Here is a 228,597-nt window from a genome sequence, read left to right on the forward strand (position 1 = left end):
GATGGCGTAAGTGCGGGGGCGCGGTGGGGGTTGCCAGCGGCGGGCGGGGCAGGACTGTCTTTCTGTTCCCACCAGGCTGGGCGCCGTGTGGGGCCGCTGTGGGCGGGACGGGGGCTGGTGCGGAGGGGTCGGCCCCGCCGCTGTTCCCGGGCCTGTCAGGCCGCGCCGCCTTATTCATGAGGGAAAAGCCGCCCGGCCGCCCTTGCTCGTGGCAGCTCTGAGAGGAGTTAGCCACCCCGGGGGGAGTCGCAGCGCGTTGGGGCCTCCGAGGGGCCCGTGGGCTGCGCTGCGCCGCGCCTCCGGTGTACCTGGTGGTATGCAGCTGGAGCCCGCCTTCCAGTGCAGCCTGGTCCGCCCAGCAGGGTGTTGTGTCACTGGGGCCGCCGTGCCCCGCTTCCTCCGCCGTCCCGTCCGCCCTCCGTGAAGGCGGTGCGAAGGGAAGTCCCTCCGGCCCTAGGGGGTCCGATTTTTTTTGCCACTTTGACTATAAAATAGGTTAAAGACGTGCACAAAGCATGTAAAGCCAGAGGAGGGGAGTTCAGGTGCTTCCAGTTTTGTTTAGCCCTTAAGGAAAGTTTCGCTCTCCCTTTCCCTGGCCGGTGGAAGCCGATCTCTGCCGGCGGCTGCCGTCCCTGGAGGGTTTAACACAGCCACAAGCTGATTTAACACAGATTTAACCTGCTTCTTGATGTGGGTAAAGCTGAAATGACAATCTGCTTGCAGTTCGCATTGTCAATAAAAAACCTGATGTAGTGTATTAGTATAACATGCTGTAGCATGTTGATAAGGTGGAGGTGTGTTACAAAGTTTATTAGTGTACAGCCAGTATCCCAGTCATGAACTGTGTCTGCATTTGTTTCACATTTTAAGACACGCCTCCACACTCACCAAACTGTGAGAACTGCCAGAGTTGGTAGCTTAATGCAACGGATAATTTTATCAGGTTTAATGTTAAGAAGACCACAGTTGTTGTTATGTTGCTTCTGTTGTGTAATTTAGTTACTTCTACTTTTCTAGCTTTTATTTATAGTGGTGGTACAGGGTTTTTTCCAATTTTCATGTGCTCATTGCAAAGTGCAATGTGGCCTGAAATTTTAGTAACTGAGAATCAAAACTGGAGTGTAGGAGGGAGTACTCCTCTTGTTTGTGGAAGTATGTTAGAAGGCTATTGAAACAATTGGTGATAAAACAGTGTTTAAGGTCAGATTAGGCAGTTGGCGCTCAGTGGATGTTCAGGGATGTTTACTTACAATCATGCCTGGAATTTGCACAGTTAACCTGCTTGTGAACAGGTTAATGCATGAGTAGATTTTGCTCATGGTGAATCGTCTCTAGTTGCACATCCGGGACTTCTCCAGGGAGAGCTCTCCTTATGTGTGGCATGATGAATTAAGTCTCCCCTTTTGGCTATGCTGTTAGAAAACCTTGGCATGTGAAACGTGCATCAGCTGCTCTTTGGTAATTGTCGTTTTGCATAATTTTATCCTGTGTGAAATAGGCAAGACTTTACTGCTTTTCTTTAGCAGAGTTATAGGGTGTTTGTAGTGGTGTTGAGATATACTGCCTTCTCCTAAGAATTTCTTATTTTATATAACTTCTTTTAGCACTTGTTGCTATGCCAAAATCTTTGTGTTGACTGCAGGCTGAGACAGATGCTAATGAAGATCTACATGTAGTTCAGTTAAGGGTGATGGTATATCCAGCCACAATACTTTTTTAGTTTGATTGATGGCATATTTTCCCCTTTCCTCAAATTGTGGAGGTTATGATGTGTCAGAAAAGTTGAGAGGAAGTATGTAAGGTGTAGAAGACTCAAATTAATAGAATAGTGCAGAGTACAAAAATGGAAGGGGGGGGTGAAAAATGTAATTTTTTTTTAATATAAATGGAGGAGTGTGCATAAGTAAAGCTCTAATTTATTTCTACTGTTATGAGCTTTTATCTTCCGTTGTGTGTTTTTTTTTGTGGGGTGATGGTGGTTTTGTTTTTTTGTTTTTTTTTTTTTTCCCTTGGCGGAAGGGTTGTTCTTTTTTTCTTCTGCAGCATCAAAAAGTGTCAATGTGAGCAGCGAAGCAGCCTTCTCCCCTGAACAAGTCTGGGAGGCAAGGTTAAACCGCACATTTTTATTAAAAAAACCCACCACAACCTCTCCCTCCTCCCCATAACAAACCCAACCAAAAAACAAACCCAAAATAGAAAAGAAAAAGCCAGTTAGGTATTCCCAGGCTAGCAGTTGAGAATGATGCAAAAAGTACCATATATTGGTTGCCATAGCAGGAGCTTGTCTTAGATTTCTTCTGTATTAAAACTCATGTCCTGTTATACTATAAATAAGCAAACAAACAAAATATCCTTTCTGCTGTTTTGAACACTGAATCAGTAGGTACTAGATTTTTATTCTGTTTTTTTCTCACTGCTCTCAGAAGGGTGTTTTATATATATATATATATATATTTTTATTTGAGATGGTTCTCTGGGGTTTTGTGGTTTTTTGATTTTTTTTTTGTTTGTTTGTTTGTTTTCTTTTTTTTCCCCTCTATTAGGTAAAATCTTATCAGGCAGGCTACTGTAAAATCATTTTTGCCTTTTATCTTACGCTTCCTTTGAATACACTTTAGTTTTGATTTAATTAAAGTAAACATATTATTTACTAACATAAGCTACTGTAGTGCAGATGATGTTTAACTAAGGCTTTCCATGCACTGGTTTAACAAGGTGTGATTCTTCTGTGATATGTTTAGTTCAGCTGTTTCCACTGGAGGTTATACCAAGATTTTATTAGTATAATTAAAACAGTAGTTTACTCTGTTTAAAATGTACTGCTGTTGTTACTTCCAACACTAGCAGAGGGGGAAGAGAACAGGCCTGAATCTTAGTTCTTTCATTAGAAAAAGAACTGCTACAAGAATTGCTGTGCAGGTCTCTACCACTTAGCTTATTATTTGTGTACATGTGCTTTTTGAGAACAACTTTCCTTTTTTACTTTCTCCATTCCCTTGCTTGTTGATTAAAAAGTAGCTGAGCTTCCAAAGCTGTGCTGGGATGGGTTTGAAGTCTTTGGACAGAGCTTGAGTGTTTTGCAAAAGACAGCAATGTTGGCAGCTTTTGGTTTTGCAAAACATGCATAATGGGTGCCTGGATGCTGAAATTTCGGTTGAGTCATGTTTACATCTGTGAGACTCCTTTCTAATATCATTTAATTATCTAAAGCTCTGATTTCGTAGCAGCTGCTGCTGGAGACTCTTTGAAAAAAAAGTAATGGAATGAGTAGGATGCAGAAATGCCATTTCTTTCCTTTTTTTCTAAGCAACTGCTGAGGGTACGGCTCCCTCAGTGGAGATGTGAAGCATCCAGGCATATTACCTATACTCATTTATTGTAGACTAGGGGGATTTATTTCCAGTTGTTTAGTGTGTCCTGGTAGGTGTAATCGAGACTGCTGTCTTGTGATTGCTGTTGAAGTTAGGAGTTGAATATCCTCATAACGGTAATTAACCACTAATAACATTAATTACTGTGTATTTGGTAAGTGCTAAAGATCTGAGGAATATGTCTGACAAATTTAAACTCCTGGTTTAATCTCCCCATGAATTCTACTACTAAGGGGATTAGTAACATCCATAACTGTATAAAAGTGATTCTTCTCAGTAACGTGAAATGCTAGGTTTCTTCCCACCTTTGGATACCAGTTTTATTCAGATGTTTCTACAAGATGTGATAGGAAGAGAGTGTTACAAAGGATGTCAGAAGAAGAAACGTGTTTATTTTTCCTTTTCTTATGCATCTCGAGACTCGCATTACCCTGATTCTCCTGGGGACCGAATAAATTTTCTGTTGCCTTTATTCTCAGCTATAGGTACAGGACAGACCTGGGTTGTTTCTCCCTAGGCTGCGGCTGTCACTGCCAAGGAACTGGACTCTGGTGACCAGGCTTGTGTTTTTCTTTTTTCCTGTCAACTCTTCTATATATGCATGCACCTTGTAAATTTTTAATGGCTTTGTTCAAGCAGAGGTTCATTCTCTGTTAAGGTGTTAATTTGTCAGTGTGAGGTTAAACCTAGTTTACCTATTTGATGTGATTGTAATGTGTTTATAAAGATTTGAAGCAGCTGCTTTTGAATGTTTGGCTTTTTAGGGTTAGAATATTTGTGTTGAGTTTGAAGCAGACTGTAAATGAAATGCATCACTAGGATTGTAACCTCCCTTGTATTTCTTTTTTGGCATTGAGAAAGCTGGATTCATGTGTGACACAAGCAATTAAATTCATTTTTCTAAAAGTCTGTTGAGTGTGAAGGCCTTTCTGACTAAGAGGAGCAAATCTACACCAATATCAAACTCTCACATCTTCAAGCCAGTCTGCTGTCTGCTTTGAAAACACAAAATGCTCTAAACTTGCACAACCTGAAAACCAAGCCCCAACTATTTCAATTGGGCATCATAAATAAAGGATTTGGCTTCTGATTATCTCATTGGCAGAAAGAAGACTACATAATGCCTTAAAGGACTGCTGTGAAGATAAATACAGTATTGTGATTCTGTCACTTCAGTGCCACAGATCATCCTCATTTTCTGTGTTCTTCCCAGGAGATAGCTAATAGTTTTGCATGTATTAACATGGTATGTGGTAAATGAGAGTCACAAGTGACATACTGAATAGTAAAGATGTGCTTAAAAAAAAATAAAATAAAATGTAGGGGTAAGGCAAACAAACCAAAATACTTGACATGGCTTTAGAATATATTCTATCATATTAATTGGATTCATCATCACAAAACGGTGCAGACCTTGAGAAAATGCTATAAATAAGCACAGAGACATAAACATCAAGTTCTGGGTTTCTCTTCCTCTTCGATGCTGTTTTTGTACTAGCAGGGTTGGTGTCCTGGGTTCAGCAGTAGCAGTCATTTTTCTCCTTCTTAGTAGCTGGTGCAGTGCTGTGTTTTTGACTTTCAGCCTGGGAACAACACTGATAACACCAGTGCTTTTAGTTGTTGCTAAGTAATGTTTACTTTGATCAAGGAATTTCTTAGTCTCATGCTCTGCCAGGGAGGAGGGGAAGCTGGGAGGAAGCAGAGACAGGACACCTGACCCAAACTAGCCAAAGGGGTATTCCATACCACAGCATGTCATGCCCAGTATATAAACTGGGGGGGAGTTACCCAGAAGAGCTAGACTGCTGCTTGGGTCACGCTGGGTATTGGTTGGTGAGGGGTGAGCAATTGTATTCTTTCCCCTTGTCGTTATTACTGGTGGTAGCAGTAGTGGTTTTGTATTATACCGCAGTTACTGAGCTGTTCTTATCTCAACCCGTGGGAGTTACATTCTTTCAATTCTCCTCCCCATCCCTCTGGGAGAAGGGGGAGAAGGAAGCAAGGGAGTGACTGAGCCGCTGCGTGGTTCTGAGTTACTGGCTGGGCTTAAACCTCGACAGTTGGCAAGACTCTTATTTCCCATCGATTTAGGTCGTGTATTTCCAAGAGGAGTCCCTTAAACTTGGAAAGTATACTGTTACTCAGAAGGATACAGTAGCAGTTTGATTGTAAATTACAGGTTCCCCAAGCTAGGGGTCAGTGTTCCTGGAGAGTGCAACAGTTAATGTTTTGCCTGATTGGAAAGTAATTTTGCCCACAGGAATAAAATGTAACAGAGAGTGGATGAGTACAAGCCGCTGGAAGGTATCTACCGTTTTAAGTCTTTGGGAACAAGATTATAGGGCATGGCAGGTGAAGGCTGATAGGTGCAGTCTGTCAACAGGAGGAAATGCTGATTATTGAAAGTAGCTAATATCAATCCTGAGAAGATATCTTTTCCTTTTAATAGTACTGATGATCCAGATCCTGCCTCCATCCTCCATGCCATATAAACACACAAGAGCATTATAGACAGTCTCTCATGCATCCCTTTTCTATAACACTGCTTTATATAGCCAAAATCACTTCATAATCTAGGTGGATTAAACACCCGCTTCCTCTGAGACATGTGCCGAGAGCCCACATCTAGTGCGTGTGTTGTTTCTGCCTGTCTCTGGGTGGTTACACTTCAATTGCCATCATCCTTTTCCTCAGGTGACTTGATAAAGGGTGAAGAGTACCATAACTAAAAAAAATAATCAGTGGGGCAGGGTAGTAAAACATCAGCTGTGGAGTCCAAAATGATGTATTGACACATGATAATTGGCAGGGATTCCTGAGTTTGATTGCATGCAAATAGTGAATGTATTCCAGAAAATTTCCGAGGATGTTCAGTTTGCGGTTATGGATAGTGATGGCAAAAAATGATGAGCACTGTCCTAATGTAACCAAGTATGTGGATCCCATGACTTGCAGTCTCTGAGTTGTCTTGCCACAGTCCTGTTTAAAGCATAATGATATTTTATGTAGTGTCTCAGTATCACTTAACATTGGGTGATAATTTCTTAGGGAAAAAGCTGCAGGTTGCTTTCTTGAGGGGTTAAGTAGTGGTGGTGTTCAGCAAGGTGCTAGGCAGTCCTCACTAACTGGCAGCACTTCCACAGTGGTCTTGATCACAAAGTAGTGACCCTGTTGTCTCTTGGTAAGAAAGTTCGTTCTTTCTTTATGCTGAAAGTGTCAGTTTGGTTTCTGCATTGCCTTGTCATTCATGCATTAAAGGAGCTTAGATGCTGTCTGCAGAGGCATCAATCTGCTTCATAATGCAAGTTGATAAGTGTTTTGTTTGTTTTTTTTTTTTTAATATACTGTGAATGTCTTAAAGTGCATCCTAGTGCCATTATGTGATTTAATTTGCCATTGTAATGCCCCTTCTAAAACAAGGGCTTCTTTTTTAAAGGGTGTGTGTGTGATGCCTATTATTCTTCTTTGTAAGGGAGCTCACTTAGTAGATTCTTTATCATCAGTACTGGAAGCGATGTCTGGGGTCGTTTCTGTTTATTAGTTTCATCTTTATTCCTCCCCATCCTATTCCTTCTTGAAGAAGAGGTGATGAACAAATTGTTAGGATTTGTTCTTGGGACTGTACTTGTATTTTAGTTCAAAACATAGGCTCTTAGCTCAATGTGCTCCCCCTACATTTCTGTAAATAGATTTATTGAAATGTAGGGGTGAGAAAAAAGTGCATTAAATGTGTCTTTTTGGTCAACTTTTTCTTCCATATTTTCTTCTCAAGTTATAATAGTGAGAGGTAGTATGGATATTACAGGGGTAAATTGGTAGGTTAATTGCTAACACTTCTGAACTCTGACAATTCCAAAGATGTTATACTACTCAAAACCTAAGGTATTACCAACATTAATTTGTTCTGTGTTGTCGAGCTCTTGATGGAGAGCACTGGAGACTTCATTAAAAAAAAAGGAAATGAAGTTTACTTTTTTTTTTGAGGGTAAAATACTGACAGGAAGGGAGGCAGCCTGGAGCTTGAAGGGGTTAAAAAAAGGAGGTTAGGGTGAGGGACAGCAAGAAAAAGAAAGAGCAGACTTAATGCTTATCTTCCTGTGAGAAGGCTTGACAGATTAGGTCCAAGGGAGAGGACTTCAAATGAGACTAATGCAAGTAAAAGACTGCTGTGTAATTGCAGATGTTACTGAGTTGAGCTACTCCCTGTTAATCACACTTAATTCATATAACCCAGTTGCAAGATAGTTTATGGGTGGTTTCAATAAGTGTGTAAGATAGGAGGACTGGTTTTCTGCTCTCTGTACAATGTAGTCACTTTTTATGAGATGATGCAAATCCATCATGAAGCAGAATAATTAATGGACACAGTGGATTAGGAGGTTATGGGAATTTTCCTTAGCTCCTGAAAGTGTGCACTTTGGCCTTTCCTTGGGCAGGGGTTCAGTCTCTTTTTGTCTTGTACTACCTTTTTTGCATCTTGGAAGGCTTAATACAGACTAATTTTTACTTATATGTTAAGCTACCTGTTGGCTTGCTGCTACGATAAAACAGTTCTATAAGTTTGTTTGCTGTTACATGCTGTACAGGGCATTCAGGGTACTGAATTTAGAGAGCAGATTCCAGCATTCTGTTGATCTATAATCTGGTTTATGGAGGCATGTGCCTGGAAACTCTGTTTCAGCAGAGGTGAGTGGAAGTGTTTCTGGAGCTCTAGAATAGAAGAAAGGGTAGCTGAGAATCACAAAGATGTTATTGAAGGAATTAAACCAAGTAAATTCATATTTTTGAGAATGAAGACCCTAGGCCCACTGTAGGAGAGGATTTGGTTTGAGACCATCTTAAGAAACTGAATGTACACAAGTCCATGGGACCTAATGAAATCCATCTACGGGTCCTGAAGGAGCTGGTAAATGAAGTTGCTAAGCCACTGGCCATCATATTTGAAAAATCATGGCAGTCAGGTGAAGTTCCAGATGACTGGAAAAAGGGAAATATAACCCCCATTTTCAAGAAGGGATATATGGGTGATCCAGGGAACTACAGACCAGTCAGTCTCACCTCTGTGCCTGGCAAAATCTTGGAACAGATTCTCCTGGAAGGCATGCTAAGGCACATGAAAAACAACAAGGTGCTTGGTGACAGCCAGCATGGCTTCACTAAGGGGAAATCCTGCCTGACCAATTTGGTGGCCTTCTATGATGGGGCTATGGAACTGACAGATGGGGTAGAGCAGTTGATGTCATCTACCTGGACTTGTGCAAAGCGTTCGACACTGTCCCACACGACATCCTTGTCTCTAAATTGAAGAGACATCAATTTGATGGATGGACCACTCGGTGGATAAAGAACTGGCTGGATGGCCGCACACACAGAGTTGTAGTCAATGGCTCAATGTCCAGTTGGAGACCAGTAATGAGTGGTGTCCCTCAGGGATCGGTGTTGGGACCGGTCTTGTTTAACATCTTTGTCGCTGACATGGACAGTGGGATTGAGTGCGCCCTCAGCAAGTTTGCCAATGACACCAAGCTGTGTGGTTTGGTTGATACCCTGGAGGGAAGGAATGCCATCCAGAGGGACCTTGACATGCTTGTGAGGTGGGCTGATGCCAACCTCATGAAATTTAACCATGACAAGTGCAAGGTCCTACATCTGGGTGGGAGCAATCCCAGGCACAGCTACAGGTTGGGCAGAGAAGAGATTCAGAGCAGCCCTGTGGAGAACCACTTGGGGGTGTTGGTTGGTGAAAAAATTAACATGAGCTGGCAGTGTGTGCGCTTGCAGCCCAGAAAGCTAGCCGTATCCTGGGCTGCATCAAAAGGAGTGTGACCAGCGGTGATCCTGCCCCTCTACACTGCTCTTGTGAGACCTCACTTGGAGTATTGTGTGCAGTTCTGGTGTCCTCAACATAAAAAGGACATGGAACTGTTGGAACAAGTCCAGAGGAGGGCCACTGGAGCTACTCCCGTATGAAGACAGGCTGAGAAAGTTGGGGCTGTTCAGCCTGGAGAAGAGAAGGCTGTGTGGAGCCTGAAGGGGGCCTATAGGGATGCTGGAGAGGAACCCTTCACTAGGAACTGTAGTGATAGGACAAGGGGTAACGGGTTAAAACTTGAACAGTGGAAGTTTAGATTGGATATAAGGAGGAAATTCTTTACTGTATGGGTGGTGAGGCACTGGACTGGATTGCCCAGGGAAGTTGTGAATGCTCCGTCTGGATAGAGCCTTGTGTGGCATGGTTTAGTGTGAAGTGTCCCTGCCCATGGCAGGGGGGTTGAAACTAGATGATCTTAAGGTCCCTTCCAACCCTAACTATTCTATGATTCTATGAAACAGATCATTAGAAATTTTTTAACATGGTACATCCTCAGTATTCTCCAAACTGTACTGTACTTGTTACTCATTTTGATTTTGGTTTTGGTTTTCTTTAGTTCTACAGGTGCAGGTGCAAAAACAGTTTAGCAATGGATCAAAGGAAAAATGATAGTTTTGTCCCAAGTATCACGCAGTTGGAAGACTTCCTAACAGAACACGACTCCAATGTTGTATGGCTGTTAGTAGGTAAGGACAAGCTATTATCTTTTGGTTAAATGTTTTTTTTTTCGTGTGTATGTGTACTTTTAAATGTGTTTCTTTAAATGCTGGCATAGCAGTATCTAATGCAACAGAATACTGAAAAAGGAGTTCTGTCATACAGCTGTTGAGTGAAGTATGGTAATGCTATTTAAGGAATTTGGAAAGGAAAAAGTGCAGAACTGTTTCCGGTACTAATTGTGCTGCAACATTTGGGAGGTAAGACTCATATTAAAGGCATATTTATTAACTGTCCCAGTTTCAGGCAGCCATTCCTCCTTTGCTGTCATCTGCATGGCATCCTGTTATAAGAGAACAGAAAAGATGTTGGTAGTTTCTTCTCCTGAATCAGTTATCAATCGCAGTAAAAGAGGTGGTGAATTCTAGAAATGAACATGCTCTGCAAAGACCTTATGCTCAATTCTAGAATAAGTTCTAAAAATCAGTACAGTAAAACTTTCAAATGTATTTTCCAAAATACAGTTTCAGTGAAGAGGCTTTTAAAATCAAGAATATAATAATGAGATGAATAGAGTTTATGGGATCTGTCATTAATAGTGGAGATTGAATTCAGTAATTGAAAATAAAAGGTTACAATTAGTGGCACAGCTGAGACTAGTAGTAAGGGCAGTGGATTAGGACTGTAGTGTCTGGAAACTGCATGAGGTTGCTGATTTTTCTCAGTATGTATTACCAAGAAGGTGCCCTCTTGGCTTTAAGTGTCTAGAAGTTAAGTGTTGAAGTTGAACTTTAATTGCAAATGAAGTTTTATTGCTGGAATGAGATGCTTTGAGTCATTCCACCTTTCTCCCTACCAGGGAGAGGACCAGCAGTAAGCGGCTTACTCATCTGAAAGTGAGGGGAGGTAAACACTGTCCTTGGAGTATGCCTTCACTGGATGCCAGGAGCAGCTTGTTTTCAGGGGTGTAGCTTTAACCCTCTATGCCCTGTGTAATCACCCACACAGATTTGATTTGTTTTACATGCCAAGCGTGTTTGAGCTACTTGAATTCTGGCCACCCTCGATCAATTTTCCTGTACGGAGAAGACAAAGTACAGAGGACAGGTTGGGTTTGGATTTTTTGTGTGCTTTTGAATAACCTGAACTCTGTGCAGATGAAGGTGTCATACCCACATATCTTTCTGTACTTCAAGTTTCTCATAAAAGGCACAATAAATCTGTGTTTTTCAGTATTAAGTGTATGCATAAATGAGAAACTTCTGTTACAAAGTTCAGTTGGTATAATGGGTAGAGATACCTCAAATAAAAAAAAAAAATAAATTTGCTTTCTTCCCTGTTCTGCTGTGGATGAAACAGAATGGTAATTATCAGTGAAATGACTTAGAATTAGTCTGTTCCCTGGCAGTCTTTTTCCTTTTGGGTTTGTCCTTCTGGAAGCTTTGAGAACCCTTGTAGATAGAAATAGGTTACTAGCTCTTAATCAACTTAAGTAAAAATTAGCTTGGGGATTAGCAGACTTTTTTTTTTTTTTTCTTAAGCATGTTTCTCACTGAATTGCTATTTCCTTTTTTCCTGTCAGGTTCCATGTTTGAGCTGCTAACCCCAGTACTGGTACATTTTTCTCAGGATACAGTGACTTAGGAAATGGTTTCAGATGTGATAATGTTTCCTGTGCTAAGATATGAAAGACTAGAAACTTAAGTTACAGTTCATGGTGTGAAAAAGGAATGTAGTATCACTTTTGTGGTGTTTTGGGGCGTTTTGAAATAAATGACCATGTGGGATAACGCATGTTATGATTCCATCTATGCAATTTAACTACTTGGATGGTAAGGGATGTAATGCAATATGTGGTGCCTTTTGCAGGTCCTCCAGAGGACAGGGTTTTTTTTTTGTTTATATATTGGGGAATGTAAGAGCTTCCCATTTTTCATTCTTTTTCTCCCCCATCTTTTCACGCACTTCTCACACCGTCTCTCTGAAAACACCCGTTAAAACTTCCCATCAGTTTAAAATTTTTTGGAGATTAGGAAGAACAGTGCTGTGCTTTATAGTCCTAATAGGTAAGGCTTTTATCTAGGTCAGCATACTTAAAAAACTATTTTAATTAATTTTAATCTTTCAACAGCAACAATATTGTCTTGTGGATGGATTATCTACCTAACTTACTACAATTCCCGGAACATTGGACTCATTTTAACATTGGTTCTTAACAGATTATATAAACATGGCTACATCCATATTGGTAAGTTATAATTGCTGTAATGCCGCTGTTTATCTGATGCTTTTGATAGAATCATAGAATAGTTAGGGTTGATATACTTCAATTTGCTAAAAACTCAAAGTATAATGAAAGTATTCCATTGTTATAGTAGTTTGAAAATAATCACCATTTATTTAAGAAGAAAAAAAGTTCAATATCACTGCTTTATTGCAGGATTCTTGGTGTAGGTAGAAAAACACCCCTTTTTTCATTGAAGTCTCTTATTATTTTATGTTAAAGTTCCCTTGAAAGGTTTTTGTAATTTTGAATTTACTTTTTTTCTGTTTAGTCTGTGTACTTTGTGTACTTAAAATCTGTAGGTTTTCCACTACACCCTTTTAAAAGCCCTGTAATTGTAATGGTCAGGACCTGAAAGGAGATTGACCTCAGTCCTCCGTGCAACCTGCTTGGTCCACTTTTGAATTTGGCTCATAATTTAATGTTAAGAGGTGCAACTTCGCACTTCCCCACACCTTTGTGGCCTATTATATGGCATCTGAAGTGGGTGGCAATCACTGGAGTAGGCTCAGAGGGGAACAGTAGAGTCTTAAGCCTTGACTCCATGTTATGGCAGTGTCCTTGCTTTCTAAATAAACTCTTGGAACAACCGATCATGTTAAATCCATATTGGGACTGTGTAGAATTTATACTGGCTAGAGCATTTTCATCGAAATCCATTAACTTTTTTTTTTTTTTTAATATTGTAAAACATTTTTTAATAAAACAGGTCAGTACAAATCACTTGGGCACTCACCCACATTACAGAAATATCCGATGCTGGGTCCCAAAAGGCTGTATCCTGCAACCTTACTTGGCTCATACTTTTAATTTTCTTTCATTTATTCTTCCATGCCTTCCTTTGTCTGCTTCCCTGAATAACGACTTATTCTGCAAATATTGATTATAATTGTAGTGAACACTTAAACCCAAAAAAATCTCACACTTGTCTGCCAAAGAGACCCATGCAATAATTTGCTTATGTCTCAGGAATTTGAGAACTGTAGTCCAAATCATCTTAAAATCCAGCTTTTTGAACAGCAGTATAACTGAAATAGTTATTGGCTGCTACAGCTAATCTATAGGCTTTTATGAAAATTTCTCGGTGAAATTGTTATTAGGTAAAGACTGTTGGACATAGCTGGCCAAATGTATGGTATTCTTTATAATCTTAATCAGGAAGAAGAGCATAACATTAATTAAATTCCACGATTTACAGTTTGGCTTCAGTTGATCAGTGGTTTGGTTTTTTTCTTGTTTTGTTTTGTTTTGTTATTTAAATCATGGTTTGCTTAACTTTCTGTGGGTGAAGTCAAAAGCATTAGGAAAAATACAGGCTATTACATTACCTGCTGGTCTTTTCATGCTTATTGATTCTGCTGCCAACACAATTTATCATAATAATTGGACTGAAAATTTTATAGCCATTTAAAATATGAAAAATTATTTTGTCAGGAATCTTCATTTCTCTAATTATGGTCTTGCATACAATGACTTGATGGCATAAATGTTCAAAATAGCTTTCCTAGCTGTTTTCACAAGCTCCCAAGTCACCGGAAGGTTCCTGTGTGACTAGTGTGTTTCAGGGGGTTGGTTGTACTCTTGGGTGGTGCCAAACTAGCACCTTTTAGAGCTCTGTGCTTTTTGATTTGTATGTTCTGAATCTCTGACTTTCCTTCTCCTCTGAAAATCTTGTGGTTTCAAAGGGAAAACTCAAGATACCTAAATAAACCCCTTTTACATAATTGAATACTATATTCTTCCTGTTCAGAAAATAAAGCATTAACAACTTCAAGCTAATGTCTGGTAAACATTTCTTTTCATGCTAGGTTCCTTTTCATTCTCTGTGCTGTCTGGAAAAGTAATGGTTCGCGAAATCTATTTCATCACAGAAGACATGTCTATCAGGTACAGATTTCCAAGGGAGTCACTCTTCTAAAAAGCGATAGCAAATATAGTAATTCCGTATGTCTGAATAATGCATGTCTAAATACTGTCTTACAAATGAGCAATATTTATAAATCTTAAAAATAAACCAACTTTTAAAATGGCAGGTTTTAGACATTCTTAGATACTTTTTAGCTCATTTGCTGTTTGAGAGTTACCAGTTGGAGGTGAGTACTGGATAAGATTCTAGTTGTCCTTAGTATTTGTAAAAGAAAACACTTTCAAGTTCAAAGGAGAACTGTTTTATCATTAATGTCTTTCACTCTAGCATGCCTCTGCTCTTAAGTCTGGCAGATTCATTTTGGCCCCGGACTTATCATTTATTTACTGGAATTCAGAATAATTTGTTTCATCAACCACACACTAAAGAATAGTTTGTAATTTTGGTTCTTACTGCTGAATAAGGAAAGCCTTGAGAAGACAAAGGATATGGGATTTATATAAAATTCAGCTAATGCAGTAGCTGTATAATATTATAATTTATGCTGTAATGCTTCATGCTTTAATATTGCTTGTGTACTACTGCAACTGCAGATCTCTCCAAGTTTAAGTGGAACTGCACCCATTACCCCTTGTCCTATCATTGTTTGCCAAGATGACACTCCCCCTTTATATATTTATAGACACTTATAAGGTCAACTGCAGATCTCTCCACTGCATAAGGCAAGATGTCGTGCAGCTGCATGTAGAATTTCGGATGATTACTCTCTTAACTTTGCTTTTATATAATTTGTTGTTAGAATTCAAGATGGGTTTATCATATTTCGCTGGTGGAAGATGTACAACCCTAAGCAGAAACAGCATGGTAGGTTTCCTGAAAAGGTTTCAAAGTTTAAGTTTATGGGTGGTTTATGGAAAAATACTTCCTTTGCACAGTCTCATGCATATAATTGATTTGTTAATGTGTACCTGAAGTACATTAAATCATCGGAAGGTATGTTTTTTTTAACTGGTTAATCTGTGTTAGTACACCGGAATAAAACAATGAAATAAATGCTGGATACGTTGACGGACTTAGACCCTTCTTAAGGCAAACCATTAACCTTAATAGTAGCCTTCATTAGCTATAATTTAAGCGTAATTGATTCTGTATTGAATTTATATCTGTGGTAAATAAGAGACTTCATACTTTCTGGAAGTGATTTTAGTTTTCAAGTTTGTCTTGTGCTGTGTGGGTATTTTAGCAGAAGTAGGGGATGTTCTTGTATGTATTTGTTAACATTGTATGTATTTGATAACATTGTGTCTTGATGACATCTGTGGTTATAGAAGTGGGGAAGTGTGAAAAATTTATTTATTTTTCTTACAGTCTCTGGATGAAGAAGGAAAATTAACACGATACAATAGATTAATTGTAGCTGTGGAAAACACAAGTAGCCTAGTTATGTGTGCTTAGTTGTTTATAGGATCAAAATCTGGTTGAATAAGTCTTAGGTCCTGCCTCTCTTTGCTTTTGAAGCATTGCAGCTTCACTGAGAATTCAGGGAGGTCCAGAAATGGCATTACTAAGCCTCTGATGTGATAGGACACAATTCACATTCTTTATACCATAAGAAGACTAATTCAAAAAGTGGAATCTAGCTTAGTTAATTAGATTTTTCCAACCACAAGTTATTGTCTAATAGGTTTTCATAGAATTTTCTTCATCTGGTAGTTAGAACGTATTTCTCTAGTGTCTCCCAGCGTGAAAAGTGAATTGAACTTAATGCAATAAAGACAGCTCTCTCTGTCTTTTATGGTTGTATTTTTGCTTGGCAGTAGTTTAAGGCTTTAACTTTTTCTGCTGACATTTAAGACAGCATAATTCGTGGACATCCATGTGGATAATACAAGTAACCAAGGAGGTCAGAAGTGTATAGGTCTGACAACAGATTAATGTGAATAAAATACTGTCTTAAATAATTACTCATTTTCCTAGGAAAACTAGCTTTGCTCACTTTACATTTTGATTATTTAGCAGAGATGCTTTCATTTTTAACCTTTAGGGAAAAATAAAATCCTCAATCTCTGAGCCAAACTTGGAGAACAGTTTCCTTCACTCTGGTGTATGTGATTTGCAAAATGCTTTATGGTATACTCTTCCTATTGAACTTCTGGTAATCAATGTATATTTATGATCAAAGGGTAGATTACAGTAATGGATGCTAGGAAGCACGACAGTTAGACCTTTTTGTCAGAAAAAGGCAGTGTGAAAATGCTTTGCATTCTGGTTTGGGGTTGTTGGGTTTGTTTGGTTTTTTTTTTTTTTTTTTGTTGGTTGGTTGTTTTGGTTTTTTTCCTTTTTCTTTTCACATTTGTTCCAAAGCTATGAGAATTTTTTAGTTACCAATCTTCCGAGTATAAAACTAACCTATCAATTTTTATGCTTTGTCTACCTGCCCATTAGAATTTGAAGTAAATGTTGTTTTAAGACTAGAATTGCCATATAATTTAAGTTTGCTTCTCATAAACACTTAATTGAAGTTCCTTGCAGAAAAGAAGGTTTGAACCACAGAAAGTTTGGATAATGATTATTGATAACATGTAGCGAAGTTGCATTTCTTGCTGTGGGTTTTTAAAAATTCCTTAGTTTGACCTAGGAAGTGCAATCTGTTTTTCATCACGGCACTATGTTTGTAATAGGCGCTCTGTTTGTGCTAGGCATGTCATACCAATGTTGAAAGAACTTCATCGAAAATGTCAAGTATGTGGGCTGTCTTCCTGATTTGAGTGTTAAGTTAAACCATACTGGAACTTGAGAGTAGGTTTTATACATATTTGAGAAAATGAAAGTGGTTTAGGAACAAAAGTTGGAGTATTATGTTGTGAATAGGGCACAACCTGATGGCATGGTTTAAGTGCCACAGCAGATAAGCAATTTTGACACTGTAAAACCCCGTTGTTTGTTTTGTGAGGTGCTTTTTCAAAGGGGAAACACTGTTTTGAGAACCAACTGAAAAAGCAGTAAATAAATTTTGATTAAGCTCGGTAGACAGCAAATGTCAGAACCTTGGCTATATTAGTCATCTTGCTACAACTGTTGATAAAACTAGTATTCTGCTATCAGTCTGGTAGTTACATTTACATAACCTGTATGTGTGCTTCTTTGAATCACTTAACTGTGTGGCATCCAGATGTGCTTGTATCTTTTTTCCAAAAGTGGCTTAAGGCAACCAAATTGTGTGGAGGTCAAATCTTATTTTTGTTACTAGGAAAAAGAGATAGTTGTCTCTTTAAATCCCCTTTAAATAAATGAATTACTACATATGATTTCATTTGGTCAATGAAGTCTAATACCTGCCTCCAGGAACTGAAAAATTACATTTATTTGTGCTCTTGATGATGCTGAGATCTCCCAGGTGAACAATTGTGTATCCCAGTCTTTGTCCATATCATCTTTTGCCTGTATCTTATTGATGCAAGTTAATATTACCAACAAACAGATTTGATAGTGCTTTTATGAAAACAGGAAGGAACCGGAACTGGCTCATTAACTTTTCTCTGTCTCTTGTTCAAGAAAACTGTGATGCCATTGTTTTCTGGAGACTTCCATATCATTATAAGAAAAGTCAATGTATAGTAAATATCTGCTAATTTAGGTGTGAGGGGTAAAAGGTGAGTTGCTGATGTTGGGACAGCGTTGTACAGATGCATAACTCTGGGGGCAGCTGTGTTACTTCTCCTGACCCTGACCAGAAGAGCGTCAGTGTTCGACTTTTTAATTTCTGTTGTCTGTGGGATATGTTGCCTTCAGTTTGTACCCCCTGAGTTACAGACTGGGGACTGCTGCAGTAACCATTGATGCTGCAGCTTCCTAAAAGCTGTTTGACTAAGAAAGATCAGATCAGGTTTTAAAACAGCTCAGGTCTCTGGAGTGAATGTGTAACGGGCACTCTTTCAACTGGGTAATTAGGGAGAAATTGTGTGAGCTTTTTCCTCACATTAACTACATAATTAGGTCATACTATCTAAGGCAAAAGTATGTAAAAGTATGTCACAAACAGCTCTGTATGCAGTTAGCAGATGTTGAACTAGTTTTTAAGTATCAGAGAGTCAAGCTGATACTATAGTTAAAATTTTAAATTAGTTGAAAACAAATATGCATCTTGTTAGTTACGTATAGTCGTGTTTTCTGTTTCTATGTAAGAGAAATCTTCTTTCCGGTTCAGGCCTGCTGTACCACAGAGAAAGAAAAAAAAAAAAGAAAGCTATTTGGATTTTGACATTTAATTGGTTTAGCACTGATATGTGTGCTAAAAAACAGAAGTTGGCACCCAGGCTTCTGTGCTTTGCATCAGAGATATTTTTGTTTGTTTTCATATGTGAGATTAAATAAACCTAATGTACCATTTTATGCAGCTCCTGCCTGGATTTATTTTTGGATTGTGACCTAATGGTGACATGCCTTTCAGGTTTTATATCTTGTATGTAACTGTCTTATTTGACAAGTTTGGAATGATGTAATTATGTTGTCGAGGTTTTACTGCTTTTTAATAGATACTTCAGCAACTGTTCATTGTAATTGTTTTTGCAAGATGTGCATATTTGAAAAACTGTAAATATTGTAAGGGAATGTTGGAATAGAATTAGATCTTTTTCCACTATTTATTTAGATCCAAAGGCAGAAACACGACTGTATATTATGGTGAATGACTTCGAATTTCATGTGTACAACCGTTCTGAGCTTTATGGACAACTTCAAGAATTATTTGGCTTGGATCCCATAATAATTCCAGCAAAGAAAGATGATGAAAAAACACAAGTAAATGGGAGGCAGAGAGCACATACCAATCTTGAAAGGTAAATTATTATTCATTTTGCTATTTTGTTGATACTTTGTTCTGCAAAGGGCTGAACTAATTAGGTAATGTTTTGTTAGCATATGCTCTGGAGGCCAAATGGTTGAAGCACATCTGAGAGAAATTGCTCTGACAAGCCTGACAGTCTAAATCTTTTTCCTTTCCTTGGACTTCCTACCATAATAATTGAAGCTCACAACTAAACAAACCAAGTATTTCTTGTTTAATGATCAGAGACAGGTTGAAAAATATATTTGAAGTACAATGTGGAGAGGGAGCATGTGTTGAAGAGGATTATGCTCGTAGAATAAGAATGGTATTGCTCAGTAGAAGTAATTGCTGCTCAAGACATTGAGTAGACAAAATGTTAGGGTCCATATTGTGTTGGGAGGACTTACTGTTTTTTGAGCTTTAAACTTGGGCTGATTTCACAAGTTGTCTTTTTTTTGGGGTGTGTGTTTGTGCATAGCTATACAAGCCTTCTTTTCTTATTTTGTTCTTTTTGGAGTACCTCAGGAAACATGGTGTGGGACTGTAAGGAGTTCTTGTACCCAGCTTACATGTAGTGAAGTCAGATGTTCAATAAGAAGGCTCTCTCTGGGCAGAATCGCACGAGACTGATTTATTGGCAGGAGCAGAGCAGATCTGTTGACACCTGAGTCCTTCCAGTGCTGCTGGCTAAGCCAGTACTTGTTCCTAAATTCTATAGTGGGCAGTTGTGGGAAGCTGAGCCAGTTTCTCCATGTTTTTATCTTATGCCCTTACTGGCAGATCCTGGAAGGACTTCTGCTGTTGGGGAGGACATGTTTTGGGAAGTGAAAAATCCCACACCTAAATAGCAATATTTAGAGCAGACCAAATTCCCTGAGGAAGATTTATTTAACTATTGTTCTGTGCTAAACGTGGCACACTTGTTTTTTATCTGTGTCAGCCCAGTGTAGCAGCACTCAACGCATGTATGCTTCCTGCTATTGTTCCAGGCTCTGGAGGAGTCTGCAGTAGTCTGCCAGCAGGTCCCTTAGAGGAGGCATCTCTGTGTTAAGGAACATTCCCCAAGATCTGTGCACTGAAACCCCCTAGAATAAAAGGTCGGTAAATTCTTCTGCAGAAAAGGCAAAATAATAATACACATTTTTTCCTGTAGTGTTAAAGTAAAAACAGAATCTCAAGACCCTTCTTCTTCATGGAGATCACTTATTCCAGTCATTAAAGTCAATGTGAGCACGGTAAGTGTAAAGACCCTGATAATGAAAAGATTTAGCAGTATATGCTTAAAAATCAGGCTTGCCATTCATTTTTCTTACAATGATTTCAATGATTTCTTCTAATGATTTCAAGAATATCACCCAGTAATTAAGCTAGGTAATGGGTGTTGCACAATGGTGTGTTTGTGGGCTTTTGGGAGGTGTTTGCGGTTTGGTTTTAATAGGGATATTTGGCCACTTTCCTTAAAAGTTGATGTCCACCCTCCCCCCCCCCCCCAAAAAAAACAAACAAACAAACAAATCACCCAGGAAAATTGTTATTGAAATGATAGGCGATAGAGTATTTGAGAGTTTAATGTACAAGGTAGTAGTTTTAGTTACGCACAAATTAGGGCCAGGATTTTTGTCTGTGGTCTTTATTTTTATATTATTGCTGGTTATTTTATAATTTTTATAATTTTGCTGGTTATTTTATAATAATTTGCATTATTATAGATAAATACATGTATTTAAAAGATCAGTGTATAACAAGTATTTGGGTTTTCTTTTGGATTTAGGGTCGCTTGGCATTTGGGAATCATTATCAGCCACAAACACTTTGTATTAACTTTGATGATGCTTTTTTGACATATACCACAAAACCACCTTCGAGCCACCTTGACCAGTTTATGCATATTGTGAAAGGAAAATTGGAAAATGTTAGAGTCATGCTGGTTCCAAGTCCAAGATATGTTGGCCTTCAAAATGATGAGTAAGTTTTGGGGACTTTTGTTTCCGTATTTTTTCATTACTTCTTTTAAAAAACGAAGAACAGATTGTTGGTTGTATTTCTGCTAATTTATTTTTCTTAGTGTGTTTAGACAGTTGGTGTTTTTAACACTGCAGGTTTTAAATGTCGGATCTTTGAAACTATTTATGGAGAAAAGTACTAGTTTTCTGTCTCATTGTAGTTTGTTTGTTCATAGAATCACAAAATGTTTTTTGGTTGGAAGGGACCTTTAGAGGTCATCTAGTCCACCCTCCCTGCAATGAGCAGGGACATCTTCAACTAGAACAGGTTGCTCAGAGCCCCATCCAACCTGACCTTGAATATTTCCAGGAATGGGGCATCCTGCATTCAACTTTTATTTTCCTTCACTCAGGTACCATAGCTGCACACCTTTGACAGCACTAGATTTCTAGGGTAAATGCAAGGTTTAAGGTGTTGACTTCTGTAGAGCTGATTCACATATGGTTAAACAAATATTTAATTAAAAAAAAAAGGGAAAAAGCTGTGCCATACTTGTTATAGTTGAAATCACATTATCTTTTGAAGATAGATTGCTGATCCTTTTGCCTCTGTGTCTTCTGCATCAGCATGGTTATACAACTTTAACAAACAGTAGCACTAAGTCAATCAAAAGAGAGGGTGCTTACATTAAGTGGTTTGACACTAGGATTCTTGTCTTACTACCATTTAACCACCAGTCATTTCTGTGCATGCTATATTAATGTCTCTGATTGATATGGTGTGAACAGAATGGCCAGAATTTACTGTGTTATCTTATTTAATGCTTACAACATTATATATTCAACAGACAATTTAGGCAAAACTGCTAAATTTCAGTCTTTCACAGATGTTATTTGCTCAACAAAAATAATCTATCCTTGGACAATTGTATGTATGAGTTAATGTAAAATGATTATACCTATTTTATACCTCCTAAGCAACAATATTCAGAGAATTGATTATTATTTTTGGGAATAAACTGTATGTTATTTGTACCTTAATTGGCTCTGTATGAGGCAAATACTGCTTCTATAATATGTTTATGATTTCAGAGAACATTCTGTGGGTGTTCTTTGAATCTTACTCTTCCAACATGATGACAAAGGCAATTTCTTTGAGTAATATTGAAAACAAACAAGATTAAAGCAAAATAGGATTAAGACACTCAAACTATTAGCTTTTTCTCCTGCTTCTGCTAAGTATTTTCTTTTTATGCTGTTACCATCCCTGCAGCTCCTGATGGCTGAAGGATAGCATATGTGCAGAAAACATGCCCTAATTTACTGTGTGAATTCAACAAATGACCCAGTTCATTGGAAACAGGGAATGTTTGAATCTTTAGAGCGTGTCCTTTTATGCTGCTTTTGCTTAAAAAATTAAGCTGGGTGTCTTAACTTTCAGAAGTTCCTGCAGGCAATGCACATATAAAAAAACAGCTAAGTGACTTGATGAAATTTGTAACAGATTGACTAATCAATACAAACATCAAAAAAACACCTTGAAAATTGTCATATTATATTACAGACAGACATCTCAACACCTCCATCACTTTCTGCAAATAAATCCTCCAAAACCCAAGGGAAAAAAAAACTGTGCTAGGAAAAACAGATCAAAGCAGAACAAGCTTGAAGAGCAGTGACTAAGTCAGCAGGCTCAAAGCGGAAGTTTAGGATGCGTATTAGGAAATAATTTTTAATGATGAAAATCTCATTATCATTCATGAGCGTTATCTGATTTGCAAATGGCCTGTGGTGGGTTTTCTAGGGTTCTACCACCTAGATGTACCCTGGAAGAACTGTAAGGCAAGGACTGAGAAAGATATTTAGCTACCATGTGGTGTTTTGGTGGTGGGTTTTTGTTTTATTTTTCCTCTCCCTCCACTTCCATTAGTGTAAGACCTCATAGCTTTCCTCCAGAAAGTGGAGTATGGCAAAGGTGATGAGGATGACACAGCAGTGGGTATTTGACAAAAGGATTTGACCATTCTTTCTGTCAGCAATTAAAGCTTTCCTGTAGATACTTCTCTCTTTCCTACAGCTAAGCGACAGTTTCTGTTAGGCTGTGGAGTTAAGTCCAATTGTTCATCTTTAAGAAGACTTAGCTTTAAAACTCTTTGAACTTCTACTTGAATATAGTGTTTTAGATTGAAACAAAGTTATTAATTATTCTAAGTCAGACCTATGTAGTCTGTGCTATTAGAGAGGGTAACGCACTTATGTGAAATGGATATAGTATTCTGTATTTCACAGAACAAAACATGCACCAGATAGAGCAGCAGGGACTGAGAAACCTTTGACATCATAGACAGGCCAGCTTGCACAGGGGCTGCCTGACCTTCATGGAGAAATGCTGAGTTGCTGAAACAAGATGCAGCCTTTGCCCTGCAGTGTGCCTCACTGGGGGTATAGTCAGACAATGATAAATGGTTGTACTGGCTAAGGAAGATACTGTCAGGCTCCTAAGTTTTGCAGCTGGTTATGTTGTGAGCTTCCCCTCTTTTGCATTACAAAGCACAGAGGCTTCCTCTGAGACCCTGTTGGTGGTGTGCTCAACTTGAGAGGCCAAAGTTACTAACTCATGCTGTTGTGCCATGGTGTGCTATTCAGTCCTGCTAACCTGCGTGTGCCTATTGCGGAGTGTGGGCAGAATAAAGTGAGCTCTTCCCATGAACTACAATTTAGATCTATATAAATGCTTTCCCTCCCACTTCTGTAGCTGAGCCACTAAATAATTTTTTTTCACATCTTGCTCCGTTTGCATCTCATTGCATCTCAAGTTCATAAATAATCTTTTTCTACAAATGAAAAAAAACAGTTCTACTGAAACAATTCAATTTCAGGCAGAAAAAATAAATAAGTGGAAAACTGGGAATGAATAGAAAGTACTTAATCTTTCACTGCTGTTACTGTCCAAGTAAAATTATTTCAAGGTTCCTGCTCTGTTGCTTTTGAAGAACTTCTGCCAGTATGTGAGCTCTGTCTGCTGTCTCCCATAACTTCCAAGCTTTCTGCATTTGGAAAGAGCTGTGGTAAAATGAGCAGCGTTCTTCTAACAGGTCACATTCTTAGACCTTGTATTTCTGTCATTGGAGTTTTCTTTTTCTGCAAAGAACTGACAACTTACAAAAGTGGCAAAAATGTCTTTCAGTAAAAACAGAACTTTCACATTATAATTATTATTACTATAAAATGTTATATTATAAATCAACATGTAGCAACACTGTAAGAAGGGTATGGCAATATACTGATATAAAAGTGTTATGAAAAGTGTTTTGTGTCTTAGTTCCATCACTTAGATTCTTTTATATTGAGGGAGATGTTACTGAGGAAGAACAGGGGTTGGTTTTTTTTTTTTTTTTTTTTTTTTTTAAGCTAATGGTCTAATTACTGAAGATGTCTTGTCCCTTTGGTTTAGAGTGCTATTTTAGAAAGAAAACAATTAGCAGCTGAAAGAGCAATTTAGGACAAGGAGAAAAGAACTTTCAATGGAAAGAAATTTTGAAAGTAAAACTTTTGTAGTTGATTGTGATTTGTAGTACCTGAGAAATGTCTTTGTGGAGAGGAACCTGGTATCTTTGTGCTCAAGTTAACTGAATTTTTAAGGTATTTCATGTAGCAATAATAATAATGTAATGATCAAATATGTTTTGCACATCAGGGTAGATATAGCCTAGCAATATGACAGCTGCCTTTTTGATAAGAGACTTGAAATCAGATAGACTTGAATATTCAGTGCTTGTTTTCAGAAGTTCATTTAGTCTGAGCTAGCAAACTAGGAATTGCAGTGTAATAGGGAGGGAAGGAGAAAAATTGAGGTTATAACCTGCACTTCAAATTTAGCTTACTTAGGACAGACTGCAGTGTGTTTCAGGTACTTCAGTCTCTTCTGCCAACCCTTCTGGTAATGAGAAAAGACCAATGCCTGGCAGACAAGGTAAAGTAGCAAGACCTATGTAGATGTGTGGAGTTGGTGACCTGGGATAGCACCAAACTTGAATCTTGCCCACAGAATGGTTTTGGTCAGGTACCACATACACTGTATCCCCACTGTTGGCTTGCATGATACAGGTAACAGTTTTATTGATGATTCCATGGATTACATATGTCCTACTAAGAAGCGACAAGTGAGCATGACCTATGAAATCTCTTTCATTATGCTTCATATAAAATCATAGAATACTTAGATTATCTTAAGGTCCTTTCCAACCCTAATTCCAACCCTCCTGCCATGGGCATTTAAAATTACTTGAGTGTGTAAAGTTTAATCTCAGTGCATTTTTAATCTTTATTTTGCACTCTTATCCATTTACAGACCGCCGAGGCTGATGGGTGAAGGTTTTGTTGTAATGCAGTCCAATGATGTTGATATCTATTATTATATGGATGAACCAGGTACCTTCTGGTAGATAACAAAGATAAAATTTTAAGGTGTATGAAGACTACGTGTTTATTGTCTGGACTTGCTAGGCAATTTCTTCTGCTTTTTTTCAGTGCTGAAAAATCTCTGTGCTGAAAGACTTATTGTAATATTTTGGAGCCAAAAAAGTTTTAGTTATTTTTTCTGCAAATGAACTAAAATTCCACTGAAACAAAGGGGAAGAGAGTTCATTTGTTTCATATTTAGAAAGGAGTGAAATTTTGAGCTGTGTTCAACTTCTAAACTGTTTCATGTAAAAGGTCTGGGGAATTTCATAGATGAAATAACTGGGTATGTAGAACCAATGTATTTATCAGCAAGTAGTTTTATATCATGTAGGTACTCTATCAGCAAATGCCTTCTGCAAGTCTATATGCAACATAGAAGCAATTAAGCTTGGTATGTGTTCTTGGAACAAGTTGTATTTTAAGCTGCAATCATAAATGATGTAGGTTTCCAAAAGTACTTCAGGAATGGGGATAATTTATAGTTAACACTTACTGGAGGTTTGGGGAAATATATTTGGTGCATCCACTTCTGAATATTGTGGTGTTTCTCTTTTTCACTTTAAATCTGGTGTGTTATATTACCAATTTATTTTGCTGGAGTTCTTTCAGTTTGCAAAAGCTTTTGTTTGGACTCCACTTAAAGTATTGCCTGAATCTTGAACAAAGGTAACGCATTCAATAATGATGCATACTGGTAGGATAGGTGACAATTTTGGAAACTTGGTTTATATGTAGGATTTGGATGTAAATGTGGATGTAGGAAAGCTTGCATTGGTGAAAAGCATATTTGAAAGACAAAACTGCTGTATATGTCAGCATTTTCCTGACATCAGTGAGCAGTGCTTCAGGAAATCAGTACAACATTTGGTCCTGTTCTTCCTATGTTTACTTCTGTATACACTGGGAGTCTGCATTGAATTGTGGCTTGATATTTATACACTGTAGTGGTCCCAAATAAAACTGACATAAGGAGATGTTAATTGTCATGTGCTTAGTAAACATTTTTCATGCTAATTTGAAACAGCTTCCTTTTAATAGTCTGTTTATTACATTATGTAATATAGGTCTTGTACCAGAGGAGATGGAGGAAAGTAATGATGGAGAATCAAGCAACGAAGACAGCAAGTTGCAGGATCTGCCACCATGTTGGGGTTTGGACATTGTTTGTGGAAAAGGAACAGACTTCAACTATGGACCGTGGGCTGATAGGCAGAGGTATTACCATGATTTACATCTTTAATTTTAATCTTTAATATCTCTTGTTACTGAGAAAGCAGTCTAAAGTTTCCAGTATGCAATGGCTCAGATTTCTAATTTGTTTGGGGCGTACCAGGCAAAATAGAAGGAGTTTAGGTTTGGTAAATTCATTGTTGTTTATCTTGTTGGCCTTCCAAAGTTAGTATCACTCAGTGAATTTTTGTTACTAAATTAATAAATTATGCTCCTATTTTTGTGAACAAACTAGCTTTTTACTATTTATCAAGTGTTAGATACCTAAGTGTTTAACCTTATAGTGGCTACTTTATATTTGAAAAGCTCCTATTAGCTCATTGATAGAAGTACACTGTATACTGATGAGAAAATTTTATGGAAGTACAAATCTGGCTACAGAAATAATGAGGAGGAGCTGTTTATCCCTGCTTTAGGAGAACCAAATTCTTGATGCAGTCTCAAAAGTATTTATTATCCAGGTATTTTAGTGACAGAATTTTAGCCCAGAGCTCTACTACTGTTCTTCACCTAGCCCTTGATGTTTTGTGCTCAATTATTTCTGGTGGAGACAATAGGATTGTTTAGAGAGTAGAGGACTATTAAGTACAAGTGCTTTCCCTCTTTTCCCCTGTTAATTACAGATTGATACTTCTTTTGGCCTCCGTTAATTCTCCTGTGAAAATATTATAATTAACTGTCTCTTACAAGTATGAGGATAGCAGACCACAGAGTAGTTGTTAGATGCAACAGTATCTTGGAGAATTTAAGAGAAAATGCCAGTTTCCAGAACAGTGCTTTGCTAGGAACATAAAGTCAGTGAATTGTTAGTGATATTTTTAATACTCCCAATAAAGCTCACTCTACGATGGTGTGCTTTTTATAATTTTAACTGGCTATGCAGAAGGTCGTTTGTGCCTATTCAGGGTGTGTAGAGTTTGTAGATACATGCTTGACAGCATTTTCAGATTGTGCTGTGGGTAGAAGATAGAATTTTGGAAAGTGCCACAACATTTTAGAAGGACACGTTGTAGTGTCTGGTGGACTTGGTAGTTCTGTGTACTTGCTACTTTCCATTCATATAAAAGCTTCCACAAATACTGATCTTTAACACATCACAAGGTAAAATCTTGGGTTTCCCCAGGATTTGGACAGTGTGTTGTGTGGTGTTTGGTGGCGGGGGGGGGATATTTTTGGGTTGTGTTGCTCTCTTTTTTTCCCTTAACCTTTTAGGCTGCTATAGTGGTCAGGTGCTGGGTGCAGGAAACTGCTACCCCCCTTAAAGACTTTCTTCCACCTCCTTCAGACCTATATAAGCTAGGCTATCTGTGCTTTCTCACTATAGCTTTCCTTTCATGTAGTTACATGTTCAAACACGAGTCTGCAGAAATGTAGGTTTCATGTTGCTCTACTAAAGTTTTGTATTTTGTTTACTGCTGGGCATTAGGTCAAATATTTGTGTACAAACCAAAGCATTTGGGGTTGGAGTAGATGATCTTCAGAGATCCCTTCCAACCCTAATAATTCTGTGATTCTGTAGTAATTCCTTGATAAAATGATTACTTGCTACTATGTTTTTGTAGTAGATTTGTAAACCAAAGATTAGGAATAAGAAGAAAGACGTATCTTGTTTGCCATCTGAATTAAAATATGTTTGTTGTGAATCATTTATGGTCTGTCCATTCATAACTTTTATCCAGAAGTCACTTCTTGTCATGGAAAATTTTGGAGATTTCAGTAATGAGTTGAAAGGCTCCTACGATTTTAAACAATTTTTTTTTTTTTATCACATCCAGTGGTTGTGTAACGACTCACCTAACCGGAAAATAATTGACTCAAATAGATGCATAGATATATATAAATACACATGTATTTCTTCTGTGAATAAAACCAGCTCTTTTGTTTTTGTGTGTTTGTTTTTTTTTCTTCCTCCCCATTAGGGATTGCTTGTGGAAGTTTTTCTTCCCACCAGACTACCAAGTTATGAAAGTCTCAGAAATGGCTCAGCCTGGGAAACCAAGACAGATTCTTGCTTTTGAACTGCGGATGAATATTATTGCAGATGCCACCATTGATTTACTTTTTACTAAAAATAGGGTAAATAATGAAAACACATCTAGAAAATAATTTGTCTGTGTGATTACTCTATGGTTGTTGGGTGCGCATGTTTTTTACTTGTCTCAGGTGTTTCTTACAGAGGTATGGTTTTAAAAGCTAGGTGACTTGTCTTTCAGTCAGAGGCAGAAGGTACACTGATGTCTAGAAATGATGTTTGGACTGTTTTTCTTTCTTAAAATACAGGAAACTAATGCTGTACATGTAAATGTTGGTGCAGGATCATATTTGGAAATAAATATTCCCATGACAGTAGGTGAAAATGGTGAGTTAGTGTTAAGATTAATTTGTTTTCATAATGTTTTTTTTCCGAACAGTTACCTTAATGACTGTGTGTGTTAATGTCTTATAGTGTTTTCCTTCAAGACTGTGAGATGTGTATTCTTACATAAAAGAACAAAAAGTATTTCCTTATACATTTCATTGCAAGATATTAAAGTATGTACATACTTAAATAGCTACCTTCATGTTTTGTTTGGGTTAGGAAACACAAATTCCTTAACTACTAGACAATGTATCATTTAAACATGTATCTATTGAAGCAGATGACATTGTTGGCTCAAAGCAGGAAGACTTCTTCGGTAGGATTAGTGTAGTAGTTGAATCATGCTGAGATATGTTCTGAAAAATAGTAGTAAATTTAAACAAAATTAATTCCAAAATCCAAGGTGGAGATCAGTGTAAAGTTATGTTACCTGTATTTACTCATCTTGTTGGCTGGTGTGAAGACCTTTGCTAAATTGTTTGTTCTCTTGATTCCTTCTGGCATTTTGAGTTTTATCCTGTAACTTAAACCAAGATCTCCAGAACTTAGCATTTCCAGACCCAGCAAGAAGAATTCTGTCACCTCTGCTATGTGAAGGCAGAACATGTTAAACTCTTTACTATTTGGTAAATGGTAGAATTATTATAGTACCAATTTCTTTTATGATAATTCTTGATTGTTAGTGGAATGGTGAAATTGCTGGTGAGAATTATGTAAATATTTATATAACTCTTATGGGTGAATGACTGTGTTTTATATCTTCTGTGTGCTAGGCTATTCACCTACAATTAAAGGGCAGCTTCTACATGTTGACGCCACCAGCAGTATGCAGTACCGGACTCTCTTAGAAGCTGAAATGCTAGCTGTAAGTTTGCATTAATAAGCACAAAGCTTCAGTCTCTAGAGGATTTTTAATAAAAGAACATATTTGTTTGTCTGTGGAGCAGTTCTTCAGATTCTTAAACAGTACAGAAATATGCCTTTTGAATGTATTTTGCAAAACCTTACTATGTAAGAAATTTACATATATACACATGACTATGCACGTGTGTAACTTTTAGTGACAACATAATTTATGTGTGTTATGAAAGCAATGGAGGGATTGGAGTACCACTTACAAGTCTTGCCTCATTAATTACGTAGCCATGTCTTATAGGCTTTACCTTAATAAATTACTACACTTGCTAGCTGTGCTACAGAATTTGAGAGCGTATGTACTTAAAGATACTTCAGAGTGCTTAAACTAGTTGAGACAGATTTAATACTGCATTATTCTTTTGTTTGCAGTACTTTTGCAGTACTGCAATTCTGTAGATTACCTTTCTCACTGTTTTTTATTAGTGATGTTTTTAATGTTGAATATGAGCATTATATCAGTGGTAAAAATCCCTCAGAATAGTATTTTTCATCTGTAATGTATTGTAAACAGTGAGGCTTTTAATGAAACCTTAGGTTTATAAATTGCATGGTATGTCTACTGCAACAGATGTATCAGAATTTCATAATATACCTTTCCGGATAAATTAATACACTAATGCTTGACCTTCAAGCACAGGAAGAGAGATAGATTAAATTATTAAAGAACTGGAGAAGCCTTCTGTTCATCCCAGCAGGAAAACAGTTTTAATTATTCAGCAGAGTACATATGTGAAAACTGCTGAGCTGCAGGGTCAAGGATTGTATGCTTTAATTGTAATTCTGATGCTTCAATATCTTGTTCACAGTTTCATATTAATGCTAGCTACCCCCGGATATGGAACATGCCACAGACATGGCAATGCGAACTTGAGGTTTATAAAGCAACCTATCATTTTATCTTTGCTCAGAAAAGCTTCTTTACAGGTAACTACTAAATAAAATACATATCAAATTAAATATTCTTTCTTTAGAATTTCTTTTCAAATTTTGCAAAGGCGTACAAGGTCAGGTACTCTGATTTGAGGTATTTAGCACAAGTACTTATTTTTGAGGACAAAGATTCTGATGTTTTCTGTTTCCTGTAAGTGGCTTAGTACACGATATTCTTATATTTGAGTGGAGATGCCAAATGATTTAATTTTCTAACATCTAAGCTAAATTTGATCTGCAGTAATGTTAAGTGATCTTAAATTTCAGATTAATTTTTTTCTATCAGATCTATTGACTTGTTTAGTATTTGTCACCTAGGATATTGAATTCTCTGAAATCTCTCTTTGGCTGACTGATTTTCAGCTACTTAAGCTTTAGGTAATGTCTCTGTGGTTGACAGACGATGAAAGAAAGTAATTTGCTCCTTAGGATTTTGGCTGTGAGGAAGAATGTGTGTGCACAAGGCAGTAAGATGTGATACAGCATCACCAAGCTGTTGCTGAAGGTTTCAGCTACAGTAGTAGAAAGAATATAGCCCCATCAATGTGGCACTGCTTGGGCTAATTAGTCCTGCTGGGAGGAAGAGTTAATTAGTGCAGGCATAGTGCCATGCTAATAAAGTTATCCTCCTGATGAGGCTGGAGCCATTATCTATATAGTGTTGCAGTACACAGTCTACCTGTCCATTCAAAGCAAACAGTAACTTCTGCAACAACACCGTTTTGCAGAATTAGAATATATTACTAATGTATACATTCAGAGTACCTGAGTGGAAAACCAGAGGAAAGCAGTTGGTAGTCCAGTGCTTTTAGGTCAGTGTGTAACATTGCTATGGAGCAAAACTAAACATGAAGACTTCATTAAACCTATTGCTTTACAACTGAAAAAGCAGGTGAGAAATGGGAGATGGACTCACAGCTAGTATTTGTGGAATATCTGCTTGAGAAATGCATGCTGTATATTGTTCTCATTTTCCTTTTCCTGTTAAGGAGCAAGCGACTAAGGCAATTTACGAAAAACCAAAAACTTAAAAGGAATCTCTCACTTGATTGCTACTGACTTGTCTTTTATTACTTTACTTGGGTTTAGATTTGATCCAAGACTGGTCCAGCGATAGCGCGCCTGATATCTTTTCATTCGTTCCTTATATGTGGAACTTCAAAGTCATGTTTCATCAATTTGAAATGATTTGGGCAGCGAATCAACACAACTGGATTGACTGTTCCACGAAACAACAAGAGAATGGTGAGAACCCTTTTTGATTTGGAAGAAGAGTGCAAACTGCAAAAAATACACTCCAAATAAGAGAGTACAGTCATTACAAAATTTTACTAGAAAAATGTGTCTTCAGTGATAAACCATTTTGCTACTGTTGATGTGCATAAACTATCCTAAAGCAGTTTTAAGTTCTAACTTACTTTGTGCAAATGTGTATGTTTTTTTAGGGGGACAGTGCAGTTCTATATCATCTTTTAGCTTTCATTTTTTAAGACTCTTTGAGTCTAAGATTTAGTACAAGAGTTTGCAGAGAGCATCTCTGAGGTCTTGACATATATTCAGTATGTTAAGAGAAAACATGAACTTGAGAATAAAGTTTTTAAGTAAGGTTGGAAAAATACCATTTGAACTCCATGCAACCAGAAATGTTTGTTTTCTATGAATTTCAGAATAGGAGATAGGGCTGCTAATTCTAGGCAAAATTAAGGGGTACATTTTAGAAAGCCAAACCTTTGATTAATGTGCACTTTGCTTTTTATGTATCTCAGTGGTCTACACTGTAGTAGAATCTTACTATTTCCTCATAGAAAGAGGACAGTGAATTAAAAAATCATAAAGTTGTGTTCTAGTTAAAAATAAGGCTCACTACTTCATCAACCCTGAGGAACTTTCAGTGTGGTTTTTTTTTGTTTGTTTGTTTGTTTGTTTTTCTAAAAACTGGTGTGTGGAGCATTAAAGTCAGTCATAAGATAATAGTCAGTTGTTTTTATTGTCTTGTTATGGTTTCATTGTGCCAAGTACAGTGCCTTTCTACGGAGGGCAAGCTGTAGGGAGTAATCACTTTCAGGATAACTTAGTATGATGTATTCTGAATACACAGTAGTTAAAATGGCAATTTCCTTTGTCTTGAGTTCTTGAATATATTTTCATTATTTTTACCTGTATGTTTGATAATTTTAAAAGAACAAAATCGGGAGTAATTTTTACAGATTTTTTTTGTTTGTTTTTTCCTCTTGTCTCAGTTTATCTAGCAGCTTGTGGAGAAACATTGAACATTGTTTTCTCTCTGCCTTTCACGGACTTTGTTCCAACCACATGCAGTACCAGATTCTCTTTAAGGGTAAGTTCTTCCACTCCTTGCCCCTTTTGTCTTAGAAATGTGAGATAGTTTCCCTTACTTCTTCAGTCAGCAGATTTTGGATAAACTCTTTCCCAAAAGGAAATTAGTCTTTTTCACCTCTGGCTCATAGAATTTTTCGCGGAGGTAAATGGTTTCAATTGCTTATATGAAGTATCCAGTCATAGGCTGGTTTAATTATATATACACACATATATATATTACACACACACAAATAAAAATATATTTTAAATATATATATACACATATGCTTCATACATATGTACACACAGTATGCATATTTACTATATTTACTTAGACTATGTGTATCTGTGTATGTACTTATCATTTGAAGTCTGTTCCCATTTATTTAGAAAATGTGAAAGTCTACTGTATGTTCAAAGCTAAAAATCAAATACTGGAATGGGTACCCTCAACCTTTTTGGAAAGCCATTTTCCATATTTTTAAGAGTTTCTGTAGAATAAGTAATGATGATAAACTGTTTGTAACAGATGCAGCTAATTCTTTGAGAGACTCTAGCACTTCGCTGAAATAGAAGCAGTCTACTGCTACTGAAAATTAAAAAAACTAGTTGGTGATGATGTTGGTAATTTTGTATAATTTGATAGCAAAGAAATCAGTGTTTTATCTGTATGATTTTGTTTTTTAAGTATGGTTTAGTTGGTTTGTAGGGCAGCATTGGCTAGTCACTTAACTTCTGTAGTATGGCTTGAGCAACATAAAAACAGGCACCAGTAAAAGTCATGCCCCTTTGTTTAACAGATTGCTAAATTATGTGGGAGCTGTGGTCAGCAATCACATTTCAAAATTGAGATTTCTTGCCTCGCTTTGCCTGTAAACTGAAGATGATGGTGCATATGAACATGCAAACACCATGAGCATTATGCATAAAGTGAATGTAAGTTAACCTTTTTGATACTAATGTTTGATTTTTAGGGAGAAGATGTTGATCTTCATTTGTATCTGCCAGATTGTCATCCTAGTAAATACTCCCTTTTTATGTTGGTGAAAGATTGTCAGCCTAATAAAATAAGTCCTGAATCTTGTATTTCTGCTGAATGTCAAAGTGGTCAAAAAACGGACAAACCCAAATGGAGGAACATTACTCAAGAAGAGTGAGTTTTATTGTGATGTTTATGTATTTATATTGGCTTTTCATATTTCCTTATTTAGTTTGTGATGAAAGCAACCTGCTGTATTTATGAAAGATACTTAATGCAACTGTTGTCCTTCAAATAAGTGTGCTGTTTCTTTTTGAAAGGGCTGGATGGGTCGAATGCTGGACAGTCCCGAGTGTTGTGTTTACAATTGACTACTCGTGGCACCCAATTTATCCTCAGAAGGCAGACGAACAGTTAAAGCAATCCTGTAAGTGCCACTACTCTTTTCTTGTTAGCATGTTTTATTTTGGGAACAGTTGTGATTTTGCTGGATCAAACTGCTTAAATTTGCAGAAATTAATTTTGAACTGAAGTAATATTACATGTCACACGGGACAATTACAATCTGTAGAGTGCACCAGGTTTGAGTTAAAAACTGACAACATCTCATGATGCAGAATTTCAGAACATGTCCCAGTTCCCTGTGTAAAAAGAGGATACTCTCTGTAGTTGACTTCACCTTGTCCTTAAACTGGATCTCGTAAATGGGTTGTTGCATAATACAACCTATCACTTGGTATGTTAAATATGAAGTACAGTATTTTTTTGGCAGTATCTTATTCCTTAGCCTTTCTAAGCTTTTTTTCCTTTGGATGTTATGATGTTCTCTTATGATTAAAATAATTAAATACACTATATATGAGATATGACAACGTGGTCTTTCCTTTATGGATATGAAACTGTGAGATTTTGTTGTAGCTACCACTGTTGAAGTGAAGCATGGCCACCTGATGCAAGTGTTAGACTGGTCAGTCTGTCAATAATTTCTTCATCAGAATAGTTAAATATAAATGTCTAAACAACTTTTCTAAGTATAAAATATTCTCTAAGTATGTGCTTGAAAAAAAAAGTTATAAAATACTTAAATGCAGAGATAAATGTAAGTTCCTTTTTGTGCAGAGGGAAGTATGCAGGAAATCATGGGGATTACATTAAAGTCTTTCAGGTTGAGATGCTAAAAGCAGAAATGATGAAGGAAAGGTATTAGAAGAATAATGAGGGCTAATTTGGATGGGCCTCAATCAGCAGGTGTTAGAAGACATGCTGAGTAGCATTTTTAGGTTTTTAGTTCCAAATATTCAAATCTAAAAGAACTGAAATTTTAGAGGACGAAGCAGAAAAAGTGAAATTCATCTTGCAGATGTTCATTAAGTGCTCTTGTGAGACTCTGTCAGCTTATGTCAATTGTGCCTACTTCAAATTTGAAAACATGTGCTAGTAATTGTGGCAATTGAACCTGCTTTTCTAATTTTTTACATGCACAGGTAATTTTGTCTGCAGCTTCCTTCAATGAATAATCCAGCACAGTCCAGATCACTTCTAATCTGTGATGCTGATAGAATGTGTTTGTTACAATAGAAACATCTTTATTTTATTTTAAGTCAATTGATGGAACCCTTTAAGGCTCTCAGAAACCAGTACGTTGCATTACATGAAATGCAGCTTACGAAAAAGTGGTCATCTCACTGCAGTGTTTAGCTAATTTATAACACATAGCATAATGCAAGCACAGAGCAAGCATTGTAGGCAATAATAAATTAAAGCCTTGAAGGTTTTCTGGCTGCAGGTGTGTATTCACTGTATTTCTCTATGTGTCAGTTCTTCCAGTTAAACTGGCACCTGAAATCTTATTCCATGTAGAGCATTAATTTTCTGCAGTTTTCCCATAGAGTTCTTCCCAGCAATCACTTCACATCCTCAAAGCACTTCTGTCTTGTCACCTTTCCTCACTTAGAAAAAGACAAAATGCTTTCTTCTCCCTAACTCCAAATAGAAAGAAAAGAAAGATTTGAATTTGCAAACTGTTTTGTGTCTAGAATAATTGAATTATTTGAGAGGAAGTTTTGGCCTACAGAGCTATTGGTTCAGAATAGGTTTTTAATATAACTTTTGTAATTTTCCTGTTTATTCACTTTTGTTTATTCTGCAGTAGCTGTGTGGTTGTGGGAAATCTACTGCACTGTAATGAAAGCATGTCTTTGTTTAACTTGAAGAGCTAGATAAATAAATTGGATGCTTTTTTGGAACTTGAAGGATTGTTTTTCTCTTGCATAATTAACATTGACTAAAATATTCTGTATTTTCCTGCTGACCCATAGTTACTAGATGTGAGAAACCAGTTCTTGTAGCATGAACTTCTTAACATAATTATAAAAATTATATAAATTAGCTGCAGAAAGTAACATATTTAATACATATTCCTATTTGCAGAATTCTGTTCATTGGAAGTCTCACTTGTAATCAAAATCTGTTTTCTTCTTTATTTTGCTCCGAAGTGTCAGAAATGGAAGAAACAATGTTATCCGTGCTAAGGCCATCGCAGAAAACAGCCGACAGTATGATTTCATCTCCCACAGCTTCAACCCGTGTTCCCCTTGACCCCTCAGAGCTGCCCCCAGATAAGCTCCATGTGGAACTGGAACTCTCTGCAGATTCTCAGATAACTCTATATGGACCCCTGCTCAAAGCCTTTCTGTCCATAAAGGTAGGCATAGGAAAGAGACTTACAAAATTTATGGAGGGCCAAATGTAGGAAAGGGAAATAAATAATTCCTCAGAATACATGGATTTAGCTGAAAAGTTCTTACAAGTACTATTCAATGACTTTAGTTGGTGATGTGGCATAGCTGCGATGAATTCTGCTGGCACAGGGTTATGAGGAGATTTCCAATATGTATATATGTCGACCCATATCACCGTAATTTTCCTTTCAAAGAAAGTGTTTCTAGACTTCATGTGTGGAAAATTTTTTCTTTGACTTCTGCAGTACTAAAAAGAAAATAAAATAATATCAGCTCTAATAATATTAATGGGGTTCTTTTTTACAACCACTTTTATGCAAATGTCTATCAAAACCCATGGGCATTTTAAGGGCATTTTAAGTTCTGCAGAGTGTCCTAATTGGTTTTGTTTTTGCTAAATTAGATTCTGTGAAATTTCTGGAAACAGGATCGTGGAGGGGAAGGGAGAAGAATATGAGAATAATGTAATTTTAAAAGCTGCTTCAGTCAATATTGAAGAAGAGTTTTTCATCCTTTTCTTCATGTTAGTCTATTATGCTTCAAAATGTTTGTGCATATTGCTTAGGTTATGTCCTCTTCCATTGTTGGGTGGCTGAAAACAGTTGTTTCTTCCTAAGTCCCTCACCTGCCTTGTTGAGACAAAAGCAGAAGTGACTGAACATATTGCTTCTATTTGACTTACAGTCATGTGGTTGGCTTTTGGTTGTTTCTTTTGTTTTTTTTTTTCTCTGATGGGTTTTAGGGGAGTTTTTGTTTGTTTTAAAGGTCTGTGTTGGCTTATTCAGGACTAGGCTAAAGTAATGTTTCTGGAGGCTTTCAGTTTGAGTCGGAGAACTAGGAATGTTCTGAGACAGGTGATTAGTGTCAGGACTCATACTGAAACAGTCATTATAAATTTATAGAAGGCATTGTGTGTAAGCAAAGAATAGCAGAAAATATTAAATTTTTACAGAGTATAGGGCTTGCAAGTATCCTCATTATTTCTTCATGTTGCCACTAAAATAATAGGATTAAGATTAGGTCAGTGTTGCATCTGGAAGACTTAATTTCCTCTACTCCTGAGGAAATGTATCAATGTTTGACTAGTTTATTGAGCTCCTTTTTTTTGAGCCCATAAATTCATGAGATAGTTTTGTCTTTCCAAGCACAGCAGCACTTCTTCATTGCACTTTGCATCTGGAGGTATATGTAAAGAGTGCTATGTTAGATCCGTCGATTCTATGATTTAGTTTTTAGAGATGAGGATTTCTCAGCTTAAATCTAGCTTTTATCTTCTAAATCTCAAGAGAAATTTTAGGTAAATAGCTCATTTTTTGAAAATGTGCATTTATTGTACTTTTTACTATTTCTGTGACTGTGTGTTCATCTTTTTGCCCAGCTGTGCTGGCAGCATCTCTGACAGATTTCCAAGGGTGTTTTTTTATGCTTGTTTTCCTGACTTGAGGTTGAATAGTTGTTTTCAGCTAATTTTAATTGATCTTTTTTAATACATGAGGGATTGTTTCCTAGATGTGCTTCGTTCATGCAGTTTTGTTAAGCCTTCCGTTGTGTAGTTTTTCAGTGTAACACTGTTTCTGACTGAAGGGCTTACTGGGTGGGAATGAATGATTTATAGGTCCTTGCCTCCCCATAAGAAGGTACCAGGAGTTAGTTACTGAAATTCTTAGCACCCTCTGCTGGGTCTGCCTTATAATAAATATTTCAAAGTCTGTGTTATAACCTTTTCGCTTTGCTGAAAAGCAGAGCAAATAAGCTTTGCTTAACTTCTGAGGGTTTTTTGATTTGGCCACAGAGCAATGCTTAATTCATATGCAGTAACACTAAGAATACTTCAGAGACTCAGTACTAGATGGTATAATTATATATCCACAGGAGTCATTATTCCCAGGCCGATAATGAGCCTCCCGTTTCCACAGACCTTTTTCAAGGACATGGGTACTCCTAGTTGCTTATTTTTCCTTGTACACTTCCTCTTTGCTTGCTTGTGCTGCAGACTTGTACTTACAAAAGAGCAGAGAAGATTTAGAAAACAAGGCACAGAAAAAGGAAGGAGGAGAGCAAGAAAATTCGTAAGATTCGAATCTGTTTCAGTTTAATGTTCTGTCTAGTACTCATTTATCTGCATCCCACAAATCACCAGTGGAGCTTGTAGTAGTTGGAATATTTCTGTCAACATGAGAGGCTGAGGAACTGAATTACTTTCTAAAAATGAATGAAGTAGAATCATAGAATCATAGAATAGTTAGGGTTGGAAAGGACCTTAAGATCATCTAGTTCCAACCTCCCTGCCATGGGCAGGGACACCTCATACTAAACCATCTCACCCAAGGCTTCGTCCAACCTGACCTTGAACACTGCCAGGGATGGAGCATTCACAACCTCCCTGGGCAACCCATTACAGCGTCTCACCACCCTAACAGGAAAGGATTTCCTCCTTATATCCAATCTAAACTTCTCCTGTTTAAGTTTTAACCTGTTACCCCTTGTCCTGTCACTACAGTCCCTTATGAAGAGTCCCCCCCCAGTATCCCTATAGGCCCCCTTCAGGTACTGTAAGGCTGCTATGAGGTGTCCATGCAGCCTTCTCCTCTCCAGGCTGAACAGCCCCAACTTTCTCAGCCTATCTTCATACGGGAGTAGCTCCAGTCCCCTGATCATCCTCGTGGCCCTCCTCTGGACTTGTTCCAACAGTTCCATGTCCTTTTTATGTTGAGGACACCAGAACTGCACACAATACTCCAGGTGAGGTCTCACAAGAGCAGAGTAGAGGGGCAGGATCACCTCCTTCGACCTGCTGGTCACGCTCCTTTTGATGCAGCCCAGGATATGGTTGGCTTTCTGGGCTGCAAGCGCACACTGCCTGCTTATCTTCATTTTCTCATCGACCAGCACCCCCAGGTCCTGTTCCACAGGGCTGCTCTGAATCTCTTCTCTGCCCAGCCTGTAGCTGTGCCTGGGATTGCTCCAACCCAGGTGTAGGACCTTGCACTTGTCATGGTTAAATTTCATGAGGTTGGCATCAGCCCACCTCACAAGCATGTCGAGGTCCCTCTGGATGGCATTCCTTCCCTCCAGCATATCAACTGAACCACACAGCTTGGTGTCATCGGCAAACTTGCTGACGGTGCACTCAATCCCACTGTCCATGTCAACGACGAAGATGTTGAACAAGACTGGTCCCAACATTGATCCCTGAGGGACACCACTCATTACTGGTCTCCATCTGGACATTGAGCCATTGACCACAACTCTGTGTGCGGCCATCCAGCCAGTTCTTTATCCACCGAGTGGTCCATCCATCAAATTGATGTCTCTCCAATTTAGAGACAAGGATGTCGTGTGGGACAGTGCCGAACGCTTTGCACAAGTCCAGGTAGATGACATCAACTGCTCTACCCCATCTGTCAGTTCCATAGCTCCATCATAGAAGGCCACCAAATTGGTCAGGCAGGATTTCCCCTTAGTGAAGCCATGCTGGCTGTCACCAAGCACCTCGTTGATTTTCATGTGCCTTAGCATGCCTTCCAGAAGAATCTGCTCCAAGATTTTGCCAGGCACAGAGGTGAGACTGACTGGTCTGTAGTTCCCCAGGTCATCCATTTTCCCCTTCTTGAAAATGGGGGTTATATTTCCCTTTTTCCAGTCGTCAGGAACTTCGCCTGACTGCCATGATTTTTCAAATATGATGGAGAGTGGCTCCTTCAGGACCCACGGATGGATCTCATCAGGACCCATGGACTTGTGCACGTACAGGTTTTTAAGATGGTCTCGAGCCAGATCCTCTCCTACAGTGGGCCCAAGGTCTTCATTCTCACAGTCTCTGCGGCTACGTTCCAAGACTTGGGTGGTTTGGTCAAAGCCTTTGCCAGTGGAGACCAAGGCAAAGAAGTCCTTCAGAACCTCAGCCTTCTCCAAATCCTGTGTAGCCAGTTCTCCCGAGAGCTTCCAGAGGGGGCCTACGTTGTCTGTTTTTTTTTTTTTTTTTGCTACATACCTGTAGAATCCCTTCCTGTTATCCTTAACATCTCTAGCCAAATGTACTTCTAACTGGGCCTTAGCTTTCCTAACTTGGTCCCTAGATTCCTGGACAACATCCCTGTACTCTTCCCAGGCCGCCTGTTCTTGCTTCCACCTTTTATAAGCCTCGTTTTTCATTTGAATTTTCCTCAGCAGCTCCTTATGCATCGAAGGAGGTCTCCTGGCCCTCCTGCTGCACTTCCTTCTTGTTGGGATGCAACACTCCTGAGCTTGTAGCAGGTGATCCTTGAATATCAACCAAGAGTCTTGGGCCCCCCTGCCCTCTAGGGCTGTATCCCATGGAACCTTACTAAGCAGGTTCCTGAAGAGGCCAAAGTCTGCTCTTTTGAAGTCCAGGGCAGTGAGCTTGCTGCATGCTCTTCTCACTGTCCTGAGGATCTCAAATTCGAGCATCTCATGATCGCTGCATCCAAGGCTGCCCTGGAGCATCACATTTCCAACGAGCCCTTCCCTGTTGGTGAGCACGAGGTCAAGCATGGCACCTCTCCTTGTTGGTTACTCTATTACTTGCAGAAGGAAGTTGTCTTCCACACAATCAAGGAACCTCCTGGATTGCTTGTGCCAGGCCGTAACCATGTTTCTCTTTGGTCAGAAAGGATTTTGCTTCACAGAATGTTGAGTCCCCAGCACTTCCCATGTACTGAATTAACAAGAAAATATAACCTGCATCATTCAGGAAATTCTTCTTGAGAGATGCTCCTTTTTTTTTTTGGGTGTGTTTTTTTTTTTTTTTCCCCCTAGGTGGTGAGGAGGTGACAAATTATCAGAAATGTGTTCCTGATGCACTTAAATCAGGAAGTTGATTATTTTGTTTATTTGTGTTTTGCTTTTTTTTTGATTATCAATGGATTTTCTGTTTCCAGTAGAATTTGGCAAAGTTACTTCCTTACTTTGGTCTTAGATAATTGCAGGGGATTTGCTTAGAAACCAGGCGAGTTTTAGACCCAAGGGGAGAAATGTTTATAAACTAATATTTTGTGAGCATGTTTATGACTTTGAAACCTGCTGATTTCAGAAGGTTGGATGAGAGTAGCATCCTGCAGGATGTGTTTTGTCTTATTGCTCTCCAAGTTCTCTAAAAGCACAAAATCTGTTTTAAAATGTCAGTAGTAGTATTTCAGAATTGTTATTGGTATTGCATGCATGTAGAATATCAGTACTTTGAGAACTACTGAGAGGCTTATTTAAGGTAACGATTTTTCATTAATGTACGTATGTATAATAAGTATGTATTTTAAAAATATAAGTATGTATATGTATATTTCCTCAGTTATAGGTTGTAGCTATGCTGCTTATTTTAGGGAGGACTAACATAGAAAGATTGGATTTGTATTTCATTACTTTGCCTGTATGTTTTTGCTTTGTTTTCCATATGTTCATAATTGTTCTTTTTCCTAGGAAAACTATTTTGGAGAAGATGACATGTACACTGATTTTGAAGAAGTTATTTCAAGCCCTGTTTTGTCACTATCAACGTCTTCGAGCTCTGGATGGACAGCTGTTGGAGTTGAGAATGACAAAAAAGAAAATGAAAGTTCAGTCAAGCCAGTTCACCCACTTACTTTACGCCCATGGGATATCACTGTGCTTGTGAATTTGTACAAAGTACATGGGCGACTACCAGTGGTAAGTACTTTAGAATATTAAAATAAGTTCCTTCATGGTTTGTTTTTTTTTTTTACTCTAGTTTTATAATCCAGAGTTAAATTTAACTCCTTGGAACATGAAGTTAGGGTGGCACCTACCAAAGTGTGTGTATACTTTCTACTAAAACTGTGGTTATCTGAACCAATTTGCGATATAACTTATTTTGCTTTTCTGGGAGGCAGAACTGGATAACTTTTAACATGATTTTTATTCAGTAAACTTATATTTTTGATGATGGACCGTTATGGTTTATCTGCAAATTAGCAAGACTGTCTCCTAATGGTGCATTCTGCTCTGTGCACCTGCATTCTGAGGAATCCCTGGGAGTAAGAACCCAGATAAAAATATGTTGGGTTTGCCCAAATGGGTTTGAATTGCTGGTTATGAAATTGTGGAAAGGCTTTTGAAGTTGCACATGCTTCTTTTGAAGTATCCACTTGTAGGAGAATTAGTATGCTTCCTGCTCACAGGTTTGCTTCTAATCTTAAAATTTCAGCCATGTTGTGGGTTTTCAGTTTCTGCAAAAGATGTTTTTAATTTTCATTTTAGCATTGCAGTCCAGATGGTCCTGAGTGCCCTACAGCTTTCTTGGAAAGGTTGTGTTTTGAGATGAAGAAAGGATTTAGGGAAACAATGCTTCAACTCGTGCTATCTCCAGTGAACTTGTTTCTGAATGACAACTATCAGGTAGTAAGTTGGTTTTACATGTTTGAGTGTGTGTGTCTCTGTTGTGGAAGTTGACATGATCTTAAAATTGTATTTGTTTTTGTTTATGCACGTATTAGTTTCATTAAAAGCAATGATACTTACTGTGCCTTACAGACCATATTGTTTTCAATTGCTGTGTCCTGAAATACATTGCTGCTGATGGCCTATGTGAAATTATCTTACACACATTACACTGTTTGAAAACTGGAATACTGTATATGGATGAAGATGTATGTCACCCTATTTTTTTTTTTACTCTTATGTCAGTAAGCTAATGAAAGATTTGGTTCATGCTTGTTTAGTCTTTCCAAATGTGCCACAAGCACAGAATACCTTTAGTATAACCACTGGCTGTAGACTGACAGATAAAGGAATCGGAAGCAATGAACTTTCGTGATGGCAAAAAGTTATATGACAGAGATTAGAAACAATTTCTTGTTGTGGTGTGAGAGAGGGCGATCAGATATTGGAACAGGCTGCCCAGGGAAGTGGTGGAGTCACTGTCCATGAAGTGTTCACAAACCATGTAGAGGAGGCCCTTGGTGACATGATTTAGTGATGGACTTGGCAGTGCTGGGGAACAGTTGGACTTGATGATCTTAAAGGTCTTTTCCAACTTGCTTGATTCTGTGATCTTAAGAAGTTCCACATTAGCCCTTAGGTTTTTGAGATGTTATTCTGTCGACCTCTGGTTAGTAAAGAGGAAATTCTCAGTGAGAATGTAGAATCTACACATCTTGGGTTTTTGTTGCAGTGCTGCAGTTGTCTTCAGCAGCAGTCTGAAGAAAGTGATGGTGTGACGTCACAGGAATTGCAGATGCATAATCTATATGGGATTAATAGAGTTGGCTTTTGAGATAGCTGCAGAAATTGGATGTACTGACAACAAGGTGGCAGACAAAATTCTGTTTTCTTCATAGCTTTTGTCAAGAGCTAAGTATCTGGATTGTAGGGCTTGTTTTTCAACTAAATGAAGTTATCAGAAGGTGCATTTGATACTGATTACAGTTACAGCTTGAACATACAAACCTTTATATAATGAAAAAATGCATCTCCTAAATTTCCAGTTACGTTGGAACTGGATCTGCTGGATACAGATCTGCTGGAAGTTTTTTGTATTTTTTGTTTTGTTTCTTTATGCTATGAGGTATCCAAGCATTTGAATAGCTGCTTATTTAAGAATACAGTTTGTTTTGTGCACTGAATGAGACCCTTAAATGTTTTTCAAAACTGTCACTTAATTATTGTATTGCAGTTAATATGTATAAGGAAGCAGAAATGAGGTTGCAGGGAAAACCTCTTTTTATTTCATTATTATTTGATTTCCCAGTCATGACTTATTGCATGGTTTTTCTTCAGTATTCTTGCAGTTTAGACTTAGTAACGCTGTGGTTATGTACCTTGCCTTAGGTTTTATATGCTCTCTCTGGTTGGATTTATTTTGATTCAGACAAATAAGACTTCTGCCTGTGAATTTCTTTTGGTAGAAATAATAAAAATGCAGAGCATGTTTTTAAAAATACTGTGAAGAAAGTTTTGATCAGTTATGTGTGTTACTGTTACCTAGTGTTTGGTATTAATTCTTTCCATTTAATGTTGGAAACACTAATATTTTGTGTTTTAATAAATTCACCCTTTACTCACAGTATGTATCTCAAAAATGCTGTTTCCTAGTTCCCAGTTCAATCTTAAAGTGAGAAGTTTACAGTAGTAATATATAGAGAACAGGAATTGTTGCTCTGCCTAGTAGGGCAAGTATCATTGCTTTATGCTTCCCATTTATGTTGTTCTGAAATAGCGTCTGAATTGAGACATAGGTCACTGGTGATATCAAAAGAATGGGGATTGTTTTTACTTAATTAAGCAACTCCAGAGGGTTTGCTGACAGTGAAAACCAAACCAGGCAAGATAACAAGCTGGAAAAACTGAATGAAAGAGAAGTTTAGCTGTTTACTTCCGGGCTTTAATCCACAGCTTAGTTCCACACAGTCACAAATTTCTGGTGTATGTCTGTGCTTGTGTATGTATCTTTTTGTTTATTTCTCTGGCTGTTGGAGTAATATTCTTTTGAAAAGTATTACAGTCATGGTCTTTTTATTTTTATATAATGTGTCAACTTTCTGATAGTAGCAGACTTTCATAAGTCATGGTTTTTAAGCTTTTGATCACTCCCATTGTTAAGCATGTTTTTCAATTCATTTGTTATATTTTATTGCTGTAATATTTAACAGATGGTGTCTAAAGGTCACTGTGGATTTCACTAAGAGGAGGTTGTTGATGATGGTTGCTAAAAATTAAAACAAACTTAGGTTAGGTAAACTTCTCTTGCAACAAATCCTAACATTTGCATAAATGTTGTTGTGTGGGTAATGCTGAGAAGTCTTGAGGCTGTCCAGCTGTACAGAAGTCAACAGGATTTAAGAGGTGCAGGTGAATGTGCAATCAGCTATCTCTGGTTACACAGTTTTTGCACTTTGTATTAATGTATTCTTTGTAAATATTAACTTAAACTTCCTTGTCTTTAACAGCGACCTGCAGTGGATGAAGTTCTTCGGGAGGGCCATATCAGCCTGTCAGGTCTGCAGTTGCGTGCTCATGCGATGTTTTCAGCGGAAGGCCTGCCTCTTGGAAGTGATACTTTAGAATATGCGTGGCTTATAGATGTACAGGCTGGAAGTCTTACAGCCAAAGTTACAGCACCCCAGGTACTACTAGAAGCTAAATTCAACATAATTACCTTTCTTCTTTCTTGTATAACTGGGGTAGCACTGATTTTTGGAAAGCACATCATCTCAGCTGAATTTGGATGCATCCCTGCCTTAAGTAGCCTTAATTTTATAGTTTGAAAATCTAATAATTTCTATAAATGGATAGGAGATAGCAAAAGGGCTTAATCTGATATTCATTGTCAATCTAGATGTAACAGTGGCTAGTGTTATGTAAGAATTTGAAAGGGTAATGTAACTGGTCAAATCAGTAATGAACACTGTTGTTGCTATATGTAGACACAGGTGCGCTACATCTGTGTATGTTAATGTACTTTACTACTGATTAGAAAGGCAACCACAGTATCTTTAGGCACTTTTAAGCAGGTTTAATCTGTAAATAGAGAAGGTGTTTTGAGATGCCTTCAGCCATAAACTAGGTAACCTGGTGAGGAGGAGAAAGGAAAATCCATTCAAAAGTTTTAAGTATGAGATGACTTAGTTGTCTGTGACGTTCTCTGAGGTTACTTTTATCTTGTAATGCTGACTTCTGGAGATGCAGGTTTGTTACCCCTGCTGGGTAACTCTCTGGGAAGGACAAATGAAGTATTCAATTTTGATTGCAATCTGAAAGGCAATTTGATATCCCTCAGCTGTAAGGTTTTTTGGATATATGTAGGCATTTGCATGAAGGGATGCTGCCAGCAATAAGGATATCAAGTTGAGCATCTGGTGAGAATTTACTTTGCAAATAAAGTTCTGCCTTTCCATAGAAAGCTATGGACAAAGCACATTTTAAAGAAGGCGTTAAATGAGATCATTTGTGGGAATATAGTATGGGTGTGTCTCAGGAGAGTAGGTGGTAGCTCAGTCATGCTGCTCACTGCAGAAGTTCAGTTGTTTTCTTTCACAGTATTAGATTTTCTTAGCACTTATTTTAGTTTTGCCATTTATGTTGCTTTTATTTTTCTAGATGTATTAAAGTACACAATAGGCAGATCAGTTTGATCTATTTGTGGTGCAGGCTGCCAGATATTTAAAAAAATGTTTCTTTGTCAGTGTATTCTGAGACGTGAGAAAAGTACACAAAATCTGTTTAGTAGTTACTGTTTGGTTTATTTGTTCCCCACATCTTTTACATCACCATATTCCTCTAAAAGCTGGAGTTATTTTCTAGGATTAAACATGTGTTTCGTTAGGAGACTTCTGCAGCAAATAAAACCAAAGAAAGGCATACAAGTGATTTCAGTAAATCTAAAGAATAGACTCCAGATACATTTTTATGGTACATATAAAGACTTTTGTGGCAGTATTTCCCAAAATGCTACCACTGATTTAAATAAGCTATAGTAGTTACTCCACTTCTCTATGCTTCAAAATCAAACCTACTTGATTCAAAGTACTCTAAGGTTAGAGAACATTTTTAAATGCTTAATGCACCTTAAAGCTTTTCTTTCGCTACAAAGCCATTCTCGGTTGTATGCTTCATACAGGATTTTTATTTTTTTTTTGTTGCTAGCACTGCTGTGGAGCAGAACTTGCATTTGCTGTTTCAGAGTCATTGGCTTTTTTCCCTCCAGTACTGTGATGTATTGCAAGAATCTGTGAAGGGACAACACCAAAGGGAGGAGGAGAAGTTTTGTGGTCTCAGTCACAGCTATATTAAATTCTATTTAAATTACTGCTGATTTTAAGTGCCCTTTCCTTTGGCTAGCCAAAGAAAACCCATTTCCCTCTCCTAATAGAGACAGACAGTCATAAATCATTTCCTTTATGAATAAGCTAACTCTATATAAGACTTAAATCAACAGTGGTCTAATGACTAGGTCTAGGGAGCAATGTTCTTTTAGCCAGTTTCCTCCTGTGCTCTCTAAATGTAACTTCGTTAATTATGTACAAGGAAGTCTGGCATTTAACTTATGGTATAGAGTATTTCCAAGTATTTTTTAAGGTAAATTAAGGGGAGCTCTGTCTTTACAATGAAGTTCTTAGTTGACTGAAATAGCAAAAGCTTTTTTGCTACATTAAGAAATGATTAGGAAATTGTTTTATGTCGCAGTGTTTTCCATGACAAACTACAGACTTGCATGTTGTGGCCCAGACACAAATAAAAATCAGTCTTGAGTAACAGGAAATAGACTGTGTGTAGGCAAGGTAATGCAGCCAGAATGTTATGGTGGAGTCTTTTCTTTGTTTTTATTCCTGCTCCCAACAATTGGTAATGTTCATTGAATCCTCTGTGGAATACTGGAAGTTCATTTTGTGTACTTACTACTGGACAATGTGTTGTTATTTGCTTACAGCTTACATGTCTCCTGGAATGGGGCCAGACCTTTGTGTTTCATGTGGTGTGCCGGGAGTTTGAACTGGAAAGGCCAAAATCTATAATAATGTGCCAGCATGGAATTGATCGTCGGTTTTGTGACTCTAAGGTAACCTTTCACCTTTCTTAATTGCTTGCTCTATTTGCACAGGTTCATAGAATAGTAGAATGATTTGTACTGGAAGGGACCTTAAATATCATCTAATTTTAACCTCTCTGCCATGAGCAGAGATACCTTCCATTAGACCAGGTTGCTCAAAGCCTTATCCCTCTCGGCCTTGGATACTGCCAGGAATGGGGCAGCTGCAGCTTCTCTGGACAACCTGTGCCAGTGCCTCACCACCCTCACAGTTAAGACTTTCTTCCTAATAGTTAATCTGAATCTCCTCTCTTTCAGTTTAAAGCCATTCCTCCTTGTCCTGTCACTACATGCCCTTGTAAAAAGTCCTTCTCCAGGTTTCTTGTAGGCCCTCTTCAGGCTTTGAAAGCTACTCTTAGGTCTTCCCTGAGCCTTATCTTCTCTAGTCTGAACAATCCCAACTCTCTCAGCCTGTCATCGTAGCAGAGGTGCTCCCGCCCTCAGAATGTCTTTGTGGCCTTCTCTGGACTTGCTCCAGCAGGTTCATGTCCCTCTTGTGTGGGGACCACACAGTTGGACGCAGTACTCCAGGTGGGGTCTCACCAGGTGTTGTGTGAAAGGGGGGAAGATTTTCTTGACCACTAGTGTTTGATCTGTCAGTGCTCCAGGACAGCAGAGACCCTTGTGCCTCACCAGTGTAAGTGTCCCATTATAGGGACTCTTCCCCGACCAGTCCTGCTGGATCAGAGGGTGATTCTACTGATGTGTGATGGGAAAGGTGCCAACAGCATCAGGGGGACCCCCTCAGTGGGTCTGCCCACTTCATTTGAGTATGTTACCCGCTGCTGGTGACTGCTAGTGCCCATGAAGGACTAACACTAACAGTTTACAGAATAACACTCTTAAATTAATATAAAATTGTGACAAATTAAGGTTTGTGATTGCTGGTGATAGGGAATGTCTGCAAAAATAAGCTTGAAGCAATACACAGCCAGACTATAACCACTAAGAGCAGCTGGAGTGAGGTAGTTATTTTGTGCACATAAAATGTAAAGCTCTTACCCGATAGGTGTCCCTATGGGGGAGAAGACAGGTTCAGCCTGTTGACTGATCCCAGAAGTTGTGATGGAGTCTGCCCTATCTCCCTGCCTCTGTTATTCACTTTTATACTTTTCTTTCCTCTCAGGTGGAGCTTGAGTGACTCCCGTCACATATTCTTTTATTACTGATAGGTGTAAAATTCTCTCGCTTCTCATTTAAAGAGAGAGACGATGAAAAATATAAAGTGCATGCTTGGTGAAGGGTGGTGGTACCTTGGAGGTGGGAACTTTGGGATGGAGGTGTGCGTTAGTGTGATAATGAGATTATAATGAGCAAGGTTCACCTAAGAAAAGTGATTTTGGCACAGCTGTTGGCTCAGTAACGAACATCTTTTCCTTCCCATTTGATAGCTGCTATGTGGCTTATCAGCTGCATGGTACCATCAAGTTCCCAGTCCTGCAGGGAGTACAACAGAGCCTGGCTGCAGTGTCTCGACTCCACTCCACCCTCCATTGCTCCTCTAGGATAGGTTGTGTTGCCCAGGGAGACATGGTGGAGTAGATTCCGTGCATACCTACCATCTTGGAAGTGACAACTGTATTTTGCAACTTCTGTTAGACCGCAGTTTTTTCTAATTTTTCCCCAACAGTGATTTTCCCACACCAGTGAGGACTAGAGAAGAATCCCTCCCTCAACCTTCTGGTCACGCTGCTGGGGATGCAGCCCAGGACATGGTTGGTTTCTGGGCTGCAGGTGCACATTGCTGGGTCATGCTGAGCTTCTCATGGACCAGCACACCCAAGTCTTTCTGTTCAGGGCTGCTCTCAATCCAGTCTCAGCCCAGTTTGTATTTGTACTTAAAAACTGTTCTTTGGAACAGTTTAGAAATCCAGCCTTAAGGTTCTAAAGAAACATGGAGTATATAGTAAGATTGGATGTTCCCTTTGTTAAATTTTAGCTAATCATGTTTTAGAAAGAAAAGTGATTCTCTGGATTTTCCCGAGGAGATGCACAGTGTTTTCATGCTGTATGATTTACTTTGAGAATTGGTATTCACAGAAGTCATGCCTAGTGTTTTACCTCTGCTGTGACAGGTACGAGCCAAAAGGCATACTCCAGTGTTCTTTAAGAGGAAAAGGTCATACTTCCCCTCGGGCTCTTAGCACATTTCTGTGGTAATTTTTCAACCCATATTCTCTGTTGGTGAAAACTTTCTTTGGTGGGAGACTTAGGCTGACAGCTTATAGTTCCATACGCTACTTTTTTTTTTTTTTTTCTTCAGATGAACTGTGTCCCTGGGCCTTGCCCAACATCCGATGACTTAAAGTACACTATGACACGCTTAGCCATGGATGGAGCAGATCTGTATGTGGTAGAACATGGCTGTGCCACCAATATAAAGGTAAAAATAATTTATCTTGACACCAATTAAAATATTTCTTTGTCAATAGAGTTCTTTGTATTTTTTTAATAGAATAGCTATTTGAATTTATTGCTTGCTTACATGCAATGGACTAAACAAATCTGTTGAAACTTCAGTTGATAAAATGTTGGCTTGGACTGGGCCAGGAGTAGTTAGTTTGGCTTTTGCTTGGTAATTCCATTAATGATTTTAGAAAATGGTAAGGAGGAGTGGATGCCTGCCAAAATAAGAGTGGACGCTGCAGGACTGGTGTAAAAAATGTGAGAAAACACTAGGCAGTATAAATGTCAGTGTCTGTACTTGAGAGCTTATAAGAACCTGCGCTGTGAGTTAATAACTCAGCAACTGGAAATGATTGATAGGGATTTTGTACAAGTTGATGCTTGATAACTCCTAACCATCTTATGTGATACAGCTGTTCGAAGATATATCTTTAGTAGAGATGGGAGAAGTATTAGGGGCACTGCCTAACTGAATCTAGAATACTACGTTGTATATCTGCTGTTCAAAACAGAATAAGCAGAGAGGAGCTGATATTCTCTCTGATATCCTATCATACAAAAGAAAATTGGAATAATTTACTCAACGTAGCAAAATGTAAGTTGAGACAATTGAATTATGGTAACAACAGAAAAAAGTGCTATGGTGGTACAAGAGACCAGTAGTTGTGCTGTCCGTTAATAAGTTTGGTTGCAAAATGTAGATTTAACATGTAAGGTTTTGGGACAGCTTCCCATTATGAGCAAGAATCTTAACAGGCAGGGCTATGCCACCTTTTATTAGTGTACACCAGTGCTGGGGAAGATAGATACTGTATGAGCAGTTGGGTTATTTGTACAGTGACCAGTTTCCACAGTTAAGCACAGAAGTATAGCAAAAACTTTTGGTTTATCTTTGGAGAGGGTTGGCTCCAGCCAGTACTTTAATAGGTGAGATGCAGGCTCCTGTTTGGTTCACCAAAACTACTTGAGTTAATGCCAATACAAGAAATAGAGTGTGATTGCCTAGGGACTACTACAACACAATTCATGTGGATCTTGGTTAAGATTTAGGATGTGGAATTTCTTGTATTTTGCAGTGTTTTACATGGCAGTCTCACAGAGGTATTTATTAATTGTAGAGTTAATACGGCTTTTTTATTCAAAGTATGTAATCAGTGTTTTAGTCTAAGAAAATATGATATAAACCATATAAACTCAAGATATCTGATTTTGAAAGTTTCCAGTTCTTGTTTTTTAGATGGCAACGAAGAGTTTCATGCTGGTTTAATTTTTTTTAAGCATTCATTACAACACCTGTCCGAAGTTGAGCTTTCTTTTTTGATCCCTTTACAAAAGGAGACTCCTAAATAGAGTTTTTCGTAATTCAGAGCTGGCTAAAGCTGATTTTTAAGCTTGCTGCCTTTTGTGTGTGTGCATACGCTTGCACATAAACCTGGTTCTCTGGGGTGTTTTTTTTTGAGAGAACAGTTTACTGAGATCTTCCTGGAATGTAGCAGGTGGTGTGTTAGCTGGTTTGAGGCTACCCTTTCTCTGTTTCACTCATGGCTTATCAGAGTTCATGTTTTAAATCACGTTTTCAGATGGGTGCTATACGTATTGCAAACTGCAACCTCCACAACCAGTCTGTTGGAGCAGGTGTAAGTGCTGCTGTTCAAGACTTTCAACTGAGACAGTATGTTGAGCAGGTGAACAATTGCAGAACTGGTCTTCAGCCGATATTAAGAAGGGCATATTGGCTGGAAGCTGGCTCTGTCAACTTGGGGCTCATCACTGCTGACATCGCTTTGGCTGCAGATCATCCTACTAAACATGAAGTGCAGAGACATTTCTTAGAAACACATGATAACCGAACTAAGAGGTAAGAGAAGATGATCAGGGAGAGGCGGAAATCAAATTTGTCTTCTGTTCTGAGGCTGCACTGAAAACAGGCTTAAAGAGTCCTAAGCAAGCTGGTGAGCAGCTGTGAACAAGATGCCTGGTGTGACTATGATTTGTGTGTCTCCCCAAACAGCAGTTGCCTCTGGCATAAATAACATTACACCAGTTTGGAGTGTGTTTGCAGTGCTTGCCTCTGTGGAGAGAAAGCATGTGTTACGGCAGGTGGTCATAATCTCTGCCTGAGCATGGTTGCCTGAGAACTGCATATTCATTTGTAGTTTGCTCCTTTGTGAAGCTGATGCTTCCTTTTGTGTCTGACATCTGTTTCAGATACAAATCTTACTCATTTCATGCTAGGTGAAATAGGAGTTCACGTAGAAGAGAGGGATATCTTTTAATCTTGTTGTCACTGAATTTAAACATACTAAGGGTGACATGGTTATGTTTTTGTTTTCTGTTCTTCTGTGTTTGTACAGATTGTGGTTTTTGTGGCCCGATGATAATCTGAGGAACAAGAGAAGCAAGAACAAGTGTGGCTGTCTTGGTGGTTGTCGATTCTTTGGTGGCACATTAACAGGACTAGATTTTTTCAAACTTGAGGAACTGACACCTTCAAGCAGCTCTGCTTTCTCAAGTACAAGTGCAGAATCTGATATGTTTTATGGACAGTCTTTACTGCAGCCAGGAGAATGGATAATTACAAAGGAGATTCCTAAAATTTTAGATGGTGAGAATGCATCATACTCTAATTTTACTTGATTTTGCCTAGAAGCTATTTTCTTAACTGCACATTAGTGTTCAGTCTTTCCAGTTCTGGTCAATGAGTAGTACTTGTTGTGCTCTTGTGCAAGAGCTCATGTAGTGGCATGGGCATTTCTAAGAGCAGACAGTCACTTTCATATATGGAACTTCTATATTGATGTGTGACTGCTTTCTGAGTAAGAAGTTTTTAACTTGCATCCGTTCTACTTGCATATAAAGCAGTCTACCAAGACAATCTGATGTTTTGCTGATATTATTTTATTCAGTTTTGTTAGTACAGCATGCTAGAATGTGTATGCATTTCAAAACTAGGGCTTTTATGTAACACTGATTTTTATTTCAGTGGGCAGGGAAGAGACCATTGCAGTTGTGTTGCCAGATGTTCAATTTTTCTGTTTCTGATACTAGGTAAAGCAAATGGTGTAAAAAGAAAAGATTGGGATTACAGATCTATGGGTACAGAAACAGAAAGAAAAGTACAACATCTGAGCCTACAAGTACCACTGCGCTCCCATAGCTCCTCATCATCTTCAGAGGAAACAAGCAGTTCTAGTGCTGCGCTCCCCTTGCTTGCAGGTGAGAAGGACAGTCCATCATCAACTACTGAGGATCATTTGGGACAGAAGGAGTTCTTGTCTGGTGCAAAAAGGGAAGATGGTCATGGAAGGTTAGTACTCTTTGTCTAGGTGGAAGTATAATTTGACTCTTGAACATGTTATGACAGAAAAAAACCTTACATTCAGCAATTTATAAAGTGTTGGTTATTTTCTAATGGTACTACTGAAATGCATTCCCTAGTTTGAATACAACTTTAAATCCCTAATGGGGCTGGTTACCTCATCTGGGTAGAAAATTCAGTGTGTGAGACAACAGTACTTGCCATTAATGTTCATTTTTCTTCCTGTATATGTAGAAAAGTGGACTAACAAGTGGCAGAATTTAGTCTGAAATCAGCATTAATGAAATAATTGCTCTGTTAATAGAAAGTCATGGAATCACTGAAGTGTTTGACATCTGCTATAATGCAAACAGGTGAATCATTAATAAGAAAATAAGCAAATGAACCTTTAATTTTTGTTTCCAGTGTTGCTGTTGAGGGTGCAGGGGGCAGCCCTGCATCCCCTGGCACCCAGGAAAAGCCTGTAGGTCAGTCTCCCCTGAGGTCTCCACTCAAACGGCAGGCATCGGTGTGCTCCACAAGGCTTGGGAGCACCAAAAGCCTCACAGCAGCCTTCTATGGAGACAAGCAGCCTGTTCCCGTTGGTGTGCAGTTCAGCAGTGATGTGTCTCGCAGTGATGAAAATGTCTTGGACTCCCCAAAGCAAAGGAGGAGCTTTGGTTCTTTTCCATATACTCCATCTGCAGATTCAAATTCATTTCATCAGTATCGTTCAATGGATTCCAGTATGTCAATGGCTGATAGTGAAGCTTATTTTTCTGCAGCAGAAGAGTTTGAACCAATAAGTAGTGATGAAGGTCCAGGTACCTATCCAGGGAGGAAGAAGAGAAAAAAGCAAGCTCAGAAAGTTGAATATAGTAGAGGGTCTATTTATCACAGTGTAGAAGGGCCCTTAACAAGCACAGTCCATGGAGAAATTAGTCAAGATGTTAAAACATTGCCAATTAAGACTCATCCTTCCCAGGCTTCATTTGTTTCGGCTCTGGGAGGAGAAGATGAGCATGTTGAGAACATATACGTCATGGAATCTGAGAAGACTGTGGAGCGTGAGCAAATAACTTCCCAGCAGCCTGTAATGGCATGTTACCAAAATTACCTTACACAGTGTCAGGTGATCAACTGGTCAGTAAAGCATCCAACTAACAAAAGAACTTCAAAATCCTCATTACATCGCCCTTTAGACCTTGACACGCCAACAAGTGAAGAAAGTTCATCCTCTTTTGAGCAACTTTCTGTCCCGACTTTTAAGGTATGGAAGGTGGAGGAAAAAGGAGTAGAGAAAGGAATAAGAATTTGAAACTACTTAAAACTGCTTAGCACACCAGATGTGTAAATAAAGCTATGAGAAGTTTGGAAATTCTTTGCTTTTAGTTAAGGAATACCTTGGATTTCTAACTTCATATCATGGGGCTATGTGGCTGGGAAGTTCTGAAACAGAAAAGATGGAGTTAGAATTCTGTGGATATATTTCTGAATTATCGTTATTGCACTTAAAAATACTGCCTGTTGAGTGATATGCAGCTGAAGGATTATTTGAGTTTTGTTTAAAATTTGCGTTACACACAACTTCAGTAGCAGTACACTTAATACCAATAAGTATAATCTAGGCAGTAAATGCCTTATTTCAAAATAAAATTGAAGCTCAAATTAAAAAAAAAAATTTTGTAAATGTTTGGGCTTTTCATTTTTTGTATTCCTCATGTGATGTGAGCATACATGCTTAAGGAAGCTGAAATGAAATACATGAAAAATAATGGAAATTATATAATACATGAAAAATATATATACATGAAAGATATATAATGCATGAAAAATAATGGAAATTATATAAAAATAGGTGTCTGAGCTCTGGACTTTATCTATTACTACTTCGCAGCAAAAGCTTTGATTTCATGCAAATCTTTCATAGATTAGTATTTGAAGTTGTTTGGCTTTTTTTAAAGCAACTTGTCGCTATCTATGTAAAAAGTTCGTAACCTAATCTCTCAGATCATTTAAAAAAATAAGCCCAGGGATTTCTGTATACAGTGTTGTAGCATCTGCATATGAGAGATTCTTTTTAGAAAAAAAATGTAAGGAGAATCTTTATTTGAGGATTCCTTAGGTATTTTTTTTTATTTTCTTTGCACTTCTAGATTGTTAAACAGGGTCTCACAGCCAGTTCATTACTGGACAGAGGCATGCAGCTTACAGGATCAACATCTAAGTAAGTTGAATAGTATATAATATTATTAGCATATTTTTTAAGCGTAGGATTTTTCTGATACTCTTGGTAAATAATTTGGCTCTTGTTAGCCCTTCCAAAATTTGATTTGTAGCAGTAGTTTTCTGTACAGATCTGTCTTAGAACAGTGTTTTATTATGAAATGTTTGGGTTTAGTCAGAAAAAATTTCCCCGAGAAAACATTAAATGATTTCACTTGTACTGTGTTCGAGATTATGATTTGCAACTTAATTTAAATTAATTTGGGAGATGCTTATGGCAAGTGTCCATTGCACTGGCAGAAGCTGAACTTGAATCTAGGGAAGGGCCTTTCCCTGGGATTATATTCGTGTGCTTCCTAAGCATTGTGGTAGAAGAAACCTGCCATTATATGCATTTTAATGAAAACTAAAATGATGCCAGGACTCTTCTGTATTTCTTTCACAAACCTAGATTATTAATATGTATTTGACTTGTCTAGTACACCGTATACTCCTTTGGAGAAGAAGTCAGCAGAAAATACAGATGATGAAACAATAACGGAAGAATGGACTTTGGATCACCCTGTCTTCCAGACACGGACAACAGCAATAGTAGAAGTAAAAGGAACTGTAGATGTAGTTCTGACTCCTCTGGTAGCTGAGGCACTGGATAGGTAATTAATTTTACTTTTACTACTGCAGTGTTAATTATGCTAAAAATCATCCAAAATCAAAGCTGATTTGTTCATCAAAGGTTTAGGTAAAAGGACTGAATAATGTGACTGATGGTACAGTAAGGCTCATGAATGTAATTCTGTATTTCCCATGAAGAAGCTAAATAACGTTATGCTGACCTGTGAAGTGACCTTCATGGCTGTCAGTGCTTATTTTTTTCTCTGTAGTGTTAATTTAAACATTATTGATGATTCCATCATGTGAAACTGGATCTTTAAATGGTCTGTTGTGGGCTTGTTTTCTCTCAGGTATATAGAAGCAATGGTGCATTGTGCTAGCACTCGACACCCAGCAGCAATCGTTGATGATCTGCACTGCAAAGTTCTTCGAGATGCTGTGCAGAATAGCAAGACAAGCTTCTCAGAAAATGTGAGTAAGGGAACAAGAAAAATGCACAAACATTTGCAGGAATATTGTTTTCTATATTTTAAATAAAGAAAGCTTTAATTGAATTCAATGATTTGAGATGTAGGGAAATGCTACATTAATTTGGAGTACATATTTATTTTTATTTTGTGCTTACTGTACGTACATTTTGGTCATACATTCTGTTCTTAGAAATTACTACAACTGATGTTCCTTATGTATTATATCCATATCGGTAATACATCATTTCTTATTTTACAGTAGCTGGGGAGATAATTTGAACTTTCCTCTACCTCATACAAAGTTGTGAAAGTGCATGTGTTTTAGCTTGAAAATAATTGTATGGTAGCATCTACAGAATTAAGAGTTCTGTCTAAGTTAATGACCATATTCATATTTTATGATTTATTAGACTTCACAATTATTTACATAATTATTTACTTCATAATAAGTTGTTCTATATAATTTATATATGTAGGACTTAAAATTTCAGCTGAAATCTGGTCATTAGAAAGGTTATTGCAGAATGGCATTGCTACCCTTATAGATCTAGACCTCTATCATACCTGTATGTGCTACAGTCCTTTTTCCAGAAATCATGGTATTGTGCTTTAAATGACGTTGGAATCTCTTGCTGTTTCAATACTAATAAACTATCCTGTTACTCTTTAGCTTAGGAGCTCTGAGTTTCAGTGAGAATAAATGTTGTTGCTTTTTTTTTCCCCTCTGCAAGTTATCTTCAAAGCAGGACATTAGAGGAACAAAAATAGATACTACCACTACAGGAACAACAAACCACGGACCAGCGCAGACTAATCTCTCACTTAAGCAAGATAATGTGACAATTAAAGGTCTTCAGGCCAACGTTACTGTACCAAAGGTAACAAGTTTTTGTTTATGTGTTAGTAGATATGTGCCTTCCAAAGTACCCTTATTTTGCATTATTAATTCCCCAAAAGCTTAAGTGAAGCAATGTATTTGTGCTAGAGAACTAATGTTTTGAAAAGGATAGGCTGTTTTGGAGCTGCTTAATTTTATTATGGTAGGTGTGCAAGTTAAATACCAACTGCTATAGGGGTAACTGACTGCCATGTCTTTAAATTGTGTATTTACATCTTCTAGGTGGGATGGGTTTACCTTTTATTTTTTCACTTTATTGAGAAGTATAAGAAAAGATTGTATCTGAAATTAGTGATGTATTTTTAATATAACATGTTTTTCTAAATTACTTTACTCTTTGGGGGAATTTTGCATATAGGTGAACCTGTGTTTACTACAAGCATCTGTTGATGAATCCCCAGGAGTTTCTTCTAGCAAAACTGTGACCCATGTTTCATTAGTAGCTTTGTGTTTTGATAGAATTGCTACACAAGTTCGTATGAATAGGTAAGAATACTACATGTTACTGTTTGTGGCTCACTCTTAAGTTAGAAGACTTACAGTGATGCCAGTTTTTTTCAGTTCAGAAGAATATTTGAAAAAGTTGTCATGTCTTAGTTAAGCAATAAAATGTGTCATCTTTGTTTTATAAATTAACATCTAACTAGTTCCTTTAAGTATTCTTTTTAACACTGCTGGGCCAATGTCACTTAAAATTTTAAACAAAAATAATCAAATGAAATATGTCTATCTGAGATTCGCTTTATTGTTGTGGTTGGTTTTCTCCACTGTACTCAAAGGGGTATAGTTGAGGAGACTTCAAGCAGTGCAGAAACTGGGAGGAATTCTGTCACATTTGATCGTTACATCCAAACCAGTAAAATGCAGCCTCAGTCTTCTGGCTCACTGAGATCCAATGCTGGAGCAGAAAAAGGAAAAGAAATTGCTGCAAAATTGAACATCCATCGTGTTCATGGGCAACTTAGAGGCCTTGATACAACAGGTAAGCCTTTTTTTGTTTAAACAGTGGAAATGTCATTTTCCTAGAAGCAAGTGCTTATAGCTGACTTTGATCTTGTTTAGTTGTGGGGTTTTTTATCAACTCAGATATAAAGGCGCTTGAATGTGGAGATTTTACATATAATCTGAGAAGTGTGGGATGGTTGTTCTGAGTTATTTTCTACTATTCTGCTAAAGTGCTAGATTTAAATGTAGGCAGAGTGAAAACCTATCAAGAATTACTTCAAAGCAGTTGGTGTGTGCATTGTAAATATTGACATGCACTGGTAAATTTCAGTCCTGGGCTCCTGCTGTGGTTTAAACCCAGCCATGCAGCTCGTTACTTCACTCCCCCTCTTCCTCCCCCCACTCCTGGAGGGATGGGGAGGAGAATCAAAAGAATGCAACTCCCACAGGTTGAGATAAGAACAGTTTAGTAACTAAAGTATAACACAAATCACTACTGCTACCACCAATAATAATAATGATAAAGGAAATAACAAGGGAAGAGAATACAACACCTCACCACCCACCGACTGATAACTCGCTCCCCTCAGCCCAACCGAGCACCGACTGATACCTAGTCCAACCCTGCAGTGCCTTAGCCCTTCCAGATAACTCTCAGTTACATCCTGGGCATGACGTGCTGTGGTATGGAATACCTCTTTGGCTAGTTTGGGTCAGGTGTCCTGTCTCTGCTTCCTCCTGGCTTCCCCTCCTCCCTGGAAGAGCGTGAGGCTCAGAAAGTCCTTGGTCAGACTAAACATTTGAGCAGTAACTAAAAACACTGGTGTTACCAGTGCTGTTCCCAGGCCGAAAGTCAAAACCACAGCACTGCACCAGCTACTAAGAAGGAGAAAAAATGACTGCTACTGCTGAACCCAGGACAGCTCCCTTCCTCCCAGTTAATCCCTCTTCAGCTACTATTTTTTATCACCTAATGCTAGGAATGAATTACACTTCTTTGCTTTCTTACTGCTTGCTAGCGATCTCAAGATAGATATAATGTGCCTGTTGTACTGGCAATTTCAGCATGACAGGCTGTAGTTTTTTGACTAATTATGGCTATAAAACTAAAATAAGACCTAGCCAACTGTCTTCCTTCTTGTTTGCCTTAAGGAAATTCCTTCAAGAGGCCATGAATTAAAAGTCAGCTGCTGTAACTCCTGACCCTATATAAGCTAACCTGGAAAAGATGGCCAAAAGCAGAGGCCGTTCTTGTTAAAATGAATGCAGTTTTCATGGAATATATACCACTTAGTGCTCCGTTTTACTCTGGCGTGTAAAGATTAGGAATGTTTAGGGCATGAGGAGGTGTTCTGTGAAGCAAGTATTATTAACACAGAAGAAACCAATAAACCACAAACAAAAAAAAACCCACCACTGTGCAGAGATGTGAGCAGATGAAATTGGAGGAAAACAAAAGTGATAAGAGAACGTGAAAATGTTTAACTCGATTTTTACTGAGTTATAGGTAGAATCTTAGTGGCAGTGTCTTGTGTTAGATATGCTGCAGGCATTCAGGAAGGCTAAGTAATTTTTTAATTCTGACCAAGAAAACTCCTTATCTTCTATTTAAAATGTCTGAGAATTTGTTTCTAGGTTTCTTAGCATTTCACATATACTTCAAAAGTGATTGCAGTTATAAGCTGAGGTCAGAGAGTGAGGATTGGAAGTGACATAAATTGATTCAGTGTAGTTGTTTTCCTCAGACATTTGACATTTAGCTCTGTGTGTGAGTTAATAGGTGATAGGTATAAAATGATTTAAAAAGTTTATTCAGAAATGTCCCTAGAAGAAAGGATTTCTATTTAAGTTACATCCTAACATCAAAGAAATCAAGGTAGCATAGTACCCTCTTGGATCTTAGACAGTGAACAAGAGAATGAATTTAAAACTGCTTGAGTCTGTATCATTTGAGGAATCAGTGAGACCTAGTGCTTTACATCCGTCCAACACAGACATAGACATTCTTCCAACCAAGAAGCAGTCTTTGAATTAAAATTAGAACATGATTTCTAGATATCCTTCAAGTATGCTATAGTAAATACCAAATGTGTTTCTACTAAAACATATTGTCCAAGAGGATTGTCAGGATTGCTGCCATTTTTTGCTATTAAACCTTAGGTATTTAGTAGTAATGTTTTAGGTTGGGGTTTTTTTGGTAGTTTCAGGCCAATTACTAGTTACAGATAAAAATCTGAAGATCATGTTTTATACACATGTCTTTGGAATCATGACTTTAGAAAAGACAAAGAAAGCAGATGGGTTAGGATTGGGTATGTCTCGAACCTTTAACTTTGTGTTATTTGGTCCTTGTTTTTTCTGAGCTTAAAAATTTATCTGCCTGTATTAATATACCGGGAGCAAGGTGGTTCTTCCTATGCTTTTTTTTTCTACCCATGTTTTGATTTTATTTTTTTTTCCTTTCTTACCTTTTTTTCTTCCTTCCCTTTTTCAGTATTGAGGAATACTAAAGGGACAACACTCCCAAAATATTGTAAGCTTCAGAGAGGTATTTGAAGATGTAAAGTATTTTTCGTTTTCTAACAAAGTGATAAATGTGTTTGTTGTCGCAGATATTGGAACTTGTGCAATAACAGCAATTCCTTTTGGGAAATCTAAAGTTCTTTTTACTTTGGAAGAACTGGATGAGTTTGCTTTTGTGGATGAAACAGATCAACAAGCTGTTCCAGATGTAACTCGAATTGGGCCTAGTCAAGAGAAGTGGGGTTGGATAATGTTTGAGTGTGGAATTGAAAATTTAACTATAAAAGGTAAAGCTTGTATAGGCTTTATATTATTTTTTCATGAAACTAACAATTCTGTTGTTAGCTCTTTTAGATTAGCAATTTGATTAGAAATTACTGAACGTGGGTAACACTAAATAGTACAAATCTATTGTAAATATCACATAGTAGATTGTACAGTAAAGGACCTTTTTTAGTCATCAAACCTATGATAATAATGAACGAAATAATTCCTTGTAAACTGGTGTCAGCAGTTTCTGAACTGAAAGCGAGGGTAGTGAAATGAAAGTGAAGGTAGAACATGATACTTTCACTGATCTCTTAAATCATGAACTTTCAGTCATACCTACAGTAAGGGTCTGCATTTAGCTGCTTTGGGAGGGGAAAGCTGGCTTCAAAAAGAAAGAAAAAGAAAACAATATATATGTGTTTTCTGTCATCCAAGATACTCTTTTCATGAATAGTGTTTAAAAATAGTCTTCATGTGTGTACTCTTCATCTACTTTGAACAAGCTATGAAAAGCTCTACAACTAGATGATTGTCTAAAAATTGTAGTGATAAATTGTTATGTAGAATGGTAATGCATCTTGTTTAACCAAAATCATATATATTTCTCCTCTTCAGTGTAGATCTTTTCCATGGGACATAAGTTATAGATGTTTATGCACAGCAAGCGCTTACAGTCTTAGTATGGGTGCTTTTACAGGAGGAAGACAGTCTGGAGCAGTATTTTATAATACGTTTGGAGTCATGGGTAAATCAAGAGATACAGAAAGAGGTGGATTGCTTGCATCGAATAACTCTTCAGATTCTCCAACTGGTAGTGGTTATAATACTGATGTGTCTGATGACAACCTTCCTTGTGACAGAATAAGTCCCTCTTCAGATATTAATGGAAATTCAGTTTCAGATGAGCAGGTATGTACCTACTATGTGGAAATGGTTGGTCTTAGGTTGGGCTTTTTGTGTGTGTGGTTTTTTGGGGGGGATTGTGGTTTTTTGTTTTTTTTTGTGGTTAACATCCTTAATAAAAAATCTGACAATTTAACTTGTTCCAACTGTATTTATGCTGTCTACTCACACACTAAACTGTCAGCTTTCTGGAAGTCTCTTGGTATTATCTTGGGAGAATTGGTGGACAGCATTAGTTCGTTGCTTTGTGGTTTGTTTGTTTTTTCCCTAAATACATGTGAAACTATTTCTGATGAGCAGTGCGCAGTATGGTATGTCAGTCTCATGTAGTGTAATTGCTTTGGAAAACAATTTCACTTTTAACTTTGTGTTTCCTTTTTTAAGGATGAAGGGGTTGAATCTGATGATCTAAAAAAAGATATACCCTTGATGCCTCCTCCCCCAGATTCTTGCAGCATGAAGTTAACAATCAAAGAAATTTGGTTTAGTTTTGCAGCCCCTACAAACGTGCGCTCTCCAGCCCATGTATTTTCAAGGTATAATTTTACCTGATTTAAAAGAAAGTGAGAATTCTGCTTTGTTAAATTGCACCTGTGTTTGGTAGATTCTGAATGTAACTTCAGTAATTTTTGTCACTTCTCTGGAAATGAAAATTGTGTTTTACATATATCACAGTAAATCTTGATTCAATTTTCCATTGTTGTCATTTATATGGAAGTGTTGCTAGAAATTTTTTACACATGATTAAAAGAAGAAAAAGAATTAAAAAAACCCATGACAAAACAAAAAATCCCAACAATGAAAATTAGAGTAAAAATCTTCCAGTGAGACTGAAATGTATGAAGGAGAAAGGCAGGGGAGGATGTTTGCTTTGGGTAGGAGAAATGATAGAGAAGAGAACTCAGTTCTTTTGGTATTCAACCTGATGCTTAACACATGATCTTACTTCCATTGCACTATGTTCAAAATGAATGTTTTGAAGATAGTTTTTTCATCCTGTGTTTATAGAATAAGCCAAATATTCCTATCTGTCAGTAGTTTAATCTCAGTATAGAGCTATAAATTAGAAAATGCTCCTTGTGGTTTTGCTAATATTCTTGCCACAGCCCTTCAGCAAAAGTACTTCATGACCTATTGTGTAACAGTTAATGTGGGATTTAGTCAGTGATTTCAAATCAGAAATTTGAAATTCAGCCAGAATTTCAAACTGTTTGATTTCAGTAGGTAATACAAATGGGAAAAGGAGGGAGTAGCAGTAGCAAGAGTGGATGGAGTCATGAGTGTGTAAGCGAGTAAAACAAAACCTGCCTTAGGTACTTTTTTGCAAGTTGTCATTTTCTGGGCAAAAAGTCTGTAACATTGTTCTGTTGCATTCCACCTTTTTCAATGTCATTCATAATAGCATTAGAAAATCTTGCTAATTGCTGCTGCTAAATGTGAATATCCAATTCTTTTCATTTTTCTCAATAGGCAGCTGAACCTCCTGAGTACTGCAACACCTGCAGTTGGTGCTTGGCTTGTTCCTATTGATCAAGTGAAATCCTCATTAAATAAACTAGAAACAGAAGGAACCCTGCGAATCTGTGCTGTTATGGGGTGCATTATGACAGAAGCGTTAGAGGTAAAACGACATTTATAAAGTCAATAGGGAGAGCAGAGCAGTGTATTATGTAGTATATACATTAAAGATTATGGATATTTTCACCGGCAAACTTATAGAACCTATTATGAGCCCTTATTTCCAGAAGTGGTCACAAGAACTTGCTACCTGTGATTTTTGTACACAACCCAAATTTCAGTGAGGAAGTCTTGTGCTTCTATTCAGGAGTGTACCTCCAGGTAGAATAACTGGAGTTTGTGCCTTTTGAAAAGGAAGAGTAAGAAATAATGGGTGTAGTATCTGGTATATTTTATGAAATATGAAGGTATGTTGAATTATGAATATTCAGGGTATCTTTCAGGAGAAGTTGCGAATTTTTTGCTCCTGCTGTGTATGGAATCTTTGTGTTTTGGACCCACTTGTTAGAGGAAGGGAGGACTAGCACAGTGAGGGTGAAACATAGCAAGAAACACAAAATAGACAAATTTTCTGTTGAAAACCAGGATTGGTAGAGCTTTCATGACAAATTGGGTGTTAACAGTGATTTGCTAATGAGCTTTTCGTGTGTAAGCAGTGTTCTGCTGTTCGTTTACTTGGCACCATCTAGTGGGAAGTTTTTGAGGTGCTACTCGTTGCTGAGATCATGTGCTGTAAGATTGACAAATGTAGCGTTAGGATTAATTTTCTGCTGCACTGAAAAGTCATCCTTTACAGCAATCTCTTACTGTTACTTTCCTTCCTATGTCTTTTCCCAGACTTTTCCTAGCATTAAACAACATTAGAGAAGTCCCTAGTTTTTCTGTAACTGGGAATGAATCGTTTCTTTTAAAATCTCAGTTTGCTGTGCATATATATCTTATTAGTCCAGAAGCAAGTTTGCAAAGTCTGCAGTTTGAATCCAGCCTTCTGTTTTATTACTTTGTATAAGTAAGAATCAAGTATGATTTTTCATACACACTTTTTAAAATAAGGTAGGTATCTGTGAGGCAAATCTTTGTTGTGGAAGTTCAAAAGGGGTTACAAGTTCGTGGTACTGTAGGGGAAACCTTGTAGGTCATGAGTTTGTTTTGTTTGCAAGCATGTTCACATGTGAAAAATTGTTATATTTTAACCTAGAATAAAAGTGTGCACTTTCCTCTGAGGAGCAAGTACAACAGGCTTACTAAAGTGGCTCGTTTCTTGCAAGAAAATCCTTCTTGTTTACTGTGTAATATATTGCACCATTACCTTCATCAAGCAAATTACTCTGTTATTGAGGATGCCACCATGGTGAGTTACCCTGTAAAAATGGAAATAACTCAGTGGGTTAGTTTCAAATGTACCAATTTTAATGTCTCAAAGTGGGTAACAGATTAAGGAAAGTTAACAAACAAGAAAATATAACAGAAACTCATGTATAGCCTTAAATTGGTGAATAGATATTGCTTCTCTCATTTCATTTTCTGTCAGATCTGCTGGTTTTCTTGTGGCCTGTGTATGTGCAAAATTTTTTATCAAGCGATTTTATTAGTAAATACATGAGGAATCATACACCTAAAAGGCATGTCTTTAAAATTGTTAATTTTATTTTAATCAGATTTTATTTTCCTTAAAGATAGCAGTAAAGCAGTAAAAATTTGCATCTGTAATTTTAAACTCGAATAAATCTCACATAAGGCAAGTGCGTTGTTAGCTTATTCCAAATCCTATCCTCAAAATTACTTTTCATGTCTTAGAAATACTTAAATAATGCAGACAGTTTAAGAAAAGAGCTAAAGTTGTAAAAACTTTAAGGCTTAAATATCTAATCTTTTTCTTGTTCCTTTAGAATGTGAATGTTTTGTAGGGGTGAAGAATTGTTTGAACAAATGTATTTGGCATAAGAAGGAGTGTTTCTTCCTGATTTTGTGTCATTTTCATAATCCAATTTCACAGCTGTCAGATTTAAACACTATTTTTCAACATATTCAGCTGAGAGCCCAGTGATCAGAAATAGCACAGTTTGTGGCAGAAATAGCCCTGTGTGATTCCAAGCTTTTTTCTTTAGCGTAATTCAGTGATGCAGTCAAAATGATCCCTATTTTTGCCTCACATTTATGTTTTTAAAATACTGCTTACCAACAAGGGGGGAAAAAAACTCATCTTACCAATTTTAGTTCTGTTTCTACAGGCAATCTAGTGCTGTTGTGAATTTTAGGCCATAGTTCAAAGCCTAATAATTACTTAAGTACTTTTTTGTTTCATATTTAATAAACCTGTTTCCTGTTGTTTACTTTTGGCCCCTTTGGGCTAGATCCTCAAGTCATGCAGATGAATGTGTTTAGGGTGTTCAATGAAGCTATAATTTTTACCACCTAGCTCTAAGACTTCTTGTATCTGTCATAAGCCTTTCGAGCACAAAGATTTAAAGGGTTCTGACACCCCCCTTCTCCCTCCTGCCCCTTCCCTTCCCCCTCCCCCGGTTTTACTTTAAAATGCTGTGATACGCATTTGTTGTTTTGTTTGTTTGTTTTTGAAGAGTGATGGTCTTCCTGCCTTAGTAACCTTAAAGAAAGGTCTAGTTGCCTTAGCAAGGCAGTGGATGAAATTCATTGTCGTGACCCCAGCCTTTAAAGGAGTTAGCTTACACAGACCAACTCAGCCAGTGAAATTGCAGGTGAATGCCTGCCATGACCATGAGGATGGACTTGGATTAGACAACGGAGGGGGTCTTCAGAGTGACACAAGTGCTGATGGAGCGGAGTTTGAATTTGATGCAGGTATTTTTGTGTTCTTCTGTCTCCATAAAAATTAATAGTGTCAACTAGTTCTTGTCAGAGCATTTCTATCTTCTTTAGTTTTAATGCTTGAATACATTATAGTGTTCTTTTTTAGAATCATTAAGCTTCTTTTTTAGAATTGTTTTCATTTTGAAGCTGCTGCTTACAATTATAGTATTATAATAATTATTATTAGTTTGGGGAAAACCAAAACAGAACACTTGTCTTTCATCATGTGTTTTGTCTTGTTCTTTACTGCACAAAACACATCAACTTAATTATTTGCTACCTGGGAATTAGGATTCTGTTGTGACCTTCTGATGTTAGGTAGGAAGTGTAACATGAAATTCTATGAACTCTTCCAGGAATAGCTTCAAACCAACCTTTTTTATTTGTTCTTTGCCAGGTAGTAGTTATCTTAAGCAGGTAGCTTAAAAAGAGAAAACCCAAAGATGTTTGTGTGTGAAACTTTTATGTAATCATACAGTATGATGGACATTTTTTTGCCCCGTCTCTAAAATATTTGCTTTGCTTGAGCAGACTATTAGACTATTAGAACTAGTGAAAAATTTTATTTCCCTCCCCCATGTATTCTATCTTGCACCAAAAATTTTGCAAGTGGCAGTTTTGCTTCCTTGTATGCATGTACCTATAGGTGGAATTCATGCAAATGTAAGCATATTAATTCAAAAAATGATCAGCCATGCCAGAGTCAGCAAAAGAAAGTGAAATTTGGCAGTTTGCTTTTGGATTTGTAGGACAGAGCAACAGTTGTATGATATTGTAAGGACAAAAAGATTTTAAACAAAATCTAGTAGTCCCATATCTGAGGTCTTTTTATTAGTCTTAAAATTCCCTAGAAGCTGTATGTAGGCGTGTGTCAGAATTTGGAAGTTCATGACTGCTTGTAAATAAATGTGCCTAATAATAGATAATCTTGATTCCCCCTATATATGCAAGTGAGAACAATTGTTTGCTTGGTTCCAGCTACTGTCAGTGAGCATACAATGCTCTTGGAAGGAACAGCTAATCGCCCTCCACCTGCTGGTGGCTCTTCTGGGCCTGTAACTGGTGCTGATATCATGAGGAAATTATCCAAGACTCACACTCACAGTGATTCTGTTCTGAAAATAAAGGTAAGTTCCTAGTGCCATGCACAAGGCAGAAGTGGTTTGTAGCTGACCTGTTTAGAAGCAGTTCTGCTTCTTCAGTCCTTACTGCTCACTCCTGGTTGTCTTGCATGGTTTATAGGCACAGATGCTTTGCTTAAAAACACATTTGTCTCGTATTCAATTTTGAGGGCAGAGAACCTGTTTCGTAGTTTTAAACCTTTAGGCAGATCAGGAGCTTTCCAATTGGTGTCAGAAATCTCCAGCTTCTGTTCTTTCCCTTCCCCAGAGGATACACTCACCATTATACTAGGGCTGGAAAAGATTTGGTCTTCACATGAAGAGCAAATACAAATGAGGCTTATATTCAGTGGTACGCACTGTTCCTTCTGCAGACTTTCTTTAGGTGAATTCTACGCATTTGCAGTTGTATATTTTTTTACTTGCTAGGCTTTTAAAACTGTTTTTATTCATAAAACTATTTTAATACTTGAGAATTCAATAGCACCTTTATGCACAGTACTTGTATGGGATATAACCTGTACCAAATGAACTGCTACTTGTCTGCAGGAATGAGAATTTTGTAGGTATTGTGTTCTTGTATTCAGACCAAATGTTGCGTCCTATTTGCCATTTACACAGTGCTTCACTAGTTTCTTTGTTTTCTTCACAAGGGTATACATCCGTATCATTCCCTAAGCTACACTAGTGGAGACACAGCTACAGATTCACCAGTGCATGTTGGCCGTTCTGGAGTGGCAGTCAAAGAAAGCCCAAGGAAAGAAAGTCTGCTCAGCTATCTTACTGGGAGTTTTCCTAGCCTGCATAATCTGTTGGAAGGGACTCCTCAAAGAAGTACAACTGCAGTCAAAAGTAGTTCTTTAACAAGAACAGGTATGATGCAGCTTCAGTAAGCTAAAGGGAGGGGAAAGAAGGATTGGTTTTATTTTAATGATTTAGAAAAGGTATTATATTTTCAGTGCAAGTTATCATTTCTATTTTAACATTTCACCTTCCCGCTCTCTCCCCCCAAATAAGAATCATAGGCTTTAATAGCAGTTCCTAGGTATTGCTATATCATACCATTTCCTGTAAACAAACAGCAAGTGCATCAGATTGGGAAAAGAAATTAAAACTAACAAAGTAAATAAAATATTTTCCTTTTACTTAGCCTTACTAATTTTAGAATATAATCCTTTTTTTTTTTACTTAAAATGAGTCTTCTTGAATGAATAAGGAAATGATCTTTCTGTATTTGGCATTTTTTCTTGACCTTGTAAGTAGCTCAGAAAGTGGATAGGAACTAATGTTACAGTAACTTCATTTTTGTATAACAATCTGCGTATTTTTAGTAATGGTCTTTTGAACAAATGTGTTTTGTAGAAGTTTGAAATACACACATTGAAATTTTAATGTTCTGTATTATTGTTCAGAATGCATTGTCACAGTTTATAAAAAGAAAACCAGATAAGTTTGATACTGCATTCATTTTGTTTAAAACCTCTCTCCTTTGCTGTCAGGGAATGAAGTTTTATTCAGAAAAAAAGGTATTTTGGTTTCTTAATGACTCCTTTCCTCTAATTACTGGTAGAGATGAGCAAATGCACTTGTAGTGCAACATTCATTAGTGTCATAACTTCTGTGGTGTAGTAACTGTAGTGCTATTTGACACATAATTTACTGGAATAAACTTTGAGGATTAGACTTTACTTGTATAGTAAATAGGCATCAGTAAAATTATTGCTGCATTCCTGGTTTTTGCTGATTTTGATGCAACAAATGCTAAAGCTTCTGATTTATCTGTATAGGAAATACTGTGGCCACAGACATGTTATCTGAACATCCTTTGCTGTCTGAACCATCTTCTGTGAGTTTCTATAACTGGATGTCAAATGCTGTGGGCAACAGAGGAAGTGTAGTACAGGAGAGTCCAGCCACCAAGTCTGGACACAATAGTCTTCCAACAGGTATTGCTAATTACAGCTTGATGGATTTAAGAGATGATTCTGGGTTGGCTGTTCTGTGTTTACCCCGTTCTTTCTAAAAGTAATTGAGCAAGGGACTTAAATTTGACAGACGTAAATACTACTTATGGGAATTCTGAGCAAACCAGAAAGCAAACAAATGTGATTTAAACAAAATTGTTTTCATTTCCCTCACCCTGCCTCCAGAAATGTAGCTTTCTCTTATATTTGGAACTGTAAATATAGGTTCCAAAACCATGTGTAGCTGCCCACAGCTAAACCATAAAATCATCCTCAGTTGCAGAGTTCCTTGGATCTTGTTATTTTTAATCTAATTTGCATGTGCTGGTTTTGTAATAAAGATTTTATAGGTTGGAATCCTTGCTCTTTCTCAGTTCTGCTTTGAGACGAAACATAAACTTCTATTTTGAGTATATAGTTCTTCAGGGATGGGAAGTCATCAGTTGGTGTAAGGGAAGGGAGAAAAGGAAATACACATAACTGAAGGTCTTAAGTGTATTAAAGAAACAAATACATAACGAATTATTGTGGCTTGCATATTATTTTTGTAAGCCTGGCATCACTTATAATCCTGAAAGGTGTATATCTTGATTTTCTTTTTCACTAACACTGAATTTGAATGTTTCTTCTACTAACAGTCTTTCAACAGTAATGTATTAATCTCAGGCAACAAGAAGTTGTTTTGTTTTTAATATTGAACAAATGATCCTACAAAACATCTTTGTGTTCTACATACTGCTTAACTGGTGTGGCTTCTCTGTAAATTGGAATGTGTTTCTCTGAAAAAAAGAATCACAGGGTAGAAGTATAGCTTTCAAATTTTTATTCCCCTAACCCTTCCCCCGAGCAATACTTTTTTCTACTGAAACTGTAGCAGTTTGTTTGCATGCTCATGTTCCTGTGATTAAGACTTGGTCATTTTAACTCGGACACAAATCTATCCAAACCAGTTTTCTGTTAAAGCGTGTAGTCATGGTGCTTTGATTAAGTACTGTAAGCTTGAGTTTTGGAGAATGAGGATTAATTTATACTGACATAGCAACTCCGTCTCATGGTGGTTGATTAAGTTCTGTCCAGCCTAAAGATGCAGCATTGAGCATTGCCCTTGTGCTGCAAGTCTGATTGTTCACGAGTAGAACAACTGCAGGGAAGTGGCTGTCCATAGTAATTTTTATGAAGACCATATTTGACTAGGGACTAATCTATAGACATCTAATTAGTGGATCTTGCATTGGGACTGGTAAAACCCAGAAGCTTATAGCACACTGAAAGCCAAAAGAAAGTATCTGCAACTGTAGCTAATCTTTCTTTTGATTGATGGTGTAGGCTACTCAGCTATAGACTACTTCAGTTTAAACAGGAGTTAAGTACCCTGTAGAATGCAGTACAGGCAAAAGGCCTTGGAAAGGAGGGCAAAAAGAAGGAAATATTTTTGTGCTGTCCAGATACGAGTTGGGATATCTCTATTACCGATTTCAGCAATATCAGACTCTTTCTTTACACTGAATGCTAATTTTGTGAGGTTATAGACCAGACTAGGGCTCTGACTTTCTATGTGTATGGAATGTGTTTCTATATAACTAATCTTGCTGAATTAATAGAGTTGGTGGTGTTAAAATTTGCTGTGGTGTTAGTGTTCCATGAGTATTTATTTTTCAGGTGTGGCACCCAACCTTCCTACTATACCCTCTGCTTCAGACTTCAACACAGTTTTGTCTAGTGACCAGAACACCCTGGATGGCACACACTCACAACACAGCACCAGTCAGGATGACATTGCAGGTGTAGAAGAGGGGAATCAGGGGTTTCCTGCTGTGCAGCTAGCAGATGCACAGGTAAGTGTGGTCTGCTGATGTATTTTGGAGTTCTGCAGGGAAAAAATATCACTTAAGAAAAAAAAAAAGAGGTCTTACAATGATGAAAATGTTATCCTGGATTTTTACACATTTCCTATGTGTAAAAATGTTCTATATTATGTAGCTGATATAGTAAATATTGTAGATCAACAATGATGGAGTGAGATTATAGGAATAATCTGGACAATAAGGAGTAAATCAGTGGGTTTTGTTTTGTAGGTTGTTTTCAAACCTCTTCTGAGTTACACAGGAATTCAATCTCAGGATGCAATGCCACTCTGCTATAGAATGTACTTTGGAGAGTACCTTTCCTTCTCAGGAACTTTGGACTGCCTAAGAGCAGATATTGTTGATTCAGATACAGCAAAGGAAAGAAAAAGCAAGCGAGCTCGAAGGTATGTTGTAATATATTTGAAAATATGTATATTGGTTAAAGAACAGAAAATAGGTTTTTCATGTGGAGTTACAGAATTCCAAAGCACTTCCATAGAATAAGGAGCAGCCCTTTATTCTTTTAATCGTACCAGTTTTGTTTTCCTGTTAGAACATTATTTTTTTTTTTTTAAATCTTTTTACGGAAACGTTTGGAAATTTTAAGTCTTTGCATCTTGGCTGCTTTTGAAAATTGGAGTTTGGGGGCGGGAGAGCTGGTGGGAATAATCTTAGGGGACATTTGAGAGGCTCTTAAATGCCGTTTTGTAATTAATTCTGTAAATGAGGTTGTTAATTTCAGTGTAAATGATGACTCTTCCCCCACCAATTTTGAGTAAAGCTTTTGGTTATGATGGAAAGAGTGGGTGCCAAAATAATGTCAAACTGAATGATTACTGTGTTAGTAGTATGCAGTATGGAAGAATAAAAGTTCATTTGCTATATTTAGAACTGTGGTAAGAAGGTGATATCCTAAGGGGAATAAAAGGTTGGATTCCGTAAATTAGATCTACCACTGAGTAAAGAAGTGTTTGAGTCCATAGAAAGAAACAAAGTAATAAGTTGTGTTTTTAATTTCCTTAGGCAAGGAGCTGTCAATCTTCCCCCTCTTGAATTCAAACCAGCATTGATGTTGGAAACTTTCAGTATTAGTGCTGTTGTAATGGAGAAATCCATGTGCACGCCTCATCACTCCACTAATGCCCTTTCTTTTCATGATTTGAATAAACGCTATTATAATACTTTCCACTGTAATTTTACAATTTCTTGCCAGTCCATAAGCCAGCATGTAGACATGGCACTGGTTCGTCTTATTCATCAGTTCAGTACTATGATTGATGATATCAAAGCCACACAGACGGACATCAAACTTAGCAGATACACAGCTGGATCAGCCTCTCCGACACCTACTTTTAAAACCCGCAAACACAGAGACTTCCGCTCTTCTGACTTCAGCCGAAGCTCTCGAGGAAGTCTTAATGGAGGTAACAGAGTGAACAACACCAAGAACAAACGAGCAAACAATGAGAACAATAAAAAAGAATCTCGAAACAAGAATTCCTTGGGGAGGTCAGAAAGAAGAACTTCCAAAGTCTCCAGGAAAGGTTCAAAAGATGTAGTTGACCACATGACCATTCATATGGATGATTCTGACTCCATTACTGTGTCGGAACAGAGTGAACCTTCTGCTGAGTGCTGGCAAAATATGTACAAACTGTTGAACTTCTATTCACTTATTTCTGATCCAACTGGGATTTTAGAAAAGTCTTCTGAAACTTTTGGTCCAACAGGTAAACTAGTTCATGAATCCAAAATTTAGTGTGTGTGCTTTAGCTCAAGTGCACTCTTCTAAAGCTTGATCATAAGGTGGTTTTTGAAAGTTTGCAATGCCATTTAGCTCATACTACAGGGACAAGCAGTGAGGATGTGGGGAGAGAGCTTGGAATTATTCCACCAAGATGTTGTATAAAAGAAAAAGAAAAAAAAATCTTTCCCTGCCTTTATAGTATGCTTTCATTCTTTCAATCCTAGACTTAGTTAAATATGTGTTAATTGATTGATTTTAAACTCAGATATTGTTGTGCAGCTCTGTTAATCTGTATTTCCACTGAGCGTGGGACTGTGTTAAAAGGTCAACATTTCTGGTGAATTGAGTGGATTTGAGTTTGTTCCTCCCTATGTGCTATTTATTTTCAAGTAGCTAATGGAAATGCTGTATATTCTCATTCTGTGAGCATACATAAGCACATGCGTAAGTGATCCTGATGAACATAATCTCTGGCCCTGGAAATGACTGAGTAAAAATATAAACTGCAAACCTAGCTTTTGAGAGAGGAAAAGGTGAAGTACTGATTTTGATGAAGTCCAGCCAAGATTACAGGTGTTAGGGCCATAATTTCACCAAAAGCTTTGAGGTTTGGGGTCATCATTGCTCTCTATTTCCAATGTGTTTTAGCACAGCAGCATAAATACGAGACCTGACTTAGCATCATACTTTTTGTTGGTGAACTTAGATTGCTGTAAATGTGAAGGGATGGTACAGTTCCTAGTAAGGCATATTCTGTTTGGACTTATTCTAACTAAAGAATGAAAAACTGAGAAAATGTCAAATGAGAGCTTCTGTTACGAAGAGGTCAGTATCTTTCATGCACAGAATATCATATCCATAGCTATGATATCTCTATGGAGGGTATTTTTTTTTACATTGTTTTTATGCTCTGAGTGTTGAAAAGGTAAACTTGTGCATCCAAAACTAAATTGTAAGAACCTTTGGCTATGCTAAAAAAAGTGCAATAGGACAAAATGCTGCCAGCACGTTTTTATTGTATGACAATAAAATCACATAAATATGAATATTTATAGAACGTACATAAGAATATATTTTTGAATAATAATGAAATCACATCACTCATTATTCTCCCCACTGTGTCTTGGATTTGGTTCAGTTGCAATGTTACTGGAGTGGAATAAGCGAGCCACAGATAATTTGCCTAAAGAGTTTGTTTGATGTGCAAGATACATGATCTTTCATTTCAAATACAAATATAGACAAGATATATCAAGCATTTCTTGTAAAGTTTCCTTAAGTGACTCCTTTGTATTTTTGTAGGTGTTCGAAGCCCAACCGAACCTGCTTGTAGAGTAGTGTTTGAGAACGAACAGGAGAACGGCAGAGATGTTCAGAGGAAGCGCAGCCTTGTGACTTCGGAGCCACAGCATGTGACTCTCATAGTCTTTGGGATAGGCATGGTGAACCGAACTCATCTGGAAGCAGACATTGGTGGACTAACCATGGAGTCTGAACTGAAGAGAATCCATGGCAGTTTCACCCTGAAAGAGAAAATGAAAGGTGGGATAAGCTAAAATGTACTCTAATGAAATGCAGTGGCAGCTTTACATGTTTATTTGTGTGCATACCTATAACCAGTGCCTATATCTGCATGTGTAATAGGTTTTAGATGTAAATAACATACATTATGTCTGAGTATAGATAGTATAATAACATTCAACAAGTTCTTTTGAAAACTATTACTGGGGTGCTGAAGGATTTTAAAAGGATGCAAGATTTTCAGAAAATGCTGTGAAGGAAAAGCTTACGCAAGTTATCCTTTCATTTTTAAAATTTTCATTCTTGTCACAATTTAAATTTGATATTACTTTATGTGACTACTGAAATAGTAATTTTTCAATTATTTTCCTGCTACTATTTTTGAAAGCAGTAGGCATACCTAGAAGTATTTTACTTGAATGAAATGCTGTTAAGTATCTTTTATTCTTAAAGATGTACTACATCAAAAGATGACTGAGACGTGTGCCACTGCTCACATAGGAGGTGTCAATATTGTCCTTCTGGAGGGAATTACTCCAAATATCCAGTAAGTATGAAGCCTAAAAATTTTATATTGGTCAAGTGCACAGAAGTGGTATCAGATGTGTCACAGGTATGAGTGACAGCTGAGTAAAGGTATGTAGCTTAATATGGCGAAAGCATTGGTGATATGTCTTAAGATAGAATCCATGAAGTCAGAGTTTGGTGGCAATTATACAGTTGTTGCAGAATTGGGCTTGAGTTTGACTTGTATTTGCGTGTGCCCATTGACAGGAGACTTTTCTATGAAAGGCATATCTGAGTAAACTGAGAAGGAATATGGTGAACGTTAGTAGTAGGTTTCAGTTTAGGGCATCCAATCACACAAATCTTAGACATAGTTACATGAGTATAAATACTCCTGTTCCTTTCTGTTTCTAGTAAAAGATATTAGTAAGGTCAGAACTGATTGTATGATCACAGTGTAAATGGGTAAGAGACCTGATTGAAGAGTTGTACATGACAGGCATTCTTGTATAAAGAAAGAAATTAAATGTCATGTAATCTGAGCATTCTGCACCAATTATGTTCCATGTGGTGTATGCATAGAAAATTTATTACGTTGTGTGCGTCGTTTCTCTTACGCTTCTAGTTGCTTTTTGAAGCTTATAGGTTCCATTAAACCATACAAGATTTTTAGGGAGTATTTAACCTGCTGATGCTGATTATTCCCATTTAAGATCTGTGTTGTTTCATTAATAGATATATTTTTGAACTCCCATGATTCTTTGTGTTATTTTTACACTTCTGTATCTCCATCCTTTATATAATTGACACAACTTGGCAGGAGTGGGCAGGAGAATTACTTTTTTGTGCATAAATATCTGAAATGACTGGTTTAGCATCCACATTTTTTCTTTTCTTTTTGATTTTTTTTTTTTTGGTGAGGTTTGCAAACTCCGGAAGGCATGCATTATTATTCTTTATTTCTAGCTGAACTTGTTTATGTTTGAGGTGCAAAACAACAATTGAACTACAGCTCTTTGTAATGTAGATCACCCTCATGTGGTTTGAGGTTAGCTGGGTAACCCTCAGTATGTGATATGGGTTTAGAATACTAATGGTGTAGAAAAGGAGCTAAATAATGTGACTTGAGTTTCTCCTTTTAATTCCTGTTTAGTTTGGAAGATGCTATATAGAACTTAAAACATACAGAATTTTATTAATTTCCCCAGCTAAAGCACTTCTAATTAATAAGTGTGTTATAGAAGCATAAATACAAATTCTAATCTGACAGCTGTGTAGGGTTTCTGAAGGTGTCTGAGGTTTTCTTCATGTCTGTTTTACATCATAATCTTACTGAGCTTTCATACAGGAAGGGTACAAAAGGACAGGGGGCAAAACAATGATAAGTCTTTAACACCAAACCCTAACAAACCCAAACCCTTCACCTTGGTAAATTCGAGAGTAAGTGCCATATTGTGGGTTACAAGTAATTAACTGACTAATTTTGCATGAATGTTTATTCTTTATTTGCTTTTTGTTTTTCTTGCTTTCTCTTCAATCTTCATCTGTAGACTGGAGGATTTTCCTACATCTCCTACAAGCACAGCCAAACAAGAGTTTCTGTATGTCATATTATTATGTTTAATAGTCTTGCAATTAACTGTGTTGTGCAGCTGATGGCTGTGTTCCTGCTGTGTGTGATTGTGTAGGCAGACGTTTCTTGAATACCTTTTAGTTTAACATCTAATGTTATCTAGATAAGCTTTTAATGTAGCCTGCTAAATATCTGTCCAAAAAAACCCTTGTAAATATTAACAGTCTAGCTTTACAGACAGATATTATACAGCCCCTACTGTACTGTTGGGATGGTTTCACTGGCTGTTAAGTTCTTTAGATCTGCTTCTATGCTTAGTTTAATGAGGTGAAGTAATGATCATAAGTGTAAAGGAACAGACAAGTTACGTGTACTTTGAACCTGGTAAGGAACTGAAGTGCTTAGAGAGATAGTACCCATTGTGATTTCAGCATGAATAGGACTATTTCTTTTGTCTCTTTACCTCTGTGCTGTGTTTAATTGCCAGGCATGCTGACCAGTGTATGCCAATACAAAGTGTTTTCCTTAACATTATGCCTGTGCCTCTACTGCTAATGAAGGTGACACTGTTCATGTCCCCTAGATCAATGTGTGTAAGTGTAGGTCTTTTCTCTCACAAAAGATGCAGTCTTTTCTATCTAGTTGCTTTCTTAGTTCTGATGCTAAAATCTAGAGGGTCTCACTACAGTAGTGGTCAAGGTGGGAATTGTTGCGTTGCCAACCTAGAAGCCCTGTTGTGCAGTGACCCTGCAGTACTCTGAAAAGGAAAGTTATGTAGCCAAAAAGTTGCCAGGCTGCTCTTTTTTCTTTCTGTCTTTTAATCTTTATTTTTTTTCTCTTTCCCTTTCCCAAAGCAGTATTCTGATTTTGGGTTGATTTTGCTATCTGTTACAGCATTTGTGTATAGTCAGTGTTGTGAAAATATGGGATTAACTTCAAATGTTCTTATAGATGGTAGCTCTGGAAGGAGAGGTGATGGACTGTAAAACTGCAAGTGATGTAAAGAAAATCTTAAGGTTTTTTTTTGTTCCTTTTTTCTGGTAGCAACATTAAACCAACATAAGAAAGTACTTTTTTTTGCGTAGGTCATCACTGAATACTTGAATTCATTGCCATGTTGATGTTGTCAATGAAAGTATAAATGATTAAAAGGATTGGACAGATCCATGTGAGATGGATCTGGTGATGAGTCCTGAACACACACAGCCTCGGGCTCAAAAAGGAAACTTCTGATGGCTAGAATTAAGGAAAGGGTCACTTTATTTATACCCCAAGTATCTGCCACTGCATGAATTTTCATCTGACTTGCTGTGATAGTTCCTCTGTGTGTTACAGGCCTCTAGCTGGCATCTGTTTCCCCTTTTTCTCACATTCCCAAAAGTCTGTTAGGTTGAGTGGTGGCCTTGTAGCCAGTTCTGTAGTGGGACAAAGACTTTTTTCATGGATTTGTCTGGAGAGTGATTATTTGTGGAATTGCAGGTTGGATGGGGCTTTGAGCAAACTAGTCTAGTGGAGGGTGTCCCTGCAGGAGGATTGGAACTGGATGATCTTTAAGGTCCCTTCCAACCCAAACCATTCTGTGATTCTATGATGTAAGAGCATAAAATTACTTCTGAATGTGTTACGGGTATATAACTTAAATATTGATGAAAGATTTTAGTAATATTTGATGGCGTAGCACTGTAGGGAAGCTAACTGCAGATATCTCATGGGCAGTGCATTCCAAATAAATGTATAGCCTCACAATTGTTCTGCATTTCATTCTGTCATGGAAGTAGGCTCTTTGTAGACCAGACAAGTGACAGCAAAATTAATTTATTGGAAATTCCTTGGCAAAGAAGCACACTTAATATTGCTGAAATCTGATCCTCCTGCAACAGCTATATTGATGAGTTGGTTTGTTTTTTGTTGTTTTTTTTTTTTTTTTTTTTTTTTTTTTGGTTTTTTTTTTAATTAAGGAAGTGCTTCAAATGGTATGAATTCATGTGTTTGGAACTGATTGTAAATTCAGTACAGACTTCAACTAATCTTACTTTTAACTTCTATACAAAGATAGGTGAAGTTCAGACTGTCTGTCTGGTACAGGTCTGGAGGAGATCTTGCAGATTCCTTTAAGTTAAAAGTTGTTCTTGTGATGCTTGAATAGCTGATGCAGTAAAATTTTGTGTTATAAATGGGGAAAATGTATTCTTCATTGGCTTCACAATAGCTCAGTCAGAATGGAAGCAGGAAGTCAGTAGGAAATAAGCAAACATTAACAGATAAATAATCGTGTATTTTTCTTTTAAAGAGGTGGATTAAAATAAGCCTGTCCCTTTCTTGAATAATGCTTATTTGTAGAAAGTTTTTCTGAAAATACTTGTGAATTAAGATTTGTTTCCTCCTTCATATTTGTGTAAATTCTTCACATATTTTGAGATCGTTTCTACTTTGCAGTCTACCCTAAAATATTAATCCATAACTGCTTTGGGTTGCTTGTAGGTCTTGTGCAGCGGTGAAAATCTAAAACTGTTTCTAGAGCTTTAGTATTTGAATTTGCTGTTGATAGTCCTGTGGTTGCATTACAGTGCCATCTATATCTTCATTAAAAGCAGGATGAAGTTGGGGTTTGTTTTTTGGTTTTTTTTTCCCGTTTTTTATTTCCACACCTGGGATGCTTTGTTCTAGCTGATACTGTAACATCAGAATAAGGAGCCCCGTGTTAGCCTTCACAGAAGAAACATTACTTAGGGAGTAGAATTCATAGAATATTGTAGCTTTCACCATGAAACCAAACTGTCTGTAGATACTTTAGTGATGGTCCTTAAAATACAGTAACTGAGAAACTACAATTGAATCTTACAATTTTATAGTGGCTATGTTTCAGGCATTCTAGCATACTACATGCATTCATACTGCATCTTCACAACTATGTGTCTTTCTCTCTGAGGCTGTAATAGTCTGTGCTGGCTACATAATAACATACTTCTATTGGGTAATCCTCCAGTGATTTACCACAGATGAGAAACATTAATGTGCTACCCCATATATCTCTTTCTAATAGAAGCTTAGTGAATTCTGATATGCCAAAATTTCATTTTGACATCAAAAGCTATCAACTTTGTGCAGTTGTATTTTTATCTTGGATAACCATTGTGAACCATACATATCCTCCTTAACATTAAACAAAAAGTTTAGGGTTCATGTTTTGGAATAGTATGTGTCAATTAAACATTGGTATTAATTTACAACCCCATTTATCACTTGCTGTGTATTTATTGCTAAGTAAATATTTCTTTCATTGACCTTTTTGGATACTAAAATCAGATTTTACTAAGTTTTCTTCCAAAAAGGATGATTTAAGATTCTTCCTGAAAAGGAATTTAAATGGAAGGCTTATTTGTTTCTGTGTGTGAAAATTTGTCTGTGTATGTGCAGCCTAGTGTGTATAAACTCAAATGGTCTTACATTATGCAAGAATAACAGTGCATGACTTGTAGTTCTTTTAAATGTAGTGTAGTTGTTTGTGGCATGTAGTGCATCTGTGTGTGTAAAGAGAAGGAATGTCTGTTGCCTAAATCAAATTATTTATATGAATACTTTAAAATTCAGCTAACACTTAAATCCCCATTTTAATGTAAAACTGTAACTATTTGAAAAACATGTGAATAAATCCTATTTCCTTTTCTGTTAGAACTGTTGTGAAATGCAGTATTGCCAAATCTCAGGCCCTGTATAGTGCTCAGAGAGGGTTGAAAACAAACAACGCTGCTGTAGTCAAAGTTGGAGCCATCAGCATCAACATTCCTCAGCACCCTGCCACACTTCACAGCATGATGGTGCGCAGTTCTCACCAGCTCTCCAAGCAGATTTCAGATCTCATCAGGCAACCATCGACTGCGTAAGTGCTGCTTGCATGGCACAGCTGAGTGCCAATGGTTGCCATCCAGTCAGGAGCTTGTGCTGCTTTGAATGGATGTGGGAGAGTCAGGCTAGCCATACGTTGTGTTAGAATAACAAAAGGTATTTTTCTGATCTAAATAGGCCCCAGCCTGCCAAAGAAGATGTTGCGACTCCTTTGCCCTCTGAAAAGACTCCAACAAGTATTAATCAAACACCTGTTGAAACAAATGAATTTCCACAGCTGCCAGAAGGCTTAGAAAAGAAGCCTATAGTTCTTAAATTCAGTGCCATGATAGATGGTATTGCTATTGGAGCAGCACTCTTGCCCTCTCTAAAGGCGGAATATAAGATGGGAAGAATGAGGAGTCATGGAATGACAGGTAACAGTCCTCTGAAACTTTAAAAACATTATGGCTTTAGTTTGGCCTTGCTAGAAGTATCCAAGAGGACCCAATATTTCTGTGGAATTGTAGCTAGAGTTTGGAATCTTGCCGTCAGCTTATTATTTTGAATGTAAACTTCAGTCAGATGGGGCCAAACAGAGAATTTACACTGTTGTTATACACAGTTGCTAGAGGCAGAGTACACGAACAGGTGAAAACACATACATTCATGTATATATTCCTTCCAGGAAGCTTCCCTCTTAAATCAGTTTATGATCCTTGATTAATTCTGATTCGTAAGACTACTTGAGAGTAATCTTACAGGGCCTCAGTATGCATGAAGTGGTTTATATGACTCCCTTCTCCATGTAATTACAGTGAAATCCTCATTTTCTTTTAAGAAAACTCAGAATTCTGTGATTCTGTGTTTCTATATGGGTGGACATTTATAGCTCTAGAGGTCTGTGAAGACCTGTGAAGGTTTTTTGTGTTCGTTGTTGGGTTTCTTTTTAATTCCAAGTGTGTTCTTAAATTTATGGATAAATAAGAATTTTTTTTGCAAGCTCATACCTTTTCTTTCCCTATCTTCCTTTTACAGGTGCCCAGACTAGATTTAATTTTGAGCTTCCAATTCACAGATTGCGCTTCACTTCAAAAGTCTCTGCCACTGATATGTCAACCATTCCTCCTTCAGCAAGTCTCAACCTTCCTCCTGTTACTATGTCAGGCAAATATATAATGGAAGAACATGATACTTACTCAGACCAAATTTGGAGCATAGATGAACTACCTGCTAAACAGGGCTATTATCTACAGGGGAACTACTTACGATGTGTGGCTGAAGTAGGTGTTGGAGACAGTGTTCATCTTTGATAACTTGTTATTTCTATTCTGTTATATTTCTGTATGTGCATCTTTATATTATTTTAATAATTTGACTACTCCAGAACTCTCAGATTTACAGGTTGATCCAAATACAGCATTTGTAATCGCATGACACTGAAATAGAACTTCCTCACTCATTAGTTTGATAAGAAGCCAACATATTAAGCAGTGAAGACCACTGTATTGAAGGATTTTGAAGGTGTTACTTTGTACAAATAAATAAGGAAGATGTGTTTAAAACTTGTTCTCAGAATGGCAATATTTCTTATCAGTGAAGTAGGCAAAGTATATTATACTGATGATTCAGTGTTATTTTAAACTGAAAGCTTATGCTAACACATCAGATAACATAATTTACAAAAAAAATACTGAGATTTAAAACCTGTTTTAATGTTTTATAACTTTCATTTTTTTTTCATGATTAGACAGTTTCATAGCTAGGAGAATGTATATATAATCCCAGCAAATTATATCATTTTTTCTGTTTGACACAGTATTCTACTCACAGCTCTATTTGTGTACCAGTTTCTACAGTTACTTTTCATAGAGAGAAAATTGAGGCTGCTTAAAAGAAACCAGTCTGGTCGGGAAAAGTGAGGCTTTTCTATTACCTACATTTCTTTAGTCAGAAAGAGTCTAGCGTGTTTGTGATTGAGATTTCTGATGTTTGCATCTTAATGGGAGAATTAAGTGCTACACTTTGCTCAATGCATTTGAGTTATTTCCTGGCTGAAGAAAGAAACTCTTTGAATTTGTTTAGCATGCAAAACAAAAGTGAAGGCCTACTTAGCAAAGGCAAAAACAAAGTCTAAGCAGTTTTAGAAAATACCTGTACTTGCTCACCTACAGTGAGTAGAATAATGTACTTTTAGAGGTTGACAGTTGATTTCTATTTTGTTCTGATAATGATTTATTACCTGGAATTAAGTCACATTTCTCATACTTCCATGAACCTTAATCAAGTCCTGCATTTTCTTGTCTAAACTAAACTTAAGCAGGAGATTAAACTTTTTCATATAATAGTCTTATGTCCTTAAATTTTCTGATAGACATTCACAGCAGAAAAATTGCAAGACAAAGCCATTTAATGCTCTTTTTGATGGCAGTAACAGTATAATTTGACTTGAAAAGATATGCCTGAAAACACAGAAATGCATTGTTTTGAAAACATAGATATGCTGTTGTAAAGTTTTGTTTTAAAATTTTTTATTTCTGCAGGTTGGTTCCTTTGAACATAATCTCACAACTGATCTTTTAAATCATTTAGTATTTGTGCAAAAAGTGTTCATGAAAGAAGTAAATGAAGTCATACAGAAGGTTTCAGGTAAGCTGAATACTTAAACCAATTTTAAGTTAAAATCCTTAAACCTTATTTGATGGCAACATTATGTAGTTCTCAGGATCAGCTGTTGATTTCACAGACACCATTATTTCACATCTATCACTCCAGCACAGCTGGAGTTTGAAGTAATAACATAGGCTGTGTATATTTTTGTAGCTCTATCAGAAAAAAGATGTTTTCTTGGGAAGCAGGATAGTATGTTATTCAGGTCACTAGCCTTTGTGTGTATGACATGACCTTGGCTGGGTTACTTTCTGTATTCGTTTTGTTCACCTATAAAATGCAGATCGTGATACTGCACTTTGTAAAATAATGTCAGCACATTCTTTTAATGGAAAAGCTGTGTCTGGGGAAAATAGTGTCAATATTGGTATTACTTAGTGTTTCCTATTTCCTAGCTCTGTGATTTTTTGCAGGTTACATGTTTCAGTACTGTAAGAAAAAGGCATTTGTCTATTAAGATTGTTTTGTGTATCATGCTGTATATTGCAGAAAATACTTTTATTTCAGTTGTTTAAGCTGATAATCTGTTCTCAATTTTCAGAAGAAAAATAGCGTTGTCATTAAAAACCCAATTAGAGAACAGTTGCAAAATCACTTAATGCTGCCTCTTTCGTAATTTCACAGACTTGTGCACTCATCTATTTGAGTAGGCAGCCAAAGTTACAAAACATTTATTTTCTTACACAAAAACTCTTGTCTGACCAAATCACAATTTATGCAGGAGTTAAAAATAGGTACACTCACTAGTTCTTACTGTTAGAAATAATCTATTAGAAGTATTGTCTGTCTATTAAGAAGTAATAATAAAAAGTAAAAAAGAAAGTAAAATAACCAGGGCAAAGAAAGGGAGTATCAGTTCTAGTTAGGTTTTTAAAGGAAGAAGGATGTATGTTAGAGAATGTTACCAGATGACAAATGTAAATAAATATGCAAAGGTATGTGAAACTTCAAATAGTTCGATTTTAAGAATTTCTGAGTTATCCTAAAAGGCTATTATAGAAATTAGCTATTTTTTTAGGAGGAAAAATCATTAATAGTTGGAAACGTCATGAGAAAGATAAATTAAAAGTGGTGCTCAGTGAAAGAAGTGTCTTTGTGTGTGTCTACACACTCCTTTGATCTACTCTGTGTATGTATATTCATGTATACAAGCGTATATAAAAGAAATGTGCAGGCCCAGATGACATAACCTCAAGGGAGTTAGAAGATGCAGTGAAGAAAATGGAAAATGTCAGAATCCCTGAAGAATGAGATGAAACAAATTTTAAACACCCTGATGTTTGTTCCAGGCAAAATATATTAGCATTGGGTAGTAAGAGAAGACTTAAGTAGAGAAGAAACCTTCAACAGCTGTCATTATTCTATTACAACATGTTTTATAGAGGAGCATAAAGTGGTAAACTGGGAAACCTATATTAGCTTTCTTTTACAACATTTCTCAAGTCTCCAGAGTTTGAGCTCTCCTCTGGTATTACGTGAGGAATTTATTACCGTTGCTGGTTCTTTGCTTTTCCAGACTCCAAATTTGTGTTGCTAGTAGCAGCTTAATGGTTTCTGAAATGTGACTGCTACTTTGCATACTGTGGTAATTCAGCAGGAATGTGGTCAGGGGCCAGCAATCCATGGTGTACTGGGTGTTGAATGAGGAGCAGTGGGGGCAGAACATAGTTTTTGTCCTTCTGGCTTGCCTCAAAGTAACTCACTTGGCTATAAAATTCCAATTAGTGTAATATACTAAGGTGGTTTTTTTATAATTATTGTTTCTGTTGCACTAAAATACTGGTTGCATATTATTCTTATATAAAAACTGGATAAGCACCAATTACTTAAGATGAAGGTGCACCAGTTAAAAGCTAGTTAATGAACACAGTAGGTAATAAAAATTTACACTACAAACTGTATTTGTTTTTGTAAACCTTCAGCTAGTTACTGTTTAAAATGAGGCTTTTATTTCACTGTCACCTTCTTTTATATCTATTTGGTTTTAAATGTTTTCTTTGTTAAAACTTGAAATGCGTGTATTTAATGTGTACAGGAGGGGAGCAGCCAATACCTCTTTGGAATGAACATGATGGCACAAGTGATGGAGAAAAACCAAAAATTCTTCTTTACTCATTAAGCCTACAGTTTAAGGTAATCTTATGATGACAAGCCAGTGGTCCTAGATGCTACTAATAGCTTTTGGGTTTTTACCCCAAAGCTGACTGAATCAGGAATACTCTGCATGAAGAAAAAGACCTTGAGTTTGGTTCCTTTAATCTTTTAAAATAGCTTAGTGGCATTGCATTGTGAAAAGTGATTATGTCCTCTTGTCTTGCTCCACAGTGAAAAGGGGGTTTTGTTAAGTTTTGGTTGTTTTTGGTTTTCTTGTTGTTTTGGGGTTTTGGTTGGTTGGTTTTTTTGTTTGTTTTTTTTCCTCCTTTCTCTTTGTCTCTGAACCAGATCCTAATAACTTCATGCCTTCCTTATTCATTAGGGAATTCAAGTGACAGCTACGACTCCCTCAATGCGAGCTGTGAGATTTGAAACTGGATTGATAGAACTTGAACTTTCAAACAGACTGCAAACCAAAGCAATGCCTGGAAGTAGCAGCTACCTCAAACTATTTGGGAAATGCCAGGTGGATTTAAATCTGGCACTAGGACAGATTGTTAAACATCAGGTTAGTGCTCGACATCTTTGCATGTGGTGTTCTTAATAGTGTACAATTTAAAAAAAACAGAACCAAGCCAAGAGGCTATCTTAAACTACTGGGTTTTTTTTCCAATTTGGCTGTGGAGTGTGTGTAAAGTGTAGGGGGAGCTGGGGAGGGAGGGTGTTGGTTCATAATTTTTTGGTGGTTTTTTGCCTTGTTTTGTTTTACTTTTTATTCATAAATGTTTAAGCATTCTGCAGCACATAGTTGTGGAAATTTAGTTCCTGAATATTGTCTCATATTTTGTTCTTGAGTCAAGACGACACTGAAGATGACTTTTCAGAAGAATTAGCAAGCCTTCATAATGAAGGCCAGTGTACATGCCTAAAAGATGGAAGGAGTCAAGTATGGGCTCTTTTTGATTTATTTTTTTTTTTTCATGCTATTAAAATCTTAAAACATACTACCTCTTTACAACAATAATGGCCTTGTTACTGAGGCAAATTCAAAATTTTTGTTGATACTGCTATTATTTTTAGGGCACATAAATAATAAGATCAGACAAGATCCAGACATGGCCAGACCTGCATTTTGAAATAGTTTATTTGCCTTAGTTTGACAGTTGTATCTCTTGTATTCTTAAACCCACTGTTAACCCTGGAATCACTAATTCTATGATATTAAAGTATTTTGTGATGCCTAGAAACAAACAAATGCAAATCTTAGAAGCTATAAATGTACTGTTGCAGTAGAGGATCTGGATATATACATAGTTATTTTAGTTAACATTTTATGATAAATAAGGAAAATTGCACTGCAATTACACTGTATCACACTGCAATTTAATGTAAGAAAATCGAATATTCTTAAAAGAACATAGCCTAAAAGAGAAAAGGGGGAAAGGAGACCTCTACTTCTTGTTGTAATTTTACATTTTGTCAGACGCAATAATTTCATTATTTTTAATCCCCTGTGCCTGAATTTTTCCCTGCTCCAAACCCCTCCCCCTTCCCATTTTTTGAATGTTTTAAGGTTTACGAAGAAGCTGGCTCCGACTTTCATCAGGTTGCCTATTTCAAGACAAGAATTGGATTAAGAAATGCTCTCCGAGAAGAAATTAGCGGCTCATCAGATAGAGAAGCTGTGCTTATTACTTTGAACAGACCCATTGTTTTTGCTCAGCCTGTGGCCTTTGATAGAGGTATTGAAGACACAATTGCTATAAATTTGTCTTCATATTGAGGAAGCTATATTTTTTTTTTTTTCAAAAAAGCTTGATTATGCGAGATTTAGTATATTTCATGTTAAATCAAAATGTTGCGGAGCTGAGAAATTTAGGAGATTTACTGCACGTTAAGAGGTTAATAGTTCCAAATGTAAAAAAATTCCTTTTGCTGAGATGATTAGTTTTCAGATCACTTGGAAGAAGTTGCTTTTGTAAATCTTGACAAATTAATAATACTGGGAACGGCGCTGATTTCTGTATTTTAATGTGTTAACCCTGATGCTAAATTATTTGCTTTGTCCATCTTGGCGTTTGCAACATGAGACTCTTCACCACATGCTGAATGTGTGTGTGTGTCCATTGTTGTACATCCACTGTCTTAAAATAATGGAGAAATGTAAAAACAAACAAACAAAAAAAGCTTTCTTTAGTGAAACTCTAGTTTCTTTTTTCATGTGTGTTGATTTCAATTAAGTATTTCAATTTGTGGTTTCTTCACAAAGCTGTGCTGTTTTGGCTGAACTACAAGGCTGCGTATGACAACTGGAATGAACAGAGAATGGCTTTACATAAAGATATTCATATGGCCACAAAAGAAGTAGTAGATTTGCTGCCTGGAATCCAACAAACCTCTGCGCAGGCTTTTGGTACCCTCTTTCTTCAGCTGACTGTTAATGACCTAGGAATTTGCCTGCCCATCACAAACACACCTCAGGTAATCAAAATGTCTAAAGCCATGTGACTATTAGTAGTCTGTTGAAATAGCCATTTGTATGTGGTACGTGGCTTTTACGTTCATAAATGTGCCTTTTCATCACACCAACGCAGAGTATACTGATAATTGCAGTAGTGACATTGCTTGTAGCAGAAATGGTTTTCTCATTTATAGAAGGACTATATTACTCATGTATCAGTTGGCGTGCATGTTTTCGGGAAATGTAATGGATAAGGTGGATATGTGATCTGTACCTCCTAAGTATAAAATGGAAAATACTATGCTGCCAGCAGTTAAAAAATATTAAACTGACAGCAGTTAAAAAAAAAGACACAAAGCAGCTGAGCATTATAAGGATAGGTCATGTTAAATGACTTTGTGAGAAAACTGTGGATTCAGAGACTGTTCATATGTTGAATTGAGAGTAGTCTTAATAGGGAATAATTCCAGAATAGGAATGAATCATTTTAATGATGTAGAAGGAAATAATCGTAATACATAGAAATGTAAAGGAGTAATGAGGCCAATAACCTAGAAGTCATAATAACATAACATTTTGATTGTGAATCTTCTATCTGGCAACTATGGATAAAACAGATGGCATTTTATGTATTACAAATTACAGTAAATTATGAAAAATACATTCTGGCTTAAGCTGTATGTAGGATATTTGCAGTACTTGGATCAAAAGAAGTCTAGCTTTATAAAAGGGAATATGTAGGCTTTTTTTGCAATTAAACAAAATTACAGACCTTCATGTACAAAGGACTGTAAAATAATCAGTCAGTCCTGTGTATTTAAGGCTCTGCGTAATTGTAGATAGACATACAAAAAGGGAATATGAGAAGAGAATCAGTTTTCTAACAAGGAAAGATGAAAAGCATGTAGCACATGTACAGTATCACTTGGACATTGCAATGACCAGTAAATTCTCTCTGTGATCTTATTTTCCAGTCTAACCACACTGCAGATCTTGACACTGGTTCTGCTTTAGTCCTGACTATCGAAAGCACACTAATCACTGCCTGCTCCTCAGAATCTTTAGTTAGCAAAGGTCATTTTAAAAACTTCTGTATCCGGTTTGCTGATGGCTTTGAGACAAGTTGGGATGACTGGAAACCAGAAATAAGAGGAGATCTAGTTATGAATGCATGTAAGTGGGTGTGATTTCATACTGGACAATAGTATTTCAGGTGTAAATCCACTTTCATCCTTTTCTGTGACTTTTAAAGGCACTGAACCTTCTCCCAAAAAGATAAAGACAAGATTTTGGCCTTTTGAAAACAAAATAATATGGATCTAAAAGGTTGTATTCCTTTCTGGTTTCCTTTAATTAATAACTTTGTTGCTCATTGTAGGCATTCAGGTAGTGTCTGACAGATGTTGGAAGAGTTGGATGCGTTGCTTTGATATTATTTCATAAGATCCCAGTGAATTTTTGATAGTTTAATATAGATGATTTTCATTTATATATACATATGTATCTTCAATTATGGTGAAGATTCTAGAATGGAATGGAATATCAAGTTGATATAGAATTGGATGTTATCAAGTAGATTCACTTTAAATAAGAAAATACATTTAATGGGAAATTAAATTAAACCTTCTATCCAACTACACTCATGCTTTAATTGCCAATGGCAAGAGACAGGTGGAATTTCATAGGGCTGGTCTAAAGTAACTTCCACTGTCTACCTAATTAGTGTATGTGCTTCATATGCTTCATATAGGTGTTGTGCCAGATGGTACGTATGAAGTGTGTTCCAGGACAACAGGACAGGCTGCAGCAGGTAATATGTTGTTTCTTGAGACTGTACAAAAGTCAGGAATTTTATATGCAGATAATAATCTTTTAGGTTTCTTGCTGTTAGAAATCCTGTTCTGGAATAGTATATGTGGCTGCAATTGTAAGAGCTGAAGTTTGAAATGGTCCTGGTCATCAGCTTGGCTGCAAGGCTTGTATTTTAATTAAGTTAGCCTGCGTACATCACTTCTTAAAGAAATACTGATGTTGTAGCTGTGAAGTACTTCCAGCAACCATTTCAGCTGTGCCGTTTGTTTTTCTTGGAGTGGGCAGAAAAGACAGCTCTTTGTAACTGATAAACATTGCCTTAGCTAACCAATACATAAGTCACTGTGGGGGATTTTTAAAAAAAAACAAAACAACAGAAACCCCCCCAAGAAACTAAACATGGTTAAACTTTTTTTTTTTTTAATGCAGAAAGTAGTAGTGCTGGAACCTGGACACTGAATGTGTTATGGAAGATGTGTGGTATTGATGTCCACATGGATCCAAACATTGGGAAAAGACTGAATGCCTTAGGCAACACCCTCACAACGTTGACAGGAGAAGAAGATATAGATGATATTGCTGACCTCAACTCTGTGAACATAGCTGACCTTTCAGATGAGGATGAAGTTGATGCTATGTCTCCCACTATACATGCAGTAAGTGAATCAACCAAAATAAGTGCTAGTAATTGGAAGTCTTCAGTCAAATACAAAGATTTGTCTTGAGTTCAGCATGATACTTCTTATAGCTCATGTAACTCCTGTTGCAAGTCAAAGTAGTTTGTGTGTTAAGTTTTCTAACTCCATATTTCAAAGGCCAGAAATGACAGATCATATTTCTGCCAATGTTATGTGGAAATAACCTGGATTGAAAATATGGAGACACAATACCTAACTTCAGGTACCTGAACTGGAACATCTGTGGCTCTAGATAGGTTTATTTGACAGATTAAATTACTAACACAAGCAAATTAGAAAAAAAATTTTTTTTGATACTTCTACCTGATATGCTGCTGACCTTGCTTTTTGGTTTCACATAAAAACATTTTAACAGGTATTCTTTAATGGCTATCTTAAATGTTTCTTGCTTGCCAACAGTGCAAACTTTGTCCCAGAACACTCATGTTCCTGTTTGTTGTTTAGAAATCAGATGGAGGTTCATTATGTGGAGATGCACGCAAGCTAACATTTGGGCAGCGGATTGTAAATCACCTGCTGGGTTTGAGCCCCCCAAACCATCGATACTCTGTTCCTGTAGAATATCTGTTGGGGTCAGCGAAGTGTGATTCTCCTCAGTCTAGCAGGTCACATATGAAAGCAGGCAGATCCTGCTCATGGGGACATGTATGTAGTAGTTACAGTGTGTCTTAACTGAATGATGGGGTTTGGATCACTGGAAAAAAATCCAATCGGATGCCTTATGAAATGAAACTGATTCTTTTGCATGCACTAATCCAAATTTTAAGGTGTGAAATTCACTTTGCTTGTTAGATCATATTAATGTCTGATTTTTTTATGAAAGCTTTACTTAAATGTTTATTTTAAACAGGAGATTGTTGATCACCGACGACAGGGAGCTTCTAGTATCCAGACTGGAGAACAGAGAGGAAGAAAATTTGTGAAACGCTTGGTTGATATTAGAGAACTCAATGAGCAAGCTAAAGTTATTGATGATTTAAAGTAAGTTGGGTTTTGCTTCCCCTCTGTCTGCAAGGGGAATACAGAGCTCAGTAACTATATGCTAAATAATGAAGAGGAGGCTCCTTTTACTTCTTGTACTTGGAATAAAATTGCTGTCACCATTCTGAGGGCAGTTGTGTCTGAAATTCGGATTTTAGATGAAATGTTTCTTCTAATACAAGTTCAAGAATCAAAATTATGTTTTGTGCCTGCCTTTTCTCAGTCTATGAATGCTTCAGGAAACCGCAATTCTTTCAAAATAGCAGGTGCTTTTGCAAAGTTTTTTAAACTGTTTAGTGGTGTGCTGATAATCTTCAGTAGTTACATTTGGCACTAGTTATGAGTAACAAAAAAAAAAGAGACAATGGGATAATTCCCAGGCAAAAGCAAAACATCATTGCAACACAGATTTTTGAAATGGTAAAAATAATGGCACTGATTTGTAAAATAACTCAACTCAACTATGATTTATCTCCAGAAAATTAGGTGCAAGTGAAGGAACTATAAATCAAGAAATTCAGCGCTATCAGCAACTGGAGTCGGTGGCTGTCAATGATATCCGCCGAGATGTTCGTAAAAAGCTACGGAGATCCAGTATGAGGGTGAGCAGCATTATGCACTTGCATTGCATAATTCTTTTCTGCATGTTGATTAAAGCAAAGAAAATGTTAGTAGTGGAAAAGGAGGTTAAGATTATCAAGTAGTTCAGCAATCCCTTTAGGAGAGGGCAAGGAAAAGTTCTTCTCCCTTGTAATAATAGAGATAGGAAAATTGGAATTTCACAGGTATTATGGTGTAAATGGGTTTATTTGCACAATCAGAAGAAATAGTAAAAAAAAAGTCGTTTTGAAAATGTCATTTACACTTTCAGCAAATTTTAAAATTATTCCTTATTGGACTGAGGAATGCAGATACAGAGGCAAGCATGTTAACTGCTTGGGCAAATGACAGATACCTATTACTGTTGCACCTAGCATCTGTGCTTGCTGTAACCATGTTCTATATGTAAACAAACAGCACATTTGCTGAGTTAAGTGGTATTAAAATAAGATCAAGCTACCAGGCATAGACACTAGAAGAAACTGGACAAAACCCAAGCAGGATTGCTGATAATCCACAAACGTGTGGCTGTTTTCGCAGACCCTGATAACAAACCTGGCAAAAGATGATTTTCAGTGTGTCCTAGAACATGAGCTCCAAGTATGATGCGTCAGTAATAAGAAAAGATCTTTCAATTAGTAATCTGTTTGCAACTCTTTCTGAGGTGCTCTCATGTTATCTCATGTTCTTCTGTTACTGTAGTGGTAGCTAGGAAGGATGTCTGTTGAAGCGGTCAGATTATTAGCTTTGGGTATACCTTTCTCCTGGCAACAGGACGTTACCAACTTCAGCAAATATGAAAACTGAACACGCATCCAGAAACAAGATGAAGATGCTGGCACATGTGAAAAGAGATGCAGTTTTAAAAAAATCTTTTTACTTTACTGGCAATAGTAAAATAGTATTTTAGCTTGCCAAAAAATTTTCCCCTCTGTTCTCAGTTGTTGTATTTAAATATTATTTTTGTTTTAGGCTGCCTCCTTGAAAGACAAATGGGGTCTCAGCTACAAACCCAGCTATAGCCGATCTAAGAGTATTTCAGCATCAGCTAGACCACCTCTGAAGAGAATGGACAGAACAAGGTAAGCTTCTGCGAATTTGAGATCGGTGATAGCAATGACAGCCTATGTAACAGAGGAAGCATTAGACATTGGCTTTAAAAGTCCTTTCACTGTAAGCAGTGGCTATTTGTGGTGGAACTAGATAGGAGGAGGTAACTTTGGAAGACATACATGTTCTAAAAAGCAGCTTTTTTAACAGACTCAGTAGTTTGTCAAATGAGAACTTTCCACTCTGAATCACCTTAGGGTTTTCTACAGAATTCTGCTTTCAAGTAATACCTTTGGCTGCATCAAAATGAGCATGACCAGCAGGTCGAAGGTGATCCTGCCCATTTACTCTGCTCTTGTGAGACTTCACCTGGAGTATTGTGTGCAGTTCTGGTGTCCTCAACATAAAAAGGACATGGAACTGTTGGAACAAGTCCAGAGGAGGGCCACGAGGATGATCAGGGGACTGGAGCACCTCCCGTCTGAAGACAGGCTGAGAAAGTTGGGGCTGTTCAGCCTGGAGAAGAGAAGGCTGCATGGAGACCTCATAGCAGCCTTCCAGTACCTGAAGGGGGCCTATAAGGATGCTGGGGAGGGACTCTTCATTAGGGACTGTAGTGATAGGACAAGGGGTAACGGGTTAAAACTTAAACAGGAGAAGTTTAGATTGGATATAAGGAGGAAATTCTTTCCTGTTAGGTTGGTGAGGCACTGGAATAGGTTGCCCAGGGAGGCTGTGAATGCTCCATCCCTGGCAGTGTTCAAGACCAGGTTGGACGAGGCCTTGGGTGATATGGTTTAGTGTGAGGTGTCCCTGCCCATGCAGGGGGGTTGGACCTAGATGATCTTAAGGTCCTTTCCAACCCTAACTGTTCTATGATTCTATGATAATAGTGAAGTACCATAAAAAAGGAAAACTGGCATAGTATGATCAGTTCAATTCCTACGCTTGAACTGCAGTCACATGCCTTAAAGGGCTGTTGTAACGAGAAGAAGAAAGGGAGATGCTTTTTTTTTTTTTTTGCGAATAATAATTTTCTTTTAATCTGTTCATATGCATAATATGTATTGCTTTTGTTTTATCATGGCTGCTGAGCAAACTGCTGTAGTTATATAGTGATGCCTCCTAGTAAAGTGTTTGCTATGGTTTTGGAACACGTGTGTTTGAGTCTATTGTTCCTGCAGATCTATCTGAAGCATTTAAATTTGGAATTAAAAAAGTGCTGCGTTATTATGTATTAAATATGAAATAATTGAAAATTATAAAGGTTGAGAGGAGTGTTAGAATGCCTTGGTCTTTTTTTTTTTCCTGAGAGAAGAAAATCTCAATAGAAATGTACTTTGAATACCTCTGTAGAAGTTTGAAATGTTTAAATAATCCAGATGTGAAAACATCAGACAGCAGATATTCCAAAATAAAACCAGCTTTATAACCACTCTAATGTGCCCTTGAAAAGGAATCTCTCTTCTGAATTAATTAGCATTCTTGATAATTAAAGCAGAGCAAGTGTTGAAGGCATGAAGGTTCTTATTCAAGATCTGTCAGATGAAAGCAACTTTCATTTTACCTTTTCACAAAGTTTTCTGAAGAGAACCAGAAATTGTATGGAAAAGATGATGGGGCTTTTCTGTTGCTCTGTAAGAAACACTAAGTTCTGAAAAACTTAGTGAGTACTTTGGTTGTGAATATAAAGTGATATGTATACACTATGAGGCCAAATAATTCATTTGCATCACAGAATGCATAATCTGGCAACCTGCTTTATGTCCTGTGTGGTAGATCACGTGTATCTTATTTTTCTGTAATTTTTGCATGTTGGCTCAGAATTGAAAAACTTGCATAAAGAAATAAGCAGAAATTGGCTAGAGATAGACTACTGGCCAAACAATGTGTACCCTCCTTTTTTTTATTTCTCCTCCTCCTTTTTTCCTTTTCATATACCTTAAGGTCTTCAGTCATGATTTTATAATTTTTTCCACAACAAAAAACTGTATTTTTTTTTATTGCCTTATATTTGTGTAGTTACATGTTTCCATGAATGCAAAATCCTGTAGTAAAACTTAACAAGCTGTTCTGTTTTCCTCTTGCTTATAGCTCTCGACTAGGAGACAGTGAAGACCTCCCAGATATTCGTGTAGATGCTGCATCTCCTGGCCCAAGAGTAACTTTCAACATACAGGATTCTGTAAGAATTACTTTATATGCCATATAATTATATTTCCTGTGCCACTTGGTCACAAGTTCATGAGATAGGGATACCTAGGCAGATCTGAATCGCTTGTATGGTTTTGTGTGTCTATTTCTGTTAATGTCGGCCTCAAATAATGGATGGGTTTTGGAAGACAGATTTGGTTTGATAGAAGACAGATGTGTTTTGGTTTCTTAACGCAAAAATCAAACGAATCATTGGAGAAAATACTTGTGTTTTTTTTGTTTGTTTGGTTTGGTTTGGTTTGGTTTTTAATAGGCTGACACAGTAGTAATGCAGTTTTGGAATTTTTAACAGAAGTATGCAAAAAATTGCGTAGTATTTTTGGTATTTGAATATATTTAGAGTTTTGGAAATAGGTATTAATTTGCTGTAACCCTACAAGTGTATTTTCTGTATGTTTGAAATGGATTGTTGAATCATTGACTTGGTCGCTATGTTTTTTCATTTTGAAAATGTTCCTATTATGTTGGTTTTGCATGGCTGAGATTATTGTTATTGTTTTAATTTATATCTTTTTTTCTTTCTACTTCTAATGAAGTTGAATAAAACAGCTTTGGGGATTGCACAACAATCCAGCTGTCCAGGGGAAGGGTATTTTCAGGTATTTTTGAGAAAACAACCAAGTATTCTTTGCCAGAGAACTAATTTATCTCATAGGGAGTTGCTTTTCAATGCTTCATCTCTTTTGCATGCAGCTAAACAGAATGTATATGAAATATGAAAATAATTTAAATTTAAATATGTAAAATAAGCAGAAGAACGTGATTGTGATGAGCTTTCCGTGGTGTTTCTACATCCTTATGGAGATCTAAAACTTGATAGTTTTTGTAAAATGAATTATTGCAATTTTTGTTTGTATATTTATGAAGACTGATTAACTCTGATGTAAAGTGATGTAAGTTTGACCTTGAAATGTGGTTTACAAGAGGATTTTAGTATGTGTGCCTTTGTCTGTTTACATGGTGTTCCAAGGTTGCAGGCATCAAAACCAGTACAAAATAAGTGCTAGGTAGGAGGACATCCTCTCACACTTCAGCTCTTGTTGGAATTCCTATACTTAATGGAGAGTAAGCTATTTTCAAATAATAGTGAGTACAGAATGTGTCAGAACTTAATACCCAGAGAACAAATGGTAGAGATTTTAAAATGCTTTAAAAACATGTTGAGCGAAAATAGTGAGGATTTATTTTTCCTTAAAAAAACCCAGAACAACAAAAAAAAATCAGATCAAAACAAACCAAAAAAAAACCACAAACCAAAAAAACCCCAAACAAACCAATTAAACAAAACAAAAACCCCAACAAATGAACACACAAAAGAAGCCTTTATAGATAATAACATACTTTTTTCCCCTTCCAACTCACCTCACACTCCCAGAAAATAAATTCCTATTTCTGAGAAAGAGATGGAAATGAAACATAGAAATGTGCTTTGCACATTTAAATATTTTCACATTTAAAAGCTATCCTACCTTTTGTTGTTGTTACATATAAGCCTGGTTAGCTTAATTTTTGTTAGCATAGCAAAATGCAGTCAAATAATTAGAGGTATCTACTGTGAATATTAAAAAAAAAAAATCTTACTGACGTTATATTGTCAGTTCTTCAGCAGAGCTCTAATTTGAATTTGCAGATGACTGTGTAGCTCTATAGTAACACTGCATAGGTAGTGCTGGTGTTTAACTAGCACTTCTAGATATTTTTCATAGGCATTTTAAGAAGTTAATGTTCAAAACTTGCTTCTGTGGTGCTTGTGGTGTGCTTTACGTGAGAAATTGGAGGCCCTTTTTGGAAAATTGGCCTGAAGTTCATTTTGCATTAAAGCATGTGTGCCTGGGAGTGCAGCCTAGAACATGTGTGCCGTACATTCTGCATTAGCATCCTGCATCCACACCTCACTAATACTCCTGGCTGCTTCACCCCTCTATGAGGTTACTGATTATTTTTGTTGTCTTCTGTTCTTTTCTTTCCAAATATTTTTAAAATTGGAATCTTTCCATTCTTCTGATTGTGGGAATTGGTCAGATCATGATATGTATTTAGCTAACAGACTGAGCTCAATCACTAGGCAATGGCAAATGTCTCCTCATCAAGCTTTCACTTCTTTCTTTCTCGCAATCTGTCTTGCAATTTCTATACCTGCATTTTCTGTACTATGAGGAACTTGTGAGTAAGAGTTTCTCATAGCACTCTTGCATTTTTATTTCCAGAGCTATCTAATGCGTTCTTGATGGAGACGATATCTGTGGAAATTTAATATCTTTTTGTCTTTTTACAATCAGTTTCCAGAGGAGACAGAAATGGACCTTTTGTCTGTAACTATTGATGGTCCCTCCCATTACTCATCTACTAGTGAAGGCTCATGCTCAGTATTTGGTTCACCCAAAACTCCAGTTGTCTTCTCATCCAGCATTCCCTTCCAGCCTGAAGAACGCCGGGATGACAGCTTATCATCAAGCAGTGAGGACTCTGAGAAGGAGGATGACCATGAGAGAGAGAGGACGTATTTTTATAGGAAACCACCGTAAGTGACGGTCCTAAGGAAGAGCACAGAAATTAAGAAAATTCACTTGAAATATTGACTTGAAAGCTACAAAATCTGCTAGTGAGAAAAGACTGAATTTTGCCTGAAGTGTCTATGTGGGAAGCAGGAAAAGTTGTGCTACGCAGAGGTGACTATGAGGAGCAATTCTGATCTGAAAAGGATGCAACAGTGAGAAATTTCAGGGCTTGGAACAGAATAAAAGAACTTGGAAAGTAGGGTTTTTGAGGCATGGGGCAGGTTTTAGAGGGACCAAATGACAGCACAACTTTCAGTGATTATAGCTCCTTAAAGTACATATAATAACGTAAATATTTACAAATATGGAAATTATTATATATCTTTTTGTGACTCAGAATTTAAAAAAGGCTTAGTTCTTTGTAGTACCCTCTACTAAGAAAGGATACTTAGAAATGTGTGAATGGAAGATGGATCACAGTGTTGCTGTGCATCAGATAAGGCCCTTTTCAGCAAAGTTCTTAAAAGGGTGGACGTAGTCTAAGAATGCCTCCTAACATCTCTTCAGGTAAATCTCATGCTAATGTCTAATCCACAACTGTGCCTGTGCAGGAGTACATCTCGCAAGAAAGCAACAGGATTCGCTGCTGTCCACCAACTGTTCACTGAGCGCTGGCCAACAACACCTACCAACAGAAGTATGACTAGTACAACCACAGAGAGAAATATTGACTTTGAACTTGATATCAGGGTTGAAATTGATTGTGGAAAATGTGTACTGCACCCTACAATGCTTCAGCAAGAACATGATGACATAAGTTTACGAAGGTAATGTAGTTGATATTACAAATTTGTTTTAGACATCTCTAGCTTTTTTCAATACTAGAAAATATACTAATACTACTCTTATTAATACTAATGAATATTAAGCTTGCTTTAATAACATAGTCTATTTATTTTAGGAGCTATGATCGGAGTTCCAGAAGTTTGGATCAAGAGTCTCCTACAAAAAAGAAGAAATTTCAAACTAGTTATGCATCTACTACTCACTTACTTGCTGGCAAGAAAGTGCCATCGTCTCTACAGACAAAATCTAGTGATGTGGAAACAACAGTGTTTTATATTCCTGGGGTGGATGTAAAGGTAAAAGGAGTATACACCTTAGCAGGGAAGCACTTGCTCATTCTCTATGCTCAAATATGACTTCAAAGTAAATACACTGTTACAGTACGTACAGGTTCAGGTATACAGAGCACATTGGCAAGATCTTTTCAGTTATGTAGATGCTGCTGATATAGGAATAATGTAATACTACACTGAAAACTGATAGATGCTTTGATGCTTTTACTCTCGTTTCCTTCAGGGTAACACCCCCCCCCCCCTCCCCCCAATCTTTATATGTACCATCAAAAATAGAACCATGTCAAATGATGCTCTGTAATAAATAGTGTATGTGATACTAGATAATGAAATCAGTTCCGTTAATATTTGGGTGTCTAAAATAAGACATTGGTTTGGTTATTTTCTCCTCTGACAGGTAATTTATATTGTATGCCTGAAGGAAGATCTGTTCATTGTTGATAATTCAGGGGAAGGACAGCTTAGCAGCTGGCCCACTAACACGTGAATCTCTTTTACTGTGTCTTCTGTGTTGCTTTTTATAGCAGTCGGAGTACTGGTATAAAAACTTATTTTAGGACACTGTTCTCTCAAACACTGTCAGACTGTACAATCCTTTTTCTTTTTTTTTCTCTTTTATTTTTTTTCCTATAGTTGTTTCTGTATCCTAGTACGAAAGGGTCTCAACAGAAATGTTCTTGTATTTTGTGATTTGAAATCCTATGGAATAAGAACAGGGGAAAATAAGTCAGTGCTGCATAGACACTTCAAGGAATTCAGTTGAGGCAGTGCCATAAATCAAATGCTTGCCTCTCGAAACAACAGTCTGGATTATTTAGCCTTTCAATGTGGAAGGGCTGTGTGTGTCCACTTTGCAGTAGTTCAGGCTATATTCAGGGATAAGTTATGCATCGCGTCCTGCCACTGCCTTTAGTCAAATTGAGGAATAACTAAGCATTCTCTACAGTTTTAACTTATTTTCATTGATAGTGTATTATGCACATACACAATGTGTGAACTCTTGGATTTTATTTATTTTTTTTTTAATGCAACTCTCTGGATGCCAGTGTTTAGTAGAGGAGTAGTTTCACTGTGCAGTAAGACAGAAAGCAAGCTATGCAGACAGGAACAAATAGTTGGCAGCACAGGATGTCTATGATGTAACAGAGTGAAGAAACAAGCTTTAGTCATTGTTCCTAAATAGTAAATTCCTCTGTTTCTCTGTGATTCCTTGATATTTTGTTTATAGTTTATGAATTTATTTTATTTTTTTGTACAAAGGTGTTACATCCTTTATGTGCACCATCTTTATCTGTGGAACATGAACTGGAATATAATGTATCTTATTGTGGTATTTTTGTAAACAATGGAAAACCATTTTTTTTTTTCTTAAGGGAAGGAGTGACAGGAAACTGCTGTGCAGAATTTGAGCTACTTGTATGAAGTAAATTGATCTTTCTTTGTTTTCCAGTTGCACTACAACTCCAAGACTTTAAAAACTGAATCGCCAAATACTTCTCGAGGATCCTCTTTGCCAAGAACCCTTTCCAAAGAGTCCAAGCTGTATGGTATGAAAGATACTGCCACATCTCCTCCCTTATCTAGCACTATTCACAGCAAGACTAACACCTTACTTCCTCCCCAACCCCCACCCATCCCATCAGGTACTGGCAGACAATAACCTTCTAAAACTACCATAGATATATGTATCTTCCTTCGTGTAACCTAATGGCTTTAGATCTGTCTGCACATTACTTGAAGCACTGTATTTATCAAGTCTTAACTTTGGCTGCAGAAACCTGATCCCAGAAGCATGAATGCAGTTCATAAAGCTGCATTTTTAGAAATCGCTTGCCAAACCAGTCGCAGTAATGTTTGTGTCATAGTCACCATGTCCCAGTGATGGACTGTCACAGCCTTTTCCATGTTTTCATCAAACAAAATAATGCTTAATGCTGGAAAGCAAAGTTTAAGTATCTGTATGAAAAGTGAGTGCTGACTGCTTTTTTCCCCTTGGATTATGACAGATAAATTCAGATCAATTTTTCCTCCCATATATTCAAAGAATAGTTTCAGCTTTTAACTGCCTTCTACTGCACAAGTAATGCATAAATTATTGCTTTCTGGAACTGGGTTATTTCTTGAGATACTGAGGCAGCTGTTTAGGTGTATTTGTATTAAACAAAACACCAGACTAATGTCCTCAGCTGTTGCAGGCCCTTAAATAACAATGCTTCGCAGTAACATGAGTTCCAGTACTGAAAGTTTTGGTTTATCTCAAATGATTCCTGTTTTCAAGCAGGAGTCCGTTGTTGCATCATGTCAGATCTAGAGGTATGTAGATTGCACCTCTGAGACATCCACTCCTCTCTCCTTTGGCATTTGAGTATCACTTTAAAAACAAAACAAAAAATTTGTCAAAATTTGATGAGCCAGCAAAATTAATAACTGAAAAACATTGTAGGGGTTGTTTTGGGGTTTGTGTTGTTGTTTTTTGGGGGTTTGTTGTTTGGTTTTTTTGTTCCTTTGTTGTTTTTAATAAAAATGGTGGAGATGCTGGGAGAGAAGAGTGAAATGGGGACACTTTTCTAAATTATCTGTGCTGTTGAACCATAAGCTGTTACTCCCTTAAATGTTCATTCTCTTTATGATTACTCAGTGTTGCATAATCTTGGTTTATACTACTTCAATTTTGTTCTTTATTTTCCTATCCTCTTTCTAATCTTTGCCTTTGAATTTTTACCATGTCATGTCCTTGTTTTTATGTCTGTAAGTTCTACATGTGGCGGGGGGTGATCTTACAGAAATTGCACTTGTATGAGGACATAAAATGTCTTCCAAAACTAGTGATTGCAATTACCATATTTCTTTATGCACTGTATTTCTATAAATATTTATTAGTTCTGAATTGTTTTGAAACACATTTATTGATATTTTTATTACTTTTAAAATATTACTTTTCCTCTGGAATGGAAACCATTTTGTCTTGTTCTCTTTGGTCTCCAGCAAGCGCACAATAGAACAATCTAGTCAGAGGCACTAGACAGGATAGTTTGCATTGCATAGCCTGAAAATCGAGTCCTTGGGGGCTTTTTTAGCAAATGAAAGGATTTTTAAGCTCCATTTTAGTAATTTAGTTAATGTTTATATTTTTCTTGGCAAATTTAAAATCAGTATCTTCATTTATTTCTATTCATTTTAAAGCTGTGTTTCATAGAGACAGGAATTGAGCTGGTACTAATACCTTGTGTGCATATTTATATTTTGGTAAGTGTGCATCCAAGTCTACCCTCTTCCACAGATTTAGAAGACAATGATCTTTTTATTAGTTTATATTCTGGCCAGCTCCAGGCTTTTAAAAATCCAGTTATTCTTTGCCTAAATATAGTAGGACTTGTCATTTACAGTTTTAATTTTCAGATGTATTTTCTCTGTTTAAACTTACATTCTTCCCAAGCTCATGTATCTGTTTTTCCTAATTCCACTTTCAGTTCCAGTCACTGTAGTTACTTTGCATTGTGTATTTGGAGAAGAATGCTTGTCTGATTTTGGTGCTATTTTTTAAAAAGCAAATTGGTAATAATGACATAAGACTCCTTGGTCAAGAACATAGGCAATGGAATTACAATCAAGCATGACAGACTAACGGTGTTGCACAATTTTTTAAATGAGAACTTAGGGCTTAATTTTTTTTTTAACTGATCTGATTTATGTCTTTTCAGTTGATGATACAGGGAATTAGAGAAAACAGCTGTTAGTTATGAAATATCTTCTAATGTTTCCCATTTACAGTTGAGTGGTATTACATCAGACAAATTTATCTTTTAAATGTTGCAGCCAAAGGGAAAGGAAGTGGTGGAGTGAAAACTGCTAAACTATATGCATGGGTTGCACTCCAGTCATTGCCAGAAGAAATGGTGATTAGCCCATGCTTACTGGACTTTTTAGAGAAAGCTCTTGAAACCATTCCAATCACACCCATTGAAAGGAATTACGCAGGTAAGTTGCGTATTTGTACTCTAGTACTCTTTTTCTTCTCTTCTGATGATGATAGGCTGTTCTTCCATTTAAATTCCACTAATAAGTTCTTGTACTTGTTAAAAGCTGTTAGTTCCCAGGATGAAGATATGGGACAGTTCGATATGCAAGATCCCTTAGAGGAATCCACAACATCATTAGTATCGTCCTCGACATCAGCATATTCGTCCTTCCCTGTAGATGTGGTGGTTTATGTACGAGTTCAGGTGAGTGAGGTTTCAACTCAGCATTCAGTATAGTAAGTAATAGTCAGAGCCTTTGAGACAATCCATGCTTCCAAGTTTGCTTTTCTAAAAAATAAAACATATTTCAAGTGTCCTTTCTGAGATACTAATGTCTAGTATGATAATAAAGTAGGACTTATTTCAGCAGGAGTTCTGACATATTTTGGTCTCAAGAAGACCAAAGACATGAGCAACTTTGAGAAGTCACAAAAGTTCTGAGCATTTTTAATCATTACTTCTTCCCTCTGTCTTCTGGACTTTTTGTGAAATATCTTCCATAACTACTATTTTTATCTACTATTTATAGGTACAATTACAAAACAAAAATAACAATTAAAGATTTTCTCAGTTTATATGGAAAATGTAGAAATCTACATTTATCCTCTACAAGGCAGTATTCATACTGGTTAATATTTGATGTGTCTGGGCTTTCTATATGTGTTAAGAGAGAAAAGTGCTACCACAGCGTAATTCAGAGCACTGGAACTTGATCTGAATGTTTGCTCAAACAACATTTTTGCCTGGTTTAAATTTGGTTGTGTACCCATATTGAACAACATATTCTAGCAGATGGTGGCAGGGTTTTTTAAATGCCTATGAAAATTAATCACAACGATTTGTAGCTTCTCTGAGCTTTTACCTGCAAACTCATCTGGCCAAGAATGTACTGAGAGGATCTGAAGCTTTCAGCATCAGCTCAAATGATTCTGCGTAGTTCTTGCATGAGAAGAGCTATGAACTGACTTGTGGGGGAGGAAGAAAGGGGGACATACATACATGTCTTCTGCTGCGTACAGGCTTCTAGTGTCTAAGTTTTCAAGAAACTAGTCCAGATAAAAGCCCTGGTGTTGGAGGGATTGCCTGCAATTAACATATCTATATCAACTTGCATACAGTTACCTTAGTAATTCTAAAACCAGTCTGAAAAGGCTGTAATTTGTTTAACTATGTAGTACTTTATATCCCAAATTTGGGATGGTTTTTGCATTTCCTATTTGTTTACTGAATGCTTTATTTTCTTTCTGTCTTCCAGCCCTCTCAAATCAAGTTCAGTTGCTTGCCAGTATCAAGAGTTGAATGCATGCTGAAATTGCCTTCCCTGGATCTTGTTTTCTCTTCAAACCGAGGAGAACTGGAAACATTAGGCACAACATACCCATCAGAAAATGCGTCAATTGGTGTCAGTACTTCACAAAGTGGCTCAAAGAATTCAGTTAATAAATCTGGAGCACCAGGTAATATGTGTATGTGAATGTGTATACTATATACAGCTTGTAGCATGAATAAATATAATGTTCTGTTGTCTAAAATTAGAGCAGAAGATAAGCTTTTACACATCTTAAGGCTAAGCTTTTATGTATTAGTGAATTCAGTAGGATTTCTTCATGTATCAGTTTCCTGTAAAAGCTGGCACAGATGGAGTATATTGGAGTTTGCCTTACACTGGTTAAGCAGTTATCTCTTAGAACTCTTATAAGCAGTTATCTCTTACAAAAGGTTAGCATCAGTCCACAGAGTATTTAAGCTACATTGCTGCTATAAGGGCATAATTTGATGTGCGTTCAGTCTGTTTAGTATTGCTGTTAACAGTCAGTATTAGTTCATGTTTGAAAATGCTTTTGTACTAAAACTAGCTTTTGCCAAAATTTGACTTCAGGTTCCTCACCTGGCCTAGGCAGCCCTCTTAGCAGAACACGGCACAGCAGCAGTCAGTCAGACTTGACTACTTCTAGTAGCAGCTCTTCAGGCCTGAGCTTTACTGCCTGCATGTCCGACTTTTCCCTCTACGTGTTCCATCCATACGGAGCTGGAAAACAAAAATCTGCTGTTACTGTTCTAACCCCTGGATCAGGAGCCTTAGGTACAGAGAAGTTATTGTTTGCTTAGATGAACACTGTTCAAATTTGTCATGGTTTTCTGAACTGAAGATTTGAAAAGGTCACAGAAGATTAAGCTTTTGCCTTTCTATTTCTAGGTAATGTGGATGAGGAGCCAACTTCGGTCACTGGCCGGAAGGATTCTTTGAGCATTAACCTTGAGTTTGTGAAAGTCAGCCTGTCACGAATAAGACGCTCAGGAGGTTCCTCTTTTTTTGAGAGTCAGTCTGCAAGCAAAGCTACCAGCAAGATAGATACTACATTGATAAACATATCTGGTAAATGCTTATTTTATTTTAATCCCATCTATTCACCTAATAGAGAACTGCTGTTCCAGTGATAAACTTTACTCTCAGCAGCTTTTGTAGATGTTACACGAGAACTGTCTAATAGGAGCATGTAGTAAAATGTTTGCTCTTTGAGTGAAGTAGGGATTGATACATTAAAGTTGAATGGTACTTGGAGTACCTATTGGCAGATGGACCTCTTTAGCCTCTTGATTCATTTAATGTAACTAAATGAGCTTGCTCAAACAGTTGAATCTCCTAGATCACAAACTTCTTAGTATTCTTCATTATTTCCTTTTTTTTTTTTTTTTTTTTTTTTTAAGTCTGGTATTGGCTGTGTGTTATTATCTTAATTCTGGCTGCACTGCTGTATGTCTAATTTGGTAATGTAGTTCTATATTGAGTTACTAGCTGTCAAATTTCACCACTTTGCCATCTAGTGCCTGTGAAGCTACAGTCAGAATTGGACTCCTGAATACTCAAGGAGCCTTGAATTAAAAGGGGGTTTAAAGATGTTTTATTTATTTATTTTCCACTGTTACATAGGGGATCCTGACTTAATGGGCAAACAGCAGAATGGTTGTGATTAATCTGCCATAAAACCCTCAGATGAGGAATCTGAGGTACATACGACACAAGTAGGACCCAACATCAATTATATTTGTAGGTTCCATCTTGCCTTTATGAAGTGTGTTTGTATCTAGGAATCTGAGGTACATACGACACAAGTAGGACCCAACATCAATTATATTTGTAGGTTCCATCTTGCCTTTATGAAGTGTGTTTGTATCTATCTAATAGTGGATTTGGACAAATGGCAACATCTCAGAAAAACTATTTTTTTCATTTCTCATAGTTTAAGCGCCAAAACAGGAGATCATTACAGCAAAGGCTATACTGTTACGTGTAAGGAAGTATTTGATGGCTATATTTAACACCTATTAATTACAATTGGTTACCAAAACCTTTTAGTACTTAAAGTTTACAGCTGTGTGTCTATGCTTTCTTTTTCAGCTGTCTGTGACATAGGATCTGCTTCATTTAAATATGATATGCGCCGACTCAGTGAGATTCTAGCCTTTCCAAGGGCTTGGTACAGGAGAAGCATTGCTAGACGGCTTTTCCTGGGTGATCAAACAATAAACCTGCCAGGTAAGATACTGCTTCTTATCATGAAAGCCCTCTTTGTACAACAGATTATAGAAGGAATTTTATAAATATGTATTATTTGTGTATTGTATTATTACATATATGACTACATATAATGTATTATAATTTATTCCACATGCAGTCACTCTAATAAGCTTAATAAAAAACTCCTCAAAAGAAGAAATAGAAGAAAATTTCTGAAATACGTCACTGAATTAATTGAAGAGCTTATATTAATTAATGCAATTGAAAACCTTCAGTTATGATAAATGATATGTCTTTTGACACTGAGTATTTCTTACTATATGGGAGAATATTGTTAAACAAAAACAGAATAGTTTTTCTGCCTTTCATATGCTGGCTTTTTTTTCTAGTAGCATCGGGTCCTGGAACACCAGATTCAATTGAAGGGGTAAGCCAGCATCTTTCTCCTGAATCATCAAGGAAAGCATACTGTAGAACATGGGAGCAGCCCTGCCAATCTACTTCGTTTACACACATGGCACAGTCACCTAATGTTTTTAATGAACACAATGCAAACAGCAGTATGTCACCTGGGACAGCATCTCACAGCTTAAAGTCTCCAGCTGTAACAAGATCCAGGAGCGTGTCTGACTCTTCAGTGCCTCAGAGAGGTTAGTTGACAATGATTTCTTTAGGGTTTTAAAGTATTTCCATCAGTTATATGAAAAAACTATGTCATTATTGCTTTGTAGAAAGCAGCCATAATATATTTTTTTCCACTGTGCCTGGGAGTGGAGAGTCAATGGCTTAGACAAAGAAAAATGGCTGAAATGGATGAATCAAAGTATAGTTTGTTAGTATGCTTCCTGTAAAATTGCAGTTTCTTTTACTAGAGTGAGAATTGTTTAGCTGGAATAAGGTGGAAAACTCATCTAAATTTGATTGCATTCTCATTTTGTTGGCTCCCTATCCTCATCCAAGCAATTATAACCCTCTTAGAAGAGGGTCAATATCACAGCTCACAGATGAGGTCAGTTATTTGGTTTCATCTGAGACTTTGTGCTCATACTAAGAGGTCTAAATAAGCGTAGTCTCCATGTAAGAAATAAAGAAACTTTTACTTTCTTTTACTACAGATGTTACTATATTGTATCTTAGAGCAGTGTAGCACTGGCTGTGTGGAAGACTTAGAACATTAGATATAGCTAGGAGATTTAGAAGTATGAGACTTATTTTAGTCTAGAAAAAAAAGGATGGGTATTTTGTCTATTTAGAATGCAAGCAAGATGTTACATATGAACAGTTTTTAGGGAAAAACACAATTGGAAAAGGATTTATGGCTCGTAGAGTGGCATTACTGATATGAAATGTAATTTTGCATAGGCTTATAACAGTATTGACAGGATTTTTGTGAAAAGAGCAAGGAAAACCCTAATACTTTGGAAATTCTGACTTGGCACTTGTGTAAATAACTGCTACCTGAATATTCAAATACTAATAATTCACTTTCTGAATACACTAGTCTTTTTAAGCAGCAAAGTAATTTAGAATATACTCTTGCATGACTAACTGGAAATGAAAAATCGTTTCTCTTAAAGATACTAGTTAAAATAAATGTGTAAAATGAGCCATTTCTATGACAACTAAAGCAATGCATACTACAAATCCTCTAGTTTTAACTTACCCTCAGTAGTAATTTTGTGGAGCTCCTTAAATATGGTATTAGTCTTTCCTTTTGTAATATGTACAATTGATACATTCTGTCAGTTTTTCCTAGTGCGTGGAATAATTTATATTTTTATCTTTTTTGTTCAGATACTCTCTCAAAAACATCAACTCCATTTAATAGGTCAAACAAAGCTGGAAGCCAACAAGGAACACCATGGGAAACACTGGTCGTATTTGCTATGAACCTAAAACAATTAAACGTTCAAATGAATATGAGCAATGTAATGGGCAATACTACGTAAGTATAAAACAAGGTCAAGCACGTTTTAACAGATGGGGGTGTGTGGTGGGAGGTTGGTGGGTTTCCCCACAAACTGTTAACTGCCTGTTGTCTTCTAGTTTGACAATCTTAACTTTTTCAGTTTTGAACTGTGAAGCCCTTCACGAATACTGGTAGATGCTTAATCCTGAAGTCACACATTCCTACACCATGTTATTTACCCTTTTCTAGTATATAATTTTTAATATCTCTTTTGACAGCCTGGAAAATTGTTGTCTGTTTTCATCTCTATTCCAGGTGGACCACCAGTGGTTTGAAAAGCCAGGGTCGTCTCTCTGTGGGTAGTAGCAGAGATCGAGAAATTAGCATGTCTGTTGGCTTGGGAAGATCGCAGTTGGACTCCAGAGGAGGAGTTGTTGGAGGTACCATAGACGTTAATACCCTCGAGATGGTGGGTAAGTTGGAAAGCTGCCTGGTATTAACATATGCTCCAGACAATAAATATGGAAAACTAAGAAAAATACACAATACCTTGCTTCGTGAACCTGCTAGTACATAAAACCTTTGGATTTCTACTTGTGCATTCTGACTATGTAACATACCTTGAATTGAAGGGATTGCCTTCTGATCAGGGGCTGATGCAGTCTCATGGTTGCTCTAAAATTCCACTGGTTGCGCAACCCTCCAGCTCCCTTCAGCTGTCTGGGAAATGGCAACTGAAAGATTTTATGGCATTTCAGCTGCTCCTAGGATTTTACAAGTGCTTATGGTCTGGGAAATGCAAACCTGGCTTGGAAAGAGGTATGGTGTTCAGTCACTACACCAGTTGCCATGCATCTGGAAAAAGCCAGTGCTTTCTCAGCCCCTCTGTATCATGTGGATGCATACGGGTGATATCACTAGAAAAACTGTTTTTCTTCTATTTCAACGCTGTATTTCTGTACTGATTTCTGTTTCAGCTCATATTTCTGAACACCCAAATCAACAGCCCAGTCATAAAATTGAAATTACCATGGGTTCAACTGAAGCACGTGTTGACTATATGGGGTCCAGTATCCTAATGGGAATCTTCAGTAATGCTGATCTGAAACTACAGGATGAATGGAAAATTAATCTATATAATGTTTTGGACTCAAGCATCTCTGATAAAAGGTAATACTGCTTCCTGTGTTTAAAATGTATAATGTTTGATAAGGTCAAATTCTGCCTATATATCTTCTGTCCAGTATTGCTAACCAACCATGTAAGCATCTGCTAGAAAACAAAGGGTTCATTTGTGGTATTTTTCATTGTCAGTAGGAAGTAGATTAACTGCTAATGCTCTTGTTGGTTTTAATACCTAGTGAGATATTTGTCCATGGGGACTTGAAATGGGATATCTTCCAAGTTATGATTTCAAGATCAACTACACCAGACCTAATAAAAATAGGAATGAAACTCCAGGAGTTCTTTACTCAGCAGTTTGATACAAGCAAGCGAGCATTGTCTACTTGGGGACCTGTTCCTTATCTCCCTCCCAAGACAATGGCCAACAACTTGGAGAGAAGCTCGCATGAGCAGTGTAAGTGGTACAAAAACCAGTATACTTCCCAAGTAGTATATTTTAATTGCAAAAATCCCTCTGATTAACTTTATACATGCAAGCATATCTATTTGTCTTGAAATAGCTTCTTTACAGTACATTTTTGCCAGTTTCAAACTATTTCAATAGAGTTGAAAGTTTTCAAAGTCTATTTCATAAAAAAACAAAACCCAAACATTTCTAATTTGAGTAGCAGTGGAAGTGTGATATTATTCTTACTCTCTGTTAATCATGAGCTGAAACAGTAATTTGTCAGTTCGCAATGAGTCACTGATTTCCAAGTATGCTCATTCAGGTACTCTTAAGCTACAACCACCTTAGGTTACAAAGATGAAACAGTGTCAATGAAATAAATTAAAAAATATCACTCATAATTCCATGTTTTATTAAAAATACAAATACGGCAGCTATCTTCTCTGCATCTTTTCTTTCCTAAAGTTTGTTCTCACTGTTTATCTTCTAGTGTTGGATGCAGCCCATCATCGACATTGGCCAGGAGTTTTGAAAGTGGTATCGGGGTGCCATATATCCTTATTTCAGATGCCACTGCCAGAAGACGGAATGCAATTTGGAGGATCCATGAGCCTTCATGGAAACCATATGACTCTGGCTTGTTTTCATGGACCCAACTTCCGCTCAAAATCGTGGGCCTTATTTCACCTGGAAGAACCCAATATTGCATTTTGGACAGAAGCCCAGAAAGTCTGGGAAGATGGTAATTGAAACCATTTCCTCACTTCTCTAAATTTAAGAGATTTTTTAAGAATGTATTGATGTATTAATAATGAAATGTAAGTAAGAAGAAATCAAAGAAAAACTTACTTTCTTTAAGTTTGAATCAAGATTATTTCCCCAAAATATACCATGTACCTAAAGTAATAATCTGTTCCCTCTCCATCTTTACCACAGTTTGCTTTATCTCTGGAATAATGCAAAATATGTTTTCAAATGCAATAGATATATCCCTAATAATATGGCTACAGAGTGGACTGTCTGCCTTGTTAATTGCATGTAGTCCCTTGTTTCTGTATGATGAATTTTGATGGCCTTATATTAAGAAGATTTTACTCTCTGTGGCTGCTGAGGATTTAATTTTTCTGTTGTTTGCTAGCTTTGTATCAGTCTTTAATGGCACTGGCATACTTATTATTCATGTTAAATACCTGTGCAAGGAGAGCAGAGAGGAAAAATCCTACTACCCCTTACCAGCCTGGTTTTTCTGTGTTTCTTTTTCTCTCTTTCATGCCATGCTGCCCACACCTTCAATGCAGGTACTAGTGAACACTCCACGTATATTGTGCAAACTCTGGACTTTCATTTGGGCCATAACACTATGGTCACCAAACCGTGTGGAGCCCTCGAAAGCCCGATGGCGACAATCACAAAGATAACAAGGCGCCGCCATGAAAACCCCCCGCATGGAGTTGCCAGTGTGAAAGAGTGGTTCAATTATGTTACAGCCACAAGGAATGAAGGTTAGATCCATGTTCATTAAGTCTGGGGATTGGTCTGCTTGCCAGGCAGTACAGATGGTGCTTTTTAAAAGCTGATAAATTTCAAGTGGGCTGTAGAGAGAAAGAGATTTGAACTAACGGAAGTTGTTTCTTCTTGAGAACCTTATGGTGAACTGTGGATTAAGAAGCATAGCAATATGCTGAACAGTTGAAGTGTTACTGAGCAATGTCCTTTTTCAAACTGTGCAGAAATGACAAATGTTCTGTTAAGTGTACAGGACATTATGTATCTGGCATTGCAGTAATACTAGTCATCTTTGACTATATGCAAAAAGTTGCTATTTCATTCACAAACCATAGAAGCAGTAGATGGTAGCAACACAATTTCTGTGAAAGGGTGAATAGCAGAATGGAAAATATAGTGCGAAATGAGCAGGGACAGTTCCTTGAAAAATAAAAAATGGAGTGATTGATATACAAATATTTATTCCTTTTGAAGGACACAACAGGAGATAGTGATTGAAGTTCCTAAGTAGAGGCACTGTCTGTGAGTTCTTTTTATGTAGTCCTGTTTTGCTACATCTGGAGCATTTAACTATATAGACAACAACAACATGTCATTGTTTGACCTTTTGTAGCCATGCTTTTGAGAGCAGGATAAAGGATATAATCTTAATAATCATACACCAGCTTTTTTTTGCATTGAAATATTAACTTTTCTTCGCTTTTTCATCTTGTCAGAATTTTAAAAACTGAAAACTAATTTAAATGATGTTGCATGTGTACTGTGGTAAATGTCTTGTGACAAAGTTGGATTACTGGTCAGCAGTGATTTCTGACAGCAGTGCTGCCTCATTGAACTTAAGTGTTACTTGTATTAATCAGAAACACTTCTCTTTGTTTTAAGTACTACTGTATTTACAAACACAAAGGGCACATTTTAAACCCGTAGAGTCTGTATCTCACTTAGCTGAAAGCTCATGAGGAGAACAGTTGTGACAGGGTGGTCAAGTGAATGAAACTTGGACTTAAAAGACCTAGGATTCTTAGAAGTGCTTAGATGTTACGGTACTGGCACATATTTCTTTCCCCTTTCTTATTATGAGATGTATTTTGTGAAAATTTGTCACCCTCTGTGCTGACAAGAACCTTTTTTAAATAAAGACTACTGAATTCAGGCATTTCCTGTTGTCCATTTAGAGCTAAACCTGCTGCGAAATGTTGATGCGAACAACCCAGAGAGCAGCACGACTGTGAAAAGCTCAAGCTTGCTAAGTGGATTCAGAGGTGGCTCCAGTTACAACCATGAAACTGAAACCATCTTTGCACTGCCAAGGATGCAGCTGGATTTTAAATCTATTCATGTTCAAGAGCCCCAAGAGCCTTCATTACAAGGTAAAGTAAATATAACTTGTTTTTTTCTTGATCTAAAGCTATGTTTCATAAATGAGGTGTTGCATACAAAGCTATTCTGCTGATAAAACAAGAGAATTTAATCTGAGAATTACTGCAGATTTGCAAGAAATGATAACATTTCGTAATAAAATGTGGAGGAAACTGTGTGGAGAAAGCAAAGATCTAGCCCAGAGACTGGTCACTATAGAAAAAACGTATCAAGAGAAATTTATATAAGTATTTCATATAGGTTGGCTGCTTTTAGGTGGCTGGTTTTCTTATTTTTATTAAAATGTTAAAAATGAGAGCCCTTCTGAAAAAGAGACTATGAGATGGGAACTGAAATTTTATGCACTTCTTTTCAAAATACTCAGATTGCAATTGGAACTGGGAAGAAATAAGACTTCTGAAAATGTAAGACATTAACGTACATGTTCATCTTGGCTGAGCTGTGGTTTTACTCCATACCTGATCCTGCCTAATATTGCTAGATAAGCCAGCCTGTTGGGGTTTGGTTAACAGTTTTTTTAATAGACAAACTAGTAAAATCTGCTATCAGCTTTTCTTACTAAATTGTGCATTGATAGCATAACACCAGCTAGTAATACTGCTCTAGGTTGGCTTTCCATGTTGAGGGTGATCAAGGTTGCTACATCACAATATGTCTTTATTTTCAGCATCTTTTATAAACTATCAGAAGTTCTTTGGATTGGAAAACTTTCAAAAATGCTGAGGCTGCTAAACACAGATATTAATTCTGCTCCTTCCTCTCCGAGTCTCTGGTTCAGTAACAGCAATGTCATTTTTCAAATTATTTGTATTAAAAATCTGTGTACTTTTATGTATACGGTATGTGCTTACAAGTGTATTAATACTATTTTTATCTGGCTGTAGATACAAGTGTTAAACCAAAGGTGGAATGCAGTGTGGTAACTGAATTTACAGACCATATCTGTGTAACGATGGATGCTGAGTTGATTATGTTTCTGCATGACTTGGTATCTGCTTATCTAAAAGAAAAAGAAAAAGGTAAGTTGCTGTTTATTGAGGCAACACTGGTCTATTTGCCAGTAAATATATTCATACTTTTTAATAAAGGTTTGGTTCAGGAAATACTTGAGCTCATTTTAAGTCACCCCTGTAGGACTGGAAGCAGAGTAGTTGCATACAAGCTTACAAACATTGTTGTGTCACTATGTTGACATGCCACCACTGCACAGGAAGCTGTACTAATATCTCTGTGTGGCACTGTGTACCAGCACTGTGTAGGTACAGCAAGTTGTTCAAAAACAAACTGACCACCCCCAGTGCAGCACCTATGAGCAATATGCTGCAGAGAACAGACATACTCCTGGATTTCTCCTCCCCTGCTACTGATGAGCTTGTGCTAGTTACTCCAAGTCATAATCTTGCTCCTATTTTGACACTTGGTGTGTAATTTAATTTTCTTTTGTAAATGATATATGCAGATTAAAACTGTTTTAGGATGCTACGTTGCTTTTATTGCAGTTCTTTCACCAATGGAGCTTCTTCCCAGACGTGTTTTTCTGACTTCAGAAATGCTCACCACCGTAGTGAAAGTCACCTGTTTTGCTGTGAGAGATTCTGTTGTGCATAGTTGTTTGCATTTATTACTGAATTCTATGGAAAGTGTAACATTTGTTAGTGTGATAAAATGTGATGTATAAATGTAACACATAATGTAGAACACATTGAGTATTTTGAAGTTTTTTTTTTCCTAACTAAGCATATAAGAACCTTTTTACATGTCATTGTGTACAACGTAGCTAGGAGTGCTTCCTAAAAGCATTTTCAAGTGTCTAACAGGTGCAGAAGCTAAAACGGAAGATAAGTATTTTTGGTGGAAATTCATCCAAAAAAATGTTTTCAAGCTATCTTAAAATCAATCAAAATTCCATCCAAATTCATAGATTTGGTTTTATTTTATAAAATATGTTCTTTGAAGGAGAAGGAGCTGATGTTGTTTTTCTGTATCCCAGGACTTAAACTCAAGTAAGAGTTGGGTTCAGGTGCCTTTGATGTCTTTGGACAAAGATTTAGCTTAACTATTCCCCCACCTCCTACTCCTCAGAGACTACTCTGTTAATTTAAAACAAAACTTTCTAAACTACAAGCATGTCTGAATTTTGCTTATGGAATCTAATATGTTTCATTGAATGCCATGATGAATTTGAAGGAAAGCCCTGGTATATGGATGCTTTAGGCTGGCAGAAAGGAGCGAGAACCCACATTACAGTGTTATCCTGTGTCTGTTAGTTATTGTAGGGTTTTTTCTTACCAGAACTTGGTCCAAACCAGAACTGTTAGTCAGAAGTTCTGTAAAACTGAGCCACAAGGTGGTTCTCACTTTGTTTTATTTAAATGATGTACAAAGAGTATTCAAGTGAGATGCTTGTGACTGACTGGTGTGGGGTTTTTCCTCTCTCCGTTTTGCAGCAATCTTTCCTCCTCGCGTTTTGGCTGCTCGTCCAGGACAAAAAAACTCTGTTGGTGTTCTTGAGGACAGCTCCAACGACAAGGAGGCAGAGGAAAGCATTACTTACACAACAGTCGACTGGAGAGAATTTATGTGCAATACTTGGCATTTGGAACCCACGCTCAGGTAACAAGGCTTATCTGCAATCACTTTGTGCATTTTCCCTGTGGGCTTTCTCGTGCAAACAAGAAGTGCTTCCAAGTTGATATTGTTCAGCTCCAAAAGGATTAATCGTGAAGATGCTATTATAGATTTGCCTTTGGCTATTACTGCTGCTATGAAACATTCCTGGCTCTGAGACATGAGAAAAGCTGGATAACACCATTATCTATTATACCAGTTAACTTCTAGGTTAGAATTTATTCAGATAAAAAGCATTGTTGGAGGATCTTCAAAATTAAGATACAGTAAAATTAAAGTCAGTAAGAACCACAGATTATTGTGTTTCGCTCTATCCTGCAACAGTCCATTCACTTTCTGCCATACAGTTTTTTTGCTTTTTCCATTTTTAGCATTCCAGTTTTAGTTGTTCTTTAAGCATCCACCTTAAAATAAAGCAACACTATATGCTAGTTGCTATATGTCAGTTTTAAACTTAGCACAGAAGAATAATGTGTACAGCAGCAACTCACTGCTCTCAATACGCACTTTCAGTCACTGAAACTGACTTTCCTCTGTGTTGTGGGGTGTTTTTTTTTAACCTATGCGGACAAGTGTTCATTCACGCATCAAAACAACACATCAACCCAGGCCAAACAAACAAACCTTGGGAATAAACCAATTTAAACATGATCTGTAGGCAGTCCAGACTCTTTTTTTGGGTCTCTTTTAGCATCCTTTTCCTTTGAGAGGATGCTCCACTGGTGGTTTTCTGATTATAATTTAAGTTGGAAACAGTGCCTGTTGCACCGACGTTGCTCAGAAGCAACAATGGTAAAAATGGCTGTTCATGTACAAGCCAGTTGCTCTAAGTTGTATATATCTGCGAGTGAGTCCCCTACTTATTGGTGTTTTTTTTTTTAGATTAATATCCTGGACTGGGAGAAAAATTGATCCTGTTGGTGTTGACTACATCCTCCAAAAGCTGGGCTTTCACCATGCAAGGACTACTATTCCAAAGTGGCTGCAGCGCGGTGTCATGGATCCTTTGGACAAAGTCTTGTCAGTTCTCATAAAGAAACTTGGTACTGCACTACAGGATGAAAAGGAGAAAAAAGGAAAAGACAAAGAAGAATACTAAAAATAGAATGTGACAACTGTAATTCTGTTTTGATTTTATCAAACTGTTTTATTATAAGAATTTAAATATGGTTTAAAGAGAAACCTAACAGCTTTTTGCTACTTTATTTAAAACTTACATTGTGAGTAACTGTTTACCGTGGTACAAGATACCATTTCTCTATTTGAAGTTATTGCATGATGATGACCAATGTATATTCTGTGAACGAATAGGTGGAACACTGTACATCTGCTCCTCAGCACCCAGTTTTATGATGTGCAATACAATTCCTGCATCTTTAAAATACTTGATTAACTGTGAATTTTCATAAACTTTACTTGCCATAACACAAGCCCCTTGTTGATGTGACTGGTAATTGATTTGTCAATGTAGACTTGTGTAAATTATGTATGTATATATAACTTATCAAACTGTGATTGCCTTAGTGCTAAAAATCATCACGTTTACTACACTTGTAATAAAATTTAACTACTGTACAGAGCTTTTTTTTTTGTTGTGGTTCAACTTCCTTGATTAAAAAAAAATGGTTTAAATATGATTCTACATCAGATACCGTTCGCCTCACACCGCAGCCAGCCCGCCTGCCTTCCCCTTGGGGCACTGCAGAACGGGGAACCGCGTTCCCGGTGTTGAGGGTAGGAAACTTGGAGGGCGGCTCCCACCGCCGCGGTAGCAAGGAGGGAAGCGGCGATGAGCGCCCCGCGGGCCGTGCTGCGGTCCCGGCCGCGCTGCCTGCACGGCGTACCCCGGACCCGTGACGCCTCTCGCGGTTTCGGGTGCCGCCCTGCCCGCCGGGATGCTCCGCTAGGCGGCACGGGAAGCTGACGAGACAGCGTGGGGGCTGTTTGGCCGGGGGTGGTGGTGCACCGAGAGGAGCCTCCTCCTCCTCTCCTCTCCCTCAAGCACAACGGCCCTTTCGTGCTCTGGCACGTCCCACGTGGCGAGCGGATGGATCTGCTCCTCGACAAAACGGTGGCGCCGCGCGGAGGTGTCTCCGCTCCTAAGAGACAAGCGGCACTGTTACTGAGGGTGGGCTTTGCGAGGTGGCGGCTGGTGGGGTGTCTCCCCGGCTGCCGGAGCCCATCCCCTGAGAGGGGCGGGCGGCGTGGCTGCGGTTTCCTTTTCCGCCCGTGGGGAGCGGCCATGTAACCCCCGCGCTTCGTCCCGCCATTCGCTTCGGCCGTGCGCCACGTGCTGAGGAGGGCGGGAGCGGACGAGCCACAGGTGAGGGGGCTTCTCACCGCAAAAGGCAGGGGGAGCGGGATCCAGAGCCTGCATGTTCAGCGCCCGTTTATCGTGGAAGCTTGAGAGGGATCGGCTTTGTCGCTTTATGTTTTGCCTCGCCTCATTGAGAGCCGGTTGTAGGGTGAGGTGCAGAGCCTCACGAAGTGCGAGGGGAAGTTGTTAACTAAATAGAGGCGGTCTTGAATCTTGCGGCGCCAGCTGGCGAAAGGGAGGGATTGCAAAGGTACAGGGCCTCCGTTCTTTTGCCCCAGTCTGTGCGGAAGGAGAGTGCAAGCTGCTCTTGTATAATAGCTTAACTGAGGAAACGGGAGCTTGCAAGTGTGCCCTTAGCGTCTCATAACTTCACTGTTGAACTTACGTAGGTTGTCCAAGGATGACTAGCAGCGACGGCTGGTTTCAGAGTGCTGAATTTGCCACCTTTGACGCTGCACAAAAGACTTGGCCAGCTTGGGCTCCTGGGCAGCCACCTTTAATGAATCTTTCTCAGGCTGGAACTGCAAGGCCAAAACTTCCACCTTCTGAGAGGCACAGGACACCAGAGGTGACGCAAAATCCAGGTGTGGTTTTCAGTTTATGCACTGTGATTAGCTGTTAAAATAGAACCATAGAGTCATATAATAGTTAGGGTTGGAAAGGACCAAATACACTGTTAATGTGTGTGAAAATAACTTTCTGATTTTTTTTAATAATTACAACTCTCTGCAGCTTTTTCTTGTCACTGTTTCTTAAGTGATTTCATAAGTACCTGCTTGACACTGCTCTCTCCTTCCTGTGTCTTCCTTTCATACTGGAAGCGTGTTAGAGATTAGTTGTAGGGTGGACTATGTAGCCTGCAGCGTTTCATAATTATAAATTCCAATTTATACTTTAAAAGTGCTGTAGAGGTTGCCAAAATACAGGATATTTATTGCTGCATTTGTTTTCTTGGAGACTGTTGCAGAGTTTTAACTGTGGTTTCAGATGTCACAAGGTGTACATTGAATTTTGTCTTTTCAAATAGTTGCATTGAGGTAAAGGCACCTATTTATGGGATTTAGAAACAGCAATTTATTTTAGTTCTTCTAAGGTGGGAGATAGTTGTGTCTCAGTATATAGGAACCATAAAGTTTCCATTTCTCCTAGAGCTGATATGTGGAAAAATACTTGGGTTTATTTATTTATTTATTTTAAGTCTTAACACTGATTTTTCACACAAGTAGGTGCTGCAGGAGATGTTAATCGGTTATTTGATAGGCCTCCAAGTCAAAGACAGCTGCTGAAATATACTGTGCTCTTGGGAAGAGTTTGTCTTTCAGATGAAACCCACAAGTGTGGGTTTGCATTGGGACTACTCAGAATTTAAAGAAGCATCCAGTGCCTCATTCAGCCTGGAGAAGTGGATTGACTCAGGGGAAACCTTATAACAGTTTTCCAGTACCTAAAGTGGGTCTATAAGAAACGTGGAGAGGCACTTTTTACAAGGGTAGTTAGTGGCAGGACAAGGGGAAATGGCTTTAGGCTGGCAGAGGGGTGATTTATATTAGCTGTTAGGAGAAAATTCTTCACTAGGAGGGTGATGAGGCGCTGGCACAAGTTGGCCCAGAGAAGCTGTGGCTGCCCCATCCCAGGCAGTGCTCAAGGCCAGGTTGGACGGGGCTTGGAGCAACCTGGTCTAGTGGAAGGTGTCCCTGCCCATGGCAGGGGTTTGGAACTGAATGAAGTTTAAGGTCCTTTCCAGCCCAAACCAGTCTGTGATTCATTATGTGTTTCTGTGACTTGGCTAACTTGCTTCACATTGCTCTCTGAAGTCTGTAAGGGCTTTCTTCTGGCACAGATGAAATACCCACCCACCCACTATCCTGGATTCAGGTGTGGTTACTTGTGGTCATGGGGGGACCTGCAGGACCAGGGTGGGTCCGCAGTGTAACTGTCTGCATGTTTTGTCCTGGCCACTTCACCAGAGCTGCTGATGCTGTTCAGCAGCTCTTTGTGGGTGGGTTTCTTTTTCTTTGAATGAGTTACCTGCTTTTCGAGTTCTGTGTGTGGTTGCTAAAACTTCCATCGTGTCTTACTGCTTCATAGTTCTGTGTGAAAAACCACAGGCTGTTCTCAATCTGCCATGAGCAACTTTCATTTGATCACAGGCTTGCAAGGAAGGGGGAATACGTGTTGTATTTAGATGTGATATCTATATTGAGGTTTAGTGGATTTAGTAAGTAAAAGCTTTGATACTCTTAAAAAAGAGGAGTTACACACCGTTCCAGAATTGCTAGTATTGTTAATGGAGAATTCAGTGCAAAGCAGTATTGCTGTAGAGTAAATGTTTTTCCTTTTTTATTTTCTAAAAATCTATAAAGCATTGACGGTAAACAGATTTAACTGTCAGTTTTTTCACTTCTGTCCTTAATTTTATTTCAGACCCTTTCCTTCTGAAAGCAGCCCATGCATGCCCATCACCAGCACTTCCTGAAAAGAAAGACCTAGAACAGTTTATTGCAAAATGTGAACAGGGAACAATGCACCCAGTATCTGCCTTACATGAGTTTGCACATATGCACAATGTACAACTTGAATTGAAAGAAACTGGTGTGGCAGGTAAATACTCCCTCTTTTCTTAAATAAAGTAATACTTGCTTAACCTTGAGGTTATCTAAATTTCGGCAGTTAGTATTAATGGCACTAAGGCGCATGAATTTTTTACTGTTGACTGCACTACCCTCCACATATGTTGCTTTTTTGGAGGCCCTTTCATTGTCTAGAGCTGTGTCTCATCGTTAATTACTACAGAATTTGATCAGATGAATTGTATGAAATTATGACTGCTACAGAGCTTTGTGAAAATGCGTAAAGTGAAATCTGAAATTCCTGTGGAGGTGAAAGGTTTGAGCTGTATTTTGCTAAAATAGTTTTTTTTCGATTGCAGGCACATAAATCTATGAATAAAAGTACCATAAAATCATTTCACCAATTGTGTCTCTTTTCTGTCTCCTTTAAAGGCAGTATCATAAGACCTTATTTTGCCTTTTGTGCTGTGGTAGATGGAGTTTGCTACAAGGCTGGCCTGGGAAATACCAAGAAGGAAGCTAAACTAAATGCAGCTAAACTGGCTCTGGATGAGCTACTTAACTCTGAGTACACCAGGGCAAAGGTTTCTGAAAAGTCAGGTAAATGTTCTAGCAACTCCTCATTAGAACTTGAAAAGCTTGTCTTAAATGTTCTCTATGCAAAATCCCTGTAGTTTAATTAAATGCTTTTGTTTCAGGGCTTCTGACAACATTCTTGAATCCTTTGGGCAGAGCTATTTGTCATAATGGTACTGAAACTCTTTTTTAACTTTTGTGTGTTGGGAATTCCATCAGTTTGTATTGCAGAGTGGAGAGTACTGAAAGAACTGATTTGTTGCTGCTGCAGTTGATTTGCTGTTTAACTAGGTAACAACAGTATGAAGTTGATCCGAAGGGATTTGGCATTTTTATGATTAAAAGGCTTTCACACTGAGTAACTACTATCAAAAGAATTCAGTTTTATAACTGAATAACATTTACCTTATTTAAGGGTTGTTGCCTAAATACACTTACAAGTAGTTCAAAATCAGAAAGTTCTTAAGAGAATTAGAAACTTTAATTTGCTGGAAATAGTGCGAGATCCGTGTTTTGAAATTTGGAATTTCCATCCCAGTTTGACATTTTGCTAGATTCTTAGATCCCCCCTGTACTCCTGATTTATTATAATAAATAGTAAAAACATAAAAGTGTTTAGGTATTCTTGTCCTTTATTTATTCATGTCCATCCTGATAATCTTTTAGAGTACCAAAAGTGTATTTTGATAGTAGTGCTTTTAGGATGTGGTTACATTTATAATTTGACAGGTGGTTGATCATGTCTGTTCCTCCTCCCTGCAAATCTGTGTCTTGCTGTTTTTTATTGTTCTATTTAGAAAGAGGACCACTTATATATGAACAACTTTCACTAATAGTTGAAGGAGTATTTAACAGTCTGACTGCCAAACATCCTGAGTACCAAAATTGTGGCAGTTCACTAGCTGCATTCATCATTGTAAAAGGCAAGTCTGTTTTGTGAGTATTGAGGAGTGGAAAACTTAGGCTGTTTGTGTTCCCAGAGAGCCTTGAGGCACACATTTCTCATGTGGTAAATGGAGGTGAAGGGTAGATGCCCTTCTTTGACATGCTCTACTTGATGGTTCTCTCACACGTGTAACTGCTACAGCCATGCAAATATTCAAGACCTACATAAACATTTTCTGGTGCTGCCTCAAAGAGGAGTAGGGCTGTATGGACCAGTATAGGCCAGGGCAGGTGGATATGCCTTGAAGGAAGCTGCAGTCTGGGGGGACACAGGAGCAGGCTTCTAGCAGGAGCTGTGGTCCATGGAGAGTAGCCTACACTGGAGCAGGTTTTCTAGCAGGACCTGTGACCCCACTGGGGCTCCTGTAATGGAGCAGTGTGTAGCTGAGGACTGCGCTCCTTGGAAAGGACCCACATTGGACCAGTTCCTGAAGAATGGCAGGCGTTGCAAAGGACCCAGGCTGAAGTGATTAGTGAAGGGTTGTATCCTGTTAGGGACAGTGTGCTAGATCAGGGAAGGAGTGTGGGGTGGAGGGAACAACAGAAGCAAAGTGTTAGGAGCTGATGCTTCCCCATACCATTGTACCACTTGGGTGGGAAGGAGGGGAGGTAGAAGAGTCAGGAGTGAAGTTGAGCCTGGGAGGAAGGGGGAATAGGGGGAAGGTGATTTTAGTTTTTGGGTTGTTTATTGGTGGGGTTTTTTTTTCTTTCTATCCTACTCTAATTGGCAATAAAAGTGAAGTCTGTTTTGCACATGATGGTAAATGGCAAGCAAACCCCCTGTTTGTATTTTGACCTACGAGCTTCTTCATTTTAGTTTTTCATAGAATCAGAATCATTTTGGTTGGAAAAGACCTGTAAGATGGAGTCCAACCTGCTGGGGGACAGAGGGTGTGAGAGAGCAGCTTGGTGGGTATCTTGATAGCCAGACAAGGTTAAACAACCACAGTCGCATAAAAATGCATGTTTTCTTTCTAGGTGGGCACCATGAAGTTGTAGCTCTAGCAACAGGAGAATGTAATTACAGTCGAGGCCTTCAGCCTGGTGGAAGAGTGCTGCACGACAGCCATGCCATTGTTACTGCAAGACGCTCCCTGTTAAGGTGAGAATGTTTGTATGAATTGCTACCAGTTTTACTTTTGTGAATGTGAATATGTATATGCACTCTCATTTTCTAAGAAGTGTGTTCTGGATTATTTTCAAATCCTCATGAATTAAATGTGAATGTCTGGGCATTTGTAAGCAAAATAGTGTTTTCCAGATTTACTGCTACTCAATAGTTTCCTTTGTTACTTAACTCTTTTAGATACTTTTATAGACATCTTCTACTGTTCTATAATGAAAATCCAATGAGGAGAAAGGAATCCATATTTTGCACAGCACCAGGCTCAAAGCTGCTTAGCCTCAAGCAAAATACAACTGTCATTCTCTATATGAATCAGCTTCCAAAAGGAACTGCTCAGTTAAAATCACACATGTAAGTACCTTTCAGAAATGTATTGGAAGATTAATTTGTTTACATTGTGAGTATGGAAAATATGTATTGTTACCCATTTCTAAGATCAGGGAGGACTATTCTGTTGTGGTGGTGTTTTGGTTCCTCCACCCCCCATGCTAATGACTTGGAAGTATTAATGTACAGGGTGGTAGTGATGAGTGTCTGAGATGCAGCTCAGTGTGACAGTACAGAAACTTCTACATGGGTGTTTGCTTGAGGACGATGCTTTTTTATTACAGATACCTGCTTAGACATGTTAACTCCCTCTCAAGATACTATTAAAATACTAATCAATCATTAATGTAACCACTGAGCCAGTGGAGGTGGTGACTTAATGTCATCCTTTCCACCACAGGACTAGAGTATAAAAAGCCTTGAACTGAAACAGTAGGCTCCTGCTCTGCTGTGTGGAAAAAAGGTAATGAGAGAAAGTTGAGGGGACAAATAAGCTTCTATGCTCTACACTTCTAGATTTAGTTAGATTTATGAGAGTATATTTTTTAATAGTTTTGACATTTACAGCAGCACTTGCTGGTTTACCTGATTATTACAAGTGTTATTTTGTGTCCCTTATAAAGGTGCTGTGGAATAATGTCCCTGAAAGTCATACAGTCATAGCTTTTTTAATATGTATACCTTATACAGCTATATATCTTATATAGCTGCTTTCATACTGTCTCTGGGAGCATTAGAAAGGCAGACTTGTGAGCTGGAAGTCGCAGCCAGTTCGTTGCAAGTTGTGCTAACTGGGAATCGGCGTTGAGAAGGTTTTTCATTACTGTCAGTGTCATAGCCCGCTATTGTAAGGGAAGTGCTTGATGAGAATAGATGCAGTTTGTAAGCTACTCTAGTAGTTGACAGATTGCAGATGCAGCACTTTTTCCTCTTTCTCTCTGTTCTGGCCTGTGCTCTCTTGAGACAAACTCTTGGGAATATTTTATTCTAATACAGCACATTAGCTCATGTACAGAGTTATTTAAAGATAGTTCTTAGAATGAAGATGTGGTACTGTGTTACTTAAGCCAAAATTAAATGGTTGCTTTATAATAAGGTGATAAATCAAAAGCACCTTTGATCATGAGATTATACGTTATGATAGAATTGGATAAAGTTTGCGCAAATCCTCAGGCTTTGACTTTTTATCTGCTTTTATTTAAGGGGAAAGACCATGTTAGGCTTGTTAACAACCATTGTTTTATCCCCCTGGTGAGTGTGTTGCATCTCCTTCTTTAAAATACTTTGAGGATTTGCAGTTTAAGTTATGTTTTAAAGGAGATTTAACAACCTTATGGCTGCTTTTTCCTAAGATAAGCAGCCTCCAAGTAACTTCTGTCATAACTTTTGTGTAAGTAGACACAAAGCAATAGCTTTTTAGCTGTTTGTGCTTATCGTTTTTAATGTTTGCACAATTGATGGCCAAGATTAGGTTGAATCACTATTCATTAAGTACTGATTTCAGTATTCTAGTCTTTTGAGCAACTGAATGTCTTTTCTAATATTTACAAATACCATAATGTAAGGCCCAGATCCAGTGATAATTGTTTTGAGAAACAATATTAGATACCACTTTACAATAATTTCCTAATATTTTCTCACTTAAATTCATTTTTTTGTGTTACTGTAGATGTCTCAACCCACAAAGTATGTCTGCTTATGAAACTAGTGAAGAACTGAGTCTCCATGTTGCTGTAGGAGGCAAGATATACCTAACTGTTTATTGGCCACCTGAAACTGTCACAACACGCAGTATGTCAGCTAGTGACAAATTAACAAAATGGGAGGTGGTTGGTGTTCAGGGAGCATTGCTGAGTCACTTCATTGAACCAGTGTATATCCACAGTATTCTTGTTGGTAAGTGGACTTTTTGTATGTTTCATCTTCCAGTTTGGATACATTTTATAAGACATGAACTAAACAAAGATGGTTCTTTCAAGAATTACAGTACTTTTCTGAAAAGATACTAAGTGTGTGTGATTTTTTTTTTTTTTTTTTAACTCATCTTTGAAATGCCTGGTGTAAAAGTCAGGCTCACTCTTGTGTCATTGTGGGTTTGTTTTAGTTTGCTGGTTTGCCCTTTGTATTTCTGTTCAGAGAAAGAAATTCAGCACTGTTTTATATCAAATCATATTTTAGATACTAAGAAGATACCATGTGTGAAAATGTTGTGTTAAGTGTTCAGCCAGATATGGTGACTTTAAGGTGACAGTGTACTGCAAACAGAATATTGGAATTGATTTTTCCAAAGATTATTTTTATGTAGAGGAATTAATACAATCTAAACAAAACACACCCCCCCCCCCCCCCAAAAAAAAAACCCAAACCAACCAAATACCTGCATACTTGGCTTATTTGACGCTTCCATGACTGACCTTGTTTTGTTTAATAGGAAATGGAAATTGCAAGGCTACAAGAGGACTAAAATTAGCTATACGACAGCGTGTTGATGATGCTCTTACGTTAAAGCTTCCCATGCCTTACCTGGTCAACAGATCTCATACTTACTTGGTGAATGCTGCACACCCGATTCAAACATACTTTAAACAGACATCTCTTAGCTTGAATTGGTCATTGCCAGATGTGTCACTGGAGGTTGTGGATGGGTTACATGGAAAAACCACTGAAAGGTTAGAGTTTTTCTTCGTTATGTTGGAAGTAATGGTTAGCCTTATTGTTTTGTGCCAGTTCATTGGTGTATTCATTTTTCTAAGCTATTCATGGAGGCCTCAGTATTACCCAAATGAGAGAGGTTCTCTCCTGTGTTAGCTGAATGCATCCTATGATTATAAACCATCTAGAGATCTTGTAACTTTACGGTGAGCTACCAAGATATGAAATGAAGTAGTTTTTTGAATTGAGGTATCTTTATTCCATTGTCTGTGGTAGTGAATGTTTTAGTTTTCACAGTATGTAAAACCAGTTGGCATCCTACTTCAGATAAATTCTAGTTTAAAAGTATTTTTTGTTGGTTTGTTTACATTTTTAGAGCTTCTGATTTCCATTAGCTTTGTGCACTGAAAGTGGAAGTAGAACCATATGATCGTGTTCACAAAGCATCAGAGGGGAAAAAAAATCCTGCAGTGATTAAAGCAACATAGCCGTGATGTATTTGTTACTGAGTTTTTTGTTTGGTTTGGTGGTGATTTTTGTTTGTTTTGTTGTTGTTGTTTGGTTTTGTTGGTTGTTTTTTGTTGTTGTTTTTTGGTTGGTTTTTTTTCCATTTTCATTGTAGTTCACCCTTCAAAAGTGGCACTTATATGGCAAGTCGCCTTTGCAAGGCAGCAATGTTTAGTCGTTTTAGATTGCTTGCTAAGGAAGCAAAACGGGATGATTTGCTTCAAGTTGCAACGTACCATGAAGCTAAGGTAAGGTGATACAGGGTTTGGGGAAAATTTTTGTATGTAGCCTTTCAATAGCTATTCTCAAAGCTCGTTTTGTAGCCAAGGGCTACTTCCTATTTCACTGAAGACTTCACCTGAACAGCTGGATCCCCTTAATTTCCTCTAATCTTTGCCTGAGAATGTCTCCAGTTGCTGTTTTAAAATAAAATTAATCTGCTTTTTCAAGAATGAGTATTGAAACATTCTCTATGAAAATCTGCCATGTTTTGTCTCAGCATGTGGAGGTTGCTGGCCATTTTCCCCACTTAAAATGGTTTCATATTTAAAAGCTTTGGGTTTTTTTTATTCGTTAGTTTATTTTCAGTCTTACCCTCTATTTATTTAATGTTTACATAGATATTTTTTCTACCATGGTGTAGTCTTATGGGAGGATTCTTGTATCTTAAAGGAGTATGAAAGTAGCAATTGGTTCATCAGAAGACATCATTAAGTCCCAGGCTTTCCTTTGTGGTATAAAAACACAGAAATTACTGAAAGCAGCTACTGTGATTCTTGATTGCTGTAAATTCACTCACTTCTGTCCCTAGTTAGAAATACATAAGCTCATTTTACTTCTCTGTACTCTTGAAGGTTTTTCCTCCCCTTGGTTCAAGAGCTGCATTTTATTTCCAGAATTTTTATGTGAAATGTAGGTTTTTATAAAGTACATATCCCTTTTTTTTTAATTACTATTATTTTTGTTACCCATCAGAACACAGAAGACATGATTCGTTTTTTAATGATTAAAAAACTCCTTCAGAATAGGATGCCTTGCTAATTGACTGTTCATCTGTTTAGATCTGCGTTGAATGAGAGTGAATGTTTATCTTCTGTGTAAAGATATTACTAGAACTAACAAGATACTGGAAAAACTGTGTTTAACAGAGCATGGTTTTCCCAGTAAATGGCCAAACATATAAAAAGAGTGTTTTTAGAGTCTATAACACTTTTCCTAACTTCCAGAACTGAGGGAATTACAAGATTTGTAGGTGGTGTCTTCCTCAAGGTTTGTGCTTGTGCACATTGTATGCTGATCGTAAAGAACACAGATCTTTGTAACCATCATTCTTCCAATGTCTTCTTTCTTACTTAATTTTTTTTTTTTTTTTAATTTTAGACTAAATCTGAGTTGTACCAAGAAGCAAAAAACTTGCTGCAAAGCTACTTAGAGCAACATAATTATGGATCCTGGATTGTGAAGTCTCCACATATTGAACAGTTCAGTGACTGACATTTAATTGTAGCGTTTGTAGCAAGAAAAATGTTATGGAGCTTCTTCTTTTCAGTTTAAATACTGTTATTAAACCATCTGTAACCCTTTAGTCATTCCAAAGGCTGTCTTACAGGTAGGAGTATCTAACAGCTTTGCAAAGCAGATTTGGTTTGCCCCCCAGTGCCACCTCATTTCTGCTCCCCCCCCCCCCCCCATCCTGTGGAGTTATTAACATGATTTTTTTTTTCTTGTTAGTTTCAGGATTGCTGCATATTGATTTCTTTTTTTCCCCTGCCATTTTCATATCATACAAGTGTGAGCAGCTGTTAAGTTACATAGTGTTTTCATACATCAGTAGTAGTATCGTGTTGTAGTCATGTTTCAGCTTCTTACTCTAAGAGGTTTCTAAAATAAAAATCTCCTGATATGGTGTGTAGTAATTTTTGTTGTTGTTTTAATCTTATTTTTCTAACTGGTATGTGGAGTCTTTACTGGAGATGCTCTTATGTTGCTTTGTAAGTTGTTGAAACTCACTGAGTTTTTACTGCTTGGTCCTTGATGTTTTTTTGCTATTGTTATTTTGTTTTCTGTTGCGATCTTTTAACTTGGGGGTGCATGGTGTTGTTTTTGTTGTTTTGTGGTATACATGCCACATAGTATTTGCTCCCTGTAATGTTTCCTGTGTTAAGAATGCTGGAGAATGGCTGGAGCATAATATTGCCGTTTTTCCAGGGATATTAAATCTTCACTAAATTTCCTTGACAGTATGTTAGCTGTATGTGTACATGTAATGAGTGACATACCTGTTAAATCTGACGTACCATGTTACATACATGCAACATGCCACACATATTAGTGCTTTATACACTTCTGGAGCATTTTTCTGTGGCCTTGGACTTTTGCTGAGACATTGTCACCAAGGTGTTTTCTGGAGTTAAGTTAGAAGCCTGAAATATGTACAAGTAATCGTCCTTTTTTTTGTATACTTCAGCCATTTTATTAATTGAACAGCCAACCACAACATCTATGAAACTTGCGTTCCTTCTTAGGAGAGAGGTTCTGTTGTGAAAACAGTATGTTGTGCTGGGCGTAATAGCTGTATCCTTGAAGTGTGAGTTGATGACAACAGTATGGATCCAGTGCTTGCATATGGGCTGTTCTTTGAATAAGTAGCAGCATGTGCAGAACGCACTAAGCTTATAAATGTAAGTGCACAGATGTTCTAGCCAGGTTTTTCCTTAGCTACTTCAGTAATTCTGAAATGTGTGATTCTGCAAGCTTGAGAGAAAAAAGAGCGCTGCGGTTCCAGTATTGAGGCTGAAGAGGAATTTCGGACAGGTGCATGCACGCAGAGCATGTAGACATACGTACATACATGGAAACATGGCTCATTGCACAGACTGAAGTCAGGCATGTGAATATGAACAGCACCAACACTTGAGAGCTTGGCCTCTCCCCTCTCTGCTTGAGAAGCATGGAGGTCCACTGGTAAAAGTATAAGTACACCTGCAGGTATGGGGGTGTGTGCGTGTGCATATTCTCTATATAGACAGCCCTGCTGTACCTGTGCACATGTCACATTATGCTGCTCATGTCACTTAAGTGTCACATACATAATATGTATGCTACATGTCATGTCGCACATCTTGCTATGTTTCACAGTGTCATGTACATGTCCCATAGATGCTTCACACTACATGTGTGTTGTGTGACATGTGTCATGGCATGGCACATGTCACAGCTTGATATTAAAGCTGTGGGCTCAAGCAGGAGAAGATATCTCGGGAAATGCTAGAGGTTTTGCTAAAGATTTTTAGGACTTCTAGGAAAAGGTATGTACAATAAAATTTACCTTGCTATGCATTTTCAGAAGCTTTCAGTACAATACCCTTTTTCTAAAGATTTCTTCTGAAGCTTGGGCAAATACAGGAGCCAATCCTGCAGCTGCTATTTAAGTATATGAACCTACATATAATTAGTTGTCAGTCTGATGGACAGGGAGAGTTTATTTTCTGTATGTAGAATTTATATTTCTATCAGTTTTATCTCATAGGCTCAGAGCTTGCTATATCTAAATATTTTCTCACTTTGTTTAAAGGAGATTCATTTTTCATTCTTCTTGCATGTTGCTTTTAAATATTTATCAGATAAGGAATTAATAAGCAGAATTCTGCAAAGATTGACAGGGTTGAAAGAACTTTTACAAACAGATTTCTTGCCTGTTTTCTCACCTTCTGTGTTACGCTGTGTTTAGGTATTACTGTTACTTCAGGCTGTCATTTGGAAGGCATCTGATTTGAGCAGAGGGTGGAGCTGCTCTGTTTGTGGTGGGGTGACTGACAGTATTTTGCTTTTCTGAGTCTTTGTGGATGGGGACAGCACTCTTCACTGCGGGAAGAGAAGTGTAGAGTAACAGATACCAGCGCTGTAAGTATTTTCCCAGTTTTGACAGAAAACTATCATTAATGCCCATTTTTCTCTTTTCAGCATTCTAGAAAAGTGCTGGGTTTTCCAGTGTTAGTCTGTTTTTAAGTACAACCTGAAATACTTCGTAACACACCCACCAGCAAAACACATCAAAGACTAAAAGATAGGCTGATAACTATTGTAGTCAGCTTACTTTGATCAGCTGTGGGTTTGTATTGTTAGTATTGAGTTGGTGGGGTTTGGACTGCTGAAGATGGTCCTCTTAGTTGTTTCTTTCTGCATAAAACTTACAGTGTCACATGACTGACTCCATCTTCATTTGTAGTAAATAAACTTCTGGGTTTCCACAAAAATATTTTTGTGAATATGAAGGCAGCATGTTGTCACATGGATTTATGCATTAATCATCCATTTGGTGTCAGTTGTTTCTAGAAGTGTTTCCCTGTCTCTGAAGTTTTTTGAGAGCTACATGTTTCACCTATGTAAACAAGAAGTATGTATCCTGCAAAAAAAGTACACCAGAAAGCATGCATAGCGAAAGAGAACAGCTCAAAAAGAAGTTGGGGATTTTGGGGTTTCTTTTTGGGGGGAGCCAACTTGGCTCTATTACTTCGATACCTTGTGCTATATGCTAGTGGAAACTGTTTTGGGGTTGGTTGTTTGTTTTTCAATTGCTTTAAAATAGTTATTTACAGATGCCTTGTTTGGAGTCTGGTACTGTACCCTTTTTGGGCGGGGGGGGGGTGTTTATTGTGTTTAAAGAAAAAAAAGTAATAAGTAGCCAGTGAAAAAGACAGTATAATTTAACAATGAAGACTCAAGACATGATTTTTATAAATTACTGAAATTTATTAAATATAATCTACAAGGAACTTTTAATAGTTTGGGATTTTTTTGGAGGTTTTGGGGGGGGGTGTTGTTTTTTTCTTGGTTTTTCTTGTTTTTTTAATAAATAGTTCTCTCTCAAGTTGATTGACAAAGCGAGAACCAGTTAGTTTTCCAAAGTACATTTTGAGCCCGTAGGGCTTACCAAAAGGATCAGATGTGATCTTAGAACAGACTGTCTTATCACCCAGTCTGAGAACATAGAGTGGTTCCAAAATGGGCAGCAAGTTAGTAAGCTATAGGCAGAATACATAAATTAGTCATAATTTAGTATTTAAATAAATAATGTAGCAGTGAAAATGGTTATCTGCTTATTTTAGCATAGATCTCAGAAAGTTGCTCAGATCTTGGTGAAATGCAGGAAACTTCTTCTTGTCATTAGCTTCACAGATCTTGCATCCAGTTCCTTGGGGAATTAGATCCTGCAATGCAGATATTTTTGTTGATTCGTGATAGCTCTCTTGCCAGCTAGTTTTAACAATAAAACATCAACTTCTGTTTTAAGAAAAAAGAATCCTTAATATTTCCGGGGATGGGCTTTTTTCAGCAGGCAAGTCTTAAGGGATGATACGATGAAGCAGCTGCTTATAAAGGAGACTTTTGTAAATGAAAGAATACAATAAGCTAAGCAAACTCTCCATGATAAATACTGCAGCAGAAGCAAATTTATTTTTTTTTTTTTTAACTACGTAAAAAGGTTACCTACCATAAGACCCTGGAGATTCTTCTGGATATTTCGAAGATTATCAGCATCCTCATCTTCAATGTCGTTCTCCAAGGTGCCCATTTCTGCCAGGTAACATTGTAAAGTTTGCCAGCTGCACTCCTAAAACAGAAAAAATAATTACATATATATATACACATACATATATATTTCCTGAGGACAGTTGATTCAGTTTAAAAAAAATCATAGTTTCCTGTTGTTTTTATCATCATATCGGGAATTAAGCTGCTGGTTTTCTGCAATGTTCATTTGTTGCCCTTAATTTTTATTGTAAGAAGTTACATGTTTCCTTAGTTCTGTGGTAGGTTAATGTAACTTTCAAAAAATCAAGAATCTTCTAGGACACTGAGAACATCTCTTGAGAACACAAAGCTGTAGTATTTGCTCATAGACCAAATGAGCAAATTTGTCTTGTTTGTCATGTGGAAATCATGTCTTAGCAAAAGGGTTCATAGTTGAAGTGTCTTGTCAGTTTTGTAGTGGCCTTTTTAGAGCCATCTTCAGTTAATGCACTTTGGTTGTTTTATCTAATGTCTGAATCTGATCTGGCTTTTGAATATGATAACTTTACACATCACTCTTACAGGCTATTTCATCACTTGGTGACAATAGGTTACTAATCAGCTTCATGCATTTGCATTTAAGCACTGGAGCTCTTGAGATAGCAATATTTAGATGTTGCCAGTGATGAGAAAAATGACTCGGATAAGGAAGTGGTTGCAGAGTCTGGTTTTAAAGCTTCACTGAAACAAAATTGTGAAGTGAGAATTCTTCTTGATTAGAAACTTCTTTGGAGGTTCAAAGTAGTTAACGGCTGACTTCTGTAAAGATTTGTACTTCCCAGTACTAAATATCTTGATGCTCTTGTTCATTGGTCTACTTGCACATGAAATTAAACAGGAAAGCAGTACAGATTAGCAGCCTATCCATGATTGAATAGTCTGTGGTAAAGCTGTACTTAGAACACAGTCTGCACTCTGGTGTGCAATTTTTTGGAAAGAAGCAACTATAATGATAGTATTCTTCTGGAACTAAGTCTTGGGTATTAACTAAATACCATAAAACATGAATATATAGCTAATACATCTAGAATGGCTTGTTGAAGTTTTATTCCTGAAGAGAATGAGTTAGAGCATATCTGAGTTTGATCTCTGGTGGGACATAGAAGGCCTACGGTGTCTTAAACAGAACCTACTGATAGCTCTGCATCTGGTCTAGATAAAACATGGGCACTATAGCCTACTGTAAAGATAATACAATGTTTAAATAGTTCAGAAAACATTTTTTCCTGTGAAATCAACCATGTATTAAGCAGGATGCATAGGGGGGATTCATTTTGTGTTACATATTGCTCAGAGCAATGAGGTAATTTATATCAGAACCATGTTTGAGAAGAAAATCAAAAGCAGAAGTGTCTTCAAGAAACTGCACTCCCTACATGGAGTTCAAACTCTACAGATTTGTCTGCCCTTCTGCCAAGTGAATTTGTTTGGTGTAATTCAGTAATCTATTGTTTTAAAGTAGCCATACTTCAGAAATTCTTCTGAAAACAGAAAATTTAAACTCACCTGTTTCTCATTTGGTGTGTAAAGGTCAAGATGAATCTTCTGTAGAGAAGGGAGAAAAAGTTAATCTTTCAGGGAAAATGCATAGGAAAAGGTAAACAGAAAAGATAAATAGAAGAGGATCTTATAATAAAATCAACCACTTACATCCTTGCTTTTTCCCAGGATTTTTAAATCTCTTATTAAAGCTCTAAGAAGGCGCACTTTTTCTGTTGATAGAGGTGATCCATAAGCTGCAGTCACAAGCATTGCTGCTGAAATACAGCTCAAGATCAGTACTTTGCACATCATGTCAGTGTTCTGATTATCTATATGCTAGTATTTGAGTTGTGTATGATAAGAGCTGACAAGTTGTCATTAAGCTCTTTAGTGTATTTATACTCTCTTGTGGGGGGAAAAAGATGGGGGCGTCATGTAAAAGAGGTTTTATTACACATTTTTTCATATGTTCTACCTGTATGGTAAGAATCATTACTTTTGTTTTTCCTCTCCTGATGACACTTTGGAATTTTTATAAAGCAGGAGGGATTTTACCTATATTCACTGCTGTAAGAGAAGCCCACACTCACTTTGGGCAATCTCTCTTTGTGCTTTCTGCATGAAACACTTTTTCCCTCTTGTGCTGTCCCACTCCCCCATAGAATATACTACTGCCACATAAAATGCTGTTCTGAATTTGTATAGTTTAGCCATTTTGTCCATCTATCTGTATGTATTTATCTTTTCAGAAATGCTGTGGCATTATTTAAGTGAAGAAGAAAGAAGCATTCTCATTTTAGTAATTGTTGATTAAACAACAGGAAGAAAGTTGGCTTCCTGTCTGAAGGTGGTTTTACCTATCATCTTTTGCAAAGATAGTGGAAGCTTAGGTGCATGTCTTTACGTGCACCTAAGCTTACATGCACACTATCTGACTGTAAGTCAGTCTTTAGACCATCAAATTTAAAAGGTTTTTGAACACCCACCCCCCCCCCCCCCAAAAAAAAAAACCCAACAAACTTCCAGCAGAATTCTTTGCTTGGGGATGTTAAACCATTTTTTTATTGCTGCATATCTTAGTGCTGCTCTTCCTTGTGTGTACCTTTCACTTTTCTCCAGCTTACAATGAAAATGCACTGCTTTTTAAAATACTGACAGATTTTCTTACTGATACCTAACCCACTGCATGTTGTGGTCTGTGTCACAGTACTGAAGGTGAGAGTAAGCAGTAATTTGACACTGAACTCTTGTATAATATTGCTGAACTACTTTTCTGGTTCAGAGCTCTCTTGGCTGGTATCTTTGGAAAGAGATGTGAAGTGTTTTAAAATTCATAATTTTTTCTTTTTGAGTGTAGTTCTGAGCCATATACTCTTTGCTGCTGCCCAGGAGTCTCTAATCTTATATGAAACTTGGTTCTTCTACTCAGTTTATTTAGCTGCTGAAGCTGTGTGGAATAAATTCTGCGTTTACATGCTACTGTGGTTTGAAGTTTGGTAGCATTCAGGATGAGCAGGACTAGGTGGGTAACTACTTCACCCACCATTGCATATAAATCTACATGTGGAAACCTACTTTACATATTCTGATCGTGTAATCTGAGGGGGAGTGGATGTATTCAGAGTCAGTCTGTGATTTTTGTTTGGGCTAAATAGAGTCCATTACTATAATTATTAGTTGGTGTTAATTAGCAGTGTGATTCCAGCTCCTGGAGAAATTGGTCTCCATTTCCTGGTTTTGAAAGAAGTGCAAACATTTAATATGTAAATCTGAAGTCCTAGGAGCTACTATAGCTTGCAATATGTAGTATTTGTGCAGTTTGAAACTTTTTCTGGCAATTTATCTTTTTGTCTCTTGTATTCTTGATAGTAACTAATTTCAAACAGGAGTTACAGCTGCAGAGGTGAGCTGCAGGGTATTGGGTTGTCAGCTTTTTCTCCAGGGTTCTTTTAAAGTTAGGTCATTTTATTCAAGGTTTTTAGTTGTTTAGTTTACGTTAACGTGTTTTGGATGTGTCAAGTACTAAGAAACATTTTGGTGGTGAGCACAGGAGACGGTTGTGTTTGTAATTAGTGCTTAGTGTTTTCAGCACTCTTCAGTCTTTCCTGGGCTAGCTGTATGAAATTACATTTGGAAGCACTGGTTTGAGGTTCTGAATCTGTCAGCTTCCTGGAGTAGTTCTTAACAGTTCAAATTGGAGGTAGCTCCAGCACTTCTTTAGATCATTACTTTATTTTCCCAGTGTTCTACTGTTTTCTTTTGTAAGTATTGGAGAATTAAAAAAAAAGACAAACCACAACAAAACACAAACCCCCCAAAAACCCCAAAAGAAGCAAACAAAAACCCTAAAAAGAAAAAATTAACACCAACAAAAAAGCCTGAGCCATCTGTCAAATTTTTCAGCAAGAGCAAGTTTGCAGATAGGTCTGCTAAAGAGCTAACACTGTTCAGGGAGCTAGCTCCCATGCATCTCTGAGAATGTTTTCCTCTGAAGTCCTTTATAGGCCAGAGCATATAAAACTATGATTTTAGTGTAGTCTGTGTGCAACTGGAATCAGATCAGACTGTCTGTTACCTCTTTTTAAAGTCTAAAAGAGGTTTGCATTTCAAGGGAGGAGGGGATAGCTGGATATGCAGTATTTAATAAATTGTGCACAGGTATTTGAGTGATTAATTTTCCTGTAAGACTTTGCTGCAGGCTTTATGGTCCAACAGGAGAAAGCAACAGATCTTGTCTTGACCATCTTTGTTGGATGTGCCAGGTGACGGGGAGTTGGCTTGGAGTATACTGATAAACCCAGAAACACAACTGAGTGTTAACATTAACTGAGCACAAACTCAGTTAATACTAACACTCAGACATTAAGTTTTGGGAGTTTGTCCTGCTTACAGATTTTCACTGTGCTAGCCAAGGAGTTTCCAAAGGCTATTCTGTCTTCACTAGCTATGTATAAGACAGACCAAATCTGACCACAAGTAGCAAAAAGAAGGTGAATCTATAGGGACAGAGGTTCATGGTCATGGTACTAATAAGGCCATAGGTGGGTTGTATAGTAGTCTTTGTGTCATTGGTATGCTGACATGGTGGTGTAAGCTCCCCAAAAATTCCCTGCAGTACATTTGAATAGATTTGTGTCCAGAACATCTTCATCTTCTTTGAATTTATTTTTTCTTACTTTAATATTTTTCATCTAACTGCTGTCTGTCATGTAACAGTTGAGTGTATGCCTAGAGGCTCATACACCGTTGGAGAGGGATAGCTTTTTTGGACAAGACTATGCTAATGTGCTGTAACTTTTAAATGCAATAGTATTTCTCCCTGTATAGTGTTGGACTTTTGGTGGTGGTCAGATTTCAGTAATTACACTCAGTCTGCACTCATGCTTATTACCAAGCAAGGAATTACTTAAGGGTTTACTCAGAGGTACTGTTATTTAGAAAGCCCGTACAGCTTCACCACAGAGTCAGTTGCATATTAACAGGAAATAAAATGACTCCTTTAAGTTGCTTTGGAATCATACATAGTAAAGCAGTGCTGCCAGTGCTGAACCTCCAAAATGCTGCCTTTAAGAAGTGTTGGGAATAGGTGCTAGTGACTGTGGGTTTCTTGATTTGGTTTTAGTTTTAATGCACAATTCTGAAAGGTTAGTTGATCTATATCTCATTTTCTTTCTAAATACTGTTAACACTAAATCAACATTATAGGAAAGACACTGTAAAATGTGTCATACCTGAAAGTCATGGAGGGACACTTTGAAAGTGTCACCTACATTTTCATGGAAGATTAATTGGCAGTAAAGCACGTATGTAAAAGGCAAACGGTGGTTTTGGATGGGGGATCTTAGAGGGGAGAAGAATGTGACTTGCTGTTGTTTTCAGGTTTTTGTAGTACTTGTGCCTCATAAGGACTTATTTCTCTTACAGAAAATAACTAAAATTAAAAGATATGACCTGTATTATTTCGAAGTCTGGAAAACTTTTTACATAGACTCTGACTCCTCTCAGTTCAGAATTGTATTTTTTGTGTGTCTTTCTGAAGTGAAAGCTTGAATTATTTTTTTTTTCCTCCCCCCCCCCCCCCCCCCCCCCCCGCATACCTCATGACTGGTGAATTTTGGAGAGAAGTTTTGGTTTCATTGAGCTATTAGGCATCTTGTTGGATCAAGGTGCTATCAAGGTGCTTGCCTCTTTTCTTCATCCTCAGAACAGACTAGTATTCAGCTAGCCACTGTGAATGTTTTGTTTGTTATCCTTTAGTTCAGTGCAGTTGTTTTTCAGATTGCTACTATAGTAGCATGCTTTTACAAGATTACTTTCAGTAGTGTTGTAGGAACCACAACAGAACTTGTGTCTGATGAAGGTGATAACCAGCAATTTGTGATCACAGTCTCTTGATTTAACTCTAACAGTTAACAGTTTTCCTAACAGTTCTTTCTTAACAGTTATCTTCTGTCTGCAGATCTCATGGTTCTAAGCAATAACCTGTAAAAAAATGAGCCTTTCCCTACTCTGCTCACTAGGCAGATTTGTGTAAACATGAGCTCAAGATTTGAGTAAAGGGTTGAGTGGCTTAAATTCGTTTGCATTTAAGCTATTAAAAAGAGATAGCCACCTCTTTCTTCAGGCTTTTCTGAGTCTTTCTCTTAAGTGGTAGCAGATGTTCATGATCCTGCGCCTGCATTTAAGAAGTTGAAAGTTAGTTTTATTGAAGATACTAGGTTAATAACAAAAGACTAAAAGTTTAAGATAAAAAAGGCACTAAACTGTGTGAATTTAATACACCCTCTAAAATGGACCACTTGCTTCCCAAGTCCCTGTGGTCCTAAAATTCAAAACCTCTAACCTATTGAATGGGTGATCGCTGTATTTTCTGTTGAGCAAGAACAACCAGGGAAAAGTATTTATTTTCTTCATTGTTTGCTTCTGATGGGATTACAGCTTGGATTCTGCTGATTCACCAATGTGTGTGGTATCATCACTGCAATGATAAAAGATGATGTGGGAAAGTATTCTTTGAATGCCTTGTTTGAAAAGGAGAAATGGAGCAAGGGGTAGAAGAGGAAGCAAGAAGTTGCCATATTGGATTAGAATAGTGGCTTTAACTAGCTGAATGTTGTTCCTGATTAAGGCAAGTACCCATTGTTTCAGGAGAAAGTGCTAAAAAGTCCCCAGAGTGAGTAATTCTTGAAGTGGATTTTTACTCTGAGAGTATCATTGTGGTTTTTGGCTTTGGGGGTTTTGTGGAGGTTTTGGTTTTGCTCAGTTATTTGTTTCTTAGTTTTTTTGTTGGTTGGTTGGTTTTTTTTGTTTGTTTTTTAAGAAAAGCTTTTGCTTTTAGAGTGTTAACTAAAATTATCTGAAAATGGTTGACAAGTGGGAGCCTCTTCACAAAAGTGTTAGAAGTAATTTTTTGTTGAAACAAGCAACATTCAGAGGGAAAGCCTTTAAAAAAGAGGAAAAAAAAAGTAAATCATAAAGTCCTTGGGGCAGGGGAAGTAATTTTAATCTTTATTGTCTGTCACATGTGTTCATCCTCCTGAAAATCTTGTAATTGTTTGGATGTGCATTTAGTTAAGGTATGGGATGATGGATTTATGGGAGTCTTTGTGTTTCCTGTCACTATAGTTAGCATTGGCTAAGCACATTCTCTCTAGCAGTGTACTGATGTCTCATGGTATAGGTCTCTCACCTCTGCATATTTAGGCATTCATGAATCTACCTTGTGCCCTACTGTGCAGCTTGGATTTTCATTTCAGGGAAATGGTGTCTTGCCATACGTGTCCACGCAGTCCATTTTTTTCAGTGCATGAATTGGCTCTTAAATCTTTGTGATGATGCTGTTTCTTCCTGGAGAGATTAAGAACTGTCTCTAAATGAAATTTACAGAGCAAGAGTCACCGATTGTATAGTGTTTGTACTTGCCAACAGGTTTATTGTTGGCAGCAGTGTGTTTTGATTATTCTTTTTTCTTAGTGTAGGTCACCAAAGATGGTGGTGATCATCTGCATTGAGTAGTAAAAAGCAAGAACAAGAACAAAAAAGAAGGATGAGGGGAAGGTCTGAGGAATCAGGCTGTTCAGCATCACCACTGTCCATGGGAATGTTACAGAGCAAGTCTTTGGAGACTTGAGGGTAAGGAGGATATGGGCTGGATAGGACTGTGGTGTGGGGCGGAAAAAGCATCTAATTGGAGATGTTTATAAATATAATGCAGTTAGGTCATTACAAGAAAAGCAGCTTCTTCATTATACATGAAGAGCAGCAGCAGAAAATAAAAATCTTTTAAAAAGGTAAACTTATTAAGGTTGTGAACTTCATAGCATTTTAGTTTTATGGTAGGCTTTGGGATGATTTCAAGTCTGAATGAGAAAACTAAATACTGTGAAAGTTAGCTTAATGTAAAGTAAGTAGGATTGACTAAGGAAGGGTAAGGATTAGGCCTGGATGTAGTACAGGTTACGATGGTGTGCTGTATTTACAGAGAAGTAGTTGAATTTTTGGAAGAATTTTGGGGTGAACTCGAATGGCTTCTTTGTGTTTAGGTATAATCTGTTGTCAGTAGTTCAAACATACGTTTACAAGGATGATTAGTCCCTTTTGTTTGTTTTTAATTTTTGTATCTAAATGGATATTTTTTTTTTAAGACATGCCTCCACAGTTAAGTGTTGCCAGGATCAAAACATAGTTACCGATTTTTCCCCTTAGTTGAATGTACACCAAACAAGCTAAAAGTGTTCTCGATACACCCACAAAATTACACAAGTGTTAACCTCTACTAGTTTTGTTTCACACTTCTTCTTTAGGTGAAGAACTGTAGAGACCAATAGAAATACACTGCCAATGAGACAGTTCTGCGAGTTTAGTCTAGTGATTTTGGAAATCTAAGTCCTTTACATTCTTGCTGTTTCTTATCTAGACCTAGATGTTGTGTGTTTTTCTGTCTGCATAAGAAAGGGGAAAGCAAAATGGAGGTATTCTGAAGAGTGGAAATCAAACCAAAGCATTGTTGTTGAATGGTGTCACCGTTGGTTAACTATGTATGTTAACTGTGCAGCGCGATAGGGAGGAACTGCAGAGTGAAAGTGTTGTGAACCCTTCCGATTTTTTTGCAGAGGTTCTCTCTACGGTTGTTGTATGATTTTTTTGTTAGAAAAGCCAAAGCTCATCAATACTCTAGATGGTGTTTTAGATGTGTTACCTTTCGGACTAAGCTGTTAGCCGCGAATGCAATCGCCCTGGTAGGCCTAAGACAGAGAGGTGCTTTGTTGAGGCTGGAAAGAAACCAAGATCTGGCAGACACATTAGGTAGCTCAAATTGGAACAAGACTTGTTTTCATTTTGGAATGGGGGAGATCACTTAAGAAGAGTAGGTACACTCTGAACTGAGAGGTAAAGAGTGCTTTGTTCCTTACTTTCCTTTTAGAAGCCAGTAAATACTTTAATGATTTACAGGGAGAATCAGTCTGTGGTGTCTCGCTGGAGTCCCACTTTACTGGGTGGTGAGTTGTGTCAGAAGTTGAAGGAATTTTCGTGTAATAGCCTGTAAGCAACCCCACATGAAAGTCTGTTGAGCATTTGCCGTCACTGTGCAAACTCTGACCTCAATTGCTCCTTCAAACACTTCAGGAACATAGCACAGAATACTTTTGAGTTGCTCTAGAAAAGTTTCTAGTTGTAATGCTGAAATATGCAGTTACTGTATTTTATCATGTGAGACACTGGGTGATATAGAGCTCCCAGGTTTGTTCTTAAATACTGGTTGTTAGTTGTGTAATAAGAAAAAACAGCTAGGATAGGCTGCAATAGTAGTTCTTGAAGTTGAACTTCATATGCCTTTAGCCAGTGCCAGTGAGTGCTGTCATCATGCATGTGCAAAACCAGACCAGTTGGGATAGATGAGCTTAACGAAATACTGTATAATCTGTGAAGAAAAGAGAAAATATGTTGTGTGTTCCCCTCAGTGTCTTGGAAATCTAATTAAATGGCAGATGACTTTGTATCTTACCCGAGTAAGACAAGTCTTCAACACGTAATTCTGTGAGACAGGTAGACATGCATTCCTTTAAAAGACATGTTAGGAGTTTAAGGGTCTACTACTGTAGTAGATAAATTTAAGTCCCAAATGTTTTTTCAGAGGAATTTACTTGAGCTGCAGGTCTGAGGGTCTTTGCCCAGATTGCTTCTTTTGTACAGTTGCTGGTGAGCTTGGAATATGGTAGAGATGGACTTGAGCCTGGTTTTGCAGTGATTGGGAAAGGCAAATTAGATACTGTCAAAATGGACAAGGACCAAAGCATAGACACCAGCTGGGTTTTATGGGTAGGCTCACAACCATAATACCTTTTCAGCTGTGTAAGCAGAGTTCTAAATGAAGAAAATAAAATTGCCTGATACTGTTGCTTTGGCTAGTGCTGCTCTCTGGCTTCTCAGCCTTTTTGCATAGGTTAAGACCTGGGAAATTCTCAGGTGATAGTCTTGTTCATTTTAAAGCTTGTGTTTTTTCACTATATCTTTTAACTGCTGTTATGGTCCCTCCAGGATGTCTGTATGGTCTGTGTCGGCACTCGTGCATGTCTGTTGATAGCCTTGGTGCCTGCCATGTTGTGATGCAGTGTCTTTTAATGAGAGTAGCATAAGAATGAAGATTCAATTCTTGTGCTCTGTTCTTTGTTTGAGAGTGTTTGTTCATGGTATAAAGTCTAATAAAAAAAGCCACCTTCATTCAGCATACATCATGTTGATTAAATACCTGCTTCTAAGGCAGTGATATCTTGTCTCAGGTTGATAAATGTGATGCTGTTAACTTTGGAGTGTGCATTCACACTCCAAGAAATTCAAGAATCCTCAGTGAGGTTTTTTTTCTCCCATCATACCTGCTGTTATATGGGACTGAATATGAAGTTTTCTGTTAGGTCTTTGTCAATTTGAGAATCAGCCACAGGGAGAGCCCTCTCTGCATTTCTGTTGCTCAAGTTTTGCAAACAGGCTTTAACAGAGGCGGGCTACGTGTTTTGGCTCTGCAGTATCTGTTTAGAAGACTAGGGCAATCAAGTGTTCTTTTGTTGCTAGTTTTTTCTCTGTTTAGCTGTTGGAGAAAAGACCTGAAGGCAAAGGTTTTCTGGTTTTCAATATTAGTGTTTTGCAGTCGGAAAGAGATCAGCATATACACTAGCAAACTTAAGTTGTCGCCACTCTATTCTCAGTATCTGGATTTAAGATATGAACAGTAAAGTGAAAGTTTAACTTGCACTACTAGGTCAAAAGGCCAGTGTGGGATTATAATAATACAGGATGCTAAACCACAAATGAAGAATATTGGTTTACCTTACTGAATTCTATGATAATGCACATGCTAAGCAGATGGCCTAGATTAATCACTAGTAGGGACAAAAGCTGTTGAGGAACAACTTCAATACTGGCTGGCAGTAATGGAGGCTCCAGATTGTATAAGGCATTTTTATGGCAACATACCTGTTCTCTTAAAGTTCAGTTTCCCATTTCCATTTCCTTTTGTTCACTTTACCCACTTGCTTCAGATTGGTTGTGTGGGATTTACTGAGGAGGGGCAAGGGCTTCCCCACACGTACTTACTTTGCCTACTGTCATACTCATGGCCAATATTATATTCCTGTACTTCCTGTAGACCCTACATTTCTTCTTGAGTGTTAAAAGCATCAGTGCAGCAGGAGTGTCCTTATTCTGTCCATGTTTGCCAATGCTTCTGACTGTAGAGATCCTGTGGAATTTAGTGGAGTTTGGTTGAAAATATGAATGATTTGTTTGTAAATAGTCTGAACAACATCACTGGATAACAGTGACAGCTTATTTTTCTTAAAATCCGCAGTTATGCTTCATGAGTTGAAGAGTCCATTTAATTCAGCTCTTTCTCCAGAGGTGGCCACAGTCAGAATCTTTTGGGCATTATGGTATTTCTGAGTAGTTTCCCAAGTACCAACTGTTTTCAGCTCAAAACTGTTCAATCAGAAGTGGTTCATGTGTATTGACTAGCCTACAATGTATGTCAAGGCCTTAACTTGAACCATCCACGTCATAAATGGTTAGCAGGTTCCACAGATCTACTTACTGTGGCTTTTCTCGTTTTGATCCTGGTTCCTGCTAGGTTTCTTTGATGGTATAACCTCTCAGTCCTTGCACTGGAAGAGGTGTTGAGTCTTCCTGTCTACCTGTGCTATGACATTCAAACTTACGAGGAAGCTTGTCCGCAAAAACTACCTTTTTTTCTATGTTGCTTCTCCTGTCCTGCTTGTTTGTTGTACAGAACAGCAGAAGTTTGATTGTTCTTGTTGCCCTTCCTTTAGCCTTTGAAGTTCTGTTCTCTTTTGAAACAGAGGGGACTGCAACTGATCTTTCCCTTTTCTCTCTTTCTTTTTTAAATACAGTTGCATGATAGTATTTTCTGGTATCTTCTGTGTAGCTCCTGACATCAGATCTGCTACTCTAACATGGACTGCACGCTGAACTGACATTGGCGTGACACTGTAACCCCCAAGATCCTGTTTCTAATTGCTAATTGTCAGATTTGAGGCCATCTGTTGGGTTTTTTTCACTCCCATACTATCTTCTTTTGGGTGAAGTTTTTCCAACTCTCAGCAGCATGCTGGTATTTTAAAGCAAATAGGTTTTAACAAATGAAAACTACCTGCATCATATGATTGAAAATCTATTTGTAATCTGCCATTGTCAAATAAGTGGCTTATATCAAATGTCTATCTCTCCTATCCCTGATTTCTTCATGTATCATTTGCTTTCACTGGAGTGCTAACATCAACTTGGGTGTTGCCCTTTTTTTGTTTTAATCCGTATACTCTTGAAAGAATTGTGTGGAGTGGTGTACGTTCTTCTTTAAGTCATCTTCAAATATAAGTCAAAACCTGAAATTAGAATCCTTTTAGAATGAAGACTTTTATCTAGATGGGCATGAAAAATGCATGATTCTCTTTGCTTGCCAGTAGGGTTTCACAAATCTCTTTTTTCTTTCCTTTGGTGCTGCGAGCGTTCCTTCTGTTCAGTGGTAAGTGGTGCTTGCTTATAGCCCCTATATGCAAGTGGTAAGTTGAGGGGGATAGTGTTTCCTAACTTTTACGCTGTGGTTGTCACAGTTATTGAAAGATTTTGCTTGGAGTTATACTAACTCCAGAAAGAGTTAGATGGGTACTTTAGAATTAGTTGGTTGTTTCCTTCAGCAAAAAATGTAGCAACTACTATTTAGGGAGGATAGCATAACTTTTATAATCTATATAATGTGTCATTCTGTGCAAGGAAATGTGACAGAATCCAGTTTCTTAGTATCTAATTTTAGGGGGTTTGTAATGAAATAACAACTGAAAAGATGATGTCATCTCAGCATTTTTCCAGGTTCAGAGGTAAAAGCAATTGCATTTTCCCTGGTTTTGTTAGGTTCTTGTTGGCAGATTTCCCCAGCCTGTCAGGGTGCCTCTGAATAGCAGCGCAGTCTTTGACCTGTTTTGAGAATTAATGGGGCCATCACTGATGGGAGGTACTATGTTGGGCCTTCAACCTGCTCTCTGCACATAGAAGCAGACTATCATTTGCCCAAGGCATCACAGCTAAGATGATGTGAATATATAGGGTAGTTTAGATGCTAGTTGGGGATGTCAAGACTTCAGCTCACACTCAACAGAAAGCCCTGTATAAAAGCAACTATAAATTAGGTCTTGGTGTCCTAAGACATAACGAGGATTTGAACAATTTTCCTGATCTTACAGTGGTAAAAGGTAGCTGGTGCCACTCAGGAAGGCTATCTTGGCACTAGAGTAGTTCAGTTTGAATTTCTCCTCAATACCTACTATTAATCAGAAAGCAGAATCCTAGGTACTACTAAGAAAGGAGAACAAAACTGCTGTGTAGATCTGAGGTGCACCCACATCTTGAATAGTGTATATGGTTCTGCCCCCATGTCTGGGCACAGATAGATAATGGCAAAGCAGATGACCAATGGAAAGAAAATACGAGAGATGGCTAAGTAGACTCAAACTCTTAAAGCTGGAAGAGATGAGAACAAGGAAAGATATTGGAGGCCTGTAAACTCAGTGAGTTTACATAGGGTGAGGGAATATTCCTTTAGTTGATGAGCAGACAATGAAACAAGCTGAGATGTTGAGGGTTCCAAATGAAATGAAGGTTTCCTCTTCCATCTTGGTGTAGTTAAGCAGAGGAACTGTGCTACAGGATGTTACAGGTACCAAAAGCTTACATAGTTTCATAAAGCCATTAGACAAGTTTATAGCTCCAGGGATATTTGTATTCCTTTAAAAACAAAGATGCTGCTCTTTGTTTAAGAAGCTCTTAAACCACAAATCGTGACTCAGAGACTATACTGGAGAAGTGCCTTCCATAGGCATCCTCTGTTGGTCCTATCAAACAAAACAGACTGAGGAGACTTTTGAAAGAGGGTTGGAATGGATTACTTTGCAGGTGTTGTTGGTAGCAGGATCATTAAAGATGGTTGTATCTTCACTAACCCTTGGTGATGCTGATCAGGGAACAAGGATGCTGCATCAAATGAGAATGCTAATGCAGTTTCTTTTTAAATTTACATTGATGGTGTGTAAAATTCTGCCTTGCAAATGTATCCATTTTGCACCAAATAACAACGTATGAGATTTGTGGTAGTCCCTTAGTTTTCTTATAGTAGGTTAATTAAGCAACTAAAAAAAAAAAAAAGCCACCAACTCCCCCTCCCCCCCCCCAAACTGGCAACCAAAACTTGCGATTTGCTCCAGTCATAAGAGTGGGAATTTTAAAGGGATACACCATAGAAATAATAGGTAGAAATGCAAATGTAATAGTCATTGCATGAGCAAATTTCTATTCTAACAACCTGGCATGACATGAATTTGAAATTTAACATTTTAAAAAAAAAAGGTATCTTTTGCTAGGAAAATCCTCTGGGTGTCAGTGGCTGATTGAGAGCTAAGGAATGTTCCTGGTTCTTTCCCTTTCACTCAGGTTGAAAATCATTTCATTCCTAACACAGATGGGGCAAAGCTATCTCTGTCAGCCAGACAAGCTGAATTTCATGTGTGTCTACAATGCTTTCATATTATTAAAAATATTTTCCTTATCTAGATTAGTTTTAAGTGTTTGCATTTGTTCCTATTTGGCAGTTCACCACCTAGTTCATTTCATCTGCAATGAAATGAGTGTGTTTACCTTTGATTTTTCTGTGTGTTGCCAGAAAACTGAGTACTAACAGGGAGAGAAAAGCTATAGAACATGCATTTGTAAGATTGAAAATAAGCTTGTCATGTCTAATCTCTAGAGCAGAAACTGGTGAGAAATAGCTAGGTTATCTGTCTGCTGCACATAGTGGTTTTTACAAGCTTTGTGCAAACTAAGGGGAGAGCTTTGGAGCTGAGCAGGAGGAGCAGATTGGGAAGTGTCCTCATAGGTATGAATGTGTAAAAGAAGGCTTTTACCAAATTATTCATCTACTCAGGATAGCAGTATCTAGGATAGTATGCTGTGCACCTACTTCTGGGGAAAGTAATACATGAAGAAAATAACAGTGAAATAGTTGCTTCAAAAGAAAACAAAAAATACACATCCTATGGTAACAGCATATTTCACAATTCAAGTTCTGTGATAATTTCAAAAGAACGCATGCCCATAGATCCGCATGTCTGTCCCAGCCACGTCATGACCCCATACCAATGCAAGACCAATATGTGCGTCACCTTCCCTCCTGTAGCTTAGTTTTCTCAGAAAGGAAATGCAGTTGTGTGGGCTGGAAACGAGATGCTATGCATTCTAGCTTGATTGTGATCTGGATGATCAGCTCACGCCCATCTCTCAGTCTAAATGGAGGAATCGGAAACTGTAATGTGATTCTTTCATTTAGTGCTGAAGGAACATCACATAGTGCCATGAAAAATTGTTGGGTCTTGGTAGAAGCAGGTTTTTCTAAGATTTGTGTTGGAATGGGGAGATAAAGTTTCTGTGGTGATAAGCCAGTTAGGAGACTTGGGAGTATTAAATTCCAGACCAGTGGAAACTATTTATCTGGCAAAATCACAAGAGAGATGTGAAACACTTCAGACCTAGAACATGCTTTATGTTAAATGCAGGCCCTTCTAGTTATTTATTCGTGTTATAATGCCCAGACATGACAAATGAAATCCAAATCCATTCTGTTAACTTTAGAAATGCCGAAGGGCAAATGCTACTGTTGTATTACATTGAACATACTCCTAAATGATGATGGATAATAATAATTCCTAGAAAAGCTTGTGTTCACTAGGATTCAGGTGTTAAGTCTTGCACATACAAGTTCTCTGGAGTTTGGGAAAGAAGCTTTTACATTTCTGCAGCTGTGGAAGCAGTTTTCAGAGAGGCAAGACTGAACAGCATAGTAACAGACAGAATAGAACTATTTTTCACAAGAAAAACTGCAGTCTTCTGAAGCAACAGATTATAATTTATGGAAAGTGTGCTACTGCATCCAAATACTTTAAAATCATCTGTGACTTCATTATATCTGTATGTTACCATTTACTTTTTCTCATCAGTAATAAAAAGTGCAGGAAATTGAAACTTTGATTATGTAGTTAGAGGTTTTCGAAAGGACCACAGTGATCTGATTAGAGTTTACTCTTTTTTTCAATTTTTTGTCAGTCTTGATAGACTGTGAGAAGTCAATTAAACCACAAAGTATGAATATAAATTGCATACAAGCTCTGCACAAGGAGGGGAGTGTTTTTTGGATGATGTACCACTTCAGTAGCTAGATCTGAAGGTCAGTAGACTCATTGTGGAATGCAGGGTTGCGTTTTAGTGCTGAGTTCTCACTTGGTCTCTGGACTTTCTTAGTGACAAATTCGGCAGTGGAAGCAAAAGCGATGGAGAAATTTGCTTGGGTATTGGGTCTTCCTACCGTTATTGAAATTACTGTACTTTTTACTTTCCATGTCTTGGTGAAGGAAAGATTGACAGTGATTTAGTGGTGGCAAATGCATCATAGCAACTTCAGTCATATATTCCATAACCAAATGCATGAGAGAGTAAGCGTTTTGTGTGTCATGTCGTCATCCCCAGCCCCCCCCCTCCCCCCCCCCCCCCCAAAGTTTTAGTAATGTAAAGGTTTTGATACAAACAAATAGGACCAGAAAGGCCCCATTATTTTGTGCCTGTTTGATTTTAATGCTTTTAAGATAATCATCTGTTGGACTTTCTCTTTGGTGTTGGCGTATCAGTGCTACAGCCCCTGTGAAAGGCTGGCTTCCATTAAGATAGGCTAACAGTGAATGTGTGATAAGTGAAAAGTTCTCTTTTTTTAACCACAGAGAATACCAGTCACTGAAACAAGTATAAAAATGGCTACGGGTTACTACACTGTAATCACACTTTTGGCTATGGGATGTGCCGTCAATGGAATGGATCTGACCTTAATGTTCATATGTTGTGGTGTTGCTCTCGGAAAGGCAACACTGCACAGAAGGGAAAACAGGATGGGAAAAGAGAATGGGATGGACAATAAAAACAAACAAGCACCCACACAAAAACCCAAAACAAACAAAAACCTCAAAAACAAAAAACCCCAAACAAAACAAAACACCAAAAACCCCAAACCCATGAAAACAACGCGATTGCACCTTCAACCTGTGGAAAAGGGAAAAGCAAAAGGACTTAAATCTGATGCAGCATAAAACCATTAACATGGATGTGAACGTTTTGAACACTTCAGGATTTCATTATACGGGTATTGGCATCTTAAATGCTCAATATATGGAAGTGCTACCATGCCTTATCACAGTAATGATTAAAGGACTTTTTAGTGCGTTTCTTTCAGACTGAGGCTAGAGAAAGAGAAGTGAGCGTGCAATACTGTCATCATTTTGACTCTAGGAAACAGTTTGCTATCATTTTATGCTGAGTTTATGTAATATATTCTTCTTATTGGAAATAATTCTCTTTCGGCCTTTAATGAACAGAGTGATCTAACACAAGCCTTTTATTCCTAAATTGAGGTGTAAAGATTTGAGCCAGATACTGTAATAAGTAGCAGACCTCTGCTGTCTCAAAATCCCTATTTTGCAGAAGCTTCTTGTGGTCATGAGCTTTTGGTGTATAATGGGAGGCTTTGATCAGCCTTCGAGTGCCCCCAGGAAAGTTCTTGACATTCCAGAAGGAAATGAAACATCACCTCTGTGAAACATCTCCTATTCAAAAGATTTTGTGATTATGTTTTGGTGAACTGTTTTTGTTTCGTTGTGGGTTTTTCTTTTTTGTTTCTTTTGGGTTGTTTGTTTGGTTTTGGCTTTGGTTTATTTAATTTTTATTTCTCGTATTTTGACATGGAATTACCATCAGACTTTTATTCCTGCTGTTTTAAATAGAGATATAATGCTGAAGGTTCTCCCTCATCACGTCGGGATACTGTAATTGGTTATCAGGTGTAAGATTTACCTGTTGTTAGCATGAGCATCCAAAAATCGAAGCTTATGTAGAATCATATGAAACTGTGGATGATTTTCTTGCTGTTCTAGTGAGGTGGTTAGGTTTTTTTTTAGTTTTGGAGTTCTGAGTCTGTAAAACTTTTCATGGCAGAAAATTACTTCTCCTGATGACAGAAGGAAGTCATTACAGCCTTTGAAAAAGGATGCTGATATCACCTGATAATATTAGACATTAAAATTAAAAATACTGAGCACTCAAGAAAATGAGAAAATTTAGTGATGACTCAAACTGACCAGCTGTCTCCTGAAGCAAAGAAGTAGAGGCAAGAAGCACATTTAGCGGAAGCAAGAAGGGAGTTCTTGGAAAGATGTCACTTGCTAGGACACCAACATATAGAGGATGGCAAGACAGTGCTCTGATGTTTTTAATCCAAGAATCCATTTGAATCCTAGCCACTACCATGGCAGGTGGAGGATAGCCTGACTGTTCATAGCGTCCTGGATTGCATTATTTTCTGCAGCTTTTTTCATGAGCATTGTTAAATAAAACTATTTCAGAGTCTTGAGATGCTCTGCTTCATGTTGCAAATACACCACTGCTTAAATTATGTTGGTATGTAGGGACCACAGGAAGTGGCAGTTCTGGTAGCTCCAGAACCAATTGTGAGACAAGAAACAAGAGAATGAGGGAAGGACTAAGGGTCTATCTTTGACTTAAGCACCACAAAAACAGTCTGTGTCATAGAATCAGAGAAGAGTTAGGGTTGGAAAGGACCTTAAGATCATCTAGGTCCAACCCCCCTGCTACGGGCAGGGACACCTCCCCCTAAAACATGTCGCCCAAGGCTCTGTCCAGCGTGGCTTTGAACACCACCAGGGATGGAGCATTCACAACTTCCCTGATAAGCAACCCATTCCAGTGCCTCACCACCCTTACAGTAAAGAACTTCCTCCTTGCATCCAGTCTAAAATTCCTCTGTTTAAGTTTTAACCTGTTGCCGCTTGTCCTATCACTACAGTCCCTAATGGAGAGTCCCTCCCCAGCATCCTTATAGCCCCCCTTCAGAGAGCCCAACTTTCTCAGCCTGTCTTCATACGGCAGGTGCTCCAGTCCCCTGATCATCCTCGTGGCCCTCCTCTGGACTTGTTCCAACAGTTCCATGTCCTTTTTATGTTGAGGACACCAGAGCTGCACTCAATACTCCAAGTGAGGTCTCACGAGAGCAGAGTAGAGGGGCAGGATCACCTCCTTCAACCTGCTGGTCATGCTCCTTTTGATGCAGCCCAGGATACGGTTGGTTTTCTGGGCTGCGAGTGCACACTGCTGACTCATGTTCATTTTCTCATTGACCAACACACCCAAGTCCTTTTCCACAGGGCTGCTCTGAATCTCTTCTTTGCCCAGCCTATAGCTGTGCCTGGGATTGCTCTGACCCAGGTGTAGGACCTTGCACTTGCCATGGTTAAACTTCATGAGGTTGGCATCAGCCCACCTCACAAGCGTGTCAAGGTCCCTCTGGATGGCATTCCTTTCCTCCAGGGTATCAACCGAACCACACAGCTTGGTGTCATCGGCAGTCTTGCTGAGGGCGCACTCAATCCCACTGTCCATGCCACCAACAAAGATGTTGAACAAGACTGGTCCCAACACTGCTCATTACTGGTCTCCATCTGGACATTGAGCCGTTGACCACAGCTCTTTGTGTGCGGCCATCCAACCAGTTCTTTATCCACTGAGTGGTCTATCTATCAAACTGATACCTCTCCAATTTAGAGACAAGGATGTCATGCTGGACAGTGTCCGAATGCTTTGCACAAGTCCAGGTAGATGACATCAACTGCTCTGCCCCGTCCATCAGTTCCGTAGCCCCATCACAGAAGGCCGCCAAATTGGTCAGGCAGGATTTCCCCTTAGTGAAGCCATGCTGGCTGTCACCAAGCACCTCGTTGATTTTCATGTGCCTTAGCATGCCTTCCAGGAGAATCTGCTCCAAGATTTTGCCAGGCACAGAGGTGAGACTGACTGGTCTGTAATTCCCCATTTAATCCATTTTCCCCTTCTTGAAAATGGGGGTTATATTTCCCTTTTTCCAGTCGTTGGGAACTTTACCTGACTGCCATGATTTCTCAAATATGATGGCGAGCAGCTTCACAACTTCATTTGCCAGCTCCTTCAGGACCCATGGATGGATTTCATCAGGTCCCACAGACTTACGCACATTCAGGTTCTTAAGATGGTCTCGAACCGGATCCTTTCCTACAGTGGGCCCAAGGTCTTCATTCTCACAGTCCCTGCATCTGCCTTCCAAGACTTGGGTGGTTTGGTCAGAGCCTTTGCCAGTGAAGACCAAGGCAAAGAAGTCCTTCAGAACCTCAGCCTTCTCCAAATCCTGTGTAGCCAGTTCTCCTGATAGCTTCCGGAGAGGGTCCACATTGTCCCTAGTCTGTCTTTTATTTGCAGTGTACCTACAGAATCCCTTCCTGTTATCTTTCACATCCCTAGCCAAGTTTAATTCTAACTGGTCCTTAGCTTTCCTAACCTGGTCCCTAGCTTCCTGGACAACATCCCTGTATTCTTCCCAGGCTGCCTGTCCTTGCTTCCACCTTTTATAAGCCTCTTTTTTCCCTCAAATTTTCTTCAGCAGCTCCTTATCCATCCAAGGAGGTCTCCTGGATCTCCTTGCGCAGTTCCTTCTAGTTGGGATGCAACACTCCTGAGCTTGTAGCAGGTGATCCTTGAATATCAACCAAGAGTCTTGGCCGCCCCCTGCCCTCTATGGCTATATCCCATGGAACCTGACTAAGCAGGTTCCTGAAGAGGCCAAAGTCATGTCTTGTTTTGTTATGAATACTTAATATTGCATATGCTGGGTTATCTTCCCATGCTGGAACTGATCTCCCATTATCTCAGGAGCTTAATGTACAAAGTCTGTGTGATTAAGGCATTTATTTTGCAGTGTGAGAAGTGATAGCAATTTTGTCCCTGTTTCCTGTCTTTTTAATAAAAAAAGTTAGGGTGAATACAGAATACCTTTTGTGGTTAGGGTTATAATTTCATTATTAACAAATGTGATTCATATGTAGAACATAGGGGTTTCCCCCTATGGTGTATGGTGTATCCTTGCTTGTGGTAATTCAGGGGGTTTCCTCTCTTGCCTGTTTAGTTGGCTTTACATTCTAATTCTTCCTGTTCTCCTAGATGACTGTATATTAATTTCTTCCTTTCTGCCCAGTCCTGGTAGGTTTTTGTTGGATTACCTGGTGTGGTGACATATGATCTTCAGCAGGGATGTGGTTTAGTGACTCGCTTGTTGTCATTCTGGCTATGACACTGCCTCCCTTGTTACCTGGGGAGGTTGCTGACTCCTGACTTAATCTTCCTTATGAGTAAATGAGAGTGAAATTTCACTAGTACATTTTGCAGGAACTTTGTGCCTACTTCAGTATTAATTCTGATCTCACAGAAACCAAGAATTGTTTTGCATTGATGAGTTACTTCATTTTGACGTATGGCTTTAGAGCACTATATAATTATCTCCTGATTTTGGCTCTAGGTTTTTTCCCAATGGAATTAGTGATAAAATAATGCACTTGGGCTTAATGTTAGTAGTAAGGGTGACACATATTTCTGAAAAAATACACTCGTTATCTCTGTATTATATTTCCTTTTTCCCCCAGAGTAATTCTATGGTTTAATTATATTTAACTCCTGGATTGCAATAGTAAAAATGGATTTTAGATATTAGCACCTAAGATGTTGATTATCCTGGTTACACCACCTTACTGCTTCAGCAGCTAGGCAATGATCTTCTAGGGTAATACGCAAAAATTTGCATAATCCTAGTAATGATTCCTTAAAACAGGAATCAGGGATGTAACTTCGAAGGTCCAAGGTTAAATAGTGGTTTGTAGCCCAAAAGAAAGGGAGGGTGTGCGATATTTTAACTAAGACTGTTGTAAGATACGGGGTGAAAAAAAAATGAGCACTGTGTTTCAGAACAGTTTTTACAGTGACACAGAATCATAGAGTAGTCAGGGTTGGAAAGGACCTTAAGATCATCTAGTTCCAACCTCCCTGCCATGGGCAGGAACACCTCGCACTAAACCATGTCATTTAAGACTCCATGCAACCTGGCCTTGAGCCGGGTTGATGGAGCATTCACAACTTCATTGGGCAGCCCATACCAGTACTTCACCACCCTCACAGTTAAGAACTTCTTCCTTGTGTTTAACCTAAACTTCCTCTGTTTTAAGTTTGAACGTCTGTTGTTGGTCTCTGTCCATGGTCCCCCTCCATGGATTTCTCTTGCATTTATTATGGCTCTGCTTTAAGGCTGGTAGCATGAAGTCTACACTCGAGGAAATGCCCTCAGACTTTCAGTGAAGATGGAGAAAGAAGGTGGGTTTTATAGCTTGGCTACCCATCCTCTTTCTGAGCAGCGTTATCTTGAGAGTAAGACAACTTTTAACTAACAGGAGTACTTGCATAATTTTACATATATGCAGATAAAGTTTGTGCTGAGGGTGCTGCAAGTTTCTTGTGTGCACTTGAAGCCGCTAATGCTGTATCTGCTCCTCCAATGTATATATCCATCTTGAGATAATCAGAGGGCTTTTTCAAACTGAGAACTTTAGTACCTCTCCCAGGGACTAGGGAGATGTTGGCTAGAGATGCACTGCTGCTACCTTCCCAGCTGAGGTCTTGCGTTAATTACATGGCTTTTAGAGCATTTTCTATTATATGGCTAAATGAGTTTTACCTAACACTGGATTCTTTATCCATGTAGAATTGTGCAAGTGGTTACTGTGTTGCTTGTGTGGCAATAAGTAATTTACTCATGGCTATTAAACTGTTTTTCATTAACTGTTACTTGGGAGAATCCATAGTATTCATTAGTCATAGTATTTAAAAACAGAATAAAACTGCGACAGTCCGAAGGTCAGATAATAATCCTAGCTAGCAGAATTATGCACTTTCCTCACAAGGTGCTGTCTGTCAACTCCTGTTGATTCAGTGAAAGCTGATGTTATACACATGGATTGTGTAATTGATTGCTTCTACCTGTTGTGTGTATCATTAGTGCCTAGGGAAGAAAAAGGGAGATAATTCTGTAAATGTCTTTGCATGACTTAATTCTCCAGTTACTGCGTGAAGTATAATGAAGTCTGATATCTATGATAATCCATACATTTAGATTCTACATTCAGGGAAACCAGAGGAATATTTTATGAGATATACATTTTTCTGGTATCTGTCATAGAGCAGTATTATTACTGTGCCTCCAAAGCTCTTAGCTATATGTGGCTAAACAAACATGTCAAAAGATTCAATATAAATGCCTAGGAAGAAGACCAGGAGTGAAACGAAGATCTGGGTGACACAAACATGAAGTATAAATATTCAACAGAAATGTTAGCAAAAGCATCATTAATAATGCTATAGATGTATACATGTTAATTTTCTCACTCATTTTTTTCCCCCAAAGATATTATTTTATTTATGGGGAACTTAAAATAATCTAATACATCTAATTTAATATTAAAACTGAAAATGAAAAAAAAAATGAAAAGAAACAGTATTTTTGTATGTTTACTGAACACTTCATGGTGAGAAGAAAGTGAACCAGTGCTGTAGCCATGTAGTTTAGCCACTGCTAAAAAAAGGATTTGCATTTACTCTTTGACGAGCTCAGCCAGTTTTGTCATTAGAGTTGCTGTGTAGCTCTAATACAGCTAATGTAAACTGTCTGTATCTTAATTGTATGTGGAATGGGGATGATACTGTTTTCAAACATGTAGATTCTGGGAGGCAGATTTAAAGTTGTTCAAGTGAGCAACATTTCTACTCACTATAGCTTAATTTACCCAGTATTTCCATTTTATGGTCTTGATAGTTCAGCTAAGTTACAGCTACCTATAATTTGTTTGGGTTGAAAAGCTGAATAGAGTTTATCTGTTGCAAAAATATAGCTGCATGAAGCTTCTGTGCATTTCTTTGTCCTGATGGGTGAATAATACCTTTGGGATGTCTGTGCTGATCTGCATTTGAAAAGGCAGGCAAGAATGGGTCTGCCACTTGGGAAAATAAAGCCTGTACGACGTACTGAATTATTTTATTATTGTGTTAAAAGATAAATTTTACCTTATGTGGGTGACTTCTGGGAAAAGAAAGATAACACACATGGTTGTGAGATTTTTAGCAATGTATAAAAAAATTTTGGATACTTCATGTTCAAATTTGTATGATTCTTAAGTAGCCTTTTTAATTAGCCTATAATATAAAACAAAACCTTTCCAGCTCCTAAAGATTTTTCTGTCTTTGCTGTTCTCCTCCTAGAAATGGTTTAACTCCAGTCAAAAGTTGTATTCAACTTTTTTGGAGGCCAGTGACTTCAAAAATAAGCTATTCATATGCTACTTGTGATGTTCCATGAGCTTTACTGAGATGCAGATGAGACATGAGCTAACCCTGGCTGCAGAAGAGAGCAGACTCAGACAGGTAGTGGGGTGTTGAGTGAAAGGGTTGAGAGAGAACAACTGAGACTGGAGGAGAAATGGTGCAAGAGCAGTGGGGGAAAAGGGCTTGGAGGGATGCCTGTGGGGTGCTGGGGTACAGAATGAGGCAGGAGGCAGCTGGCTCCAGGAAAGGTGTGAGGTTGTGGCTGGGTCCACCTAAGGGTGTGGGGAAGGGTGGTGGGTGTAGCTGGACAGAAGGGTGTTAACGGGCAGTGGCTCTCTCTGGCAAGAGGAGTCTGGGTGTGAAGACTGAAGTACTGGTTGTCTGTGACAACTAGGAGATGGTGGGGAGATAAAGTGAATTGTTAGCACTCAGTGAATGTGGCTGTTCTCAGAAAATACAGAATTAAAATCCTTATAGCATGTCTGGACAAGGAAGAAGTTGGCAATCAGTAATGTTTGAGGTTTTTTTTGTTCAGGGTGATAATCTGTCAATACTCCTTTTTTATGTAATCCATTGTTTGTGCAATAACATGGAATGCCTAAAATGTTGAGGGAGTGGAAACTACTAATATTAATCATTTTAAAACAGGCATTAAAAATAGTTTGCCCTTTTCTTGGCAGTATATGCATACAAAGGTCCAAGTATTTATTTTAAATCAGTGTGTGTCTGGACATTGTCTGCAAATCAGTAGAAGCAGAGAGAAAAAATAAAATTAAAAAACCCAACAAGATGACTGGATTTAGGAGAACTCCAGATATACCACTGAAAATGAAAAGCATTTATCTTACTGCTATAGACAAAGGGGTGTGGGGGGTCTCTTGCACTGCAGTTCTTGTGAGAATCCTGAATTCTAAGCACAAATGAAAGGACTTTTACTTGTATTCAGAAACTAAGCTAATAGTTTTTTCCACGCAGAAAATGACTGAAATTTTGTGAAGAGAAAACAACAAAAGAAAAAAATTGGAGTAAGAAAATGAGTAGGCCTTGACTCAATGTTTTATTACATTTAAAAAGTACAGGTATATTAGTCATCTTCTCTGAAGGATTTCTTGTAAAGGATCATTGCTGTTTGTAAGCTTTTCCTGTGATTATTTTTTTAATAAAAGTATTTTTTTAAATTAAGTGAATTGGTACTTTGGAAATTGGTAATTATGGGAACTGACGTTACCTGCTCCTGACTTTCAGGGACACCAGACAGTAAGAGCACCGTGTAGAGAGCTGTGCAGAGGAAGCAATTTCTGGTGGGGTTGAGCTGGTGTGTGGTTCTTGACAGTACCTGTTGAGGAGTCACCAGCAGACGGTGCCCCACATCTGGCTGCTGCTGTGGGTGTGCGTCACACAGAGCATGTAGTCTGTGTGTTCTTGTGTGGCATGGAGCACCTGCAGTTCTCCTTGGGGTCAGATCCCTCTGCTTTCACAGGTGGTTGATGTTACCCCTGGTCTTGTATAATCATGTCCCACGATTGCTTCACAGCAAAGGCGTAGTGGCCACTCTGTATTTATTTCAGTCTATTAATACATCGTACCAGTAACATTTTAATATTTTTCTAAGTGAATTTGCAGGAGAGAGGAGCAGAAGAATTGATTCCATTGCTCCTGCATGAGGAAAAATGTGGTGGTATCAGAGTCAGTAGACTTTTCCATCGTACGTGTAACAGGTTTTGGCATGCTGGCATGTCCAAAAGGTAAGAGGAGGTATGTGTAAGACTACAGGCTGCTACAAAACAGGGTGTTTATGCTGTGATGCACCTGCCAGCTCATGAATGTGCTGCTCTTTCTTCTTTTTTGCTAAAGGGCCAGATATTGTAGGAGGTTGGTAGGATGGAGATGATAGTCTGGAAATCTGTTTGAGAGTGGTAGACAGTTGGAGAAGTTGCCTGCTACTAAGAGTGGAAGAATTAAATGGAAATAGAAGAACCACCATGAGGCAGATGTGGGCAGGGCATTTTAAAGTGTAATGGTGCCTGCCATTGAGACTTTACAGGCTGCTTTAGCTGAACTGGAAAGTTAGCAATGGGTCCCTGCAAAGCCAGGTGCACAGCACACTCATAGTACTTCGGCCTGAGATAGTAGGGTACAGTATGTTTCATTAACCACTGGGCACTTCCCAAATACCCCTACCCTTGCTGTGATCCCCTGTAGTGGCTGCTTACTAAGCTTTGTCTTGCAAAGCATAACTTTATCTTAGCAGCATCTTCCCCAGTTAGACTTTTAACCATAGGGTTACAGATACAGGCGGAATGAAAATTGATTGCTGCTTGAGGCTGGAATTATGACAAGGTTGTAATACCAGGCAAGGAAGTTAGAAATTATGGAACTCGAAATCACAATCCAAGTAACAAAAAAATTTTTGTTTTTGCTTCATACCAGCTTACAGGAGTCAGGAAATGGGCACTGCATTTATACAAGGATACCAGTGTGTCAAGCCTGTCTGTATTTACTGAAATCCGAGAAACCTCTGAGCCTAAGAACTTGTATGTTCTGAACACTGCAACCATGGTTGTTAACAAAAACGAGGTACTCTCTGGTAGCAAGACTTTCTGTCTTTCTTTGACTGGGAGTTAAACCACTGTAGCCCTCAAGCTAGAGATGTGCACAAGAGCAGTTGCCATGAGGTAGGTGTCCTTTTACCAAGCTGTAGGTTACAAAGGAGCAGCTGATAGAGAATAATTTGTTCTGTTGCCTCTACTGAGTGCACGGTATGGATATGACCTTTTCTTGGTAAACACATCCAAGACCCATGTCTTGGTTACTCCCAGAGATAATGGCAGTGATTTCGAATAGTCTTTCCAAAGGCTTTAGTTAACAGTATTAGGTGCAGTGGTCTTTCCAGGAGAAAATTACCTGTTCATAGAAATGTCTACGTCATATTGCTGATTTTTGAGAGCTTGTGATTTGAGCTCACTATGACAGTGACAAATAACTGATGTGAAAAATGGAGATCAATGACTGGACAGCATCCCCTTGATACCTCCAGAGGAACAGAAGGCCATATCAAACTGATGAGGTGCTGTTCCCTTAATACCTGTCAAGGCAGGAGATATGCCACCAGCTACTTCTATGTTTGTTATGTTGCAAAGCAGCTAAAATTTATTAAATCTGTGTAAATAATAATAAAAAAGTGGGCCATGTCTGGTATGATTTTTGATGTTGGAAGTCTGAGATCTAGTCACTGGCTGACTTCTTTTATGGTCACATGCTAGAACCCATCAATATGACCAATTTTTAGCTGGTTATTTACGTCCATTAACTTCTGCGTGGTGAAAAGGGGAATTCGGAACTGCAGAATCTCATTAAAGTCGAAAGGATGCAAAAAAAAATAAAGTTGGTAATTGGCACCAAATTGCAGTTTCTGCAACTGTTGTTCCGATAGGATTCAGTGTAGAATTCAAGCTAGGTCAACACTGTGCTGTTTTAAAAATTCCCGTGTAACAGTGCTTCATTTTATACTTATGAAAAGTCATATCCCCAGACAGCAAGATTAGACAGAGATCCCAAAAGCATATGTTTAGAAATAATGATAAAAATATAACCTTTTCTCACCAAGTATCAAAGCAGAAGAGCAGGTTACTATATAACACCATTTGTAAACTACCTGTGGGCCTGGTAGCAGTGCTTAAGGGAAGAACACTGGTTTTGGAATTAACGTTGGCTGCGTTGGGTAAAAGTCTGCCAACTTCAGCAGTCTAATGTTAAACGTCAAGTTGATTTTTCATTGTATACTCTTCACTTTTTCTTTTTTTCCCGTGTTTATTTAGCAGTGTAGTTCTATCACTTTGGGGCTCTCTAGTCCAATACTACCTGTTGGACAGGCAGTAAAAGAGAATGCCTGTGACAGGTGAAATATGGCACATTGACATGGACTTTTTTAGTAGTCTGTCTCTAGGGTTAATAGGATTGGGGCATGTGTATGCTCTGTGTATGTGAACTGTGTGGGGGTAGCTGGTCACATGTCTGGATATTTTTTTATATAAAAGCAACACTGAAATAGACCAACAGGAAGAACCACAATTTGAATCACTGTTTTATGATCACAGTTATAAAGTACTGTTACAAATGTATGGAGGTATGTATTTGGCTTATGAACCTGAAGATGCATTCGTCATATATTTTAAAGCATAAATCATCATTCCTTTATCTTAAAAACCGGGGATGAATTATCCAAAGTCATGTGACTGCTGATACCTGACTTGTTGCAGAGCAGTTTCACTGAAGTGAACCATGTATGTTGGTGCTTTGTCTTGGTGGAAAATAAGGAGATCTGTAGGGGCTGGGAAAACACCTTGGGTACTTTTGATAGTGAAATGCGTTGTTGATGGATCTGTAGTCATACAGAAACTTAGAGGGAGAAGTTTTAAATTAATGTTTTTTGTTCTCCCGTTGACTTTTCAACCTACAGTTTCTTTCATTCCTAAAGGCATTTAATGTTTGCTGCATACCTCTGTTGCTCTTCATCTGACCTTCATCGCTGTGCTGCCCACTGACTTTTACTTTAAAGCTAAATAAGACAAATGCATCAGGCTGGGAAATTTTCCAGAGAATTGTCTTGAACACTGAAATAAATCTTATGAGAACCAGAAAGAGCTAGCTATTTCCAGAAAGAGATAGCTATTTCCCCACCTCAAAGAAGTGTCATTTTCTAAAATTTTGACTTTTTTTCCCATGTCACACTGAAGCGGTGTTGAAAATTTTCAACTTTTAATAAACAAGAAAGAGGGAGACTGAGCCGTAGCAGTCAGTCATTGAGTAGTCATCTCCTCTGGCATCTCTTGTGGACTGCGTCTAAATAGAGAAGCCAAATCAGGCAGGGCAGGGGTTGGACCCCAACCCCAACTCCAGCACTCATTTCCCTGTTGAATGCATATCCTAGAAACCTGCTGTCTGCTCTGCTCTTGTGCACGTGCTCTTGTTTTTAAGTGAAATGCCATCCTGGACCTGAGGAAATTTTTTTTATCGAAGTTTTCACACTGTTTCAGTGAGAGTTGCAAAGAAAAGTTTCCGTTTCAATAAACTTATCCAGTGGAAAAACATTTCACTGAAAAATTCCCAGCCTAGTCGACTTCTGAGTTGGCCTTGTACAACATCTTCTTAAGGAAATTGTTACGATGCAGAACATTCATGCTTAAGGTGGACATGCTTTAAAGGCAGTTACTGCAAGCAGCCCAAATTGGTTTATATGCCATGGGTCAGGACAGTGATCTTGCCACAGCTGGAGTAACTTGAGCTGATTGTGCTCATTTCTCCTGATGCTTGATTCTTGTTCCAGTCTTCTGTCTGCTTCTGCTCTTATATTTGTTCATGTCATTGTACAACTTCATGTGGTGCTGCAGTGCTGTGTTTGGGTCAGAGAACTAACTGAGATCCAGTATAGCTTGATTCTTCACTCTCCTCGCCTTAACAAATGCAAGTTTTGGGAGCTGGTACGGGCAGAAGTGGGAAAGGTTTAAGCCAGCCCTGCCTTGTGAAACACAGGTGGAAAAGGAACTTGGGGCAATAGGTACCCAGTAGTTTGTTCTTCAGTGCCATGAAAAATTCTTACTGCGAGGTCAGGTTGCTGCCTGATTATTTGTTCAGCTCTTTGCAGAGCCATGGTGTAAACCAGATAATGGAAAGGATCTGTAAAAAAAACCCCAACAAAACAAAAAAACACAGAAAGCCAACCCAACAAATAAGGCAACAACAGACCAAGGCTGTTTTTAACCTGAATAATTTCAGGTCTGAAAAGCAGCTGCTGTTAATGTTGGAAAAGGGTGAAGTTTTACGATAAAGTAATCATATAAAATAGTAAAATGATTATATTTGAGAAATTTATAAAGCACCTGAGGCTTTGTATATTAGAGGAGGTTGCAACTTTGCCGTTTTGTATCATAGTTACTCTATAACTAAATGTTACAATGGTAGTCTTGGTAGCAAGAGCTAACATAACTGCGTATGGTGAGGGGAGTATGGTGGATTTAGGGAAGTATTGTGAAAATCTACCCAAGCAGAAACCTATGAGGTAGCCAGAAAGACATACCAGAGGCACTCAAGGGAAGATAAGAAAATGCTAGCATCCACACAATGGTTGGGACGTATCCAGAGAACAGAAAGGTGAGAAGGACAAGCCGAGGAAGACTTCTTACTTCATCCAAGGAAGACTCCTTACTTCATCAGGACGACCACCAGAGGGGGCTGCGCAAGCGCAAAAGAGGCTGATGTCGTAATAGACTGATGTAGCAATCCTTGATGCATATGTATTAGTCAATGATGTAATCTGTGTTGAATATGTATTAGTGACGAAATTTTTAGTGTATAAATTGCGAACGCGATGTGACAAGGGTGAAGCCAGATTTGGGCACGTGCCCCTGGTTTCCCAGCACTGCAATAAAGCACCTCATATAACCATTCCAGTGGTGATGTGTCAGTTCTTACGCTAATATTAACACTTGCCCAGCTGAGACAACACTAAAGGGTTATGATTGAGTTAAAACAGTGGATGAGGATGGGGAAAGGAACAAGAATTTCTGAAGCTAGTGTCACCAAACAAAACTTCTGTTATGTATGTTTGTCTAAAAATACTCCTGAAATCTGGAGTAAAGAATCTGGAAAAACTAGCAGGGTGGGGAGTAGAGCACAGCAGCTGTCTTAACGGAACATGGGACATCTAATTTGGTCCATCATTTGTCCACCAAGAAGGGAGGCAGTAAGCCAATTAGGAATGCTCAGAACAACCATTCAGCTGGTGGTAATAGGTTAGTATTTCAGAAATGGGATGAGTGTTCCATGGCCAGGAGAGCAGCAGTGCTCCATGTAGTGGGAAGGGTGGCCACTGAAGCACCAAGCCCCTCAGAGGGTACTTTTAATGATAACTCTGAGGGAGAGCCTGTGAACTACCAAGCCCTCCCACCTCTTCCTGTTCCATCAGCTCCCTACCTTGCCTTCTAGCTCAGGGCAGACTCTGGGCCAGCTGTTTACTTGCAAAAAGTAGTCAACCTGTCGTTGGTATGGGAGAAGAATTGTGTTAGGAGCTGTTAGGAGGAAAGTGTAAATTCTTCCAGGGATAGCAAAGAGTCTGAGTTTTTTTAATTTGTGGTTTATACCTATATCTGTTTTAAAGTCAGACCTCTCCTGATGGTACAGTGTGGCATTGATGTTTCTGAGCTTTAAAACAGTAGATTCCAAAACAGGAATGGTTTTTGCCATTTTGTGGTTAACAGGTTGTATTTAGCTGAAGAGTTAGAAATGGTAGCTGTTCATTATCCCAAAAGCAAAGGTTTTGTTTTTGTGTACTGGGAATTTGCCATTTTCAACTTTTTATGAAAGCAGAGTGCAGAAGCAACTGGGAGTAATTTTGGGGCTTTTCTGAGTATTAAACAAGTGGGGCAAGACTTGCCAATACTTTGTCCTGTGTGGTGGTAATGCAAAAGAGTTGTAATGTTTGTTGTCATGCACCATTAACTTGGCTTTATCTAAAGGAGAGGAGGAGGGTGGAAGAAAAAGTGAGTGAAAGAATGAGTGAGGAAGGAGTAAATTAAGATTGGGAAAGAAATTAGCATGGGAGGAAGAAATAGAAATTACTAAGTAGTTGGTTTTTGAAATGTGCTTGTAAAAGAGAGCACAACATGGAACCAACAACAGACTCTTCTAAAACTTTGTAGGTAGGTTTATGCCTATTTTTAGTTTAAGTAAATTTGAGATCAAGATATTTTTACTTTAAAATACCAGTTTACCACAAAATGAACTCTTAAAAAAAATAAAAAACACCCTCCTCCCCAACTCCACCACATTACAAATTGTTCAGTCTTATCATAAAGTGTGTTTGAGTGGCAAAGTAAGTCGTGATGGGTGTTTAGGGTTTCCTGTGTGTTCTTTACTCACAAAACCCAGGCAAAGAGCCTTTAGTTTTGATTTTAATATACCACCAAGTAAGCCAGATGTTTCTTGCTGTGTTGACTTGATTCGCTGGTGTCTTCATGTACCCCATTTCTTAAGCAGCCTTAAAAAGAGAGCTCATATGTGTGGGAGGCAGCAAAATATTGTAGAAACTTCCAGCTTACTTACAGATAGTTTAAAATTGGCCTCACTGTTAGCAAATGCACTTTGTCTTAACAGGGTGTTTCATGCCGTTGTGAAAAGCATTCATAAGATAGTAGGTGAGCTGTTAAAAGGATGGGTGCATGTGTGCTGGGTGTTACGCCTGTGTGTCTTCATATGTATATGGTTAAGGTACCTGCCTGGATTCATTAGCATTATTTTCTTCACTCTATACCTCTCATAGAGAGTTAATCTAAACCTTTGGGAAAGCTCTCTTAATTACTTTGTGCCTGGCTTATTTCTCCATTGGTAAAATAGGGAATAATGATAATACTGATGAGTTGAATTATTTATGAGCTCCTGAAACACAATGATAGTAGTCTTTATAAACACCTGATGCATAAAATAATGTTTTCCCTTTTTTTTCTAATATTCTTCCTTGTCCCTGTTTTTAATCTATCGAAATTAATAGTATCTGTGCAGACATTATCGTCTAAATCTTCAGGACTGATCAGATCTGTTTCACTGAGTTCAGGCCATTGTGAGGTAAATGCTGGGTTTTCCTCCTAAGAGGGAGTTCACCAAACCCTAAAGTATTTAAGCTTGTGTTGAAGAAGTTAATTTTGTAACTTCTGGTCATTCTTTCTTTCTCAGAAATGGCAGCGTTGTAGCTCTTTTTGGTAAAGTTACCTTTTCAAACGTGATTTCCTACCTATATTTGAGGGTTGGTGAGATTATTTTTTTTAAAAGCTGGGAGTCAGGAGAAGCAGCTCTCTTTTCCTTTCTCAGCTGCCTGCAGCCCTCTTGTGCTATGATCTGGTGTTTACATGGGTGTTTTCACTTCCCATCCATAAAGGCAGGCATAAGCTTGTACTTACTTCTTAATTTCATGAAATGCTGCATTTGTTGTGCCAACATCGCACATTTTTCTCTGTTTCACTCCTTGCGGATACTGTCTTCCATTTAGCCTTTCTTACATAAACTGGTTCTGGCCTTGACCCCTTTTTCATTTCTTGTCTCTACACTTACTTTAAGGTTTTAAGGGAGGATGGGGAGAGCTGCTCTGTCACAGTGTTAGAGCTTTTGTTGTGATAAACTTGATACGAGACACACTGTATTGTAGAATCATAGAATGGTTTGGGATGTAAAGGACCTTAAGATCATCTAATTCCAACCCCGGATTGGCATGGGCAGGGACACTTTCCAGTAGACCGTGTTACTCAAGGCCCTGTCCAGCCTGGGCTGGAATTATCTTCCGTTACATCTCATTTGTGAGTGGTCTCCTCACTTTTGTGGCTTAAAATTCAAAATCTTTCTGACTTCTTACCTTGCAAAAGTTTGGTGATGGTAGGGCGGTGAGCACAAGGGCAGAGCAAGGAGTTTTGGAAAAACCTTGCAAGACTCGTCAAAGGAATCGTGAAATTCAGTTTTGATAGAGGTAAAATCATGTCTGTGTATCTGTGCAAGAGAAATCCTAACTTGACATGTAAAACATTGGACTTCTACATAACTGCACAAGAATGATACTTTTGGGTAACTTGATACTTGCACAAAATTGGCAGTTCGTGGCTGGGGAGCAATTGGAAAAGCAAGTTAAATATTAGGAATTAAGTACAGAGAACAGAAAACACAGAATCATAGAATACTTAGGGTTGGAAAGGACCTTAAGATCATGTAGGTCCAACCCCCCTGCATGGGCAGGGACACCTCACACTAAGCCGTGTCACCCAAGGCTCTGTCCAGCATGGCCTTGAATATTGCCAGGGATGGAGCATTCACAACCTCCCTGGGCAACCCATTCCAGTGCCTCACCACCCTAACGGGAAATAATTTCCTCCTTATATCCAATCTAAACCTCCCCTGTTTTAAGTTTGAGCCCGTTACCCCTTGTCCTATCACTACAGTCCCTAATGAAGAGTCCCTCCCCAGCATCCCTATAGGCCCCCTTCAGATGCTGGAAGGCTGCTATGAGGTCTCCGCACACCTTCTCTTCTCCAGGCTGAACAGCCCCAACTTTCTCAGCCTATCTTCATACAGGAGGTGCACCAGTCCCCTGATCATCCTCGTGGCCCTTCTCTGGACTTGTTCCAGCAGTTCCATGTCCTTTTTATGTTGAGGACACCAGAACTGCACACAATACTCCAGGTGAGGTCTCACGAGAGCAGAGTAGAGGGGCAGGATCACCTCCTTCGACCTGCTGGTCACGCTCCTTTTGATGCAGCCCAGGATACAGTTGGCTTTCTGGGCTGCAAGCGCACACTGCTGGCCCATGCTCATTTTCTCATCAACCAACACCCCCAAGTCCTTCTCCACAGGGCTGCTCTGAATCTCTTCTCTGCCCAACCTGTAGCTGTGCCTGGGATTGCTCTGACCCAGGTGTAGGACCTTGCACTTGGCATGGTTAAACTTCATGAGGTTGGCATCAGCCCACCTCACAAGTGTGTCAAGGTCCCTCTGGATGGCATTCCTTCCCTCCAGGGTATCAACCGAACCACACAGCTTGGTGTCATTGGCAAACTTGCTGAGGGCGCACTCAATCCCACTGTCCATGTCAGTGACAAAGAAGTTAAATAAAATATGTTGAACATGACTGTACTTGATAAAGTAATCACAGGGAAGGTTGCTGAACTTAAAGATGGCAAGGTGCCCAAAGGCAGGTGAATATTTGGTGTTTATGTACATTTAGAAGTAGGAATCATTTCCCTTCTAATGACAGGAATAAGAACAGGGAGTGTATTCACTGCATACCTTAGCAAGTCCCTAATTTAGGAGGATCATCTTAAATTCTATATGCAGGCAAGGTAGAGAGAGATTCTGGATGATCTCAGCTGACTATGTATCCTTGTCAGCTTCACTATGAGCTGCTTTGCTGCTTGGCACTACAAGCCAGTGTCAGGATAAACACTGAGTGGTGTAACCTGTGAGCCAAGGTTGATCCAGTTCTGTGTTGAAGGTGATTCTTTATTAAAATAAGCCAGCTAATAATGTGAAATCAGTGTATACAAGCTAAACTCTGTTAAACCCAGTGAAGAGGCTTTTGTCCAAAAGAAAATTAGAGACAGCTTAACTTGGCCTCAAAACACCTGTATACAGTTAGTAGGTTTTGACCTGTGCATATTATTCATGATGTGATTTGTCTAAATTTTAAACTGTTTTCTGAGTGACTCCTTATTGCTGTACTTTCAGTCTTCATCTTCTCTAATTCATTGACAAATTTTAGCTACCATGTAAACCCTTCATCCTCTGCAAGTTGTTGCTGATACTTGAACACATGCAAGAGTGGTGGAAAAGGTACTCAAGAAAGATGCTGTAGTGATGGAATCCTGTCATATTTAAATAGGGAGAGGGGTGAGATACGAGAGCAGAGAAACAAAGATGCCATCAAAAAAAACCCTCTGTGTAATGCCCCATGTTTTGTATTCTTAACATCTCTGAAGCCTTTTTGAGTAATTTATCAGATGCCTTCATTCTGTTTTTTTTAAAACATGTGCTTCATGATGTTACATCAGTAACACAGTTGGACAAGAAGTTGGGAAGTTGTCAGCTTCATAAGTGGGAAAAGGGAAAACTAAATGGGGAGTAAAGAACTTAGTTATTATCTGTAGTGTGTCTCAAAGCATGCTGTCATGAGAAGCATTTTTTCAATTTACCTGTTTCGTATCTGAAACTGTTTGGAATTTCCATATAACTGTCGACAGGTGGCAGTACAGTAATTCAGATCATTAGCTTCGACAAAGATGATGTTTGAACAGGAAATGCTATCTTTCATCTTTGTTCCTTTTACAACACAGATCATCAGCACAAGTGCAAAGCACACACACAGTTTTGTTCCCCAGCCCCACAATTGTCCCCCCTGGGACAATTGCAGGAGGTGTAAGAAAAAGCTTATTGAAAGAAGTAGCATAGCATTTCTGGGCAGTACAAACCAACACATTTGAGATGTTCCAACTCTGAAAGACAGTTTTTGCATCTATGCAGATTTAAAGGTCAGTTTGGACAAAATTGTGCCTAGACATCTAACCAGACTTAAATAGCTAACTTACTCTAGTGTTAACACAATTGTCTTTGTGTTCAGAGGCTTTTTTCTTCCCTGTTGCACCACCAGGTATCCATACAATGCACAACAGGCATTGTATGCTGTGCTGCAGCTCAAATACTTCTGAATGTATGAGAAGTCTAAAGCACTTTTGTTAAAGGTTCTGTGAGATCTGTTTCAGGTTTTGTGAGGTCTGTAGCATTATAATTAGAGTTACACAATGAACCAATTACTTAGGAAGACAAAGTAGCCTGGCCATAGGACTTCAAGATCTGTTTGCTTCATATAGTGTACTGTCAGTTGTCCACAGCAGAGACACTGTGATCAGCCTTTAATGGTATTTCTGAAACCATACTTACATATTTAATCTGTATTTATTTTTTTCACATTCCTTACATTTTAAAAGCAATGTCTACTTTAAATATTTTCTTTTCTGTATTTTCTCTTGTGATTCTAGCTGTAGGTAAGATCCAAGTAACAAAAGCGGTGTGTATGTACAAAATTAAATATATTTTATACCAGAAAAGAGAAGCTAGAAGTATTTTGAACCTTTGGCTTTCATCTAAATCCTATGTAGTTTAAGTAAGGGTCATCATACCTAGCAGTGTCATCAAATCTGTACTTGGTGAGAAGTATTCTCTGTTTTTTTCCAATGACCAGTATTACGTGCCTAGTTTGGAGTAGGGTGACTTCTTACTGGGTATGTCTGTGTCTCTTCAGTGAGTGGACACGTGGCTCAGAATTGACCAGCAGTGAATCCCAGCATACCTGACTCCCCCTGGTTTCTTGTGTCCAAAGATAGAGGAGGGGTTGCTTGGATTATACCCTATCACAGTATCACAGTATGCTAGAGATTGGAAGGGACCTCAAAAGATCATCTAGTCCAATCACTTTTACAGGGTGATCTAGGCTGCACATTCAGATGTCTGCCACCACCAAAGTATTTGCGAGCAAACAGGAGGCAGCTAGTACATCGAGCTCCTTGGGAGTTAAGTTTGTTGGCTGTTTTTCAAGAGGAAAATACCTACTGGGGAGAGCAGAAGTTACTGACTTCTAGGAGAGGGATCATAACAGCATTGTCCTGCAGGTTGTCCTCTGTCCTGGACATAGCAGTTTATGCCTGCAATATCCAGTGTTACTTTTCTAAGGATTTTTTTTTTTTTTTTTCATTAAGAGTATCGGGCCCAACAAATGCAGATATGTGATGACAGGTGACATAATGGAAGGGGATAGAGTTTGGTCAGTGTTTTCTGAACAAACAAAAAGGGAAGAAATAGCTGTTACTGTCCAGTCTTATATAGAGCGTTGTGATCATTTGTTGGCACAAAGTCCATTTTTCTTACATTTTAGGGAAAAGGCATTTTTATAAAAGATAAAACGTAACTTCAACACATCCTGTCAAACTGGGATGCAAAAAAAGGTTGACATTTCAAAGCAAGAGAAAGGTAAGATGAGAGAGATCAGTAAAAAACAGACTGAATAACTCTCGCTTCTAAAGTTTTCAGGTCTTTGACATTATTCTGTGTAGACTCAAAACATGAAGCTAATCAATTTTTTGTTCATGTCAGTCTAAAGAAATCTAGGTGATGTGCTCGAACGTGCTGGGAGTTTGCCAGAAGGAATTTATTAAGCCACAAAAGCCAATTTTTAAAAAAGATTTTCAAATAAGATGGGCACGATAAAAAATTAATGACCCCTTCTTAGTAGTTGTATAAGAATAGGGGGAGATAAACTTTGTATACCATGTCCCTGATCTGATCTAGCAAACCTATGGCAGCATGGGGTAATAAAATTTACTGTGGCACTTACGGGCTGCTGTCAGAGTAGAAATGGTCAGAACAAAAAGAACAAGAGAGAATTGTATTAGCTAAAATTATTTAATATCACAGGCATATAAATAATATCAGACCACATAACGTGTGAATGTATGAACATTCCATTCACAGAAATGTAATAAATAATTAAATTAGATGAGTTGGTATAAAAAATAATCTTCTCAGGAAAAGTAGGTATTATACAGAATTGTATGTATCATGCTAAAACACATCCTGAAGTGCCTGCAAAGGGCACTTATGACCAAAATCATAAATAAATTTAAAAACCTCCCTGGGAGGTAATAGGCTCTTACGGCTTACTCTCTGTAATCAGTGCATGAAACACACATTGTTGATGCACAGAGTGCAGTTAGTGCAGAGAGAGTTAGTTCATCTTACAAATAAAATTAAATCAAGATTGTGTAACATCTGGCATTGCGATAAGTAGTCCATGCAAGGACGACATGTTCCTCCTGGGAATCTTCTTTTTTTTTTCCTCTTGAGAACAGTGTCAGTGAACAAGATGACGTGTTCTTGAAGACTGATCCATCCTTCACTGTTTTCCTGTTCTTGATTCGAGATTCAAATAGCGCACCCTGAATGAACACACTCAACCTTTCGTTACTCTGACAAATCAGAGTTAGCGGGAGGCCTCAGCCTCATGTAAGTCGAAAGTGTACAAAGTTGCCCACTGTTTCTGCTGACACTGCCCAGAAGTGTGGTGTTAACTAAAATCAGATGAGATCACTTTGTGATTAATATTTTCCATACATATCTGGACTGGATTGTCCAATAAATACAGTGCAAGATCTCAGTACAGGTAGCCCTCTAAGTTACATTTGTTGCAGTTTCTCACTAGTTTTTTAAATCCTTTGAAGGAGCGTTTTGAATTAAGTTATTCTGCGGGTACAAGAAATAGCCTCAGTTGAGTACAATAGGTTTGAAACAACAACAAAAAAAAAAACAAAACCAAACAACAAAAACCCTTTAGCACTGTGCTTGCTTTGATAAGATCCACAGCTCAAAAACAGTGGAGCAAGGCATTAAAAAGAAATAGCTACATTACTTACTGTATTACGTGCTGCCTGTTGCAATGTAGGCAGGGGTAACCAGTTAGCTTATGGTGTTCTGGTAGGGAATCGCCTTCTTGTCACAAAATAGGCATCCCAGGTATAAAAGTTGCTTCTCAATGCTATACAGTGACTACTAATAAATATGTAATATACAATATGCTCTTCGTTAGGGCATGCTAATCACATTTCATCTACACAACAAGAATTTTAATAGACTCTTTTAGAATATTGTTTGGAAAACACTTAGCAAATTACTGGAAAAGACATTTACAAATTCAAACAAATCAAAAACCATTCTACATTCTTCGCACAAAAATAAAGCTCTTTCCCCAGAACTCTGCACATGCAAGCATTCCTTAGAAGTGAATGCAAAGTTCTGATTTATAGGTTGGTTACCTGGGGCTCACCAAAATAAGCACTTACTTCATCATAAAGGCATTCAGTCAACACCCTCATACAGATTTAAATATAACATTGTGGAAACATCAGCAGGTACTATGCAGCTGCAGGACTTGCTTTAATGTTTGCCCAGTTGTATTTATCCAAATCCTAAATTAAGTTTTACCCTGGCTTTTTCTACTTCTCTAATTTTAAAATCCATTGCAGTCACAGCAGCAGCTTTGCATATTGCTTACCAATTGGTGATTAAGTGACCTAATGGGTAGCAAAGTCAGAAAAACAAGGATAAAAGGTGATGAACATCATTTAAACCTGATTACTTACAAATGAGTGGTAGCTCATATTTTGAGTTAATTCTCATGCAGTAATGTGGAAACATTGAGGTACGAGAGAGAACATTACTCAGAGGAGAAGCAGGTTTTGAAGCAGGAAAGAAAAAGGAAAAAAAAAGAAGATTTGATTTAGTCAAAATGGTCATCACCAGAAACAAGGCAAGTTCATTGTGGAAACTTGGTTTGCTGTTGCCGTGGGGATCTTCCTTCCTCCTCTGACATATATTTTTGAGGAGGTTTACATTTCAGGACAGCAAAAATGTGGAGGCAGAAAAAGCTTTTTGTATCAGTTTTTCTTTAGGCTGACATTGGTAAGAGTGGAAATAGTTTTAATATTATGTCATTATTTTTGGAGGTAACTAAGCTTGTAATTTTCCATCATAACACTAGATGTAATTTTCCAGTTTCCTCTCTATACCACATTTCTATTAAGTAGAGAGAAAATCAGGTGAAAGCTTAATTTTTACTGGAATGTTTTACACTCTTCCAAGCTTTGTTTCCTCATATGGGGCTAGTATCTGCTTGGGGCTAAATTAACAGTTACTTCTCAGATGGAAGAGGTCTGGAGGTACAGAATCATTGAAAGCAGAATACACCGGTATGTAATTAAGTTGCTAAAAACTAGTTTTAAATGTACTTACTTTTATTTTAAAAAGTTTCAGTGCTATCTCTGAGCATAGTTCCACAAAAATGCTCAGGATTCAGAAGTTGTACAGGCAGGTTCTCACATAAGAAAAAACTTGACAGTTTTTAAAGAAAAAACTGCAATTAAAACTTAATTCAGAAGAATTGAGTAGAGAGAACTAGTGTTTATGGTACATGAATACAACTGTAAAATACTATTTTCTGGGAAAGAGCAATATGCATCTGATCTGCTTCACACTGAATAATCATAAATTACTGTATTTCTTGGACGTTTTGCAGTGACTGGTCATACCAGCCAGTCATGCTTCTGCTGTATGTATCACACTGAGGGAATCTAGGTGGAATTCCATCTTCCGAAATGAGTTTCTTCCCACAGAATCTTGTATCCCCACTTAGAGCATGTGGGTTACTATTCTCCCTATTGAAACCCATGCCAAATTGTGCAGTTAACTTCAAGATTGGCATAAGTCAGACCCATGCCATACAGTATGATTTGTAAATGTTTTTTCCAGTATTTATAAGACAGTTAAATGTAGGATATTTTTTCCATAGTTAGCTAAGATAGCGTCTAAAAGCTCATAAATAAAAGCGTGTGCGGTGTTACTGTAGATCAGGACACCAGTCTGAATCGATACCATTTGAGGCTTCAAAGCCACTGACAATTCTTTAATTGACATTTTCTTTAAAAATTTTCAGACCTCTCTCTATGAAATTCATTTAAGAGCAAATGAAAAAAATCCAGAAGTAGCTATCTCTTACATTTCTAGTTTAGCAGAAGGTGATAGTTGAGAACCCTAAGAGAGCTTATTTTTGTGAAATTACAATTTAATTTTCACTGCAAAGGTGAGTCTAGAGTCACTTTCAAAGCACCATCTGCCATTTGAGTAGCTACCCAAATAAGACTGCTTAATATTTTGGGTGAAGCTTTCACGTACAGTGCATACAGAGCATAGCATAGTAGCAACACAAAATATTTACATTTTTCATGTTGTCTTAAATAGCATAGTGTCTGCTTTAAATAGTAGATTTTCAGTAGTCTTCAGCTCTGGTGTGTCCTGTGTTAATCCTTGAATAACTGCAAAAACAATGCATTGTCAGAAATAATGTAAAATAAGATACCTCTAATTGTTTGCAAAATGTCAAAAAGCACCCAGGAGGATTCAACTCTGATTACCTTTTTGATTAGTTTTGCAAAGCTCGTCAAAAACTCCTTGGGTTTTTTTTTCTCATAAGATTCACATGAAGACTCGCATGGCTGGAAGATAAAGAAAATCATGTCACTCCTAAACAGTGCATCAGAAGCAAAAATAATACTTCAAGCTTTCTTATTGAAAAATCAAGAAGGCTGTAATCAAAGCCTTTTACAAATGGAAAAGCTGAAACACAGCCTAGCTTGGAAAGGGAAAGAATATAGTAATGACACCTGTCCACATTTTTTGCAGCAATCCCTGTCCTTTTGTCTGGCACATCATGTGGTTGCCCAGTACATAGGCGCAGTTGACTGATAAGATCAGTATGAATGCCCCTTCCAGAAGTGCAGAAAATTGAACATTTTTAATTTCCAAGGTAATGAAAGGCACATAACTTTTTCTACCAAGTTTGCTCTCTACAATTCCACCATTGCACGTGGTGTCTGTTAGGGAAGATAAGGAGCAGTGATCAGGATTGTGAGCACTGTGAGGAAGTCTTACCTTCCCAGGGTCACTGAAGGAAAATCTTTTCAAGACTTTAATGGTTTGGATGAATGTAGAATTTACTTGGCTGTTTTCTGGTTGTAATTTCAGCGTGCCCTTCTGGAAGCAGGTCACAGCTGTGAAGAGGCATCCATCCTAGGTAAGGAAAAGAAGAATATCTTTAAAACTAACTTTGCAGCATTTTTTCTGGCATGTATTAGGTTGTGGTCCGTGTGTAGAAGTAAGTGTCCAGGACATTGATTGAGGAGATAAATTTGTGCTCTCTCTTTTTTCTAAGTTAGTTTTTGAGAGAGATCTGTAACTTTTTCGCTGCCTGTTCTTTGCTAATTGCTTAAGTACTTCCTCAGAAAATAAATGACGCTTTGATATTAATCATAGCAGCAACTGAAAGAAAATGCTACTAAAGAGTAAATCATATTATGTAATATTATGTGTAGTAAGTTTTCACAAGCATGGGCATGAATATTTTCTCTTAAAAAATAAGAAATTATCACTCTGGACTGTTCCTCAGTGCTACATATGGGAATATACTTTTTTCTTCCTAATTTTTGTGCCATTTCTAATATTACATACTTAATAATTAGAATTGATGTAGAACAACGTATTTTCAAATACAGTTGAAATATTCTCACTTGATAACATGGGAAATGAAAGTGATGAAGTAAATTAGTTACTAAAGAGAAAAGAAGCATTGAGGGTGAGAGGCAGGAGAAGGAACTGGGCTCCTGGCTTGAATTGTCTTACTGTGTTCCTTTAAATTCAGGTGCACATTAAATCCAAGTCAAGGAAAGCCAGCACTCTCTGTATCTGACTTGGAAAAGAAGCAGTCTAATCTGATGATACAAATTTTCTGTTGCTGCTGCTTATCTGGAATGAAAGCATCCTGCCATTTTCCTTTCATAGTGCAGCTGCATATTAATTTTACTGATGCTAACAGAAAGACTACAAGCTCTCCAGAATCTGCTTTCCTGTCCAGTGGCTATTTTCCTTCATGGGCGCACAGCTATAGAGAATATCACCAAAACTAATCTGTAGTCAATGGAGAAAGAAAAGCAATGTTTACTAAGGCAAATTTAAAAGTTGCTTTCTGTTTTCCAAAGAAGGAAACATTTAAAATTGCTGATTTTGCATATTAGAAAGGTTCCAAAGCTGTCATGCCTGTTTTGCATGCCAACTGCTACCAAAGCTGAATCTCATCTGGTTTATTAGATGCCATTGCAGTTGCTTTGGCCAGGACAAAGCAACGTTCATCTATGTTGCTTTTAGCAAATTTTAATGGCAGCATTTTATATTGGTTGAGTATAACATTTTATCTTTCTTAAAAACCGCACATTCGTGTTTGTTTCAGGCTTCTTACTGTAACTAGTCCTGCTTACTGGAAAAAAAAAATCTCTTTTTTAAAGAGATCAGTTTTCCAGCTGAAACTGAAAACATTTTCTGTCTCATCCGTGATGAGCTGAGAAACCAGCTTTTTTCATATATACTGGTTTGGGTTGTTTTTTCAGAATCAACAGTTAGCTCTCAACAGTTGACCAACAGTTCTGGGGTTTTGTATGTTGCGATGGGTTAAGCACTTTCATGAAGAGTCTTTAAAAAGCATAGAACACAGGCAATGTCTGAGGGAGGCTAGGCAAACGTGTAAAATATTTGTATCAGGCAATTCACAGCAATACTCTGTGTCTGACTCAGGCTGCCTTTTTGGCTTGAAAAGGCTTCACTTCCGGAATTAGCAGTCAGTGGGGTTGGATGCTGATTTGATGTCAATCAGCGTTTTCTTGCTGGTGTAAGCTGCAGTGTCGGTCACCAGCAATAGATCTTATTTTCCCTCTAGTCTTGAATCTCTTCAGCTTTAAGACTAATTTTTCATCCTCAGCATATTTTCTTTTGAGCTGATGTCCTCAGAAATTTTAAATTTCTTGTCTCCCTTCTTTTAAGTGAAAAAAAAAGATACTTCATTGTTGAGTATCAAAGAAATTGAATGGGGTTGAATTGGGGCTAGCACTCGGTCCACTCACAGGAACCTCAAAGAAGTCAAAGCAAATAGTAATAAGACAATGAATTTTCAATGTAGTCTTCTTACTGAATATTCAAGGCCAAAGGTAAATTGTGGCATAAGTAGTTTATTACGCAAGCAATATTTTAATATTTGAAATACAGTTACATGAAAGGCTTTTTATTAAATTTGGTTTCATTAAGGTGTGATTGCACCTAATCCACCTAATCACCCTGAATGCAGCTTTGGCACACTGTAATTTCTATCTTTGTATCTTAATAATTCAGTAAACGTAAATTTCATCCTGTAGGATGAAAAGTTTGTTAACCATGGTTGCTAGTGATAATTACTATTAGCACACTAACATTTTTTAGGTTTTCATCAGAGGTTAAACCTGTATCAACTGAGTACCTTCTAAATATGTGAATTCTCTGTAGTTTTCAGCAGAGGTACCTGGGACCTCCTAGAATCAGACTGTAAAGCTCTAAGCTGCAAATGAAGTGTTGTCTTCCTTCCTGAGGTGACCATGGGTTTTTTGAGAGGAAAAGAAAAAAAAAGAAGAAGACTAAGCAATTAGTCACTAGTTGTATTTGCTTTGTGTCAGGGATAGTGGCAGTAAAACAGTTAATCATCTCCTCCTTTTCACTTTGACACCTCAAGTTAGAGCGTTAATGAAAAAAACCCCATCAATTAGTTAGGGTGCATGAGGTTCTTCAACTGCAGTTGTTTCTAGCAATGAAAAGGAATGTATATGTTTTGGTCATGCTTCTGTATATTTTTGGCAAGTATAAATTCCACCCCGTTGTAAAGCTTAGGAAGAGGCTAACAAAATCTGTGCGAAATGAGGTAAGTTTTTTCCTTTCTTCTTGTCGTTGTTTTGCAAGAGAATTTACAGTCCTGAGTAAATAGCTTTGCGCTCTGGGTGTTTTTCAAAAAATTATGCAAATGATAATTTTTATATGTTGATTAAAATTGTTTGCTTTCTAAAACAGTTACCGGGGCTCAAAAATCTTATGGGTAAATTTAAGACAGCTGAGAACAGAAGTATAACATCAGATTAGGCACAGCTAGCTCTAGACCTTTGTTGCAAGTTGGAGATTATCAAAAGCAAACAGGATGCATTTACCTTCTGAGCTTTTAAGTCATGTTGTTACTATTATTAAATACTATTAGTATTTGATTTCATGGTAAATCTTGCATCCTACCACTTTTGAGTATGCACACGCTTTCTGTGACTCTGAAGTAATATACTACATACAAGAGGTTCCTGACCTTGGAGCACGTAAAATATCAGCATTAGATAATGTATAAATTATATCTGTATTTAAAATGGATTCATATGGATTTGCTCTTGTAATTTTAACTAGTTATAATCAAAGGAGAACGCTTGTAGGATGCAGTTTTATCTTCCTGTTGATAACCCAGCTGTTGCACACAAATACTCAGAGAAAGCACTGTGACTCTGTAGGAGAGGAAATGCTGTGTAATATGGCCTTACAGTGCCGCTCTTGGCACTTAGATTCAGACGGGGGGAAAAGGGATTCCTCTGGGATTCAGCTCAACGATACGCCGGGTGTGGCTGGAGCTCATGACAGCTAGAGGCATTTCCACTCCCAGAACCTGCATCCCCAAGAGCATTGTTGCTTGCCTGGATCTTGTATGAATCCTTAGCACCATTTCTTAAGTAAATGGAATACACACAGACTTGAATCTGTGGGTATGTTAGAATATATACATGATAGCAAAATAGTAATTAAGATGACATAATATGAACGCTTCTGTCTTTCAAAATCCAGAACTAAGGAACTTTGATAAAAAGTATTTTCTTATTCAGTCTTATTCAGTCTAGTAAGAGTATTAGGTCAGAGATGTGAAGAAGAAATCTCCCATTTGTCAATGGAATAAACCAGTACAAATTCAAAATGATATAATGAGAAACGTTAAAGCAATCTCACCACAGGGTTTTCTGGTGTATGCAGCAGTTCAACATCCTACAATAAAACAAATCTAAGTTAGAAAACTTTAATGTTTAAAAGGGGTGTCCCTCACCAGATACATTTGAAGCAATACATAATGCTTGTAGATAATATTATGGTAAATACTTCGCTTACCTTATCTTTCACTGAAGTTTCTAACAGTTTAATTGTCTTCAGAAGCTGTTTGTATTTTGCTGTTTTATATGGAGCTGCAGTCAGTGCCATGCTGGAACTCAAGAAAAGTATACATAAAATAATCATCCTCTCCATACTGATGAGTTTTGGTTTAAAATGTGCCAGGAGCAATGTTGTGCTATTCAAAATGAACACTTCAGTTTGAGCTGTGCTCAGGTATGCTGTGTACCTACCTATATATTGCTCCTTGCTGGAGATGTAAAACCCACCCATTTCAGTTTGGAAAGCTTTGTAGAATGGATCAATGAGTAACCTTTTTTTCTTTTCCACTGGCTAGGTGCATGTATGCAAGTTTGTGCGTAGGGGGCAGGGATTGATGGAGTGAACAAAATATGCGCCATCTGCACATTGAACAGGAAAAAAGAAAAAGGTGAATTCCCATTTTCACTTTGAGTCAAGAAATGAACATAGTAAAAAGTAGGTACTTAGAAACCACAGACCTAGGTAAATAAAGATTCTGCTTTTTTTTTTCTTTTTTTTTTCCCTGTTTCTTACAACAGCAAGTCTCTCCAATCCATTTGAAGTTCTTACGTACCATGCTGGAGAAATACAACGATATTGCTTTGTGGCTCCAAGGGTTGGTTGTTAGCTAGTTTCCCTAATGTCTATGAACTGCCACTTTCACATTCTTAGCTTGGTTTCTGCAACAGCTGTGACTAAAAGCTCATCTTAACATTTAAGCCAGCTGAAGGTTGCTTTATATTTACTTAGAACCAGGACCAGATGTTTTAGCAGGATCTTAGAGTGTGTGTCCACTGGGGGTGAAAGCTGCAAGGAAAATGTGTTGCCCTGGGAGAGGTGGATCCCTCTACTGTGCCCATTCCCCAAATGGGAAAAGATAAGGGACTAAATCCTGGTGAGTCCCAAGGGACACTGGCAGTGGTCCAGTGCTTGTGGCAGCTAAAAACATTGAATTATGTTTTGTGGCAGCTAAAAACATTGAATTATGTTTTGCAGCAGCTAGGCTCAAAATCAGTTTTGGTATTTAAAGCAGCCCTTTCAATGAGATGTAATAATGAGACCTGAGAATTCTCTTGAGGATGGAGAGGTGCGTTTGTTTTATGTGAAATGGAAACAAAAGTGCATACTTCAAAAAATGTCAAGCCGGAATAAGACCAGCAGAATGATATCAATTAAGAAACAAGTCAGAATCTCATAATTTCCTTCAATATCAATGCTTGTTGTAATTAGGGATATATGCTTCTTTGGAGGAAATTTATTTAATATTAAAAAAGATGTTCATTAGTGTTTTTTTTTTCCAGCATATGCTGGTAACGAATGTTCTCTAATGGGGAGGGAGTTGCTTTCTTTCTAAATGACTGCCACTGAACTCAAAGGTGTTTAAAGGTATTCGTGTTGAATATACTCATTTTTTTTATTAGTTGCCTTCACTCCAAGCCTAGTTTATGTCACTCTCACAAGCTGCACTGTTTTCATCGAGGCTCTCTGCAGGCACTAGGGACTTACTGGACTGCGGGCTGTAGGAATCAGCTGAATTTAAAATCACTGTTCCTGATATTTCATCACAAGAAGAAAAAAACCAGCTTTAAATATTTTACATATTGCCATTAATATTGCCGGTTACCATCGCTGTAGTATTGACCATTAAAAGGCTCCTGTGTGGGATTAGTAGAAGGCAATTCAAAGTCACTTGGGCACCTTCACTGTGGTGAATAAGAATATGCTCAGTTGACTTTCAAATTAAATCTTTGCCTCTGAAAGTCTAAAGGTTTCAGATGGCTTTGGAGATGCTTTACAAAATCTACACAGAGTATGGACTTCAGTTTGGTGTCTAGAATGCTAGTCTGTGTAGTATGCTGACATTGTATAAAATGCATCTGTATGTTTCTGACTGGTGGGTAAATCTGAGCAGTCCAGTTGGATCCCTTATTTGTCATTCATTTCAAAATGAGCATTTATGCTGATGAGAGCTCTATGTCAAGCATACACAATGGTGCTTGGTTTTTGTAATAAATTATTATTCACTGTGTGTTGTTTATGTGGTTAAGCCATTTTTTAGTCTTTCAGGAAATGGATAGCTTAAAGGAATAGATTTTACAGGTGTATGTGTAGATACACGTAACACTGTCATGCGTGCACACACAAAACTTCTCCTGGTGAAAGGGCTAGCTAATTACACTAATAGAGCAGAGATCCTAAAAAATAAGAACTGATATAAGTAAGAAAAGAAAAAAATTCCACCACATAGCCTAAAATTTAATTTCCTGAAGAAAGTGTACTGTGATTTTTGGTGTTTTATTTGTTTTATGTACAAGTCTTGAAATTATTTTAGATAAGCAGTGCATCTGGACTGGGAAGTAAGGAGTATCTCAGTAGGTTTTATTCAGAAGTTGTGTTAATTTATAGCTAAGGATCATTATTGGAAATCAGCATCATCCTCTGTTTGAGAAACTATGTGGTGACTGCATTTTATTACTTTTTTTTTTTGCTAGCCTCCTTTCCCTCCATCCCATTCAGGTGCAGCTTTGAAAATTTTTTTAACCTGTTACCCAACACCTCTGTGAGGCTGCCAAGAGGATGGAGAGATTATTTCTGAGTGGTATTATTTACATGAAGAGAGTACTTAGCTCTGCTCCTCTTTACCATAACTGACCCTTCATCTTCTCTGTAGGTCATTGTCTAGTAACTTGGATGAGCATACAGGCTGGTCATAATGTCTGCTTCAGATCACTGACATTACTGTCAGTGATCAATACTGTGAATTCTTTTGAGAAGCTCCTTTGAGCCCACCTACAGTAGGTGGTTGTGCTAGCCCTGGCAGCCTCTGTTTTATGCACCTCTGTTTAGTTGATAGATTGGAAGCTTTCTACTTAGATGTGGAGTACGACTATTAACTCTGTCCTTATTATGTGGTTGGCAGTTATTCACGCAAAGATATCACTGCAGATTGTTTGCATTAATCAGACAACTTCAGGACCACTCAAGAACTTCAGTTAATGTACAGTATGTTTTTATTTTCAGAAATGCAAGGTTTAAAGGGACAATGTAGAGGACATAGGTTTCTGTCATTGTACAGACACATGGTACAGTAACTTTAATATTTTACCTTATCAGTTAGAAATGCTTTACCTATTGCAGGCTAGCTTTGCGTTTTTATTTGTCCTTGATGATTTGCTAGATGAGCGTGCATAGCATCATTTGCTATATAGCTGTGTCTCTGCCAGGTACTGGTTTTGGTCTCTATGGCTACATATAATGGGACCCTACAATTCCATAGTAGGATCATTCCTGTGTAGCTAACAACTGTTTTAATTTTCAGCTTTTTTCATAAACTTGTGATACTTAAGGGGCTCAAGCAGCCACCAGGTCTTAAAGCAGTGCTGCTTCTGGAGATAAAATCTGAATAACAAAAGAGAAATCATAAGGCCTAGCATGTTACTAGACTGGACAGTCCTGGGATCCTGGTGCTTAGGAAAGAAAGAAATATAATGACAGGCAAAGGCAGCTTTAAATCCACTGAACCGACCTCAGGCCTCATGAGCACTGTTTTTAGGAGTTTGTGTCATCACAGGATTCATGTTCAAGCAAAGCTGTGGTTATCCCTTCATTTTTAGGTTTACTTAGCAAACTTGCAGACTGAGTCCAAGTGGGGAGCCCTGCTGATGGCAAGTAGTGTGTGTGTGCTTGTGGCTCTAACCAAACATTATGCAGCAGTGCATTCCAAAGGACAGTTTATGATGTTAGAGGAGATCAGAAGGTTTATTGCAGTGAAGACCACTGCATATTTTACATTAAAACCTACTGTGTGAAAGAATGGCTGTACAATAATGCCAGAGACTGTTTGGCCAGTAAATGAAGCGTTGTTATTTGATACCAGAAGCATCACAGAAATTTGGCTGACTTTATTAATTTGCTCGTGCAACAGGATAATTCATTGATTTGGTGGAGGCAAATGTCCACCAAATTCATGGGAGGTGAGATGGCTGTATCCAAGATATTCCTAAATTAAATCCATTATATCAGAAACGAGTTTTCAAGTTTGTGGAGTGATTAGAATGGGAAGCTAAACAATAGGCATTTGGCAATGTGGTAGCAGGTGGTTATGCATCATGTCTCTAAAACTCTGTAGTTGTCTGTTTTGTGTTAGAGGATATAAGGTCACAGTAATTGCTTGAGGAAAGGCATGCTGACAAGATAAAGTGAAATATAAGGACAAAGAACTTCCTGTATGTCTAGGCAGTGGAGAAAACTCCTTGATATCCCTCTTACCAGATAAGAGTGAGCAACATGCTTTTTATGTATGTCACTTTGCTTTTGTGGCTTAGGAACATGCTGAGTCAAATAATGACACTCTCTCTTGCACCGATGCCTGCCCAGCCCCGGAAGGATGCCTGCAGAGTGGAAATCTGAAAAACCTCCCATTCCAAGCCCGCGAGGCTGAGTCCTCTTTCCTCTTTGCAACAATGCCACTCAAATGCTGAATGACTTTGACACCGAAAGCCCAGTTCCCCCACCCACATTTTCCTTTACAGTATAGTTGAATGTAGGTTTTTCCCATCGCTTAGTCATTGATATGGCTCAGGCAAAAATGCTTGTAATGTACCAGGCTGCTTTCAAAGAATTTTTTGACTTAGAAGCATGAGTTTTTATATATACTAGCTGCTGCCCACGCCGGGGGGGTTGGAACTAGATGATCTTAAGGTCCTTTCCAACCCTAACTAATCTAAGATTCTATGATTCTATATACTCTAATATATACTGTCTGATAGTGTATACTATCTGTGACTTGGGGGTAGTTGTGGGGAAGCAAGGGAAGAGAGGTGTGCTGGAAAAGGAGAGACTAGGAAAAAGGCTTGCGTATAACAGATTTAGGAAAGTTAGTCTTTAAAATATTTCTGACAACTTGCCAAATTAGTTCCACCCTCTTTCAATATGATTTTCTTATTACAGGTTTTGGTATAATTCTTCTATCTTTTCACCCTGCTTTGAAAAGGGAAAGTCAAACCTGGGAAAAATTCTGTTCCTAACTTGTAAGTGTATTAGCTATAAAAATCAGAGTAAAATCAACTCTGAATGTGGTGACATAGACACTAAAAAATTAATAGACTACATGTGACAATATAAAACCATTGGCATTCTCCATAATGGTCTTCCAGAGTTAACTTGTAGCCAGTTTCTAATCCATACTGAAGTGTGCCTGACACTGGCTAATAACACGACCCTGTGTATTAACTGAAAGAATTGGAGGAATAAATGGAGCAGCTCTTACAGGAGATCGTGGATTCAGTCTTGAGAGAATGTACTGAAGGTCAGAGGGATGGTAAGCAAAAGCTTTTATTACAGAAGATTCTTCTTATGTCATATAAGGGTAGTTACCTTGAGCAAAATATTTAGTTCTATTCCCAGTTGCTGGAGAACAGGGAGAAGAGTATGACAAGTGCTCAACTGGCTGGATTGTAAAGTGAACTGCTCTGTCTTCAAAAACTTGTGTGAGTGCCAAAGAATCCCCCTGTCTGCAGTTAGTAATAGGGGCTGGAGAGGTACCTGGCTACTATGGCCATGCCGGTGTTTGGCCTCTGGCTGTTACCATTTAAATTATTTCAATAATGATAGTGATAAATAAATAATGATTTAAAAATCATGATACTGTGCTTCTAGCAGTGAACATCATGGACATCATTAGCATTATAATCTGTGGTTGTCAATTGCAGTTAAGGCTAAGACACACTGGTAACAGAAAACGAGGTGATGTAAGAATGAAAGATTTGGAGATGGAAAGTAGAACCTGCTTTCAAGAACAGACAAAATCCTTCTGAATTTAGCACAACCCTGTTCACAGTTTTTACCTAAGTTTTAGGAACAGCTTCAGCTAGTTGCATGAGAAATGCAAAGCCATTCGCAAATGTTTGTGTGTTGCCTCATCTGTTTTGTATCAGCGATCTTTGTCTTCGTTTCTCCCTGATTCAGCAGAAGTTGGTGACCATAACTATAAAGCAGAACAATTTAACATTAACAGAAGTTGTATATATGTTAAATGCCAGCTGCGTCCTGCTCCTAGGTCAACCCAGTGATGCTTATTATGCATGTAGTTTGATTAACATATTTCTAGCCTTAAGAACTACTGAATTGAGAAACTGTATTGAGAAACTGTCTAGTCAACATCCAAAGCCTGAGATAAGCCTAGAGCCACTGTGGTTAGAATTTGATACTCAGAAGAACTGTCCTTTCATAACCTTCCAAGTCTTTCTTAAAAGTTGGAGCAGACTCCCCGCTCCTGGGTTGCACCTTTCTCTGCATGTAGGATGGAAGAAGCCTCACTGGATCACCGAGTCTAGTATTCTTCCATTGCAGGCATCCACATCATCATATAGTTCCTTTCACATCTCAGCTAAAAATTCCGGCATAAGGTCTTATCAGTTAAATCTCTGTAATGATAAAAGCTTAGAGTTTCTTTCTGTGCTTATGATGCATTCCAGCTTTTATAGGGCAGCTTCGTTCTTATTTAGAGTACTACTGATAATCTCCAGCTTTTATAGGGCAGCTTCATTCTTATTTAGAGTACTACTAATAATCTTTCCATGCTACCAGAGGACAGCCACGTTCAGAACACAAGGTAGCAGTTGACAGGAAGACAAGCTATCACAATTCTCTTAACAACTTGAGGGCAGAAAGTAGTTGTTCACCTGAAAGCCATAGGTAGGGAGAGGTGGGGGCAATGAGCAAGTAAAATCAGTGACTTCTCCTGCAGCTCCAGTGCTTGATGGCATTGCACTGCCGGTCTTCAAGTCTCTTCATGAAACACAGGCTAGCAGTGTGCAATCGTTCTACCTCAGAAATGTTCTCTATATGTAATACACATTTCCTGACAACTCTGCTGGTAGACGATATGGCCTGTGGTGTGAAAAGTGGTGATGTGCTAGTACTGAAACTCAACAGTATATGTCATGTTCATTCAAAATGTTCAGAAAGAAAAATCAAGAGATAGATGGGGGTGTGAATAGTGAATAGAAGAAATGTCCTGTGTTCAGCTGTAACAGTCATTTTTCTTCTTAGTAGCTGGTACAGTGCTGTGTTTTCAGCTGTAGTCTGAGAACAGTGCTGTTAACACACCAATGTTCTTAGGTGTTGGTAAATAATGCTTACTCTGATCAAGGGCTTTTCAGTCTCATGCTCTGTCAGGGAGGAGCAGCACAGGAAGCCAGGAGGAAGCAGAAACAGGACACCTGGCCCAAACCAGCCATAGGGGTATTCCATACCACAGCACATCATGCCCAGTATATAAACTAGGGGGAGTTACCTGGAAGGTCTAGATCGCTGTTTGGGTCAGGCTGGGTGTTGGTCAGTGGGATTTACGTTCTTTTGATTCTCCTCCCCATCCCTCTGGGAGCTGAGGGGGAAGAAGGTGGGGAGTGAGGGAGTGTCTGCGTGGTTCTGAGTTACCAGCTGGGCTTAAACCATGACAAGGAAGCAGAACGGCACAATACAAAATGCTGCCTTTGTTCATTTACTAATGAACAGAAGTCAGAAGACAGTTACTTCTATGTTACAGTATCAGTGACATAAAACAACCCCCAAACCATTTACTCAAGATGAACAAGACTGGCATGGACTCTACCACAGTGTGGAGGAATGCACTGCGTACATAACTATTCCACTGGCAGCTGGGCCTTGCTGTGTCCTGACGTGGCTGGAGATCATCTTTTCACTATAGCTCATATTTCTGTATCAAAATTAAAGGTTTGATGTTACAGGGTCTTTTGGAAATCACTCTCAAGGTTTGTGAGGCTGCTGTTCTGGCATAGGATATCTGTAGTAGTGCAGTTGTTCCCCTCTTGCAGAGCCTAGAGCAAAATACAGGGGATAGGCAGTGAGACTATGGCCCTCTTTCCCTTCTCTCCAACAAATCTGGTCTGATTTTACTTTCCTTAAAAATATATTCTACATAAAGTTATCTTTAAAATAAAATGGAGTTTTTAACTTTTTGTTATGTTTTATCTTTTGGCATTACTGGTAGAAGCAGATGACTGAATACCACTTTTATTTCTAACTAGTTTCAGTTTCTGGTTTTCAGGTACTTCCAGAATATTACAGATTGTACTCTCCTTCATATATGTGTATATATTGACAGTGTACGCACAGTTTCTGTTAGAACACTATTTTTTATGGTAGTGTTGATTTCATGTTCTATAAACACATTCGCATTGTTCTCCTGCCCTTTTTTTGTCTTACCAGGAACAGTTCCGTGTCATACTATCTCTGTGGCACAGCAAGAAATAGTGAGGACAGTGGGGCTGTGAGATTGCACTGGAGGATGTGGTCTGCCTCCACTTGAAATGACTCCAAGTACCTGCTTGCAGACCAGCTTCTCAACTTCATCTGTGTGCTGCCACTATGCATGCTGCAAACCACTGGATCAGCCATCAGATCCTTCTTGTATTTCAGTTCCTGCAGCAGAGAAGAGGCAGAAGCAACCTCAGCAGATTTCAGGATGTAGTAATGGAAGTGCTTTCTTCAGCCTCAAAATTATTTTAAGAGCTTTCTACTTTAGGTCACTGCCACTCTGCAGTGTGTCTGCATCAAAGTATTGAAGAGCCTCTGTTACAGTAGCTTGGGTTGTTAAAATGGTCCAGGTTAAAAATTCCTCTTGCAGGGGCTTTGAGTGTTTGTTTGGTTTGCTTTGTTTTTATTGCAGTCATTTCATTATCAACTCTACTTTCTCCATTGCACAAGTGACATATTTGCAATTAGCTATGAGTTGCTAGAAGTCAGAAACTCCTTTTCTCCTGGCTTTACTACTGATCAAAACTGGATCACCTATGCAGCAAGTGCCTTCTTAGCACATAAGGCTGAGGGGGCCAGTGGGTATCACTCAGCAGAATCATTCCAGGAACAGCAGCTTGGTGCCAGCGCAAACATCATTCAGGCCTTTAACTGTGTCTGAAATGCCATTTCTGGCAGAATCATTTTCAGGAAGAGGATTTAGGGAAGTTTTAACTCTTCAGCCTGGTCTGTTTAAGATTCTTGCAGGTATAATAGTACCACTCAGACATGATTTGTTGTTATTTGTCAGGCATTTACATCCATAAAATATCTGATGTGGATTTAACTGTACCAGTAGAGAAATATCTTAAATAGCAATACTAACTATTGCGTTTCTCATACATGAATTGCTCTGTGAATATGATGTACGTTGTTACGACTTTGTGCTTAAATAAATCTGCTGTTGTTTACAGCAGGTCAGGGAATGCTCTAAGGTGACTAGCTCATACTGTGCTTAACAGATGAAACTTTAGTATGTTTGAAAAAACAGCTTTTCTCGGTAAATTTTTTTCAGCTGTCTGTTTCTGTCTTCATCTATGACTAGACATATACAACAGATAAAAATGTGTGTGCCTGTACCTACAGATACATCTTTTCTATATGCACACACATGCAGATTTGAAAAGCTGTATAGCACAGTTGCTTTGCATAACAGGTTTAATTTTTTCTCACAGGTCAGCACCTTAAGTGAACCTTGGAAAAACTACTGTGTGATCAGTCAATTGCACTGAAGCAGCAGCACCCATTTGGTAAAGGTAGTCTTGGATAAAAAGCTGAACACTGTGGTTTCAGTGACTTAGCGCTGAAACCTTGTGGCTTCTGTGTAGGAGGCTGTATAAGCTGGACACGTTTGACATCCTTGTTTCTGAGCTGTGAAATCTGTACATCTAATTTATGAAAATTATCTCCGGTTTAATTTTATCCTTTTTTTAATGAAGTCAACATATTTTCTTGCGTTCAGTGGAAACAATAATGGAAATGTTTTAAGATGTACTGTGGGAGCCTGTTTTGACCTCAGAAAGGGAGAAGAATCAAGATACTCTTGATTATGATTGAGGTCTGAGAAGGAAATGAAATACAGGGAGAGATGAGAGAAAAGCATTTCTCAAGAGGGGAGACAAATAGAGAAATTAACTGTGGGAAATGACAGGTATTAGAAAATAAAAACTGTCTAAATGAGAATTCAATTTAAAAAAATTACGGACAACTAAGTAAGGTAGTTTAGAATAAACCGTGGTACTAGTATCAGGGTAACCAACAGTATCTGTAATCTTTCTGGTGGTCTAAATAGCAAAATAAGTTTACATGTAAGGTAAATCCAAGACCAAGGCTCTTCCTCCTTCTGCTCTGGTGAGTGCCTACTGTCCTCACGACTCCCCAGAAAGCTGAGTTGTGGCAATACAGGATATCTGAACCTCTTAAACTGGCAAAACCTGTTCTCTTCACAGTCGTGAGCAATGACAGCCCAAACCTTGAGTTCTCACCAACAGTTTTGCCTTTGGCAAGCAGGTTCCCAGAAGCATGTACACCGTTCCCTGTAAGTGAATCTGTGGAAAGACAGAAAAACAAGCAAAGACCTCTGAATAGAAAACAAACGAGAAAAAAAGAACATTCAAGGTACAAAACTTGCTGTAATAGAATGAAATGACTACTTGTGTGAAAGTAACTACTCGGTACGTTTGTGGGAGTACAAAAATCTGAAAACTAATGTCAAAGACTTCTGTGTGAACAAAGATTGAAAGTGTGATCACCCACTGTCAGTTTATAGCAAATGGATGACTTCAAGATTAATCTTAATAATTTTCAGTAATGTCTGTGTCGAAACATCAATAGAAGACCATAGATTTTAATTGCTTTTACTCTCTCATTGGTCCTGCTAGGGGAGTTGTTCCTTTTCAATAAAAGAAAAAAAAAATTCTAATGTTGTACCTTTGACTGGAAAATTAATGTCTTGTCTTGCTTGTGTTTTCTTTCCAGAAAACTGAGACAGTAAACATGACTGCATCTGCAAGTGACTATACAAGAAAATAGTAAAACAGCTGTCTTAAGGTACTCTTCTGGGCAATGGCATTTTTCTTGTCTGTTATTTATGTGCTTCTTGCAGACCTAAGACTTGATACACTGTTCCTTGGGTAGACACTGATGTTTCTCTGAACTAACAAGGGAAAAATAAGGAGGCACTGAAGATGCTAGTCCAGATCCAGATCAGTGGAGACTTTTGGAAAACCACGTTTTTCTCATGCTCACTGCAGATGTGGGACATACAGATAACCAGGAAAGAATTGTCTTATGGGCATCCAGAATTTACTCAGAAGCAAGATCATAAGATTCAGCATTCCTTTCCATATAGCTGAATTTCTGGTTGTGAACCTCTTCCTCTGATTATAAGGATTACACAACTACCTTTTTTACTGAACCCAAGAAAAACTCTATGACTCTTGTTTTCTCTTTTTCTGTTTAACTAAGCCGACAACTTGTTAGATCCCTGGTTGGTGACATTTTAATGTAGTTTCTTAGCCCCACTACCTTTCCAATTTTGGGACCAGTCATGTTCAACATCTTTGTTGATGACATGGACAGTGGGATGGAGTGTGCCCTCAGCAAGTTTGCCGATGACACCAAGCTGTGTGGTTCGGTTGATACCCTGGAGGGAAGGAATGCCATCCAGAGGGACCTTGACACGTTTGTGAGGTGGGCTGATGCCAACCTTATGAAGTTTAACCATGCCAAGTGCAAGGTCCTACACCTGGGTCAGAGCAATCCCAGGCACAGCTACAGGTTGGGCAGAGAAGAGATTCAGAGCAGCCCTGTGGAAAAGGACTTGGGGGTGTTGGGCAATGAGAAAATGAACATGAACTGGCAGTGTGCACTCGCAGCCCAGAAAGCCAACCATATCCTGGGCTGCATCAAAAGGAGCGTGACCAGAAGGTCGAAGGAGGTGATCCTGCCCCTCTGCTCTGCTCTTGTGAGACCTCACCTGGAGTATTGTGTGCAGTTCTGGTGTCCTCAACATAAAAAGGACATGGAACTGTTGGAACAAGTCCAGAGGAGGGCCACGAGGATGATCAGGGGACTGGAGCACCTCCCATATGAAGACAGACTGAGGAAGTTGGATCTGTTCAGCCTGGAGAAGGCTGCGTGGAGACCTCATAGCAGCCTTCCAGTATCTGAAGGGGACCTATAGGGATGCTGGAGAGGGACTCTTCATTAGGGACTATAGTGATAGGACACAGAGTAATGGGTTCAAACTTAAACAGGGGAAGTTTAGATTGGATATAAGGAGGAAATTCTTTACTGTAAGGGTGGTGAGGCACTGGAATGGGTTGCTTATCAGGGATGTTGTGAATGCAGGTTGGACGAGGCCTGGGGTGACATGGTTTAGTGTGAGGTGTCCCTGCCCATGCAGGGGGGTTGGTACTAGATGATCTTAAGGTCCTTTCCAACCCTAACTGTTCTATGATTCTATGATTCTAACCTACCTGCCTGTGCTGGGCATGGATAAATAGTGAAGCACCAGTGCTGCACTTCTGGTCCAGGCATCCCCCTTCCCTCCCAGGATGGTTGCATCCCGGTTGCTGAGGGGCAAAAGTGGCTGCTTGAATCTGCCCTTCTGCAAGTTTGATCCCCCTGTGTTGAGGGCCCAGCTGAAAAGTCACAGGAGATCCTTTTTTTCCCCTCCTTCTAGCACCAGCTTTGGTGTTTGCCTCTTAAGGAACAGGTTAGGTCACTGAAACAGCCAAAAATGTGCCTTCCTGTGGCAGGCAACTGTTAAGCTGAGCTAGCTGTCACAGCAGTGTGTATCATGGGAGGTGCTTGGCTGGCTGGGCGGAGACAGCGCAGATACTGCACTGCCTTCCCATGCCTTCCTAAGGAGATATGCTGTTACCATGTGAGTAATGCTGCTCCACACCATGGGAATATGACTAAGATAACAGTGGAAGCTTGCCTCAGTACCAGTTCCATATTTTTATTTTTTTAAGAGATCTTTCATTGTCCCACAGCTTAGGAAGTTATACATCATCATCTTTTGTGGAGTACGTGTTTTAACCCTGATCATTTGAGGTGTCTGATTTAAGAGTGGATTAAAAGCAGTTATTGCAGCACCACTGGGCATCGAGGGCTGCGACACTCAGCATGCATGAGGGAGGAGAAAGGAGGATGTGACTGTCCTACCCAGCCTCACCTTCAAATCAGACCTTTACCTGTTACTGCCATTAGCTGAGCCACTGCTGGTAACTGCATGTGTGCTTGTAGCCCAATAGCAGGCAAAACAAAATGTTAAGGGGAAGATTGCATTTTACTTGCCCTTTGAACTGGTCAGAAAGTGCATATATTCAGCTGCTTTTAGCCACACTACCTTGGATCTCCTGGAGCTGTGTGTTGATATCATGCACCACACGTGAGGAGATGGTGATTGGACTCCAGAGGCTGGAAAATAATTATGCTTGATACTGCTGCACAACAAGTGATAACATGAAGGAAATTGGAAACACCAAACCTGAGAACGGAAAAACTCACAAGAATGTCAGAAGCAGCCTGAAGAAAAAAGCAGACAAAGATGTAATTTCCAGAACAATAACCGGAGATCAAAGGAGGCTGATGTTCTTTCAAGTCAATATTTGTGGTGGATCTGCAGGAGAAAATTAAGGAACGTTATTTTGGAAGATGCTGGGAAAAATACAGAGAATTGCAGAGAAGCAGTAGACCCTGTAGCTGTTTTTTTTTTGGCTCTCTTAATACCACTGCCTTCTGCATTTCTGTGTTGGCCATGCTGAGTTTTTCTGAGAAAAATATCACCATTCACTTCACTTTAAATTGACCAGAGATAAAGCAATTTTGTCCTCTGATACAATCATATGCCACGGAAACTATCCTTACTCTCTGAGCTGCTTTGTTTTCTTCTCTATTGCTAGGTCTAGTTCAATGCTTTTAAGGCTTCAACTGCACAGATTTTCCCTGTTAGATCTATTCTTCATAATATCCTGATAGATTTTGTTGATGTTGTCAAATTTCTGTCAAAACTAAGAAATACTAAAATGTTTTATATTGGCACTTTGACACAAGCATTACGATTTTCCATTTATATTTCATTATGAAGTTTTATTCTATTTAAAATAGTTTTAAAAGATGGGAAAGAAATGTTTCTTCATAGTTTGATGTGGAATGCCCAGCCTGAAGTGAGCTGCTTTTTTCCCCTTGTTCATCTGTCTCAGTGACTGCAGTGTGTTTTGTGCCACTTTATATGTCTTCCGGCAAATGAAAAAATCAGATTCCCTTTTTTGGGTGATCAGTCTAATATCTGACTAAATTTCTGTTTTCTTAGATCTTTATGAGTCAGTATACATGTTCTGAAACATTTCTATGCTTGCTTTCTTTTTTTTCACAGGCGGGAAACAACACCAACATACAGTAGGTAATCGGTATTCTAGAAAATGAAGGACAAAGAAGAAACTTGAAGTACACAAGAAAAGCCTGACCTTTGGCATATACAAACTCTGAAATTAGTCCTTGTCCTTCCTACTTTATATTGAGGATTAAGTGATGTGATATAAAAAAGGAAGGTGGCAAACTAATGTGCCAAACTTGAACTACGCAGGCACTTCAAGGCAGTTTACATGGCTTCAGGATAATGCAGGTTAAAGAAATTGCTGGGATTTGAAGGGCTCCTGAGAAGTTAGTGGAAAATGGCCTAATATAAGTTGTTGGGGCTTTCCTGTGCCTTACTAGTTCTTTAGATATGTATAGTACTTCTTAGCACCTAGTGAAAATGGGCTTAAAGAGGCTTATTTAGCTATTTTTGAGTTCCCATTTTGTCCGCTGTCTAGAAAGACTAGGTCCTTTGGCTGCCTCTTGCTCTGGACTTCCAAAAAATGTGTATTACTTCCCTTCCTGAAAGAATTCAAGGGAATTCACAACATGGAGCACTCAAGGCTTGCTTAAGGAAAAGCCTGTAACTCAGCCCTGCATTTCTTCAGTTTAAATTAAATATCCCAAACTAGAATATGAGCCAAGATTTCTGTAAGAGTGATATTGAGCATGAGCAAGACCAAATGCTAAGAGAGAACTATTACATTGGTATGAATCAGAGCAGCTTGAATCCACACCTTCATCAGTTCTCCATCTAGTACTGAGAAAGCTTTTCAGGTCTGATTAGTCATTTGGGTTAAGCGTAATAATGTCAGAGAAACTAATTAAAAGAACCCCTCAGTAAATGTGAGGCATAGCTGCTCCAGTGGACTCGTGAACAGTGTCAGTAGTGTAAGTACACTTAACATCCCCAGAAAATAATCATGTAGATGCTCTGCTGAGAGACAGAAGATAAACATGCAAGTTCAGCTGCTGCTTAGTTATCTTGCTGTCTCTTCCCCTTCTTATGTAGCTGACACCAGGGTTACAGTGAAATGGCAGAATGCAATAGCATGTATCTCTTGTCCAATGCTGTGGTGAGCAATATTTAATTATCCGTATGTTGTCATTTTGTTTGCAGGTGACAGTGTTTCCATTTAACATTGTGCAAGGGTGGCAAATATTGCAGAGCTAAGAAAAACCATTTTATCAGAAAAGCGGGGGTTTACAAAGTAGTACAAGTATTTATTTCCTTATGCTGTACAGAAAGATAGCAGAGAAAAGAAAAATAACCTCCTGCACATAGGACCTTCACATTTGAGAAGGTGAGACTCTTGTAGGAGAAAACCTACTCGTTTCAGTGGGATCAGTGTTAAATCAAGTCAGCATGCCCAGGCATAAGTGCAGGTACACAGAGGACTTCAGGCAGCCTGGTGGTCCAGTGCATTCTGGGGCTGACTGTGGTGTGGAGCTGTGCTCAGGCCACAGATACCCACAGCATGGGGCTGAAATGTGGCTCTTCTGTTCTTGACCTTTTCAGCGGCTTCACTGTCTCAGTGTTTAGCTTGCTATCCACTGTATGTCAAGGAATCCCCTACATCCACCAGAATGTCCCCTGAAATAATCTTCTGCCTGTATTGATTTCTTGATGGGTAATCTTTAAAAAGAATTTTGGAACAAACCTATCAGTTACATTCTTTTATTGCAGTAACATGAGCAAAAAATCAGTAACAGATTTCATAAGCAGCCCTGAAATAACCAAAATCACCAAAAAACACAATTCACATCCACCAAAGGTTTATGGGAGCGGCTCACAAAGTTAGTCTTTAATACTAGAAACAAAATTGTATGCAACAAAATAGCCTGTGCTTAACCCAGTGTTTTTTCATATATGTGCAAGATTTGCTTAAGATGTAGTATGTATTTCAAAAGCAGCTTTAGAAATAACCAAAGCATCCCATTTCTTAGATTTTTAGTTAAATTACTGATAAAAGCGTTCCCACCATAGGGTCTGGCAAAATATTGAAGAAACAAAGAGTGTCCTGTATTGTGAAATCTTACACAACTGTAATTATTTGTGTTTGTGTGCCAACTTTAATGACAAGATATCATGGTGCAATGATAAAGATAATGTATTTAGAGTTGTTACCTGATTAAATTTTAAGTTTTGGTGGTCCTCTCATCCCCTCCAAGGAAAAGTACTGTATGCTGCCTCGATAAAGTCTCAGCAAGATACTGCTTGCTTTGTACTGTCATATGAACATGCTACAGTAGTAATAGTGGTATGTACCTGTTAGAATGGAAAATAGACATTACAGTAAATGTATACCTGTATTGCTACCAGAACACAAGCATGGAAAATGGAAGAGGTGAGGTCACTTCTAGTAGACACAGCAACCCATGCTGATGTTACCACATAAAAAATGTCCTTCATCGGTATAGCATATTCTGCATAGGAAAGGGTTTTAATACATGCTGGTGGAAGGATTCCGCTGTAGGTCATCTGTAGTTCCACCAGCAAGTTCTGTTAAGTATAAAAGTGTACTGCATCCTTATCTGCGGTGGTCTGTTGCCCAAGAGCAAGCTGTCTGAATCATGAGTGAAGAGTCTAGGTGGAAATTTCACCTGGGTGGGTGCTGTTAAAATCTTCATCTGTTATTTAGTTGGGTTTTTTTACCGGCATTAAAAAGAAACACAAGGGAAAAATACCACAATGTTCCCTTCACACACCAGTACTGTAGAAGTGCATGAGGCATGGTTATGTGGGGTCAGCGAACACCAAGGATATACACGAGTACCTCAGCTTCTTCAAAGCACCTATGTCTTTCTTACTGTGGTGTGTTGTTGTCCACAGCCAGCAGGTAAGCACCCTCACAGCTCCTGTCTCACTTCATCCCCAAATGGGGGGAGAATAGGAAGAGCAAAAGCAAAAACATACATAGGTCAAGGCAATGTTTAGTATTCAGGAGAACTACTCACCTCCTCGCACAAGGAACCTATGTCGAGCCAGCATCTGACCAACGGCTACCTTGGAAGATAGTCCCCACTTTCAGTTTTTATTGCTGAGCAAGACTTGTCTTTTACTGAAATTGAGGAAAGATTTCCTTACCTTAGTAGAAGTAAAAAAAAACTGGATTTTGCCATCTGTATCCCCAAGTAAATGTTGCTTATTTTACTTAAATGCAGCAATCCTCTTTTTGTGTATGGTTGCCAGAATTTTTCTTGTCTCCCTACTCTGCCAGGATACAAGTCTATCACAACTATCCTTTTAAGTTACATATTTGGAATTTGTTTTAAAACTCATATGTAGGCCCGTGCCCCTTCTGTTATCTGCATGCTTGAAATCTGAGGCGCAGATCTTTGGCATTATGCAAACACCTAACCCTTAATATTGCAGTATATATACCATTTTCAGCAGATGCATGGTCTGGCACTTCAGTGAACAGAGTTGTTCGTGATGCCTGAGCCTCTAACCATTCAGGAGAGCTCAGGAGGGTATCAAGGATTCTCCTGCCAACCTTCAGGCTGTGGCTGTCCCTTCTCACCATGCCCAGAAACTGCAAGCTGTAGCACACTAATAGCCTATTAATTAGGAAATGCCAAATAAAATTTTAGAGATAAGAGATGACAACATTCTGCATCTTAAAGGCACAAAAGAAGTTACGGGTGAAGACTCATTGCGGGGGCAGGTTGGACTTGGTGACTTTTGAGGGTCTCTTCCAAGCCAAACTATTCTATGAGTCTAAGATCTGCCTTCCACTTCATCTCACCACCATCTGAAGTATTTTTGAGTGCTTTATGACACCATGTTTTCCCACTTAATGCAAATGTAAGCTGTACTGCATTGATTTCAGCCTTGTAAGCTGATTGTGTTCACAGTCATCTTGGCAATATTATATTTATATATATATATATATATTTATATATATATATATTATATAATTTAAGGGAGTGGAGCATCTCCCTTATGAGGAAAGACTGAGGGAGCTGGGTCTTTATAGTTTAGAGAAGAGGAGACTGAGGGGTGACCTTATAAGTGTCTATAAATATATAAAGGGGGAGTGTCACGAGGATGGAGCCAGGCTCTACTCAGTGGCAAACAATGATAGGACAAGGGGTAATGGGTGCAAACTGGAACACAAGAGGTTCCACTTAAACTTGAGAAGGAACTTCTTCTCAGTGAGGGTGACGGAACACTGGAACAGGCTGCCCAGGGAGGTTGTGGAGTCTCCTTCCCTGGAGACATTCAAAGCCCGCCTGGACACATTCCTGTGTAACGTTATCTAGGTGTTCCTGCTCTGGCAGGGGGATTGGACTAGATGATCTTTTGAGGTCCCTTCCAATCTCCAGCATACTGTGATACTGTGATATTAACTTCTCAACTCCATGCAGCTTGTGAAAAGAGGGTGTGCTGAATGGGGAAGCACGAGAGTCTTGCTAAACCAGAAGAAAAATGCTTGGAAAAAACGTCCATATTTGTTTTAGCCTGGGTGATTCTGGATGGCTTGTTAAGAGAGAATAGGAAGTCTGACTTTTGCTACCCTTATTAACCACCAGATCCGTCCATGGGATCGAGGTAACTGTGGTTTAAAAAAAAAGTCTCAAAGTTGAAAAATAAAAATAAAAAATGCTTTTTGTCTCTCTAGTGAACTTAACAGGCTCATCTGTGGGATAACCTTGATTTGTAAAAATATGTCTGTCTGAACTGTGTGAGGGTCAAAATATATATATGAAAACTAATGTTTTCTATTTCCTTTTTGTTCAGCTTCCTGTATGCTAAGCCCAGGTTGTTTATTCTTTTGAATGATGCAATGGGTTAACGGATAGTATGTGGGTTATCAGTAAGGAAATCTGAAGGTACAAGGACCATAATAGTACCATATCTTTCACTTTGATTAAACTGATGGAATTCTGTGTAAATGGAAAATTGTGAAGGTGTGTAGCCTTCATTTTTATCAAGAGGATACAGTAGGAAGTAACTTAAAACGCAGATACTGTATTCTTATTTCTAAATATTGAAATGCCTTGAGGTCTTTCAATTCAAAATCCATGCAGTTTTTTTACAGATCAGAAAATATATGTGTAGTCCTTCCTGCAAAGGCTGAGATTTAGGGAGATGTGAGGCTCAGGGGAAGGGTTTGATGGATTTACTTAAGAACCAAGATAAGTCATGAAGAGGTTGCTGTCCTCTGACTTGGCCTGCGCAAGCTAATGAGTGAGTTTCCTTATGGAGACTTCTTTCTATGACAAGCAGCCTTTTGCATGCAAAAGCACTTTATTTGCTTTAGAAATCTAATTGAGGCTATTCTAAGTGAAATAAAAAGAAACACACACAAAAAAAACACCAAACCCCAACCCTCTCCTATTGCTTTGTTTCCCTAGAGTGTGTACAGCAGTGCAGGGTAAGCTCAGTTGCTGTTTAGAAATAAAGAGTTGGTGCGCAGGGAAGCTGCCCTCAACTCCCCACACCTGAGATCTTCAACATGAATGCAAGCAGCACACGGGAACATGTCAGAGCTTCCCTCATAGTTATCCACACTGCGCCAGGCATCATCCAGACCCTCATGAAATCCAGTTTGCTCCTGTCCACGTAAGCCATAAGAGACACTTGAGTATCTGTCCACAGGAAAGGCAGACAGGCGTATCAACATTACAACTATGTAGTAGTTATGTTCACCATTGTGCAACTTGATGGTTTTGAAATACGTACAGATAGTAGGAACATGCCCTTATGCAAAAAGAATTGATATTGTACGTGGACCACAACAAACATTTTGTTTGAGTTGCGTCATATATACCTTGTTTCTTAACTGCTGTTGCTTGAATAAAGATCAATAATGATGTTTCTTAAACAACAGGGAGGGAATGCCCTTAGTTTACCCCACCTTAGTGCTGCATGTTGGTGTTTTGAAACTAGGGTGGGGTGGGTTTTGTTTTGATAAACCACTATCTAGGAGGGAAGCAAAACAACCCAAAGCTTCAACCTTTCAAGTACCAGTGATGTGAGTAGTGTTCTGTTCCTTGACAGTGGTATTCATGCCTATATGCTGCACAGCTGCCTGTGAGGGCAGTTGGGAGCTAAGGAGACAGCTCAAACCCACCACTGATTAAATAATCCTCTAGTGCTTTTATGGAAAGCTGAACACCTATTGTACAAATTTTGCCTGAATGCAGTACACATTAATGGTTTGCTGGAAGTAGATTGAGAGGTCTGATGAGGAGCACAAATGGCTCTGAGTAGCAAAGCCAGTCTCCAGACTCCTCCTATTGTTAAGTTGGTTGCTCACATGTGGGATAAAAAAAGGAAATACTAAGTCCCACACAAGTACTTCTGATGCTGCTGTGCCTGTTTAGAAAAAGGACACAATATTGGAAATATTTGGAACATGACCTAGGACAAGACTGGAAGGAACCTTGAGAAGTCAATTCCTAATCCCCTTGTCTAAACTTAGTACTATTTTTTTTGTGTTCATTTGTAATGCATGGCAAGAGTAGACAATCTAAAGTGAGAAGCAGAGCACTCAGATGTCCAGGAGATGCACACTGGGCATCTGCACCTCCCCAGATCCCTGCCTGCCTACCTCTTCTCCAGGAGGCAACATCTCCTGCACCTTTGGGAACAGTTGGATAGAGGTGTCAAGCCATCCTCTTCTCCTTGAAATCCTTCCTGGCAAACAGTTTTTCTCAGGTGAGAACTGTACCAAGTAAATTATTTTGCCCAAGTACATGCAGTATAACTGTACCAAGTAAAATTATTACCTCACCAAGTAAATTATTTTGCCCAAGGCCCTGAGAATTAAATGTACAGGCAGTATTTTTCTTCCAAATTTGTAGGTAAGAGGTATGTATGTGACTTCAGTGTGTAGCATGTACCTTCTGCTGCAAGACACAGGACCTGTGTGTTCTCGGCACTGCTAAGAATCTCTCTGGCATTAGACACAGCTGGTGGCTACCCACAGTCACTCTGGCTGTCTGAGCAAGAAAACTGGTGGTTTTATTTCAGCTTCCTTGCTAGGAATCTCAAAGCCACGCATCCCTATTTTGGGCAGGAGATAAACTCACAAACCTGACATTTCTCTTACTGGTTTTTTAGCATCTGTTTTCTTCTTGGCTTTAAACTTTAGGTTCCACTTCTCTTTGGCGCTATGAGCATGCAAGTGCTTGGTAGTCTCACAGGATTAGATGCTGCCTCCATCCTCAATCGGTATCACTGCATCCTCATCCACTGCTTCTTCCACCTCCCCAGCTCCTGCCATCCCAGTGCATCGGTGACATTATTAGCTGGTGGCTGTGACAAAACTGGCATGTCCACAAGTCCTGCACTCCCCTGATGGCTATGAAACAGCTCACAAATGCCTCATTGTTTTTAAAGCCTGTGTCTCCCAGTTTCTTATTGTCACCTAATGCTGGCCATTTCTCTCTCTGACCTCAGAATCTTTATTTCTGTGCTAAAGAGATTAACTTTCTTTACCCTGAGAGAGGCTTTTTTGTACAACTGTACCTCTTTGAGTCTCCACTCCTTCCTAAATGGCAGATGGAAAATGCCTCTTCCTGTCCACAGACTTGTTTTTCTCTTCTGCCAGGACTGATTTAACTGGTTCTTGCTCTGTGCTTCCAACATTACTTAAAAGGTGTTGCAGAAAACAAAGTTGTATTAAAACAGAAAAAAATTTCAGAATCGGATGAATCACCCTTTCTTCAACCCCAAGCTAAAAAAAAAACAACAAAAAAACAGATGATTCACTGTAGAAAGTCTGTATGAGGTTTCTCAAATTCGGTTCTGGTTTGTTATCTGTGAGGTAATTCTGTGCTTGTCATTCTGGCAGTGTGGTATCATTTTACTTGAAAATGGCCTGGTGGTTTTATTGATTCATTCTAGGAGATGCCTTTATATTGTTGGTAAATTTGAAGGCTATTTTTGCTTGTTTCATGAAACGTTTGAAGCATATTTTACATTTCAGACTATGGAGTATTTTGGAAAATATAAGTAAATATATAACAAACCGTTGCAAGTAGTATAATAAAAATACAGCACAAAGAGCCAATGAAAGGCAGTGCTTTTTTATGCAATACACAGTCAAGCTGTGGAAGTTTTTACCTCAATATCATCAAGGGTTAGGACTTTGTGAGATTTGGAACAGTCTGATAACATCATTTCTAGTTAAATCACAGAAAATAGATGAAAACACTGAAACCAGGGACAGCGATGCCTGCAGTGCATTTCTTATAATGCAGAAGTTGTGCCTGGTGCCATGGGCTACTCATGCTCCCTCAGACAGGCACTGGGGCTGGTTTTCAGTCTCCTCAAGCTGGAATTGCAAGTCGCCTTGCAATTCCCTTGGCCTGAGCAAAGGCTGCAGCTGCCTCTGCAGCCTCTATAACAGTTCCTTGACACCTGCATGTGGTGGGCCACCTGCTGATTTGTAGTATGTTGGGGCTTCGAAGACAGCTGTCCCCCTACCTACACCATTGGTCACATCAGACCAGAAGTCTGGCCCAGCATGAAGTCTGTGTTTCTGTATGGTGAGCAAGGTGAGTATTTTGTATTCTGTGTGAAAATTACAGTGTTTATATGAGCTTTCACTCTGCTTTTATGTTATTACACCAGTGCCAAAGAGGAAGACCACAAAACAGCTTTGATGGAAGTCAAGCTATGTGCATTAAGCTGCGGGGGCACCCTGGAGACCAGCCAGCTGTTTTGTGGACTGGGGGTATTGGGTGCATTTTGGGGATTAGTCAGGGAGGGTAACAGAATTTCTCAACAAATGGCACTGGATTTAAATAGAAAAATTAGGTGCAATACTAAAATACTCTCTATTTTGCATTTTCCTGACAGGCTTTTTTCAAAATTATTCCAAAGAAGATGGTGAAGTAACCAAGCATTGCTATCCAGGCAAGAGCAGAGGAGCTGAGAAGTGGCACATGCCTTCTGCCAAGCCCCCATGGCACGGTTCCTGCAGGCTTAGCCCATCTGCCAGCCCCTAGCTCCTGCAGGTCAGTGCGGCACTGGGTGACTCCAGGAAGAGGTGTGATTAAGAGGGTGTGAAGCCCTGTCACACCCAAGTTGTATTTCTGGCAGTGCTGACATAAATGTTGTGCGTTGAAGAAAAAAATGGCCCAGCTCTTTGACTCTTCCTTGCTGAAGGCTTGTCTGGAGTAGAAATCAAACTGTTGTGTGGTGAAAGCTTTTTATGGGTGACTTCTGATTGATAATTGTGAAGCTGGTGGGAGGGGGAGATACGAAGAGTGTGGCCAGTAGCGCTTCTGGCCACAGGGCAGAGCAAACTTTCTCTCTTGGCAGAGGCAGAACAGGAGTAACACTCTACAAAGATCTGCATTTGCACATAAACTGTACACGCTGGCAGTTTCCCCATGTAGCCTTTGTTAGGATTGCCAACCAAACTACCTCTTGAATTAATTTTCACAATCCACACACTTCATTAGAGCTGCTTTTAATGTACATATTAACCAAATTCATTGTAAGGCAGAAAAAGTGGTAGGCATGATTTATTTAGAAATCATTTCATATATGTTAACTACTGTGCTTCTGGAGGATTTGCTTTTCAAAGACATTCTGCCTAGTGTACTGAGTAATCATACGCATATGGGGGAAAATGAAAATCCCTCATCCATAGCTGAATTTCAGGCTGAATATATCACAGAGAGAAAATTGTTCATGCCTTTGGTGTGTTCTAAGTTTGTGACGTGTCACATCATGATTGCCTCTTAGGGGCATAAATGTGAGTCTTGATCCATTTCAGAATATCATGCTCAGCCAAATGCTTTTGCCAGGTTTAAGGCAGTGAATTTTAATTGTGAGCATTGCTTAGAGCATGGTCAGCTTGCAACAATATAAGTTGCTTCTAGAAAAAGTGGGGATTGCTGGGGAGGCAAAATGTTGGCTGTTGTTTGGTGTTTCACGGGTATCCTAGTTTTGCCGTGAAGAGGTGTGGCACAGGTGAGCATTTGCGGTTCAGTGCTTAGCTGAGCCATGATAGCCATGAATACTCCTGGTTCAGTTCCGAGCTAAATGAGATGGGTAGCTTCACCAGCTCACCAGGGTACTGTCTTTAAGCTGGTGAGTGCTTGCTGCTCTTCCTGCTTGCTGTTAAAGATGTGAGACTGGATTTCATACTGCGTCCATTTTCACAGTTAGTATATGCTGAATTGGTAAAGCTTAGTGAGACATCATGTGTTAAACACCTTGAACTATATGCATGTGCTCCTTAGATGCCACCAGTCAGTTGTCTTGTGGTAATGGTTGAGGTTGGTGTATGGGAAATCTGGCTTGCTGAGAAAGGCTGTGTCAAAGCCAAATTTCTGTCCTAGAACTGACACCTCTGGCTTCCTAGGAAGGGCACATTTTTGTTTGAGTAGTTGCTGATATTGAATCTTAGTACTGGCTATGGCCTTTCTCCAGATACTGCAGCCACATTTTAAACTTCAGTTTCCCACACAGTTTTGTACATCTGTCTGCTATGCCAGTGCTCAGTGATGCTCTCAGCCAAATGTGTTTGTGCTGCTGGTGGAGTGAGTTTTTCCAAGCACTGTTAGATGATGGCATGCCTGCTCAGCAGACAGCAACAGAGTCCAGACAGAAGATGCTAAGATGAGCTTGGGCATCAGATTTTAGATGTATTTACTGCACTGCAGGGCAGCAGAAGTGGTGTGTACGTTTAGTCATGCAGAAGAGAGAACTGGAGTGCTTTGTTCTGGGGAATTTGCTGTCAGATTGGAGATGCAGGGAGTTCAGAACCGGCAAGAGCAGCGGTAACTATTCAGCTTGAAAACAACTAGGAGGAAGTCCAACACAGACTTCCACACCAATTCAGTCAAGCTGACAAGATACAGCTTCCCCTTACAAACTTGGATTCACTTATACCCATAGGTCATCACAGCTACAGCAGCACACATACTGCAGCTTCTGCCCAGATGCTAACAATTCCTTTCACGTGCACGTTGGTGCCCCTTTCCTCAGTGACAGGAAATCTGGGAATATCCAGAAACAACTCTGCCTAGAGGTGTCAACACCTGCACCTTCAGAAACCCTGCTGGGGTTTGTGGTCACAGGCACTTGCCTTGGGCACACATTGGTGTCTGTTCACTTGTCAGTGTTTGCAGAACGCAAACACTGTGCAGACTTGCAAAGCACTGTGCAGACTTGTGCTGCTTTGTGGCAAAAGGGAACATGGGGGAATCCACACATCCTTTTAATGGGTGCCCAGGTGGTTAGAAATGTAGCTCAACATTAAATGATGAATAAGATAGGATCAAACCTGAATGTTGTAACATCAAGAATATTATGGTGATCAGGCAGTGTTTTAGAAAGCACTGTTACAAGCAAGGCAGCATACTAAGGGATTCAAAGATACGTTGTTTTAGTGAAGTTACTTAAATATAAAAATATAGGCTGATCTTCTGTTGCTTCTTCTGTTTTGCCTTACATTTTGCAATTCTATACATGAATAGCAGTATGTATTTATTCTAACACCTGTTTGCTCACAGATTTGAATTTCTAAGGATAAAATTTTTCTCAATATATAGACAATTGTTTTGTAGATTTAGCCTCAGTTATGGGCAAAGACAAAACTTTCCCACTTCAGCACTGTTCAGTTACATAAGAGTTTTCCAGTGGCAGGTAATTCTTGGATACCAAAATAGCTGATGGACGTCAAAGGTTCTCATTCAAGATTGCCTTTAAAATTATATTATCTGCCTACTGCAGATGTTTTCTTCTTGAAGGCTTTGTCGGTAGCATTTGCTTAGACATTATTTCTGCAACTGGAAATGGCATAAGAAGGGTTTTTACTTGGCTGCTATCGTAGAAGGTAAAGTTTCACTAAGCAGGCTAGGACTCAGATATTCCCTGCAGTTCTCAATGGAATTAAGTAAAGCCACTTAATGTCAGTGAATTTGAAGTGAATTTAAACTTACATTTCTGTGAATTTAAGGCCTAGATAGATAACCCAAAATAAAGAATTTTACCCTTACCAAGTAAAAGGAATAGCTGCACCACTCACCATACAGATTGGAAAGTTTCCTTGTTCTGTAGCATAATTAAATGAATCCATTTCTTCTGCAGACAGGCTGAGGGTAGAAATTTTGATTTCAGACTAATTACTTCCACTGAACACCTTGGAGTACTTAAATTTGTAAGTTGATCTTTGTAGCTTGCCATGGTGCTGCTGTTTGCATTATGTGGAGTTTAATAGTTTGTTCTTATAGATCTGCCTTTTGCTTCAAATCATGCCTAAGTCAATTGCTGTAGCAGTGATGAAAATTTCTGCAATTAGTTTTGGTACTCAGTATTCAAGCAGTTGGACGAGGTATCAGAAAACATTTGCGTATGTTCTAAATACACGGTAATAAAAATGAAAAGGATAGCAGAATGTCTCTACCAGACCACTGCCAACCATGTTATATGCCCTGAGGAATGACACAAACAATGGGATGGGTTTGTAAATACAGCAAAAAACTGTTGAAGAAAAATGCCTTTATCCACACATTCTTGGACTGACATTATAGCATGACCAATCTCACCAAGTTTCAAAATGAGTAGTAAATGGGAACTGAAAAAAACAAACTGTTGCCCAAACATTGTTACCGTAAGTGTAAAGGAAAAGAAATACTGTAGGTGGGGATAGTAGTTCTAAGCCATTCCTTTGGTGCCTTATACGTAACTGTCAAAAAAATCCCCAATAGGACTTCAGCGTCAGAAATGTCCCATTCTGCAGGCTGCCTGTCTGGTCTTGCCTCATTGGCCACAACCCCTGAGCACTTCTGACGACAAAAAATACCATTTGACATATTTCACATTTCCACTTCTGTCTGCGGTTGTTCAGCCTTGATCCAGTTATTCAGGTGAGTACAGAGAAAAGTGGAAACAAGGCTATGTTTTTCCCCCTGCATGTCAAGATGCAGCAGGACTAACATCTCAGCATGGTCAGAGATGGACTGAACGGCCTTGAAGCTCAAGTGTTCTTTACAAACAAACCAATATTTTGTTTATGGCTCAGTGACATTTAATATTTTCAGCCAAAAGCAATTACTTTACCAGCTGGCTGCTGAAAACAGCAACTGTTGAATTTTCCTCTGGGCATGGCTCTTGAACCACAGAGGCAATTGTGGGAAAGCGCCATCCAGGTGCCAAACTCCAGAAGCTACTCTGCAGCAGACAATCAGCCTTACATTTTGCAAAATCATCCTATGCATGTGGCACATTGTGCATGTTTAGGCCTTCTTATTTGCAAGCTGTTCAGCTGCAACAAAAACTTCAGTGGAGCAGGGAGCAGAGGAGCATGCTTTGGGATAAAAGCCAAGCTGTAGCTACACTGGCAGCTACAAATTAGGTGACTCAGTCGTGTGGTCACAGTCAGTCAGAAAATAGCAGTGTTTGAGGCATACAGGGTGGTGTGGCTGGTCCCATTCTATTCAGCAAATCAGTGTTTAAACTGATGGTTGCACTTTTCCTTTCCCTGGTGCAACACCTAGACCAGCCTACTTAACTTAAATATCACCAATATCCAAGTATAATGATGATATTTGGGCCAGGGTTTCAAAAGTGAATTTTAGAAATTGCATGTTAAAACTGATCCTTCCATTTAGACACCTAAATATAAGTACCTACCTTCCAAAACATAGTTCTGAAAGCCCCGGACTTTATCATCGGTGACATTTTGCTGAGATCTGTTATCGGTGTGATTCCGCAAGTGACCTAGAATAAGAACAGCAGAATTCTTGTTCTTAGCAATGGAAAAAATTGCCCTTTAGGGAGTACTCTACCATGCAGAAATACTCAGGCATGTACAGTGGCCGTTTGCTTTGATTATCATCTCATAGGATGCTCTTTCTAAGCAGCAGTGGAATTGTCCAGTGGCAATCAACAAGGTGCAGAAGCAGCTGGCGATGATTCAGGATGGTTTTGTTCACAGTGTTACTTTCACGAGGTGAGCAGGATTTGGAGGTGATAAATAGACTGCAGCACAGGTCTGCAGAGCAAGGGGAATTCATGGCACACCATAGCATTTGTAGTGACTGCTGCAGGCCACAGCCACAGTGTGGATTGAGGTTGCCCTTGTATTTTTCAGTGATTTCTTTCTATGTATCTGCATCCAAAGAATCATCTGGCTTTATTTCAGCTTTCCTTGAGAAGAGCCAAAGCAGATTTCCTCATGTTAGCTGCAGCACGATGCAAAGGCTTGGACAGAGTTAATGCTGAATGTCTGCATTGGCATACAGCTCCCAGGTGCCTAGCACAGTCAGGGGACTTGTGTGGGCAGCTAAGGACATCAGACGGTTTGGGCTGCATATTTCTACTGTTTCATGTGCACAGTCTGGCCACATATTTATATCAATCGGATGTTAGGAAGCATGAAAATACCATACAGTCATTTGCTTTTATCATTGGTATTAGAAATACCCACCCCAAAGACCCTAATTCTGTGTGCTAGCTCACAGGAAAACTAGACCCTGCCTAATCTCCACTAGGATTTCATTTTTAATTAGTTATCTCTAATTAAGAATACTTAGTTTTTCTGAGGCAAGCCAAGATCAGAAGGTATAGTAGCTCTTACCAGAAGGAGTAGTATCTTTGAAATTCCTGGTTGTGGAGGGGTGTTCTAAAAGTCAGTCCATGTGTTGAAGGGTTGGTCTAAGTTGACAAAGGAAGGGGTCCTTAATTTGGATTTGTATCTTCAGGTACAACCTTTCAGTTTCACAAACGTAATCCTTCTGTGATTGAATAATGAAGGGAAAACAGTTTGCTGAAAGGGCATGTGAGAGGCAGAGCCCTCTGTAATATTTAACCTAGACAAATATACATGAGCAAAAGAAATACTTACAGGAGACTATGAACTATTTTTCCTGGCAGAAATATGGAGGAAGAATTGCCATGACAGGCAAAGTCTGTCTATACGTCTTACAAATTCAGTATTTAGAAGAAGTATTCACCAGTGCGAGACCATCTTTCTTTCAGCAACCTACACAAGAAAGAATAAAAATCGGTAATTTGTTGAATAAACTGTGTGGGGACACATCACTTTTAATCAAGAATGCATCTCTCTGCACGTGTGTCAGTGACACTAGATAATGGTCTGTGGTGAAACACACAAAAATAGAAAAGTACTGTTTGGCATGGGTTGTGGGAACATAACCTTGAAAATAGGGGAGTAAACACCGCTGTTAGCAAAAGGGAGTATCTTACTAGTCAGAAGACACATGAGATAATGTTCTGTGGTGACTCCTCCCCCAAAATCCCCTAAAAGTCCTGACCCCCAGAGACCCTTTTTGTATAGCTGGCCACTCCTTCTGATGTAGGCTGGCCCCTGCCTCGGAATGAGTGTGCCCTTTCGCTAGCATAAAAGCCCGAGCCTCATGCAATGCAGGGAGGCAGACCCTCGTACCACCCAGGTCAATGTTGCCTCCACTGGGAAGCCTGTTAAAGATTGAGCCTGCCACCTTGCACTGCAGTGATGTCTTTTGGAGCTGGTTTCCTGATCGTCATCACATGGTCTTTGGGGTTCGTAAGATACAAATAAATATTAATATTATCACTATAAATAACCATCACGGTTTCTTTAACACTTTGCTGGCTCTTCCTCTCTATCTTTTTCTATTATAATAAACTAGGTTTTCTTATCCATTGTGTCTCGCCTCTCTCTCAACCTGGAATCCCTGAAGTCTGGATTAACATGAATTATTGAGAAAGATCTGGTCTTCAGCAGATCCAGATTCTATCTTTAGAAATGCATAGCAGGAACATCATCTTAAACAAGAGCTAGAGTTTTCCCAAAACCAAGCAGATGCTATTCTGTAATGCACCTTTTAGTGTTTATTCTCCCTCTGAATTACTCATGTATAAAAAATGCTAATGGCAGTACTGAAATGAAAGCTGTGCAAGGGAAAAATATAATCATTAAACTATTTGTCATTTCTTTGGTATAGGAAGCAAACAGGTCTGCAGAGAGGCCGCTTAAAAAAGGCTTTTCAGCGTAACCACTGGTTCTGTATGCATATTATTACATCTGCTAACTTGTGGGGGCTTCTCTTACTCAGAATGGAACTGAGAATGACAGTAACTTTTTTTTTACTACATATCTGATCAACCATATATAATCTTTACCAAAGCAGCTGAATTAGAAAGAAAAAAGCAGTGCGTCCCTTAGAAGAGGATCGTGATTGTTGTGGATTATTTCATATTAAAAGTATACATGGGTCATAAACACAGTGTTACTGGAATGAAGTTCCAGTAGAAAAAAAAACACAAAACAGAAACACTTGCTTTTCAAGGCAAACATTGCTAAATGGAATGCATGAGCTGACACTGAAAAAGATGATCTAAAAAGAAAATAGAGGATATCAGTACAACAGGATACAAGCTTAGAAGTTTCCATCTACAGATCAGATACTATGCTATTTAAATTGACTGTGCTTGATTTCTCTACATGTAAATTTGCAGTGTTGAGCTTCAGAATTCCCCAGATTCACATGAAATTAAAGGTGTGCAGCCAAGGGCTTATATCAAATAAAAAGGACTTAAAGACCTGCTGAGAAAACCTGGCATCATCATCCTCAAGAAATATTTTTCCTTATGCCCTCTTTTGAGTGAATTATTCTAAACAAAAGTAATAGGTTTGGTTTTGGGAGGAAGAAGGATGAGGATTTTGGTTGTGCTGCTCTGGAGTGGGGACTGCATCTAGCGCAGGTTGAAAATACCCACTGTTACTTCTGCACACCACTTTGGCAGAATTTTTTATGTCAGGCAGCAGAGTGACTATCTGAGCAGAATGACAAAGTTCCCTTCAAATAATTAAAGTTTGTTTCAAACAATTTTGAAAAGTTTCCTTCAAAAATTTGAATAATAGTTCAAAAAATTCAAATAAGTATTTCAAATATTTGAAACAATAATTTCAAATAATTCTTCAATTTCTGAGAATAAGAATATATATACAATTTGTATAGTATATATAAATTATATGTAGTGATATATATAAATCACAATTACAAATATGTATTGTTTATGTAACGGTATGGGTTTGGGGTTTTTTTAATCATGAAATCTCTTTTACTGAGAGCCTTTAACAGTTCCAGTATCTGGAACAAAGTTCCAGGAAGATGTCACCCATACTAATGTCACAGAAACACTTTCCTTGAATGCAGCCAGGTAACAAACACTGAGATCTTGCTGGTGCGGTCCTTCTAGAAGTTGACAGCAAAATTGCCTAAAGCATCTTCCCATGAGGATGTTGTAGCTGAAAGTAGCATGGCAAACGAGCACATTCTGATCAGGGAGAGTCTGCTGTGTTTTCAGAATTGAAAATAACATTTTTTTCCTGATCACAGTATCACAGTATCACAGTATGCTGGAGATTGGAAGGGACCTCAAAAGATCATCTAGTCCAATCCCCCTGCCAGAGCAGGAACACCTAGATAACGTTACACAGGAATGTGTCCAGGCGGGCTTTGAATGTCTCCAGGGAAGGAGACTCCACAACCTCCCTGGGCAGCCTGTTCCAGTGTTCCGTCACCCTCACTGAGAAGAAGTTCCTTCTCAAGTTTAAGTGGAACCTCTTGTGTTCCAGTTTGCACCCATTACCCCTTGTCCTATCATTGTTTGCCACTGAGTAGAGCCTGGCTCCATCCTCGTGACACTCCCCCTTTATATATTTATAGACACTTATAAGGTCACCCCTCAGTCTCCTCTTCTCTAAACTATAAAGACCCAGCTCCCTCAGTCTTTCCTCATAAGGGAGATGCTCCACTCCCTTAATCATCTTGGTTGCCCTGCGCTGGACTCTCTCCAGCAGCTCCCTGTCCTTCTTGAACTGAGGGGCCCAGAACTGGACACAATATTCCAGATGGGGTCTCACCAGGGCAGAGTAGAGGGGAAGGAGGACCTCTCTGACCTACTAACCACCGCCCTTCTAATACATCCCAGGATGCCATTGGCCTTCTTAGCCACAAGGGCACAGTGTTGGCTCATGGTCATCCTGTCGTCCACTAGGACCCCCAGGTCCCTCTCCCCTACACTGCTCTCTAGCAGGTCGTTCCCCAACCTATACTGGAACCTGGGGTTGTTCCTGCCCAGATGCAGGACTCTACACTTTCCCTTGTTATATTTCATCCAGTTATTCCCTGCCCAACTCTCCAGCCTGTCCAGGTCTCGCTGGATGGCAGCACAGCCTTCCGGCGTGTCAGCCACTCCTCCCAGCTTAGTGTCATCAGCAAACTTGCTGATAGTACACTCAATTCCCTCATCTAAATCATTGATGAATATATTAAATAATAAGTACTGTGAGGCACTCCACTAGTTACAGGCCTCCAACTAGACTCAGCCCCATAGACTACAACTCTCTGGCTTCTCTCCTTCAGCCAGTTCGCAGTCCACCTCACTACCTGGTCATCCAGTCCACACTTCCTCAATTTAGCCGTGAGGATGCTGTGGGAGACTGTGTCAAAGGCTTTGCTGAAGTCAAGGTAGACCACATCCACCGCTCTGCCATCACATCCACCGTGTTATTTCCTCATAAAAGGCTAAGAGATTGGTCAAACATGATTTCCCCCTGGTGAAGCCATGTTGACTGCCCCTCATAACCCTCTTATCCTTGATATGCTTTAAGATGGCACCAAGGACAAGGTGTTCCATCACTTTCCCAGGGATGGAGGTGAGGCTGACCGGTCTATAGTTACCCGGGTCCTCCTTCTTGCCCTTTTTGAAGACCGGAGTGACATTTGCCTTCCTCCAGTCCTCAGGCACCTCTCCCGTTTCCCAGGACTTGGTAAAGATGATGGCGAGTGGTCTAGCAATGATATCCTCATAGTAAACTTTTCCTTAATTCCCCTAACAGAGAAAGTGGAGGTGATAAAGGAATAGAGATCTTGAGAGCAAGAACGCTGGAGGGCAGACACGTTGGGTTAGGCAAGGGTGAGATGGACAGGCAAGGAAGCTGGCAGGGTTCAGATGTGATGGGAGCAGAAGAGGACAAGAGTCACATGTGCCGTGGGGCCGAGGTGGCATGACAGTGCAGAGCTGGTACATCTGTCCTTCCCAAAGCAGGGTCATGCTGGGGATGAAAACCTTTGTGCTTTTGATGCACGGATTGACTCCACAACTCGTTAAAGTTGTAAAGTAGGTATGCTTTTTATTCAGCGCTGAGACACACAGGGATAATTCCTCAAAGTCATGCATGCCTCAGTGCTGTTTCCCTCTACATTTATTCTCTAAAGTTATATATATTCATAAGGCTGCACAATACGCCTACACACATTCATGTCCTACCCCCGCTTCGTATTATAATGAGCTAGAAGGTCCTTTGCGTCTGCGCAGTGGGCAGGGGTCTCAAGATGAAGTAAATGAGTCTTCCTCCTGTGGGTAGGGGTCTTCAAGATGAAGTAAATGAGTCTTCCTCTTCTTGAACTTTTCACCTTTTAGTCTTCAGGTATGGCCTTAGGGTTTGGTCGGTGTCCCATCCATAAACCATCTGCTTCTCCCCCTTCAGGCGTCTGCTTTTCCTTATCAATAGCTGCTTATCAGTAGAATCAGGCGTCTGCTTTTCCTTGTCAACAGAAGCAGGTATCTGCTTTTCCTTATCAATAGTTAGTGCCTTTGTTCTGCTTAATAGGCATGATAGGTACAGACAATACTTTTGTTTAAGCAAGCGAATTCCTCTAACCCCCTTGTACAACCCCCTTGTAATTGGTTAACCCTGTATCACTTTCAGGTCGTGCAGTAGCTCAAGGGACAGAAGCCAGTGCTGGGGCTGTCTGTAGCCCAGCTACCTTGTCACAGATTGCAGTTGTCTGCCTGATATCTGAGTGGGGGATGCAGGTTTCCCTTTTGGTTTAAGTGTGAGAAATCAAATAAATCAACTTTTACCTTGCCTCGAAAGAGATGCTGGTGAAAGCTTTTTCAGAGTTCATAATCCTGTGTTCAAAGTTAAGAAATTCCCTGGCAGCTTTACAATTCCTGTCTGCACAGTGCTGGTGTGTTTATGTCCGTTCCAAGCACCTTTGCTTTTTAAAGCTGTGGCTATGGCTTGCACTGAGAAAAGCCTTTACACCTCCGAAGAACTTTGAAAACCATGAGTCAGACTCCCTCGAAAGAGTGAGGAGGGGGACTTTTTGTATTATCTACATAACACTCACTTGGTACCTTTTATCTATGTGTGATAAGGCAGTACAGTGTTAATTTTTTGGCCTCCGGGTAGGGGATATCTCTTGGTTTGATGGTGTGGGGCTTCCAGCATTTACGTGGATTACCAAACCTGAGGTCAGGCTGTATCCCCTCACTCCCCTTCCACCTGTACCTCATGATTCCAGAAATTAATCCTGCCCTGATTTAACCCCCTCTAACAAGGTATTGCTGGATGGCATTTTGCCTTTATAGGCTCCTGGCTTTCACCTTCCAGACTGTGTGTGATGCTTAACATGTTGAAAAGACTGAGATTTTTCCAAAGTGGAACCAGAATTTGTGCTTTTTCCTAGGTTCCCAACTGGGAACGCTCAAGGCCTTGATGAGAAAGTGAGCACTAGCCGCTGTCAGAAAGCTGTGCCTTGTTTAAGCTATCGGCATGGAAATGTTAAGTACTCAAATATTAGGCTCTCAGCAGGTGAAACTCACTGGTTTTCTTGATTGTATTGCCTGTACTTTCTCTCTGGACTTCTTGTTAAAATATGTAAACAGTGCAGTGTTGTTTTTCAGTTGTTTGAAAATAAAGGTGTTCGTGTTTGTAGGGAATTAGGAGATTTGGATGAGTACACTGCATAAATGAATGTGGATTTTTTTTACAAGAATTTATGCTGGCTTGACATGGCATATAAAATAATGCAAAAGATGAGATCAATATACTGAGCAATTCTGTCAAGAATCCTAGGGAAAAATCTGCAAGGTCGTGTAGTTAAAAACTAATAATAGAACTCAGCAACAGACAGAATTAAGGTAGAGCAAGTGAATATAGCTGTTGCTCTTCTTAACTTCAGAAGTCTGGCTTTGCAAGTGTACTGCCCTTTCCTGGCAATTTTCTGTGCTTCCAGAGAGCTATTGAGTATGTTGAAGACAGGAGATTAATTTGTCATGCTGGTATAGAATTCAGAGAGTGATTTGTGTGAGAGTCCAGTTTTATTCCAAAAGTGAAATGGTATTCTGTTATGTAAAACCTGTAATATTAAATCATAGCATAATGAAATCTGTCAAGATGAGAAGTCTATTACTGAAGTCCTATGCTTTTTCCCGTTCTTCAAAGGGCTGGTTCCAAAATCTTAAGAACTTTTCCTAGGTCTCCCCTGTTTTTAATTATTTTGGTCAACTTCTGCCATTCATGTCAAAGAGTATTAGAGATTGCATTTTGGGGTCCTTTGAACAAAGGTAAAACTTGAGGCATCGTTCTGAGCTCAGTGTCCTCCTAGGTTTGTGAGCTCTGAAGCACAAGTTGTTCTCTTTGATGGTAGAAAAAAGTTGCTCATTCACGGCTTTCATCCGTTGCAAAAACAAACCCTCCAGATACATTACCTATTGTTGCTATAGAAATGCCTTTGCAATGAATGAGACATATTCTGCTCATGTTGACTCTGCTCTGTATTTTTTCTTTACAAGCTGTCTGATGTGGAAGGACTAACCTCATTTGTAGCAGAGCTACAGGCAGAGTTGTGGTGCATGCCTGCACACTCTTCTGTTAAATACTTGTATCTGCATTAGTCTCTTGCTACTAACCATCTTCCCATGTTTTTGGACCAGAGTAAATCTTGGGTTTTAAGAGATAGGGATAAATGCGCTTGAAAGAGTTTCAGAGGGTTTCTGTGTACAAAGGCATTTCTGAACCACTTGCAATCCTTTGGTTAAAGTAGATAAATATGTGCCAAAAATAATGCCTCAGATGTATTTCTACAGCCACGTAAAACAAGCAGCCAGCAGTGTCTGAATTGTGCAAGTGGTACAAGCTGTATAGTACCAGCATTGCTCTGGTTTTTCTTGTCTATTGTATTCTCAGTTATGCCATGGAAGTTGCATTAGAGAGCAAGTGCTATGATGTGATATAAAAACCTCAGCAACCTAAACAATTCACAAGTTATCGTGTCATCAGACATCAAGTATTGGCAAATGTTCACTAAAGAAGCATTGAGAACAGTTAAGAAAACTAATAGAGGAAGGGCATACAGTCATAAGATGTCTTGATACACCTTGATTTAGCACCATGATTTTCATACTGTAATTAACATGTCTGGTCTGCTGAAGAATAAATTATCAAAGGCTTCCATCTTCTGATCATGAATAGTAAGAGACTGACTTAAATTAGAAAGGAAGTCAAGAGCATTGATGGAAAATTATCACTGAAAACCACATTGTCCTAAATGCTTGCAGGCCTGCATGCCTGGCTATCCAATAAGCTGCTTAGTCACTAACATCAGACCTTGGGCTGCAAAAGGACCAAAGCTGTGCGCTGGTGTTTTAAAAAGTCACATGGAAAGCTTGACAACTGACTTGTGAATATCTGCATTTTAACATAAATGATCATATTTTGGCTTCCAGACAGAGGGTGAGCTCTTTTCAGGTTTGTAAGTTGTCCAACAGAAACAGAGTGGGGATAGGGTCAGCTGGAGAAATGTATGTAAAATCTCCTTAGGAGAACCTACACCAAGGATTAGGGGCTGTAGTGATAGGCCAAGGGGTAACAGGTTAAAACTTCAACAGGGGAAGTTTAGATCGGATATAAGGAGGAAGTTTTTTACAGTAAGGGTGGTGAGGCACTGGAATGGGTTGCCCAAGGAAGTTGTGAATGCTCCATTCCTGGCAGTGTTCAAGGCCAGGTTGGACAGAGCCTTGGGTGATATGGTTTAGTGTGAGGTGTTCCTGCCCACGGCAGAGGAGTTGGACCTAGATGATCTTAAGGTCCTTTCCAACCCAAACCATTCTGTGATTCTTTTATTTCAGTCCTGGTTCTTGCCCTGAGAGAGAGCTGGGAGCTTCCCATGGGGTTGCCCAGAGGTTCCCAGAGAGGCCAGAGAGGCCTTGCTGAAGGAGATTGTCTTAACACAAAGCGGGGAGGAGGAGGGAAGATGCCCATTATCTAGTTAAAGTAGTTCAGTATCTGCCAAAAATAATCCCTCAGAAGCATTTCTACAGCCACATAAAGCAAGCAGCCACCTGTGACTGAATTGTGCAATACATCATGTGTTTAAAGATGGTTTATAGCTTTGTGCCAATCACTTTTGGGTATTGGAAGGGATTTGGATTTGGAACTTGCTTAAGTGACCATGGCAGTTTCCCTCCTTTCGCTCTAAGCCTTTGAAGAACTTCCTGCACTGTTCTGAGGGGTATGCTTCTCATTTATGACTAGAAATAATCCTTTGTTTTGTTATCCTTCAGCTAAAGGTAAAAAATTATTTCAATTTCCTTTAGAATTCAGTTTTTAACCTTTAAAAAGGCAGTCTGCAAAAATGGCAGAAATATTTATCGTTAGGAATCGTAAGACTATGGACTCTGAAGAACAAGCATACCTACTTTTATTAAAAACAACAGGTGGGAAAGGACAAATAGGAACAGTAAGCAAGATCCTTGTAGTGGTAAAATTGATTGTCCTACTGACACACCTGGTACTTTCAAAGTCCTGCTTCTGGTGACTGTTGCCTGTTTTGATCATTTTGATCAAGTTCAAGCAAACTTAAAGGTGAAGGCTATATATGTATATATAATTCCCTTCTTCCTGCAGAGTAAGTGTATAAGAAAAGGGGAAACTGAAAAACACAGATGATTTTGGCATAAATTCGGTGTAACAGCATTACCTGACTTTGATCACAGTCCCCCCAGGGTCATGCAGACATCCTTGTGTTGCATGAAATGGCTGTCCTGCTATGGATCCTGCTGTGCTTGGGTCAGGACAGCCCCAGGTGGCCTGTCTTTGCTTGGCTGCCTATCTGGCTATGGAAGGAGCTTCAGTTCACCCATCTCTTGCCTGGGGAAGGTCTTAGGTGAAGTTGCTTTGCGCTTTTCTGTGCAGTTTCTTACTGAGTGTTTGCTGAGTTATTCAATGAATGCGTGCACTGGCTGCCAAACCTTCTTCTTTAGCAATATAACAGGGACACACTCAGAACCCTCCACAGCTCTTCCTTCTCTACAGCTCATCCTGCAGACAGCTGCAGGCAGTGAGTTTTGCTCAGGCGCACACCAGTTGCACCGATCAAAGTAACACCAAGTTAAATCAAGTAGTTGGTTGAAGTGTTACAACACCTTCAGGAGTCTCTGTAACATCAGTTCAATAGTAGTTTCATTTGGCCATCTTGCTATCATAAAGGACACAGGTGAAAAAGCCCCTGTGTTATTCTGAGAGTTTGTATTACTTCACAAGAATAACATGATTCTAGTACTTGGTGCAAATCGTGTGTAACAGAGGTGATGTGAAGCAGTTGACAGCGCAGGAGGAAGTACAGAATTATGTGGAAAAAGAGACGGGCTCATTGAGGGTGAGTGATATGAGCAGGTGATGAACCGCTGGCTTCAAGGGTAGGCTTTGGCTGGGACAGCAAGCACTGAGTGGCAAGATGAGTGAGTGGCACGCCCAGCAAGGCTCACATTGCATGGCTGGGGGGAGCAGAAATTATTATTAAATAGCATTATGCCTAAGGCAATACGGAAAGTTTTAGGTGTGTGTATGGCAGCAGGTTAGCAGAGTAATCTGATGCTGGGGAAGAGCTTTGCAGAACCAGCAGCAGAGCTGGCTGTGTGGTAATGTGGATCTGCTCAGGGATGTGCACAGGCACAGTTTAAGTCAGGTGAGCAAAGTGACCATGACTAAGAACGCAGGAGGAATTGGCAACCCTGTTTCATGTCTCCCTCTTTCTGCCTTGCAAAGGGTGTGGTAACTCCCTCATGATATTTCTCTACAGTTTGCTGTAATTTTTTTTCCCAAGGTGCTCTAGTATATTCTGCATGAACTGCTGTTGCTGCTGTCCACACTTGTTTCCAGCTGTGTGGGCTTCCCAAGGCAGAGAAGGAGACTTGTGTCCTTCCTGTTCCACCTGCTAGGCTGTTGTGCTTAGAAAAGGATCTCCAGAGTGTGGCACGGTGTGACATGTTAGTCATAGAGCTGTGGTTACTGACAGTTCCCACTGCTAAACCTGTAAACGTACAGGAAGCACGGTGAAGTATGTGACCCAGCACAAGGCAGTAAGAGGTGACCTTCAGACCCTGACATTGTAGGCACCCCCAGTTCTTGTCAGTGTCATGCTGGCTGCTTCTAATCCAAGGATGATTAAGGCAGTATCTTGTGAGCTCAAGCTCAGCACAGGTAGAGTGTCTTGGCATTTATCACTGGTCTGATGTTTGCATGGCAGTCCACAGGTAAAGAAGGGACTGTGAGCTCTGTGTTGCTACAAAAATTAATAGCAGAGGGTATATTGGAGACTGCAGCATACAGCCACCTTGGCCAGCTTGCAGAGAGGTTGAGAAACATGGCTCTGTGGCAACCACCTGCGTGTCTCCAGACAGATCACTCTGTCCATCAAGCCTCATATTAAATGTGCTGCTGAACCCACACTGGCTCCATGTGGTTGCAAAGCCTTTGCTCATGTTCCCAAGTGCTCCAGGAGCCCAAAACTCCAAGCAGCCCCCCACAAAACCACTCCAATGGAGATTGTTTTGTTTTTTAGTTTGTTTTCTTTTTTTTACATCACAGCAACTAATCTTCAAGTCAGTAATTTAGGAGCAGCCCTGTCCAAAGGCACAGAAACTGGACCTCTGCAAACCTAGAGAGCTGTATGCCATCATTTGCTTGGCTTCTGCCTGAATCTGCTGGCCGTTCTCTGGGACTTCTCTAGGTTCTCCCCATCTGCAACATTCATTAGGCATCCCCAAACAACCGCAAGCTGGCTATACTTGCTGTTTGATTATTAAAGGCCCAGCATCTTGATTCTCACTCAGACTTGCAACTTGGGTATAATCTTAGACTGGGACTGCTCTGTATCCAGATAATTCTTAAGTCCTTGTGTGTGTATTGAGTAGCATAAAGGTTTTATTAACAGAGCTAAACTTTCTTCTTTTATGTCTGTTATTTCAGGATTCTTCCTGGCTTTCACATAGTCCTTGCCTGCTTCGGCAAACCTGTTTTTCCAAGCCTGTCTCTCTGCTTAAATAATTTCTGTGATATCTCTATTGTATCAGATGCAACTAAAATGCCTGTTCATCCAAGGCCAGCTGTGATGTAGTGTCAGCCTCAGGAGCATCTCGCACTCGCTGTTGATATCCCTTCTGCCTCTTACTGACCTGTGCTCCAAGGCTCTACCGCCCTCTTACGTATTTGAGTGGATGTTTTTTGGTATTTCTAAAGCAACACAATTTCCATCTTTTTCAGATGGCTTTGGGAAATGGCCCCTTTCTGAGAAATTACTACCATCAGAAGCATGCTAATGTTCCTTGGATTTTTGCATATTATCTATCTGTTACTAGCTGAAGTTGAAAGCTTTCTAGGGCACAGTGCTATTACCATTCTGTTTGGATAGTCCCTAAAAATCTCATATGCAAATAATAAATAGTGGTAATTGCTAGGAACTCAGCATTACCAAGTAAAATATATTGATGTTGATAAAATGTTTTTAAAGAGACAACTGAAAAACTGAAGAAGCTCATTTCTCAATGGAAACTGATGAAATAAGTGTCAAGCAATTTCATTTTTGTCAAAGACTTATGCCACCTTTTGATCTATGAAAGCTTCAAGATGTCAACAGTGCCACAATAATTGCTGTTCTAAGACTCTGTTTTCCATTAAATACCTAGATTCAGTTTGAATCAGTGCTTCACTCTTAAAAACAAATTATTTTGTAGGTTAAAAGGAACTCATCTGCCACCTGTATGTTTTCAGGTGGCATTCAAAAACCACCTTAAACTTCTGAACTCCAGAACAATGAGCCAGCAGCTCACACACTTTTCATTCTAAATCCAGTGTGTAAAAGGAAGTTCAACCAAGAACGCAGCTGTAGATATTTAGAAACATCCCATATGGTGGCCATGAAGTACCTGTAAACCACTACTTGGGCATCACTATAAAGTAATTTGCCTGATAGGGGATAAAATGAACCCAGTGAAGGAGGAACCTATGGTGTAACCAGCTCCTTCCTGAGTGAGGCAAATGGTGGAGCCAATCACTGTGGCACCTACTCAGAAGAAAATGCTGGTGTTGAACACTAGTATTAAAACAGACTGTCTTGTTAGGTCATGAGGCTGGATTAAAGGCACTTGGTTCTTTCATGTAAATGAATACATGCTGAGACCGTTAGGAAAGACTGGTTTATTTTTTCTCTTGACATGTAATTGTTTTCCCCATCTGTGCTTTCCTATTTGGGTCAAGCTCTTCCCTTTTTTTTGAGCATAGAACAAATGTGACAGGGACAGGATGTCAGGAGAATTTTTCTCTCCTTTATTTCCTGCATGGTCTTACTTCTAAACCTTTGTAAGAGATGTTCAGGTGGCTAAACTGGAACGGGAAGACAGTGCTGGAGGTGCAGGGGCAGCAGCTTTGCTAAGGAGGCATAAGGAGAAGTAGGAGAAATCTTCAAGGAAGCATGGTGCTACCAAACAAGGACTGTGTTAGAGCTGTGGGGTTAGCTGGGCAGCTAATGCCAGTTCTCAGCTAAATGGCTTCTAAGCCATTGGAAACTTGGGTGGGAAGGCTTGTACTGCCTAGGACTGACAGAAGCTGTTTGATAGCTTTCCTAAGGCAATCTCTCCTGGTGCCACCTCTGCTGCTACCTCTGTGTGTAAGCACACATTTGGGGATGACTTTACAGGAGTGACTTCTCAGAAGAGCTCATCTGGAGCAGTTGTCCAGACAGCTGGGCAAACCTGCATCAGTCTGCCGCTGTGTTCTCTTTCCCTAGAGCAATAGTCAACCTTAGACTGGAGCTCCAGGCTCTGGCTGCCTGACCCAAGCTGCTTGTGGTCTTCTCGGAACACCACCACCCCCAATATAAGCTTGGCAAGTGCCCCAGGAACTTGCAGAAGGAAACAAAACAGATTTGTGAGCAACATCTTCAGTTGCTTTCCCAGCAGTATGCTTGTAGATCCATCATCTGAAGCAGTGTTGGGCAGTTTTCAACTGGCACTGGCAAATTCAGAGACTGAAGATGGCCTGGCTGATTGCACTTACCTCTGCAATCATCTGCTCATGGTGAATAGCTTGGAGCAAGATAGGATGGGTGGGAGGTGAGAGGAGCATCTCTTGTGACCTTCAATGGAGCTTAACAGAGCTATGCTGACTACAACAGCATGGCAAGACTGGTGAGTTCAGTAAGCCCCTTGAGTAAGTAAGCTTCAGTAAGTGCTTGAAGGAAAATGGCCTGGGCTGGATGGCCCCGGGGGAAGACCAGTAAGGGCAAAGTGCAGTTTTTCCCTCACCAAAGAGCAGAGAGGCAGGATGAGGTGGGATAGGAGAAGCAGTTTCCTGGTGGCCCTGGCAGATCCCCATGTGGGGAAATAGCACTGGCATGCACCTTACAATGCTGGGGTTGGCAAACTGGTGGGGCTGTAGACAGGCATGCAGGCAGCGCTGACTGCGGGCTCAGGGAGCTGGGACACCTCTCAGCAAGGTCCTGGGACACTGGCCCTGAGCCTGCAGACACTGGCCATACCACAGTTTCCCCTTTGTTTTTGGTGGCAACACATCCAGAGGCTGTAGTGGTGTTTCCTAACCCCGCTAGATATGCGATTTTCCTGGGTGCAAGGCAGAGGATGCTGGGAACACAGCAGCAAGAAGCTCTGCAGGCTGGGCCAGTGACTCAGCTGCTGGCGATGGGCAGAGAACAGTGCAGACAGGCTCTCCTCTCTTGGTGCACGCAGCATCCCAAGATGCAGTGCCTTTACGAACCTTAATCCTTCTGTTTCCACCCTGCTCTTAATTGTGCCACCCAAGAAGTGAAGATAGAAATCTTGGCAGCAGGAGATACCCTAACTGGTTTGGAGAAACAAATACGTGATTTTTATTTTAGAAATATTTTAGTCTTTTCATCATAGTCATTTCTTCAGAAACGCAGTCAGAAGTTGCTGTGTAGGAGTATGGATTTCTGGTAACAAGGCCACCTACACAAATCCACCACAGGAAATAGGAAGCCCATACCTAAAGCCTTCACTGTCTAGGGCCCAGTTTAGCAAAACCGCTAAGCAATGCTTAGTCCTGCTGAAGGCAATGGGAATAAATGGTGCTGAATCATTAGCAGGTGACGGTCAGGACTGAACCATCCTAGATCCTGACTCAGCCATGGTATTGTATGGCATTTAATAGTTAGGAGAATTCTGAATCTTTGCACAAACATCCCAAATAATAAATAATACCATGTTTAATATCGCGTCTTATTTTGGTGCTAGGAAGAATAAAAATACTTACTTCTTCCCACCTCTCTTCTAAAGGCTGTTTTATTTTGGGGAAAAGCTCCTTTGATTTTGATACTTACACATTTTCAACTCATACTTTCTCTTGGATTTGTAATATCACTATTTTTAACACTGTAAGCAATAATAAAATTGTTTTCTGCAGAAGGCTGCTAACTTCACCCAGTAGAAGATCTGCTTCACCCAGGTAGTGACCTAGTTCATCAGGATTTTACAAAGAATATTCATTCTGCAGCATGAACAGAAATAATATTCGAACCTGGTGGCCATTCTGTTGACTACTTGATTCGTTCCTACTATGAAGGAGGAAGCTGAAAATGGCCATGTAAGGGATTGTGTTTACCAAACTCTCGTCTCAACTCTGGTAGTTTTCTGCTTAGAGAAAATAATTGTAGTTTTTGCAGTTATTACACCTGTCATTTAAAAAAGCATAGGTCTGCCCTGGGTGGACTGTACCTCCACTGACATGGATTTTTTTCAGCTAGAAAAAAAATCTTATTCTTTTTCTGCGTAATGTAAATGTTGCTCCACATGTAACTGATGAGACACCTAGAACTGAAAAAGTAATTGGGAAATAAATCTTTTGTTCATTTACTGTACCAGGTGGAGTTTTAAGCAAAGCTGGTTTCTGTTTCTTCATGTAATGGATTAGCCATCAAGAACTGAGTAATTGAAAAAGAGTTTTGGCAGTGGTGACAGAGAGACACTTAAAAAATTACAGGCTTTAATGTTTGATTTGAACAGGGCTGTCAGTCTTGCCTGCTCAGAGTTGCAGAGGGGATTCATCAGAAATCTGAAATGGAGTGAATAAAAAAATCCAGATGTTGAGTTTGGTGGATACGTTTTTAAGATTAAAACAATAGTTCTGTGTGACCCATTCTTTTGGACCTCGTCAATATGTGGGTCCCTTACTCATTTCATTAATTTGATAGGAAAAAAACCTCCCTTGACATTGTTAAATTTATCTACCTTCATTTCCAAAAGGAGCCATTGCGCAGCAGTCATCTTTGACTTCATGTAATTCTCTATATAGTATGTTCTGATTTAAAACATCGAAAGGATGTGTAGAAACTGTGCATCTGTGGATTTCTTCTTTGGCCAATCGTGGCTATAAGCTATCTAGAGAGGAAATGTCTGGACCCGCCACCTTAGCTTTTGATTTAACACAGGGAGCAAAGGCTTAAAAGCTAAAATTGAGATGACCAGATAGCACATTTTTAGAAGTTGGTATACATCACAGAAATGTTAGGATTGGAAGGAATAATTTTTGTTCTGACATACAATCTACTGTTTATAAATCAGATCTGTAATGTCTGCAGTCAGTTTTTCCTTCAGGTTTCAAGGTACCATCTTTCATGGTACTTCTCATTTGGAGGTCTGAAAGAATTTACAGGAAAGCATGTTATCTGTTTCCTCTGTGTTGAGGGTGTTATGCAGAGGCAGGTGAAGAAGGAACCCTAGTAACTATGCATGGTTGTGTGAGTTTTGTTTGTTTGTGTTAAGCTATATTTTTGGGCAAAGTGTTTTAAAATCATGTTGGAAATGGACTGCTAGCAGTTGCATTTATTACCTATGGAAACCTGGTTTTTTGCTTTATTAAATGTTGGGTGGGGTGCTTTTTATAGTGAAATTTCTGTCACTGCTAGAACAGGTCAGAAGCTTTCAAGGGGTTAAAGTGGCCTTGAGAACAAGGGCCAGCTCACTGAGACTGCACCAGCTTGTTGCAGACCCCGAACCTAGTACATGGAGTTCCCACTCTGGTTCCCACAGCCCTTGCTGGCCCAGTAGAATTTTCACTCTAGGGAAATAAGGGCTCAACCTCTGCTCCATCATAATTCTGCAGTACACAGACCATATCCTATTTGAGACTAAAAAATGTTACAGCGAATCTCCCTCTTTGCAAGTAAAATTTCTAAACATATGCTCATGTTTGTACTTTTTGCATGTCAAAAGTATGCGAAACTCTTAATAATGATAAAGCTGCAAGATTTGCATGTGCGCATACAGGATGTGTGTGCGTGCACATGCATCCCACATGGTGGGGGGGGAATAGTAAATGACCACAATTTTGCACATTTGTAGCTCAGGTTTGACAACTTCGCTCTTACTCACTGCATCAAATCCAATTCAGACAAGCATAAAAACTATGTGATTTAAAGTTCAGTAATTAGTAGTAGTCAGAACTTCAAAGAGGTCAAGATCCACAGTTTTAGGTCCCCAGCTCCACTGCAGTCAACCCCTGAAACCATCAAGGACTGAGGCTCTTAAAGATATGTGCCGTATTAGTACCATTTGGGATGAAGTCTAAATGGCTGATGCATATTCTGCTGCATTGCATGGGAGCAGCTTTGCTATCAGCCAGCTCTGTGGGGCTTCCAACTCAGATTTGGATCATCACTTTTAAGACACTTGTTCTCTCTACACTGCTTAAGGAGTTTGAACACATATAAATCAGGTTTTGAAAGTGTCAAACTTTTCAGGTTCTCTGTCTTGCTCTACCTTCTAACTCTGTGTCTCTTCCTCAAAGGTCCCCTGTATTTTTCCAGCAGTAGATACAAGCTGTCAAGCTCTGGATATTCTGAGCTGCCTTTGAGTGAAGGCAGGTGTCCATCTATCATATGTTTTCACCTCTGGCCAGCCTGAAAATGTATTTCTTGGTCATGCTCCACCCCACAAAGCCATTGGAGTAAGACACATCACAGTGCAGTCTCCTAAAGGTCAACGCACTCATCTTGGGGACAGGACTGTAATTCTCCAGTCCTTGTTTCTCTTGACTTGAAGCAAGGCCACAATTCCAGCTTTCTTACATCCCAAGTGAGGGCCACAAGCATCCTGCAACGGATCCGGCTCTGTCTCTCTGCTTGAGGTAGTTCCATTTGGTAGCAGCATTCCCAAAGAGAGAGAATAACTAGAGTGTACTGGTCAGAGCCTTAGGGGGACTGTGTGGAAAGCAAGGTCTGTTCTCCACCCATCTGAGAGTGTGTGTCTAATTATTAATACAGAGTGGGAGTTTCAGAAAGTGTGGTTTGGGGTTTTGAACAACCAACTATTAATTACAGTGTTTTGCACTTGTGTGTCTGAGAAACCTTGTGTTCTTTCAGAAAACAATGATTCTGTATCGGACTGCATATCTCAAACCCCAGCTGGATGGTGTGTGTTAGCCTACTTTCGATCGTCACTGAAAGCCACACAGGAGGGAAGTGAGCATCATTCATCTTACACATTAGTAACTGGATGCCCTTTATTTAACAAGACTGTCACACTCTCAGATTCATATGTTCTTTCTTCCCTACGAGAGAAAAGACTTTGACATATATACAAAATATATATATTATGTATTTATACATATATATTTATATATATAAATATATATATAATACTTTATATAATATAAAAGTTTAGGAATGCACACTGTAGTTAAACAGACTGCCCTGGGCACTGGCATACAGGACTGCTGTTTGGTGTGACTGTCCACTCACAGCTACACTTGTGACAAAAAGGAAGTGATCTTTGCAGAATTATCCTGGTAAGGTTTCTTTCTTCAGGTGTCAGGGATCATCCCATCCTGTAGATAGAGAAGTTCGTTCATTGCCCTGTGCGAGGAAGCATATGGGTTGTTCCTGCCCAGTCACTCCTGTTGAAGGATGGCTAAAGAACACCCACAAATACTCGGTTGAACAGAATGTCAGCTAATCTGCAAAATAGCGGCTCCTGTTGGCAGCAACACAGACTATCAGTAACAAGAAACTGCTGCGTCCTGTTGGACACAGCACAGAAAATTAGTGTCTTGGCACCACAGCGCCTCCTGTTGGCTTCACGACAGAATCTCAGGCTACGCGAACCGCAGCGCCTCCTATTGGCCAAAACACAGAAAATCTGCGACACAGGACTGCAGCGCCGCCTGACTGGCAACACTACAGAAAATCGGCATCTCGACATCGCAGCGCCTCCTATTGGATCCATCACAGAAAATCAGCGTCTCGGCAAGGCCGTCCGTTGCCGCACCACAGAAAATAAGCGACTCGGCACCGCGGAGCCGCTTGTTGACCGCGCCACAGAAAATCAGCGTCTCGACACTGCAGCGACTCCTGTTGGCCACACCACACCATTTCAGCTAACCCGCATTGCACCGCCTGCTGTTGCTTCCATCACAGAAAATCAGCGACTTGACACCCCAGAGCCTCCTATTGGCTGCACCACAGAAAATCAGGGACCCAGCACCCCAGCGCCTCGTATTGGCTGCATCACACAAAATCAGTGTCTCTTTTCCGCAGCGTCTCCTACTGGCCAAAGCGCAGAAAATGAGGTAACAGGAACGGTGTCACCTCCTGTTGCCTTCAACGCAGAAAATCAGCGTCTCGACCCTGCAGCGGCTCCTACTGCCCACAGCACAGAAAATCAGCCATGCGGCACCGCAGCGCCTCCTCCTGGCCGCACCACAGAAAAACAGAGCCTCGCAACCATAGCGCCTCCTATTGACGGCTCGGCAGAAAATCAGTGTCTCTTTTCCGCAGCGCTTCCTACTGGCCTCTCCGCAGAAAATGAGGTTAACACGAACCGCATCGCCTCCTGTTGCCTTCAACGCAGAAAATCAGCGTCTCAGCGCTGCAGCACTTCTTACTGGGAGCACCACAGAAAATCACCGACGTGGATCGGCAGTGAGTCATATTGGTCGCACTGCAGAAATTCACTTTCTCGGTAGTCAGTGCCTCCTATTCACTGCATCACAGTATACCAGATAGCACACACCGCAGGGTCCCCCAATGGGTGCGTCTCAGAATATCAGCGTCTCTCTTCACAGCATCTCCAATAGCAGCATCACAGAAAATCAGCCTCTACGCACTGCAGCGAGAGCTATTCAGTGGACCGTGGAAGATCAGCTGACACGAACCACAGCACCTCATTGCCATCAACACAGAAAATCTGCGACTTGGCACCTCGGGGCCTGCTATTGGTGGCGCCACAGAATAACAGTGCCTCGGCACCGCAGCACCTCCTGTTGGTTGCACCGCAGCAAATTGCTGTCTCAACACATCAGCGCCTCCTATTGACTGCATCACAGAAAATCAGCAAACCCGCACCTCTGTTCCTCCTATTGGCCGCAACAGAGAAAAGGACCTATGCGGCACCACAGGGAATCCTGGACCTCATCATCGAAAAACAGAGACCTGGCACTGCAGTGCGTCCTGTTGGCCGCAACGCAGAACACCGTATACTCGGCACCGCAGCGCCTCCTCTTGGTTGCACGGCAGCAGATCAGTGTCTCGTCTCCTACAGGCTGCATCACATAAAATCAGTCTCGGCACCGCAGCGCCTTCTATTGGCTGCATACTAGAAAATGAGAGACGCGGCACTGCAGCGATTCCTACTGTCCGCACCACAGCATTTCATCTAAACCTCATCGCAAGGCCTCCTCCTGGCCGCACCACAGAAAATGAGCGTCTCCACTCTGCAGCGACCGCTACTGGCCGCAGCGCAGAAAATCAGCCATGTGGCACCGCAGCGCCTTTTTCTGGCCTTACCACAGAAAAACAGAGCCTCGCCACCACAGCGCCTCCTATTGACGGCTCGGCAGAAAATCAGTGTTCCGCAACGCCTCCTATTGGTGCTCCGCCGTAAATGAGGTAACACAGACCGCATCGGCTTCTATTGGCTTTTACACAGAAAATCAGCGTCTCAGCGCTGCAGCACTTCTTACTGGTTGCACCACCGAAAATCAGCGATGCAGCACTGCAGTGATTCATACTGGTCGCACTGCGGAAATTCACATTCTCGGTACATCAGTTCTTCCTGTTCACTGCCTCACAGAATATCAGGTAAGACGGACTGCAGTGCCTCCTAATGGGTGCATCACAGAAAATAAGCGTTTCACACTGCAGGAAG

General features: G+C 38.9%; 3 protein-coding genes and 1 long non-coding RNA gene across 23 annotated transcripts; 3 read left to right on the forward strand and 1 right to left on the reverse strand.

The window, feature by feature from the left end:
• The first annotated feature begins 508 nt into the window (after nucleotides 1-508).
• BLTP1 (bridge-like lipid transfer protein family member 1) lies at nucleotides 509-117,656 on the forward strand. 18 transcript variants are annotated; one of them, XM_062621624.1, is made up of 87 exons: nucleotides 512-690; nucleotides 9,800-9,929; nucleotides 12,032-12,148; nucleotides 13,993-14,071; nucleotides 14,851-14,915; nucleotides 18,703-18,889; nucleotides 20,033-20,114; nucleotides 20,651-20,844; nucleotides 25,174-25,253; nucleotides 26,351-26,501; nucleotides 28,436-28,592; nucleotides 28,797-28,875; nucleotides 29,649-29,740; nucleotides 30,600-30,717; nucleotides 31,813-31,968; nucleotides 32,964-33,061; nucleotides 34,017-34,195; nucleotides 34,342-34,448; nucleotides 36,517-36,725; nucleotides 42,199-42,426; nucleotides 42,997-43,137; nucleotides 45,684-45,860; nucleotides 48,164-48,292; nucleotides 50,586-50,705; nucleotides 52,309-52,586; nucleotides 53,083-53,333; nucleotides 53,777-54,035; nucleotides 54,453-55,296; nucleotides 56,183-56,253; nucleotides 56,732-56,905; nucleotides 57,215-57,335; nucleotides 58,066-58,212; nucleotides 58,591-58,718; nucleotides 59,012-59,214; nucleotides 61,790-61,987; nucleotides 62,668-62,879; nucleotides 63,258-63,409; nucleotides 64,344-64,494; nucleotides 65,590-65,742; nucleotides 66,971-67,211; nucleotides 68,199-68,347; nucleotides 68,995-69,214; nucleotides 70,129-70,287; nucleotides 71,965-72,140; nucleotides 72,381-72,556; nucleotides 73,176-73,882; nucleotides 75,202-75,441; nucleotides 75,874-75,967; nucleotides 77,478-77,528; nucleotides 81,174-81,380; nucleotides 81,524-81,762; nucleotides 82,364-82,608; nucleotides 83,869-83,974; nucleotides 86,031-86,128; nucleotides 86,472-86,657; nucleotides 87,663-87,831; nucleotides 88,359-88,570; nucleotides 89,525-89,723; nucleotides 90,301-90,360; nucleotides 90,792-91,018; nucleotides 91,505-91,705; nucleotides 91,911-92,041; nucleotides 92,520-92,643; nucleotides 93,614-93,723; nucleotides 95,786-95,876; nucleotides 96,442-96,504; nucleotides 98,185-98,426; nucleotides 99,015-99,230; nucleotides 99,365-99,545; nucleotides 100,993-101,185; nucleotides 103,359-103,520; nucleotides 103,626-103,765; nucleotides 104,817-105,021; nucleotides 105,441-105,644; nucleotides 105,759-105,938; nucleotides 106,962-107,099; nucleotides 107,471-107,731; nucleotides 108,876-109,026; nucleotides 109,306-109,463; nucleotides 109,968-110,160; nucleotides 110,352-110,569; nucleotides 111,054-111,305; nucleotides 111,862-112,065; nucleotides 113,245-113,439; nucleotides 114,334-114,468; nucleotides 115,897-116,062; nucleotides 116,960-117,656. In XM_062621624.1, the coding sequence occupies exons 2-87, from the start codon at nucleotides 9,833-9,835 to the stop codon at nucleotides 117,174-117,176; spliced, it is 15,276 nt and encodes a 5,091-aa protein (XP_062477608.1). In that variant the 5' UTR covers nucleotides 512-690; nucleotides 9,800-9,832; the 3' UTR covers nucleotides 117,177-117,656. The 18 variants fall into 18 exon arrangements, with proteins under 18 accessions (XP_062477626.1, XP_062477608.1, XP_062477609.1 ...); XM_062621625.1 differs by having other exon boundaries at nucleotides 107,474-107,731; XM_062621626.1 differs by having other exon boundaries at nucleotides 104,817-105,018.
• Nucleotides 117,657-118,457: 801 nt separating this feature from the next.
• Nucleotides 118,458-129,005, forward strand: ADAD1 (adenosine deaminase domain containing 1). The gene is made up of 11 exons (XM_062621643.1): nucleotides 118,458-118,576; nucleotides 118,784-118,978; nucleotides 120,819-120,995; nucleotides 121,397-121,564; nucleotides 122,338-122,463; nucleotides 123,464-123,587; nucleotides 123,792-123,962; nucleotides 125,608-125,834; nucleotides 126,370-126,607; nucleotides 127,213-127,345; nucleotides 128,478-129,005. The coding sequence occupies exons 1-11, from the start codon at nucleotides 118,507-118,509 to the stop codon at nucleotides 128,589-128,591; spliced, it is 1,743 nt and encodes a 580-aa protein (XP_062477627.1). The 5' UTR covers nucleotides 118,458-118,506; the 3' UTR covers nucleotides 128,592-129,005.
• A 45,202-nt stretch (nucleotides 129,006-174,207) lies between these two features.
• On the reverse strand, nucleotides 174,208-179,294 carry IL21 (interleukin 21). The gene is made up of 4 exons (XM_062621645.1): nucleotides 179,160-179,294; nucleotides 179,004-179,039; nucleotides 175,053-175,190; nucleotides 174,208-174,616 (listed from the first exon to the last, which is right to left on the reverse strand). Exons 1-4 carry the CDS (start codon nucleotides 179,292-179,294, stop codon nucleotides 174,422-174,424), a joined length of 504 nt encoding a protein of 167 aa, XP_062477629.1. The 3' UTR covers nucleotides 174,208-174,421.
• LOC134165153 (uncharacterized) lies at nucleotides 177,404-187,637 on the forward strand. 3 transcript variants are annotated; one of them, XR_009965400.1, is made up of 4 exons: nucleotides 177,404-177,894; nucleotides 179,187-179,375; nucleotides 179,497-179,589; nucleotides 179,720-179,989. It is a non-coding gene; the product is annotated as an uncharacterized LOC134165153 (long non-coding RNA). The 3 variants fall into 3 exon arrangements; XR_009965401.1 differs by lacking the exons at nucleotides 177,404-177,894; nucleotides 179,720-179,989 and adding an exon at nucleotides 187,413-187,637 and having other exon boundaries at nucleotides 178,813-179,375; XR_009965399.1 differs by lacking the exon at nucleotides 177,404-177,894 and having other exon boundaries at nucleotides 178,813-179,375.
• Nucleotides 187,638-228,597: the final 40,960 nt, after the last annotated feature.

Source organism: Pezoporus occidentalis, unplaced genomic scaffold (genome assembly GCF_034315485.1).
Source record: "Pezoporus occidentalis ecotype Australia unplaced genomic scaffold, CSIRO_AGI_Poc_V1 ctg230, whole genome shotgun sequence".
NCBI lineage: Eukaryota > Metazoa > Chordata > Aves > Psittaciformes > Psittacidae > Pezoporus > Pezoporus occidentalis.

Excerpts from the sequence above, each read along its gene's own strand:
- BLTP1 (XM_062621624.1), top strand. The coding sequence starts at position 9,833 with ATGGATCAAAGGAAAAATGATAGTTTTGTCCCAAGTATCACGCAGTTG. Across the intron at positions 14,916-18,702 it reads CCCTAAGCAGAAACAGCATG|ATCCAAAGGCAGAAACACGA; the intron begins GTAGGTTTCCTG and ends CTATTTATTTAG. Across the intron at positions 88,571-89,524 it reads CCATCACAAACACACCTCAG|TCTAACCACACTGCAGATCT; the intron begins GTAATCAAAATG and ends CTTATTTTCCAG.
- ADAD1 (XM_062621643.1), top strand. The coding sequence starts at position 118,507 with ATGTTTTGCCTCGCCTCATTGAGAGCCGGTTGTAGGGTGAGGTGCAGA. Across the intron at positions 118,577-118,783 it reads CTCACGAAGTGCGAGGGGAA|GTTGTCCAAGGATGACTAGC; the intron begins GTTGTTAACTAA and ends GAACTTACGTAG. Across the intron at positions 118,979-120,818 it reads AGAGGTGACGCAAAATCCAG|ACCCTTTCCTTCTGAAAGCA; the intron begins GTGTGGTTTTCA and ends ATTTTATTTCAG.
- IL21 (XM_062621645.1), bottom strand. The coding sequence starts at position 179,294 with ATGGAGAGGATGATTATTTTATGTATACTTTTCTTGAGTTCCAGCATG. Across the intron at positions 179,040-179,159 it reads AAACTTCAGTGAAAGATAAG|GATGTTGAACTGCTGCATAC; the intron begins GTAAGCGAAGTA and ends GTTTTATTGTAG. Across the intron at positions 175,191-179,003 it reads ATACACCAGAAAACCCTGTG|GATGGATGCCTCTTCACAGC; the intron begins GTGAGATTGCTT and ends TTCCTTACCTAG.